The sequence below is a fragment of the Acinonyx jubatus genome, chromosome A2 (assembly GCF_027475565.1).
Source record: "Acinonyx jubatus isolate Ajub_Pintada_27869175 chromosome A2, VMU_Ajub_asm_v1.0, whole genome shotgun sequence".
NCBI lineage: Eukaryota > Metazoa > Chordata > Mammalia > Carnivora > Felidae > Acinonyx > Acinonyx jubatus.
This window is the reverse complement of record NC_069383.1, coordinates 5,960,761-6,231,547: the sequence shown is the minus strand read 5'-3', so window position 1 is coordinate 6,231,547 and position 270,787 is coordinate 5,960,761. Positions and strand designations below refer to the sequence as shown.

Sequence of the window (270,787 nt, the reverse complement as noted above, 5' to 3'; positions counted from 1 at the left end):
GTGTCGGTGGATTGTCATCAGACCGGCCCTGTCTGAGGACCTGGGGGAGCAAATGGGACCCTGCCAGGTTCAGATTTCAATTTGTGGATTCCTCCCCTACGTGAGAAAGATTTCAGGGAGTGGCCTGCTATTGTGATGTCTACTAAAGCCCCTTCTCAAGCTCCCCTTTACAGCAAAGAGAATGCAATATCAGTCCAGAAAACTTCTGCCCGGCCAGACAGCAAGAAATGCAAGGTCAGTCCTTTCGAGAGTCATCTGGGGCCCACCACCTGGGTGTGGGAGCACAGCCACAGGTGAGATCAGGGTCGCAGGTAAGCAGGTGGCACATAAGTGGCTCTGTGCAGAAATTGCTTCTACTTCGAGCTTACCTGGGTCCCAGGCTGTAATTCACACAGAGCCCCAGTCCGGCATGCGGCAGCTTCCAGATTTCTTATGGGAAGAAAGGATGGTGAGGACTGGAACCAGACACATCACAGTCAGTGGGAGCCTCCAATACTGGAGACTGAACACCCCCCCCCCCAAATTACAAGTTGTACTTGACCAACACAGAGCTGGACAAGGGGCAAGGCTCTGATACAGGAGGCATCCTGCATCCAGGGGGGAAACCAGGAACTGAAAACTGGGAACAGGTCACACTGCAGATAGGCTGAATGAGGGGTTCCAGCTCTTTCTTGCCACATTCTAGATGTCTAGCCCCCGTCTGCCTCCGTGGAAACCCCACAGGGAACCCCTCTATGCTGTAGGGCTGAAAAGACAGCCAAAAAGTCGTGCAGCGGACCTGTCGTTACTGAGGAGAGCACCCCCATCCACATTAGGGAGGCTCTCTCCTAAGTTCCAGGTCTGCTTGGCCAACACAGCATCACAACCAAGAGTGGTCCCAGCACGGAGGAGCATAGTATGTCACAGAAATGTCACAGAGGATCACTGACAAGTCTTCATGGGGAAGACCAGTCTTGGAGGACGAGAAGGACTTGACTCGGAATAAATGAAGGGCTGCTGGGCCCTCACAGAAGTGGGAGCTTCGTCATCCCCTTGCGTTTCCCTCCTGTGTTTGTGACTGAACTACGGGCGGCTGACACGCATGGTTGGGTCTCACACAACCACCCTTGTGTCCCACACAGCTCCTGACTTGTGGCAGGCTAGAGGTCAGGAAGCCTTATTGCCCCTCAACGTTCCGGCCCTTGACGACTTTGGGCCCCATTCTCCTCCACTGAACATTGGGGTGGGGGCACTCTGCAATCTAAGGGTCTTTCCTGGCTTTCTGCCATTCCAGGGGGAGCTCAAGAAAAATATTTTAATTGAAAACTATCCTGCTCTTGGTTGAGCCGTAGAATCAAGACAGGGTAGCCTGGGGTAATGACAACCCCCACAGATGGTCCAGTTTGCTCCTCTCAGAGCGAGGCAGCTGCTGGTGTTGTGCAGTGAGGGCGGTGTGCAGACAGAGAAGTGTCTGTCCCCTTGGCACCGGTAACTTCCAAATCGCCAAGCATTTAGTCAAAGGAGCCGCCTCTCTACCAAAGTCACTGGGAGCTTTTCTGCATTTTACTCATTTCCAAGCCACAAATGTGATGGTTACCCAGAACATTCAATGTTTGCCAGTCAGCGGGCAAAGAGCTAGTGGGAAACCATGAGGACTCAGTCCTCGGCCAGCAGGGCTTTGCCCCTAGCCCCACCTACCCCCGGGGAAAGGGTCTGATGCAAGTTGGGTGTCTAATCAGCAATGGCACTTGTGGTCCCTGCCAGACCCAGTTCCTTCACCAAACGCTTGAGGTCCCAAGAGAGTGGCCTCAGCTGGAGCTGGAGTGTGTGCCTCTGAAGGAGGGAAGCTAACTGATTCATGAACGAATTTTCCTAAGACCCACGCTGGATAGCCTGGCTTAAAATGGAGCACTATCTCTATGCCCTTCAGGACTGCCTGTGTGGAGGGACAGTGACAGGAGCCACTGGACTGAGCCAAGACATCCTCAGACCTGGACCACGCTTTGCCTCCGCTGTGCTGTGTCCTTTGCCTGTTCCTCACCTCCTCTCTAAGTGCCCACCTCTAGAGCTAGACTCGTTAGGAATCACTGTTGTGGGGAAACTGCTTGCTAATCAGGAAGGAGAGAGGGAGGGAGGGAGGAAGGAAGGGGGAAGGAGGAGAGGGGGAGGGAAGGAAGGCAGGGAAAAAGGAAAGAAGGAAGGAAGGAAAGAAGGGAGGGAAGAAGGGAGGGAGGGAGGGAGGGAGGGAGGGAGGGAGGAAATAAAGAAGGAAGGAAGGAAGGAAGGAAAGAAGGAAGGAAGGAAGGAAGGAAGGAAGGAAGGAAGGAAGGAAGGAAAGCTTTCTTGCAGCCACCTCTGCCTCCTAGGGCCATAGTTAGTTCATCTCTGGGTCCATCTGATATAAATCTGGATAACGTCCCAATAGCCTGAAAAGGTCTCTTGGAAGGAGAGGGGTAGAGCTTTAGGCAATGTCTGCTGAGAAGAGTCTGGAGCAACTCCAATGGATCTGCCCAGACCATTGAGGGGAAATCTGAGTGTCCGAGGGCAGGCCAGAGAAGCAGGGGGAAAAGAAGAGGCCAAAAAGTGTCTTCAGAAAGATGGGAACCGACCAAGAGGGTCTTGGGAGGACTAGGAAGGAGGTCAGCTGGCGAGAAAGGCACTGGGAAGGAGGCAGCCAAGAATTTAGAGCTGGAAAGTTTGACATCGTCTTGTCAGTTGTTTGCTGGGCTGTGTAGTGAGGTCACCCGCTGGCACCCACAGCAACCCCGCATTTTCAGTAATCATCGGCTACCCACAGCAGCCTTTGCTTAGTGGTGCTTTGGGACAATGAAGCGGGTGGAGGGAGTGTCCAGCTTGAGTCAGGGTGGCACGGAGGAGAGATGACAGCAGGCATTGGGGTCTACACATGCTCACGAGACAGGTGCCTGCAGAGACGCAAGTCACAGGGGGCTTAACCCAGAGCAGAAGCCTCACCCCTTGGACATCCACGGGGATGTGGCGAGGCACTGAGAAGGGTATCCTTCTCTCCATGGGATGCAGCATGACCCATTTCTCACCATTTTAAGGCCAGGGCTCCCCAAGGGCTGGAGAACAGAGGGCAGCTGGGTCGTGTCACTAAATTGTTGCTTAACCAATCCTCATTTCCCCACGCTCCCCGCGCCGGCCCTGAGAATAACTCTTTTTTATGGACACTCAGTGCCCCACATAAAACCAACTTCCCTCCCCGCAGGTCGGTCACAATTCCGAGACGCCTAGGGCAGTTTGACATTAAAATAAAGCACTCCACGGTCATTTTCCCATCTGCTAAGAGTTTTATTCCACTGAGGCTGCTTAAGACCACGAGAACAGCCTCATTTGACCTTCCTCGTGTCCCTAATCATCAAGTTCCCTCTGATTCTCCGGCTGTCAGCTGCTGGTGGGGCAGAAAGAGGAAACAAAGCCATTACATATGGTGGCTGGTTGCGGGAGCCCTCTCCAGATTGTTTCCCTAATGACTGATTTTCTTGCCAGTTAGCATCTAAGTCTTTTGCAGCCACACCTTATGTTATTGCTAATTTTAAAATAATGGTAAGACAGTTGTGCTAAATTCTTCTGCTCTGGTTTCTTAGCAATGGCTCTTACAGACTTCCAACTCACTTATAAGGTATGATTATAAAATAATGAAGCTGATTATTTAAACAAATGCCTCAGAATATGTGCTCCTCTTTTTTTTTTCTTTTGGAGGACAAAAGTTAACAACGACGACAACAACAACAAAAACTTGAACTGTACTTGGATCAGAAAATAAAGTATCAAGTCTCGCTGTATTTGCCATGCTCCTGCGCTGATACATCGGGATAAACCGAGTTCTTGTTGGGTTTAATATCATGCACCATGCAGCCTTAAGAAAACTATTACTATCCCATCTTTTACTAAAGCATTAATTTTCACACCAACCACTCATGACATACAATTATCTAAAAGTGTCTCAAAATACCCATCTTAGAAGTGTCTGTGCTTCAAATTTGTTTCAGTGTGTTTGAGTACTTGAGATAGACTGACCCGCCATGTGTCCTGCTTACGGTCCCCATGGTGAGACCAGCAGGACACCGATGAGGAAGTCGCCTCATACCATACGAGCGGGGTGAAGTCTCACCTGAGCGGCCCAGCAGAGTACCTTTCAGTTCCCACTGGACTGTCCAGCCCCTGGGGGATATGTCCCACAGACCTGAAGCTGGAACTGAACAGCCCTATGAGGACTCTCTCTCAGCCTTGACCATCACAAGACAAACGAACAGAAGGCAGTAGTGGGAACCCTCTACGCAGAGGCCAGCTGGAAACTGGACAGTGGGAAGCCGGAGACAGGCAGCAAGGCACGCTGGCAAAGTGCCTGCAAAGTCCCCCCAGGGCCACAGCAAAGGGCTCTTGGAGGAGAGGTAAAGATGACCAATACTCAGCCAGCACCCTTTCCGAAGACAGAGAAAACAACAGGTGGGGTGTGGCAGGGGTACTAACAAAGGTTTAAGGAGCGGGGCGCCTGGGGGGCTCAGTTGGTTGAGTATCTGACTCTTGACTTGGGCTCAAATCATGATCTCACAGTTCATGGGCTCTGCGCTGATAGCAAGGAGTCTGCTTGGGGTTCTCTCTCTCTCTCTCTCTCTCTCTCTCTCTCTCTCTCTCTCTCTCTCCCTCTCTCTGCCCCTCCCCAGCTTCCTCTCTGTCTCAGAATAAAAAAATAAAAATAAAAACTTAAAGCAAAAAAAGATCTGGGGAGAGTGCTATAAGGAGGTTTAGATCAACAGAGAAGCCCGGAGAGGTCCGACTCCATCTGAGCTAGGACTTGAAGGATAGATGGATTTCTCCAGACCAGGAATGACAGAGTTTGAACTCCAAGAAGAGGGGAAAATGGAGCAGATACAGGGAGAACACAAGCGCAGTTAACAGAACACGATCTCATGTGGCTGGCGTGTCGGGCACGTGGCAGAAGAAGTATAAACGCAGGCAAGTCCAAAAAGGAGGCAGAGAACCTTCCCTGTCACTCACACTGACACAAAGGGCTTTGTCCTGCAGGCAAAGAGAAGGCTGTCTCTCCCTTTAGGACGTGTTTATGCAGTGCGGGCAGGTGAACAGCAGAAAAGCCCTGGCACCAGACCTCCTTCCCCCGCACTGCAGAGACCAGAACCCAGAAAAGGCCAGGCTGAAGGGCTGCCTCTCAAATTTTGGCCAGGCTGGGGACACGGCATTTGAGAGGGTGGTGCTGGGAAGCAGGGCAGGGGTTCCTCAAAGCTCAGGTGAGCTGTGGCCACCACAGCATGTCCAGCTGTGCCCAGAGATGCCCACCAGCAGGGATTCCAGCCCCAGAGGGCACCAGACAAGGTCCCTAACTGTAACTCAGAGCGGGGACCCATCCCTATGTGCTGAGCTGAGCCAAGAGAATGACATGGAAGATGTAAAGAACGTGGGCCCTTGGGGGCCATCTCCAAGGTACCAGACCCATGTCTGCTAATCATCAAGAGAGACTCAGGGAGTGCCAGAAAGCCCGAGCTGTTTGCTCAACCCTCATGCCTCAAGCCTGGCTGCACAGGAAGACACAACCCCCAAAGTCAAGCACGCAGTCCCTTTTGATGTAAGAATTTTACTGCTGATCACTACCCAAATGCAGAAATGTTCCTTTAGTGAATTGCTGAGTGCCTACTCTGGGGGAACTGCTGTGCTTGGGGCTAGGGGACACAGACAGGGACACAGTGTGGCACAGAGGCAGTAAACCCCCATATCTGGCAATCCAGGGCAGGGAAAGCAGAGGGAGCACAAGGGGCTCCCAACCCCCAGAGAGGGGGTGTTCCAAGTGTTTCCTGGAAACAAGAATCACCTGAGGACCAATAGGAATTCACCAAGCGAAAGGTCCTCCAGTCAAAGGAGCAGAAGGTACAAACGTCTGCAAGGCAGGGAAGGTTCTCGAAACCCAGACCCTTGCAAAGGTCTCCTAGTCACTGTCCCTAGAGCAAGGGCAGCAGTGTGCCCAAAAGTTAAGCCAGCAGCTGGAGGCTTGGCCCATCTGGATTTATACTCCCTGGAGCTGCGGATGTCTGGCAAGTTAATTCAGCCTCTTGGGCTTTGGTTTCAGGCAGTGGGAATAATGGTCACCACAGAGGATGTGCTGAATGAGTATCAGTTACTCTTATGTGTCGATGAAATGTGAGAACGGCCCCTGTCTGCACTGAGCAGGGGTGAGAGTCCACAAAGGAACAGGTGCACCAGGACCGAGAGCAGTGACTGAGTCACCAGGCGGGGACCAGAGAGGGCCTCACTCCGCTCCTGGACTGTCAGGTGCAGAGGTCAAGGTGGGGCGGGCCGCCTGGTTCTGTCCTGTCATGGGGTCCTATCCCCAAGCCCTGACCCAGCTCCGGGCTCAGCTCCCTGCCTTCCTGGGTGTTGGCAACTGCTCGGATCATTTTCCTTTTGCCCACCACAGCCTCCTCAGCCCCCGCCCCACCCTTCTGGCCCTCTGGGTTTGGGAGAACCCTCAACTCTGGACAACAAATCCCCAACACGTGAGTGCCCAGCTTGCAGGAGAGGAGGGGACCGCATCCTCACTTTTGCCTCCCCCTCCACCAAAGTCCTTGTGGCTCTGGGAGCCCAGGTGACAGGAGCGGCCAGGGAGCAGGTCTGGGGCAGTGAGCAATTGCCACAGAGCTGTGTAGAGCAGACATGAGGACTGGCATGGAGGAGAACTTGGTGACGGGGACAGGGGGGGAGAGGGTGCGGCCGGGGAGAGGGTCTGAACCCTGGGAAGACGTCCTCCTTCTGCTTCCACCAGCCACATGAGACTTTCCCCGGCCCCTGCCTGTCCAACCCCAGGGTCTTTGTCCCAGCAGGGAGGGCAGTGTTTGTATCCATCCATCCGTCCATCTGTCCAGGAAACACACCACATCCCAATGCCGGGCTTTGTTCTAGGTCCCACAGAAACACCCCCATGGGGCCGTTACTCTCTTTTTTTTTCTTAATTTTTGAGAGAGGAGAAGGGCAGAGAGAGAGAGGGACAGAGAATCCAAAGTAGGCTCTGTGCTGACAGCAGAGAGCCCGACGCAGGGCTCGAACTCACGAACCGTGAGATCATGACCTGAGCCAAAGTCGGACTCTTAACCGACCGAACCGCCTGGGTACCCCTGTTGCTCTGTATCTTACTGCCTCAAGCCAGTGAAGGAAACCCCATCAGGTGCAGGCACCCTGGGGCCTGGGGCCCACTATGAGTGGTCATAACAGACTTGACCTTCATCAGCCCAACGGAGAGCTCAAAGGCTGTGGGCACAGCTATTCTTTATAGCGCCACTCACGTGTGCTAGGCAGAACATGACCCCAGACCGGCAAGAGAAAGGGGGCTGTCACCTGGCCAGGAGAGGGGAAGGCCAGAGCAGGCTAGGAATGGGAGCCGGGGGAGTCTCCAAGCTGGATTCCCAGACCGGGCTGCACTCCCAAGCGCAGCACCCTACCTGCCTTTCAGGCCCGCAAGGCCCAGGCTCGAGCCTATGCCTTGCAGCCGGTGTCAGCCCCAGTGTCATGCCCTCAAGGTCACTATCGCTCCTCCCATGCAGTCTGAAACTGTGACTGCCACCTGTGAGTAGTGTGACCACCGGCCAGTCACCTACCATCCTGAGCCTTAATCTGCCCGCTTGGACTTACTACTTCTCCCCCTGAGGGTTAAATGATGCAGGTTCCGAGCACCTAGCTGCAGCTGTGCGGGCGAACTGATCCAGTAATTAAAGCCACGGTCACTGTTGTCTTCCACCCACCCTCAGCAGGTGGCTCTCGGCAAGGACCTGGCCCAGGGCATCCTGACCCCACTGGCCGCTCTCCCGCTACAGATTGAGCGGACTGACCCCTGGGACACCCATGGGAGTCCGTCTCGGACAAGCACCAGAGTCCACACTGGGCCAGTGACCGGCTGTGGGGGCTGGTATGGTGCCGCAGAGGGATGGCCGGCATCCACCTGATACAAAGCCTAGAGAGTGCAGGCAAAGGTTTCTTCTCCTTCCCCACCAGGTGCCCACCAACACCAGGCCCTGACTCACCGGGGTGGCCCCCAGCCCCTCCCCCAGCCTCCCCCAGCCCCCACGCTTGTGGGGCAGAGTAGTATGAACTGTGGCTGAGTCCCACGAGTATACTGTAAGGCCAAGGGCGGACAGTAACACGGATGGAGCGAGCATCAGACGGCAGGCACTTGGCCCAGCTCACACAGGCCCAGCGTGCCAGGTGCACTGAGCTGTCTGTATTTTACTTCTCCCCGCCAGCCTCACGGTCACCTCTGCCTGTGTCTGCCTCTGCCCTGTGCTGAGGGGCTCTGCTCACCACCTCCCCCCTCTACATCACATACATCAACCCCCCAGGAAGTCGTGCGTGTGAACTCCCAAGTCACAAGCATATGCGGCAATCCTGAGAGGGGAGCCAGGGTCCTGGTGCAGAATCACGTGGACAGGAGAAATTCTCTCCCTTCTCTCCTACCTGCTCTGGGCATAGCAAGAACTCTCAAGAGAGCAGGGTCTCCAGCCCCATCCCAGGCATGCGCCGTGAGAATAGCCACATTTGATTTCAAACCGAGGTTGGGGCGCCTGAGCAGCTCAGTCAGTGGGCATCCGACTCCTGATTTCGGCTCAGGTCCTGATCTCATGGTTCATGGAATCGAGCCCCACGCCCAGCTCTGTGCTGACAGCTCAGGGCCTGCTTGGGATTCTCTCTCCCTCTCTCTCTCTGCCCTACCCCCCACCCCCGCCTCTGTCTCAAAATAAACAAACGTTTTTTTAAAAGGCGAGGTTAACAAGCCCACTTCAAAGGGTCAGGGGTTGTGGGGATTCAGTGGGAAACTGCTCTGCCAGCTCTGGAGGCCTTGGGCAGCACTAGCTGGCTGCTGCCCCTTGGCTCCTCCTGCTGGTCAGCAGGTGCCCTGCCACGGTCACTGCCAGCCACGGCTCCAGGGGGCCGTGTGTCCTCACAAGACCATACGCACACGCAGGCACACACAAGGGCACAACCCTTCCCTGGCCCCAGGATGTAGATTCTGACTCATTCCCCCAGTAACGAGAATGAGCCACCCAAAATCTCCCACTCTCTCTAGGCATTAACTCAGTGATCGAAGATCACAGGTGCTCAAGAGATCATAGTGACCGAGGCCCATCTGCAGCCACATACCTGAGGAGCTCTGGTCGAGACTGAGAAAACCAGTGTGCCCAGAGTCAGGTCACCGTGGGGGCCCAACTGTACAGAGCCCAAGTGAGTCTGGGTTAGGGTCGAGCTAAGGCCAAGTCAGGGGGTTGGGGTACATGGGCCAGAATTAACCAACACAGCCCCAGGTTAGGGTCAGTGTGGGCTGGGTTCATGAAGCGTGTAAGGGGACAAGCCAGTGTATGGTCACCTCTGGGAGCCAGTATGCCACCCAGCGAAACACGACCCTGAGGGGCTGGACCCGGTCCTGGCATTGCATGAGCACTGCCTCTCTATTCACAACAGTCCAGGCAGTGCTTAACTATTGGGAACTCCTTGTGGGAGTCAGGAGGCCTTGGAGATGCCCCACGGCAGACCCCAGGGAACACCTCTTCTGCGCACGCTCCACCCCCAGGTATCAGGGCAGCCCCTGCAGACCCTACCCACACAGACAGATACACCCAGAGTCCCACGGAGCCCGGCGCATGCGCACATGTGTGAATGTGAACACACGCTACAGCGGGCCCAGGGCCGCACGGTCCAGCACCCTGGAGCCTCCTCAGGATAATTATTTATTATTCATAGTCATCAGCATCTTCATTAATTATTCATATGATCCTTAATTATTATCCTTAACAATAAGAGCAGTAAATAGCAGAAAAGTCCTTGAGGTGCCTAAGGCCCAGGGCCGGGTGCCTCCGGGCAGTTAGACCAGCTAATGCCCCCAGGGCAGTGGGGAGACCACAGACCCCCGTCCACTGCCCGGCCCTGTCCCTGCCCCTGCCCCTCCTATTGGGGCCCAGGGGACTGCAGGAAGAGATGGGCCCAAGGGCTGGGGGAGGGGGCTGTGCCTTCATGTTCCTCTCCCCTTTCTTGGCCAGGGCCTCCCGGGCAGGGCCTCTGAGGGGAGGGGCCCAGGCAGTGCGCTGAACCCTGGGTGAGCCACGTGTCCACAATGGGCAGCCCCACTAACTGCCCGGGTCTGAGCCATGTCTGTGCAGGGGCTGGGAGGTGAGGGCCCCCAGCTGGCCCGGCAGGGAGAGGCGTCGAGTGGGGCCGTCTTGGGGGAGCTCTGGGGTCCCCGGGGGGAGCTCCTCCAACGCCATGAACTGGGAAACCTGCAGAGAGAACACAGTGTGAGCAGACGAGGAGCCTGTGGAAGGGGAGTGTGGGGACGGAGGGGGCTTTCGGGTGAATAGAGAGGAGGGTCAAACGACAGAGAGCGTCAGGAGAATTCGGTGACAGAGGACTGGGGAACAGAAGAGGGCTCAACGGGACAAGGTCAAGGGCCGAGCCACACAGAGCGGGACCTGGAGCACAACAAGCAAGCGCTGAGGTTGGAAGAAGAGAAATGCACTCGCAGTGGGCAGGAGCCAAAGCGGGCAGCCGGGAGCCCTGGGAGTGGCCCCTGACACAGGGGGAGCCCAAGGCTGCAGCCACTCCCCTCTTCCCCCCAGGGAACATGGCAGACGAATCCAAACCCAACCCAGAATAAGGGGCCCTGAGTTGGGACAGGAAAAGAAACAAGGCTCCTTCCTCCAATCTAGAAGGAACTCAGGGACCTAGAAGCAGAGGCAGGCTGGCGGCCAGGCCCCGGAAGGCCAGGGAGAGTGCCAGGGCAGGCGGGAGGGGTTTGTGGATGCTGACGAGCATGCTGTGAGAGCTCCGCGGGGGAGGCCGTGAAGGGAGACTGGCACATTTGCTGACGTGGGCCCTGGTGTCTGCAAACAGGAGCAGGCAGCATATGGGAGGGGGAGCGGATGCCAGAGGAAGGGGGGAGCAGATCCCAGGCCACCTCTGGGAGCCAGAAGAACCCCCTTCTTGGGGCCCAGACGCACACAAGTCCACTCAGGAGAGGACGAAGGGCAACAGAGGCCCACTCCCGCGGGAGGGGAGAGATGCGGGCCAGAGCGCCACGTTGGGGCTCGGCCAAGGCCATCGAGACAACCCTGCAGAGTGGCTACCGTGAGAGCCACGGGTGGGCAGCGGAGCCAGAGCCGAGCAGTGGCTGGTCACAGCAGGGACCCCGTGCCGGGGGTGGACTGGCACGCAGCACCCACCACCAGGCCTCGGAGACCCCTCCTGGCCATGACACAGTCCCCCTGAGTAGATCTAGCCGTTTAGGTGGCCCCTCTCAGCCCGCTGGTTTCCTTTGTCCTGCTGTTTGGGGGCTTTGGTTTGGGGGCTCTCCCGCCTCGCCCTGTGCCTGCAGCTCCCGAGGCAGTCCTCCTCCAAAAGTCCAGTCCAGGACGAGGGCAGAAACAGGGGTGGGAGGAAGCTGAGGCCCCGCGTTTCAGGAAAAGGACGGCAAAGCAGGTTTGAGCGGGCCGGGGGCAGAAAAGGCAGGGGCTGGGGTGCCTTGAGCAGGCAGAGGGCTCTGGAACTTACCTGAGAAAGCGAGTCCAGGGTGAGGGTGGGGATGGGGCTGACGGGCAGCAGAGAGGAGGTGGAGGGGGGGCCGGGCCCCGGGGTGGTCACAGCACTGTAAGCAGGTGGGACCAGCGTCATCTGCCTCTGCAGCAGCTGCAGGACACTGGCCATGTCTGCACTCAGCCGGGTCTCCAGCCTGGGGCAAGAAGGAGGAGGATGCTCTGGCTCTCGGGGATGCGGAGACACCAAGTGATTTCGGAAGCACCTTACGGACCAGCCAGCTGGTCCACCCCAGGCTCCCTCTCCGTTCTATGTGTGCGGTCCCTCTCTCAGCACTGAACGGGAGGAGGGGGTCAGGGTGTGGCCCACACGGACAAGCCCACAGGGAGCAGACATCCTCCTTTCAGGCTATAATGCTACCAGAAACCCACAGATCTCACGCGCGCGCGCGCGCGCACACACACACACACACACACAGGCCCCGCCCCCTCGACACACAGAGCCGCCCTCACCTGTTGAGCTGCCTCTGAAGGGCATCCAGCCTGCTCTCCACATCGCCCCGGGGCCGCCGGCTGGGGCTGGACAGGGGGATGTTCAGGAGGCTGGGGGTGGGGGCAGGGCAGCGAGGCAGCTCCTGGTACTGGCGGCCCCGACTGTCCCCCCAGAAGCTGAAGATGTTGGACACTCCTGAGAAGGCGCCTGGAGCCAGAGAACTGGGTTGAGGCCAGGTCAGATGCCACGCCCCACCCACCTGAGCCGGGCCCTCACCCTACCTGACAGCGGGTTACAAGTGTCACTGCTCTTCTCCCCTTCCTCCGTCAGCGGCTCCCCACCCGGCGGCTCTCCGGGGGGCCTGGGGCTGGAGAAGGGCACCAGGCGGAGGGGGCTGGAGCTGCGGCCTGGACCCTCATCCTCACTGCTCTCAGGGCTGGAGGGGCCGCTGGATGGGCTCTCCCCCCACGGTCCCCCTGGCCGGCCCCGGCTACTCGGCCCTGCCCCCGCCCGGCCCGGCCCCAAGGCCGACACCTCCCCTGGCTGTTCCGGGTCTGTGGGAAACAGAGAACGGGCCTCAGAGAAGGCAGGAGGCACGGAAGGGGAGAGGAGGGGAGGGGACCGAGTAGGCCTGGGAGAGGCCTGCGCCAGGACGTCCTGGTCTGTCCCCGGTTGTTTCCTCCGCTCTTCTTACCCCCGGCCCCCTCCAACCCCGCCCCCCCACCACCACCCACGCTCAAGCGGAATGAGAACCCCCGGGGGGCGGGACCAGGTCGACTCGGACCGCTGACTGCTGGGCGGGGCTCTCTGGGACCCCCTGCGCTGGCCCCCTCGCCCTCCTTTGTCTTTCTCTTCTGCCCTCATGAGTTCAAGGCAGCGCCAAGCCGCCAGCCGCTTGAGGCCCAAAGAAGCTTAGGTCGGCACCCAGGAGGGTGGAAGAGGGCTTCCCGGAGGAGGTGCCAGTTCAAGTGGGCATTAAAGGGAAGTGGACAGCGTTGGGGCAGTAGGGACGAGAGAATGGGGAACACTGAAGGTAGGGGCACGAGAGTCTGCAGAGCTACGTGCAGTTACCGCCCGCCCCCGCGCCCCCCCCCGCGCCCCGCCCCCCTCCCCTGGACCCTGCCCCCCCCCCCGCCCCGCCCCCGCCTCACCCTTGTCGGTGCGCCGGCGGAAGGACAGCTTGCGCCTGCGTTGCCTGTTGAAGCCGCCCTCCAGCTCCGCGCTGCCGGGAGACCCAGGGATCATGTTGGTCTAGAACCAAAAGCGGTGTCAGGGCCCTTCCACGCCCACCTGCCCTGCCAGGGTCAGCCCCAACCCCCTCGTTAACGTAGAGAACGTGGAGCCCGGAGCACCCGCCGTGAGGAAGCTTTCCCCGCACAGATGCTCTGCTCCACCAAGAGAGCTGAGGCCGGGCCTTTGACCTCCTCCAGCTCCGATACCGTTTGACAGGCAGGGAAACAGGCCCAGCGAGGTCACCCCAGTCGGGGGCAGCCACCAGGGTACAGCCTCCTCAGGGCAGCCCACTCACGTCCCGCAGGTTGAAGGTGATTTCCAGGCTGGACCAGAAGTGGTCCGAGAACTCGGGGTACATGTCCAGCACCTCCAGTAGGTCATCCCGGTGGATCTTGTGCAGGTCGCAGTAGGTGAGGGCCCGCACGTCCCCATTGGACTTGCCGGGCCGAGCATACAGGTTTAAAGGCTCTCCAAAGATGTCATTCTTCCCTGTAGGAGGACACCAAGAGTAGGGGCTCAGCCCCTGCGCAGCAGTACAGGGAAAAGGCATCTGTCTTCCCGGCATTCTCAGCCTGGGCTGGGGGCTGGAGGCTGGGGGCCTCCCCTTGGGCTGGCCACCCACCCACCAGCCCCAGCCCCCAGAGCCAGGGAGGGACTAGCCAGCCCCATCTCCCCGCTGCTCCCCAAAGCAGGATTTGTTCAGCATGGCCATCAGTGCCGTGGGGGCATAGAGGGCTTGGACCTCCTTGCCTTCCAACAACTGGAACCGGCCAGCGGGACCAGCCTGGATATACCCCTCTCTGCCCATGGCCCTGGCTTCCTTGGGTTCTAAGTCCACTTTTACCCCCTCCAAACCCTATGCCCCAAACACCATCCTGGCCAATCACTGCACCCTCATAAACAGGGCCCTTCAAGCTATAGGTCATAACACAGCAGCGAAACAAGACCAGCATTTTTGTTTACCAAAAGAAAATAGGATAGCAAAGCTGATCACAGCACAGAAAACACCAGAATGTATCACACGCACTAAAGCTAAGTGTTACATAGTGAAACTTGGGTTGTCTGTTGTGTTCGGGCTGTTTGTGGAGTGAGTATAGGTGTTGACTGAACTGAGAAATAAAAATCTAAAATGGCCCCCTGTGATGCATCCGCCCTGAGGCACATGGCCAAGGGAAGGACAGGCAGAGGACAGGAAGCCCCCTGCCCAGGCACAACTGGGAGGGAAGGAGGGGTGAGACTCCCTTTGCTTTGAAGATGGTGAGGGCTGGGCTGGGCTGTATCACCTGAGGCCGCAGGGAACTGAGTAAATTTCCTTAGTAAAATCAGATGCATAACCTCCCTCCACTGCCCACTTTGGAGTATCTGGATTTGGTCCTGCTTTCAGGAAGCAAGAGCGTCGCTGCCTGTGGGGAGAGCCTGTAGGGAACAGAGTCTAAGAACCCTCAGAGTTCAGCAGCCCCGCCCCACGTGGGGCTCCTCTCCACTGCCCCCCCCGTGGAGGGTCTAAGCTTAGGTGAATTACTTGCAGGCAGGAGTGGGTCCACGGCCCCAACAACTGTGTCCTGGGAGCTCTCCAGGCCTCCACCTAGCACCCGGTCCCCCGCACCTAGCCCCGTACCCAGGATGGCCACGACAACGTCGCCCCGCAGGATCTCAATGGAGCCCCGGGAGATGAAGTAGAGGGCGGTGAGCAGGTCCCCAGCATGCACCAGCGTGTCCCCTGGCGGTGCATGTGTCGTCTTGAACTTCATGGCCAGGGCCCTCAGGCAGCCCTTGGTGGCTGCTCGGAAAGGCTTGCAGTGCTGTAGCAGCGAGCGGTTCAGGTGCAGACAGATGTCTGCCTGCAGGCACTCGGGGAAGCCTTTCAGCACCTGGGGGCGTTGGGCTGGCTCAGCACGCTGTCTTCAGGCACCGCACCCCCCACCCCGAGACCCTGAGAGGAGCATCAGAGAGTCCACCCCTTCTAGCTGGGCGCCCTTGCTCGCCCTCCGGGAACGATGCTTCCCTGCTCTCAGCCTCCATTCTCTAGTGTAAAGTGTAGAGACCAGCTCCTGCCTGGGGCTGTTGTAAGGATTAAATGCTTTGCCTGTACGGAAGGGCCTGGTTGGGCCTGCCCCACAGTGAGAGTTCTCCCAGTACACGAGCTCCGCTATCAAAAGCAGAACGTACTTCTCAGGGTCCTTCTAGGCACTAGCACCGTGACCGCCTAAACCAAAGAACGTGATGCCGTTAGACGTGCTCACTGCATCCAGGGAAGTCTCACTGTGACCCTGCTCCCTCCAGCCCACCACCAGCGAAGCCGAGCGGCCTCACCGCGTTCATATCGATGCCGTTGGTGTAGGACCAGGCGTGCTGGAAATACTCCTCGAGACGCTGGCGGAGGGGGTTGGGGATTTGGTGGAAGCGGATGAACTCCCGCACCCGTAGCATCTGCGTGTGGTAGCGGGCAGTGCCGGAGTACAGCCGCTGGATGATGGCTGACACGTTGCCGAAGATGCTGGCGTACATGAGGGCTGGGGGCGGGGGTAAGTGGGGACATCAGCATCCGAGGGACCCCGCCCGCCCCTCCACCGGGTCGACGACACACGCAGTCACATCTCAGTGGAAGCACGCACGAGAGACGCACAAACACAGAAGCCCAGGTCCACGTGCCCTTGGGCTCTGCCTTGAGTCTCCGCCTGGTGTCCCAGCCCCCACACATGCTCTGCTGGTGGTCTCAGGGCTTCCCCGCCCCAGCCCTGCTCTGGCCCATCTCGGGCTCTTTCCAGACTCCGGGCCACCCCGCCCCCGAGGATACACTCACAGCCAATGAGCATGACACAGATGGAGAAGATCTTCTCCGAGTTGGTGTTGGGGGAGACGTTGCCGAAGCCCACGCTGGTGAGGCTGCTGAAGGTGAAGTAGAGGGCTGTGACGTACTTGTCCTTGATGGAGGGGCCTCCCAGGCCACTGCTGTTGTAGGGCTTGCCGATCTGGTCGCCCAGGTTGTGCAGCCAGCCGATGCGGGAGTCCACGTGTGGCTGCTCCATGTTGCCGATGGCGTACCAGATGCAGGCCAGCCAGTGCGCAATGAGCGCGAAAGTGCACATGAGCAGGAAGAGCACGGCCGCCCCGTACTCCGAGTAGCGGTCCAGCTTCCTCGCCACACGCACCAGCCGCAGCAGCCGCGCTGTCTTCAGCAGCCCGATCAGCTGCGGGGGGGGGGGGGGGGGGGGGGACAGACGTTCAGACGTTCAGTGTGGGAACAAGTGAGGAGGGAGGGGGCACTGGAAGTAAAATCCCCAAAGACTTCCTCCCAGGACCTCCTAATAATGGAAGCTCCCATTCCCTAAGCCCTGCACAGAGTCCCATTAATCTTTGTCCTAGCTTTGTGACAAAAGGGCTCATCTTTGTGACAGAGGGGCTCATGGTCCCCCCGGTGAGAATGGGGCTCTGGAAGATACAACACCCACCCTTAGGCGCCCGCCTAGAACCCCCATGAGTTCCCAGGCCACTTCTGTGTGATTAGAACATGGCGGCCTCTTTGGATGGACTAAGACAAAAAGGCGGCCTCTCTGGCCCTCTGCCTGGGGAGTGGCTCACCTGGAGAGGGACAGTGGCCAAGGGGCATCTACCCCCTGTACCCCCTCACCTTCTCTCCTTTTCCAGGTGCCCTCCCGGCCTCGGCCTCCCTGCCCACTTACCTCCTCAGAGCCAGAGCCAAAGATGAGCAGGTCGAAGGGGATGGCGGCCACCATGTCGATGAGGAACCAGCCCTTGAAGTAGTGGACGGCAATGCGGCCGGGATGGCTGACCACCTCCTCATTGGCATTCACGTACGTGGTGCGGAAGTTGATGAGGATGTCCACGATGAACATGATGTCCACAATGAAGTCCACCACGGCCAGCGGCTGGCAGGCGTAGCCACAGTCAGGGGCCGTGGAGCCCTCTTCCGTCTCCTTCAGCAGGAAGGCGGCCGAGTAAGGTGTGAAGACGGCCGTGTAGATAACCAGCAGCAGGATGAGCCAGTCCCACACGGCCTTGAAGGGGCTGTAGTGCAGGATGGTCCAGCGGTGGATCCGCGGCGCCTGCAGCTTATACTCTGGCAGCACATCAGCCCCCAGGGACAGGACCTGGACCGGTAGGGAGGGTGGGAGGGCAGAGGTGAGGAGACGATGTCCCACTGGAGTCCGGGGCAGGGGAGGGCGTGAGATCTCCAGGGTGGGAGCAGATGACATCTCTGCTGGGCCTCCAGGGAAGAGACCAAGCAGGGTAAGGGGGAGAGCCGACAAGCTTCAGTCGGAATGCCCATCCCTTAGCCACGTGGCCACAGTCAGTGACCACCTCGTGACCCAGGTGCTCCACTTCCCCATGGGGCACGCGGACCTGCTGTCTGGATACCTGAATTCGGAGCACCATGCAGTGATACCCAGACATGCTACTCCCCACCAGCTATGCGCACCCATAGCTATGGTTAGAACTCTACTGCGTGACCTTGCCCACTGCCCCCAGACACCACATATACAACACACACACACACACACACGCACGCACGCACGCACGCACGCATCACTCCCCAGACCCAGGGCAGCCCTCAAGCTCTGCCTTCCCACACACCTACAAAGGCCCACGGAAGACCTAACACAGCCATACTCATGCCCACGCGTACACAGAAGGACACACACACAGGCAAATGTTCAGAAGTGTCACACCCAGTCCTGCACAGGCTCACCTCACATCCTGTCCTCTCAGAGGCAGGCCTGCCATCCACACCAGGTGGCAGCAGCCGTGTCATTCTCTTCCCAAGCCAAACTAGGAAGGACTGAGGCCAGCCTTCCCACAATGGGCCAGGAGCCTGTCTGTCCCCCGTTGCCCCCTCCTGCCCCCGAGAATCCTCTCTTACAGACATCCGACTCAACCCAAGAGCCCCCCCCCCAACTAGGCCCTCCAGCCTTGGCCCTGCCAACCCTAGGGAGCCAAACCCAAGGCCTCAGCCAGCCCCTTGAGAACCAAGGTTACTGGCCCTGTTCCAAGAAGCACTGAGTGCTGGGGCCCCACATCCTCAGGCCTCTGGGCTGGGGACAGTTGGGGTGGATGGAACCCCCAAAGATTCCCATTCATACTCAAGCTGGGGATCCCCTGGACCCACCATCACCAGACGGGCTGTTTGGAGACCATCTCCTTAGAGGAAGTAACTGGAAGGTAAGATGGGCCATGGGTTAGGGGTTTGGCCACCCTAAAGTAGATATGGGCAGCTCCAGAGATGTATGATGTGGGCAGGGGGGAGCAGCTGGGGGCTGGGGGACGGTAAGAAGCATGTGTCTTGCCCTGCCTTCAGCCCTAGCTGCTTTGCTCCTTAAGGCAGAGAGCATGAAGCAGTGGCCTTTCATTGGTCACATGAGGATTGAAAAAATGGAACCAGCCAGGGCTCCCACAGACAACGGGTGGAAGAAGGTGCCTGCCCCTGGATGGGGCTCATCCCCAAGCCTCAGAGGCCAACAGCAGTGACCCTACCCCCACCCCAGAGTCCACACAGAGCAAGGCCCAGTGCACAACCGCACACACACAGGGCAAGCCTGGGACTCACGGCCTGGACCCACACCTTACAGGGGCCTGGCCTTGCTCTGCAACCACCAGCTTACCATACGGCCTTGGGCCAGGCATGTAACCCCCCTTGACTCGTGGTCCCACAGAATACTGAAGCTTATTTAAGCCAAATCCCAGGTCCTCACCTGTGGGTGAGCTTCTTCCCACCCACACCTGCTCCCCTGCTGGGAGGAGCCCAGGAGCCAAAGCAGAGTCAGGTGCAGGTGGTGGGTGGGATTCTCAGCCTCACTCCTAAGGCGCCTCCCACTGCCCTGAGCCTGCTCCAGGCTGACAGAAGCCCCTGGGGGCAGAGAGGTGACTCCCAGGAGGTGCCTACAGAATCATCAACCTGGGGGAAGACAGCACAGCCACCAGCACCTCAGGCTGCCAGGGAAGAGGTGATCCAGGTGGTTGAGTTCCGGTTGCCCTCACTGCCATCCAGTGGCCTCTGACCCTCATCCTCCTCAGACCCTTGAAGCAGCCCAAGCCTCCCTCCCCCACCTCAGGGCCCACCCCGGCACACAGTGGGGAGCATTAGAGCCCCAGGGCCAGGCCGCGCCGGTGTCCCACCGTGCTCCTCTCCTCCTCCTCCCCCTTTGCCCACCGTCATCGTCTCTGGGCACCCATCTCATTCCTCTTCTCCCTCTGCTCCTTTTGCATTTGGAGTCAGGACTGTGGGCCAGGGAAGCCATGGCAGAGGGAAAGCCCTGGCAAGAGAAGCACTGTCCACCCGGGCACAGCCGGTCTGGAGGAGAGCGAGCAAGGGGCCAGCGGTGGGCTGAGCAGAGCAGCAGCCCCCACGGCTCCCCCGAACCATCCTGCTTCTCAGAAGCCCTCTTCCGGCCCGGCCCCGGAGCCAGAGCCTTCCAGGCCGCACCCAAATTGCCACCTCGCCACCGCCTGCCTCAGTGCCCCGGCCCAGGGAAGGGGGGGAGTGGCTGGGGGGGGGGGGGGGAGGGTCACCTACCTCCTGGGCCACCAGGCTGGAGATGCGCACGGCCCGCCTCACCCGGCCTTTCTGGGCCCTGGGCTGCAGAGCCCCTGTCCCGCTCGCCTTCCCTGCTGGGGCCGCCATGGAGGACTTGGCTCCCCCCAGCCTGCCTGCCCTGGAGCCCGAGGGCCTGGCCAGCGCCCCACCTGCGCCCCAGCAGCAGTCCCAGCCCAGGCTGCGCCCCAGAGGCTGGCGGCCTGGCGCCCAGGGCCGTCTCTGGCATGAAGCCAGGGTCGCTGGGGCTGGGCCCCAGGGCTGGGGTCACCCTGGCAGTGAGTGTGGACAGCAGCCTGCCTGGCTCGGGCCGCCCATGGCCCCCCGGTGCGGGGCCCCCCGCTGCCAACGTGCTGCGCCCTGCCCGCCCGCCAGCCCAGCAGCAGCTCCGCGGTCGGAACCTCGGCTCCTCGGCCGGCCCCTCCTCCCAGGCCCCCACCCCCACCCCCGCCACACTGGGCTCCCCCGCCCTGCCTGGGCTGGCCAGCGGCCCCCTCCCCCGCGGCCCGATCCAGGGCTCCTGCTGCAGCCGCTCCCGCAGCCCGCGCCCCTCCCCCTCCCCCCGGCAGCCAGGCCTGTCACCGCAGATTAATGGTCTCCCCGACACCCCCGCCCCTCCGGTCCAGTGCCCAGCCAGCCAGACTCAGACCGACACCCAGAGATGGAGAGACCGCCCGGTGACAGGCAAAGCCAGGAACACACACACGCACGCTGCCACATATAGACCAAAAGCACAGACCACAACACGACAGGCACAGGCTGCGGGCGCAGGAGCAGGGCAGACAACAGGGGCTCCAGGTGGGAACGAGAGGCAGAGGCAGGAGGGGGAGAGGGGCAGGCAACCAGATATGGGGCCTGGGGTGAGGGGGAACATTCTGGAGTCAAGGCCAAGGGGCTGGAGACCTGGCAGGGACCCAGAGAGCCAGAGGCAGCGGGAGCAGGGCCAGGAGGAGGGCCGAGGAGGCTGGCAGCGACAACAGCGGGCGAAAGGGGGCAGCTCCCTCTCTCGGGCCAACTCAAGGAGCTGCCGAGGAAGGCATAGGAGGGGGCAACAGAGACTGGGGCTCAGCAGGTGTGGCCCAGGAGCCCCCACCATCCCGGGCTCGTCACCTACTGCAGGCATCCCCACTCAGGACCCTCTCCCCACCCCCAAGGCCAGAATATGAAGGAGTTGGCATGGACCAGGCGGTGGGGGGTGGTACCAGCAACCTTGCTACCGGGGGACCAGGAGACCAGGCTGGTCCTGCCACTGGACGGTCTTGGGCAGTGCCCCCAAAGGCTGGTGGTCTTTTCTGGGACTTAATCCCTCTGTATCAGGGCACCCACCATCATACCCTCCCCTCCCCTGTCCCGTGGTTTGGGGACAGGGATGCATACCTCCAAGCCGTTCAAGCCCTAGCACGGGACCCCCCCCCACCTCCCTCTAGCTTATCACGTCGGCCTAGAAGAATCAAGACCCCTGACCTTGACCTCCGTGGCCCCTTCTCATTTGAAGTCTCTTGTAAGTTTGCCCCTAGCCCACCCCATACCTCCTTCACCACACCCAGTGAGCAGACCCCATCGCGCCCCTGTGGCTGCCTTCTCCAGCCCACCTTGTCTCAACTGCCTTGTCCTTCCCGTGCCCCATCAACCTGTTCTCTGTATCTGCCCTATCCCAAGGTCCCTTCCCTTCCTCTCTCTTTTCCTCCCCTTCTTTCCCCTCCCCTCTTCTCCCCTCCTCTCCCCTGAAGTCTCTCCTCCTCATGACCTCTCAGACTTGTCTCTCACCCCAGCTCTGCAATCCCCCACCCCCACTCCCAGCCAGGGGGTCTGCCCACCCTCCAGAGGCCCTCACGGACCAGGCCCCTCCACCACCCCCCTTTGACCACAGCCCACTCCCACCCCCTCCAAGCTCCTCCAGGGTGAGAGGAGAGCCAGGGAGCTAGGCACATACCTGGGTGACCTTCTCAGTAACATTGTGGGTCCTCTCCTTTATCTTGGGTGCTATGATCTCCCGGTCACTGGTGGGTGAAGCCAAGAAGGGGTCCCCCTTGAGGTCCACAAAGTTGAGGGTGATTTGGGGAATCTTGCTAATGGTACGGTAGCGCACGAGGTCGGAATCTGATGTGGAGTTAAGCAGGCCGCTGCGCAGGGGGTGCATGGCCCCTGGAGTGGAGGGGAGAGCCAGGTCAGGGTGGCAGGCAGGGGTGCATGGCCCCCGGAGTGGAGGGGAGAGCCGGGTCAGGGTGGCAGGCCGGGTGTGGACTAGGCCGTGGGGTACAGTGAGTCAGTGAGGCCAACTCAGGAGACAGGCAGTCACTGAGAACAAGGCCAGAGTCCTTGCCACTGTAAGGAAGCATGCCATGGCACAGCTGTGAGGTGATGGAGGAAGATGGTCCTCCGTAAACGTCTGTTCAGTGGGCCTTGGGCACCCGCCCAAGGGCCAGATGGTAGCTGGGACCCAGAAGCCTCTCCTGCCCTTCACACTCCCCATGGCCACCCCTGCTCCGGGCCATCCTGGGAGAGCGAGCTCCACCAGCCAGCAAAGGCTCTGCCAGTGGAAGAATGTAATGGGATGAATGGACATTTAATGGAGTAAAAGGCCACTTAATGGGATTAAGTAAGTGCTTAATGGGATTTCCATCTCCCAGGCGCACAGGACCAGGCTGAGAGGGAGGAAGCTGAGGGCCCCGAACGGGGCAGGCCCGGCGGGTGCTGAGGCCCTCACCGGTGCTGGCGTGGCGCGGCGGCGGGGGCAGCCCGGCGCGCATGGCCTCGATGTCGTCAGCGGAGGAGGCGCGGCGCACGCTGGCGCAGCTCTCCCGGGAGCGCGTCCGGGCCAGGCTGCAGCTGGAGCCGGAGGCGTCGGGGTTGAGGCTGTGTGCCCGGGGTGAGGGGTGCGTGTCGGGCGCGCAGGCAGGCGGTGAGCTGGGGCCCACCAGCGCGCGCCGCTCCTCCGCTGGCCCCAGCCCTGCCACGTGGTTGTCCATGGCCGTCACCTCGTCCAGGGCCAGCGACTCGCGGCTGGGCGCCGCCGGCGTCAGGTCCACGTCCACCACCACGGCCCCCGGGGCGCCCGCGCCGCCTCCGCCGCCGCCAGGCCGCACCGATGACTCCCTGGCCGTCAAGGCCAGCAGCGCGGGCAGCTTCAGGCGGAAGGTCTTGGCTCGGCCTGCGGGGAGAAGAGAGGCGGGTGGCCACGGGGGATGGGGGGGGGGGGGGTAGGGCAGCCGGGAGGCCTGGGAGCTGGCGCCACCGAGGGGAGGGAGGTGGGGAGCCCCAGGCAGCCGGCACACCTTCACCCCCACTCCCGCTGCACAGAACTCAAGTCTCAAACAGCTTGCGGCATAGGATCTTATCTAAGGCTCTGACAATAATAAACTACCGTTTCTTGAGCCTCACAGGTCACAGTGGGCTCCACATACACTTTGCCTGACTCTCACAATGCCGGTGGGTATCATTATCCCCCGTTTAGACTTGAGGAAATTTAGGCATCCGTGAGTTGTGCAACTCACAAGTAAACAGCAGAGCCTGCATTTGCATGGAGGAGCGATGCCTTCCGGCCATGCCCCGCCATCCTGCAGACAGTACCTGCAGAACAGGTAAAGCCAGGGTTATTAACACTGCCTTCCCAGCGCTTCAGAAGCCAAGAGGTGGAATCTTTTGCCAGGGGGAAAAATTAAAATGAAACCCAAAAAGGACATCATGGAGAAGGGGGGGAGCCTTTGTGTTACGGGAGCACGAGGTGAGGCCTCTGTGTCTCCAGCCATGGTGAGCATTCCCTTCAAATCCTCAGTCAGCCAAGGCCAGGGCAGGGAGCTGGCCAGTCCAGGATCAAGGCCCAGGGGGCAGAAGCGACACAGAGAGGGAGTTGAATCCCTGAGAGACAGGGCCCTTCTGATGAGCAGGAGAGCTGCTCCAAGATGGTCAAGGCCATGTGGGAAGGGTGAATCCCTCATTCCTGGGGCTGAAGAGAGGACCACTCCCAGGAGACACTGTGGTAGGAACCCAAGCAGGTAAGGCTAGGAAACCAGGTACGTCCTGTCCCAAAGACCTGTGAATCTGGGCTCAGTCTGTCACCCCAGCCCTGTCTGTCCATCCTGAGCCAGATGGGCCTAGGCCAGATCCTTGGTGTTCTTTCCCCAACCTCTGAAAGGGACACCCCAACACCACTTCCTGCAGAGCACTGACCTTGGGTAACCTCAAGGCCTCAGGAAAGGGACCTGAGAGTATGGTTACACTTACCCGGGGCCAACCAGCTGGTGGGGGGTCCACGGTGATTGGTGTCATGGGCCGGGGACCCCACCACGTCCTTTTCCATCACCACCTCGAAGTTGAGGATAAACATGATGACAGTTCCATCTTCATTCTTTACGGGCACCACGTCCACCAGGCACAGGAAGCAGCTCCCTGCAGAGTGGAGGACGTGGCCACTGTGACCCCAGGGCCCCTCAGGTGGGCACAGCAGAGCTGGACCCAAAGGGGCCAGTCCATGCCTCCCCCACGGCCCTCAGCCACATTTCCCGGCCCGTCCTCTCCAGTGTCTCCTGCACCGACCCCTCCTTCTGCCCTGGGCCTGCCATCCTGAGCTCCCTCCCTCGATCTGTCCACTCCAGCTCACTGCTGCTTTTAAAATTTTTTTTTTAACATTTATTTATTTTTGAGAGACAGAGAGAGACAGAGCGTGAGTGGGGGAGGCAGAGTGAGAGAGGGGGACACAGAATCCGAAGCAGGCTCCAGGCTCTGAGCTGTCAGCACAGAGCCCCACGCGGGGCTCGAACCCATGAACCGTGAGATTACGACTCGAGCCGAAATCGGACGCTTAACTGACTGAGCCACCCAGGCGCCCCGTGCTCGCCGCTTCTTGTGGAGCCCTCTCTCTGTCTCCCTCCCTATCCTCTCGATGTATCCTTGCCTTCCCTCGCCCAAGGCAGCCCGGCACAGCAGGTGAGCCCTCAGACTTCAGGCCCAGGATCTCTGCATCCAGCTTCCAGTTGTTTTGTTTTGTTTTGTTTTATCTTTAATTATGTAGCCTCCTTGTGCCTCATTTTCCTCACCTATGAAATGGGAATGATAGTAATTCCTTTCTCATGAGTTATAAAGAGGAAGTAAGTCAACACGTGCCGAACACGGTAAGGGACTAACAGGTACTCTGACTCTGCTCTCCCTACATGAGTCCCCAAGTGCTATGCCGACCCACAAGCTGCGTTCACCAGTCGAGGGCAAGAGTTTCAAAACCATTACGGCAATGTGGGGTTCCCACAACGTCCACACGTGTGATTTTGTAGTTCACAAAGGGGCTGGTCTATGACATGTAGACATAAAGGAAAGTAACCCTTTGGCAGAGAGTTGAGAAGCGTGGCCTCCAGACCTTTCCTCTCTGTCTCTCATTGTTCTCTCTGTCCCTTGACTTTTGTTTTCCCCTCCCAATCTCTGTCTCTCTGCCCACCAGAGCCCCTACACCAGGTGAGGTCAGTGCACCAGGCCCAGCGTACCCAGTCCTCCTCTGCTCCTTGTCCAGGGCACCACCCCTCACCCTTCTCTCTCTTCATTTCTGAGAGTGACCACTCTCAGCCTCTGAGGCCCAGCTCAGAACTCCCACCCACAGGAAGCGATCCTGGATGAAACAGGAAGGCGCGTAAACACTCTGTTCCTCCTTCTTTATGGACCCAACAGGGACCAGACGCGTTCCTCATCTTCCTCTCGTTCTGGGTCAAACTTCTTTCCTTGCCTTGGCTCCCCCGTGATCATCTGTCTTCTCTGAACTGCAGGGGCCTACCTAACTCCCCACGGTAGGTTGTCCCCTCTGAAGGGCCTAGCACCTAAAACAATGCACCAGAGAGCAGGCCCCAGGCCCGCAGCAGGTGTGAGGGATGGGGGAGTGCTGATGGTGAGGGTGAGGTCAGGAAGGAGGAGGGTGGAGAGGAAGTGTGGGTGGTGAACTGAGTCGAGGAAGAAGCCAACAAACTTGCCCCCCCACCCCACCCCACCCCCACCCCCGCAGCCTCCAGACTTGGACTTGGGCTAGTGCTAGATGCCTGCCAACAAGGCCCTGAGGGCTGAGCCTCCAGCAGGCCAGGTACAAAGGGCCTAAGTCCTGGGAGATGCTCCCTGTGTGGAGAGGACTTGTTGGGGACAAGGCTGGGAGAGGGAGGCAGATCAGCACTCCTGACACCGTGCTCTGAAACCAACCAGAACAGGACAGCACTGGGATGGGGGGGGGGGGGGGGGGGGCGGGGAGAGCTGGGCCAGGGGAAGTGCTGGCCAGGAATTCTCCGCACCCCACCCCGAAGTCCTTCCACTCACCGCATCCTTGCCCTCACGGCTCAGCCTGGGAGACCTGAGCTGAGGGCTCTGTCTGGGTCTCCCTCCAGCAGCTGTCCCCTGACCCCTGGCCTCTGACATGGCCTGGCTGAAGCCCCACTGCGGTGTCACGAGCCGCAGGGGGCCGGGCCCAGCTGGAGACCGTTTGGCACCCAGGCAGCCCGGCTAGAGTTTATGCCCTAATATGGTGATGGCCGGCGGCCTGAACAGGGACTGGTCCTCATCAGGACTAAGGAGAGGCCAGAGACCAGGAAACCTGAGCCCTCAAGACCCCCAACACCCATCCCTGGGACCCCAGTAATCCAGGCCCCTGATTCTCATTCCTCGGTTCCTCCGGGCACACTCGTCTCAGAGAAGTCCAAAGTCTGAAATGGAGATGAGCCCAACCCTTCGAGAATGGCCTGGGGATTCTGCCCCCAACACAGAGCCTCGGGAGTCTGAACCCAAGGCCTCAATACCCCACGCCCACTCAGTTCAGGCTTCTCTGCAAGAGAGGCAGCCAGAACTGCATGCTGTCACTCAGGTAGCCCAGGACTGTGGCATCCCAAATCGCCACCCCACCGTCTGTCGGGCCGCTGAAACTCCAGATAGAAGCCCCTTTGCAGTACAGAGCCGCTCCCCACTCTAGACAGACATCGACAGACATCGACATGTAGAGCCCCCTTGGCCCTCTCCCTTGGTCGACATTCAAGGAATTTTTCCTTTCAAATAACCCTGTCAAAGCCCTGGTTATTCCAAAAATGTGAACTGGAGCCCTGCCTGAGGGCTGCAGGGATGAGGGTGAGGAGGGAGGCTCCAGCTGCTATTTTCAAGGGGACAGGGAAGGAAGGAAAGCTAGTGGCCCCAAGTCAGCCAGGGCTCTCTGAGGCTGGGTCTCCCACGGGCTGTCAGGCCGCCCATTCCCCAGCTCTTCCGCCAGATCTGCCAGCGACCCCCATCCCATCACTGGCTGGGATTATGGCGAGTGTGCGTCCCTCAGGGCAGCTGAGGCTCAGACAGGTCAAGGGCTGGGCCCAGGGACAGCCCGAGCAAATTGCAGCCTGTGGGTGGTGGGGCTCTGACCTTCACACAACTTCCCAGCAAAGAAATGCAGAGAGTCCACGGCTCAGCTGCCTCCAGGGCTGGCACTGCACACACAGAAGGGCACCTCACCCTCCCCTAGACCCACTCCTACCTACCCCTGGACCCTGCACTTCGCTCCTCCCCCGCTTCCAACCTTGCCCTGCCCCCAGGGCAGCTCCCCCTGGAGCAGAGGCTGACTTGGGCCCAGAGCCGGGCCAGGCTGCAGTTCCGTGGAAAGCCACTCTGTGGCAGGCACGGCCAACTCTCCCGAGGCCACCAGCGCGGAGCGCTCCGGGAAGGGACAGCCTGGAGGGGAGCAGCAGGAACCCCACACTGCCCACAGAAAGGCTGTGAGGTTCCCCAGTGCCAAGGAGTGGGGGGGGGGGGGTTGCAGGGGTTGCAGGCTGTGAGGTCAGCTGGCCTTTGCTCACTGCTCCAGGATGACTTTGGGCAAATCACCTACCCTCCTGGAGCCTCAGGGTGCTCATGGGTAACACGGGGGGGGGAAGGGGTTCACGCCCACCCCGCAGGGCTTGAGGGATGAATGAATATCCCATTCACCACCACCACACCACCACCACACCCCCCACAACCCCCAGCCCCAGCTGAAGATACTTGACTGCTGGGTGTCCAGCCTTTGCCTACTTCCCGGAGCTCGGGGCACCCCGGGCCCTGTGGGGATGGACACAATGAAAGCAGAGGCCACGGCTGATTAATAGCCATACACTGACAGGTTCCTCTGTGCCTCGGATCCTAATAGCCAACAGAGGTCATGCAGCTGATGGCAGGTCACTGAGGAGGGGAGAAGGGACAGGCAGGGGGCGGGGTCCTGGGGGAGAATCAGGCCTGAACACATTCCAAGTTCAGCAGGTACAGCCCCTCCCGCCCCCCTGCTGTCTTCCACCAAAACACATCGCCCGGCCCACTTTCATCTGGTGCCAACCACACCCAACCGCGCAGCCAGAGGCAGGGTCCCTGCCCGGCACCCCAACCCAGCCAGGGACCTGGGACCCCACCCACAGTCCCAAACTGCATCTCCCACCTCTGGGCACCCCTGGCCTTGGCTGGGCTCCAGGCAGAAGCCATACTCAGCTTCAACAGGGACAGGCCTTATCTTTCAGGGCAGCCCCCAGCAGGCAGAGAAAGGGAGGGCTGAGGTGACCCGGAGTGTCCTTGGGCAAGCCCCTCAGGTCAGAGTCCCCAGATGCTCATCCGTAAATGAGATGTCATCACTGCTCCTTTGAACGTGTCTCTTCATTCCCCCACGAACATTCACTGAGCACCCACATGATGTACTGGGGGCACCATGCACAGGACAGCCTGGCACCTGGCCTCACTGAGCCAAGGAGTCAAAAGGACCCCATTTCAGAGCCCAGCGTGAGGTAGAGGAAGAGAGAGTAACGCAGGCTGAGGGAAGAGCCTACAGGACTGAGCTGACCTGCCCCAGTCAGCTGGAGAACTGGGCAATTGCTGTGTGGCTGCAGGCAGGCCACCCACCTCTCTGGACTTCAGTCTCCCTGTAAGTACTGCAGGGACAAGTGATTCCTGCCCTGGGTGCCAGATGAAATGACAGATGGCCTTGTGGAAGCATCCAGAGCTCTAACGAGGCAGGGTGCCGGGTCCCTGCAGGGAAGGTGACCTCGGGGAGGCAGCCATCCTCACCCGGATCACCTCCCTGCCTGGCTCTCGGCAGGAGGAGCTGGGCCCAAAGTCACACTGAGGGCAGGAGGCTGGGGCTCCAGTCCTCCCTGTCCGCCCCCAGGCAGAGAGGCTGTCTCTGTCGGCGGCAGCCCAGGGCTGTGCAGTGTCAGGTTATATTTAGCCTGGTGGCGGCGACAGGAAGGTGCAGCAGGAACTGCTCCTGGCCAGGGGCCACCGTGTCGCTAACACCGCTCTCATGGGCAGCTGGGGGCCCAGGGAAGGCCAGGGATATTGCGGGCTCAGGGGACAGAATAGGGAACCCTGAGAGGTCAGCCAGTGAGTGGGGGGGGGGGGGGGTCCTCTGCCCCTGACTCCCTCCAGGAGCTGAGCCATGATCGTGGGAAGCCATGATCCAGCCCCCGACTCACTCAGAAAGACCATCTCCCATCTCCAGACAGACGCCTCCACCAGCCTGACACCTTCCCAGGGATTTATAGGGTCATTTATAGGGCCCTCTGGGGCCCTCTGTGCTGCGAGCCAGACTACCACCCCTCCCCCACAAACCCATTGCACGGCCAGCCTGTGCCACCTTTCCCCAGGGACAATGCAACAGCCTCAGGAGAAGAGTTCTTTCTAGACAAGCCCTGGGTCCAAGCCCCATCCACCTCCAGGGACACAGCCACGTGTCTATGTAATCTGGAAGCCACGACCTTGCCCTGCCCCCAGGAGCCTTGGGAAGGTGAAACAAGGCCATGTTCACGTGGGGAAGGCTGCTCTCCAGTTCCGTTCTCATTCCCCTCCTCCAAGCTTTCCCTTCCCCCTCCTACTTCCTGGAGTCTGCCCCCCCTTGGAATCCTCCGGAATCCCTGATCCCAACCACCTCAGACCTTTCAGCCCGCCCTCCCGGGTGGGCCTCCCAGCCTGCCGGGTCCCAGGTGCTCCCTCAGAGCCCCTTCAGGGCACCCCAGCTTCACCTGGTACTCCAACTCCACAGCCCCCACCCCTCCTCCTGCCAGCTCCTGCCATCCCTCCAGGACCTGCAGGACTCCCCTCTACAAAGAAGTTACTGACTGCTCCATCTGGCCCACATGATATGTCTCTTTGAGAATTTCTAACACTATATCCCTAATGTAGGAGGTAATTGTGCACTGGCTTCTGGGGTGAGCTTCCTTCTTTCCCCCCTACCCAAGCTGGAGCCCTGAGGCCAGGGCTGGGCTGGTTTCACAGGAAGTGCTGGGCAAGCAGGTGTCCAAGGACTGGTCGTCAGGGTGGTGACCTGCACTTAGGTGGGTGCAGACAGGGCCATCCCCCCTCCCATCTAAACTCCCTTTCAGATCCCGGGGGGCCAACTGGCCTTTCATGATAGAATTTGCCCATTTCAAACCCGTGCTGAGTCGAGACAGTTGTTGGAACCACCATGAGAATCAAGGTGTCTTTTCTTGAAGTGCTATTAAATCTAATCAACAGCGTGGAACATAAAGGCCGGCAGCCCAGGAACCAGGGCAGGGGACCAGAGCAAGAGCCGCAAAGGCACGGAGTTTCTGAGCCTCAGACCCCTACCAGTGCTCTTTCCTGTGACTCCCGCACAGCCTGCCACTGGGCAGCGAGGGCAAACAGCCACAGTCCACCAGGAAACAACCTGGGGTCCCTACCTGCCTCCAACTGTCTGCAAGCCCCAGAACTACATGCCCACCTTAGCTCCCAGCATACCCCAGAGAGCCAGGGGATGCCTTGAGAACACCCACCCCAATTCCAGCACTCTCATCGATCGCCCAGGTGGCCACAGCTTCTTAATCATTAAAGCAAGAGCCGTATTCCCTCCAGGACTCTCCCAGTTCACAGGACGCTGGGACGCTCCAAAGAACAAATGCAGGTACAAATGCAGACACCCGTAAAGCCTCCTGAGGAGTCAGATGGACCTCTGACCATCAAAACACATGGCAATGACCCAAACAAAGACATAGAAAACCGGCATTGTCTGCAGATGATAGGATCATCTCCCCACGGAACCAACAAAATCAACAGAGAAACAATTAGAACTAATAAGAAAGCAAGCTCAATGAGGCTGCCAGATGCAAGGTCAGCCCCAAAATGGACAGTATTTCTCTCCACCAGCACAAAACTATTAGAACAGGTAGTCAAAAACAAGGTCTCTTTCCTAATAGCAACAAAAACTATAAAGTAACTAGGAATTGATCAAAAATGCACAAGACCTCTGTGGGGAGGCGGGGGCAGCGGGGGGGGGGGGGGGGCGGGTACTTAAAACTAATCAAGAGTACAGAAACAATCTGATAAATGGAGAGATAGTCCAGCCTCTCGGATGGGACAGATATTATACAGATGTCAATTCTCCCCCAAATTGATCTGTAAAACTAATCTAATTCCAATCAAGATTCTAGTATGGGTTTTCTTTCCAGGAACTCGAGAAACTTTCTCTAAAGTTCATAAAGAAGAAGAGAGGTCCACAAATACCCGAGTCAATCTTTAAAAAGAAGAAGAAAGACGGAATATGCGCCTTTCCAGATACTAAGACATACTAAATGCCACAGTTGTTTTAGTGTGGTTTTGATGCAAGAAGAGACAAATAAATGTTTGGAACAGAACAGGGAGCTCCAAGACAGACCCATGGATAGATGGGAAATTAGCTTACGATCAAGGTGGCCCCACGAATGCTGGAAAAGAACAGGCTGTTTACTAGGTGTGTGGGGAAAATTGGCTCACTACACGGAAAATAATATAACTTGATCCCCACTTGACACCACAGAGGGAGGCTCAGGATGGATGAAAGCCAACCGAGAGAGGTAAAACAATTAAATTAATAGAAGAAAATGGAGCCCTCTGCAACCTCAGGGTGGTGAACAATTTCTTAAACAAAACTTCAAAAGCACAAACAAAGCTAAAAGTCAGTTAATTTGTATCAACACAAAGTGTCTTTGTTGGATAAAGTTGAGAAATAATTGAACGGGAGAAGATATTTGCAATATCTCCATCCAACAGGAATGAATGTCTGGAACCCATATATTGAGTATTTAACTGTAAGCATGTGTATTTCTAGAATACCCAAGCAACTCCTGCAAATCACTAAGAACAAAAGACAGTAGCTTCATGAGAAAAGTGAGCAAAGATGGGCGCCTGGGTGGCTCAGTTGGTTGAGCATCCAACTTCAGCTCAGGTCATGATCTGAAGGTTCTTGGATTCGAGCCCTGCGTCGGGCTCTGTGCTGACAGCTTGGAGCCTGGAGCCTGCTTTGGATTCTGTGTCTTTCTCTCTGCCCCTCCCCCACTCGTGTTCCGTGTGTGTGTGTGTCTCTCTCTCTCTCTGCCTCTCTCTCTCTCAAAAATAAATAAACATTAAAAAAAGAGAGAGAGAGAGAAAGAAAACTGAGCAAGGATATGAACAGGCAACTCACAGAAAAATCGACACAAAACGCAATGGAGCCTAAGACATGCCAGGACTCACACAATATCAAACAAATGCAAATTTAAGGCAGCCAGTTATCACTTTCACCTATTAGGTTGGCAAAAATTATAAACGTGGATGACGCCAAGTGTGGCAGAGATATGAGGGACTAGAAATCTGGTACCCTGTTTAGGCAAGTGGTGATGGGAGTAGCTATGCTGGGGTACGGTCTGACAGTGCTTAGTTGAATTAAGTGTCCACAAACCTTGTGGTCCAGCAATCCCACCCCTGCAGATACATCCCAAAGACATCCTCACCCGAGTCCAGAAGGGACCATGGCTGAGGATGTTCACTGCGGCATTATTTATGCGGGATATCTGGAGATGGCTGCCCAGGAGGGCGGGCAGGTAAACTGAGGTGGGTACACATCACAAAATACAAAGCTACAGATTAGATGTTAAGTAGCAACCTGGATGGACCGAAAGGCATACTCCTGTGCAAGTCAAGTGAACACCAGAATATAATATATAGCACATATCATTTACATAAATTAAGCCTGTGTGTATCCAGACAAAATACACATTTTGCAAGAACATATGCAAGCAACACATTCACAGTAAGTACATCTGAATGGTTGCCTAAGGGGAGGGTAATGGGGCTGGAGAGTGAGATAAAAAGGAAAATGAAATGAAAGAAAGAAAAAAAAAAAGAAACATGAACCCAAATACGGTTTCAGTGATTTGAGGGAGAGGCAGAAGCCTGGGGAAGGAGGGGGAGAGGCGAGCAGGGGTTGCGAGCAGGGCACAAGGCAAGGAGGGGAGCACCGTAGGGGACAGAGATGCTGAGGCCCTGGGTCAGCTCACTTCCCCCGGCTGGCCAGGACCTGGGGACACATGGCCGATGGCCAAGCAGGTGCAAGTCTAGCTGAGCCAGAAATTGTTCCAAGTCATTGACTCCAAGTATAGGGCTTCTACAATACAGCACACTGCCCAGCCCTTCATTCATTCATTCATTCATTCATTCATTCATTCATTCATGCATTTGTACCAAGCTCCAGTGTGGACTAGACACAGACACCACAGAGAACAAAACAGACAGGCTGCTCTCTGCCCTCGTGGAGCTTATGATCTAGCGGGGGAGGTCAGACACGGCAATCTCGTCCAGAACTGGGAAGGAGGGAGAATATGGGCCAAGGAGAAGACACTTCTTGTCTGGTAGACAGATGACCAAACCAGAGAGAGGCCTGTGTAGGCCACCCACAGTCCACAGCATGGAGAGCTTTATGGCCCCTAGATTAAAGCCTGCAGGGGATTTTGGGGGACAGCGGTTCATCCAGAGCCTCTCCCATTCTTTTTTTTTTAAGTTTATGTACCTATTTTGAGAGAAAGAGTGGGGGGGGGGGGACAGAGAGAGAGAGAGAGAGGGCAGAAGAGAATCCCAAGCAGGCTCCATGCTATCAGCACAGAGCCCGATGCGGGGCTCAATCCCACGAACCATGAGATCATGACCTGGGCTGAGATCGAGAGTCGGACGCCTAAGTGACTGAGCCACCCAGGTGCCCTGAGTCTCCCATTCTCGTCTCGTGTCCCAGGTGTCCCACCACGACCACCTCTTCTAGCCCTGCTCCCATATCAGGGAGGAAAGTTTCTGTCAAAGTCAATCGCACTAAGGGGCTGATATTTCCACATTCCCCCCTACATGCAGGGGCAGGTGATGAGAGAGAACATGTTTTTCAAAAGCAAGGCTCATTCTCCACCCAAGCAAAACTTTCCCTAGTGGAGGCATCTGGGGCATCCTCAGAGGGTATATTTAAGTGCAAAAGGGCTTTCTTGGAACCTCTCAAGTCACATCGCCCTGGAAGCCACCTCTAGGCAGCAAAGAGGCTGAGTCTCACCCCATCTCACACACCCATGCCGGCCCTCCTGATGCCCACAGCCCCCCTCCCCGGAGCCCAAGGCCACCGTCAAACTCTGCTCTCATTGTGGACGAAGGCTCTGCACAAATATTTACATAGCTCCTCTCCGGGGGCTACAGCAGACACAACACGGAGGAGCCGCCCTCCCAACACTCTCCAGACCCCAAAGCGGGCCAGAAGTGGCTGACACCCTCAGTCTTGGCAGGCTACCTCACCCCTGGGTGGTGCTGGGACAGGAAGCTCCCAAGCAGGCCAGGGCACCCTACTCTAGCTCAGGAATGACCCTTCCCTAGCGGCCTTGCAGAAGAAATGCTGGCTGGGCCCTGCTCCTGGCTACCGTGCAGGGGCACGTGCACGTGCTCTCACATGCCACGTATCCGAGCCACCCAGGCCCTGACTGGAGGCCCAAGGTGGAGGGAGCCCCCGTGAGGCTTCCGCCCTTGAGACAGGTGCTGCCTGCATCTAAACTCATTCCTCCAGGAATCGCTCTGGTGTGCTCCCATCTCAGGGACACAGGACACACCTGGACCCCCACCTCTGTCTCACCTGCCTGCCTGGTCTCAGTATACCCAGGGGCTCCTTCACCAGCAGCCCGATTGATGAGGGTCTGGGCGCCTGAGGATCGCGACCTGGGCAGGGGCACAGGAGGTGGGCGTCTGAGCTTGGGCAGAGGTCAGCCACGATGGAAAAGGGAGGAGTCTCAGAGTGTCACAGTGAGGAGTCTGATCAGGGGACAAGGAGGAAACGGGGAAGTGGCCCGGTATATATGGAGGGTTGCTGGGGCCCGAAGTGTCTGCCCAAGCACCTGAGACGCTGTAGTCTGAGTCTGGGAACCACCCAGCAGTGGGTGTGAGGCCACCACTGGGGCTCTGGCTCCCCGTGGGCACTAGGGACACCGGGGAGCAGGCTGGCCCCATGGTCCCCACCCCTCCCCCAACCCACAGCTCAGCTGTTGCAGTGGGGGCCCTCTGACCCTGTCGCCATGGTAACCAGCCTGCAGCTGGAGTGGAGAAGCCGACTGACTCTTCTCTAGAGACACCCCCGTCCCCCACCCACGCACAGGCCCCCGGGGACACAGGGACGTGGAGACCAGGCCAGAACAGGCAGAGGTATGGGGAGCCAGAGAGAGAGACTTCCAAATAGAGCCCAGAGGGGCAGAGGAAGAGAGGCGAGGAGGAAGGCTCAGGGGTGCTGGAGGGAGGGAAGAAGGGAGACAGGTGTAAGGAGGAGGAGATAAAGACCAAGGGGACAGGAGTTGGCAGGGAGGCCACCTTGGGAGAGAAGAGGAGCAGAGTTCCTGAGCACAGGCTGAACTCGGTGGGAGGCGGGGCGCAGACAGATGAAAACAGAGAGCAAAGAACAAAAGGGACAGAGAGCAGGGGGCCTCCCTGAGGCCTGGCAGAGGACAGAGCAAGTGAGGAAGAGCCGCCAAAGGACCCACAACCCACCCCTCCAACCGTGGAGGGACACAGGTGTGCACCAGCAGCACCTGCCGCCAAGACGTGGCCCCAGGGCCCCCCAGGCTGCTACTGCCTGCCGACCCCAAGCTGCTGGCTCTACTCCCAGGTCCGTCTTAATCCTGGGCTTCGTGTTAAGGGGCACGGACACAGGGCCAGCGAGCCCTGGCACCTCGTGTCTCTCCCTCCAGCCCGCACCCACCCCCCGCCCCAAGTCTGGCCTCCCCACCTCCCAGCAGTCCCAGCACCTAAATAATGGGGCTGTCTGGCTCCAGGCCCTGACACTGCACAGAGCTAGGCTTGAGGCACCGACACAGCACAGCTGTCCGCAGTGGCGCCTGCCAGCAAAAGGCCCCGCCTCCTTCCCAGCCACCCACCTCCCTGGAGCTGAAGCCCGGAGACCCACTCTCCGGTGGCTGCCCAGGCAGAGACCCAGAAAAGGGCCTGGACAGAAGCGAGCGGCGGCACTGCCCTTCCTCACCTCTGCCTCCCTATTCATACTCATACACGGCATACACAGCACGGGGCAGGCCACAGGCATTTGCCCGAGGGACTAAGCATTTCAAGGCAGAGAGAAGGGAGGCAGAGGAGATCTGTCTGCATCCTGGGCCTCAAGTGCCAGGACAAATGGGGACCCATAGGACCCGAGGGTCAAGGCCAGCCTGTTGGCCAACAGGAGAAACTAGGTGAGAGCAGACAAGAGGGCAGGCAGAGAGGACTGGCACACGATTTTCTGGATGGCATCCCCATTTGGAGAGTAGCCGGAGGGAGGAAAGAACGTGCACTTGGGCAGGGGGCCTGGGTTCTAGTCCCACTTCATCAGCTGGTTAACTAGTAACTGGGCCTCTGCTTCTCAGCTTCTCCATCTGTAACTCAAGTGGGCTGGATGAAGTGATCCTCAAGGTCACCAAGATTTCCCGATAGCACCTCAGAAGAAGGGGTCCCATGGCTATCTTCTCCCAAAGGAGCCATCTTGGGACAAGAGGGAGGGCCAGTTCCCCGAGCACCACGGGGAAGATGGAAGCACCCAGGCCCCCATTGCCAAGGGGCTGTGTGAGCACCTTACCCTGGAAGCAGAAACAGGCTCAAGGCAGGAACCAAGTTCTCAAGCTACCTAATTTCTGGTGTTAGACCTGATCCCAGGACTTACGTATCAACATTCTTTTCATCACACCAATGGTTTGCAAACTTTCAGAATCAAATTGTACACAAAGTCACGTGCAGGATACAGATATGCCTGTACCTATGTGGGGCCATTTTTAATAGGTGACAGCAAAGCAGGACGGGTCGGGCTCGGATCAGACAGACAGAGCTCCGTTCCCAGCTCTGCCACTTTCTAGCTGTGCGACTTTGGTGCAATTTCTTAATTTCCCTGAACTTCAGTTTCCTCATCCATAAAATGGAGATACAAGTAGTGTCTACCTCCCAGGGCTGTTGTGAAGATTCCCTGAGATAAGCTAAGTGAAGCATTTAGCCCAGCGTCCAGCACATAGAAGCCACCCACCAATGCGTGCTAGCACTAGATGGCCCGGCAGATAGAAAAACAGATCTGCTCTGATTCAGGTTCTGGGGAGACTTCAGTGGAAAAACAGAAGGCTTCCGAGTTTGCATCTACTCTCCTGGCCCCTGCCTCCCAGCCAGAACCCCATTTTCTATAAGCAAACTCCCTTCCACAGGACCCCAGTGAGAGCGCCCCTTCTAACGTGGTCCAGTGATCTCACAGGCTGTGCACACCTGCAAAAGTGCGGCCATCAAAGGATGCAAGGCAGCTTCGCTAGACTCTGAGCATGCAGGGGATATTCCAGGGACAGCGCCAGGTGCACACAGGACCGCTGGCTCACTCTGCCTACCCACAGGGGAAAGCGGAGAGTGCTATCTACAGCAGGTAAGCTCCCATCTGGCAGTAACCTCATCTGTCTTGTTCACTGAGCTATCTACAGGACCCTAGCACTGCACCTGGCTCACAGGGGTTCAGTAAATGCTCATCAGATACACACTAGTGAGTAGCAGAGTTTGGGCATCCATGGCCAGTCCAGTGGCACCTTCTGGAGCCACCTCCCCAGCCCTCCAATACCTGCAGGCCTGCCAAAGCCCTGTTTCACTGCCCTCCTTGAGCAGAGCCCAGCCCACCAGGGCAGGCACAGTGCGAGAGCAGCCCCACCCAGGGTTCTGTTTATCCACTGTCCGGAAGCCCAGAGCAGCTGGGCTGGGAGGCGGTGGCTGAGCAGAGACACCTGGCGAAGGAAGGGGTGATGGGTGATGGGCGGGCACTCAAACCATGAGACAAAGGGAACGGAGGTTGTGGGGAGAGGCACGCACCTCCTGCCAGGTGCAGCCTAAGTACAGGAGAGAGAGGAGCAGAAGGACAGCAGAGAGCCAGAGTCCTGCAGGCCCCCTGCCTCACCCTCAGTGACATCTCCCCAGACCAACCACCTGGCAGAGGCTGCCCTAGGGGAGCTAGAGGCCTGGGCCGAAAGTCAGTGCCCAGCCACCAACCTGACCTGTCAACTCCTTCCACTCACCTGCCATCCCGGCCCCGTCAAACTCCAGCCCATCTACCTCAACCTGCCCACGTTAGCCCAGGGAAAGAAGAAACCAAAGGCGCCATACCCACAGCCAAACAGCCCCTTGGTCACCCCGAAAACCATCCCGCCGGAATGAATGAGGTGAAGAGACCCACTCCGTCCGGCAGCCCCAATGCCCAGCCGGCGCCTGCCACCTGACCCACAGCAGTGGCCCCAGTTGGGGGTCACACACCGCACGGCACTCGCCGGGTCTCCGCCACGCTCCGGCCTCGCCGGATCCAGCCGTCCCTACCCCCACCCCAGTCCCTCGCGGCCCCGCCCCCTAGTCGCGACCACGCCCCCTCGTCGCGGCCCCGCCCCGGCCCGCGCCTACCATCCTTCCGGTAGAAGGCGATCTCCACTTTGCGCTCCTCCGCGCCCAGCAGGGCCTGCGCGATCTGCGCGGCCGCGCGGCGCTGCGTGCGCGGCCCGTGCAGGAAGTCGCAGGTGCAGGGCCGCTGCATCACCTCGGCCCGCGAGTAGCCACACAGCTCGCAGAAGCCGTCGTTGCAGTAGATGACGGCGCAGTTCTCCACCCGAGCGTTGGCGATGATGAACTTGCGGCCTGGGGGGGCGGGGATGAGCAGGCACGTGAGCAGGGACCCCTGCCTCGTGGGCCCCCAGCCCTTCCGCGCATTCTCCTGTCACACACAGCCACCCGCCGGGGGACTCCCCGCTCCAGGCAGCACAGCGGCGACTGGGGTCCCTAGCAGGGGGCGAATGCAGCTGTGTGGCCCGACACAGGTGCCTCCGCCGGCCCTGCCCGGCGACGCGCCCCCTCCCCCGCCCGGCCCGCGGGCTGGCTGCATGGCTTCCCCCAGGCAGGCTGCCAGCGGCCCCCCGCCCCCTCCGCGCCCGGGGCCGAGGCCAGCCTGGGCGGGTGTCAGCAACGCGTGTCAGCAGCCGCGGCGGAGGGATAAACACTGGGCCTGGAGAGGGAGCCTGGGAAGGGCCAGAGATGGCGGCTAGCCTTCCCTTTGCATCAGGTCGTCCGGCTTCTCTTCCTGACCTCTGCTGTCTAGACTGGGGGCGGGGGGGGGGGGGGGCGCACACTGGGCACTCCTTACCCTGGGGATCCTTAGGATATCACTCCCCCAAGTACCTGGGGACCCTACCAGGTCAGTACTTCCCGGGACTTACGCGCCCCTTAAGGGCAGTCAGGGGCTGGACAGTGGGCACTCTAAAGGGGACGAGGGAAGTACCACGTGAACACCTACGATGCCCTCTCTCATTTAATACTCTGACAACCCCATAAGACAGGCATCATTAGCTTTGTTTTATAGATTAAGAAACTGAGGCTCAAAAGAAGTTCAGAGCCATGCCCACATCTTGCAGCTTGTAAAAGAGCTAGCTTTTGAACTTAGGTCTGACAGAAGAAGGAATAAAAGGAGGGTCACAGGCAGAAGCCCAAGGTCATAGGGAGCAAGGAAAGGGACCTGAGGCTTCAATCCCGGAAAATACCGGGAGCCAGGGATGGACCTGAGACAGTGGCCCGCTTGTAAGAAGACAGACCCAGGGAAGGGAGGCCTTCTTCAGTTTGACCCTGTCAAGCTGAGGTGCCCCAATGGACCCATTTCAGCTGGACGTGGGTCACCCACTCCACACCTGCCCCCAAGGCCCAGCTAGCTGGCAGGTGAGCAGCAGGCAGGCGGCAGACCCAGCTGGTGCCAGGGAAGATACTCGGGGATAAGAGCTTTTTATAAACACAGAAGTTTCCGGCCACTTTGGCCTTTAATGCTGGGGCTTTGGGTAGCAGTTGGAACTCTGCCCCCTCGCCTTCCAGCAGGCACAGCCCTCTCAGTCTGCAGCTCTGGGCAATCCCATGGACAAGGCCCAGGCTGCTGCAGCAAGGGCTCCCCGACACAGGCTGCCTAAAGCCATCCCTTATCCTGTCTCCGGGAAGTTAGTTTTTGAAGTTGGGTCATCTTTAGGTCAGTTCACCAGGTCTCCACAACTCCCAGGCAGCCATCAGGAGTCAGGGTTCCTTGTCACACGAAAAGACCCCTGACTTGGCCTCCACCTCCACCTAAGCCCAAGGCAGTCCAGAGTGCCAGCCACACACACCAGCTTTGGAGAAGAGAAACCAGCTCCCAGGCCCAGAGAGAGAGAAGAGCGAGTTTCTTCGAAGGCAGGCCCTACCCCCACCCCTTCCGAGCTCCTGGAATACACCACAGAAGGGATCTGAAAGGCTCCTTTGGCCACCCCCTCCTTTCCAGATGTGGAAACTGATATTCGGAGAAGGAAGAGTCACTCAAGGTCACATGGCAGTCAGTGGCAGAGGTGGGGCCAGAAGCTGAGCCCCCAGATCCTAGCCCAGGTTCTTTCCATGCAGACACAGCCTCCGGGAGCTTTTGAAAAGGAAAGACCCCACCTTGTGGCCCTCCACCGTGTCAGTCTCCTCCCCCTCAGGATCATCTTGTTCCTCGGCTTCAGACAATGCTGCCCGTCAGACTGATCCCTCCCTCCCCCCCACCACAGTTACAAGCACACGTTGTCCTGTGCTCACAGGGTCATGGGCAAGGAATGTCACCCGCTCCCTGCTCCCAGGGCCCTTGGCAGTCACACCCACCATGGCACATGCAGCCTTGGAGAGAGACGCACACATGCTGGGAGGATAAAACACCCACACCAGAACATTCACCTAGCCTGGGACACTTCTGGAAGCCTCCCCTACTGGACCAGGCTTAGGGGTGCTGTAGTCCCCATAAAGGGGCTCAGGGCAGGAAAATTAACAATATGGGGGCACTGCATTGAGCCTGTTAGACCCTTAGAGCCCAGTCTCAGGCCATGACACCCTGTCACCTAGGAGCCCACAGTTTGCAGCTCTGTCCAAAATACCTCCCCACTGCCCAAGCAGGGCCGAACTCATGGGTGACACACACACCCCAGGAGCAGGTTAGGCACTGACTCTAAGTGCTTGGCTCTCAGTCTCTCAAAAACACAGTCAAGACGGCTGAGACACAGTACTTAATGTCTCACAGTTTGGACCATACATGTTCTGTCCCTGCCCCCACACAGCCCCATCCACATCCAGGCACCGGAGTTAGGGATACCTGCACACTTGAGATGTCACACACACTCCGGATCCTGGAAGCCTGAGCTGAGCCTCCAGCCCTGCGCCCCAGTACAGCCCCCTTGGCTCCAAACCCACGGCCCCCAGCACCAAGCCTTGCCCTCGAGACCCCTGGCCAGCGCCTTGAGGCCACCAGCCCCCATTGACTCGCACCAGCCCGAAGCACACGGCCGGGGCACGCCCCTCCATTCACACTCTGGAGCGCTCGGCCCGCCCCCAGAGCCCCCTCCCCGCCGGCCCCCTCCCCCACTCACTCTGGCCCTCAAACTTGCGGATGATGGTGTCCAGGAAGGTGTTCTGCGGCGCGACATGGCCCCTCCGCACCGGCATCCTGAGCCCATGGGCGGGCCGGGCGGGCCCCCACCCACCCCGGCCCGGCCCGGCCCGACACAGGCTTCGGGTGGCCCGGCCCGGCCGTGATCCCCGCACCCCGCGGCCAAGCAGACCACGGGCGGGGCCGGGACTCGGTTGCGGGCGCGGGGTCCCCGCTCGGCTCCCGGCTCCTGACCGCGGGCCGGGCCTGGAGCCGCCTGAGCTCGGGCCGCCCGGCCGCCCGCACACCTGTCTGCCGGCCCCCTCCGAGCTACGGGCCCCGCTCCGCCGCGTCCCCGCGCTGCGCTCCGCCCGCCCGAGCGCCGGGCTCCCGGCTCCCGCCCGCCGCGCCGACAGCCGCTCCGGCGCCCGCGGCTCCGGCTGCGCCTGCGGCTCGGCCCGGCGGCGGAAGGGTTAACGCGGCGCGCGCCCCTCGGGCTCCGGCCCCCGCCTCCCGGCCCCCTCCCGCCCGCCGCGCGCCCGCAGCACCGCCCTCTCCCCCCCCCCCACACCCCGCGCGCCCGCCCTTCCCATTGGCTGAGCAGCGTCAAGGGCTCCCCCACCCCAGCCCCTCGCTCAGCCCAGGAGCCCCCGGGACTCGCGCGCCCCAAGGAGGGGGAAGGGGCCCCTAGGTAGGGGAACAGTGAGGGTAGGTGTGATGACCGGCCTTCAGACGGCCAGGGAGGGGCCTGGGGATTCCACCCCCGACCCCCGGACTGGAAGGACTGAGAAACCTGACTTGGAGAGGTCTGGTCCCTTATGCCCTTGTCGCCCACCACTCCAAGCACAGGCTGGATACACACAACAAGCGCCCAAAGCCCGCTGTAGGTGACACGGCCGAGGCCTGGGCCCTGGGAGGATGAACCCAGGGTCACGGGAGGCACGGGAAACGTGAAGGGCAAGATGATCTGCAGGCCCCGGGTGGGACGCGATTTGGAATAAGAGTGGGTGAGATTTAGGAGGGGCACGCACCCAGAGCAGGGGCGACCCCCCCCCCAACACACACACACACACACACACACACACACACACACACACACACACGGCCCTCTCTGGGGTTATTCGGGGCTCTCCTGAACAGAGAGGTAGAAAGGTACATTTTGACACGGCCTCCTAGCTGCGGGATCAAAGATAGGCCCCTGAGCGCGAGTTTCCAGCCTGGGGATCCCCTTGTGCGAGTGGCCCTCCCTCCCTCTGCAGCGCGGGCCAGCCTTGCAGGCCCAATCCGTGGAGGGCTCGGGGCCCTGCGGCGCTGCGGCGGCCCAGCCCCTCGGAAAACCCTGGCCTAGCCGCAGGCCCCTCCCCCCCGGGCCAGCTGGCTCGCTCCAGCTGCAGCTCCCTTATTTAGGCAAGGAGGCCCGAGGATGCTCAAGGGCAGGCAGGGTGTCTGCCCGCCGCCTGCCCACCGCCTGCCTGGGTCTCAGTGAGGGTCTCTGGGGCACGGTGTCCCCGGTCTTCGCAGCCAGGCGGGGCCCTGCGAAGGCCAGGGCAGGGAGGCCGAGTGTTGACAGCTGAGCTGGCCGGTGGGGAGGAGTCGCCAGCTGAGCAGCCAGCCTCGGGTCCCCTCCCCTGCAGCCCAGATCTGAGGCTCCGCTAGATGGATGGGGCCATGTGGGGGCCCCTGAGGGCTTGCAGCTGCCTCTGTCCTTGGAGCAAGGGGGTGGGTCTTGTCACCGGGGAGAACCATCATGGGATGTAGGGGGAGGGGAGGAACAAAGGGCAAAGAAGGAAGCGGAGTCTGGAAGGAGAAAGGCCCAGAGGAAGAGGTCTTGGTGAGACCACCCTACCCAGACTCACACCTTCCACCCAGGAGCAAAAAAGATGCACACACCGGGGCCAGATGGGGCCACTGGCCAGCAGATGACACCTCTTTTTTATTTGCTGGTGGGTGGGCAGTGACTCAGGGAGGCAGCCAGTGGGAGAGAAGGAGGTGGCTCCACCAGCTGATGCTAAAAAAGACCAGAGGCTCTTGCCTGTACAGTCATTCCTTCGGCCCTCTCCACCTCCGGCAGCTTCCTCGCTCGCACTCCAAGACGCCTGGGGCCTTCCTTAGCACAACTCCCCTTCTTTTGTGACCTGGTGTCAGGCACAACAGCCCATCTGGGTACTACTGCCCAGCCCCTCCTCCACACCACCACCACCACTACCTACCCCCTGCCTCCCCGACACTGGGTTGCCTGCCCTAAGTCCAGGCTGATTCAAGTTGGAGCTGGGTGGCTTCCCCTCCAGACTGGGTGGTTGAGAGAGTCAGGAAGGGTTCACAGTGTGGACAGGCACCAGGAGAGAGGATATGGAGGAGGACATCTGCGGCATTCCCTTCTCTCCAGAACCAAGGCCGAAGGGAAGGGAGCTGGTCACTTGCCTGGCCATCTGTTCCCGCTGCGGTACCCGTGTTCCCGGGACAGGCCTGTGCTCTCATCCCATGGGAGGATGAAGAAATCAGAGGGACCCTTGATCCTCCCAAAAGAGAAAAGACCAGGCACAGAGTAGCCTTCCTCCTGGGCACAGATACGGGTGTGAAGAGAGCTGTTCCCTCAGGCTAAGGAGAGGCAAATTTCTCTCTCTCTCTCTCTCTCTCTCTCTCTCTCTCTCTCTCTCTGTCAGAAGTCAAGCAGAATGCAGGTTTCTGACTTCCTGGAGGTTGAGAGGAGAGTCTGAAGGCAGTCCCACTAAGCCACCCCACAGCCAAGGATGGGGATGAGGAAGGGGAGCTGTGAAATGGGAGTGAGGTGTCTCCAAAGACATCCTTCTTGGGGCCACAGGTACCAAGGCATGTAGAGGTATAGGGCAACAGAGAAGCTGATGAAGATGCCTGCCCCACCTTCCCACCCCCATTACCCCCAGATTAAGGAGCAAGAGGAAAGTGCCCAACCTTAAAACCCAGAGTAACCAGAATCTACCCATCCTACTTTGGGCTCACAGAGCCATTTGCAAAGAGGTTCCAGGGAAGACCTCTCCCCGAAATCTGCCTGTGACTGAGGGAAGGGAGAGGCTGTATTGACAGTGGGACACATAGGCTCCTCCCAGCTCCCAGAAAGAGACAATTTAGGGAGAAAAGTCTATGGAGAAAACATCCTGCCCATCCCACTTTGAGCTCCTGCTCAGTTTGAGGGAGTCAAGCCAGGGCATCCTGGAACGAGGCAAGAAATTGAAGTCTGTGCTTACTGGTGGACCCCCAAGGAGCAGGCCAGGCAAGACAGAGACAAAATAGGACCCAAGAGAGCAAGTGACAATCACAGGGGACTGGGAAGCAGTTCCAGTCAGATGGGCGCAGGCAAGACAGCTTATGGAGGAATGATTCCTCAGAACCCCCCCCTGGGGGGGGGGGTGCAGGGAAGAACACAGTGAGGTCCCTCGTTGTGCAAGGGGAAGTTCAGGCTGCATTGTATGGTCTTATTTTTCTGTACAACTGAGTCCTGAGAAACGGGATTTTTTCAAATATGACCTGGGGTTGGAGGGGAATAAGGTCAAAGAAGCCCCTCCAGAACTGGGGCTCAGGGCTTGCTGAAAGCAAGGAAGGAAGGGAAGGGAGAGTCAAAGGAGGGGAGGGAGGGCAACCCACCTCAGCCCCATAGCAAAGGAGCAAAGGAGCCAGAGCTCCCTCCAGTCACTGCCATCTACAAATCCCCCTGTCAACCCCGCCCCATAATCAAGATCTCCCACCAACCTGCTACCAGCTGTCGGTGGGACTTTTCCACTGCCATGGGGGTATCAAAAGAAGCAAGGAAGGTGCTGGACACTAGGATTCAGGAAACCTGACTTCTGATTCTGGTTCTACCAGTCACATCCATACATATCCACTGGGGGCTTCTGACATTCTGGGCCCTAGGTGCCAGACACTGTTGGGGGGGGGGGGGGAACAGAAGGGATAAGCCAGGATCCCTCATCCAGGGAGTTGCAGTCTACTGAGGCTTGAGAAAGGCAGAGGGCAGAAAGAAACAGTGCAGTCTGCGTTAAGTGCTGTGGGATTACAAGGAGGTGTGTTCACCTTCAACTGGGGGAGTCTGGGAGGGAGGACCCTGCAAGGGAAGGAGGTTTCAGAGCAGGTCTTTGAAGATCGAGATGGGGCAGGGTAGGAGCACTGAAGGTGGAAGAGACAACAATGAGCAAAGGCATCGAGACTGGAGAATAAAGATTAGGTCTGGGGACAAAACAGTCTGGCGTGGTGTCATTGGAGCATTAGACGAGAGCCGCTAGCACTAGACTGAGGAGTCTGGATGTTATTCTATGTGCACAAGAACAATGATGGCAGCTGAAATGTATGGCCCACAAATATAGAAATCATATTTGTCTTTGTATAGATCCTAACATATAGTCGGTATCTGATAAAGGTCTGTTGAATTAATGAAATGTGTATAACAGTTTGGAGAAACTGAGGCAAACATGAGGTGTTTCAATTACTTATTGCTGCCTAAGAGCCATCCCAAACTCCAGGACTTAAATCAATGACAGTGTTTACTTTGTCCATGTCTCTGCCAGGACCACTTGGTCTGTGCCACTCATATCGGGACTAAAAAGCTCATTTGCTCACATTTGGTGGATGATGCTGGCTGTCAGCTAGGGCTGGGGCCAGAACACCTAAAAGCCTTTCCTTGTGGCTGCCCGGCTTCCTCACACCATGATGGCTGGGTTGAAGGGTAAGTGTCCCAAGAGCGGTTCAGGCAACAGCTGTACCACCTTTAATAACGTAGCCTCAAAAGTCACATAAAAGAACTTCTGCCATAATCGTGGCTCATCAGATTCAAAGAGAGGAAAAAGACCCGCACTTCTCAATGGAGGAGTATGACTGACATATTATAAGAAAAACATGTGCGATGGTATCTATTGGCACCACCATCTTGAAAAAATATAACCCTCCCCAGCAAGGTACGCAGTAGTCCAGGGGAGGGATGTCAAAGACTTGAACCAGGTCAGAGGTGATGGAAAGAGGCCTGTTTGCTGTGTAACTTTAGGAGGATCACTAAATCTCACTTTCCTTACCTGTAAAATGAGGAGACCAAACAAGCTGATCTCTGAGATCCTTTCCAGCCCCAACAGTGAGTGATTCCCTTAATTCTACACAACTGCACTCCCCACCCATCAACAATTCCTTTATTTTCCCCCAGCACCCAACTCCAGCTCCACCTCCTGCCTTTGCTTTCTGATCCAAGCTCCCTTGAGTCCAATGATGACCCCACAGATAGCACCCTGGTCCATCCTACGTATTTATTTCAAACCAAAAATAAGTGCAGTGGGGGACCCACAAGGGTAGGTGAGAAGACCCTCAAACCCATCAGTCTCCCACTGCACCCTGCTGTGTGCTCATCACTGTAGGGTCTCTTGAAAACAAATAGACCTATGGTACAGACTCCACCTGCAAGGAGTTCATAATCTAACTGGGGAGGACTAATGAGCATGAATGTCATGAAAACAATCTGGCGTGACACTGTATTACTGATAATAGGTGCAGGGGAGTTCAGAGGAGGGAGGGCTCTGACTGGGTTAGGGCACCAGGAGGACTCCCTCGGAAGGCTGGGTCCTTCTGGACGGGCAGGGTTTTCTTGGGTACCCAGAGGGAGGGAGTGAACATTTTCATTAAGCAAAATTCCAATAGGAGTCAGATGTGGAGTCCTCCCCACCGATTTACTTACTCCCAAATGACAAAGAGGGGAGGTCAGCTTAAATTTCCTCTGCCTGAGAACCTAATAGCCATCTGTATTTTTTATTTAGGGATGGAGCTCAGCCTCCTCAGACACAAGAAGGGGCTTAAGCAAGGCTCCAGAACTTATCGAATAGTAGAAGCTCCAGAATTATTATATAGGAGGCACTGATGGGGAGAGAGAACCTGATTATAAAGAGGGCACTAAGATACTGGTCTAGAGGCTTAAATTTGCACATATTCCTTTAAAATAATTATTTGCTAAGCACCTATTATGTACCTGACACTGTTCTAGGATATAATTGCTGTTGTTTTAAAGTTTATTTATTTATTTTGAGAGAGAGAGAGAGAGAGAGAGAGAGCAGGAGAGGGGCAGAGAGAGAGAGAGAATCTCAAGCAGGCTTGGCCCTGTCAGTGAAAGCCCAACGCAGGGCTCAAACTCACGAACCATGAGATCATGATCTGAGCCGAAATCAAGAGTTGGACGCTTAACCAACTGAGCCACCCAGGCATCTCATTGTTGTTGTTTTTAAATAATGCCCTCAGAGTTTGCAGAACCAGTGCACTGTTTGACATAGATTGGGGGGTTATTTTTGGGTGTTCTGAAGGACTAAAAAATATTAAGGAGCATATCACGCTTTGATGCCACCCTGCCAGGGAAGCTGGCCTGGCAAGAGATCCCAAGCTCTCTTGGCTGCACAGGTCCAGCTGGGCGGGAGTTCTGTCTCTGTCCAAGGTGCTGAAAGCCTTCCATGCCAGATTCAGCAGGAAACCAGGGAGGGCAGCTCAGGTGAGCAAAAGAGGGGCCCTTCTACGGACACAGTGAATAAGACAGTCACCCCAAACCATGAAAATGCTTCAGTAACTGGCCAGTAGTTCCAGGAGGCAGCATACGGTGAAGCAAGAGCTGGCTTTACCAATTGGTGCTAAGAAGCACCACTTCCGGTCTCACTTACGTATGTCCAGAAAGTGCCTTCCTCCCTCATCTCCACCCAAGTCATCAAGGAAAACATATGAATCCTCCCCTGAACTTTACATTTGAAATTCCTTGGCTTTCCCTTGGGGTTTGTGTTGCCTTATGAAATATTAGAGCCAGAAGGGAACACTTTCATACTTTAGATGAGAAAACAGATTCAGAGCAGTGCAGATTTTTTCTCAGGAATGTGCCACAAGTTAGAAACAGAGCTGTACAAGAAGCAGCTCTCCTGGTTCTTAGTTAAGTGATTTCCCACCCCCGACACCAGACCAGGTCAGGGATTATACACCACATATAACAAGAGCTGAAAGAAATCAAGAATTCAAGATGTCTTTGCGTGGGTGGGAGGGTGTGCATTGGGGGGTATGTGTATGAGAGAGACAGACAGACAGAGAAGATACAAGACCCAAACAACTCCAGATACAGAGGTGGCTTTGTCAGTTCTTCATAACTATTCCCTGTTCATTCTGCCAATCTCATCAGGCAGAATTCAGAGCCTACCCCAGCTTGGGTGGGAGAATGAGCATGAGAATGCTAACCCCAAACTAACTCCACATCCTGAAGGGTAGCTACCCCATCCCATGAGTCATCAACCAACATGAAGGACTAGAAAAGAGAACTCAGGTCCCACCAGGTCTTCCACTCCATCATCTCCCCAGTCTACTCACAAATAATTACCCCTCACTTTTCATGTGTTCCATGCTGTGAGAAAGCCCTAGAGAAATGCAGAACATACAACCCAGCCCCTGGATCTTGAAAAGTTTGCAATTAGTTGGGAAGAAAACATGCTCACATGTGAATAGATTATATATTACAGGAACTAAATACAATTAATGGCATCCAACAAGAGAACTCACATGGTCCTAGATCCCATGTGGCAAGAAGTGGTACAAACAATGAATGCTTTGACTTCAGAGTAAGGAGATATGGTTTTAAGGCTAGAAAGGGAAGGGAAGGGAAGGCTTTACAAAGCAGGGGTTAGGGAGAATTTGGCTGAGGGCTCAGGACACCTCATAGCTGTCCCTCTGGGTAATTAGCAGTCCAGAGTGGGGCCTTGTTGTAGGAAGATAGAGCTGATGAGGGTGTGAAGGTGATAGCAGAGGCCGATTATGCGCGGGGGCCCCAAATGTCCAGCAAGAGAGGATTCAGTTTTTCTCCCCTGAAAAAGAAAGGGATCAGGTGCTCCCTCTTCTGGATGCTCAGGGCAGAACAATATCTAAATTCGGATCCTCCAGGAACTGAGGTTGGCCAGTTCCTACAGCAGCCTAGGCTGGAATTTAGGAAGCCAGACAACAGAATGGGAACCCCAAGAAAGGACTGGATCGTCATCAACAGCAGGAATGTCTAGTTCTATAATCATTGGGAGTCAAGGGACTTATAATCCAGTTGGGAGGGCAGGAAGACAACATAATGTCTAAAGAAAGGAGTATCAGGGTTTGGGATCAGGGTCTCTGTATTTCACAAATCAGGCTACAGGATCCATAAGCTTCTCATCTCATCCTGGGTTGGAGAGAGGGCCTGGTCCCTCCCTAGAGCACCTTAGAGGCAGGGTGAAGGGGTTCCGCCTAGCCAATCCTCGTGATGGTTGCTACGGAATTTCCATGCTGGGCACACCTGATGTTCAAAGCCACAGTTCCCAAGAGACCCAGCACCACAGCAACCACACCAGGAAACTGGGCCAGGCTGAAGGATTGGAGGAGACAGAGAGGAGGAGGGTGGGGGCAAGGGGGCAGGCCTGTCAGACCAGTCCCTGACAACTGTGGCCTCCTATGTGGAGGCCCTATGGCCTGAATCAGGGGCCCCCATGATCATCATTCAGCCTTCCTCAGCTTGACCCTTAAAAACTCTTCATTTTCACTCTGGATCCCAGGAACAAAGGGCAATTTCAAGTCCCCATGGATGTGAAAACATTCATATTCATCTTGATGTTCTTAGTCCAAATTAGCGTTGAAGGGGCAAGGACCAGAAGAGGAGGCAGGTCAAGGAGGAAGTTCCAGGAAACACTTGCCCAAGGGCACATGCATATGTGTGTTTACACATATACACACGTACACATACACATACATATACACACTCACGTACATACACACTCCTGCTTACACACATGCACACACACACACACACAAACACACACACACAATCTTTTCAGGTCTGTGGTTCAGAAGAAACTGTCTAAACCTCAGAGAGAATCAAAGCCTGGAGATACCCAGGTTTCCCTCACAAAGATAGTGCCAACTCCCCAGGAGCTCCCAAAAGCTGACCGTCATGGGTCACTCCCAGAGTAAGGTCTTAGGAGTCTCCAAGGTCTCTCCACCCCCTGACTTTCCTATTAGTCTGAAAGCCAAGAGACAGAAGAGTATCCAGAACAGGGTCAATGTGCCCTAGGGAGCCCACCTGTGCAACTGAGGCAGCTTCTACAAGCGTCTACGAAGGGAGGCCCCAAACTCCTTCCCCCAACTCTCACAGATGCTAGAATTGCCTCCTCTCTCAGGAGCCCTGGCACCTGATGTTCATGCCTCCAGTTGTGCTAAACGTGGCTCCCTGCACCTTCAGTTCCCCATACTGGGATGACCTGTGCGGAAGCAGGGAGGTTTCCCAAGAGAAGATACCCCTGTTCTCCCAGGGTGAGAGCCGTCATCAGGAACTTCAGGCTTTATGCAAACAAACCACTTCAAGGTTCCAGAAGATTGATGTGGACATGCACCCCAGATGGGCCCAGAGGTGTGTGCCCCTGGCCCTTGCTCATCCTGGGTATCATAGACCAGGGGTGCCTGAGCCCAGGCGTTTTCTCCAACCTCTTCTTTTCAGCTCTCTGCTGCCCTCATGTGGCTCCCTCAAGAAGGGCTGGGGAGGCACGATGGCTCCACAGTGCCAGCACAGGAGCCCCCTTTAGACAGGCAACATCTCCCACTGCCTGAGCCCTAAGCACCCCAGACCCGGCCCTAAGCACCCCAGACCCGGCCCAAAGCCCCTCCGCCAAGCATCCAGCCTCCACCGTATCATCTGGAAGCTGAGCAAACCTCTCTGCTCCCAACCCAACCAGCATGAGTTACATCAAACGGAGGCTCCTAGCCAAAGAAGGGTGCTCCCCTCCCTCTGCTGGGTTGCCCCCCTTCCCTTCCCTTCCCTCCTTTCCCCTCCGTTCCCCACCCAGGCCTTGCCAGCAGGCAGGAAGGAAGCTGCTCATAGTGGGGAGGGTGGGGCACTTCCAGCTCACACTGAACAACTCCGGGTTGGGCTATAAAGAGTAGGGCCTTCCGCTCCCGTCACCCGCCACCCTCAACAGCCCCCGCAGCCCTACACACCCCCCCTCAAGGCCAGAGCCTTCCCTCCCCCAAGGTCAGGGCATCCCATCTCAAGCCCTGCCCATTGCTCTGCTCTGAAGGGAAGGCAAGAACAAGGTTTGCATCCTTCTCAGGGAGCAGGAGGAGCCACAGGCCTGGCTACCTACCTAAGAAGGGTCTGTCACCTGCACGGACCAGGGCAGATGGGGGTGGGGTCTGAACCAGCCTTCCCAATGGCAGAAAACACAGCCACTGCCAGGGACCCAGGGGTTGGGCTCCCAAACGGATTCTCTTCAAAGACCTTCCAGCTTAAAGTCCCACAATCCAAAATTAAAAACTTTCCTATCAGTGGAACTTCAAGTCTGCAGGTCTTGAAATTTTTGTCTTTTCAGAAATTACTCTTTAAAATGCACCTGCTAATAAGAGCAATGGTCCACTGAGCCGCATAAGCCTTAATGCCCTAGCAGGGATGACTGACAAAGAGCAAAGTGGAAAAAGACATGACTGGGCAGGGCCCTGAGGAGGGAAGAGAAAGGCCCCAGCCCACGGGTGGAAAATTCGGGAAGGCCAGAGTCCCTCACCGGAAGTTAGGACCCACAGGCCGGTACTGGCCACAGCCCCAGGAAGAGTGGGAGAGGAAAAACTTCCCGGTGGTGAAAGATAAAGCCTTTCTCTGTCTTTCCTTTGACGCTTTCTCCTCTTCCTAAAACCTCTGCCATGGCTTCCTCTGCCCAGATCAACGTCAATATAGCCATCAGCGCCACCGCGCCTCGTGACCAGAAAATGCCCCTCCTTGGGACCCATCACCTTTCACAAGACTGACGCTTAATTTCAGTTCATCCAAACCTGTCCCGCCTCAGCCGACCCCTTTCTCGGTGGCCCCTCTCCCCTGCCTCCGGAACACAGCTTCCAGTCTCTGGATGGCTGCACATGCTCACAGCTAAACAACCAATGTTCGTGAAGCATATACCTGGTACAGTGCACTCAGGCCCAACAGGATCCCAGATGAGAAGAACTTGACCTGGGTCTTCCGGAGCACGCACGTTCATGGGGGAGAGAAGTCAAAGACAGACGGCAAAGCTGCCCAAGAGCCATCCCTGGGAGGAACCAGAGCAAGAGATATTCCCAGGGCCTGGAGGCAGGGGAGACAAAGAGTGGCCTGGGGGGTGGGGCAGCATAGAGAGAGGGGGTGCTGAGGGAGGCCTCACAGAGGAAACATACTGGGGCTGTGTGGTGGTCAGGTCCTTCATGAAGCACAGCAAGAAGGAGCTAGAAGTCAAAGACATCCATTGGGAGTCATGTCTGTGAAAAATAAAGGGAAGGCAATGGAAGCTTCCAGAACAAGATGCAGGTCTGATATCTGTGAATGGAGAGAAGGAACAAGGATCAGCCAGGAAGAGGCTCAGACCACAGTGAGCTCTGGGAGGCTCTCTGTCAGGCCAGCGGGGGCTCTGCATAGTGAAGACCCGGCAGAATGGGAAGCAGAAGTGGAAAGGGGCCTGAATCCACCTCCTGCCTTGCTGGGAGAAGGGGGCGAGTGGGGTGGCGCCTCGGGCTCCGGGGCCCTCAGGGGCGGGTCTGGATTGGGCTTGGACCTTGTGCGTCTGCCTCCCACTTGCCCCTTTGCAAGAGAGCGGGAGCAAACCCTCCAGGTGTTCAGGAGCTGAGGCCACTTTGTGTTTACAATGTCCCCTCACCCACCTCCCCCCAGGCTGGCAGACCCTACCTTCCTGGTGTGACCCCAGAGCTCACGGTACAGCCTGTTCCTTCCGGCTGATCCGCCTGCCCGGCCCCCACCCAGGCCCACCCCAACCTTACCCTCCACTGCTTTCCAGAGGAGCCCAGCCAACACAAATCTCCGTGTTTGTTTGTCTGCCTGTCTGCCTCTCCCAGTCTCTGCCTCTCCCAGTCTCTCACCTTCCGTTTCTTTCTCACAGCTTCTGTGAGTCTCTGTGGTCTCATAGCCACGAGGCTCTGACCCCTAGACCGGAGTGCCCCAGCTCAAAGCCTCTCTCCAGCCCCCCGCCAACCCCGTGGCTTAGAACTACAAACCCCAGTTTGCACGACGACCCAAGGTGCCTGAAGAGGGCTGCTGTGCACCTCCTGCACCCTGGGTATTGTAGTTTCCCTGTCCCTGCACTCTTGCGAGATCTTCCCGGTGGGCAGGCCCTGCCTCAGCACTGACCGCTGGGCCTATCCGCTGACCTACCACCCCCGGGGAAGCGTGCGTCACTGGATGACAGGGTGGGGGTGGAGGCCCTGGATGGCAGCTTCCTGCTCTTTTGTGTCCCCCATTTGAGTCATGGGGGGCGGGGGTTCCAGGAAATTGGGGCTGGGAGGGGAAGGGATACCCTAATGCCAGACTCAAGGACAAAGGGTCACTGAATCCTTGTTGAGCCTGTATCCCCAAGAAGCCAAAGGCACTCAAAGGTGGGGGTCCAGGAGGGCTTAGCTGTAGACAGAGTGGGGAAGGAGAGCACCCGGAGGGACCCTAGGGGTGCCCGTGGTCACTAGGAGTCCGGGAATCGTCCCCTGCTACTGACACAGCGTTCGCCTCCCACCCAAGTCCTCGGGGCAAGGCCAGCAAGGGCAAGGGCCAAGTCCTCCACTCTGGCCAGACAACACTGACAGGCCTCTCTGACCCTCTGGTTGTCCACCCTGCCGACTCCTCCCCTAACCCCTACCCCCTCCCTCACTCCCACCCTGCCCCAGGGCTCCAAGAACACCTGGCTTCCCACTTATCAGTCCTAGTCCTTTGAGCGGAACCCAGGCGTCCGGCCCCCCACCCTCTGGGCGGGCTTGGAGCCCAAGGCTTTAGAGCCTCCCAGCCTGCCTTGTTCCTGTCCCATTGTGTGTGGGGCAGGGGCGGGGCAAGGGCCAGCACCGGAGAGCCCCCTCCCACTGCCCCCTCCCCTTCCTAAGGAAAAGGCCTGGGCTCTGCTCAGAGTGCCAGAGCGGAGGCGAGGCTGACATGGGCAATTTGAAGAGTGTGGGCCAGGAGCCGGGGCCTCCCTGCGGCCTGGGGCTGGGGCTGGGCCTGGGCCTGTGCGGCAAGCAGGGCCCAGCCTCCCCGACAGCAGAGCCCGGCAGGGCACCGGCACCCGCACCCCCACCCCCACCCGCGCCAGACCGCAGGTAAGGGCCCTGGAGGCGGCGAGAAGCAGGGGGCAGGCAGGAGGGTGTCAAGCCCTAAAGCCCCAGGCTGGGAAGGGCTAGAGCCTGTAGCCCGGCCAGGAGGACCAAGTCGCCCGCACAAAAGGGCTACCTACCGGTGTGGATAGAACAGGACAATCAGGGAGGTTCGGAGAAGAGACCAGGGTCAGGACCAGCAGGCAACAGGTGAAAGCGGGAGGTAAAGGTGCCAGTTTACCAGGTTTGAATTGCTACTCTGCCGCCAAGAGCTGTTTGACTTTGAGCAAGTTACTTCACCTCTCTGAGCGTTTATACATAACAGGGATATAGCAGTAATTACTCCATGGGATTGTTGCGGGTTTCTGGCTCACGACAAGCCTCCAACAAACGGTGAGGGTTATTTAAGAGAAGAAAGGGGCCGGGGAGGGTAGTTACAGGGGAGTGAGAAGGCAATCTAGAAGGGGAGAGAGTCGGCCCCGGGAGACTCAGGACATTGGCATGGGAGGCTGAGAAGAGAGCAAACAGGCCGCATTCCTCTCCTCCAGGCTCCACCTCCTAGCGGCTGTCAACCCCAAACTAACGTGGTACCTTCAGCCCCGAGAAGAGAGAGAGGGCGGCTGAAGGCCAGGTGGGGTGCCAGGCCAGGCAGGGTGGCAGGGCCGGAGGCAGCTCCACGGGGAAGGCTCCGCACTGGCGCACCCAAGGTCCGAGGCCCTCCCTTCCTCCCCGCGGCTGGCCTCAGCCTCTGGGAGGAAGTGATAAGGCCTCTGAGGCCTCCTTTCACACAACAGTTACTGTCAGCAGGGGGTAACTGGGGAGGAAAATCTGGGCTGAGGAATCCCAGGGTTTCCCTCAGCTCAAGGGTGGGTTCCATCCCCCTCCAGGTAGGGTTCATCACAGCTCCGGGGGGGTTGGACCCCCCTGTCCAGAAGGGGTGAGGTGGGCCCTGAACAGGGATGAGACCCAGCCTTGGGCCAGGGGCTCAGGAGCTCAGTGCTTGCAGCCCTGGGCAGCCCAGGGTCTGGCGACTTGGGAGACAGGTGGGCCTGGGTTTTAAAGGGACCAGTTCTACCCATGTGGCCCCTGGCAAGATTCCTAACTTTTCTGAGCCTCAGGTCCCTCCTCATCTGTAAATGAGGATGCAAATATATTATCCACCTCCTAAGGTTTTCGAGGGGGCTGACAGAGAAAGTGTAGGAAAGCACATGGCAGGCAAGCAATCAATCACTGCGGTTCTGAATGTTGTCGGAGGGGTCTCTGGGGGAAAAAAGTTCCTCCCCCATGACCCCTCCCCTGGGTCCCAGCAGTCCCCCGCTCACCAAGCCCCCGGAGGGGCCCAAGTTCCCTCGTGTGAAGAACTGGGAGGTGGGGAGCATCACTTACGACACCCTGAGTGCCCAGGCACAGCAGGTAAGGCCGGGAGCCCTCCCCGTCCCCTGTCAGGGTCAGGGGGGCGAAGGCCAGTCCCCTCTAGAACTCGCCCTTTGGTCTCCAAAGACAAGAGAGACTGGGAAGAGCCAGAGGAGTTAAGGGACTTTGGTGACTCCCGGCCTCCCGCCCTTGCCCCAAGTCCTACCATAACCTGGCACAACCTCACCCCTACTTCCAGTCTCGGTCCCAGCCCTGAACTCACACCTGCCCAGACCCACCCTCCCTCTGCCCCCTCCCCTGCCTCTGCACCCTGACCAGGTCCTCACCTTTGTGCTCCCTGCTCTCTCTGCCTCTGCCCTCCACCCCAACCCAGGAGGGGCCCTGCACCCCTAGACGCTGCCTGGGCTCCCTGGTTTTTCCACGGAAACTGCAGAGCCGGCCCTCCCAGGACCCACCACCCACTGAGCAGCTGCTGAGCCAGGCCAGGGACTTCATCAACCAGTACTACAGCTCCATCAAGAGGTGACACCGTGCCTTGAGACCCATGGCCCACCCTTGTCCTCTGACCTGGGGCCATGGTCCTGCCGAGGCCTCGAAATGATCACCTTCCCCAGGAGCTGCCCCCTATCCCACACCCTCACACCAGCCTCCCCCCAACACCCACACAAAGCCTGGGAAACCTCTCCCCCCACCCCTTGCTGACTCGACTTCCTTCTGCTCCACAACAGGAGTGGCTCCCAGGCCCATGAGCAGAGGCTTCAGGAGGTGGAAGCCGAGATAGCAGCCGCAGGCACATACCAGCTTCGGGAGAGCGAGCTGGTGTTCGGGGCTAAGCAGGCTTGGAGAAATGCACCCCGCTGCGTGGGCCGGATCCAGTGGGGGAAGCTGCAGGTGTGGCTGGCTAGCAAGCACCCAGAATGGGGACTGGGGGACACGAAAAAGGAAAGGAGCAGTGAGGGCAGCCCCTGAGGCTTCCCTGGGGGGGTCCCAAGCAGTGGGGACTTAGAGATCGGTACCCCTGGAGAGCCCCCAGTCCAGTAGCCACCACCTGGTTGTTAAGTCCAGAGGCAGTGTCTTGACTGGCTGAGAGGAGAAACACCCAGATACACTGGGTCAGTGAGGACAGCTGAGCCGTGGTCCCTGGGCGGTATCATCAGTTCAACAGAAGCAGTCTTCTGGAAGAGGCCCCTGGCTGTTTCTTCCGTGCCGGCCTCACCTGCCCAGCCCAGCCCTCTAGTGCCTGCCTGGGCCCCACAGACTCCTTCACGCTCCCACCACTGGAACAGCCTAAGAGAAACGAGCTGACCTGCAGGGGAACTTAACCCATGACTTTGGCCTCCTTAGCTGTAACTGGCCACCAAAGAATTTGGAATAAAGCCACATGCTCAGCAAATCCCAAAGAAGTCTCAAATAAAAGAACCATCCTGTCTGAACCTTGCATACCCTTGAAGTTGTTCAAAGCTGAGCTTTGAACCCTTCAGACCTTCCAAATGTGATCACACTCACTGCTACATCCCTCCCGTGGCCCCAGGCCAGCCACTGCCACCCCTTGCTTCGGTCACTAACACAAGCAGGAAAGGGATCTCCCGGCCCCCTGCGGGCCCCCCCCTCCTCAGCCAGTCAAGATGGCTTCTACTAGCATAGGAGTATCAGGACAGGCAGACTCCTGGACGGCCACCTCGTGCAGCCAACCCCCTTCCCATCAGCAGTGTGCTCAGGGACAGTCTGATGACTAGCTGGGGTCACCCGCCTTTGCTTGAGCGCCATGAGGTAACGGGGAACTCACCACCCACACCCTTAGGTGGCCTCCCCGTCAGTTGGCACCCCTCCCTGGCCGTCGGGTTGGTAATGACTGGGTCCCTCCTCTGTGGCAGGTACTGAGTCAGCTTCTGCAGGGGTGGGGAGATGTCCCAGCAAGGAGATAAAGGCAGACAAGGCTGCGTTGGGTGTGTGGGGCACAGGGCAGGAAGGCCTCAGTGTGCGTGCACGCGGTCAGGGAGGCTCCTGGGAGGAGAAAGAACCATGACGAGTAACACCTCCAGCATTTGGGGGCTTCTCAGGAGGTGGCGACACCCTCCCCTGCCTCCTTACCTTCTCCTAGAGCTGATACTCAAGACCCCCGTGTCCCCCTGTCCCCCTGCCTTGGCTGGCTCAGGTGTTTGATGCCCGGGATTGCAACTCTGCCCAGGAGATGTTCACCTACATCTGCAACCACATCAAGTACGCCACCAACCGGGGCAACCTCCGGTGAGTGGGCCCCCCCCCCAATGCTGTGCCAGATGGCATCCCTCCCCTAGGTGCCAGCAGAGGTGGGGCTCTGACAGCTGTCGTCCCCATGTCAGCTCGGCCATCACAGTGTTCCCCCAGCGCGCCCCAGGCCGCGGAGACTTCCGAATCTGGAACAGCCAACTGGTGCGCTACGCTGGGTACAGGCAGCAGGATGGCTCTGTGCGGGGGGACCCAGCCAACGTGGAGATCACTGAGGTGGGCACAGAGAGGCGGAGAAGTGGAGGCCGGCCAGTGAGGGCTCTGCGATGGGGCACGGGGTCCAAAGGGTGGGCGATGAAGCAGGGAGGGGGGACCCTCACTGAGATGACGGAGGGAGATGCCGATGAAGGGGGTCCCTGAGGAGAGTGGGGGGTTGGGCCCCTCAGACGCCCCTCTGGCCCTGCTCCCCTCAGCTCTGCATCCAGCACGGCTGGACCCCAGGAAACGGCCGCTTTGACGTACTGCCCCTACTGCTCCAGGCCCCAGATGAGCCCCCGGAACTCTTTGCCCTGCCCCCCGAGCTGGTCCTCGAGGTGCCCCTGGAGCACCCCACGTGAGCATGGCAGGGCCTGGGTCAGGTGGTGGAGGGGCTGCCCGGGGGTGGGGTGGCCAGGCACCGAGGCTCCACGGGCAGCTTGACCCCACACCCCGACACCCCCAGGCTGGAGTGGTTTGCGGCCCTGGGCCTGCGCTGGTACGCCCTCCCGGCGGTGAGCAACATGCTGCTGGAAATTGGGGGGCTGGAGTTCCCCGCGGCCCCTTTCAGCGGCTGGTACATGAGCACTGAGATCGGCACGCGGAACCTGTGTGACCCGCACCGATACAACATCCTGGAGGTGAGGACCAGAGGGTAGGGAGGGGGTGCGGGGGGCTGCCCGCCCCATCCCCTCCGGGCTGGAGCCTTTGACGCGCAAACAGATCCACAGACTGTCAGCAGCTGGGAGAATCTAAGGTCCCAGCTGCCTCTCAAATTAGAACTTTGGAGGCTCTGGGACCACAAGTTTGGGGCAAAGGAATGCATGTGTTATTGGTACAAATATGGAATTGTTTTTCTGGGAATAGGACCTATGGCTCTATAGCTTTCATCAGATTCTCAAAGCAGATCTTGCAAAACAATGTTAAGACCCATTTTAGAGACGAGAAATTAAGACCCGGGGCAGAGAAGTAACTGACCCAGGGTCCCTCTATGTTTTGGGGTGCCTTTGCAGGCAAGGACCTGAACCAGCCCCAAACTAAGCAGTCAGGCCTCTGGCCACCCTCGCGCCTTCTACTCCGTCCTCTCCCCTACACCTTGTCCCTACCAACGCTATGCACCCCTGCTCCCAGGATGTGGCCGTCTGCATGGACTTGGATACCCGAACCACCTCATCCCTGTGGAAAGACAAGGCAGCCGTGGAAATCAACTTGGCCGTGCTGCACAGTTACCAGGTACACAGGCCCAGACCGGCCAGGAGGGCAAGGGGCTGGGGCTGGAAGAGAGGGAGGCACTTAGAGATGGGGTAGGAGTTGGAGACAACAGGAAGAAGTGCCATAGTCCGTGAGGCACACTGAGCCTGCAGGTCTGGGGACACAGCAATGCAACTCCGGTCCGGGGACACAGCACATGCGATTCCGGGTGCCGCGGTAGGATGGTCTGGTACGCCGGGAGCCCTGCTGACCAGCACATGCTCAGTAATGCAAGCCCCCAGGGCACAGTGGGTATGGTGGTTTGTGGGACGCGCCGGCTTCTGGGAATGCTAACTCCAGGATTGAAGGCCTGCTGAGCATTGTTGTTTGAGGAAACTGCCTGCTGAGGACTTGGCCAGAGTTTAGGATGTTTTGGTTGTGGGGGCAGGACATCCAGATGTGGGAGACCGGAGCTGCTGCTCCTGAGCCTCGGGGGTGGCCGTGCACGCTGCACGCGTGCAGGGGTGACAGCATGGTAGGGGGACACGGCCTGTGTTAGGTGTGGGGTGACCCAGGACACAGCGGTGGTCGGGGTGACAAGTGTGGGTCTGTAGGCTGAGTCTAAGCCCCTGCCTCCCCAACCCCAGCTGGCCAAAGTGACCATTGTGGACCACCATGCCGCCACGGCCTCCTTCATGAAACACCTGGAGAATGAGCAGAAGGCTAGGGGGGGCTGCCCTGCCGACTGGGCCTGGATCGTGCCCCCCATCTCCGGCAGCCTCACCCCTGTGTTCCATCAGGAGATGGTCAACTATGTCCTGTCCCCTGCCTTCCACTATCAGGTGCCCACCCCACTAGCTCTTGCCCGCTGTCAGCAGCCCCCAGGGGCCTCCAAATTTTTGCTTTCTTTACTTACCTTCTCCTCCTCCACTCCCCCCATCACTCCCCTGCAGCCAGACCCGTGGAAGGGAAGTGGGTCCAAGGGTGCCGGCATCACCAGGAAGAAGACCTTTAAGGAAGTGGCCAAGTAGGTGCCCTAGGAATGCTGCTGTTCCCCCACACCCAGGGCACCAGCTTTAGCAGTGGGAAGGCCCACCAACTCCCACACCCACCACGCAGCGCCCCAAGACCTTGCTTGGACCGTGCACTGGGGGAGGCCCTGGCTCTGTGTGCCTGGGACCCCCCCCCCTCACCCCACCCTCGCCTGCAGTGCGGTGAAGATCTCTGCCTCACTCATGGGCACCGTGATGGCAAAGCGAGTAAAGGCAACAATCCTGTATGGCTCCGAGACCGGCCGGGCCCAGAGCTATGCACAGCAGCTGGGGAGACTCTTCCGGAAGGCTTTCGATCCCCGGGTAGGGCTAAGCCCAGAGGGGTGGGGACCTAGAAGTGGCGGGGGCGGGGGGGGGGGAGTTGATCTGTATCTTCAGATGTGCTCTGGAGGACAGGAGAGGGTCACAAGTCAGAGCCCAGGAGGAACCCCGGGATCCGAATGGATTCAGGGATTGAGTAGGGGCCTGAGTCAGGGTCGGAATTGTGCCCTGCCTCGAGAGACCAGAGTAGAGGTACGAGGGCAGCAGAGACCAAGTCCCTGGGACATCTGTCTTCTCCTTGTCCACAGGTCCTGTGCATGGATGAGTATGATGTCGTGTCCCTCGAACATGAGACGCTAGTGCTGGTCGTGACCAGCACATTCGGGAATGGTGATCCCCCAGAGAATGGAGAGGTGAGACCCAGCAGTAAAGGGGCCACTGGGAATGAGGGAAGACTCAACATGGAGTGGCTGGGCAGGAACCCCATCCCCCGAGGGAGAGTGGTGATGCCCTGAGAGTCCCCAGAGTGCGAGTGTAGACATTCCACTGGGACCCCAGAGCCTGCACAAGCCATTCTCCAGGTCACACACAGGGGCTGCCCCTGACACACACACACACACACACACACACACACACACACACACACACCTGCTTCAGTGTGTCCCCAAGTCATTTCCATGATCAGTACAAGCATTTAACACATGGAAGGCACTTCTGGGCTGACCCACGAGGTTAGACTGCTCTCAAGCATGGACTAATTAGAAAAACAGTGATACTCCGCCCGCTACGCAATGTCGGCTTTTCCTTTTCTTCTTTCCTTGACGAAAGAAAAAGAGATGTCAACAGAGATCAGGCAACTTCGCTTTCTGAACAAATCCTTAAAGAAGCAAACTAGAGCACCGCCACAGAACACTTTATTATTAACCATTATCTTTCCAGCTTCTCCGTCCCTGGCGGCCCCAGCTGCACTCATTTCTAGGGCTCTCATGTTTCAGCGTCTAGGCGATAAATGCCTTCTTAGCACGAAGTACCTCCTCAAGTACCCTAAAGCAGAATTCCGATGCAAGCCTTCCCCCTGCCGTGCAGCCCATGCCGGCCCCCATTCTCATCTGCCTTGCAAAGGAAGATAGAATCACTTAGTCTTTTAGTATAAGAGTAGTGTTTGCACCCGTGTGACCCATGAGCCGACGAAGACCCAGCACGTTTCCATCACCTGGGCAGTCCCCTTCGTCAATGCCTCCGGCCAGCCCCTTCCCAGGCCATCCCTACCGAAGGCCAGCACCCTTCTGACTTCTGTCACCTTAGTTTCGCCCGCTCTAGGATGTCATAGAAAGGGGAGCACACGGTAAGTGTTCGGCCTGCTTTTGAGGCTCACCTCACCGTGAATGATTCAGCACCTCATTCCTTTCGACCGCTGAGCAGTGCTCACTATGTGACTACAATGCATGTTTCTCTGCTCTCCTGCTGACGGACACTTGGGCCATTTCCAGTGTTTGGCTATTATGAATCAAGCTGTCATGAACATTCTTGTGCAAGGCTTTCGTGGTCCTATGTTTTCATTTCTCTTGGATGAATACCTCCGAGAAAACTGCTGGGTCATCGGGTAAATGTGTGTTTAACTTTAAGACCAACAAACAAACAAACAAAAGAAAAACCCTGCCGAACAGCCAAATGGATTCAACCGCACACTACAGTCTGTGCATTTCAATGTATGTAAATTTTATCTGATTTTTTAAAAAAATGGAGCAAACCTAGGAATACGCCCCATAGAAAATGGGGTGTATTCGCTAAAGACACTAACAAGAATGTGTATGGCAACATTGTTCATAATAGTCCCAGACTGGGGACAATTCCAATGACAATCAACAGTAAGAATGGAGAAACACATTGTGGTTTTATTCGAAGTCTATACAGCAGTGAGGGCGAACGGATCACAACCACACGATATAGATGAACCTGACAATGTAACGTAGAGGGAAAGAAGCCAGACACAAAAGAATCAGACCATAGGGTTCACTCTGTATTCAGTGCAGAGAAGACAAAACGAATTCGTGGTGACTTAATCAGGAGAGCGGTTGCCCCCGCGGGGTGGGGGGGCTGGTGACTCAGAGGGGTAAGGAGGTGAATCCTAGGATTCTAGCGATGTTTCTGGAGAGGATGCGGACTACGTAGGTAGGTTCAGTTTGTGAAAATCTAGAAAGCTGGACATTAAAGACCTGTGTGCTTTTCTGCATGTGTGACCCTTCAACAAAAGGTTCAGAAAACAAAATTTAGGCAGTATTTGAACCTAGAGACCCCCACCACCCAAATGCATCTACAGTTAACGCTGAGACGTCCCAGCCTTGCCGCATTTCTGGCTCTTGCTGCGCCAAGATGTTCCGTGTAGCCCATGGCTATTTTCACAGCAGAACGTGACGCGGCTCAGCCTTCCAGAAGACGAGATGGAGGCATGGCAGGGAGTCTGAGGGCTGCTCTCCCCCTGTCGAGTTGCCTGAAACATCAAGGACTGGCCACATCCAGTGCTGGCAGGAGTGAGCAAAGAGCACTGCTCTACCTGGTTGCTGGGGGACGGGGACGGTCTGACTCACCTTCCTCATCAGGTCTTTAAATCCTCTGACTTGGCAACTCCACTTTTAAGGGCGGCCCTGCCGAAACGCGCAAAAGAGGCAGCAGGAGTGTATATATGCAAGTGCTTGGGCATCGGTCATAGACCACCCAGAGGTCCTGAGTCAGAGGGAAGTCTCCTACACGTAGTACCTGCCAATGAGGGGGCATTATGTAGCCATTCCAAAGAAGGAGAGGTCGGGGGCGCCTGGCTGGCTCAGTCGGTTAAGCATCGGACTTCCGCTCAGGTCATGATCTCGGGGTTCGTGAGTTTGAGCCCCGGGTCAAGCTCTGTGCTGACAGCTCGGAGCCTGGAGCCTGCTTCAGATTCTGTGTCTCCCTCTCTCTGTTCCTTCCCTGCTTGGGTTCTCTCTCTCTCTCTCTCTCTCTCTCTCTCTCTCTCTCTCTCTCTCTCCCCCTCCCTCCCTCCCTCCTTCCCTCTCTCTCTCTCTCTCCCCCCTCCCTCCCTCACTCTCTCCTTCCCTCTCTCTCTGTCTCTCTCTCTCTCTCTCCCAAATAAATAAGAATTTTGAAAATTTTTGTTTTTCGAAAGGAGGTCATTCTTCATGTGATGACCTGGAAGGAAGGACATCCATGATATATCCATGACAGGTTGTTAAGAAAAAGCAGATAAATATGGTGTGGCCCCATTTTTACTTTTTTAACAAACTATAAATACAGATACATTTCTGAGTACAATGAAACAGAGCTCGGAGGTTAAACACCTGTCAACAGGGCCCCTGCCTTGGGGGCCCGGACTAGAGGGAAGGTAAGGGTAGATTTTCCCTTTTATCATTTTATGGTTCTGTCATGTTTCCAGAAAGCCACTACCTGGTTTGAAATTTTCCAAACAAAATCACAATTTACAGATAAGAATTCTAAGGATCAGCCCAGTACAGTTTTCAACTTCTGTGTGGTTTGAAGTAAAGCAAAACTAACCACGATAACCACGCTTCCCCTCGCCAGAGTTTTGCCGCGGCCTTGATGGAAATGTCTGGTCCCTACAACAGCTCCCCTCGGCCAGAACAACACAGGTGAGTGGGGGTGGGACTTTGGGGGGAGGTGGAGGGAGGGCAGTGAGGCATTTGGAGACAACGAGAAAAGAGGGGCTGAAATGTTCCCCCTCTGCACCTCCACAAGCTGGAGGGCAGAGGTGAGGGGGCCTGGACCCCATCACAGCTCAGGATGCCCTCCTCCCTTGTGACCTGCCCACTCACAGTCTGGTCAGTCCTGAGGTGTCCTTCAGAGAGAACAAGGGGGGCACGGCAGGGCCTGAAGGCACAGAGATCCCTGGGAGACAGAGCCAAGCCCGAGGACAGGGCCCTTCTTACCCCAGATGTAGACACCCTGAAGCTGTCCCCTGGCTGTGTCTGGGCCCGCACCGAGCCTCCAGCTCCCTGTGACGGCCCTGTCTTGGTCTTCTTTTGCCAGGAGTTACAAAATCCGCTTCAACAGTGTCTCCTGTTCAGACCCGCTGGTGTCCTCCTGGAGGCGGAAGAGAAAGGAGTCCAGTAACACAGACAGTGCAGGGGCACTGGGTACCCTCAGGTCTGGGGGGGGCTGCAGCGAGGGGAGGCGGGGGAGGGCGGGCACGCTGCCTGGGCACGCGTGGGGCTGGAACGGGTGTGGGCTCCAGTGACGGCTCCCTGCACCCCAGGTTCTGTGTGTTCGGGCTGGGCTCCCGGGCGTACCCCCACTTCTGTGCCTTTGCCCGTGCGGTGGACACACGGCTGGAGGAGCTGGGTGGCGAGCGGCTGTTGCAGCTGGGCCAGGGAGATGAGCTGTGTGGCCAGGAGGAGGCCTTCCGTGGCTGGGCCCAGGCCGCCTTCCAGGTGAGCCCCTGGACCTGTCCCCGCATCTGACCCAGGCTTCCGCTCCCACCTGAACACCCAGACTAACAGAGCTGTGACTTTCTCAGCCTGGGCTTCCTCCAGGGGCAGCTCTGCCTGGTCTGGGGGTCATGCCTGAAGCTGGCCAGGCTCCTTCTCCCATTCCTGACGCTCTTTCAGGGCAGGGCTGGCCCAACCAAGGTTCCCAGGCTACAGCTTAGCAGGTCTGGGCTGACGGAGACGAGGAGGACATCCTTGGAGGGGGGCTGTGGGGGCACCTGGCGCAGGCAGAGGGCTTGCTGGGGTAGAGAAAGTCCAGCTGGAGAAAGAGACAGGCTCAAGTTGGAGGAGGAGGAGAATGGAAAACAAGACTAAAGAAACCACAAGAAAGGGAGTGCCTGGAAGCTAGGAGTGGGACAGGAAAAGCAGGGCGCACCGTGAGATTTTAGGGACACCACTTTAAAGACGTGAGGTCAATGAGAGGAACATCCAACTAGAAGCAGGAAGGTGCTGAACTAACTCACTAACTCCGGCAGCAGCGGTGGGGGTAGGAAGGAAGGGAGGGGGCCACGGAAGGAAGGAAGAGATATAAGACTTTACACACACAAAAGAAAGATTAACAAGACTGGTGACACAGGTCGGAGGAGAGGGAGCAGCCAATCACGGAGGGACCCTGGATTTCAAGGCGGGAGCTGGCCAAGCAGTTTGCAGGACTTGTACCTGAACAGAAACAAACAGAATATGCACCCTCCCAGGGGTCTTGCCCCAGGGGCCCCCTCCAGCCTTTGTGAGCCACTCAGGAGGGACAGACCAGCCAGAAACCCTTTCCACAGCCCCCCCCCAATGCAGGGTCCTGCGCCAGGAGCGCTCTAGGGTTTTACATAATCTTCGCCAGAACCTCACGGGGTGTAAAGATGGGGTCACTGAGGCACGTGGAATTTAAGCACAGGAGTCAGGGTTTGAACGCAGGTCTGAACGCACAGACGCACCGTGCGCCGAGCACCGCGCTCCCTAAGAGATGAACGCTCACCAGATTAAGTAACCAGCCAATGTGACCCGAATGAGTGGGTGTCAGGGGAGAGCTAGTGCAGTGGCCCAGCCACGAAATGGGCCGAAGAACGAGGCACGGTCGGCCTCAGCCTCCATTTCGATCCCATTCTCCGTCCCGCCGCCGGGGCCGCCCCCGCCACAGGCGTGAGCCGCGGCAGGGCCCCTCCACTCCCACAGTCCCGGGAATGGAAGGCGACAACCAGACACCCAACAGGCCAGCTCGGCCTCCCACCTCAGCCCCCCTGAGCTCCTCTCTGCCCCGGCCCTCCCTGGTGGCCAGAGGCCCTCAGCCCCCACCTGGCCCCTCAGGCCTCCTGTGAGACTTTCTGCGTGGGAGAGGACGCCAAGGCTGCCGCCAGGGACATATTCAGCGCCAAACGGAGCTGGAAGCGCCAAAGGTACCGGCTCAGCACCCAGGCGGAGGGCCTCCAGCTGCTGCCAGGTGAGGCTCTGGCCTCCCCCTGACCCCGCCGGACCCCCTGGGCTCCCGGGGCCCCAGGACTAACTCTCGGGGGCCGGGCCGGGCTTCTGGCTGAGTCTCTCTCTCCCCCCAGGCCTGATCCATGTGCACAGGAGGAAGATGTTCCAGGCTACCATCCTCTCAGTCGAAAACCTGCAAAGCAGCAAGTCCACGTGAGGACAACCACCCCCGCCCCCACTCACACCTGTCCTGGCCTCTCCCCCCCACACACACCTGTCCTGACCTCTCATCCCCCCCACACACACACCTGTCCTGGCCTCTCCTCCCCCCCACACACACACCTGTCCTGACCTCTCCTCCCCCCACACACACACCTGTCCTGACCTCTCCTCCCCCCACACACACACACCTGTCCTGGCCTCTCTCCTCCCCCCACACACACACACCCGTCCTGACCTCTCCTCCCCCCACACACACACGCCCGTCCTGGCCTCTCCTCCCCCCACACACACACACCTGTCCTGGCCTCTCCTCCCCCCACACACACACACCTGTCCTGGCCTCTCCTCCCCCCACACACACACACACCTGTCCTGGCCTCTCCTCCCCCCACACACACACCCTGTCCTGGCCTCTCCTCCCCCCACACACACACCCGTCCTGACCTCTCCTCCCCCCACACACACACCCGTCCTGACCTCTCCTCCCCCCACACACACACCCGTCCTGACCTCTCCTCCCCCCACACACACACGCCTGTCCTGGCCTCTCCTCCCCCCCACACACACACCTGTCCTGGCCTCTCCTCCCCCCACACACACACCCGTCCTGACCTCTCCTCCCCCACACACACACCCGTCCTGGCCTCTCCTCCCCCACACACACACCCGTCCTGACCTCTCCTCCCCCCACACACACACACCTGTCCTGGCCTCTCCTCCCCCCACACACACACCTGTCCTGGCCTCTCCTCCCCCCACACACACACCCGTCCTGACCTCTCCTCCCCCCACACACACGCCTGTCCTGGCCTCTCCTCCCCCACACACACACCCGTCCTGACCTCTCCTCCCCCCACACACACACCCGTCCTGGCCTCTCCTCCCCCCACACACACACCTGTCCTGGCCTCTCCTCCCCCCACACACACACACCTGTCCTGGCCTCTCCTCCCCCCACACACACACCTGTCCTGGCCTCTCCTCCCCCCACACACACACACCTGTCCTGGCCTCTCCTCCCCCCACACACACACCTGTCCTGGCCTCTCCTCCCCCCACACACACACCCGTCCTGACCTCTCCTCCCCCCACACACACACCCGTCCTGACCTCTCCTCCCCCACACACACACGCCCGTCCTGGCCTCTCCTCCCCCCACACACACACCTGTCCTGACCTCTCCTCCCCCCCACACACACCTGTCCTGACCTCTCCTCCCCCACACACACATACCTGTCCTGGCCTCTCCTCCCCCCACACACACGCCTGTCCTGGCCTCTCCTCCCCCCACACACACGCCTGTCCTGGCCTCTCCTCCCCCCACACACACACCCGTCCTGACCTCTCCTCCCCCACACACACACCTGTCCTGGCCTCTCCTCCCCCACACACACACACCTGTCCTGGCCTCTCCTCCCCCCACACACACACCTGTCCTGACCTCTCCTCCCCGCCACACACACCCATCCTGACCTCTCCTCCCCCCCCACACACACCCGTCCTGACCTCTCCTCCCCCCCAACACACACCTGTACTGACCTTCTCCTCCCCCCACACACACACCTGTCGTGGCCTCTCCTCCCCCCACACACCTGTCCTGACCTCTCCTCCCCCACACACACATACCTGTCCTGACCTCTCCTCCCCCCAACACACACCTGTCCTGACCTTCTCCTCCCCCCCACACACACCTGTCGTGGCCTCTCCTCCCCCCACACACCTGTCCTGACCTCTCCTCCCCCACACACACATACCTGTCCTGGCCTCTCCTCCCCCCCACACACACACCTGTCCTGGCCTCTCCTTCCCCCCCCCCCCCGCTGCCACCCCATCCCAACACCCTCCTCCCAGGTCCTCCTCGCTCCCCCTAACTGCCCTACCTCCTCACCCCCCAGCCGGGCCACAATCCTGGTGCGCCTGGACACTGGAGGCCAGGAGGGGCTGCAGTACCAGCCGGGGGACCACATAGGCATCTGCCCACCCAACCGACCGGGCCTCGTGGAGGCACTGCTGAGCCGTGTGGAGGACCCGCCTCCGCCAGGAGAGCCCGTGGCCGTGGAGCAGCTGGAGAAGGGCAGCCCTGGTGAGAAGGCGTGGTCTGGGACATGACAGTGACAGCCCGCCCTGTCCCCCTGACTTCAGGGTCCCCTTGAGCTGAGGACCTGGTCGGCAGCTTCTACCTCCACTCACATTCGTAATGCCTGTGCTCAGAGCTGCCTGTGCCTCCTCCTGTCAGGGTGACCTTGCTGCGGAATGGTCCACAGAGGGTGGCTTTCCCAGTACCTGCCCCCCATGCCCCCCAGAAGGCTGCCCTCTCCCTCTGAGCTCCTCCCAAAGTCTCCTCCCGCCAGCCCAGCCTGCTCCATAGCTGCCGTCGGGTCCACCCTCTGCCACACCAGTGCCTAGGGTTAAAGTTGGTGGGGGAGAAGCAGAGCCCAGACCAACCCAAACCAGCCAGGGGCCCCAAACACACACACACACACACACACACACACACACACACACGTACACAGGGGCTGCCCAGGCAGGTTCACCACCACTGTTCAAAGGCAACGTCTCCAATAAAGCACAAGACATGGATGGTCAGAGCTGGTGTTACCCCCAAGCAACCATCGCCTCAGACCACGCAGTTCCAGCTGGCCTCTTCCTCATACCTCCCCTGTACACCACCCCCCCAGGTGGCCCACCCCCCAGCTGGGTTCGGGACCCCCGGCTGCCCCCCTGCACGCTGCGCCAGGCTCTCACCTTCTTCCTGGACATCACCTCCCCGCCCAGCCCTCAACTCCTTCGACTGCTCAGCACCCTGGCGGAAGAGTCCGGTGAACAGCAGGAGCTGGAGAGCCTCAGCCAGGTGCAGGGCCACCCGGGCGGGCAGCAGGGGCTGGTGAGGCAGGACGAGCTGGGTGGGGAAGGGGCGGCACCTGGCTCACGTGTCCTGGGGCTTAAGACCCAGCCCCTGAGTCACTAACTCATCGGCGCTCCAGAAACGTTTGTTGGCCCGAACTAAGGAGGCAGAGACCCCAGGGGGCTCAGTTCAGGAGGAGCGAAGAAGGGAGGTCAGCAGGCAGGGTTGGGAGGTTCCAGAGCCGTGACGCCCCGCCCCCACCAGGACCCCCGGCGCTACGAGGAGTGGAAGTGGTTCCGGTGCCCCACGCTGCTGGAGGCGCTGGAACAGTTCCCGTCCGTGGCGCTGCCTGCCCCCCTGCTCCTCACCCAGCTGCCCCTGCTCCAGCCCCGGTACTACTCCGTCAGCTCGGCGCCCAGCGCCCACCCGGGAGAGATTCACCTCACGGTGGCCGTGCTGGCATACAGGACCCAGGGTGAGGTTGCGAAGGGCCGGGGTCAGGGCCACACGGGGACCCGGGGACGGGCCCCTCACCGGCACCCTCTCCTCCCCGACCCCCAGATGGACTGGGCCCCCTGCACTATGGAGTCTGCTCCACATGGCTGAGCCAGCTGAAGGCCGGAGATCCTGTACCTTGCTTCATCAGGGGGTGAGTGAGTAGTTCAGGGACATCAAAGGAGAGAGTGTCCATCCAAGCAGGGGTGGACAAAGTGCCCCGGGGAAGGCCGGGGACAGACAGATGGCCGGGGACAGACAGAGGAATCAGCAGGTGGTCGCACAGGGTGAGGGTGGAAGCTTTGGTGACGGGGAGCAGGGAGGACCGACTCAACACGTATCAAGGATGGGGTGTCCGCTCAAGCGACTTCAGAACTTCGACGAAGTTTTGGGCGTTTTACTCATTGGGACCTAGCGTCCTGCCCCGAAGCTTCCCCTCCCAGAGACAGGGCTTGGATTTGCCCAGCAGCTCCTGCTGCACTTAGGTACACTATGTCCCCTGCTTATTTGGCTTTTTTGAAAGTTTTATTTATTTGTTTGTTTTTGAGGGGGGGGGGGGAGAATCCCAAATCCTCAATGTCAGCGCGGAGCCCAACATAGGGCTCAAACTCACGAACCGGGAGATCATGACCTGAGCTGAAATCAAGAGTCGGATGCTTAACCGACTGAGTCACCCAGGCGCCCCATCCCTTGCTACATCCTCGAGGTCAGTCTGACTGGGGAGGCAGTCAGGCACTTGGGAACTGTGTTCTGTTCCAGAATTAGTCCTCACTTAGTCCAGGGAGAACTAGTTAAGTTACCAAAGTATCAGTAAGGACTGGAAGAAAGTTAGTCTTCAGGATGCCCTTCCTGCGTGCCGTGTTCAGAAGTCTCGCCCCACCCAGCAGCCAGGACCCAAAGTCTCAGGGGGGACTTAAAAGAGTTTCCAGGATGGGCACCAACTAGGTCCCGTCACCCAAACCTATCAGGAGGAATCACACACTGTACCAATCAATCTACTGAATACGATCCAAATACCCATATTAAGGCTATGACTGAAAATGAGTGAACTCGTTATGAGCCAAATGCTGTCCTTCCCTTCCCATGTTTTGTAAATCTCTTAAACTGAGACATCAGAACATTCTTCACTTCAAATTACATTGTATTTCCTGTGACCCAACCTCCAGAAGCACAGGTCCAGGGAGTTTCTGCCTGCAGGTAGAGTTCTTTCCATAAACACATCGTGCTCACTGTGAGCCAGACTGTGTCGAACACACGTGGCAAGTATTATCCCACTTATCAGTGGAACCTGAGTTCTCTTCTCTCCCCTCAATGGAAGATGGTAAGAATCGGGGGAGCTGGGAAAGCACAGGGGCCGACAGTGTTTCTCCACTAGGGCTCCCTCCTTCCGGCTGCCGCCTGATCCCAGCTTGCCCTGCATCCTAGTGGGCCCTGGCACAGGTATTGCCCCCTTCCGGGGATTTTGGCAGGAGCGGCTGCACGACATTGACAGCAAAGGTGAGACTGGGGGCCAAGGGAATGACTGGAAGGCAGGAGGGGGGAAAGGGACAGAGACTGGAAGACAGAAACCTGGAAGACAGGAAGGAAGGCAAGGAACAGGCCGCAGAGGTGAACAGAAACTTAGTAGATCAACCAGAGGGCAGTGCCCTGTTCACTTGGCTCCCTGGTGCCAGACACAAAGTAGGCAGTCGAACCGGATTAAAGACAAGGGTACGGGGGAACTGGAAGTCTGGAGAGAATGGGCCAAAGTGTACTTGGGACTGCCCCAGAGCTCACCCAGCTGTGTCCAAGACCCAAGGAAGCTACAGGATGTTCAGGTTGGACATGGGGTGTGCAGGGCACCCGGTAAAACAAATGGAGGGGGCTGTGACGGAGAGGAAGGCAGAGAGTAGGGAAACTGACAGTGTGGAAGAATATGGGGTTGGAGCAGGGACCGTGCTAGATGGGGGCTTTTAGAACTTCCGTGTCAGATGGTGCCAAGGGCGTCTGAGTCAGAAGCCCCACGTTCTAGCGCAATGCCACCGCTGGTGGTTCCACCCGAGGAGCCACCACCTCTGGTAAGCTGCCTCCGCGTGAGCGTCGTCTCCGTAAACCAGGGTCGGGCAAGGTCTCTGTGAAAGCATTCCGCACTCTTCTGGAGGCCAGACACCAGAGGCTTGGGCTGTCAGTAGCCAGTGGGCGAAGTCGCTAGGGCTGCGCCCCTGGGAGGGGGCTCTCCCAAGCCGCAGTGCTACTTGCAGGGCTGCAGCCGGCCCCCATGACCTTGGTGTTCGGCTGCCGATGCTCCCAGCTCGACCACCTCTACCGCGACGAGGTGCAGGATGCCCAGCAGCGCGGGGTTTTTGGACGCGTCCTCACCGCCTTCTCTCGGGAGCCCGACTGCCCTAAGGTGCGACCCCCTGAGGCCGTGGTAACCAGAAGCTAGGGGCCGGGGAATCGCTCTCTTGCGCTCCAGCAGGGCGCCCAGGCCCAGGCCCGGCCACGCCCCTCCGGTGCGCGCCCTCCGCCCCGCCCCTCAGCTGGCGCCCCGCCCCTCGGCTGGCACCCCCGCGGCACGCAGGCCCCCGCCCCCACTCGGCCCCTCCCGCGTGCCTTTTGGTCTCACCCACCTTCACCAAGCCCCGCCCCTTGTTTGGCTCCACCTCTCTAGGCCACAGAGCCGCGCACTTAAGCCCCGCCTGGCCCGCCCCTCCCCCGCCCCCGGGACCCACGCGCGCGTTAGGGCACGCCGCTTAACCTCCGCCTCCCTCAGACCTACGTGCAGGACATCCTGCGGACGGAGCTGGCGGCTGAGGTGCACCGCGTGCTGTGCCTCGAGCGGGGCCACATGTTTGTGTGCGGCGACGTCACCATGGCAACCAGCGTCCTGCAGACGGTGCAGCGAATCCTAGCGACGGAGGGCGACATGGAGCTGGAGGAGGCCGGCGACGTCATCGGCGTGCTGCGGGTGCGGGGGGCGGGACCATGCCGGGGCGGGGCGGGGCCATCCCGGGGGCGGGGCCCACTCCCGCTTAGGTCCCACTCTTGTTCTGATCCGCTGCCCTCTTTCCTGGCAGGATCAGCAACGCTATCACGAGGACATTTTCGGGCTCACGCTGCGCACCCAGGAGGTGACTAGCCGCATACGCACCCAGAGCTTTTCCCTGCAGGAGCGGCATCTGCGCGGCGCAGTGCCCTGGGCGTTCGACCCTCCCGGCCCAGACACCCCCAGTCCCTGAGAGCCCCTCTTGCTTTCCATCCCAGTTCCAGGAGAGGGGCCGTCGGTCTACTCTGGTTCTGCCGCTCTCCTGTCGGTGTTACCAGACCAGCCACCTCTCCCTCCCCTCCCAGGTGCCGTCCCACCTCTATCCAGAGACTGCCCACGTATTCCAGGGGATGAGGGAAGTGTCTCTCTCTAGGTCTGTTTACCTGCCCCAGGTCCCGAGGGTCCCTCCCAGCAGTGATATTCCCGGGCCTACTGTCACCCCCTTTTTGTGTTCATTAGGTTTGTTTTAGGTTCCCCTTACCTTCCTCGGGAGTATCTTATCTCGAATCCTAATCTCTAAATCATTAAAATATTTATTATTGAAAATTCACCATAAGAGACTGGACCCGATGTTACAAGTGCTACCAAGACGCCTAACCCAGCCCCATCGATTAAAATTGCAGAACAACAAGCTTTGTTAACTTGTGCAGCTGGAGGGCGTGACAATTCTTTGACAGGGAGTCCTATCCTACACACTCCACTGTGACCCAGCGCTCTGGAAATGTGGCTTCCAGCCCATCACGGGCAGTTCTGTGTTGCTTCCTTGCTCTTGATTGAGAAGGAGGTACAGCCCTCCACCAGGAGTGGGGACGCCAGAGACGAAGGTCACAAAGAGGTGCAGCAAGCCATGAGCAACCTTTACAGCCGGTTTCAGACAGGATGAGGATCCACACCCACTTCCGCAGCCAGCGCTGCCAGTGCTGAGCTCCAAAACCACCAGCCCTCTGTAGAGTCTTTCCACTCACAAGTCCCCAGTGGAACGTGAAGGCCAGACAGGCTTGGAGAGCCCACTGCCATCCAGGTCCCGTCCCTCACTGTTTCCCTTGCATTTAGCTAGGCCTCCACCTTGGCCCCGTCCTCCACCCTGAGGATACCTGGGGATTTCTTCCCAGGCAATTGCTCGAGGACAGTTAGTTGGTGTGGCGTCCCCTTAGCCCCTTCAGACGGGGATAGTCTCTAACACTGTCTCCAGATGCCTTTGGCATCTCCTTTCCTACCCTTTCTCTGCTCTCTTGGATGAGCTTATCATTAACCTCCCCCAAGTCCTGCCCAACTAAAACATCCTTAGATCTAAAGTCAGGGGGGCGGGGGTCTTTAAAGATGGCTTGGCATCATGCCCTTCCACTCGGCCTTGTCTGATCTCCTACGGCTGGAGAAGCCAGGGAACCTGGGGGAGGAGAAGGCTCTTGGCAAGCAGTCGGAGGTTTAGATTCCAAAGATGACCATCCCTATCACCCTGAATTCCCACCACTGCCCCCATCCCTTCAAGTCTGGCTCCACCCAACTTTCTCTTCATTCCCCAGCTCCCACCCCAGTTAGACAATACTGACCCTGAGGAGCCCTCTCAGTCAGTGCTAGGGGCCTGGCCAGGCTCCTTCTGGGCATCTGTGGTCTCCTGAAACCTTCCGGGGAGCAGATTCTGGGTCCTCTGGGTTCTCCACTGCTGTCTGGGGCTGGAGGCAGGACTGGAGCCTGGTGAGATGAGCCATCAGCTGGGCAGTGCAGTGATGCCCCCCGTCAACCCAGGGTCTGTCCCCCGCACACCCTGACCACCTCACCATCACTTGACCAGGACGGCTTCTCCTCATCAGGCGAGAGTGTCTGGGAGGGGCTGGACCAGGGCCTGGACAGGGAAGAGGCTGAAGCCTCACCCCACAGTTCCTGCTGCTGCTGTTGATGGAGCTAAATGGAACGAAGAAGAATGATGGGCTTCCTTTCTGCCCCTCAGTGTGAAGCACAGCCCCTGGACTAGGTGCAGGGGGTTTTAAAACCTCCTCTTCCAGCTCCCATTGTGTACCTCCTTACACTCTACCCCACGCTCAGTCTCCATTTCATTCAGCTGCTTTCTCCCTACATGTCTCTTTCTGGCACCCTTCTGCTCACCTGGTGCAGGTAGATGGCATGCAGACTCATCTCAGCAGAAGCAAGCTCTGGGAGCTGGGCCAGCTTCTGGCCCCCAGTGCCGCCTGGGGACACACAGCTGGAACAGAGGGTGCAGTAGTCCAAAGACATGCCCCTCCCCCCAGGGCCCCCAGGGAGGGCCAGACTTGATCTCCCCTTCCCAATCACCCCCAGTGCCCCTGCATACTCCTCCTGGGGGATCAGCCCCGCCGCCCGTGCTGTTCTCCATCTCATCTCAGGCCCACTCCACTCCCCCTCACCTCGGGTCCTGGGCAATGCGGGAAATGGAGGCCAGGAGGCTGGCTGTGGCTGCGGCTGGGCAGGGGGCTGTGGGGCTCAGGTCCCGCGGGGGCAGGAGGGGGTGCACCAAGAGGTGGGCCAGGAAGGCCTCAGGCTGGGAGCAAGAGAACAGGGTGTCAGAAGTGAGGCCAGAAGGGGAGGGAGGAGGTCTAGGGAAGGCCCGGGAGCAAGCTGGACCAGGGAGCAGGTCAATACAAACAGTGAGTTGGAGGGGAGAGCCTGGGGGTGGTGAGGGCGGAAGAGTAGGCCAGGCTGCAACTCACCAGAGGTGAGGAAGAGTCACTGAGCACCCCCGGGGTGGGGGGGCTGCGGACAGAAGTGGCGCCCCAGGCTGCTGCATCTTGTTGGACCCTGCCCCGAAGGTGCCCCAGGAACTTGGAGCTGTGCCCTGGGGGGCGCCATTGTGGATGCACCAGGGAGAACCTCATCAAGGAGAGCTCGGTCTTTCCATCCTCCGCACGCTGAGAGAGAGAGGCCTCTGTCTGTCCTGCCGAGAGCCACTGAGAACAAGAATAGTCAACCGTTCACATCCTGTGGACACTGCTTTTATAGCTTCCGTGGGAGCCTTGCGGGGTAGGCGTGACAGGAAACACTAGCCCCGTTTTCCAGGTCAAAGAACAGAAGCCACGATGGGGACTTGCTCAAGATCAACCAAAAATACAGCAGCAAAACAGGACCTGGGTCTAGAGCCAGCACAAGGGTAGGGCGCAGGCTTAATGTTTTGCCAGCATGTGCACGATGGACCCCAGGGCTGGCTGGCCTGACCGCCTTATGCCAGCCCCGTCTACTGACCAGCTCATTCCTCAGCCTCTCTGATGGTCTCCGCTCCTGTTTACTGGACTTACAATGTGCCAGGAACCCTGTTAGGGTACTGCACACATCATCTCATGCAATCCTCACAGCCCTGTGCATCGGCTACGGTCACCATCCTCATTTGACAGATAAGGACACTACCACATGGCAAGTGATAGGCTCCAGGTCACAGGTGGTCAGTGATAGAACTTGGGGTGGAACCCAGCTTTGCTTTAAGTGAGGCAAGCAAACCCCTATCCAACCACAACCCCACACAGCCAGGGATGGGCTCTAACCTGAGGGTGGCCGTGACGCTTCACATCCATCAGGGCAAAGGAACAGATGTCCCCAACTCCAGCCACATCCACAGTGAAGTGATGAAAAAAGTCAATGATCTCCAGGGAACGGGGGCAAAACCAGAACAGTAGAAACAGCGGAGTGAGGAGAGGGGACAGGAGCTCCTCCAGGAGGGAGACCTGGGGAAGCAAGGTGAGGCTGAGAAAGAGTCGTTGAGGGGACTCGTGATCAGGACAAAGAGGTCTCCTAGGACGCCTGCCAGGGCCGGAAACCTCCAGAGTCACTTGCCGGCTCCCGGGATGGCCAGCCCGGAGCCCGTTTGCCCCACGCCCTCCCCCAGACCAGACACTGGCGGCTCTGGGGTCTCCGCGGCCCGCTTCGGGCCGGACCCTCACCGCTCGGTACTGAAGCAGCCGCGCCATCTGCCGGTAAGCGCTGGCCTTGCCGGCAGGGCCGGGCTCCTCCGGGAGGTAATGCGTGTGCGCCAAGGCCGCCTGCAGCAGGAACTGCGGGGAACGACCCCGGCCCTGTTCTTCCGGAATGAAAGACCTGGAGATCGAGATGGGGGTGCAGAAGGGGGCCCGCGGTTAGGAGGACGTGCGGGTGGGCGGCAGGGCCGGGGGAGAGGGGGCGCCCAGGGCGGGGTTGGGGGTGGTGGTGGTGTAGGGATTCGCGGGAGGCTCGGCCCCGGGTGAGAGGAATGCCCCCCTCCTTCCCGGGCAGCTCCCCGAGCACCTGGCCACGGTGGCGGTGACCCCGAGCGCGGTCATGGCGGTGAGCACGTGCTCCACGGCCAGCACGTCCTCGTCGTAGACGGTGAGCACGAGCAGCGCGGCGAAGAGCGCGCCGGCGAAGAAGACGAGCTGGCGGGCCAGCAGCGCGAGCAGGGGCGCCGGGGGCGCGGCGACGCGCAGGAAGGCGGCGGCGGGGCGGTAGGCGCGCGCCAGGCGCGCGCGCAGCTCGTGCGGCAGCTCGTTGAAGTGGCGCAGCTGCAGGTGGGCCAGGCGGGACCAGCGGCGCGTCCCCAGCGCCCCCGGCTCGCGCCGCAGCAGCTCCGCGTGGCTGTAGAAGGCGTGCAGCACCTGCCAGGCCAGCACCAGCGGGCTCAGCGCCAGGTTCACGGCGGCCAGCAGCAGCACCGTGCGCCGCCAGCGCGCGGCCAGGGCGCCTCGCTGGTCGCTGCGCTTGTAGGCGTCGGGCAGCTCCCAGCCCCCGCGGAAGAGCGAGAAGGGCCCGCGGAAGAGAAGCAGGTCGACGTTGAGCGCCAGGCCGCGGCTGAGGAAGGCCGCGCTGCCTCCCCAGGGCAGCGCGCAGCGCGCGGGCAGCAGGCCCTTGTTGGCCAGCGCCACCTTGTAGTTGGTGTAGCGCAGGATGCGGTGGTGGACGTCGAGCTCGGTCAGCGGCCGCGGCTGCACGCACAGCCCCCCGCTCTTCTGCAGCGCCAGCAGGCGGGACTGAACCTCGGCCCAGGGCACCGAGCTGAGTTCCTCCTGAGGAGAGGGGGCCGTTGAGCGTCAGCTGGGTTCCTCGGCGCGGTGATGCCCAAACTCACCTTGATGGAGCTACCTCCCTCGTCTGCCCTCTCCCCACCTTCCTCGCCCAGTGTCGTTCAAGGGGCGAAACCTGTCGCCTTTCCCGTTCTGCCCTCTCTTGCCCTCCTCTAACCTTGTCACTGACCGGGGCGCTTGTTTCCCTTCATTGTCTCCTGAATTGTGTTCCTCCTGCCCCTGCCACTCTCAAGGCCATGAGTCTTGTGCTTCCCAGGGACACCTCATAAGTTAACTTCTTCAGGTATTTGGTCTCAGCTTCTCAGGAGCAGATTTTCTGAAACCTCCCCGCCCTGGTTCTTCACAGAGGGCACAGAACTGCTGCTGGGACCTGGGAACTGTCTCTCCTTCCCAGCCCTAGGGTGCAGGCCAACACAGGACCTGAAGCCTCACCACCTCTTATCTCAGCATGCTTTGAGACCGACCCCCCGCCCCCAGCCCCAACCCACTCCACCGCCCATTAACCCTCCTAAGACATCGGCTGTGTCCATGTCTGGGTGGGGTGCTGTCAGATCTCACTTGGGTCTCATCTGCAAACCTCACGTTAGCCCAGTTTCACCCAGCTGCCCCAGTCCGGCTTAGTCAAGTCCCTCCAGGCCAGCCTCTCCAGTCCATCCCAGGCTCTCCCCTTCCCCTGGAAGGAATGGGGGAGGGGGAGAAAGAAGGGAGGAGGAGGAAGAGAAGGGTCAGCAGCCTCCTGGAGAAGCAGTGCTCTAACTCCTGCCTTCCTCCACTGGTGCTCCCCTGGCCCTCTCCATCCTCCCTGCACTCTGCCTGTGCTCCCGCACTCGAGGGGCCTTTTGGAAACCTCTCCCCTTGGCCCTGCAGGAGAGCCAGGCGGAAGGTTCTGCGCTTCTGAGGGGAGCAAGGGAAGCAGGCTGCAGAAGACAGCCTTTGAGCTGAGCCTTAAAGAACGAACTGGGGAACAGAGTAAGAAGGAGCATGAACAAGATGGGGAGGAAAGAAAGGGCAAAGCATGAACTAGGACAGTGAAGGGGCCCACACAGTGGCTCACTGCAATCGTGAGGGAGGCCAGAAAGTGGGGGGGGGGGATATCACCCAACGGGGCCTGACCACTCAGTTGCGGGCTGGTCGGTCCACTCCTCACTGCTGCCCACAGATGCTCACCACCCCCCCACCTCCTGCATCGGGCCTTGGAATGCCTTCCCACCTCCTATCCTTCCCAGCCCCACCCAAATTCCTCCTGCCCTGTAAAGTCGGATGACCGCCCTTCCTCTAAATACCCACTGTTTGGAGCACAAGCATGTGACCCTAAATCATCAGCTGTAATCCAAGTCAATAAAACTCCACTCGGGTAAGGACCAAGCCTTAGAAGTAAGTGGTGGTACCTCTTCTCCTAACCTTACTCAGGGCCCGGGCAGGTGTCGGCGAGGCCTTCTGCCTGCTTTCCAGCGGGCCCTTCCATCTGTGCAGCCCCCGCTCCTCCCTATTCTCTGTCCCCACCCCTGACAAGGCACCCCTCCACAGACACGCCTGCCCAGCTCACCGGGGGGATGTGCAGGGCCTCCCTGTAAAACACCTGGATGTCCCAGTAGCTGAAGAGGTTGCAGACTGAGCGAAGCAGCTGTAACAGCCAGAAGGCTGCAGCCAGGATCAGAAGGAAAACCAGCAGGGGGCTGGAGCGGATCCTGTGTGGGGTGGGACGGATAGCAGAGAGAAAGTGGGGGCCCAATAGAAAGGGAGACTAGACTTGGGGAGCGAGGGAAAAGTCACAGAGAGAGGGACCCAGCTCCACCAGCAGCTCTCAGCGTGTGGGCCCTGGGAGACCCTGAGGCCCTTACAAGTGTCGGCAAGGTCCCAACTTTTTTCAGGTAAGACGAAGGTCTTCTGCCATTTTCATGCTCATTCTCTCATGAGCATACAGTGGACTTTTCCAGAAGCTACGTGTGTGACACCACATCGGCAGCTGATGGAACGTGTGCTGGTGTATTCTTAGATTTTAAAGCTATTCCCAGCTTAGGTCTCGAATGAGGTAAATATACCTCATAAACAAATGCTCTTGGGCGTCCTTGATCAAGTTTAAGTGTATTCAACGTGTGCTGAGACCAAAAACTTGGGAGTACTGCTGATTTAGACCAAAGGACAAAAGGACGGGGGGGCGGTGCTTGTCTGCTTGTCTGCTCGTCTCCCCCTTCCACGCTCCCCCCACCAGCTGTCACTCACCGCTGGGCACACTGGGAGGAGGACAGGATGGCATCTGCCAAGGTGACTTTGCCGTGGAGCAAGCCAGGTGTCGTCCTGTTGTTCGGTTGGTTGGCGAAGAGAATGTTGTAATCCACGCAACGAAGGAGGAAGGTTGTGAAGGTGACGATGAAGACAAATTGTCTGGGAGACAGGGAGTGCAGTGGTCAGGTCTGAGGGCAGGGCGGGCTCCTGCCCCAACCTCCAGGTCAGCCCTGAGGGTCCTCCCCTCCCTGCCGAGCCTCTGGGCTGCTTGGGTGGGGTGCGACACGGACTAAAAGCAGCAGGCACTGCTGAGGGAGCAAGGTGACAGAGTCTGGGGCTTGGGACAAGCATCTCACCCCAGCTGGAAGACATCCTCCAGCAGGATGCAGGCAAAGCCATTCCTCTGGTGGTAGCTATAGATGTGGCAGTGTGTCAAGAAAGAAGCCTGAGGCACGAAGGGCCTTTCTCGAAGACACCTCTCCCTCACTTCCGCAACCCACTGCGCCCTGAGAGCCGCCGGCCAAGAATGGCACCAGCACCAAAGGGCCCTCCCACGCCAGTGCTGCCAAGCCGAGCACAAAGGATATCTTGGTGAAGAAGCTGTCCAGGTTCTGGATGTGGTGCCAGGAGCCTGGGCACAGAGGGGAGAGTGTTGGGACTTGGCTCTCCCCTGAGCGCCCAGTTCACATCCTCGGGAGCCCCCAGGCCCTCCCCAGCGTGCTCCCCTCGCAGCCCCACACCCACACTCACCTCGGAGCCCTTCGGGCACATGGAGCAGGGGCTGCTGCTCCTCCCCGTGGAGGGGTGAATCTTGGGACCCCTCGGGGTCACAGTCCTCCAGCCGCTCATAATCCTGCTCAGGGATCAGAGGCCCTATCCGCAGCCCAGGAGGGTCCTGGGGGCATCGGTGCGAGGGAGGGGGAGTCACTGGGGCCAGGGGTGGGGTGGAGTGGGAGCCCCAAGAGGGGGGAGCAGAGCTGGGTGTCATCGCGGGCCCTGCCTGCGTTGTTGGGGTGGGGAGGGCACTGTGGGGAGGCTGAGAGCCCCCTGGGGCCTGCATCGCTGGGCAGGGGGGTCCCAGGGCCGGGGGAGGGACCGAGGAAGGGGAGCTTCTTGTGTGAGGGGCAGGGGACAGAGAGAAGATGGAAATCCGCCCTCTGCCAGGCACCCGACATGGAGGAGGAGGGAGAGGGGGCAGCGGCATGGGGAGGAGAGGCACTGATCCAGGCCCCAGGTCTCCCCACCGCCCCAGCTGCCCTCGGTTCCCCCCCCAGCCCACTTGCCTCACCATCGGGCCAGTAGCTTCTCCTGAAAGCTTGGACGGATGGGAGCTGCTGCCGTATCCACAGAGGTCTGGGTTGCTGAGCAGGGACTCCAGCAAGGATGGTGACAACAACAGCAAGGTGACTCAGTCAGGGCAGGCCTCAGGCATCCAAGCCGGCAGTCACCTGTCTGACAACTCACACCCCTTCCAGGGCAATCTGCGGCCAAACCTGTCACGGCCAAGCCTCTGTGCCTGGGAGGAGCACAAGCTGGAGAGGCAGAGGCGGAGAACATGCAGACCAGAGACACCTACTGTCCCCTCCTCAGACCTGGAATGGATTTAAAGGGAGGGCCAGAAAGTAGCAGCCAAAATAACAAAGCCAAAAGAAACTCCTACCAAAGGATTCTAAGGCTATGAGGCTAAGATGTTACATCTTTGATTTCTTGAAACCTGGTCTCCTCTCTCTACACATGCACACAGGGATCCACAGAGAAAGGCTTTAAGACCAAAAGCAAAAAGAAGAAAAAACAAAAGAAAAGGCTGGTGTTCTGCTTGCCTGACAATACGAAGGGGAGGGGAGATTGCCAGACTGGGCAGCCAGGTTGCAGGAAACTGAGGAAAGGGAGGAGGTAAAGAAAGGAGAGAGCTATTCCAGAAGTGAGGAGTGGTTTGGGGAGCTTCGGTAGAAAAAGGCTCCTTGGGAGTTCCGTTTTCTCTTCCTCTTTATCTTGGGAAACACCGAAACTCTCTTCCCCAGTCCTCATCCAGTTTTGGGGGCCCCCTGAGAAGCATCAGAGCTGAACCAGCAGAGGGCAGCTGGGGGGCCAGGATCAGGAAGGATAATTTGCATACCCAGGGATGAGCTGGTTGAGTTCCTTTCTGCCACCTCAAGGAGGAGAAGGAGGCAGCTGGTTTGTTGGCATGTTCGACGCCATTCCTGGGGCCCTGAATCACCATGTTTGCTACTAAAGCCCATTCCTGAGGTGCTGACTTAGCTGCTCAGGTGTCAGGGCCTGCAGGGCTTGGGCCTGAGGGCTGTCTTAGGGGACAGTATCTGTGAAACAGAGAGAGGAACAAAGTGCTTCCTAGAGTGTGTTCACTGGAGGAATGTGGAGGCAATCATGGAATTGCTCACAAAACACGAGACCAGATATGCCTGTTTTTCTCCTTCTGTGCTGCCTTCCTGGGACAGGAATTGTTAAAGTAGCTCGGGGCTTGCATAGTTTTATCCCTGAGCAGGAGGCAGAACTCCTTCTAGAGGTGGCATCCTAGTGCCCAAGATGGAATCCCACATTGCAGAGGGGCTAGGAAATTCCCATATCTCAGAGACCTCTGCCAAGACATCTGCCTACAGGTTGTGTAGGGTTTTGCCTGATCTCTTTTCAACCTCCCTCACCCCAGTATTCCACCACATTCACATTAGGACCCCTCCCATACACCCAGCCCAACCTCAAGCTAATCTGGCACATTTTCATACCCAGTATCCCCCCTGATTCATTGACAGCTGCCCTACCAGCACCCCAATTCAAGTTAATTTATTATAAAGGGCACTTTTCTCTATCAGGCACCACTTGGAGGGGAAGGGAGTATGGATGAATGAGCCAGAATCACTACCCAGAAAGAAGTCATAGACCGTGGAGGGGCGGGAGGGGGGGAGGGGGGGAGGGTAACTATGCAAATTACACGGGAGAAATAAATAAGTGTTTAACGGAGGTGCAAAAGCTGGGAGGTGGGGTCCTTAGACAAGTCACCCTGACTGCGGTAAGAAGGCATCTGTGGGAAAGAAGGATCGGGGGGGGGGGGGCGCCTCCATAAGCTATACGGGACCTCCACACTAGTGGTTCTCAATCGTTGAGTAGGCGGAGTGTATCAGAATCACCAGGATAATTTTTTTCCCAAATACTCGTGGCTGCCATCCCTGGAGCTCTGATCTGTCTGGGAGAAAGGGATGCATCACATGGAACGCGCACATGTTTTGAAAAAATTTCCCAGGCCCCTTTGGTCCCTTCGTCCCCTAGGACCAACACTCTATACTCCTTAGAAGTCCTGGGACATCTAGAGTCCGCCGGCAGCACCCATAGACCAGCAACCCCGAGGTCCCGGGTAACGCTGGCGCGTTACTATGGATAACCCCCGCGGTGGAGGGTCGCACGAAGCACACGCTGCTAAAGTCACCCCAGGGCTGACCCGGCCAGCAGGCGGAAAGCAATGCCCCACTTGCTCCGCCCCGCCCACAGCCGGGGGCGGGCGGATAGTCGGCTCTGTCCAATCACACTTCCGGAAGGAGAAGGCCCGAAAAGGCTTTCTTCAATCACAGCTTGCGACGAGATTGATGCGTCTTTCCGCCAATCGTCGCCGAGGCGCGAGGGGGTTGTCGGGATGGGGGCCGGCGCCAACATGGAGCCTTCAATGGGATGAGGGTGAAGCTGCCGTTGCCGGCTGCTCCTGTGTTCACGTCCCATCATGTTGGTGCACTTATTTCGGGTCGGAATTCGGGGTGGCCCTGTCCCAGGCAGGCTGATACTACCCCTCCGCTTCCAGACATTCGCGGCCGTCAGGTAAAAAGTGACAAACCTACTGGGAGCGCGGGCCGTTGACCGGCTGGCGGGGCGTGGGGCCTGCCGGGACATGGAGTCCCGGGCTCGCGCGAGGCCTGCTGGAAGTTGTAGGCCGGCCCGGGGGGGTAGAATGTCACTCCCCAGGGATTGGCTTCAGTTATTTATAGCGACTACCTAGGTGCCAGCAGGAGACTCGCCCCGTCTGTATCCGCCTGTGGGCTGCGCGGAGTGAACGCTCTAGGTCGGTGACCACATCGGGTCCGTGCTTCCCACCAGAGGGCGCCAGGTGTCGAGCCTGGGTGCTGTTCCTGCCCCCTCCCTGTCCTCTTTCTTGGAATTGGTCTGGCAATTTGGACAAAAACTGTTAGTGTCCAGAGACATTTAGTGTTGGTGTTGCTACCAAGATTCAATATGAGCTGAACAGAAATTGTTCCTAGATCTGGATGTTTTCAGCAGAGATTAAAAAAAAAAAATCTAGAAACACGTACATGTGTGTTTTTGTGTGTTTACACACGTTGGTCCTGAGAGAGAGAGGCAGGTAGGAAACCAACGTGGACCCTGAAACTGCGACTCCAGTGTAACTGCTTTTGAGAAGGGACAGATTCCTTTCTGATCCTGGAGTGAATAACCTGTGGGCCAGGAAGGCAGCAGATTGGCAGCGGTGAGCTGATAGGGACTTGTGTCATTTTGAAAGCCCATCTGATTGAAAGAGGAGAAGAGCTGGGCCAAGCTGGAGCTAGAAGTACCGTTGCTGGGAAGTAATTTGCCAGTTCTTGGCAGTGACCAAGCCTTGCTTAGAGTCTTAGTTTGGAGGAGATGAGAGAAGCTGGAAAGTAACCATGGTAAATTATTAAAATGCTTGAAACACTCCTTAGGAAGAGAGTAAGGGTGTTGATATCATTTAAACCAGAGAGAAACCCGGAGAGAAACCTCAGATAATATGCAAGTATTTGTGTGCCCACGAGTGCAATGTCTTTCAAATGTGCAAGTCACAACACAGTAGATCAGAAAATGAACGTAGTGCATAGGATCATGTAAAAGTGAATGTAATAGAGAGTGCCTAGTGAGCATGTGACTCTTGATCTCAGGGTCTGAGTTCAAGCCCCACGTTGAGTGTGGAGCCTACTTTTTAAAACAAGTGAATAGAATAGAATACCCGCTTTAACATTAGGGAGAGTATTGTTTTGTGAAGCATTTCAATTTTGTGTGACCTGTGTTTATTGTACTGGGTGGCAATTTACAACATACTTCTTACTGTAGGCCTCAGTAAGTCTACAACTTGCAAACAATGCAGTAACAGGACAGGTCAGATTTTTCCCTTCTGCATTTCTTTTTTTTTTTTTTTTTTTAATGTTTTTATTCATTTTTGAGACAGAGACAGAGCATGAATGGGGGAGGGTCAGAGAGAGAGGGAGACACAGAATCTGAAGCAGGCTCCAGGCTCTGAGCTGTCAGCACAGAGCCCGACGCGGGGCTCGAACTCACAGACCGTGAGATCATGGCCTGAGCCAAAGTCAGACGCTTAACCGACTGAGCCACCCAGGCTCCCCTCCCTTCTGCATTTCTAACAAGGGCATGCACTCAACAAACATAACCCTAACCGTTTGCTGAATATCTGTTATGTACAAGAACTCTGCTAAGTGCTGGGGGTGAATGTGGATAAGATAGAGCTTCCTGCCCTCGAGGAATATAAAGTCTCATGGGGAAATTGGACAATTACACTGGGCAGAAGGAAGATGAGCTTCTCTAAAATTTAGGGTAGACATAAAGTACACAGTGGAAAATGAGACATAAAAGCCAGGCACGTGGAATGGGGTGGAAGGAGGCATAACAGAGAGGACCCGGGCCTCCTTGAAACAAGGGAAAAATTAGGTGGAGTCTGCAGTTGGGAGCATCTGAGAACACAAAAGACCATCCGAATAAAGAAAAACCTCATTCTATTTATTCCTTTTTTTTTTTTTAATGTTTAGTTATTTTGAGAGAGCGAGTGAATGCGTGCAAGCAGGGGAGGGGCAGAGAGAGGAGAGAAAATCCCAGTGCAGAGCTCAATGTCATGAACTGTGAGATTATGCATGACTTGAACTGTAATTACGAGTGGAATGCTTAACCCACTGAGCCACCCAAGTGACCCTTTTTGTGTTGTTGGGTTTTTTTTGTAATGTTTATTTATTTATTTTGAGAGAGAGAGATCGTACGAGGGGCAGAGAGAGAATCCCAAGCAGGTTCCACGCTGTCAGCGCGGAGCCTGATGCAGGGCTTGATCTCACGAACCATGAGATCATGACCTGAGCCAAAATCAAAGGCCAGACGCTTAACTGACTGAGCCACCTAGGCGTCCCCGTATTCGTTTTTAAAAGCCTCTCCCCATCGAGAACCTCATTTGAATCTTTGAACATCCCACCATTTACTCTTGGCCAAATAACTTCTGCTTGTAACAGGGTCCCCGTAGCCAGGCTTGCCCTTCTCCAGCCTTCTCCCCTCTGCTGTGATCTTTAAGATGCAGATTTGATTATGTCATACCTCAGCCTAAAAGCCACGAATGGTCCTCATTGCCCTCTAAAGTCCAGCTGTCCTATAAAAACTTCGATGCCTGTCCTGCCCATGTCTCCTCTCCCTTGTATTTCAGGTTCCAGCTCTTCCTTCTTTCGTACCTGCACATGTCCCAAACACGCTCCCTGCTGCCTACAGCTCTCCCCCACTTTATCCCCACCACCTTCACTTAGCCAGCTCCTTCCCATTCTCCCTCGGGTCTGGTCAGGAAGGCCTCTCCTGATGCCCTCACACAGGGAATTCGTGGTCTGTGCTCTGAGCACCTGCCGTTCCCCTTTTCACACTCAGCAAGCTTTGTCATTAGCTGTTAGTCCTTCCCACCATGAGGGTAGTTACATGGTCTGTTCTGTTTACCTCTTGTTCCCCATGCCTCACAGCAGAGTGTGGGCACGCAGTAGGCTCTCTACCCGACATCACCACGTATCGATGCAGAAACCGCAGACCAGAGAAGGTGATTTGGGCCGGTCTGAGATGACGAGATACATTATTTGGATTGTTAATTTCTTTTTTCTCCTTCAGTTGATAGAGAGGGAGTGTGTCACCATTTTTCTCCATACGCTGCCACATAAGCACTCGGGGCCTGGGAGGAGTCTGGGTGTTGGGGTGCAATGAACAGTGACCAGGGGTCAGAAGACACGGGGCCGGTCCAGGCCCTGCCACACCCAGCCTTGGGCACAGCACACGTGGCAGACTAGAACAAGCCTGGATTCTGGAGTCACACAGCAGGGTTCCCCTCTTGTCCAGGTTCTGCTGCTTGGGGACAAATTATTCCAGCTCTCTCAGTCCCCGTGACATTCTCTTCCATCAAGTGAGAATAAGGGCGTCTCCCTCCCAGAGAAGGGAGGATCAAACACAGCCGGACCATTGACTGGCAACATGGAGGCCACGTGGGCCAGGCATCGCCACTGGAAGCCAGCCCAGTGCCGGGTGTGGCCAGGGGGCACTCTCCTCTTGCCTCTCTGAACCAGATTCACTTAGGACCTCTGCTTCCTCAGCTGTAAAAGGAGTGCCCGCAGACTAGCTGCCGTCCAAAGTGATGTCCTATGATCAGAAAGAACGTGGGTTGGAGATGGCCCCTGACCAGAGGGGTCCCTGGAGGCTGAGGGGGCCCAGCTGTCTGATGGCACGGCGAGAGCACCTTTCCGACTTGGTTACCGACTATTGTCTTGCTCCTCAGCGACTTGGCCTCAATGTGTTTCTCTTAGAAACTGAGGTGCTAAAGAACAGCCCTGGGAGGGGTCGCGTAGGACCCTATGGAGGAAGAAATGCTGTCCAGAGGCCTCAGCCCAGAGCCGGCCTGATTGATTGCTCCCTTGAAGTTCACTCGGGGCCGTGAGCCATCGATGCCATTGTCTCCCTACAGGTGCTCTGATGGCCGCCACAGCTCCTACCTCCTCAGGGCTGTGGCCCAGCTGCGCTCCCAGCTCCGGGCTCACCTCCTTCGAGCGCCTCCAGCTCCCAGCCAAAGACCCTCTGCCTGGCGCTGGGTTGGGGGCATCCTTGTGGGCCCCGTGCTGTTGAGTAAGTGCCCCCGCCTCTGCCTTGTGGCGCTGTGTGAAGCAGAAGAGGCCCCTCCTGCCTGCTCCAGACCTTGTGTCGGGGATTCCCGCTTTAACTGGAAGCTCTTCTGGCAGTTTCTGCGCCCCCACCTGCTGGTCCTGGCGGCAGCCATCGTGGTGAGATGCCCCTCCCCTTTCGCCCACACCAGGGACAGGGAAGGACCCAGCCAGGGGTTTGCAGAAGCGCCAGCCTGAGCTGCACAGGGGCAGCTTGTCTGCCTCACCAAGTCTCAGGATAGACCTCAGGAAGCAGCAAGGGTTGGCTGCCTTAGGGACTGGAAGCCAAGGGATGCCAGGCGATCCCGCACAGGGCAGCTGGCTGTGCAGGGTACAGGAATCCCCAGGCTCTGGCAGCCTGGGCTGGAACTCGAAAAAGCACACAGTTAGCCAAACATGAACAGCTGCAGGAGAGGGAGGGCCAAGGTCAGGGCCAGGGATGGGGAAGAATATGGCCCCCTCTAAATGTCTGCCCCCCCCTCCCCAAGCTGGCACTAGGTGCAGCCCTGGTGAATGTGCAGATCCCCCTGCTCCTGGGCCAGCTGGTGGAGATTGTGGCCAAGTACACAAGGGACCATGTGGGCAGCTTCCTGACTGAGTCCCGGAATCTCAGCACCTACCTGCTCATCCTCTATGGCATTCAGGTACAACAGGAGGGAGGGCCTGGGGGCACCGAAAGGAGCCTCCTGGGCGCCCCTGAGTGCCCCGACCTCTCTCCCAGGGCCTGCTGACCTTCGGGTACCTGGTATTGCTGTCCCGCATCGGCGAGCGCATGGCCGTGGACATGCGGAGGGCCCTCTTCAGCAACCTGCTTCGGTACTGCCAGTGCAGGGTGCGGGCAGGGGGAACTGCTAGCCCCAGAGGTCTGGACAAATGTAGGGGCAGGGTCTTGTCCTAAACTAATGTCTCCTCTTCTCCCCAACCTACTGTACCCTTGACCTACCACCAGACAAGATATTGCTTTCTTCGATGCTAAAAAGACCGGGCAGCTGGTGAGCCGACTGACAGCTGATGTGCAAGAGTTTAAATCATCTTTCAAACTCGTCATCTCCCAGGTCTGTTCCCCAGGCCCCCCTGTGTGTATACACACACACACACACACACACACACACACCCCAGTGTAGACACATCAGGCCAGCCCCACCCGCCTTGCTGTTGGGCTCTGAACCTAGGCTCGCACCAAGTGAGAAGCCTGCTGTCTGGTGAGGGTGTGGATGAGGGAGTGGGGAAGTTCACGGAAGGGAGGTACTGTGGTATCGTCCAAGGTCAGGACAGGCTGTTTCGCTCCTGTTCTGAAATTCTACCTCCCCGGAAAACCTTCCCAAGGACTCAGACAAGAGCCTTTCTTGGACCGGCTTGCCAAGAGCAAAATCACCCTGGCCTGCCTTACCCCCAGAATGCCTGGCATGCTGACAAGTGTTAACGAGAACGAGTAAAGGCTTTTTACTGCATTACTGATGTCCTGTTCTCATCCACCCACATGGTCACTGTGGCTGCTGGGTCATGCCTCACACTGGCCCATAGCAGTCCCTGGGTGACGTTCCTGCTCGATTCTTTTTTTTTCAGTTCCTAAAGCAAAAGGCAAAGCAAATTGGGATTTGTCTGGGGGAAGGAGGCTGTGGTCCATAGACATTCTCACCCAGGCCTTTCGTGCCTGCTAGGAGAGAAAGGGTTATGCTTTATGACTGGGTGGACTGCCAGTTGGCCTTCCAGGGTCAGACTCATGGCCTTGGCCTTGGGAAGCGGCCTTGGCCGCTGTAGCCAGTGGACCCTTGGTGAAGTCCCCGTGTCGTGGTGCTGATGCCAAACAGCCTTCCTGCGTCCCTTCTCTCCCCCAGGGACTGCGAAGCTGCACCCAGGTGGCTGGCTGCCTGGTGTCCCTGTCTATGCTGTCCCCCCGCCTCACGCTGCTGCTGATGGTGGCCACACCCATTCTTATGGGAGTTGGCACCCTAATGGGCTCAGCTCTCCGAAAGTTGTCTCGCCAGTGTCAGGAGCAGGTACCAGCATTCCTGCCATCCTTGCTTTCCCCGTTTCTGTCTGCCCCGCCATTCCTCCCCGTCCCCAAGCCAGCCGCCTACTTCCTGGACTCCTTGCAGATTGCAAGGGCGACAGGCGTAGCAGATGAGGCCCTGGGCAACGTTCGGACCGTGCGGGCCTTCGCCATGGAGCATCGGGAAGAGGAGTGAGTCCCAGACGGAGAGGAGCATGAAGCAGGGAGGACTCCCTGAATGCACCCCAGCAGCACTGCACCCCAGCCCGGCTGCTTCCTGACAGCCGGGCTTGGCCTCTCTCCCCAGATGCTACGGAGCAGAGCTGGAGAGGTCCCGCTGTAAGGCAGAGGAGCTGGGCAGGGGCATCGCCTTGTTCCAGGGGCTCTCCAACATTGCCTTCAACTGTGAGTGAGCAAGTCCCCACCCGGGGTGTGGGCGCGCCCCGTCATGGCTGGGGATGAGCGTGGAGCAGTGAAGGGCAGGTCCCCGCCACGCAGGGGAGGGGTGGCTCTCTGCCTGCTTGATGTCCTTCAGGAGTGCCAGGTGCGTGAGCTCCACCACCACACATGCACACGTGCGCGCACACACACACACACACTCGTTTCCACACGAAACAGGTAGACGCTATTCCAGGCAGACGCCTTCCTGACCGTCTGTCCCTTTCCACACGCAGGCATGGTCTTAGGCACTCTGTTTATTGGGGGCTCCCTCGTGGCTGGACAGGAGCTGACAGGGGGAGACCTCATGTCCTTCCTGGTGGCCTCCCAGACGGTGCAGAGGTGAGTGTGAGGCTGTCCCCATCCTGCAGGAGCCCTGCTGAGTGGAGGGACGGGGTGGTGGCCCGCCCCGGGGGCTGGCTGGGGAGAGTGCCCCCGTGCCATCCATGAGCACCCTGTGACCTGATTCACCGTCCGTACGCTCAGGAATGCAGCTGACATCTTCGGCCGCCTAAACGGCTCCGAAATTTCCGAGACAGCTTCTTAAAAAATTGGTCATTGTAGCAAAACACACGTAATGTCAAATTTACCATCTTAACCGTTTGTAAGCATAGAGTTTGTGCATCCGTTACCACCATCCGTCTCCCGCCCTTCGTGCTGCAGCACTGAAACCGGCTGTTAAATGCTGAGCCCCCACAACCCCTTCCCTCAGCCCCTGACAACCTCCACGTCTGTGATTTGCCCACTTTGGGTGCCTCACATAAGTGAGATTGCACAGCGTTTGTCCTTTCGTGACGGGCCTATCTCACTCAGCATAATATCTTCCAGGTTTGTCCATAGCGTAGCCTGTGTCAATTTCCTTCCTTTTTAAGGCCGAGTGAGATTCCACGTACGGATAGACCGTCTTTGACATGCTCTTTACGAGCTCACCTGCCATCCTCTCTGACCTTCCCAGGGCTGAGCGGCTCAGCCTCTCCCCTGCCCTTCCCAGCCTGGAGCTCACTGTGTTCGTTGTTCTGCGATCTACCTGCCCCACTGGGCCTGTCTGCCCGGACCTCTCGGCTCCCTTTGCTCAAAACCCCCAAGGCCTCCCCTTTCCTTTCTCTTCTGAGCTAAACACTAGCAGTTCCTGCTGCAGTTTCTCATCATCTCCCCCCCATCACCACATACGTGAGAGCACGTGAAGCATAAGTAGATGTCGTGATGAATAACAGAGGAGCAAATATGCTGTAATAAATCATTGAAGAGCAGAGACCCGAATTACTGTCAAGCACGTCAAGAGAACAGACTCTCACCCCAAACTCCCCTCCGTGCCCCTCCCCCATTGCTTCCAACACTCGTGGCCAGGCTCTGCATTGTGTCTTACTGCCTGTTTCTTACAGCGCCCCTCGTCATCAGCCTTGTTATTGTCCCAGGTAGACTGGAGCCAGTCTGAAGATGGGTTGGTAGAAAGGACTCCCATCCTTGGCCCCATTTGTGTCTGGTGCTCCCGTATGTGGGCCCATTCACACCTTCTCTGAAGTTCAGACCCTGGGTGGCCTCATCCCTCCTCCAGCCTGGGAACTGTTCCCTGGTAGCCTGGGGACCGAGAGGACTGTTGCAGAGGTGGGACTTGGCACAGACCCCAGGCTAGGCCCTGGCCTCGTGCTCTGGTCCTGAGGAGCCCGACAAACCCGCCTGGTTCCATGCACACAGTCACCATATGGCCCTCCACAGGCGGTGATGGGAAGGTCTCCCTTTCCCTACACCTCCCGAGTCTGGCCCTCCTCCATCAGGCTCCCCTTCGTCTGGGCCCCCACTTCCCTTTGTGGCCTGAGTTCCGACCCTTTCCTTTCCTCCCCACAGCATGGGCTAGCCAGTTAGCAGAGCTTTCTTACAAACAGAAAAGCCTAGGAAGTTCATCTATGCTGTCTCTCTCTCTGGCTGCTACACAGAGCTGCTCCCACAGCCACGGGCCTTAGGACTATCCTTTGTGGGGGGCCCTCCCCACGTGGAGATCCTTCACCACCCACCTTGGAGGAATTCGATCTATTTAGGAGGCTGATGTATTTCCTCCTGGGGTCCAGCAGGGCAAGGGAGGGGAGGGAGGCAGCCTCAACCTTTAGACCCCATCCTAGGTGTTCTTTTTGTGGCACTGGGTCTCTGGAGGAGACGGAGAGGTACCCAGACAGACCACAGTCAGGGCCAGGCCGCCTGGTCTACATCCAGGTCTGGCCTCACCGGGAATGGGCCGCCCGCCCGCCAGGGCTCTCAGGGCTGCCTCCTGAGCTGTCTCTGAGAGCAAGGTCATCGCGCACCAACGAGTCATGTGCATCTGCTTTTTGGTTGCTGCCGGGCACCTCTGCCAGGCCCTAATGGCCTCCAGATCTCTTGTGGAGGATGTTCTCCCTTGTCGTCCACAGATAACTCACTGTCCTGGCTCTTCCTTGCTCAATGCCTCTCCACTCACTCCGGCAAATGCCAGTAACTCTCTGAGCCTGCCAGAACCATTTCCTTGCAGGCCCCTCCCCTCCTCACCCCTGGCGCTGGAGGAAGTGACTTTCCCGTTCAAGGCGCTCAGTCTTTTCCACTTCAAGGACCCACATGCACACTCACAGACACGCGCACTGTCGCGGACTGGCCAGCCCGGTCAGGGGCCGGTGACTGAGAACCATGACTCTCCACCTTCCAGCAGCCGACAGCCTTGCACGGCAGAGGAGGTGACCCCCCTGGACAGAGACACACTCGCACCATGCCTTACACAGGGCAAGCTCGCGCTAGCGTCTCTATGGAACTTTGTTTTGGGGCCCATCCCCCACCCCTCACATGCTCCAGGGTCTTCGAGTTCCTTCTTTTTCTGAAAGGATTAACATCCATTTTCCACCTTAATTAGCCCTTGCTCCCCCAGGAGTCCAGCGCACTAGAGCTGACCTTGCCCCATGGGCCTCGTGGCCCCGACCTGTTCACGGTGCTGGCGCTCTCCCTTGTGTTGTTGATGCAGGCAGGCAGCGCAGAGCCCAGCTCCCCTGAGCCCCGTGCCTGCTTCTCGCGCCCATCTCCCCGGAGCCCCCAGGCCTGAGGTGGCAGACAGTTGTCAGCTTCATCTGGCCAAGGAGAGAACAAGGAGATAATGTGGTTCCAAGGAGAAGCGACCTGCCAGTGAACTATCTGGTGTTGCTGGATCCCAGGGCTCCTGCTGTCCCAGATTTCAGGAACATCCTCTGTGTTTGCCTTCAGGCTGCCTGTTTCCTAGCCTCACGCGCCACGTCCTCTCTGCCCCCATGCAGCTGAGACCCATACCCTTCCCTCTGGCACCAGCCTTCTCTGGGACTCCTGTCCCCACTCTTTGAATCTTTCTCTCCTCCTCACAGGTCCATGGCCAACCTCTCTGTCCTGTTCGGCCAGGTGAGTGGCAGTCGGGGCGGGCCCCGTGGTGTGGACATCGGATCTGGGCTGGAGTCCTGTCAGCAACCAGCATCACCTGTGTGCTGCAGGAACCAGGTGTCAGGTGGAGGGGGTGTCAGGAGATGGGGCTGCACTGCCAGCCTTGCCCTCAGACCCCACCCCTCCCTCACCTCGGACTTTAATTAACCCCCTCCCCAGGTGGTGCGGGGGCTCAGTGCGGGTGCCCGGGTGTTTGAGTACATGACTCTGAGCCCGTGCATTCCGCTGGCTGGGGGCTGCTGCATCCCCAGAGAGCACCTGCGCGGGGCCGTCACGTTCCACAACGTCTGCTTCAGGTCAGCAGCATCAGCGGGTGGGCACAGGGGCGTGAGGCCCTGTGGGTCCGTGTCTCCCTCTAAACGAGCCCCGCCTCGGGGTACAGTGAGACTCGAGCAGGGACCAGGGCAGAAAGGGGCCAGGACCTGGTCTAACTAAGGATCTCCGTTGGCTCCTTCCAGTTACCCCTGCCGCCCTGGCTTCCAGGTGCTCGAAGACTTCAGCCTCACGCTGCCCCCTGGCAAGATCGTGGCCCTCGTGGGCCAGTCCGGCGGAGGTGAGAGGAACCCCCTGCCCTCCCACCCTAGGACCTTCCTTCCTACAGTAACCACTCAGCGTGGGGTGGGAGGAGGGGCCCCTTCACCTGTCACCGGGGGTCCCTCTTTCCTGGCAGAGCCTCCAGAAACCATGCCACCTCCCTGACCGCCCCGTGCCCCCAACCCCACTTCCCCAGGAAAGACCACGGTGGCTTCCCTGCTCGAGCGCTTCTACGACCCCACGGCCGGCGTAGTGACCCTGGATGGGCGGGACCTGCGAACCCTCGATCCCTCCTGGCTCCGAGGCCAGGTCATCGGCTTCATCAGCCAGGTGGGAAGCGTGTCTCCGACTTGCAGACGCCGTCTGTCTTTTCTCACGGTCCTTACTGCACCTGGGCCTTTCCCCTTCTTCCTCCCTCCCGCCCACTTCACCCCTGCTCTCTTTGTGGGGCGGGAGTAGGGGGCTGAGGCCATCCTGACTGGCTCCCCAGCGGTCATGGGATCTGGGGCTTGCCCTCCCCAGCCTGCCGCAGCTCTGCCCTTGCCTCCCCAGGGCAGGAACTCTGCTCCTCCCTTACTGCCATCCAACCAGGTGCAGTGGGACCCTATTTTAGGACCCCTGGGTCCTCTGACAAACATGTGGTGTTCAGAAGGTCTAGAGACCCCCGCCCCTGACTAAGCAAGCCCCCGTGGCCCCACCCTGAAGCCCTTGGCCCCACTTCTTTCCTTCTGTGTGAGGCGGTGCCCCCCAGCGAGGGTCCACCCTCCTCCCGTGATTGGATAAAGAGGGCACCCTCACCAACCCACCACTGCAGAGAAAGCCTGAATGAACACCCCCTTCTTCCCCATCTCTCCCAAGAGAAGAGGCTTTGCCAGGCCAGCTGGCCCAGCCACCTCCCCATCCCACTCCTGAGGGACCCTGTGCCCTGCAGGGAGCTCGGCCTCTCCCCACTTTGACGGATCTCTCTTTTCTTATTGGACTTGTAACTTTGAATTGCCCCTACCTGCCTTGCAAGAGGCCAGTTCCGGTGTGGCCAAAATCGCCTTTTTGCCCCCCTCCGGGGTTTGGGGCAAAGTCAGAATGTCCCATGTGGACCCACCCCGCCACCCGCAGGAGCCAGTCCTGTTCGGAACGACGATCATGGAGAACATCCGTTTTGGGAAGCTGGGTGCCTCGGATGAAGAGGTTTACGCAGCTGCCCGGGAGGCCAATGCCCACGAGTTCATCACCAGCTTCCCCGAGGGCTACAACACCATAGTCGGTGAGTCCCGGGGACAGTGTTCTGCTTGGATCTGCCAGGCCTGCGTGAACATGCCACAGGGACACAGGCCTGGCATCAGGGAAGGCTAGGTCCGTGGCCGAGGGGGGCAGACACAGGTCTGTGGTTCAACCACATGCAGGCTGCAGAGACGGGGATGCCTCAGAAAGTGTAGGCGCAGGACCCGGCCAGGGACACTTGCAAGGGGTCTGTGGTGTCAGGGACCTTCAGAGCTTCCCAGCGGCCTCCACGTCCTAAGACAGGACCAGAAGCACTGGACTGCTAATCTTCTTGTAATTCCTTGTGCTTCAGGCTCCTGTTTCATTCCTGCCCTTTTGTTCCTTAATTTAAAAGCGTTTCCGTCTAGTTACCCACAGGGATTGATGTGACTGAACAGGTCTCCCTTCTGACCTACCCAGAGAAGGGCTTTCGTGGTTCTGGGACGTTGCAGTGTTGCGGCCTCACACTAGAATATTCACATCGAGGCTCGCGGCTTTGTGCATTCACAAAGGTGTCTTTTTTTCAACCTCTGGGGCCATGTTTATCACCCCCAGTCCTTGGCTGTGTTGCAGAATGTTCTGGCACGTCTCAAGGTGTAGGCATATCTGGGGTTCTTGGCGCATCTTGAAACTTAGGCCTCAGTCTGGCTGAGCTTCAGGGGTGGTACCACCCCTGTCTATAGCCATCATCCACGCTCTATTACTGATCCAGCCCATTCTGGTCACCACCCAGAGTCCACACTCCCCCAACTGGAGGTGCTGTGCCCACACCTCTCAAGAGGCACCTTCCTTGTACCTCTGACCCCAGCACACTAGCAGGCTCATCTGGGGCTTTAGTGTGCCCTTGCTGACCTCTGACTACCGTCCCCATGGTGCTGTTTTTCACTCCCAGTCTGCCCCCTCTGCTGTTTTCCTGTGAGCATGGTAGACCCCAAGTGGGATCTTCCCAGAATGCCCCATGGCAAGCCGTCACTACACTCCCGGGCCCACATCTGGGTCGTGGACGTCCCCAGGGTGGCGGAGACCCAGCAGGCCAGGAGAAGGCAGCTGGAGCCACAGGCCCAGGCATGGCTCTGAGACCCCACCCCGGTGTGGGAGGGGCATTGGGTGTCTCCAGGGTGCACTGAATCCCGAGTGTGTGCCCTTCCTGCTGTCTGGTGTGAGTGCACGTGTGCGTTTGCACAGGGTTATGGGATCAGGATGCTGACCCATCCGAGGCAGGCGAATGTGCATGGTGCAAGGTGGTGAGCCTGAGGGACCAGATGGAAAGTTCCAGACGGCCCAGGTGCCCCTTTGTAGGGCCGCCCCCAAGTGCAGAGCTGAAGATCGCTTCAAGGCCCTGCCCTGTCCCCTTCCTCCCCAGGTGAGCGGGGTGCAACCCTGTCTGGTGGCCAGAAGCAGCGCCTAGCCATTGCCCGTGCCCTCATCAAGCAACCCACGGTGCTGATCCTGGACGAGGCAACCAGCGCACTAGACTCAGAGTCCGAGCGGGTCGTGCAGGAGGCCCTGGACCGCGCCAGCACTGGCCGCACGGTGTTGGTCATCGCACACCGGCTCAGCACCGTGCGTGGGGCCCACCACATCGTCGTCATGGCCCACGGCCAAGTCTGTGAGGTCAGCTGGGGGCCAGGCAGTGGGTTGGGACAGTTTCAGCCGTGGACGCAGTGGAAAGAGTGGCTCAGCTGTGAGGGTCTGGCCTGGCCCTGGGAGCCTGGGGCGTATTCTGGAAGCAACACCCTGTGTGGATTCAGGAATTCCTGCCCTGGCCTCCCAGGGCCCGTTTCTTCCACTGTCCCGTGGGGTAGTAGAACTACCTCATGACTCCCAGAACCGAAGGGAAGGGACTCAGAGAAGTGTGGAGCGCCAGGGAGAAGGGGCCTAGGGGCTGAGGTACAGCAGAGGCAGCACCAGGGACCCTGGAAAGGGGCTGGCCGGGAGCTGTTCTCCACAGGCTGGTCTGCAGCAAGGCCGGGAGGCTGCATGAGGCCCGGCCCCCAGCTCCCAACTGCTCACTCAAGTGAAAGCTGGAGTCTCTGGGTTCCATAAGGGAGATGCTCTTCCAAAACCCAGCTAAGCAGGGAGATGGCACTAGCGAGTTCAGACGTGCCAGTGCTCTGGGGTCATAGTGTCTCCAGGAGGGACAATGGCTGAGAGGACAGTGAGCTCGATGGCTGATAAGAAGCCAGCCCTCCTAGGGCTGTGAACTGTGTTGGGGTGACCATCTGCCCCTCCTTCCTCTCTCCAGGTGGGAACCCATGAAGAGCTCCTAAAGAAGGGTGGGCTCTATGCGGAGCTCATCCGGAGACAGGCCCTGGATGTCCCAGCTCCCGAGATGCCCAGAGGCCCCAGGAACCGCCACCCCAAGTCCTGAGAGCAGCTGTTTAAGGTCTGGTTGCTGCCGAACATCGGCACCCAGGACTGGGGCTCGGCTCAGGGGAGCTCCCAGGGACCAAACACCCAGGAAGACCAGTGCGCTGGGGTGTGGGCTGCTGCTCCCCTGCTCACAGTGCAACCTGGGACTCTCGCTGAGCTGGAGGCGGGGAGGTCGGGACCACTCCCTCCACCCCCCGCCCCCGTTTCCCCCTCCTGCCTACCTCCCTCCTGCCAGAGCCATGAGTCATTAGGCTGCACAGAGGAGGCAGAGTCCCCAGGCCCCTATTCTGTTCCCTCCCTCTGCCCAGATCCTCCCAACCCCTCTCAGGAACCCTGCTAAGTATCCCCCTACCTGATAGCCTAAAGGCTTCCGGCCCCACCTCTGTACAAATCAGGAGTTCACACTGGGGTTCCCCATACCCGTGCCAGGACCTCACCGTCCTAGCTTGACTCCCCTCTGTCCTCCGTCCCCACTGCCTCTCTGAGCCCTGGGGGAAGCAACCCGCCCCTTGGGCCAGCCCCTCGAACCCACAGTCCCCATCCTGAGAACAGCTTCCCCTCCTCCCTGCTCCGTGAATAATGGTCCTTTTTCTAGGTTTCATCCCCCCCTCCCACTCCCGTCCAGCGGAACAAGTGCCCCACATGCCTCCAGCCCGTGGGAAGGGGGAGAAGGGGCAGGGCATGCCATGGTCTGTTCCTCAAGGAGCTTCCGGCTCACCAAGCCATCGCAGCCCTGCCCTGGCCCCGTGCACCTCGTCTCCGTCACCCTGTGAGATTGTGGACAGCCCCCTTACACGAGGACACCCAACCCTGAAGGAGACTAAGGAGGAACCGACACACCCCAGGCTCCAGCCACAAGGGTTGTATGGTGCTGGCGGTCACCAAACCTCTAGGGAGAAGTTGATACTTTGCCCCCAGGCTGACAAAACACAAAATCAGTTGGACAGGCAGTGCCCTGTGTCAGGGGCGGCAGCCGTACGTAGGACCAGCAGAGCCCGCTGTAGCCGGAGGCCAGCCTGGAAGAAGCAGCAGCGGCTCAGGTGTGAGTGCAGGAGGCCCCGCAGCCTCTTCTGGGTGTGGCTTAGGAGCAGATGCTCCTCTGGGACAAAGCACCTGAAATGTCCCCAGGCCACAGCCACCCAGGTTTGATACCTGCTTCCTTACAGATCAGAGGTCACTGCCGGGGCGGCCACAGCCCAGGGGGGCAGCGCGTGGGCTGGCTCTGGGTTGCTTTGCCGCTAAACGCCCACCCAGGAGGCACAGCCCAGAGCCAGCCTCCGCTCCCAGCCAGGTCCACGGCGGCCTGCCAGACCCCTCCCAGGGAGAGAGAGCAGACAAGCTCCTGCTCCCCCAGCTCCAGCCCCCCCAGAGACCCCTCCTGATGCCAGACTCCGGTCTCTCCGGACCTCTTCAGGGCGGCCTCCAAATCCCAGCTCCCCTACCCCCCAACCCAGGGAAGTAGTGAGGTCTGTGGTAGGCCTTGAGCCGGAAGGTTGTGCGGTCAGCCTCACGCTCGCCACGTGGCCTCAGCCTCAACCTTGGCCTCGGCGACTATTCAACGTGGGTCATAAGCCTGGCGGTACCTCATCCTGAGAGTTTGTTATAAGAGTTGAAATGGGATGATCTGTGGTAAAGTACTTAAAACTCCCAGTGCCACAGCCTCGGGAGCTGGTCACGTGTACAATAAACTGTTGTTCACTCCCTGCTTCCAAGATCCGTGTATCATGTGCCGCACACCTGCCATGGGCGTGAGGATGTCCCCGCCCCCGTGAAAGTCTTGTCAGAAGGACAGACAGGTGGACAGGTGACGACAGCACAGCGTGATCATGGTCCGTTGGCGCACTGTGTTTCTTCCACTCATGGCCAGGAGCCCGCCAGTGTGAGCCCGGCGGCCTCAAGTGAAATAAGCTTCAGTAAATAAATTAGTGGAGGTAAACCTGTGTTCTCCCAGGCCTACCGTACAGCGTCTCCCCATTCCCGGTACACAGGCAGGTGAAAATTTACTTCACCAAATGCGGGGCTGGACACCAGGCCCTGGCCATCCTCCTTGGGGGGTGTCTGGGCTGACCCCACCCCTACCCCCCCCCAGCCCTCAGCCACCAGGCTCTCCTGCTGTCCTTTGTCCCCATGCCTTGGATCAGCACGACACATTTGGCCCACTGCAGGCCAGTAGGTACCAGCCTTTCGGACCGCCGCTCTACTTCCTGGAGGTGTCTGTCTGCTCCAGCTGCTGGGAGTCCTGCCCTGGCCGCCCCATCGTCTCCTCTGGATCATCGGCAGCATCTTCAGTCAAATGTACCAGCTCTGCCCTCTCAAGGCTGGCATTGCCATGCCATGCTGGGCACTGTGGCCCGGGGCACCCCGGCTGGGTCAGGGGCACTGTATCTCTTCCTTTAGAAAAGCCCCCCTGCAGGGGCACCCAGCTGGCTCCGTGGGTAGAACATGTGACTTTTGATCTCAGCGTCATGAGTTCAAGCCCCATGTTAGGCACGGAGCCTACTTTAAAAAAAAAAAAGAAGAGGGGCACCTGGGTGTTTCAATCAGTTAAGCATCCAAATTCGGCTCAGGTCATGATCTCATGGTTTGTGAGTTCGAGCCCTGCATCGGGCTCTGTGCTGACCGCTCAGAGCCTGGAGCCTGCTCCGGTTTCTGTGACTCCCCCTCTCTGTGTGTCTCCCCTCCCCTGCTCACCCTTTCTCCCTCTCTCTCAGAAATAAACATTTAAAAATTAAAAAACAAAAACCCCGCCCACTCCTGCAAAACAGGCACACTGCCCACCATGATACAGGTGTGCAAAATGGTAGAATTCCCACAGTGGGGAGTTTTGTGATATCTACCAAATTATCCAATATTATTGGATAATTATCCAATTATCCTCTTGACCCAGCAGTTCTATTTCTGGGAATTTACAACCATGCAATGGTATTGAAAGCACCATTGTTTACAATGGAAGACTGGAAACCCATTGTTCATCAATGGGAGTGTGAGTAGATAAAACTTGGCCCGCCCACATAGTGGAATAGAATGCATCCATTTAATCCATTTAAAAAATGGGGAAGCTTTCCAGGTACGAGGTAATTCCAGTCTCCAGAATGTTTTTAAGTGAAAAAAAAAAGTGAAATTCTAGGGCACCCGTGTTCCCCCGGAGAGTGCCGCAGTCACTGTGGCAGAGGCCAGCCTCTCAGGAGGCCTCAGCGTGGGGAGGTGGGAGGAGGACACTCAGACAGACCACTCTGGGACTTGAGACCTGCAGAGACTCTGGCCACGCAGCGTAGGCTGCTGGGGGCTCGAATCTGCCGACGCCAAACTTCCCAACACTTTCCAGCCTGGTCAAGAGCCAACTCCTCTCTTTTTGAAGGAGCAAATTATCCCAAGTGAGGTTAGTGGGAAGGGAGGAGAGACAAAAGGAGGGAGGGACCGGGCCGAGGGTCAGCAACTGACCCTCCACCCAACCGCAAGGGCCGCAGCTGGGAACCTAGAGGGCCATTAAGGCACCCCCAGCCCCGACATCTCTCCAGACTCCCTTCAAGCCCTACCCAGGATTGCTGTGGTTTTCCGCTGGCGCCTCTGGCCTCCACAGCCACGCCCCTCCCCCCCAACACGCTGCACTAATGGCTCAGCCTGGGGCCCCAGGGACCTTCCCTGCCCTCCCCCCCAGACTGCTCTGCGGGCCCCCTTGCCCCCTCACTGCTGAAACCCAATCCTCTGCGGCAGCCCTGGCTCCGCAGAGCAGCCTCCAGCAGAGCGGCCCCTGCCTCCCAAGTCGGCTGCGCCCTACCTGGCCTCTCCTGCCGAGCCCCCGGCCCTGCGCTGAGCCTAGTGGAGCCCCGGCTGGTTCCTTCGAGACAGCCGAGCCGAACCTGCCTGACCAGTGCCTTCCCGCTTCTTGGTTTGGGCCCCTCTCCCCACTCTCTCCTCCCCTCTCCTTCCCTGCAGTGACCCCTGCCCGGCCCCCCAAATCCTCAGTCCCTCCCAGTCCTCGGACTGACCCTCTTTCCTCTCTCCAAGTCCCTGCAGCCTGATCGCCAATCCCCAGCCCTCTCAGTGTCCCCCACCCTGGACCTCAGCCATGAAGCCCCATCCTGGGCCAGAGGAGGCCCGGCGGCTAGCTTCGGACATCCGCGTGTTCGCCAGCAGCTGCACGATGCATGGGCTGGGCCACGTCTTCGGCCCTGGGGGCCTGACGCCTCGCCGAGGGCTCTGGGCCGCAGCCGTGCTCCTGTCGCTGGCCGCCTTCCTCTACCAGGTGGCTGAGAGGGTGCGCTACTATGGGGAGTTCCACCATGAGACAGCCCTGGACGAGCGCGAAAGCCACCGGCTCACCTTCCCCGCCATCACCCTGTGCAACATCAACCCACTGCGCCGCTCGCGCCTCACGCCCAACGACCTGCACTGGGCCGGGCCCGCGCTGCTGGGCGTGGAGCCCGCTGAGCATGCCGCCTTCCTGCGCGCCCTGGGCCGGCCCCCCGCGCCCCCCGGCTTCATGCCCAGTCCCACCTTCGACATGGCTCGACTGTACGCCAGGGCCGGACACGCCCTGGAGGAAATGCTGCTGGATTGCCGCTACAGAGGCTGGCCGTGCGGTCCCGAGAACTTCACCGTGGTGAGCTGGCTGCCGGCCCGGCCTACCAGGGACCCGGCCAGTCCCTGCCCAGGACCTGCAATTCCTCCAGCCCTGCTGGCCCAGGCTCCTCCTAAGCTAGGGGACCTTCACACCTGTGCCGGGGATCCTTTCCTTCCCAGCCGGGCGACAGGCTCCACACCCCACCAGTGCCTTTCTGTCCAGCCCAGGAGACGGCCCTCCTTGGGGACCCCTGCCTGCCATTCAGCTGGACTGCAATGTACAAGGTCATGCCTTCCAGCACAGGGCACTCACTGGGGCTGGCTCTGGGCCCGAGCTCTGGTCTGTGGAGCCCCTGCCCCTGGGGCCTGGGGGGAATCTAGTGGGGCCTTTCTAGAGCAGAACGCTCTCCTGCCTGGGGGAGTGGGCTTGTCTTCCCTCTGCCTCTCCAACATTCTGCCAGTCCTGGAGGAGGGCAACTGAGACCCACTTCCTTTCTTGCCATTCTCTGAAGACACACTTGTCCTACAGGCTGTGCCCTGGGCTGGGGGGCTGGGGGGCTGAGGAAGGGGGAGGAGGGGCTGCGGTAATGGGAGCCCACAAGGGTCCAACTAGCTGTGCTGGTAAGTGGGAGGGGCCGGGGGCACTGAGATGTGGGTTCCATGTTCAAAGAGACCACATAGAGGATGGGGAGGGGAGAGGTCTCATGTTTGCCTGGGGGAAAGAGCTGGCCGGGCTCCTTGTCCCCTGGTGAGGTCTGTCCCCCGTCTGCTCACCCACAGATCTTCACCCGGATGGGTCAGTGCTACACCTTTAATTCTGGCGCGGATGGGGCAGAACTGCTCACCACTCCCAAGGGCGGCATGGGCAACGGGCTGGAAATCATGCTGGATGTGCAGCAGGATGAGTATCTGCCCGTGTGGAGGGACATGGGTATGGGGGCACCCGTGTCAGGCTGGAGGGGTGGCAGAGATGGTGTACAAAAGGCTCTGGGAAGGAGAGGAGGCTCTAGGAAGGGCCCCAGAGGAGTACATCCTCTCCTGTGAAGGGGGAGGAGGGTGGGCAGGGTTGGCCAGTCACAGTCCTGGGGCAAGCCGTCTGCAGCAGGGGGGCTCCTGGGACACAGGCGTCAGGGTCCCCCTTTCCCCTGCAGAGGAGACCCCGTTCGAGGTGGGGGTCCGAGTGCAGATCCACAGCCAGGAGGAGCCGCCCACCATCGACCAGCTGGGCTTCGGGGCAGCCCCCGGCTACCAGACCTTCGTGTCCTGCCAGCAACAGCGAGTATCCTCACGGGTTTTTCCAACCCCCTCCTTCAGCCACAACATCTCAGACCATCCCAGGGGCCTCCAGCCCTCGGCATGCCATCTCAGTGACCACTCACACTGCACCTGGCCGCCCCACTTCTCCTCGAAGCCTCCTTAACCCGACCAACTACAGCTGAGCTTCCTGCCACCACCCTGGGGTGACTGCAGCTCCGCACCTCTGGACCCCGACTTTGAGCCGGAACCTTCTGGTCCCCTAGGTCCTCCCAGCCCCAGCCCAGGCCCCCAAGCCCCCTATAGTCTGATGGGGTGTCGCCTGGCCTGTGAGGCCCGCTATGTGGCTCGAAAGTGTGGCTGCCGAATGATGCATATGCCAGGTAAGGAGCTGGTGGGGGCGGAGGCGGGGGTCCAGGTACGGCGAAGGGGCCTGGGAGCTGCTCCTGAAGCGGTCTCCTCCCCCACCACGCCAGGCGGGGCGCCAGTGTGCAGCCCCCAGCAATACAAGGACTGCGCGGACCCGGCGCTGGGTAAGGGGCAGACCTCCCCCGCGTCCCCACCCCCGCTCGGCTCCGGCTCCCGGACTCGCCGGCCGGGTGGCCCTGACTCAGGTGACTGTGGTGGCCCTTAGACGCCATGCTGCGGAAGGACGCGTGCACCTGCCCCAACCCCTGCGCCAGCACGCGCTACGCCAAGGAGCTCTCCATGGTGCGGATCCCGAGCCGCGCCGCCGCCCGCTACCTGGCCCGGAAACACAACCGCAGCGAGGCCTACATCGTGTGAGTTGGGCCATCCGGGACCAGACGGGGCAGGGTGGGGGGAAGGGCGGGGGCACCCTCCCGCGGGCGAGCCTTCGTGCGCACACCCGGGTGCAAGCCCAGCTTGTACATCATCGCGGGGCTCCTGGGACTCTGGCCAAGCTGTTTAACCTTTGTGATAGCATCTCTTCTGCAAACGGGGCCGTGACACCCGTCCCGGGGCTCTTAAGAGGAGTCACAGACGGGAGATCGCGCACCTCTCTCCTGCCAGCAGCTGTCACCTGGGGGTGTCCAGCTAGCTTTCTTGGCCTCTTTTCCTCCAGAGAGAACGTGCTCGTGCTGGACATCTTCTTTGAGGCCCTCAACTATGAGACCGTGGAGCAGAAAAAGGCCTATGAAGTGTCAGAACTGCTCGGTGTGTGTGTGTGTGTGTGTGTGTGTGTGTGTGTGTGTGCGCGTGCACGCGCGTATCCAGGTCATCCAGAAGTCTGGGGAGGTGTGGGCTTGGCAGGTGGCTGTGAGCTGATGGGTAACCTGGTCTCCACAGGCGACATTGGGGGCCAGATGGGGCTGTTCATCGGGGCCAGCCTGCTCACCATCCTTGAGATCCTGGACTACCTCTGTGAGGTGGGCCTGAGCCCCAGCTGGGGGAGGGGGAAGGAATCAGTGCATAAGATCCAGGAGAAGGTGTGCAATGGCCACTTCCCCCACTGCTTGCCCCCAGGTGTTCCAAGACAGGGTCCTGGGATACTTCTGGAACCGGAAGCACTCCCAAAGGCACTCTAGCACCAATCTGGTAACAAACCCTTCTTCCTTCTTTGCCATCTCCAATGTCTTCCCCTGAAGCCTAGAACACCATCCCTACCCAGCTGAGGAAAGAATGGTGGGGGAGGAGCGTGCAGGGACTTTGGCTGGTCCTGGGAGGGAGGACTCCTCCCCACCTCTGACCCTCTCCCTCCTCCCACAGCTTCAGGAAGGGCTGGGCAGCCATGGAACCCAAGTTCCCCACCTCAGCCTGGGCCCCAGGTAACAAGAAATGGCTCCCTATTTCAAGGGAGGAGGGGCAGGTCCAGTCTAGGGGGTGACACTGAGGTTCAGGAGGGGAGGGCAGTGGGAACAAGGCCTCCTGTCCCAGTGCAGTGGTCTGGGTCTCACCAGGCCCCCCACCCCTCCCTGTGCCGTCACCAAGACTCTGTCTGCCTCCCACCGCACCTGCTACCTCGTCACACGGCTCTAGACCTGGCATCTGTGTCTTCCGGGCTGCACCTTGACATCTTGGACGGGCCCAGCCTGCACATGTCTCTGCCCTCTTCACCCCAAATAAAGTTCTAGTGCATCAGCCTCAGCTGTTTCTCTCACAGCCAGACTACTAGTCAGGCTAAGGTCAAAGAAGACCTCCGCCCACCAACCTCCAGTGGATGGCGTCTGAGATGCAGGTGGGTCCCAGTCAACCACCACAAATCTCTCTGGGCGAAAAGACTAGTGAGAGGGCATCCTCCCATTGCACCTCAGCATGAAGGAGTTTATCGAAATGACATCTCAGAGAGAAAGGAGTCCAAAGCCAAGTATCAAGGCAAAGAGGACTCAGCGGGAGGACAGTTATGTTCGGGGCACACAAGGGAATAGATGAAGAAGGCTCTGACCCAGAGCCTGGCAAGAAGTGGGGGGCAGGGAGAGGACAGAGGGTGTGTAGCCACTTCCAAGAACACAAGCTGCTGTCCGCCTTAGATCATGACTCTTTTCTCATGTTTGGGACCAAGCACCAGCACACCACCTGTCTCCATGGGAACTGCTCTGCATCTCCAACTTTCCCAAAGAGCAGAAGGTCCCAGCTTGAGATGGTGGAGGGAGGCCTTCCCTTCCCACTCCTGCCAGTAAGAAGACATCCTGGCCCTAGCTACAGCCCCATCCTTGCTCTTTCTCTGTACCTCAAATATTGGAAAACTGACAAGGGAGCAGGGGAAGGGATGTTCCTCGTCTAACCGCATCTTTGGATCCCTGCTGTCCCAGCCTATCAGCCTGGGTATGGGGGGTGGGGATGAAGGGAAAGATGGGGAGGTACACGTGGGGTATGGAGAGCCGTGAAGAAAGGCCCCGCCCTTTTTCTCCCCATTCTGGCGCAGGCCCATCCTTACTGTGACACTGGCTGCCGCATAAGCACATGTGCGGGGGTGGTACTGCCCCGAGCCCAGCCGTCAGGGGTGGGGGGCGCTGCCCCCAGCCCCCAAGTGTCAGGCCACTCAGAGTAGTGGAGCAAAGGCTGGACCACTGGGCTGGGTCTGAGCCAGAAGCAAGGCCGGAGAGGGCGGTAAAACAGAGACCCCTGCCCAAGCCCACCCGCCTCTCAGAGCCACTCTACCACATCAGCCAGACTGTGGGAAAGGAGCCAATTTATGAAATTAAATAAAGTCCACGGAGGGAGCGAAGAACACGGGCCGGGGCACCCCCACCCCGGCCAGGCCCAGCACAGCTGGAGCTCAGCACCCCGTGCACCCCCGGCTTTTCCTCCCCTCCTGGGAGGGGGCTTAAATAGGCCAGGCCCCAGCCCGGCCAAGGTCCTGGAGCCTACGGGGGGCAGAAGTCGGAGAAGTAGGGGTGTTGCAGGGCTTCCTCTGCCGAGATGCGCTGGACGGGGTTACATTTCAGGAGGTTCTGAAGGCGTGAAGAAAGGCGCGAAGAAAGGCGGGTTCAGGCTGGGTTAACTGCCTCCAGCCCCAGCCTCCCCTAGACCTCCTGACAAGTGTCTGGATTCCACCCTCGGCCCCTGCCCTCGGTCACCTGTAGAAGGTCCCTCCCTGTGGCATTGAGCTTGGGTACGACATTCACCAGGGACGTTGTGGCCGGGTACATCGGGTAGGGCTGTGGGGGTGGGGGTGCAGGGAGAGTCAGACCAGCAGTGCGGGGGCCCAGAGACTGCTACAGCTGGGAAGCAAAAGGGACCCCCGCTATTCCCCGTCACACCTTATAGTCTGGCAGCTTGGTCATGGCAGGCCACTGCTCCTCGGTTGGTGTCCCCAGAAGCGTGTCCATGGGGTCAAGGATCACTCAGGTGGAAAGGGGCAGGCGAGGAGCTCTTCCCCTCCTGGGTGGGGGGGGTTCTCATATACCCACCTCCACACCCCTCACTTTATCCCACCGCTCATGACAGAGGCAGGACCCAGCACGTGCAGGGTGTTCCCGGGGCGCGCCAGGCACTTTACAAACGCTCACTCCTCTGACCTATATAAACCCCGATGTCTGTTGCTGATGAACCAGTCGGCCTTCTCCTACTCCCACATCTACCCCCCCCCCCCCCCGCTGCTTTTGGCTCCTGCGTCCTAAGAATTCACTTCTCAACTGGAGGAACACGCTCACGGCTACTCCCCCAAGTGCACCCTCCTTGTCACAGGTCACACACTCTCCAGCAGACAGCTTCAACCCTGCCCTACCGGGGTGTCCGCCCTCCATCCCCTCGCCCAAAGCCACCCCCTCTCCTGGCCCAGCCCACGCACTCTGCGCTCCACAGGCTCCTTACTCCCCTTCATGTTTTTAAAATTAAACTCTACACCCAACGTGGGGCTCAAACTCGTGACCCTCATGGTCAAGAGTCGCACGCTCTACCGACCGAGCGTGCCAGGTGCCCCCTCTGACTCCCCTTCAGAGAGCTCGAGGCAAAGGGAAATGTCGAAGGATATCGGAAGATTCTCTTCAACTGGTCGTCTACGTCATTGCCCGGGAAAAGAGGCCGCCCCGCATTGGCCAGCTCTAGGGGGTGCAGTGGGGTATGAAGAACCCCTCATTCCCATGGCACCCTCTGTGTGTCCTATCCCCAGCCCCAAGCGCCTCACTCCCTTCCCCAGAGGGGCCACTCCAGACCCGATCTGTCCACTCAGATGGGAGAGACAGTGGCTCCGCAGACCCCCAGGCATGTCACCTGCAAAGATGCAGCCGGCCGACCACATGTCGATGGATGTGGAGTACAGCTTGGCCCCAAAGAGGACATCCGGTGGGCGGTACCACAGCGTGACCACCTGGAGAAGACCCCACCCACAGTGACCCCCCCTGCTTAGAGGACTGGGGAGGAGGGGCTCGGTGAGGAGGGGAAACAATTGTGTGGGACCTGGAGTAGGAGACGGAAAGATGCTCAGAGGGGACCCCCTCCCTCACCCCCATCTCCCACCCCCCCTCCAGCTCACCTCAGCTGAGTAACAGCGAACTGGGATCCCAAAGGCTCGAGCCAAGCCAAAATCGGCCAATTTCAGCTCCCCGTTCTGAGTGGAGATAGAAAGGGACTTTGAGAGGGGTTTTCAACAGTCCCAGGGCAGGCCTCCTTCTTCTGCCTCCCAGCCCAGCTCCCCCCATCACTTGTTCCAGCCAGTGACTACAGCCTCCCTGACCTCCCACCATCTCCCCAGGAGGTACCCTGTTTATCAGCAGGTTCTGGGGCTTCAGGTCCCTGTGCAGTACATTGCGGCTGTGACAGAATCCCAGGCCTTTCAGCAGCTGGAAGAGGAAGGACTGTGGGGTGGAGAGGGGTGGCAGGGGGAGAGCATCAGACCTTCTGGAAGGAAGCTGCACCCAGTAGTGGGTCATGTTCCCCTCTTCACCCTCTGCTAGAATCAAAACCCCACCCATCTTTCAGCAACCTCATCGCTTTGCTACGGAGGACCTGCTTTGTACGGTGGTAGGTATTATATACCCATATATATAGGTATGTATGTGGGGGCCCTGCTCCCCACCCTTCTAGAACTTACAGCCTGGTGGGCCTTCCCCCCCTCCCACTCTGATCTCTCCCCTAACTGGCCTTAGGTAAGCACACACTTCGTAGCCATCAATATATATGCTGTGCTGTATTATCATTCAGCACTGCTTCCCCTGGGACTGGGGCCAGGCACTCAGGCCTAGCACAGTGCCTGGCATACAGCAAAGCATCCAATAGGTGTTTGTTGAATGCATGGATGAATGAGTGAGTGAGTGAGTGAATGAATGAATGAATGAGTGAACGAACGTATCTCTCTGACTCTCATTTCCTCGTCTCTCAAATGCAAATCGTATCACTGATATCAAAGTATTACTGTCAGATCAAAGAGACCATGTCAAGATGCTTGCTCAGACAGAAAGCTCCTGGAGGGTAGAGACAGGGTTTTCTCATTCTGACACCCCAGCGTGTCCCCGCTCAGGCCCTGAACTTGGTGCTCAGAGAGTGCATACGCTGAAGACAGAGTGCCACTTGGCCTCAGTGAGTCTCCAGGACACTAGCCCCTCACCTTTACAATTTCAGGATCTAGGTCACCATTGCAGCTGTCGAAATACTTCTTAAGGTCCTAAAAAGGGATGGGGGTGGGGAACGTGACAGAGTTTAACCTCAGTCTGGGCCCCTATACCCTCCCCCAAGGCTACTGGCCCCCAAGTCCCCCTGTCACCTGGTCACAGAACTCAAAAACCAAAGTCAGCTTCTTGTCGCTATGCAGGACGTCATGAAGCCTAGGGAGGAGGGAGGACTCAGCGGGGCAGGTCCACGAGTTTCAGCCTCAGGTCCCCAAGGGATCTGTATCAGCCCAACCCTGGTCCCAGCATCAGCCCAGCCCATCTCTGAAGCCCCCCTCCTCCAACTGACCACACAGGCAAGGAGGACCCTGCCCATCTACACACCTGACGATGTTCTTGTGCTTCAGCTCTTTGAGTAGGCAGATTTCCCGAAGGGCTGAGCTCGGCACTCCCTACACATGGGAGGGGGCCGGGTGGGCAACAGTCACATCCCACCCAACCTGGGCCCTCAACCCCCTCCCTAGCCCTGATGTCCCAGTCCTACCTCATCATCGTCATCCAGCCTCACCCGTTTCAGAGCCACAATCTCATGGGTCTCTCGGTTTTTGGCCTTGAATACTGTTCCATAGGTGCCTACAGGAAGGTCGGGGGCGAGGGTAAAGATGGGACACCCTTCCCACCCCAGGAAGTCCCTGTCAGGAGAGCAGGCAAGGCAGGTGTGCGTTATTTCTGATGTCTGGACGAGTAAGGGAAGAGATTGAGGGTGAAAGGCTCAGCATTTGCAGAGCTTTGTGAGTGACGAAGGGGCAGAGAAGGTGCCTGTAGATAGATGGCTCACGCGTGTCTGCAGTAGGGATAGGCTGTGGCTGCGAGGGTAAGGAGGTCTATAATAAAGGCGGTGCTTCCGGAGGGTCTGGGGATGGTGGGCAGGTCTGGGAGAAAAGTGGGGGTCGGCAGAAATGTTGAGGTTGGAGGTCTGCATCGAGAACTGAGGCTGGGGGCTGGGTGAGGTTTTGCAAATGGTGCTGAGGCTACGGGTGGAAGATGCAGGAAGTGTTAAGGTCGGCAGGTGGGTCTCCAGGAAGTGCTAAGGTTGGGAAGGGGCGTCTGCGGGAAATGCTAACGGGAAGGACAGGTGTCCGCAAGGAGTGTGGAGCTCGGGGCCAGGGCTGCAGTCGGGGCTGAGGTCGGAGCCTGTGGGTATTGCTGACGGTAGAGGAGCCAGGCTGCAAGGAATGCTGAAGGGTCTGTAGAGGAAGATCTTGCAGGAACATCTCGTAGTCCCATTACCTTCCCCAATCTTCTCGAGTTTCTCGTATTTCTGCATCGCGGCGGCCGCGGGGACCCCTACGGGCCCTGGGTTCTAAGACTTCGGCCCCGGCGTTGCAGAGGAGGCGGCACCCCAGCCTCCGGCCCTGCCCCGCCTCCCCCCTCCCCCCCCCCCCCGCCTGCGCAAGGGCTTCTGGGCCGTGTAGTACTAAGGGTACGCAGGTTTCCCAGCAATGTCCCGGGCATTAGGCAAAAAAAGACTACAACTCCCAGTAGGCGGCGCGAAGGTTCTCTGCAGCACTCGCTTCCCGGGGCCCCGGTTCGACAGCGGAGGAAAACCTTGGACTTCAAGCCCCAGGAAGCATCGCGTGTCCGCTTTCCGGGCCTCACAGCCGTCGCGCCACAGCTCCCAGTGTGCCCTGCTCTTGTTATTCCTTTCTGTGATCACAACCTTCTTTTGAAAAGGGTTTCTCTGGGACTACACAGCCAGAATGCAGTAGGGTGGGGGTGGGGCGCTCTCTGGGGTTTGGCGGCCTGCATCCCCGGCCTGGATAGCTGCGCTCTGACGCGACTGATGGTGTCGAGGTTCCAACGACCTCCTGACAATCGCGCTACGGATTTCCACCTCTCCCCAGGCCATCTGGAGACCTCAGGATTGATTGGGGAATGGCTCCGAGCCATGTTTTGGTGATGACTTCACAGGGACCAGCTGAACCACAAGGCTGGGAAGAGAGGCAGGTGTGCCCCTGGATTTAACTTACGCCAGAGACCCCTCTCTGCCCTCGGCCCCGTGTGTCGTCTCGGAGCCCACCCGACTCCAGCCGTTCGCTACACTGTGACACCCCAAGGCAAGCTGGCTGGAACACTGGGAGTCCCCCTCCCCCCCCCCCCCCATACCAGTCTGGAGAGCCCGGGCCCACCGGAGTCAACCAGGGTGTGGCCGAGGACTGGCAGGTCGGCTACCGCCCTCAACAGACAGAAGCACAGACAGATGCTATACTTGCAGCAGCCTTGACCTCATCCCTTAAGGAGTTGATTATAGATTTTCTTGCTCTCCTCTCTAATTGTCTCATGATTGCATTCTTGAGGGCTGTGAACTGGACAAAAACGGCCCCAAACAGCACTCCTCAGCACCCAAACCATAGTTGGTGCTAAACATTTGTTAATTAACTCGTTTAGACCAGACCGTTTTTGGCAAACACAAAGCTGTGCTTCACCTGGTGGCATACTAAAAAATATAAAAATTTTAAAAAGAAAAGTATACTCCTCCTCTGGAAGAATTTATCGTCGAGTTGAGAAAACCAGAAATACACAGAGCGATCTTTAATGGCAGGGGATGATTATAATAGGGTTCGAGGAGGGAGGTCGCCACAGGGAAATCTCTCGGAGGCACAAGTACCCGGTTCGAAAAGTCTAGGTCAGCTCAGGGTAATAGGAATCCAACCTCCAGCAGCAATCACCCCTATCGCCAACCCCCTCCCGTCCCCCAGGCAAAGACGCGGCCTTTCTTGGAGGCAGTGGGGATTACTGGGGAGGGGGTGGTGAGGGGGGTGGTAGGGGGAGAATCTTGACCCCGATGCATTCTATTTCAAGTTCCTCCGCCCGGAATTTCCCGATCATTTTTGTGTCGCGGTTTTCCTGCCTGGGATCCCCAGCGTAAGGCGGGCTCCCTTCCGCCCCGAGGTGCCTAATGCGGCCAAGAGACGGCGTCCTCAGGGTGCTCAAGTCCCGTGCCGGGAAGCCCGGGCGGCGGCCTCACGGGACTGAGCCGAAGGAGAGAGGGTGGCCGCTGGGGCGCCGGGCTCCCAGCGCGGGGCGGTGTCTGGAAGCGCGCCTCCGTCCCGGGTCTCGGCCCCGGCTCCCCGCCTCCCTACCCGCTGCGGCGGGGCCGCGCACGGTGCGCCGGGGGGGCGCGCACGCAGGGGGCTGGCCTGCCCGCGGCGCGGGGGAAAGTTGAGTTGGGAGAAGTTGGGAGCGGCGGGGGTGCGCCCCGAGGTGGGCACTAGAGAGTCGTCGGGAGCGCGCGAGGGCTCCGGAGAAGGGGGAGAGACCCCGAGACCCCCGGGGCACGAAGTCCAGAGCAAGCGGGTAAGCGGAGAGGTGGCGGCGGAGGAGGGCCAGGGCCGCGGAGGGAGGAAGGGAGGGGGAAGGAAAGGGGGGAACTCGGGACTCAGAGCAGGGAGGGAGTGGAAGTGGAGGAAGGGGCGGAGACTGGGGCGCGGGGAAGCGAGGTCTTGGGGAGAAGGATGCGGAGGCGCGCGGAGTGTGGGTCGGGAGCGGGATCTGGGGTCCGTTTTTTAGAGTTACCTAAATCGAGGGTGCCGCGCCCCCTGCCACCAGGAGAGGGTAGTCTCTGGGAGGCGCCGCCGGCCTTCCCAATTCCTGGGCGAGCTCCAGACGATACCCCCTCCCTAAGATCCCCTGCTCTATTCTTAAGGCCCGTCCAGGGTGCCTTAGCCTGGGGGTCGCCCCAGGCCGCTACCCCCGACCTCCGGGTTAGGAGGCGGAGCTGGGAAGGGAGGGGGTGTCGGGTCAGGTCAGGACAAGGGGTCAGGCAGAAGAGGGAGCACCTGGGTGGGGATGGGAAAGATGAGCCTGGAGAGTTGGACCTGACTGGGGGGGGGGGGGGGCTGGCTTGTCTGGGTGGGGAGCCGGTGCTGAGTGTGGGGGCGGCGCTGCCTGAAATCCACTTTATCCTCCTCCCTCCGCCCCCACCCCACCCCCACCAGCCACACGTCGAAGAGCTGTGGAATGTGCGAGTTCACTTGGGGGGTGGTTAATGCCCAAGTGGGGGTCCGGGGTGCTAATCCCTTGGGCAGGGGTGGGGGAGATGCTAATCCTCCGGGCCGGTCGGGGCTGGTCCCGGAATGTGCCCCCACCCCGGATTATCGGCACCGATGCTCTGGACAGAAGCTGCTTTGTGTTCTGGGACGGCGGGGAGGGGGTGGGGGGCGGGGGGTGGAGGAGTACACTGAGGGCACAGCCTGGAAGTGGGAGTGGGGCACCTGCAGGTGCCCAAGACACCACACGCCCTTCTCAGGCGGGGGTGGGGGGGGCCTCCCTGTGCCCCTCTCCCTTACACCAGACGTGATCTGGCTGAAGGCCTGCTAGGGGGAGGTGAAGAGAGCGTCAGCTGAGTGGGAGTGCTTGCCAAGAATGTGTTGCTCCCGGCTCCCCACCCTGGACTGACCCCCCAGATGTATATTGTTTGACCCTCCGCTGACCTGTCTTATGCTGAGTTTGCCCTAAGTGGGACACTGTGTCCCCCCCCCCCCCCGCCGCCCCCAACAACACACTGGGGAACTTATTAAGTACTTTACTTTGGAGAACCTTGAGTGCCCCCCCCACCCCCGCCTCCCCCACTAGGAATGAGTACCCTGGTTTGCACTGGTCAGGTTCCTTAACCACAACTGTTCTGCTTCCCCACCACACACAGTGCCCTCCCCAGACACCCCTACAGTCACAGTCAGGAGGGCGTCAGCCCTGACACTCATATTTTCCTGGCTCCCGCCTAGGGGAGGGGAGGGATCAGGACTGCCCCTTAGGGCAGAACCTCAGGGTTTCTGTGCCCACCCTCTTCCCAGTCCGTCACGTGCCCCTCCCCCATTATAAAGCTCAGTCCTGCCAGTGCCCGCTGCCCGCTGTCTTCCCTTCCTCCCTCCCACTGAGTGAGTGGAGTTGGGCTCCTGCCCCTCCCCCCAGGGAGCAACTTCATCAGGGGAGGGGGCACAGTCCTGTGTCTCCTCCCAGCCCTGGGTCTGGTGTCTCTGCCACCCCCTTGCTTGCTGTTTGGGGCTCCCTCCAGTCTCTCCTTTTCCTTCTCCCCACTCTGCTCCACGGGGTGTCTGCCTCTCCCCAGGATACTCTTCTGGTCAGCCCCCATCGGGTGCCACCAGTCACTGCTCCTGATTCTGCCTTTTCAGCCTGTCTTTTCTCCCCCTCTCTCCTCCACTCCCCACCCTGATTTCTGCTGCCTTCTCTGGAGGTCTGGGCCTGGACTCCCTTAGTCACTTGGCCTTTTGTGGCCTCCTTGGCCTCCGTCCTCTCCTCTCTGTTTTTCTCATTTCTTCCTATAAGTAACTTTTTTCTTTGCCCTCCGGCCTCTAAGGGCCACCCTAAAACCCTTCCTAGTCTAGAGGATCCTGAGCCACAGGGAGACCGGTCAGTGCCAGCTGGCGGGAAATCCCTGAGACCTGTTTTCCCCCCCTCTCCGGGCGGGGTGTATGTTGGGGGGCTGAGCAAGGCCGGGGCACTTCTGCCTGGAGGCCTGCTCTCACGTGATCGGTCCTCTCCCCCTGCTCAGGTTATGCCGCCGCCTTGTTGCCCTGAAAGCCGCAGTGACAGTGAAAAGGGCTAAGATTTGGCCATGAGCAGCGCCCCCCGGCGCCCCGCCTCGGGCGCAGATTCTTTCTGTACTGTGAGTATTGCCCAGTCCACCTCACCGCTCCTCCCACGGCCACAGGTGCTCTGACGGAGGGTCCACATCAAACGGGTGTGTGCGTGTGTGTCTGTGTGTGCATGTGTGTGTGTAGGCAGACTCTGGAGGAAGGGGAGCCTCTGATGGATTGGGGAGGGGCGCTGCCATCCCTCCCCTGGCCTTATTGGGGTCTCTGGGGTCTGGGATGCGTATTGGTTGGAGGGGGGTCATGCTACTTCCAGTCCCTTGGAGGGAGTGGAGGCTGTCTCCTGAAGACCTGGGCGGTTCTTTAGCCTCAGAGAGAGAGGAACTTTGGGGACCCTGGGTCTGTAACCTGGCGACCCCCTCTGACCCAGCTTTAGAGGCAGTAGTGCCCTAGCACAGTGGTTCTGGGCAGTTTGCAGCAACAGCCCCGCCCCTGGCCCCACGTGCCACCCAGGCCCGCCCTGCCCCGCCCCACGTGGCCATCGCCCCACGTGGCCCCCTCCTGATTTTCCTGAGGAGTGTAATGATTAACCCCAAGTGCCATAATCAGCCCCTTATTGGTCATCTGGCCCAGCAGGGCACGTGACTGGGAAGGGGCACGGGCAGGTCCCCTCCCTCTCCTTCCCGAGTTCACCCCTGCCTGCCATGGACTTCCTCCTGCGGCCTCAGGTGCGAGGGGCTCTTGACCCCCCCTGTTCCCACCCTGGGTAGCTCCCTGTGCTCACTCGCTTCAGCCACCTCCTGCCGCCTTCCTCCTGCTGCTAATTCTGGTGAGAGTGGAGCCCGGCGCTTGGGGAACCGGCTAGAGCTGCCGAGATGGGCGGTGGCGGGGCAGGGGGGGGGGGCGGGGAACAAGCCCCCCCCCACCCCTGTATCTTGTATCCAGTATCCCTGCCACTCCCTGCTGCTCCTGTCCCCACCTCGGTGTCTCTCCAGGACCCGCCTTCTTCTTAGTCCTCCTCCCCTTGCTCTGGCCACTGGCACCGCCACGGAGGGGGCTCCATACCCCGCCCTTGGAGATCCCGATGCCCTTGAGGTCCAGAAGCTCTAGAGCAAATATTTGGCGGTGCTTGGAGCTGAGACTGGCAGGGGTGGTGGGGGCTGGACAAAGACTGTGGCTAGGCAGCAGGCTGCTTAGCTAGGCTGAGCTCTCCAAAGCATCGCCGCCACCCACCGCAGTCCGCTGCTCCTCTCCTGCAGTATGACTCAGGTGGGGGAGGGGGTGAGAGGCGGGGCTAGGAGCCGGCTGAGGGGCCCTGGGCTCGGTGGGGTGCCGCTGGGGTTGGTGTGGGGGGGGGGGGAATTCCTGACAAGGTGAAGCGTTGCATTCCTATCCAGGGGCTTGGTTTCACTTTGACTCAGAAGAGTCCCGGCCAGTCAGCTTGGGCACCTCCAGAAGTTACTTTTCAGGCTCGATAGTAGTTCTCCAGCCAGAGGGGATTTGTTCACCAGCAGCCATGTGAACTGGCCAGTTCACACGCCCTGCCCTACCTCGGGGCTGGATCCACAGGATTCTGCACCTGCCCTAGAACGGACCGGAACGGGCACAGGCACACGTGCCAGGCGCGGATGGTCCTGGCCTTTGAGGGGAAGGCTGCTGGTGGGGGGGTCCTGGATCCCCAGCTTAGCACAGGGTGGGGTTTCGGGGTACGACCCTTGGTGAGCCCCCGTGTGTCCTCTCCACCCCTTCTTCCCCACAGCCAGAGCCAGAGAGCTTGGGCTCTGCAGCGCCTGGGTTCCCCGAGCAGGAGGAGGATGAACTCCACCGCACCCTGGGTGTGGAGCGGTTTGAGGAGATCCTGCAGGAGGCTGGGTCTCGAGGAGGAGAAGAGCCAGGCCGCAGCTATGGGGAGGAAGACTTTGAATGTGAGGGGGCAGCGGGGGCACTGGGCTCGACTGTCCAGCAGGGGAGGGGCTGGGGGGGCTTAGTGGGAGGAACCAGGGCGGCGGGGGAGGGGAGGGATGCTGCGCCTCGCCTGCATCCAGGCCCCCTCCTCCCTGTAGACCACCGCCAGTCCTCCCACCATATCCATCACCCGCTGTCTGCCCACTTGCCTCCGGACGCCCGCCGCCGCAAGACCCCCCAGGGCCTGGGAAGGAAGCCTCGCAGGCGCCCTGGAGCCTCCCCTACCGGGGAGACCCCCACCATTGAAGAGGGGGAGGAAGATGAGGATGAGGCCAGTGAGGCCGAGGGGGCCCGGGCACTTACCCAACCGTCCCCTGCCTCCACACCCTCTTCGGTTCAGGTGAGTGGGGGCAGGGCTCCTGGGGGTGCCTCCGGGATCCCTAGCCTGGCCTCACCTGCCCTCATGGATTCCTGTTCCAGTTCTTTCTCCAGGAGGATGAAGGCCCCGACCGGAAGGCAGAGAGGACCAGTCCATCCCCTCCTCCACCGCTGCCCCACCAGGAGGGGGCTCCCCGGGCCAGCAGAGGGGCCCAGACTGGGTAAGTGTCCCCAGAGACTTCCCCTCCTGGTGTCAGTGAGGTGATGTAGGAAAAAAAAAGAAGAAAAAAGCACGAGCCTCAGGATCCTCAGACTGGGGGCTCAAATCCCAGCCCTGCCCCTTTGGGCAAGTACAACCTCTCTCAGCCTCAGCCTTTCCGTGTGCAGAAGAATAGAACCTCTCTCGCAAGGCGGTTGCAGGAATCGAAGGGTGGTGTGAATGAAAGTTAAGTGTGGGTTGGCCTGGCACAGAACAGGTGTGCAGGCTAAGGCCGCCCCCCACCCCCCACCCGCGTCTCCTGCACCTGTGGCTTCGGGTAGAGCAGCGAGCACTGGATCAGGGGTTGGATCCGTAACCTCCGAGTATCCCCCGGGGCTCCAAAGATGCGAGAAGACGAGGAGAAGCCCCTTTTGCTCCTGGGAAGTGGCACCAGAAAAGTTACTGTGCTGAAGGGCAGATTTAGACGGTATCAGCGGGGGATTGGAGTTTGGGGGTGTCAGCCCGAAAAGGCTTGTTGGAGGAAACCACTTTGCCCTGGGTCTCAAGGTCACCACTATCACGGACCTGTTGTTTTCTGGGTGCCAGGCAGTGTGAAGGGCTGCGGGGAACAGAAGGGCGTGCTCCACGACTCTCTGAGGCTGCAGGCAGCACATGGGCCGTGTGCACGGGGGCACAAGCTGGCGGGCAGCCCAGGGGCCGGTGGGAGGCGGAGGAGCCTCAGAGAGAGCGTAGCGTTGGAAAAGTAGGTCAGATTTGTGGGCAGGGGTACAGACAGAACCGAGAGCCCGGGGGCGAGGGGTGGGTGGATACTGGGGGAGAAAGCCTGTCGGGAGGGCCTTGTTCGGGACCTGGGCTCGGGGCTGGGGAGGAGCCGTTTAGGATGATGTGGCAGGGCTTGGGCTCCCTGGCAGTGGCAGAGAGGAAGGGGGCATCCTGATTTGGGGGACAGGAGCAGAAGCTGGCATCTGTAAGGACAAGGCGTTTGTGTTCTCATGACCTCCAGGGAGCCGTCTATACTTTTAAAGGCCCGTTCTTACGTACTTGCCTCCATTGGGTTAGGAACTTGGACGCGTGACCCTGTTTGGGTCCATGGCGAGGGGTGTGCTTGGTGGGGGCGGGGGCGCCGTACTAGGTGCGTTTCCCGGCACCACCTTGCCCCACACCCCAGGAGGCTGGCCCCAGCTCTCTTTTGCTGCTGAGCAGTTTATGTTTGGAGGGAGCCGGTGTGATTGCTCCGGCAGCACGGCCAGGAGAGGGTAGGGCCAGATTTAAATGCTGCATCCGCTCCTGGGATCTTCACTCTTCTACGCCCACACCCACCAAGAGCGGGGAGCGGGAGCAGGAGGTCTGGTTGGAGTCCCCTTCCCGGGATCCTGCTGCGTGGCTCCCGCTCACGGCTGCTCTGTCGGTCCAGAGCCCCGGCGGAAGAGGTGGCGGCTGTGGCCAGTGGCGCGGCAGGAGGTGATGACGGGGGAGCTTCCGGGCGCCCCCAGCCCAAAGCACAGCCTGGGCACCGAAGCTACAACCTGCAGGAGAGGAGGCGTATTGGAAGCATGACTGGGGCTGAGCAGGCTCTGCTGCCCCGAGTCCCCACAGACGAGAGTGAGGCCCAGACGCTAGCCACCGCTGACCTAGACCTCATGAAGAGTGAGTGCTGGGCGCGGGCCGTGCCCCATGCTGGTGGGAACGGGGCGTAAGAGAAAGGGGGAGCCTGACACCGTTCCTCTGCCTCCCGCAGGCCACCGGTTCGAGGACGTTCCTGGAGTGCGTCGGCACTTGGTGCGGAAGAATGCCAAAGGGTCTGGGCAGGGTGGCCGGGAAGGGCGAGAGCCTGGCCCCACGCCTCGGACCCGGCCCCGGGCTCCCCACAAGCCTCACGAGGTACTGTTCTCTACTTCATGCTCTTCTGTCATCTCCCTGTCCATCTTCTCCCCACAGCCGCCCCCCGCCCTCGCCCCAGCAATAATTTCAAACTCCAGGACTGCCATCTGCAGTTGTGAGGCTTGTACACTGCACGAGAATCCTTGATGTTGTTGAGTTGGGTGTTAGGATTCTGTTTCACGTCTTAGACCCTGTTCTTTTCTATATCGTGGCCGTTTCCTGGCAGCTGGCAGTGAGGAGCTTGAGGACCCTTTGGGCCAGAGGTGGCTCTGTAGAGCCGTACGCGTCATTTTTCGGAATCCAGTCACCTGTGCTCATTTGGGCCTTCCACACCTGTGAAGATGACAGCCCGGCTGGCACGAGCCATCAATCAGGGGCAGCGATTGGCCAGGATCACTGTTACTTAGTGACGCTGTCCATGTTAGGCTCCAGGGCTCTGGTCTTGAACCCCACCCCTTCCAGTGGATTTTTTTTTCTTTTGACCTTTTTATTGAGGTCCCACAGCATACGGCGAGGTGCGCTGGGGCTGACCATACAGCTCGGTGATTTTTTTTTTTTGCACATGGAAACACCTGGCTAACTCTCCCTGGACACAGAGCGTTTTCCGCACTCGGTTCCTTCACGCCTCTGCTCAGTGCCCTCAGCGGTGACTGCTCTTCTGTGGTTCTCAGTTTTGTCAGTTCTTGAACGTGTAGACGTGGAAGCATAGGACACTCCAGTGTCGGGGGGCGTGGGTGGTGACCGTTCATCAAGCATTTACTACGTCACGTACGGTGCCGAGCATTTTGTGTACTTTTTCTTTCGATCCTCATAACAGGCCTTTGAGGTGGGTATTCCTACTCCCGTTTTACAGAGGAGGGAACTCCGTACCTATGTACCTCCGTGCCCGCGTGCCATGCCCCGTGCCGGGTCACACGCCCACCCTGACACTGGTTGTCTTGGAGAACAGCCCCTGGGCTCCGCCGGCTCTGACCTTGTCGTGCCCTTTTATCTTATCCCAAGGTATTTGTGGAGCTCAATGAGTTGCTGCTGGACAAAAACCAGGAGCCCCAGTGGCGGGAGACAGCACGCTGGATCAAATTTGAGGAGGATGTGGAGGAGGAGACGGAGCGCTGGGGGAAGCCCCACGTGGCCTCCCTGTCCTTCCGCAGCCTCCTCGAGCTCCGCCGGACCCTGGCCCATGGTAACCTGCCCTGCCCCCCCGCCCCATCCTCATCCCAGGTAAATCTTGTTGACTGAGCCTGTTCTCTAGGACCAGAAACCCACAAATTTATCTCTTTTTTTTCCTAATGGTTATTTACTTATTTATTTTTATTATTTTTTAGTTGCGGCGTGTTATTTTTTTAAAATATTTTTTTAAGCATATGTAATTTGAGAGAGCGAGCGCGAGTGCGGGAGGGGCAGAGAGAAAGGATCCCAAGCAGGCTCCGCACCGTCAGTGTGGAGCCTGATGTGGGGCTCGATCTCATGGACTGCAAGATCATGAGCTGAGCCAAAATCAAGAGTCGGATGCTTAACCAGTTGAGCCACCCAGGTGCCCCAAATGTTTGTTTATTTTTGAGACAGAGAGGGAGACAGAGCACAAGCAGGGGAGGGGCAGAGAGAGAGAGTGAGACACACGATCCAAATCAAGCTCCAGGCTCTGAGCTGTTAGCACAGACCCCGACGTGGGGCTCAAACTCACAAACTGTGAGATCAGGACCTAATCAAATGCTTAACCGACTGAGCCACTCAAGCATACCCCCGCCCCCCTCCCCCTCCCCCCCAAATTTGTCTTAACCAGCACATTGTATGATGTTACCAGAGCTCAGGACAGAGCCTTCTCTTCTCATGATGTCATATAGCTTGTCACCTCTTGGGCTCTGTCATTGGTGATTGCAGGGCAGGATTGACACAACTCTCTGTTATCTGGGATTTTTAGCAAATGGCTTCTTTAAGTGATGTTTTCAGATAACTGAAGCTGGTATGTTTGGGATGCTGACATGTTTTTAAAGAATTTTGATGGAAACTTTTCTGAAATGATCTAATCTATAGGGCTACGTGAATTTTCTTTTTCTTTTTCTTTTTTTTCAAAGATTTTTAGTTTTAAGTAATCTCTACACCCAGCGTGGGGCTTGAACTCACAACCCCAAGATCAAGAGTCACATGCTGCACCGACTGAGCCAGTCAGAGGCCCCACAGGCTATGTAAATTTCACTAAAAAAATAAGATGCAGGAGTCTTGAGGTCTAGGTCTGATATTTCTGCTCTTTGTTTGCTCCTTCCCGCTGGGGAAGTCACTCCCGGTTGCTGTCAGAAGGCCTATTTGTATGCAGCTGGGGACTCAGAAACCTTCTGTCAGAATTATTTCAAAACCAGGGGTAAATAGACTCTGAGCGAGGCTTGCAGGCTTTGTATGAGGTGCCACAGTGCAGGTGCTTTATCACAGGACTTTGCAATCCGTTTTGGCTGCTCAGGGATCTTTGGTTCTGTCCGTTCTTTGGTTCTGTGTTCCTGCAAGTGACCTTGACAGATGACCTGGTCGCTTTTGAAAGGACTTCCATTTCTGTATCAAACAGTCGTCCAGAGCAGTGACTGGGAGAAAGATCTGGAAACTGTCCTGTGAGCAGCTGTTGGACTTGGGGAAGTCAAGGAGCTTGGGGCGGAGGGTGACATATTCAGGTGACTCAAGGCCACAGATGGGCTGTGTCACGCTCAGAGGGCAGAACTAGGACCCTAGAGTGGATGTTAGGGGAGGCAGCGTGGGGCTCGCTGAAAGGAGGAACTTTCTAACAACAAAAAAAGTGACCCTGCCTGAGTGGACGGCCTGGGGCGCCCCAGTTGAGGCTGCGCGCTCCTTGGAAGGGGCCTCTGGGAGGGCCCTGCCTCGGTGGCCTCTGCTGAGCCCCATGATGTTCTCGTGGGAGAGAGTGCTGGAAGGAACAGGTCAGAGAGGTGACGGGGCTGGGGCCTGGAGCCCTGCTCGCTGATTTCTCGGCCAGCGCTCCTTCCTGGGACCATACTTACCTAGCTGGCCCCTTGTCCCTGGTTCTTTCTCCCTTCCGCCCCCTGGCTGCGTTTCTTGCCTGGGGATGAAGGCCCCTCTGTGCCATCCTGTTCCAGGGGCTGTGCTTCTGGACCTGGACCAGCAGACCCTGCCTGGGGTGGCCCACCAGGTGGTGGAGCAGATGGTCATCTCTGACCAGATCAAGGCTGAAGACAGAGCCAACGTGCTGCGGGCCCTGCTGCTGAAACACAGGTGAGGACCCCCCCCCCCCCCCACTGCTGCCCCTGCCTGCCTGACCCTTGCCCTGGCCACCGTTCTCCTTCCTTCACTGCCCTCTGCTCTTCTAGCCACCCGAGTGATGAGAAGGACTTCTCCTTCCCTCGGAACATCTCAGCCGGCTCCCTGGGCTCCCTGCTAGGGCATCACCACGGCCAGGGGGCCGAGAGTGACCCCCATGTCACTGAGCCTCTCATCGGAGGCGTTCCCGAGACTCGGCTAGAGGTGGAACGAGAGGTGAGGGGGAACGGTGGCCCTACCTGGTTCAGGTCCCAGCCACCACGGCTGGCCGAGGGACTGCGAGCGAGCCCTGTGTGAACACGCCGGGTGGGGCGGCGGGGTGGGGGCTGGGGCCGGCAGGGCTGAGCTCCGTTCTTCCGTGTTTCCAGCGGGAGCTGCCACCTCCAGCCCCGCCAGCCGGCATCACTCGCTCCAAGTCCAAGCACGAACTGAAGCTCCTGGAGAAGATCCCCGAGAACGCCGAGGCCACGGTGGTCCTTGTGGGTATGTGGGCGAGTCTCGGGGGCAGGGGTGTCGGCGGCCACGCCTGCCTCGGTGCCACCCTGGGGCTGGGGACCAGGGGCCGGGGGGCGGCCCGTGCCCTCTCCTGCCCGTGATGGCACCGTGCCCTTAGGCTGCGTGGAGTTCCTCTCCCGCCCCACCATGGCCTTCGTGCGGCTGCGGGAGGCCGTGGAGCTGGACGCGGTGCTGGAGGTACCCGTGCCCGTGCGCTTCCTCTTCCTGCTTCTGGGCCCGAGCAGCGCCAACATGGACTACCACGAGATCGGCCGTTCTATCTCTACCCTCATGTCCGACAAGGTCAGGCCCTCCCCAGCGCCCGCCGGGATGCCCCGGGGGTCTCTCCCAGCCCTGCTCCGGGCCCCTTGGCCTCGCCCCGTGCCCTCACCGGTCCCCGGCCTGCTTTGACAGCAATTCCACGAGGCAGCCTACCTGGCAGACGAGCGGGAGGACCTGCTGACCGCCATCAACGCCTTCCTGGATTGCAGCGTGGTGCTGCCGCCCTCGGAGGTGCAGGGCGAGGAGCTGCTGCGATCCGTCGCTCACTTCCAACGCCAGATGCTCAAGAAGCGAGAGGAGCAGGGCCGGCTGTTGCCCACGGGGGCGGGACTGGAGCCCAAGTCGGCCCAAGATAAGGGTATGGGCCAGTGCGGGCCAGGGGCGAGAAGCGGGCTGCCCGTGGGGGCTCGGGGGCTCCGGCTGGGGTCCGTGTGTACGTGGAGGAGCGGGGTGAGCACGGAGGGGCCGCGGCGGGCGCCCTGACGGAGGCCTGGGCTGCAGCGCTCCTGCAGATGGTAGAGGCGACAGGCGCAGTCGAAGACGATCCCCTCCGGCGGACGGGCCGGCCCTTTGGGGGCCTGATCCGGGATGTGCGGCGCCGCTATCCCCACTACCTGAGTGACTTCCGAGATGCGCTTGACCCCCAGTGCCTGGCCGCCGTCATCTTCATCTACTTCGCGGCCCTGTCCCCTGCCATCACCTTCGGGGGGCTGCTGGGTAAGGAGAGGCTTCGGGTGGGGGCAGGGCACGCACAGGGCCCTGGTTGCCAGCTCCTGAGCTGCTCCCTGCCACCCCAGGAGAGAAAACTCAGGACCTGATTGGGGTGTCAGAGCTGATCATGTCCACGGCGCTCCAGGGTGTGATCTTCTGCCTGCTGGGGGCCCAGCCACTGCTGGTGATCGGCTTTTCCGGGCCCCTGCTGGTGTTTGAGGAGGCCTTCTTCTCGGTAAGGGCCCGCAGGCTACCTGGGGGCTGGCTCTTCCTGCCCCGCCGCAGCTGCCCCTCCTGTTCCCCGACACGCCCGCCTTGTTAGCCCCCCCGGGCTCTGGACCTGACCGGTCGCCCCCCCAGTTCTGCAGGAGCAACAACCTGGAGTACCTGGTGGGCCGCGTGTGGATCGGCTTCTGGCTGGTGCTCCTGGCCCTGCTCATGGTGGCCCTGGAGGGGAGCTTCCTGGTGCGCTTTGTCTCCCGGTTCACCCAGGAGATCTTTGCCTTCCTCATCTCCCTCATCTTCATCTACGAGACCTTCTACAAGCTGATTAAGGTGAGCAGGCCCTGCCTGAGAATAGGGCTGGGAGGGGTGAGGCCTCGGGACCAGAGGGAGCCAGGGCACATCCTGCCCGTCTCTCATTCTCACTTCCGGGTGTGAGGTTCCAGGCTGTCCGAAGCTCCCCTGGGCTGCTGTCTGAGGAGCCCACAGAGCACGGGCTGGTTCTTCCTCCTGGCCCCTCGCCACCCTCCCTGTCACCACCAACACACATACTGGAGCTGCACGTCAATCTTAAAAACCCACGTGTTTTTGGTTTTTTTTAATTATCTTTTTATTTTTGAGAGAGAGAGTGTGAGCAAGGGAGGAGCTAAGGGGAGGGAGACACAGAATCCGAAGCAGGCTCCAGGCCCCGAGCTGTCAGCACAGAGCCCGCCGCAGGGCCCGAATTCACGGACCGTGAGATCATGACCTGAGCCGAAGTCGGACACTCAACCGACTGAGCCACCCAGGCGCCCCACTCACACGTGCTTTAATAACAAAAGTAATACGTCCTTTTGTTGAAGTGGCAAACAACCCAGAAGCATAGAAGAGAAACGCCCCCAAGGTGACAAAGAGTCCCGGCTTGGGCACCAGACCCTTGCCTGGGTCAGGCTTAGGAGACTGCCACTGCAGTCCTCTGCGCCCCGTACTCTGCCCCTCTGTAGTCCGCAGCTGCCCGAAGTAGACGAGCCCCTGTCTTCATGCCCGGTTTCCCTTGCTCACAGCTGGCGACTTCAGCCATTTTCTTGATCAGCAGGACAACCCCTGTGAGGCCAGGCCCACCATCCCCTATCCCGTCTGCCCCGCTCAGCATACATCCAGGCCCAGAAATCTTGCCAGTTTCACTGATGGAGTCCTTTGTCCTCTCCCCAGATCTTCCAGGAACACCCCCTCCACGGCTGCTCCGTCTCCAATAGCTCTGAGGCAGACAGCGGCGAGAACACCACGTGGCACGGGGCAGGAGCCACGCTGGGGCCGGGGAATGGGAGCTCATCTGTGCCAGCCAGGCAGGGGAGGCCCCGGGGCCAGCCCAACACGGCCCTGCTGTCGCTGGTGCTCATGGCCGGCACCTTCTTTATCGCTTTCTTCCTGCGCAAATTCAAGAACAGCCGGTTCTTCCCTGGCCGGGTGTGTGGGCTGAAATGCCGGAGGGAGGTGGAAGCGGGGGGCCAGGAAGGGTGACTGAGTCACGGCTGGAGGGAGGCGGGGGGCCTGAGCACGGTGCTTGCCCACAGGTGCGGCGGGTGATTGGCGACTTTGGGGTGCCCATCGCGATCCTCATCATGGTGCTTGTGGATTACAGTATTGAGGACACCTATACCCAGGTAAGGTGGAGCACACGCAGCAGGGAGGGGGTGCTGCCTGGCACCCGGCTCCAGATGTTCTCCAGCCCAGCCCCTGCCTCTCAGCTGGGCACACACCAGGCCTCTGCCACAGCAGGCCCTCGGCATTCACCCTGCCTGTCGCAGTTCAGGGCTCTCCCTCCAAGGTTCACCGACCCCCAGGCCCACCTCTGTCCTGCAGAAGCTGAGCGTGCCCAGTGGATTCTCCGTGACAGCCCCAGAAAAGCGGGGCTGGGTCATCAACCCTCTGGGGGAGAACAGCTCCTTCCCCGTGTGGATGATGGTTGCCAGCCTGCTGCCCGCCATCTTGGTCTTCATCCTCATTTTCATGGAGACTCAGATCACCACGTGAGTGGTCCCAGCCAGGAGGGTGCCCTGTGGACAGGAACCACATCATTCACGGAAGGGAATCCCAGCCAGCCTGGGAGATAATGGGTGCACTGGGTGGGGGGAGCCCAGGATGCCTGGCTGGCCCCTAGAGTTTATTTTGTAGACAATAGAAAGTTCCATTGACGTTTGCTGGGATGGGCGCAGTACGGACCGGAAGCTGTCCTGAAGGGCAGGGAGGGTGGCCTGGGGAAGGCTCAGCCGTGACAGAGGTCTTATCCTGACGGGATGGGCAGGGACCACCAGCTTCCAAAAACAGACAGAGGCTACTGGCTGGAAGCTCTGGAAAGACACGGCTCTGTGCCAAGCCGGTTCCAGGGCGTCAGTGAGTGCCTGTCCCCACTCAGGCTGATCATCTCCAAGAAGGAGCGGATGCTGCAGAAGGGCTCCGGCTTCCACCTGGACCTGCTGCTTATCGTGGCCATGGGAGGCATCTGTGCCCTCTTCGGCCTGCCCTGGCTGGCTGCCGCCACTGTCCGCTCCGTCACCCACGCCAACGCGCTCACCGTCATGAGCAAGGCCGTGGCGCCTGGGGACAAGCCCAAGATCCAGGAGGTCAAGGAGCAGCGGGTAACAGGGCTGCTGGTCGCCCTGCTTGTGGGTACGTCCACCTCTTGCCCCCGCCCTTCCCAGACGGGTCTCTGAGGATGGGGAGCCCTGGTGCCAGCCGTTCCTCCCTCTCCGCCCCCCCCCGCCAGGCCTCTCCTTGGTTATTGGGGACCTGCTCCGGCAGATCCCCTTGGCTGTGCTCTTTGGAATTTTTCTGTACATGGGAGTTACCTCCCTTAACGGGATCCAGTTCTACGAGCGGCTGCACCTGCTGCTCATGCCCCCCAAACACCACCCAGATGTGACCTACGTCAAGAAGGTAAGAGCCCACTTCGAAGAGCCCCGTGCCTCTGCCCCTCCGGGTCCGTTGCGGGGGGGGGGGGGGTCATACTCTCCGGCACCCCACCTGCCCACTTGGGCCAGCCGCCATTGAGTCTGCACAGACGCAGCTCTGGTAAGCACCCAGGAAGGCCCTTCCATCCCCACCCCTGTGCAGGGAAGAATGCGGCGGGCCTCCTGAATGTGGCGGGCCGGGTGGCCCTCCGAGGCCGGGGAGAAGCCTGGGCTCACGTGTCTCCTCCCGCCTCACCCCCAGGTTCGGACCCTCCGTATGCACCTGTTCACAGCCCTGCAGCTGCTCTGCTTGGCCTTGCTCTGGGCGGTCATGTCCACAGCCGCCTCCCTGGCCTTCCCCTTCATCCTCATCCTCACAGTGCCGCTCCGCATGGTGGTGCTCACCCGAATCTTCACCGAGCGAGAGATGAAATGTGTAAGGCCTCCTGCCCCTCCCCACCAGCCCCGCCGGCACCCTCTGGGGTCCCCTTCCAGCTTGAGGTCAGGATCCACCTTCTTGATTCCCTCCACCCCCACAGCTGGATGCTAATGAGGCGGAGCCAGTGTTCGATGAGCGGGAGGGTGTGGACGAGTACAATGAGATGCCCATGCCTGTGTAGCCGCTGCCTGGACCGACAGCCGAGGGACAGACGGACAGAGGGAACAGGGGCTGGGGGGTGCTCTCCCCCTCCCCTCCCTCATTTTTATTTAAGTGAATAATTTAAAGTCCCCTTACCATCCTCACCCCCCCCCACAGTAAAGTGCTTCGGCCCCCACCTATCCTTGGCCTTCTGTCTCTGTATGGGGAGGGGGCACGGATGGGAAAGAGGTGGGGAAACCCAGCCCACTCCCTGTCCCAGAAACAAGATGCAAGATGAGGAAGGAAAGGAATTTTAATGAGAAACCAAAACAGAGAAAGCCAAAGTGCAAATCGTCCACCCCCCATCGGAGGGTCATCCTGAGCCCCGTGTGTGCCCCCTCACCCCCCTTCAGGCCCCCAGCGGAGGCCCAAGGCCTGGAGCTTCTGCCTCAGGTAGCTCTTGAGCTGGGGCAGGCCTCTCTGTGACTCCAGTTCCTCGAAGGGCAGCTGCGGGGGGGGGGGGGGGGAGGACAGCTCGTTACCCACAGGGCCCGTGGGCTGAGGGGAGAAAGGACGGCGTGGAGTCTCTCCCGGGGCGAGGCAGGGGCCGCTCACCGGCAGGAGCTGGTAGCCCATCAGGCCCAGGTGCCGCTCCCGTAGGGCCCGCGAGCCCAGCAGCACTCGGCCGTCGCGGCAGAAATGCCAGCGCTCCCGCAGCATCAGCACCACCCTGGAGGGGGCGGACCATAGCTCAGGGCGCTGTCCACAGAGGCAGGGGAGGCTCCTCCGCCCTCTCCCCTTACCTTTGGGCCGGGTCGTGGGTCGTGGGCTGAGAGGCAGCCTGGCCCTGGGGACAGGACCTGGGAGGGTATGGTAGGAAGGGGTCCTGGGTCCTCACGGGCAGCACGGCACCAGAGCTGCTGACACACAACAGGAAGTCTGGAGGGAGGAAGAGAAAGGGCCGCTGGCTTCCAGCCACGGCTCTGTATCCCTGCGGGCTGGGCCACCCCACCTGGGGTTCACCTGTGCAGTAGCCTGGAGGCACGGTCAGGTCCTGCCGGTACTTCTCTTCCCCCAGCAGCTGGCGCAGCCCCTCCGCCACTATATCCTTGTGACTGAGAGGGGAGGGGGAACACCGATATGGAAAGGCTTGAGAGTCTCCTCCTAAATCACTCCTGTACGCTTCTCCACCCTGGGCAAATGCCTTCCATGTCCCGAGGCCCGTTTCTGTCCCCTCCCGTGAGCACTTAGGGCGCACGAGCACGGACAGTTCAGGGTCCCCCTGGCTCCTCTACTCTGTGCTGCTTGCAGGCTGGTCCCCTCCCCTCCCCTCCCCTCCCCTCCCCCAGGCTGCCCCATCCACCTGTACTTGCAGCGGGCACGGTCAGTGATGAGTGGCTGGGGGAAGATGGGCACTTGCTGCCTTCGGGGAAGGCGGGGACCCCGGTATCCTGGAAGTTCCAGCTCCACGGCTGCGTCCAGCAGGGAGAGGTAGCGCCGCACAATCAGGGCGTGAGGGGTGCCTGTGGGAAAGCAGGCCAGAGGCTCGCTGGGCTGCGGGGCCCCACCCCCACTCGCCCCTGCCCGCTGGCCCTCGGGGACCCAGCCAGCCCTCCTGTCCGCGCACCACTGATGTGGTTGATGAATCCTGGGGAAAAGACAAAGTGCAGGGCCCTGAAGGGCAGGCACCGCAGCTGGCACAGTGACATCAAGATGTTGACAGTAGCCAGGGGAGCCACCCCTGCTTCCCGAGCCAGGATCCTCTCAAGGCAGGGCATAAACTGCTGTTCCAGGGGCAAGTAGTTCAGCCGCCCAAAGGGCAGGACCAACTTCTGTACCACCTGTGAAGGAAGAGCAGCCCTTCACCCCGCACGAAAGTTCTCTGGTATCTGCCACAAGCTGAGCCTCGGGGAGGCTTGGCCTGCAAGCTGCTGTCTCTGTAAAGGCAGAACGATCCCTCTACCCCGGCGTACACACCAGAAGTTTGACAGCGTAACCAGTGTCTTGAGCCCCGTGTGATTAATCAAACCAGTAGAGGAGACGTCGCTGTGGGGGCCGGCCCTGAAGACTTAGAGGAGTGGGCTCAACGAAGCTAAGACAGCGCCGCGTGCTTGGAAAACTGCAGAGAACCAGGCATACACGCTGGGTAGGTGGACAAGCCAAGAGGGTGTGAGCAAAGGCGAACCCCCAGGGGCCAGAGCAGAGAGCCTAGCTGGTTGTCTGCGGCAGGAAGCAGCAGCCGGTCAAGCTGCGTGGGGGGCTGGGCCTGACACGGTGCCTGAGGAGGGCTGGGAGAGGAGCATGGCAGGGCGGGAGGTAATCCCACCTTGCTGCTGAGCTGCATTTCCTGGACCACCAGGAAATGGGCAATGGCTTCCAGAAGCTGGGGCTCCCGCAACCGGTGCCGGGCCAGGTGCTGGGCCAGGAGCACCATCACGTGGGGTGTCAGTTCCTCCGGCCTGGCCTCTGTGAAAAACATCCTATTATGCTGGACCCTCGGGCCAGATCTGGACGACGCCTTTTAGCCCAGACACCACCACCTGCCTCCTCTTCGGCCCCTCCCCGCCACCTGCCTTTAGTCCCCTCCAGCACCTGCCAGGCTGCGGATGAGATGCTGCCGCGGATGCCTCAGGAAACGAGGGCAGCTCAGAGCAGCTTCCAATCTTTGCCCACCGCGAAGGACAGGTTGCAGAGAGGGAGGTGGCTTCGGAGGGAGGCGGAACCTTCTCTCCTGCTCCAGGGCACACATCAAGGGCCCATCTGATGGGAAGCCTGAGAGGGAGAGGGTCAGAGGAGGCAGTCCTGGTAACGAAGAGCTGCTCTGTTCCAGTCCTGGGTTCAGTGGGTGAATTCCCAACCTCTCACGTCTCCACGTTCTGGACTGGAAGGGTTGCTACAGTGTAAGTGGAAACACTGGAGAAAGGTGAAACGCCATGTGAACGTATGGTATCAGGACGGTCTGTGGGGAAGGCCTTATACAAAGATGGCAAGTGACTTCTCATCTCATGCCAATGGTGACACGCTATAGTGGCTTTCTAGAGCACTGTATTGGAAGGAATCAGGGTTGGCACCCTAGCTAAGCTGGAACGAAGGCTGCTGGACTCCTGGTGTCTGCTGTGAAGACGGGAGGGGCAGCAAGCGTGCCAGGGTATGCGCCATTCCTGGCAGAGCCTGAGAGGTGAATTCTGTCAGTGATCTCGGGTCTTCTATGCTCTTTCTCTACGCTTCCGTTAACACCCACCCACCCCCAGACACCCTCCTCACCAAGTAAGACTGCAAGGTGCAGACACGCGTGGATGGTGTGAATATCAAAGGAGGGGCAGTTTCGGATGATGAGCTGACTCAAGTCCTGTAGTGTGGCCTGCTCCACAGGAGGGGGCCGTGGCTGAGACCCCAAGAGCTGGCCCAGACGACGAAGTGCCACGGGGTAGTGATGGGCGCGCACCTTGGTGGGGTTCTGGCCCAGCCAGCGCAGCAGCTCCCCGGGGCTCCTCGCCTGTTCCAGAAGCCGCTGTAGCCCCTGCACGGGGCCTGCATGGAGGCCTCCTCCAGGAGGCCAGTCCCCCCACTTGCCGGGCCCCAGACAACAGGGCTGTACTGGCGGGAGCAGCAGGAGGCCAGAGAGCCGAGCAGCAGAGGCCTGGGCAGAGAGCAGGACTCGAAGCATGGAGTTTGGTGTTGGAGACCCTGAGGGGCAGCCCAGAAAAGGGGGTGAGGTTTTCTCCAAAGGGGAGGAAAACCCGCTTACTCCTTACCTCGCTCCCCAATTCAGAGGGCCCTGGGGTCGGAGCAACCCAGACTCATGTTCACTCTTCCTGGAGACTGCTCTAGTCTTCCCCACCCCGCCCCTCTCTGCCTCCTTCCATCCTTTGAAACGGCACCTTCGGTGTACGCGGCACAGTGATATTTACAAAGCAATTCCACATGCATTGCGTATCTCCTCTGGTCCTCTACACACGCCTATGAGGTGGTAGGCAGGGCTGGCACCACATCGATTTCACAGGTGGAGAAACCAAGGCCCAGAGAGGAAAGGCAGTGAAGCCTGAGGTCACGAATCGGGTTAGTGGTCGTGCCCAGCCTGGAGCCCAGCTGGCCCCGTCGATACGCCCTCCCGACCACCTCCCCCTCCCGCAGGAGGCGGCAGCGGCGAGGAGGGTGGAACGCGGGCTCCGCAGCCGGCGGTCCTGGGTTCCATGCTGGGCGCTCCCGCTTACCACCGGCATGACCTTGGACAAGTGGCTTCGTCTCTCAGCCCAAGCCTCCTCACCCGTGAAACGAGAACGCAGCGCCCACCTCGCGGGGCGCCCGTGGAGCCCGAGCGCGCAGCTTTGCAAAGGTGCGGAGTCGGCCGTGTCAGGGACCCCCACACCCACCCGAGCCCGGGGACGCCAGCAGACCGTGGTCATGGTCGCCAACGCCAACTCCCGCCGCCCTCCCGCAGCCCGCCCCGCAGATGCCACCCCTACATGACTCCCCAGGCCCCGCGCAGGTCGCTCCCTCAGTCGGTCTCGGGGCCCGGGAGCCGGGCTCCCTCCGCGGCTCCCTCATCGGCGGGCCACCGAGTCCGCCATCTTCCCAGCAGCCCCCGGATCGCGGCCCGGACGCCAATAGCGGCTCAGTCCCCGACCGGGACAGACGTGGCTCCCGTCAGGCCCTGCGCGCGCCGCGGCCGCCGCGGCCGCCGCGCGCCCCGCCCCCCGCTTCCGGGAAGCTGCGCGCGCCGAGCCTGGGCGGTGCCGGGGGCGGAGCCAGAAGGCTCGGCTCTGAGGCTCCGGCGAACAGAAAGCGGAAGTCGGCGGCGGGTCGTGTAAGGTTGGTTGGACACCAGGAGAGCTCAGTCCGCTCCCTTCGCTCCTTTTCTCCCAGTGGGCAAGGGCTCCCCGCCCAACACCCCCGCGGGCCCGCACACTCAGAGACACACACGGAGAGTGAAAACTTCACAGTTATTTAATCTGCACATGTTCCAGAGAAGCCCTCTGCCCCTCCCAGCTCCCCTTCACCAGCGTCCCGCAGTCCTTGGGTCCCCAAATCAGCCCAAGGAGCTCTTAGGGACTAGAAGTGGCTGGGTCCTCAGACAGAATACTAAGATGGGCCCAGGGGTGCAGCCTGGCTCTGCCCAGGGCCAAGGCAGTGACAGCAGCTGCCTGACCCCGAAGAGCTGACTGTCAATGGGGGCTGAGAGCCAGCAGCCCCAGGAGGTGGCCCAGAGCCATGGAGGTCACAGGGAGGGGCCTCGGCCGACTCCCGGAGCGCTCTGCTGCGCAGCGCTGGGCTCCAGGGTAGTGGGAAGAGGCAGGCGGGAGTGGTGGGCCTGGGCAGACAACAACTCCCACTGTGTCGTGGGGAGCAAGGTCCGGAGGGGCCGGCGACACTGCCGAGAGCCCGTGGAGGCACTACGGGCGGTACATGGCAAAGGCCAGGAGGCTGAGGAGCAGGGTGAAGCCGGCCAGACCCAGAGTGGCGGTCAGGGGAAAGAAGGGCCGGTACTGGATCTGGCAATACCAGAGCAGCAGCAGCAGCAGAAGCAGGAGAGGCAGCAGCAGGCTGCCTATTTCCAGCCCGGAGGGGCCTGGCTCTGACCCCGGTGGGCAAGGGGGATGTGGGGGACCCACGCGTGTGGACACGTGGCAGTGGAGAACGCAGTTGGGTGGGAGGTGAAGGCTGCCCAGAGTCTGGGTGTCGTCTCCTAGCAGTTGCCCTTGGTAAATGAGTCGCACCTGCTGTTCCCGGCCGGGAAACTGGGTCCTGAGGAGAGAGGGACCTGGGTAAGAGAGCAGGCCTCAGGCAATCCTGGTCCCTTGCCCAGAACAACACTCACCTTTGCCTCCACCCACCACCCAGTTGGTGGCCTCTAAGGGGGTCCCTTCCTGCTATGGGGGGACAATACAATGTGCCATGTGGGGACCTCAGTTCCCTCGTCTATAGAATGAGGGGGAGGTCTCCGATCTCTCTCGTGGCCTCTCTGGGTCTGTGATCATTGCCACCCCACTCTTTAGAATTTTCTTTCCTGTCCCCATCCCAGCTTACCTTTTCAGGGAGCCAATGGTATCGTGGGGCCAGGCCCTGGCCACCTGCTCTGAATCGTTGAGGAATTTCAGCCGGAGCACTAGGGGCTCCGGGGGGGAGTCCGGGGTTGGTGACGTTGCTGAGAGCCCCATGCCAGGCTCTGGCTGTGCAGCCTGACCTCTGTGTCTCAAGCTGGGAGTTTCGGCTCCTGGGGCCTCCCCTCTGATGCTGCCGGTGACTGCCATGGCTTCACTGGGCTGTGCTGGTGTTGGAGTCCCTGATGGCTGGGGCAGTGGGTCGGCGCCCTCCGCGGTGTGTGTTGAGACCCAGGCGAGAGCCAGCACCAGAAGGCAGGCAAGCACCGCGAAAAGGATGGTCACCTCATCACCCACCCCTTCAATCAAGGCCATGGCACCTGCCTTGCCTGCCACGCTACTGAGCTGGAGAGGCACAAAGAACCCATGAGGGGCTGGATCGCTGGCCAACAGCCCTCTGAACTTCCACAGGCTCCTGAAGCCACCCCACCAAACTCTCCCACAGTCTTTATCCCTCTCCCGCTTGCGCAAGCTCCACCCTAGGGCACATTACTGCTCTGAAACCTGATGTCTCAACCTTGCTTCAAGGGCCCCTTCGCATCACCAAATCCCGAGTCCTAACTTGCTCTAAACTGAGTTCTAGGTCTTCAGCCCGCTCCTCCATTCATCCAAACACTCTCCCGACTTAAGGGCCTTGACATTCTAAGCAACCTCTTCCCTAAATTCAACCCACACCGAACTTCACCCCAAAGCTGACCTAGTCTCCCATCACTGCCCCAGAGTTTATCTACTCCTTTGTCTATTTCATCCCAACGCTCATCTACTCCTCCATCATTAAAGGTGCTCCAAGGGGATAGAAAATGGGTTTCTTTCCCCCGCCCCCCGCCCCGTTATCATTTAACCAAACGCCATCCGCGGATGGGGACTGCTTCCCAAGGCTTCCCCACACCACACGTCAATCTCCGCCCTTTGGCAATTCGGAGCTTCCAATGGTTGCCATCCCCCGACCCAAATTGGCCCCTCCAGGCTACTGAAGGCCCACCCCGTGGCGGCCCGACTCCGCGCCTCTTCTGGAAGCCTCTCCAAACCCATTCCGCAGGCGGACCCCAGATCCCGCCCAGGAATCCGGACTTCGCCCTCCCTACCCCCAGCTCTTCCATCACCCCTCCCATCTTCCCGCCCCCCCGGAGCCGCGTTAGGGCAACCGGAGAACCGGGGGCGGGACGAGAGGGGGCCAGCTGGGGCCCGGGGCGGTGGGGTGGGCGCGGTCAACGCGCAGGGACTCACCGCCCGGCTCCGCCAGCTCCATAGCGGACCCTCGGGCACTTCCGGGCGGGAGGCGCCGAGGTCGCGGACACCTGAAGGCACCCCCTCCTTCCCTGCCGCCGCCGCCCGAAGCATTGTGGGACTTGTAGTCCTGCGCGGTGCGCATTTCCCGCCCTCCACCCTGCGGACCCACGTGCGGGGATCTGCAGGATAGTCCTGGTGCCCGCAAGATGCTGAGGGGCCCGCGGGGGCGGGCTTGCTAGTCCCTTGAGGTTTGGGCGACAGTAGGATCCGCCCCCTCCCCTGCTGGCATCCAGGGCATCTGTCACTCCAAAAACCAACGTCAGCTAGAGCACGTCAGAGTCCCCGTGTTAACAGATGCAGTGACTGGAGAGCTCAGGTGGCCCCTATCCCGGTCTGCTCTTATGTCAGAGTGAACGCCAAAAGGCACTGTGGGCCCCCTAAATTGACTCGTTGGCTCAGAGCCCAGTACCCATGGGCTGTCTCATCAGGTTAGTTACGCACCCCTCCCCAAGGCTGGCCACGGTGGCTTGTGCTGTCTTGTTTCCCTCGTCCTTTCCCCTTGCCCCTGTAACACTATGCAAGAAGCATGGACCTTGGAGCCTGGCACAGATGCCGATCGATCTCTTATCCTGTGTTTATCACCTGTATAACCTTGGGTGCGCTACTGAATCTCTTTGAATCTTAATTTCTTTGTTCCTAAAGCATAATTTCATAATGAAATTCTAAGGAAGAAATTAGGTTTTATTAAATAAGCATGAAAACGATGTAAGGGATCTGTTACACAGTAGGTATTTGTTCACCTAGTACTAGTACACTCTCTCCACCCAGATCTGGGCTTGGAAACTGGGTCCTCAGAGTGTCACTGTGTAGAGGACATTGAGCCCCAGCCTGGCTTGGGCCAGCTAATTATGGCTTTCCCCTCCTTCCTCTGGGCCACAGAGATCTCATGTCTGGGTTTTATAGGCCAGTCTTGATGAAAAGCAATGTACCCTACAGTTTCCATTCATGCTTACCTGTGGGAGCAAGTACCCCAAGTGTTGCCTTGGGAAAGCCAGTTTAGATGTACGACAGACAGACCTGACTTCTCTCTAGTTCCTTCCCTCTCATTCATTCATTTATTCTAGAAACATTTTTAAGTGTATTTATTTTGAGAGGGGGGAGGGGAAGAGAGAGACTCCTAAGGAGGCTCTGCACCGTCAGCACAGCCCCGACTCGACTTGGGGCTCTATCTCACGACCCTTGAGATCATGACCTGAGCCGTAACCAAGAGTCAGATGCTTAACCGACTGAGCCACCCAGGCACGCGGAACATTAATTAAAGGTATACCAAATGCCACACACACTGCATGATGCTGGGAATACAATGGTGAATCACACAGGTAAACTTGTCCCCGCTCTCATGCGGCTCATATAATAATAGGAGACAGACATGTAGACAAGCCCACGAGTCCTAACGAAGATCTGTTAGGCTGCTGGGGCAACCCATTTGAGATACTCTTTACTCTCAGCATCTCTCCTGGGAGGTACCTGGTGCAGATTCTTACCGTCCTTTCTAGTTAAGCATCTAAAAGACGTCTTTGCTATTGCTTTTAGAATTACACAGTACGAGAGCTAGGTGTTTTGTTCAATTACTATATTTTGCCGATGAAGCATGGAGAGGGTACAAGACATCAGTAAGGTCAAACATGTAGACAGAACCTGAATCTTTCAGGAGCTAGGGAGGCCCTGGGTATTGAGTAGCTTGTGCCTGGTTCTCTGGAAGGTACAAGACACTTAGGTGACTGCATTGGTGACTGGGACAGAGTTATGTGAATGGCCAAATGGGGTCAACTGTTTGCTGGGAAAAGACCTAGCTTGGCCTGGGAGGTGGAAGTGTGTGTATCGAGATTGACATATGTCAACTGTCCCAGAGGACATCGGGGCATGGCCCTGGATTGGCTGGGGCCAGTGCCCTGCACATGCCCTCTCTTACACGTTTTAAGAAAGATGGGGGGTGGAGGTGGATTAGCAGGACTGCTGACGGCTTTGGCAATGGGGATGCAGAGGAACTGAGACATTGAAGGGAGCTCCCTGTCCCTGGAAGGAGCGGACAGGAACACAGGGTGGGCGAGGGGGTGACAATTAAGAGAGCCTTGTGGGCTCTGGTGAGTCTCTTGAATGGGATGAGAGGGGAGAAGAAAGCATAATATTGGATTCATCTCCCTTCTTTGCCTGTGTACCAGCCGGGACCAGGGTGGTGGCAGTCAGTGAACCCTCCTGGTCCCAAAGGAAAGTCTTTTAGGGGAAGGCTGAAGATGAGTGGGGACTGTTGTTTAGAGTGTCATTTCCAAGGGCCCTGCTGATGAAGGAAGCTCTCAGGGAGAACTGGAAACAGAAGCAGGGAACCCGGATTTCTAGGCTCTGTGCCTCAGCCCCCAGTCTAGAGTCCAAGGGAGGACCAGAGAGAGAACCGTGGGGACAGAGTGGTCCCTGGGGATGATCTTGGACGGGAACAGGGGGGCTCGTGTCGCACTAAAAGGCAGAACTGTGTAAGTGAGGCACAGCTGTGCCTGGGCCGGAGGCCCTTCTCGGCCAATCTGCCGCGTTCATCAGCACCCTCGGGCGCAGGGCACCGTTTCGGGCACTGCCCAAAGATCGGGCACCCCACCCAGATCAGAGCAGGGAGGCGAACGAGAGAGCCGGGGCCGGGAGGAGGCCAGAGCGGCTGTCCACTTCGGGCGGGTGGCCCTCACGGCGGGTGTGGGTGGGGGCTGGAGAGGAGGCGGAAGGGCCAAGGCTAGGTGGGAGGGGCCCGGGCGCCGGGGCTGGAGCGCGCGGCTTGGGGGTGGAGGCTGCAGAGCCAGCTAGCGAGCGAGGGGCGGGGGCGCTGGGGCCGGCGCGCAGGAGGGGCGGGGGCGGCGGGGAGGGGGGCTCGGGCTGCGTGTGCCGGAGCTGGCGGGGGCGGCGGTGCGTGCGCATGACGCGGGGGGAGGGCCCGGGCCGCGCGCTCCCGGTCCCGTTGTTGTTGCCGCTGGAGGCTGCTCCGAGGCAGCGGGATCGCGACGCCGAGAAGCGCCCTGCAGCGGCGGCCACAGCGTGCCCGGCGGCGCCTCCCGGCCTCGGCCCCCGGCCTCCGGCCTCATGCGCTAGCCCCGCGCCGCCGGCTCCTTAGTCCCGGCCCCGCCAGCCCCGCGCGCCCGCCCGCCACCGCCGCCGCCGCAGCGCCGCCCCGGGCCCCGGCCGGGCCCGCCTCGGGCCCCGCGGCTCTAGAGCCATGAACTTCCAGGCGGGCGGGGGGCAGAGCCCGCAGCAGCAGCCGAGTCTGGCGGCGCCGGGGGGCGGCGGCGGTGGCGGCGGCGGCGCGGGGGGCGGCGGGCAGTTCGGCGGCGCGGGGCCGGGGGCCGGGGGCGGCGGCGGCCCCTCGCAGCAGCTGGCCGGAGGGCCCCCCCAGCAGTTCGCGCTCTCCAACTCGGCAGCCATCCGGGCCGAGATCCAACGCTTCGAATCCGTGCATCCCAATATCTACGCCATCTACGACCTGATCGAGCGCATCGAGGACTTGGCGCTGCAGAACCAGATCCGGGAGCACGTCATCTCCATCGAGGGTGAGCGGAGCCGGGGTCTGCGGGAGCTGGGGCGCGGTGGCCCGGCTCGGCCACGCTCTCCCCGTCTGGGGTCGTCGCGCGCCTGAGGTCCTGGCCACGCGGTTTTGCTGATCGCCAGCGCTGCAGAGCGGTCGTCCAAGCTTCGCTGTATCTCGTCCGGGGACACTGGGGCTCGGGGCCGGTCCCGTGCCAGGGGACACGTTTTCCGTTCTTAGTACCCCAGGGCGTGAGGGTGGTGTCGCCCTGGGGACAGGTGCGCTCAGAGCCGCAGAGGTGCGGGGGGCTGGGGCCGGAGCTGGCCAGGCATGCCTTGGGAGGGTGGGCGCCGCGGAGGGCCTCGGCGGGGCGGGAGGTGGGGCTGCTGCCCCGGCCCGGCCCTGCCCCGCGGCGGGGCGGGGGAATCGAGCCTCCCGTTAGTGGATGGCAGCCTTCCCGGGCCCAGCGCCCGCGGGCCCCGGAGGGTGGCGCTCGCCGCGGCGCCCTTTCCCGACGCACACCCCCCACGCTGCCGCTGCCAAGGCGGGCGCAGGCCAGGCCTGGCGCGGGGCTCCGGCGGCGCGACCGCGTGGGAGGCACCGGCCGGTACATCCGCGGTTTCGTCCGGTCCCCCGCGCACCCAGGAGCCGCTCGGGAGGCGGGCGCGGGACTGCGGGGCGCTGTCTGACCTCCACGGACACGGCGCTGGGCGTCAAATGCCAGAATCCCGGGCCACTGCCCTGCCTAGCGCCCTTTTCTCTAGGCTCTTGAGCCACGGAATTTGGCTGCCACGGGGGGGGGGGGGGGCGCAGAGGAAGTGGGTTCACGCTGTCGGCACATATCCCCCGACCCCTGATGTGTGTGTGTGGGGGGCACCACACCCACAGATTCCCTGGTGGCACCGTGACCTTTGAGCATCCAAGGGGCAGATGGGCCTCGCCCTGGGTCATCTCCTTCCTCTCTGGCTGCATTGGAAGGGGGACGCCCAGCAAGCAGGTGGTGGGTTCAGCTTTAGCGGAAATGCAGGGTCGGTTGCGAGGTGTTTTGGCGATGACATGGGAGTTGTGGGCAACGGCCTGTCCACTTCTTGGGCCTGGCAGTTAGGGCCACACTCCCACCTTCCCCTCCTTGTGTAAGGCTCCGGGGCTCCTGTGCCTGAACACTACTCCCTTCCTGCTTTTGGAAGTCCCCACAGCTGAGGAAGGAGCATTCAGTGTTTTGGGAGCCGCAGACCCCATTTACACCCAGAGTCCTGCCTTCTTCTTGTCACACTCCAAGCTGACTTCCTTCTGTCCTTTCCCCAATCCTCTGTTACCTCTTTCCTCTCAAGGCTGAGTTCACAGTGAACTAATTAGGCGACGGGGAAAAACTCATTAACATGGATCCAAGTAAATGGCCTGAATCACCGTTGTGGCTGGGGACCAGGAGATGGCATTTGTGTGAGCCCAGGGCCCCAAAGAGAGGAGATGACCAATTTTTCCTCCTCGATCTGAAACGGGTGGGGCAGGGAGAGTCGCCATTCCCCAGAGCGACACTGTCCCTCTGGGGAAGTAGAAGTTCAGGAACAGCTCTCAGATACCCCCCCTCCCCCCAGCTCCTTTTGTCGAAGAGACTTGATGGACTAGCCCGAGGTAGGGGCTGAGGGAGGACGCCTCCCTCAGAGCGCTTCCCAGAGCAGGGAGAGGCAGAATCAGCTGGGTTCCCATCCAGCTCCAACTTCCTTAGCAGTGGCTTGTGACCACCCCCGCCCCCCCCCCCCCCAGCCCGGACTCAGGAGGCCTCCAGCTGGGCATCTTCTGTGGCACGAGGATCATGATTCCCGGGACGTGCTCAGTTTTTGTCCCTGTCTTAAATTCAACGCGCTGGGCGGAATTTCTCTTCGTAGAGCCCTCCCCCGTGACCAACTTCCCCATTGCGGTTTGGAAGTACCCCATGTTCTGTCTGCTTAGCCTGGAAGCTTGGTATCGTGAATCCCGGGACCCGATGTCTCATTGTCACCAGGCCCAGCTGTTCCGCACACTGCATTCGCAGCTCTCCTGATCCCCGCTTCCCTGCTCTCCCTCGGCGGGGCCTTGCACCTCTCTCCTCCCGCTCCCCTGTTTTGTCCAGCCTCTCTCCTGGGACCCATCTTTATCACCCACCTCACCCCTGCTTCCCCACTTTTGTCACATAGATTTTCTGCTCTGGGCAGGCAGGGAAAAACAAAAAACAAAAAACAAACCCAAACAAAAAAACAAATACCCCCCCCCCGCCAAACAAACCAAAAAAAAAAAAAAAACAACCCAGAAAACTCCTTCTCCAATTTCTGCCCTGTATCCTTTCTTGCTGTAGAGCCTCCATCTGCCAAACCATATTGCTGCTGCCTTGTAAAGCAGTGTCCCCACCTTCTTGCTTGGGGGAGGGAGGAGAGCAGCTTCTTGGGGCGTTTCCCGGCTCCCTGTGAGCCTGGCCGAGCCCCCCTGCCAGGGCCCAGCATCAAACCTGGGTCCAGGCGATATTGTTACGTAACACATCCGTAGCTGGGAGGCCGGTCTGTGTTTACTAGGGCTGAGCCTCTTAGTGGGAAGGGATGACATTTTCCTAGAGTATAATAAGCTTCCGCCTCACTCTGGTAATACTTCGGTGAAGGATTTATTTGTTCCAGCTCTGAAGGTGACCCAGGAGACGCAGTCGGAATCCATTTGGGACTGAGGGAGCACCATGGCACCTTGCCCTCCTGTCTTCTGCCTGCTTCACTCAGTCACCTCAGACCCCGCAGCCAGGGTAGGAGGAAGGAAGCAGAGGAACATTCCGCTTTCCTGTCTCAGGACAGGATTTGAGGGGAAGCAGGCTGTTTTTGAAAAGTTCCTTTCCCACCAAAGGCCAAGGAAGGAGAAAAGGGGTCCATCCGGCTGTTTTAAGGCATGAAAGCAGTGTACCCGGCAGGTGGGGGTGGTGGGATGGCAGGCTCACCGTGTGCAGAGCCTCTGAGCCAGGCTCTTCTCCCTGGTGGGGAAACTGAGGCTCGGAGAAAGGAGGGATCCACGCTGATCAGTCAGGGCTCGTGTGGGGCCTCAGGCAGGAGCTCTCGGGACTTGCTTGGTCTCCTGGCTGTGCCCTAGAAAGAGGGCTGCAGAGGAACTGGCTCAGTCCAGATAGGGGACAGCCTGGGCACATGGAACGTGCAGATGCTGGGCCAAGTAAGCCAGGAGCCAGGATGAGTTCCTGCAAGAAGCCGCCTGGGGTCCCAGCAAGTGGCCAGGAAAGGCAGGCTTGTCTCTGAGGAGATGTGAATCCCAGGAGGTCTGCCCCAGGGGAGTGCAAGCAGGGGTGGGCCCTGTGGGCCCACAGGGAGGACCAGGAAGCCGGCCTTGGCCACAAGTATGCCATGTGGCTCCTACTTGGGGAGGAACCGGACTTTGTCAACTGGGCGACTTGTCGCCCCCTTTGTTTTCCTCCAAAATAAAAAAAATATTGCTTTCAGTATTTATTTATTTTTGAGAGAGAGAGAGAGAGACAGAGTATGAGTGGGGGAGGGACAGAGAGAAAGGGAGACACAGAGTCCAAAGCAGGCTCTAGGCTCTGAGCTGTTAGCACACAGCCCGCTGCGGGGCTTGAACTCAGGAACTGTGAGATCGTGACCTGAGGGGAAGTCAGAGGCTCAACCGACTGAGCCACCCAGGCGCCCTGTTCTCCAGCATTTTTTTTTTAAAACGATGAAGTGCCTCTGAGCATTCCCAAAGTGGGCTGATTCGTTCTCCCTTCCACCTCGCTCTTGAGGGTGAACTCAGGATCTGTGGGCCTGCCACCGTGGGCGGGGGCTGGGGAGTGTTCGGGACTGGGGTAAGGAGGTACAGGTGCTCCCGTTGCGTTTGAGCCTAGGCTGGAGAGGGAAGGGGGCCCTGAGCTGAAGGCAGAGGTGTTGGGGGGGCTCAGAAGGAGCTCACGGGCCTGCCTGGGGGCTTGAGTCCGCCCTGCTTTCTCTGTGTCCTGTGACCAGGTCCCGACAGCAGCCCCATCGTGCGGTGAGGCAGGTGGAGGGCAATCATAGCCATCTTGGAGACCGGCAAACTCTCCCGGCTGTTCCCCAGCCTGGCAGTAATATTCACTTGGGGGACTTGCTGAAGTGCACGTTTCTGAGGCTTCCTGCAAGGGATCTGATTCAGTGGGTTTGAGATGGGGGCCCAGGGATCTGGGTCTGTCACTTACCCTGGAGTTCCGGTAATTAGCTGGTTCCGGGAATGAGTGCCTGGTGGTGGCCTGGAGGCTTAGGTAGGACTTTGCACAGATGAGTTCTAGGAATTCTGAAAAAGAGGATATCTGGGTGGGTGCTAGTGGCCTGGGAAAGCTGCGTTTGTTCCAGATACATTTATTTAGCTCCTACCGTGTGGCCCAGTTGCATGTAGCACAGTGGAAGGCAGGGGGGGAGCCCCATCAGCATGCTGGACTGACTGAGGTTGAATGGATCCGCCTGCAGGAGATGCCAAAGCAGGGGTTGGGAGGGGTGGGAATAAAGCCAAGATTTGAACACAACCAGGGCAAAGGTTAGAGCCTGGGAAAGACTTATCAAGACCCCTTTCTTCAAGGTCACAGGAGAGGGATGGAAAGACTACCTCCTCCAGGCTGCAGGGTGGCCCCCCTCCCCCCACCCCCCCATTCAGTCCTCTGTCCCTGAACTTCTCTTCTCTGCCAAGTGGACGACACCCTCCGAATAAGACACTTCTTGCTCCTAAGTACCCTGGGGCTAGCTCATGCTACCTACTTTTCTCTACCTTTTTTTTTTTTTTTTTAACTTTTTTGTTTTGAGGTTTACTTATTTTTGAGAGAGAGAGAGAAAGCAGGAGAGAGGGAGAGAGAGAGAATCCCAAGCAGGCTCTGCACTGTCAGCAAGGAGCCCGATGGCGGGCTCTAACTCAGGAACCATGAGATCATGACCAGAGCCGAAACCAGGAGTCGGATGCTTAACTGACTGAGGCACCCAGGCGCCCCTCCTCTGCCATTTCTTTCTTTCATGGAACCTGTATGCCAGGCATGGGGCTCCAGGAGACTTTCCCTGCAGAAGGAACAGGTTTGCAGAGGCAGCAGGGGTGGGGCGGGGTGGGGGGGTGAAAGTATAAGGTGGTATTCAAGGAGCAGCAGGCTGGTCTGTGTGGCTGAGGCATTGAGTCTGGAGGGGACGGGCCTGGGGACCCCGGTTTGAGCATCCAAGGGAGCAGTGGCCCCAGGGAGACCAGGCGGGAGCGAAGATGCCTTTCTTGCAAAGCAGGCTTAGGGGAGCTGAGGCCTGGAGCAGGGGCAGTCTTGGGTCCTGAGAACTCCTGTGTCCTCATTCAGCATCCCCTGAACACCCATCCGGGGAACCTTCCGCTCACCTCACCCTCATTCTCTTTTTAATACGCAGCTAACTTGAAATTAGTTTAACCGGATTGCCTTCCTCCTGACTTCCAGGCCAAGGGGCAAAGGGGAGCTAATTTGGGGGCATGGAGCTGAGCCCTAGGGTTATGGAAGCAGGGGAGGGCGGTAACCTGGAGCACCTGCTTTGAGGATGTGGGTACTGGCTGGTACTGCGTTGCCCTGGTTACCGTTCCCCGCCTGCCCGCTGGATATGGTCATGGGCTTTTGCAACAAACACTTGGCAGGTCTCTTTCTAGGTATGCAAGTATCCTTTTCCATTTTGCAAAGCCTGGGACCTGGATTGAGTAACTCTCCCAAGGCCGTACCAGACACTGGTCTTCCAGCTGCAGGGCTGGTGCTCCCTCCCTTGGATGGATGGACTAGATGAGCTTTGGCCAGTCAGCCTTCCTGTGGTGCCTCTCAGGGAAGCTTTTTGACCTCCAGTTTAACCCGTGGAAACTTTTAGGATGTAACTTAAGGGGAACTTAGGGCTCCTCTCTCTTGCTGTAGTTTTCTTCTGGGTGTTATGAATCCCCAGCTGAGTGGTGGCTCTGGGAGGTGTCTCTCCCCTCCAAGAGCAGCACAGAGATTGCATACAGCATAGAGATGCTTGCTCAGGAAACACTCAGAAATATTTAAACACTGTGGGGCATCTGGGTGGCTCAGTCGGTTGAGCGTCCGACTCGTGATCTCGGCTCAGCTCCCGATCTCGCGGTGTGTGAGTTCGAGTCCCGCGTCCCTCTCTGTGCCGACAGCGCTTGTACCCGCAGACTCTCTCTCTCCAAAAATAAATAAATAAACTTAAAAAGAAACATTTAAACATTGAAAACAGCTGAACATATGTGTGAGCGTCAAAAGTCACGCATGCTTGTGTAACAAATTCAGATGTGGAAGGAAGCAGAAGAAACACGTGTACCCCCCCTCCCACTGCCCCTTAGAGGTTCCCACTGTTACCTGCCTGATGCTTGTCCTCCTGGTCTGTTCTCTAGCTGTTCTCTGCTGTCACAAATCAGTCACAGAGGAGCTGATTTGATATTATTGGCATTTCTCGGCAAAGGTGGGATTTGTGTGTTTGTGGAAAAGCCTCCACTGGTAGAAAGGGAGCCCCTGCGTTCATCTGTCCATCTGTTAGCTCCCTGTCGGGGACTCGGGATACTTGGGGTCTCATTCCTGCCAGGCTGTGACTGGCAGGTCACTCCTTGCTTGGCCTTTTTTTTTTTTTTTTTAATGTTTATTTTGGAGAGAGAGAGAGAGTGAGAGAGAGAAAGGGCGTGAGCGGGGGAGGGGCAGAGAGACAGGGAGACTCAGAATCGGAAGCAGGCTCCAGACTCTGAGCTGTCAGCCCAGAGCCCGAAGTCGGACGCTTAACCGGCTGAGCCACCCAGGCGCCCCACTTGGCTGCTATTTTAAAAGGCTGCAGGATGGGGCGCTTGGGTGGCTCAGCCGGTTAAGCGTCGGACTTCGGCTCAGGTCGTGATCTCGCGGTCCGTGAGTTCGAGCCCCACGTCGGGCTCTGGGCTGACAGCTCGGAGCCTGTTTAGGATTCTCTGTCTCTCTCTCTCTCCAAAACAAATAAACAAACTTTAAGAAAATATTAAAAAAACCCATTAAAATGCTTTTTGTTGTTGTATTTCATATTCAGTTGATTACTAGTGAGAGCGTTAAAAAAATTTCTAGGTCATTTGTATTTCGATTCTGTTCGTATCCTTTGTTCATCTTCCTCTTGGTTCCTTCCTCTGTTCATACTGTATGTCAGATGGTTTTAATTTCTTAATGGAGATTTTTCTGAAGTGAATGTTTGTGTGCCTCCATCTCTCAGGCAGCGCCTGGGCCCCCCGCCCCAGACCCTGAGCCGGGCTGACCAGGCTGTGCTCTGGGCGCTGAGAGCGGCCCGACACCGCATGGCTTCAGAGGGACATGCCTCTGTTTTTGCGCCTGTTTATAGCGGGTGTTTTTCTTTCTCTTTCTTGTCAGTCGGCACCCCTCCTTGCCACTGTTGGTGAGCCCACCTCCACCGGTTTCTCTTTTGCCTTTTAATTTGATGTTTTGATGGCTTGCAAACCCAGAGCCCAAGCTCACAGAGTGGGATTCAAGCCCAGCCATGGCCTCTCGGGGCGTGTGTGACTGTGTGTGAGGTGGGGCGGGAGAGACCAGGAGGTCTGGACCCCACTCGGGGCTCCCTCTCTTCCCTCTGCTGCTGGTACGTACCTTCCAGGGAGGGGCCGACGAGCTTCCCGGCCGTGAGGATTTTTTTTGTTAAACAGGCCCCTTGGGTGTGAAGGGGCCTGTGTGGGGCACAGACCTGGTTCTGGAACCACAATGCCTGGATTTGAATCCCAGGCTGAACCAGTTGGTAGCTGTGTGACCTTTGGTGAGTCTCTTAACCTCTCTGTGTCTTGGCTTCCACGTTGCCAAAATAAGGTTAACAAGCACCCGTTTCGTCGTGTAGGTGTGAGAAGGAAGTCAGTTAATGCCTGCAAAGCTTTTAGAGCAGCACCATTGCCTCGGAAGGGCTCCTCGATTGGCAGGCCCTGTCACGATTTCCAGGGTGGGGGTGGCGACTAAGTGAGGGCACGAGAGTGAGTGCACGGTGCGCGGTGCCCGCGGCCTGGGGCTCCTCCTGTAGCTCGGACTCTGGAGGGGCGGAGATTGGGGCGAGCTGGTATAGCCTGGCAGGCCCCGGAGCGGGGAGCCACCTCAGGATTTGTCCGAGGCTCTGGCTGAGGGGTCCAGACCCTGGACCACAGTTTGTCACAGTGAGTGTCACATGGCCATCCAGCATGGCCTTCATTTGATTGTTTGCCTGTCGATTCAAGTGTTTGCTGTAATTCAGCACTGCCCAGTTACACATGTGAGTCCCACGTGTCGGCTGAAATCTTCAAGTAGCCATATTAAGAAAGGTTAAAAAAAAAAAAAAGGGCGGTGGGCGCTTGGGCTCAGTCATTTAAGCCTCTGACTCTTGATTTCAGCTCAGGTCTTGATCTTGGGGTTCATAGGATTGAGCCCCACATCAGGCTCCCCAATAACGGCCTGCTTGGGACTCTCTCTGTCTGCCCCTCCTCTCCATTCTCTCTCTCTCTCAAAATAAATAAATAAACTTTAAAAATAAAAGGTAAACCCCCCCCAAGGTGAAGTTAATTTAATACTATATTTTATTGAACCCAGTATATTTGAAATAATAATCATTTCCACATGTGATCAGGATGAAAAATTATTAATGGGGTATTTTACATTCTTTTTTCGTCCTGTCTCCAAGCTCCGCCCTCAGCACGGCTCCATTTGGACAGGCCGAGGGGGGAGGGCTCAGTAACCACGAGGGGGGGCCGTGGCCATGGTGTTGGAAGAACATCTTGAATTTTAGCCCATAATAAGCAAAAGAACACCTGTTTGTTGTAAAAAGTGAATGCAGAGGGGGTATATCCTTTCGGATTCAGCTTTCTAAAGTATTGTACAGTAAAACCTTGGATTGCGAGTAACTTGTTCTGCGAGTGTTCCGAAAGACAAGCAAACATTTCTGTTAAATGTTAACTTAATAGACAAGTGATGTCTTGCAATACGTTGTACGTGACCCCGAACATCGCAGGATCACAACTGAGCCAGTGGTTCTTGAAATGCGCTTTGATGTGCGACCGCTTTGGATGACAAGCATGTTTCCGGAAGAGATTATGCTCGCAAACCAAGGTTCTGCTGTATTTAAAACTTTCAAGCAGCCAGTCCACAGGCACGGACTTCCTGAGCACCTGCCACAGCCGCGGTGATTGATCGCCAACAGATCCACTGAGATCGCAAACAGATCCTACTGGATTTGCAGTAGGTTTTTGTCGCTGTGCGTTTTTCTTAAAATCTCAAGCGGCCTGCTGTTGTGGGAGCACCACCACAAACTTTTTCATGTCACGGGGTCTCACGCACTCCTGCGGTTTTGTGCAAGGATGGAAGGGGGGGTGTGAACCCAGGCCCCCTCTTGGGAGATAAATGGGTGCGTTGGGGGCCCCTGGTGGGCAGCGCCTTGTTACCGGTGGGTTGGCCGCAGGCCTGGGTGTAGCTCACGTCAGTTTGGTTTGGCCTCCGCATCCCATGCGGCTGCTGCTCGGCCCTCCTTGCGTCCCCTCTCAGCCCCTTGCCTCTCTGTCGCCTGGACCTGGAGGGTAATCCTGAATTTCGGGTGAGGGAAGAAAGGCGGGCGGGGAAGGGCCGTGACACTTCCCTGGGCTCCTTCCGTCTCCGCAGGATGGCCCGCAGGTTCTCGAGTGCAGACTGGTGAGCTGCTGGTGGACGGGGTCACGTGAACGGCCCAATCTGTGGACTAGGTGGCCTTTTGCCTGTCAGCTTTACACAAGGTCAGACGGAGCGCCGGCCGGGGAGGTGCACCCAGTCAGGGAATAGGGTGCTGATTGCGCGGCCTGGGTCACAGTCGGAGAAGGACGAGCCCAGTCTTGGTGCCTTGCAGGCCAGGAGGGCGGAAGCCGCTGACCCAGGATTCAAGGTCACTGGTTAGCAGCCGGGCCCGGTTTGGCCTCCAGGCTTTTTTGCCTCATGGTGACCTCCTTCCAACTCACAAGAGGAGAGGTGGCCTGGGCCATCCTGCTCGTCACCTCCCCTTCAGCCATGACCCATGGCGGTGGTGCCAAGATGCTACACGGAACCAGCAAATGTCACAATATTCTCTTCACCGTGTCTGGCATTTTAGGCAGGGGCTGTTTTTGTAGGCTTTCCTGGTTTATGTTTTGCCTTTAATTTATGGCGTGTGTGTGTGTATGAATAGCGGAATATATATATTCTAGCAGAAACTTTGTAAACGTGTATGCAGTTGGAAGACGTGTGGCACAGAGTAAAGCCCCCCATTAGCCCATAGTTCTCGGTTGGCTCCCTTGGTCTGTCTCAGCCCACTCTCCTCCTGTGGAAAGGAGGCGCCCCCCTGCTCCCTGCTCGGGGGTGAGGTTCTCCTGGACCACACCCAGGAAGGTGTATCCCGTTTATTGCAGCAATAAATGCTAGGTTTCTTTTACCCCTCTGCTCTTCTAATGGCAGGAAGGGCCTGGATTCTTTGTCCAGAGAGCCTCTAGGGAACCTGCGGATGGGGTGGGCCGGGCATCCCTTTGTGATAGCTTCGATGGGACACCTCCGAGCCAACCCAAGGAGACAGAGGCTGTCATCTCGTAGGCCTCTCATCGTCCCGAGCCTCGGCACTGTTGGGAAGGAGACCCTGTCCTGAACTAGGTTAATAGGTTCTCTTGTCATTTCCTGGGCCCCAGTCCCCCTGCCGGCTGGGGCCTTGGGGCTCTGCACCTTTAACCCTGGACCCCGAGTAGTCTTGGGAAGAGAGCCTCATGGAGGTGCTTGGCCGGCTGGGGTCTAAACCTGGTCTGTCCAGCTCCAAGGCCCACCCTTCCAGTTTGAGGCCCTCGATCCTCACAGGGCCTAGAGCGGTTGGTGTTCTTACCCCAGCTGGCCTGTGTCATAAGCTGGTATCTGCTTCCCCTGTGGGCACAGAGCCCTGCTGTCACTTCCAGAGAATGCTTGGCCAACAACCAGGGGGCCTCCCTGCTCTGTAGCCAGCCCAGGAGCCCTGCTGGGCACTGGCGGTCCTTCAGGGAGCCTCCTACCTGTATCACTGTGCTCTGTCCCGCTCTGGGGCCATGGTGCTGCCCAAGGGGCCCTCTCCTGGCCGTGTGGGCCCCTGCTGGCCTGAGGAGCAGGGCCAAAAGTTGGGAGGCCATTTATGGTGGAGGTCAGGTGTCCTCGTTCTGAGGCCTGTGTCTTCTCTCTGGCAGGAGGGTGGGGAGGGGTCTCCCACTGGAGTCTGCGGAGCTGGCTCTCCGCAGGCCTGGGCCTGGCTCTGGACCTTCGTGGAGTGACAGCGGGTGGGAGGAGGCATGCCTGGTTCTCTGTCCTCCCTCTTGGAGTTCACGCTCCTCCCCGAGGGGTCAGAGCTGGGTCAGAGCTGGGTCAGAGCTGCGAGATCACTGAAAACACGGGTGTCGTGCTTGCTCTGTATGCTTCTGACGGGTCCGCTGGCTCAGGCCTGAAATGCCATTCCTGTCCAGTAAGGAAGCTTCCCTGGGAAGTATGGGAGTGTGGCCCTGCCTCCATCAGGCCCGTGCCAGGCGGAGGTGGGGAAGGAGCCAAGTACTGGCAGAGAGATAGCCCTGAACTGGCCCACACTGTGTGACCCTCACTGGTGGGTGGCTTGACAGGGTGACCGTGGGTGAGGCCCTGAGCAGAGGCCTTCCCTCATCTCAGCGGCCTCGGCTGTTCCGTTGAGCCGCCACCGAAGAAAAATTGCGTCTCCTGCAAGCGTGCGTGCCTCGGGCCGTGATGGGGTTTGTGCACGGTGACCTGGTGTGGAAGGGCGGCCGAGGGGGTATCAGGCAAGCCTGGCTGCTTTGATAGGCACGGCGAGACACTGTTTTACTGGAATAGTGGTTTGATTACGAAAATTGCTGGCGTAGTGTGTTTTTCAACTATTCAACTGTGCCACCCCACACTCTGGCACTTTGTGTTTGTGCTGCAAACGCGGCAAGATTGACGGCTCTTGCAGCGGTGCGGGGAGCTGCAGGGTTCCATGGGGTTCTACGTTAAGGGCGGCAGGATCAGATCTGGGATCTCGGAAAGAACGGTACTGAAAAGGTTAACTGGCCGATGGTTCTCCTTACATGCCAGGCACCGCTCCGCGCGCCTCCTGGCCATTCTCTGGACATCCCTACAGGGTGAGTGTGACCCCCATCCTGCTGGTGGGGGCAGGGAGATGGAAAGGCATGTGCCCAGCGTGGCCCCCAGATGATGGCGGAGGCGGGACCTGACCCCGGAAGGCTGGTCTCAGAGCCTGTGCTCTCGGCCAGCATATGCGGCTGCGCCATGAAATGGAGAAAAATTTTACAACACGGGAGGGGGTGCCTGGGTGGCTCAGTTGGTTGAGTGTCTGACTTCGGCTCAGATCTCACGGTTCATGGGTTCGAGCCCCGTGTTGGTCTGTGTACTGACAGCTTAGAGCCTGGAGCCTGCTTCAGATTCTGTCTTCCTTTCTCTGTGCTCTTTCCCCACTCACCCCCTGTCTCTCTGTGAAAAATAATTAAACGTTAAAAAAATAAATAAGTAAATTTAAATAAAACACGGGAGAAAATTTAAAGAATATTATCTCTTCTGGGGAGAAGAGGGATCCTCTTAAGCCAGATAGGAAACCTAGAATTTATAAAGGAAAAGACCTGACAGATTCCCCCCCCCAGCTTTTTATTTTGAAAAATGACCACCGCCAAAGGCATCGTTAACATTTTAACACGTGTGCAGGGCGCCTGGGTGGCTCAGTTGGTTCATGGTCTGACTGTTGGTTTCCACTCAGGTCATGATCTCGCAGTTTGTGAGTTCAAGCCCCACATCAGGCTCTGTGCTGATGGTGTGGAGCCTGCTTGGGATTCTGGCTCTCCTTCTCTCTGCCCCTCACCTGCCTGTGTGCTCCCTCTCTCTCTCAAAATAAATAAATAAACTTAAAAACAACAACAACAACAACGTACATTTGCTCCTTCCTCTCTCCTCCCCGCCTCACATTCTTTTTGGTGATGGGAGCGGTCAGCAGCTGTCGACGGGGTGGTGCTTCAGCTGGCATCTCCTAGCGCTGACACATTCCTCCACGTCACAAAATACTAGTGTCCTACCCGAGAGAATGAGCAAGAATTGTCTGACATCACTTGAGAGCTCACCCATAACCAAATTTCCTCAGTTACCCCCAGATACCTTCCGTAACCTTTTTGTCTTTCCAAATCGGGATGGGATCGGGATGGAACAGGATCCATCAAGATGCTTTTTTCCCCCACCACGCGGCCTTTGAAGAGGCTGGGTCAGATTTCTTGTAGCGGGTCTGGTCCATGCCCCGGATTCAGATGCTGTTGCTGGTTGGCTGTATCGACGTTCTTCCTCTCTTCCCCCCCGCCCCCGCCCCTGCCCCCTCGTGCCGCCCAGGACCTGGAGTGAGGTCTGGGGGTTGATGAGATCCAGGTTAAACCCTGTTGACAGGGTTACCCCCTATTGTGTCACATCTGGCCCTGCTGTTAGTGATGCCGAGGAGGGAACAGTCTGGAGGGGCCATTTCCTCCCGTCCAGTAGTTGCAAAGTGGGCTGGGGCTTGAGCACCTTGGAAGTAAGCTGCCTGCAGGGACCTCACCCTCTCTGGGGCTGGTTCGCAGGCACCAGCGATCCTCGCCTGCATCGGTTGTGTTAGGGTGGCCACGGGCTGATTTTCTCAGGCACGTGTTCCTTCTGCGAGTCCTAGCTGGCATTAATCTTCGATCGAGCAGAGCTTCGCCCCAGCCCGCCTCTTTTTATGATCGCTGTTTCACGGATTTTTGTTGTTGTTGTTGTTCAGACGTTCTAATAGAATCCATTACAAAATTAACAGATTTAATTACGTTTCTGTGGACTAGAGTAGGAGAGTTTGCTTGCCGTGTCCATATGCCAGTTAAATGCTTACGATGCCTGTGATACAGAGTTCCCGCGAACCGTTAAGAAAAAGATTTTTAAAATTCCAAAGACAAATGGGGAGAGCACAGGGCCAGAAAGACACTTCAGAGAAGAGGAGGTGAGCGTTGTTGGTAATCATGAAAAGATGCTTAACCTCATGAGTCATCGGGGACCCAGATCAGAAGAGCGAGGTCCTGGGCTCCCCTGTCTGACAGCAGGCGGCCAGCGCATAGCCATCGATGCTGGCCAGAGGGCCGCTGTCGGGCCGCCTCGCTCGTAGGAGATTGGGTCGATGAGTTGCTGTTTGGAGAAGCCGTCAAACACGATCCATTTACACGAAAAACTCATCTGCCTTTGAACACAACTGTCCTACTTTTGGGCCTGTAGCCCATGGAAAGAAGAAGCTTGTAGTGGCTTAAAAAATTAAAAAAAGGAAGCCACCAGGATGCCGTCGAATAGGGGAATGGTGGGATAAGGGTGGTGAGTATGTGCCGTGACACGTGAAGGTGGTAACAAACCAGGGTGAACGAGAACTGAGTCCACAGTGGGGGGTGGTACAAGAGCATTCTGGAAGCTACTGGCACAGTTCGGTGCAGGGCTGGAGGCCCAGTCCTTTTGAGGTAGTGGGGGGCTGGATACTCATTCTGGAAACTTCCCCCCGAAGGAAAGGGGCAGGGGGCCAAAAGCAGTTTTTGAGTGTGTTGTGAAAGCGGTTTTATACCCTCAAGTAAAATTTTAAGGGGTGCCTGGGTGACTTCATCTCAGGCCATGCACGATCTCACAGTTAGTGAGTTCGAGCCCCGCGTCGGGCTCTGTGCTAATGGCTCAGAGGCTGGTGCCTGCTTCGGATTCTGTGTCTCCTTCTTTCTCTGCCCCTCTCCCGCTCGTGCTCTCTCTCTCTGTCTTTCTCAAAAATAAATACACGTTAATTTTTTTTTTTTTTTTAATTTTAAGAAGATGGAAATGGTACATTTGCTATATGTACTAGCCCTAGCTCGCTTTCTTATCTTGTGTCTCACCCAGAGCCAGGCTTGGAAGAAGGCTCTCGTGAGTCCTCATTAGAATGCGTGGTGACCCCAGAGCAGCTGCAGATGTTGGGGCTGGGGGCTGGCCAGAGCAGGGCTTTGGGGGGCCGAGCGAGCAGCCAGCAGAGCGCAGACTCGCCTGTGTTTCTGGTGAACCGGCTTTCCTTTCCTCGTGCAGCTCTGACCCCCAAGCATAACAGCCTTCTGGCTGCTTCCATTTCGTTTTCCTTTTACAAAAGTCGTGTGCTCCCTGTAAACGTTTTGGACAGCAGAGTGAATAAAACAGACATTTCGCAATTTTTTTTAAATGTTTTTATTTATTTTTGAGACAGAGAGAGACAGAGCATGAGCAGGGGAGGGGCAGAGAGAGGGGGAGACACAGAATCCAAAGCGGGCTCCAGGCTCTGAGCTGTCAGCACAGAGCCTGACGTGGGGCTCAAACTCACGGAGTGTGAGATCATGACCTAGCTGAAGTCGGACGCTCAACTGACTGAGCCACCCAGGCTCCCCTGTTTTGTTTTTTTTTTTAATGTTTATTTTTGAGAGAGAGTCTGAGAGCACATGCTCATGAGCGGGCAAGTGGGGGAGGGGCACAAAAAGGCAGGGACAGAGGCTCGGAAGCAGGTTCCATGCTGACAGCAGAGAGCCCGACTCAGGGCTCGAACTCATGACCTGAACCGAAGTTGGATACTCAACCGAGTGAGCCACCCAGGCGCCCTGTTTTTTAAGCAACGTTTGTGATATTAACCCATTGACACGGTCACCTTGTTCCCCCCCCAGGTTTGATTTCCCTTTAATTCTATTTTTCGTTGGGTACTTAGAATTTGTAATTGTTCTGGATCTTGTATTTTTACGTAGTTGGACCTATTGATCCTTTTTCTGCCTGGAAATCCTACAAGCCTTGCTGCATATTGCTTCCCGCCTCCCCCCTTCCCTGCAGCAGTAGCTGATGGGCGTCCCCTGGCTCCCCCCTTCCCCCCCTGCCTCCCCCGCCCCCGGCACTGTCGAGTGTGGGTAACCAGGGCCTTTGGGCAGCGAGGGGCGCGAGGAGGGTACGCTGAGGCGCCCCGTGTCCCTTCTGCATGTGGGCTGGCACGTGGCTTGGGCACCACCTTCGGGTGTGGGCAGAAGCGAGGCAGCAGGCACCCTGCAGGGCAGGTGGGGAGTAAGACACTCAGCTCAGAAAGCTTGCGCTCCCCCAGGGGAGGAAAGCATCTTCAACTCGGGAGGGTGTTCTCATGGACTCGTCTCCTTCCTGACCTGCAGCCCCAGCCTCTCTGTGGCTCTGTCTACGCGGCATGAAAGTCATATGGGCCAAGGGCTCATCAGCCCCAAACAGCCTCCCTTTGCCTGTTAGAAGTAATCATTCGAGGCGGCTTTCTCCTTTGTAAGTGCCACCTCTCTCTCTCTCTCCCTCCCCGCCTCTCTCAGAGGTGTAGCTCCAGAGCCTGGATCAGGCAGGCTCTGACTGAGGCAGTGAGACTGGGGCAGGAATTAGTTTGGAAGGTAGGGAAGGAGGAAGTTGGGGGGTCTTTCTGGAGGGAGGGCCCTTGCTAGGGAGGGCAGGGCTGGTCTTGGCTGATGCGAGGACCCAGAATGGAAGACAGGCAGGGGCTCCCTGCAGGATGAGCTCTGGGCCCAGGTCGGCCCGTGTCTGCAGAAATCTGGCCGGGCCACCCAGCTTCTGGGCCAGTCAGAGGGCCCGGGTTGGAATGCCAGCTTCAGCCACTGCTAGCTGGTGACCTCAGGCTGTGTGACGTCTGTGCCTCAGATTTCACATCTGTAAGTTGGGGAGATTAACTACCTTTCCCAGAGGGTTGTTGTGCGGGTCAGTGTGTGTGAGGTGCTCAGTGTGGCTTACTTGTGTTCAGAAAGTGGCTCTTATGATCAGGTGACTGGTGGCGTCCCATGTGGCTGCTGCCTTGGGTGTAGAGGGTACCGAAGGTGGCTCCACTGTCTGCAGGGCTGGCCTGTGTATGTCCAGGAGCCCAGGACCTGGTGAAGTGAGAGGAGATCAGATACTAGCTTCGACAGCAGAGACAAGTCCAGCTAGGGATGCTGAGAGACGGCTGCAGGGTCTGGGAACTGGCAGGGGTGGAGGGAGGTGATCTCCCTGTCCAGGCCCTGCTTTCAGTTACCTTCCACGGGAGCCCATGCAGGAACCTCCCCCCCCCCCCCCCCCCCCCGCCCCCGCACTGGGCAGGTGTGGCCTTGGGAATGGGGTAGAGCCTGGGTCTCAGCATAGGCCCCACCCCCTGAGGAAGTTACCTGCCCTGCCTTCAAAATCTGTAAGGGGAATTCAGACACTTTTAAACTTCTGTTTAAAACTGGCCTCTCGGGGCACCCGGGTGGCTTAGCCGGTTAAGCGTCCATTTCTTGATATTGGCTCAGGTCATGATTTCCTCGTCGTGGGATCGAACCCCTGTCGGGCTCTGCACTGAGCATGGGGCCTGCTTGGGGTTTTCCCTCTCCCCCTCTCTCTGCCCCTCCCCGGTGCATGCATGTGCCTGTTCTCGCTCTCAAAATAAGTAAGCATTTTTTCTTTTTTTCCCCCAAAATGTTTGTTTGTTTATTTTGAGAGAGAGTGAGTGTGAGCTTGAGTTGAAGGGCAGAGAGAGAGAGAGAGAGAGAGAGAGAGAGGGAAAGAAAGAAAGAGAATCCCAGGCAGGCTCTGAGTCATCAGCACAGAGCCTGATGCAGGGCTCTGTCCTACCAACTGTGAGATCATGACCTGAGCTGAAATCAAGAGTTGGAGGCTTAACGCACTGAGCCACCCAGGCGCCCCAGTATATAAACATTAAAACAAAACTGGACTGCCCAAGCCTTTCTTTTTTTTTCCCCTTTAGGGTACAGTACCCCGCAGCCTCCTTTCCTTTGGGCCCTGAACTTACCCCTGTGCACCTGAGCTCCCTGGGTGGGGTCAGTGGCAGTGGGGCACCTGCTAGCAGTTTACTTTCTGTGGCGCCTCCATTTTGGAGCCGAATTTGTGCAATTATTATACTTCATCCATTCTTTCCTTTAGTAAGATACATTTTTCTAATTTTTTAAGGTTTTATTTATTTATTTTGAGAGAGAGAGAGAGAGAGTGCCAGTGCACATGCACAGGAGGGGCAGAGAGAGAGAGAGAAGGGGGGTGGACAGCGGATCCAAAGTGGGCTCTGTGCCGACAGCTGAGAGCCTGATGCGGGCCTCGAACTCACAAATCACAAGATCATGCCCTGAGCTGAAGTCTGGTGCTTGACTGAGCCACCCAGAGGCCCCAAGATATTTTTTTTTAAGTTTTTTTTTTTTTTTAATTTTCATTTTTTTTTTTTTTAATTTTTGAGACAGAGACAGAGCATGAATGGGGGAGGGGCAGAGAGAGAGGGAAACACAGAATCAGAAGCAGGCTCCAGGCTCTGAGCCATCAGCCCAGAGCCCGACGCGGGGCTCGAGCTCACGGACTGCGAGATTGTGACCTGAGCCAAAGTCGGACGCTTAACCGACTGAGCCACCCAGGCGCCCCAAGATATTTTACTTTTGTAAAAATCGGGTGAACACAAATAAGCCCAGCTCCTGCTGCTAAGGAATGAAAATCTCATCAACTGACTGCCCTTGGAAGCCAGGGGCCTGGAAGAAGCAGATTGTTAGCTCCTGGGACTTGGGCCGGACCATTGCTCAGTTCTGAAGGAAGAGAACACTTTGGAAGACACGTGAAATGTAGGAAACGTGTCAAAATTGGGATGGAAAGGCAAGGAGCCATTAGGAAGCGCACACTGTGGTACGTTGTGAGTCTGGAGTCCCCAGTGTCCCCCCCACCTCCCCGGGCCGCCAGAACAAGGCAGCGAGGCAAGTGCCACGCCCCTGCCCCCGCAGGGTCACAGGGAGGAGACGAGGTGATATGGCACAAGCACACTGGTTGGAAGGCAGAGGACTTGTCTGGGCAGAGCGCAGCATGCTCGGGGCCCACGGTCCTCAGACAGCCCTGTGGCTCTTTCTCGGTCTGAGCGGGGGGAGCAGTATCTGTCTGGGTCTCTCTTAGGGTTTTAGGATGTGGCCAGGCAGAGCAAGGTCAGGAGGCTGGTCCGGGAGGTCAGGAGGGCGCACAGAGGTACTGAGCCTCGCGCAGAGTTTGTGGACAGAAAGAAAACGAGGAAACTGCTATCCAGTAGCTAGCTGGGTGCTAGAAGGCCATTTCCGGGCTGGCCAACTGCCCCGCAGGGGGTGGTCTTGGGTTCCTCCCTTTGCCCCCAACCCCCACTGTCCCCTTGATCCTCTCCACTTCTCCACGGGGTGGTGGGGAACGCAGCCACTGGTGAGCTCCCTGAGACCCTGACCTTGGGCTATGGGGGCGGAGTTCCTAGTTCCTCTGTGCAACCCTGGGAGGGCCTGGGGACAGGAGCTGGCTTCTGTGCAGTCACACCTGCCTGGGCCCCTGGAGCCCACCGTCTTGGGTCTAGCTCTTGTCCGTCTCCTGGGCTGCCGTCACACGGCACCACAGCACATTCATTTTTATGGTCTGGAGGCTGGAAGTCTGAGATGCGGGAGTGGGCAGGCAGGGCGGTGACTCCTGTGATGGCACTCAGGAGGGTCTGTTCCAGGCCTCTGTCCTCTCCTCAGCCTGTAGACAGCCGTCTTCCTCCTGTGTCTCTGTACATCATCTTCTCTCTCCATCACTGCCCCCATGTCCACATTTCCCCTATTCGTAAGAACAGCAGTCATAGGGGAGTTGGGACCCACCCTACTCTGGTGTGACCTCATCTTGGCTAGTTACATTTGCAAGCACCCTATTTCCAAATAAGGTCACATTCCAGAGCACTGGGGGTTAGGACTTCATAATACAAGTGGGGGGGGGCGGGGGGGGGGACAGCGCAGCCCATGACAGCTTTCATCAGGTGTTCAGAGAAAGACGGGATCCAGCAGGGCCCCGGGGATCTCCGAGGTCTGCATCTTGCGGAGAAGAGAGAGAGCGAGCTAGCAAACGGACAGGCCTGTGCTGATGTGTAACTGCTGGTGTGTCCAATTAGGTTCCCGAGTGGAAGAAAGCTGGCACCAGTTGAAATTGTGCCTGCTTCCGACAGGACTCTCCACGCTGTCACTCAGCCGGCAGGAACGGCTTCCTTAACCGATCACCTGCTTTGCGCCAGGCACCATGTCGGACCCTCCGCAAATGACAGCACTGGTCTTCTATTCTAGCAACGTCAGGGGGCAAGATGGGATTACTCCTGGTTCATAGACTAAAACCCAAGGCCCAGTGAGGTTCAAGTGACTGTGGACAGACGCAGCCAGCAGGGTCCAGAGGTTGAATTTGAACCAAGTTCTTTCAACTCCAGAGCCTGTGTCTTAGTGCACCCCACGTCTCTCGACCGGCAGTCTTTGCAGATGATTTGGGCTGTCATTTATCTCCTTAGCGGACTGTCCCAGCCAGGGACCGTCTAAGTCTGCCTCCCTCCTCACAAGGAGAATGAAAGTCAGGGTATGCAATTCGTGCTTAGCATGCATGCATGCATTCATTCATTCATTCATTCAACCATTGCGTGTCTCCTGCGTGCCGGCCCGAGGTCTAGTGGGGGAGCAGTAAACGCAGCAGAAAAGCACCTGAGAGGGATGAGTGTTCCATGCACGCAGTGACGAAGCTGCCGCTGTGCGTCTCAGTGGACAGTTCCTGACCCTTAAAGAGGGCCGTGTCCCCCATTACAGTGGGAATGGTGCGTTGTTGGGGAGACCGTGGGCCAGCCTAGTCTAGAGTGTCCCCCTCTTCGTGGCCTCCCCAGCCCCCCACCCAGAGGCCCGCTCAGAGGGGACAGAGCTTGCTAGAGACCATCCAGCCACCGCAGCTCTGGGTGTGGCCCTCGCCGCTGTCCTCCTGCGGCCTTGCTCCCACCTTCCTGGGGCCTCCCTTCTCTGCGGCGCCCAAGCTGCAGGAAGATGTTTTGCTGCCACCTTGTGGACGAGAAGAGCGTGGCCGATGTTGGAGACACCAGGGTGACTCTCGGACCCCTCCGGCCGCCGGAAGGAGCCCAGATCACTTCCTCCACTCACGTGCACCCTTTGGCTTTGAGCAGAGAGCTAGCCCTTCCTCCTCTCTGAGAAGGACGTCCTCAGACTCTCTCTGGCTGGGGTGGCCTCAGCCGGGCACGGCTGCCTACTTATCAGTGGGTCACCCCTAGCAAATATTTGAGCGGAGACTAGGTCCAAGGTTGTGTGGGATTCTCAGGCTGGAGGCTGCCCTTTCCTCACACCAGTGTTCGGTTTCTGTGCAGTGCCTGCCAGGTCACGCCGTCGCAGGGGTCTTTCTCTTTCCAAACCCCGGCTCCCCGGGGTTCGTAATGTCGCAGGCCCAGGCCGGTTTACCTAGTGGGTCCAGCCCACCCAGCTGTGGATACATGTAGAGTCGGCTCTTTGTCCTTCTGATTTCGTTTTCCGTATTGTCTGCTTCCAGGTAAAGTGTATCCATTCTCTCCCCCACCCCACCCCCCTGCTCCCCGAGTGCACACCGCAGGCATCCAGGCATCCTGTGAAATTGTGTCTTTAATTCCCCCAGAAATTGCCACGGACTGCCTCACCCCTCAGCAAGAGTTAGCCTGGTGTTTCTGATGACCTTAGGACTCTGCGAACTCAGGAGGGCCAGCGTCGCGGGATTTCAGTGCTCTTCCTGTGACCCCAGCTTGAAGCTTTTTAGGAGGGGCCTCAGGTCTTTGGGGCTGTGTTTACCACATCTCTTTGGAGCAGAATCTTGTCAGGCAGAACACAGACTTCGTCTTGACCAGGGGCTGACGCCAATGAGAAAGGGAGGTATGTGTCCGTGCTGTTCTCGTTCCTGAGATCTTCGGCTGGCTTGGTGTCCCAGAGGTATTTATGTGTAGGCAGGTGTCCTTCTCTGGGTCCGGGAAGGGGGGATAGGAAAGAGGCAGCCAGGTGAGGATGAGGACGCTGTTGCAGGTTTGGGAACTGACGCAGGCTGAGCATTTTGCTTGGACTGGATTCTTCAGGTGCCGTGGGAGCCAGGAGCTGGTGCGTCCTCCGAGAATGTAAGATGTTCTTTCCCTTCTCGGGGAAGCCACTGCTGCCTGCATCCCCACAGCACGTATGCGTGTGTGTGTGTCTGGGGGCCTCTACCCCTTTATGCTGTCCTGCTCCTCTCCCACGGAGACAGCCAGTAGGGTTCTACAGCAGCCCTGTCCCTTCTCAGTCCCCAGGCATAGCCGCTGTCTGGTGTTTGCAATTTCACTGGCTTGGGGGGGACGGTTGGTGATAAGCAGCTTTGGTCTTCTGGGGAGGGGTAACTCCCCGGGTGTATGTGAGAGGGAGGGCAGACAGACAGATAGGCAGATAGAGAAGTTGAGTGTGGGAGACTTAAATGTGGAAAAGCGAGTCAGGGTTCCAGGGCCGTGTTCCTGTCTCCATGCCTGAAGGATCCTGGGGAAGGTTCCTCTGTGGAACCATCTATTATCTGGGGGCTATGCATCCCGGAGAGGAAGAAGCCATCCCCATCACTGTTAATAACTAGTCCCAGGAAAATAGGCAATCACCCCGGGGCTCTCCAGCCCTGGGAGATCCAGCCCGGGACTTGAGAGTTTCCAGCTCTGGGTTCTTCGGGAGCACCTAGGCGGAGAGGCTCTGCCTTCCTTAGGCATTCCCCCACCCCAGCCCCCTCAGGAATGTGCCACTTTGCTTCTAACCAGGAACTCGGAATTCTGAGGCTGAGAGGGACGTTGGCAGTTGGGCCGGACTGGGGGTGGAGGAAACTTGGGAGTATTCTTTTAAAGCGCGTGCGGGGGCCCCCCTCATCCTTGTCGCTGCCTAAGCTGGTTTCTCTGCTTGCTCATGGTCCTTGTGGATTCTGGTAAACCAGCTCATGGCTGGGGCCTGATGTTTAAAATGCACTGGAAAGCACAGCGGGCCAGCCCCCTGCCCCTGGGTGAGCGATGCACTCAATAAGTCTCTGGTGCAGCCCACACGCGCGGACAGGAATCGGAGCACCGAGGGAGTGAGCATCAGGCCCCAGCCAGTATTGAGGGCGAGCACTTCACCTCGGCAGGCCAGCCTCTGCACAGCCTCTGAGCAGGAGGTGCGACCCAGCAATCAGGACACTGGAGACCTCAGACCAGAAATGAGTCGCTTCGTCCAGAACTGTGTGGCCCGGGCCCGAAGGTTTTACCCGTTGACTTTCTGCTGCCCTTAGGCGGGACACTTAACCCAGTCTAGACAATGTTCTAGTCTCCGAGGGAGAAGATCACCTCAGCCACTAACAGAAGAGCCAGCAACTCTGATTCTGGAGTTTCCCAACCTCAGAATGTCTTGGCCCCAAACTAAGGATGACCCCAGTCAGGCCTCCCATTTTACAGATAAGGAGGCTGAGGGCCAGCGAGGGCCTATGACTTGCCTCCTGACTGCTCCCTGAAGCTTTTCATCATTCTGGGCCCCGTGGTGTATCGCCTGTTTGGTGCTTCAGAGAAAGAGCAAATGCCCACTTCTGTCCAAAACAGGGCCCGGTGTGTGGCTTGCTGAGGACTGTTATTTATTTGGCCCTGCTGGTAATGACGGCTCCTCACCTACTTGCCCCAATCCGAGGAGGAGCCCTGGGCTGGAATTTCCTGTTTTCTGAGGGCTCCGGGGGCTGCCCCAGCAGGCCGACTCCCCTGGTGCCGCCGTTCCAGGGTGTTCCAGGCCAGGCTTGCCGCCTCTCCTTGCGGGGCTGGCTGCAGGCCTCTCCAGGTCTGGGCTTGCCGGCTGCGAGGTGGAAGCGTTGAGGGACTCCGTCGGCCCGACACCAGGTGCCCAGAGGCCGGAGGTCCGTGCGCCCCGGCCGCGGCCCCGGCCCGGGCCCAGCCCCGCGCCCCTCGCCATGGGCCTGGCCCTCGCCCGCGGGCCCTGAGCATGGAGCGGGGCTGGCCGCCCGGGGACAGTTGCAGCCGGGAGCGGCCCGCCGCCTGCCGCCGCGCCCTCAGCGTCTGCGACTCGCTGGACCTGCACGGCGCCCCGACCGGCCGCGCCGCCGTCGCCCTCCAGGCCGCCCTGAGCGCCGCGCGCGAACAGCCAGCGCGGCCGCGGAGTGTGTGCTCGGGCGGCCCGGGGCCGCCGCCCGCCGGCGCCCGCAGCCTGCTGCTCGGCCTCCTGCGCCCGCGCCTCGGCCGCCGCGGCCCCGCCGACGGCCGCCCGCAGGCTCCCGGGCCCGCGCCTTCGGGGCTCCCCGGCTCGGCCGCGCCCAGCCCCGCGCCCAGCCCCGCGCCGGCCCGGCGCAGCCGCACGCGGGGGACCCAGGAGCCGCGGCCGCGGCCCACCAGCATGACGTTCCTGGAGGTGAACCGCCTGGAGCTGGCGGCGGCCGAGGGCGCGGGCGCGGGGCTGGGCCGCGCGGGCAGCGCGGGCTTCTTGCGGGGCGCCTCGCTGTGGAGTAGCCAGCGCTGGCAGGTGCTCCGCGGCGGCGGCGGCGGGCGCGGCGCCCCGAGTCCCCGGCGCGGCCTGTCGGCGCTGAGGAAGAGCTTCAGCTTCCGCCTGCGCCGCGGCCAGGAGATCCGGCGCGCCGAGTCGGGGCTGCTGCCCCGGGCGCGCACCCGCAGCGACGGCGACGCCAGCTCCCTGGGCGCCTTCCCCAGCCGCCGCGACCTGTTGCTGGGCGCCGAGGCCCCGCGCACCGCGCCCGAGCCCGGCCGGCCCCGCACCGCCGCCGGCCTCTGGAGACTGCTCACCAGCCGCTTCCGCCGGAGGGAGCCCGCGCCCGCCGAGCCGCTGTGGAGCCGCCGGGCGGCCGCGGCCCCCGGGCTCCTGGGCGCGCCCAGCGGTAAGGGAGAGAGCCCGGCCTGGGAGTCCTCTCTGGCTGGAGCCCCTTGTTGAGAGCGGGGGTGAGAACAAACCGTGAACCTGCCTGGGAGAGGTGGGTGTGGTGTGCGGGGCCAGGGACCAAGTGAGATGGGCGCCCCTTTGGGCTCTGGGTCGCTGATGGGCTGGGGAAGTGGCCGTGGCAGAGGAGGCCTTCCAGGTGCGTCCAGTCGGGGGTCGCCTGCCGCCGGGTGCTACCTCTGGCCCGTGGCCTGGTATGGTAGGAGACGAGGTCCCTTCCTCACTTTTGGCACCTGCAGAATTGAAGCCCAGGAGGAGCGGAGGCTGAACGAGTTTCTAGCTTCAGGGCGGGGCTTGAGCCCTCCCGGCTGCCTGTGCAGATGAGCTGAGACTACTTGTGGACCCGATCCGATCGATGGTGGTGGCTACTCTTTGAGACAGCCTGGGGAGGGCAAGCAGGCAGAGAGGCCCGCCCAGGCCAGGGCCACCTGGAGCTGGCTGGAGGATGTCTGTTACAGTGCAGAGTTTAAAGAACACGGGTCTGGCCGTGGGGGTGAGGGGGACTCTGGGCAGCTGGAGGCTTCCCTTCCCCGGACACTGCCAGAGGCAGGCCAGAGCTGAGAACTGGAGCCCAGGCAGCCCAGGAGGCGGGTCCCTGGGGAAAGAAAGGGTGGTGGCCTCCCAACTAAGGAGGAGCTTGGGGAGGAGGGCCAGTTGGGCAGGCTAGATAGCTCCCCATTCAACCTGCCCTTCACAGAACAAGGCCAGGTAAGGGCTCCTCCCTCTTCACCCTGCCTAGGAATGTGGTGGGTGGCCCCACCCTGTGAGGGTGAGCTGTCCCTACTCGCAGGAGGCTGGCCCCCCTGCCCAGCTGCCAGGCGCCCAGCCCAGCTTGGGTCTGAGCTGAGACCTATTGGAGAGGCCTCTCATCTGGGCCCTGGTGGCACCAGGCCGGGTGTGACAGCTCAAGGTGGGAACTGCCTGCTGGAGCAGTAAGGGATCAGGAGGCACACGGGCCCAGGCGGGGGGACCTGGGCCCACACCTCTCGGGGTCCTCTCCCCTGAGGACTATCATTCTTCCGGTCCCCTCCAGAAGAATTTTCCTGCCACTCTCTAGGGAATCAGGGGTGAGGGTTGGGGTCCCATCAGGACCGTGCTGTTTTCTGGCCTTGGCCCAAGAAGGGGCAGTGTAGGACACAGCTGGTTGCAGATAGCACAGGTGTGTGCCACCTCGGTCCTGATGGGTGGCCTTCTCTTCTGCAGACTCCTTTGTGAACAGCCAGGAGTGGACCCTGAGCCGCTCGGTGCCGGAGCTTAAAGTGGTGAGTGAGCCCTGTGGGAGGTGCAGGCCGCCCTGGGGCTGGGTGGGTACGGGTAGAGCAATGGGCCCAGGCTCTGCTGCACCCCACCCCCTCGCCCCCGATGCCAGGCCCTTCCTTTTCAGGTCTTGGCCTCTCTCCGAGGCCCCTTGCTTCTGGTCCTTTCCTTTCTGGCCCTTAGCTCTGGCCCCTCTCCTTCCTAACATCATCTGCCTTTCCTGCCCCGTCTCTTCCCTCTGACCGCTCCTCTCACCCCTTCCTCTCCCACAGGGCATTGTGGGGAACCTGTCTAGTGGGAAGTCGGCCCTGGTGCACCGCTATCTGACAGGGACGTATGTCCAGGAAGAGTCCCCTGAAGGTGAGCGTCATTGGCTTGCCTGGACTCTGAGGCTGGCCCCTCTGCCCCCTTCCTCTCTTTGCTGTCGTCTGTGCAAAGGGGGGGCTGGAGCCCCTTGTCCTTCCAAGTCCTCCCGTCTCCTGTGTTGCTAGCTGTGGATTTCAGAATCGCTTGGCCCCCGTGGGCTCTCCCAGTTTGGGGCCTGACCGTGCACTCTGTCCTAGGGGGTCGGTTTAAGAAGGAGATTGTGGTGGATGGCCAGAGTTACCTGCTGCTGATCCGAGATGAAGGAGGCCCCCCTGAGCTCCAGGTGATGCTCCTGCCCCAGCCCCGGCTCGTGGTGCCCTTTTCCCGAGGATCTGGTTGGGGCTGGGCAAAGCTGTGTGTGTGTGGACAGGGGCGCGGAGGTTGCCCGTGAGCAGGTGAGGGTGGTAATTCTGCTCCGTCCCCCTAGTTTGCTGCCTGGGTGGACGCGGTGGTGTTTGTGTTCAGCCTGGAGGATGAAATCAGCTTCCAGACCGTGTACAACTACTTCCTGCGGCTGTGCAGCTTCCGCAATGCCAGCGAGGTGCCCATGGTGTTGGTGGGCACGCAGGGTGAGCGGGCCCGCGGGGCTGGCACAGGGGAGGGGCGGTCCCGGGTCCCTCCCCTCTCGTGCTTCCTGAGCCCTGGTGTCACCCCAGAACGGGCAGCGCCTCCTTGCCACGCGCGCGCACGCTGGATCTCCCCCAGCTAGACCCTCCCACCTGCGTGACGATCGCGCCCGTGTCTTTTGAGACGCGGGAACAGAGCAGCTGGCTCATTTCTCCTCTGAGTTGGTGGCAGGGCCGGTCTAAGGCCTGGAGGCCCTTACGCTTGTGCTCCGTGTCGCCCGCCGCCTCGGCTCCCCGCCCACCCGCCCTCTGCCCCAACGACCCTCCCCTCCCCGGCCGTGGCACCTGCTTCTCAGCCGGCTGAGTAAATTCCCACCCTCCCGCCTCCGACAGACGCCATCAGTGCCGCAAACCCCCGGGTCATCGATGACAGCAGGGCCCGCAAGCTGTCCACGGACTTGAAGCGCTGCACCTACTACGAGACGTGCTCTACCTACGGGCTCAACGTGGAGCGCGTCTTCCAGGACGGTAACTCGGGCGCAGGGCGGGACGGCACCCTCCCCCCGGAGCGCGGCGCAGGAGGCTCTGCGGCCGGCGGGGGCCGTGGGCCCCGGTGGGGGCGGGGGCCGGCTCTAAGCCGGGCTTCTCCCTGTCCCCCCAGAGGGGTAACTGACTCTGCTGTCCCCTGCAGTGGCCCAGAAGGTCGTGGCCTTGCGGAAGAAGCAGCAGCTGGCCATCGGGCCCTGCAAGTCACTGCCCAACTCCCCCAGCCACTCGGCAGTGTCCGCTGCCTCCATCCCGGCCGTGCACATCAACCAGGTGCGGCCAGCCTCCCCGCCTCCCGCCATGTGTCCTCCCCACCGCCCTCATCATCCTGTCTGTCTGCCTGCGTGTCCCCACCCCGTCTGCTCTCGCGCCTTGCGGATCGTGTGGAAGCGCTGGCTTGAGTCCCCCATCGCCTGCACGCCTGGCCTGGCCTCATCTGTGCCCCGTGGTGACCGCCTCCCCGTAGCGTCCATCCCTGCAGCCACTTTAGCTGAAGCATCCTGAGCACTCACTCAGGTCGGTGCCGATAGAGCCGTGTCAGGAGCTACGCCCCATGGAGCCACACTCGGGAGGCGCGAAGAGTTCTCTTAGGCCCGCTTGCCCCTCACCTGTGGGGCCTGCATTTGGAAGGACAGCACGTGCCCCACAGGGACCAACAGCCTTTGTGCCGTGAGGGGCGTTAGGGGTGTTCCGAGCCAGGTCCTGCCCGTACTTTTCCCGTAATGCCCCTCGGATGCCTGCCCGCTCGCTGCCTACCGCCTGGTTGTTTTCTGGCCCTTGGCGTTTGGGTCTGGCCCTTCCTTTTGTAACCGTTTCCCCGACTCCATGGCCGGCTCTGCAGAAAGCCCTGGGTCGTCACAGATGAGCCGGATCGAGTGGTCAGGTGGACAACCTCCACTCTCCTTCCGCCAAGGGCTGTTGTCTTGAGGGCCCGCCCCGGCCCACCAGCTTCCTGAGGACAGTCTGGTGGCTTTTTCCAGAGGCCCCTCCTTTAGTGTGTAGAAGACAGACAGTTTAGTTTCCCTGAAAGCGTCCCCCACGGAGAAGAGGTCTGTCTTCACTATCTCTGAACCGCTGCGCCTCAGCTGGCACATTTCAGGGCGTGTACATTTCGGCTCTGCGCGCGGGCCCTGCCGGGTGGCTCTGCCGGCCAAGGGCCAGCGTTGTGCCCTTTGTGCGCAGGGGAGGATTCGAAGAGGCTGTCAGGGCGGGACACCTTCTCTACCCAGTGACCATCTTACGGGCAGGCAGGGAGCAGGCCTTGGGCCGTACGTGTTTCCCGGGTCCCAGGGCAGTCACTGCTGTGCACTCTCTGTCTCCATCCTGTGATCCCTTCTGTCTCTCTTCCTGTCCCACCTCTTTCCCTCATCCGCTTACTCTGGTGGCAGTCTTTGCTCTGGTCTGCTCTCTGGCCTCGGCTCTCCCGGACCCCTGCCCCTGTCGCACACACTGCCCAGAAGCAGGCCTCAGGCTCCCCTGGCCCCCCTGAGCCCCACCCTGGCCTCCTGCCTCTTTGGCATAGGACCTGGGAGCTCATCCAAGGTGACCTCTTGCTTCGCGCCAGACCCACCCCTGAGATGAGACCCCACAGTGCGCTCACTTAACTCTCACCTCTGTCACTTAACTCTGGCCCGCGAGCGCTGCCTCTGATTCAGCTCGCTGGTGGGCACAGAATCACCCCTGCCGGGGCTCTCGGGCGGGGGGCAGCCCCGTGCGGTAGTGACTGCGTCCCGCCGGCCTCCAGGCCGCCTCTGCTGCCCCGTGAGTCCCAGGCCAGGTCCCCATGCCTCAGGGGTTCCCAGCTCCCACCTGCTGCCTGCCTCTCACCCCAGAGCAGCCCTCAGCAGCCCTCTCTGTCCTTAGGCCACGAATGGCGGCAGCAGCGCCTTCAGCGACTACTCATCCTCAGTCCCCTCCACCCCCAGCGTCAGCCAGCGGGAGCTGCGCATCGAGACCGTGGCGGCCTCCTCCACCCCCACACCCGTCCGCAAGCAGTCCAAGCGGCGCTCCAACATCTTCACGGTATGTGCCCCGAGCCCTGCCCTGGCACCTGCCCGGCTGCCTTCACTGAGTAGGTGGGGCCCAGCCCCCAGCTGGGAGGGAGCAGGCAAGAACCGCAGACGGCCGGGCCACGGGGCAGCCCGAGTCAGGAAGATGCCACCCGCAGGCTCTCCATCCGCACAGACACACACAGCTTCCGTGGGCCCCTTACCAGGGCCCTCGCGCACATCCAGACTCTTCCAGATTGTTCTTCTGTGCCCACAAGGGCTTTCCCGCAGCGTATCCATACATACTGTCCTGCCTCCGCTGCATACACTCACCCCCTCTCCCTGACCCTTAGGTCTTCTGGGCCAGCTTAGCTTGAAGGATCTTTGGACGTGTCTGTCCTAACTCCCCGCTCCCCCCACCCCCTGCCCGACGCTCTTGATTCCACAGCTGTGAACCGAGCCCCCTAAGTTTTTGGCCCAAGGCCGCACGGAGATTAGCTGGTGGAGCCAGAATGGGGGGCTCAGGCCTCCTTGTCTGCACTCTGTTTTCTCCGTGACCTTACGCTTCCCGCCCGCGCCTGTGGGTCCCCCAAAGGCTTAGACAGCTTTCCCCAGGCCTCACCTCCCCACCTCCAGCCCTCAGTCAGGCTCCCGCCCTCACAGACCTCACACCAGGGACCTTCCACTGCTAGGGGCCCAGCCCCTCAGCTCTTAGGTGCCCCCGGCATCCGAGACACAGTGCCCCCAGCCCCTTACCTCCAGCCAGGACTTGGCTGGGTCATTCTGGGAGGCTTGGGTCAGACACAGGTGGCTGAGCTGCCCGTGTGGATTCTCAGGAGATCACTCTGTACTGCTGCGTCAGTCCGTGCGCCTCTTTCGGACCATCAGGGCTTGGTCCCCAGCCTGGTCCCGCGTCCGGCCGGCCGGGCAGGCCCCGCCAGGCTCTCGGGAGCCCCGCCCAGACAGAGCCAGTGCCCCCAGGCCTTGTTCATTCATTCTCGCCTCCGCCCGCCCGGCACACTGCCGCTCCCGGTGTGCCCCGGTCCGTCCGCCCTGTGCCTGCCGTGTGCCCCCTCCTTGTCCATGCCGACCAACCCTTCCTGCTGACAGCTGCCGCCGCATGGCACTTCCCCAGCCCCGACCCTGCCTAGACCTGAAGCTTTTTGTTTCTGTTCATGCCCATTGAGACACACAGAGCCCTGGGCTGCCTGCTTGTGCCCACGCCCGCTGCTGCCGCTGCCGTAGAGCCCTCGGGTGCCTGTGTTTGCAGTGACCGCCGTCTGCGCCCTTGGCATCTGCTGTCTGACACCCGCTCCCTCAGCACCATCCCGAACCTCCCACTTCCTCCGCTGCCAGGCCTGCAACACCCCAGGGCACGCTCTCCTCCCTCTGCCCCCCCCTTCTATCCACCGTCCGTGCGCAGCTCCCGGCCTCCTCGCCGCAGCCCCTCGTGCCCCCTGCCCTGTGCTCTCCGCTGCCTGCTCCGCTGTGCTGCCTCCGCCTGCCATCCTTGCTGCGCGCGCCCATGGCACAGCCTTCCCTCGGGCCCTTTCATTCTCTCCATCTTCACTGTGGCGACCTTAGTTTTTCTTTTCCATTGTTTCCATGGTGACCTCACTTGCGCCATTGTCCACGAGGAGGCCTCGAGACATGTCCGTCTCCAGGAGTGCATCTCGGGACCTCCCCCTCTCATCGTTGCTGTTGGGGCCGCCTCCTCGCCCTCATCGTCCTCCCCAGCAGAGCCATGCCTGCTCTGTGGCCTGGTGTCCTTGTGACCCACCCCCCTGGATGTGGCCATCGATGTCCCCAGTCTCCCCCATGACTTCATGTACTCATTCTGTTGCCACTCTTGCCCCGGTTCCCATCCTGGGCGGGGGCGGGGGGGCGGGGGCTGCCCCTCGGGGCTCCCAGGGATCCTCCGGTGGTTGGGGGGCCTCCTGGCTCACCAGCCTGGCTGGGGCAGGCTGCACCCCCCCCCTCCCAACCAGCTCTTTGCTCCGGGGACCCGGTGGCGGCGGTCCCCATCCACCTTCCTCCTCCCTGGGCCGAAGGGGCAGAGGCCGTGGCGCCCAGGAGACGCCCCGGGCAGGTGCTGATGGTGGAGCTGCGGGCAGCAGCCTCTGGCCCGATTCTTTCTGCTCCCTCGGTTGACCCCCCCCCCCCCCCCCCCGCGCTGCATTTGCAGTCCTGTGCCCTGTGTCCTCGGCTCCTGGCAGCCTGGGACAACAGGAGGGACAGGGGCCCCGGCTGCCCAGTGGCGAACATTCCCCGATGAGATGGACTGCCCAGCGGCCTCTGCCGCCACCGCCTCCTCCTCCTCCTCCTCCTCCTCCTCTTCATCCCGCTGCCTCCTCTCCCCAGGCACCTGGGTCTCTGCCCTCACCAGTGCTGACCGACTCGTGCGGGGCTTGAGTATAACTTGCCAAAATCTTTATTCTTTCGATATTTGCAGATATGTGCCACTGTTTCCAACTTTTCATCAACAAAAAGGCCTTTCCAACTCCTTCCAAATTAGAAGACCAGGTGGTGACACACAGCACCTCTGGACATTCTCCCCTGTGCGGGGCCGGAGGCGGGCCGGGCCTTGGGACTGCTCTCAGATGAGAAGCGGCCGCCGTGCTCCCCACTCCAGAGACCCACAGGAACCTTTGTAACTAACCCCCACCCCCAGGGAAGGCTAGGAACGCTGGAGCCCGCGGCTGGGGGCTGCCGGGGGACCAGGCCCGGCTGGACGCGCTGCGCCAGGCTCGCTGCATGGAGAAGAAGGGAGCTCGGCCCCACGCCCGGCGCCCCGGGCCAGCGCAACGAGGCCCCCGAGGGGCGGGGGCATCCGAGCGCCCGCCCCGGCCCAGCTGCTCCTGGGGGGAGCTTTCCCGCCCCTCCCTCCTCTGCTCCTTCCTGCATGGACTCCTGCCGTTCCTGCTCCGCTCCGGACGCCACGCCCACGCCGCGCGCGCTTGCCTTTCCCCCTCTTGGCCCCTCCCCGTTTCCTAGGATCCGCATTGGGGCGGGCTCTGCCCCAGGAGCCTGGCAGGGGCGCAGGGCCTCTTTTGGCCTCTCTCCTCTCTCTCTCCATCCACTGTGCCCTTCGGGCCTCGCCGACCGCGCTCGGTGCAACGTGCCGTGTGGTGTCTGTGCTGCAGACGGGCCCCTGCCCGCTCACTTCTGGACTTGGCTCTCCCCGGTTCTCGTGCCCTGTGCTCCCAGCCGTCCCTCAGCCCCACCGTCCACCTCTCCTCGCCCCTTCCCTTCTCTTACGCCCCAGCCCCCTGGGCTGCGCGCTCCTTGCGCCCTCGGTATTTCGTGTCCTTGCTCTTTTGTAAGGGGCGGGCCTGGCTCAGTGACCTGTGCTGCTCTGTATGGTGCCGTGTGTAAGAATAAACCCGTTGGAATACTCGTGGTCTCAGTTCCTTCCCGGTCCCGCCGCCCCGGCCCCGCCCCCACTGCTAGGGCCTGCCCAGGAGGAGGGAGGAGGGGAGGGCTGGGGAGTCCAGGCGGGCAGCTGTCCCCCGTGGGTCCTGCGCCCCTCTAACACGCCTCTTCTTTTCTCTTTCAGTCTCGAAAGGGTGCCGACTTGGACAGGGAGAAGAAAGCCGCCGACTGCAAGGTGGACAGCATCGGGAGCGGTCGGGCCATCCCCATCAAACAGGTCAGCAGTCCCTTCCCCTGTGGCCAGAGAGCAGTGGAGGTGAGGGATGAGGCCCAGGAAACGCTGGAGGGCGGCGCTCTTCAGCGCCTCTGGGGGCTGGCTACTGTAAGGCCAGCACTGCCCCTGCCGGGCCTGAATCCTCAACGAGAGAGCGGATCGCCTGTTGAGGGCAAACCCCCCCTGGGAAGAGAGGCTACCGGGTGGGAGCTCGGCCGCGTCCTCCTCACCACCACCGGGGGGCAGCAGAGAGCCACCTGCCGTCCTCACCGGCTGGCCCGCGCGGGCTGGCGCTTCTGGAGCCGGGCGACCTGGCCCACCTCTCCCAGTCCCAGAAAAGGAATTCACAAAAGGGTACCCTGGGAGGGCTGGTCCTACCCTGGGTTCACACGAGCCTCTGTTCGCTGGTAAAGGAGGAGCTGAGTTGGGCTGCCCCCTCCTGGCCCCCCTTTTTTTTCTGAGTCTCTGGCAGGGCTGGGCCGCTAGACAACCCCCCCCACCCCCCCCCCCCCGCCCCCAGAGGGGTCCCCGTGCTGGAAAAAGACATTGAACAACGGAGGGCGTCCTTGTGCAAAGATGGCGGTGTGTCGAGCAGGGTTCTTGAGCTGCTGAGCTGGATGGGGGTGAAGCGAGGAGGTGTCCACACGTCTCTGAGGTGCCCATGAGGTTGGGGGCAGTGGCTTGGTTGGTTGGTCTGCTGGGCCTGGCGCGGATCTTGGGAGCTGGTGGTGAGACACGCCGTGTCTACAGGGGCCACGTTGTCTGTCAGGTGTTGATCACAGAGGAGACTGGTGTGGCCAGACCACCAGAGCTTGGCCAGGCCCGGGCCCCGGGATCGGGTTAGTCCTCCAGGCTGGGCCTGCTGGGGCCCGTGGGCAGTCTGACCAGAATTCCTATGTGAGAGTGAGATTCCGACCCCACAGTGAAGGTTATTTAGAATGGAGACCCCTGGAAGCGTCAGGGTCCCAGAAGGCAGGGAACTACCCGTCGCGTAATGCCTCTGCCCTCCCCTGAAATAGCGTCACACTGAGGCCTGGCAGAGACCAGTCTAGTGGGGCCACCTCCGGGGAGGCCACGTGGAGTGGCTGAGAGAGATGTGTCTCTGTGTGTGTGTCTGGGTGCAGAATCGGACCCCACAAACCTGTTGGTGATGTGATCCCGTGTCTCTGGGACTCTGCAGACCGACCGCCTCCTTGGGGGCGGTGGGGGGGGGGGTGCGAGCCAGGCACCGTGGATGCGTCTCACGGAGGCCTGTCACTGTCTGCTTTGGGGGCGGGTGCATTCTGAGAGGGTGTATTCGCGCACACAAACGTTGAATAAATACAAGAGAACACTTTCTCCAGGGCCTTTGCTCTGAGATAAACGTGGTCTCAAATGCCTGCGTCCTGTTTGGGGTCCCATCTTGTTTGGGGGTACGGGCTAAGGTATCTGTTCCCTGAATCCCCCACAGAGAGGGGAGGGGAGAACTGAGGGGTGGGGGTAAGGCCCTGTGAACTTGCACCCGGGGTTCAGGCCCAGCCCCTGGCCGGCCTAAGGGGTCGACTAGGCCACTTGGCCCATACAGGCCACTAAGCCTCAGGGACCCCCTGCAGGAAGGAACGTGAGCGCTGATCCACGGGCGGGATCTCTCGGCGGGATCTCTCAGGGGCGGTTAGGGTGTGCCTGCGCTGGGGTTGGTGGGGGGGTGCTCCCTGCTCTAGTTTCCCAGCCCCAGGGGCTCATCCTCGGGTGACTTCCCGCAACCTCCAGCTGCCCCCCCCCCCGCCCCCCGCCCCCCGGGCCGCTCTGGCCCCTTCCCCACCCTCGGGTCCCTTCCTCCCCATTCCACTCCTTCCCCCTCCCCGCCCCCCCACTCCTGCTGGGAGTGGAGATTGCATTTCAGTTGCCATTTGCATTCCCAATCAATCCGGACTCCGCAATTAAGCCGGCTGGCGGAGCTGGGAGGGAGGCGGCGGCGGAACGGGTCCTCTGGGGCTGGCGCCTCCGCGCCGCTCCCATTCCGCCCCAGATTGCTTCCTGCTCCGCCGTGCGCAGCCGGGCCGGCCAGGGAGGGGAGCAGGAACCCCTGTAGCTCGTCTCCCTCCTTGGAAGGCAGGATTCGAGAGGGAAGGAGGCGCCGGGTAGGCAGGCCTATCCACTATGCGGCTAGCCCAGCCTTTGCCGCGTGCTGTGCGTCTGGGCCGGGCTGGCAGGTGAGAGGCGGGCTGGAGGCGCGAGTGGGTGGCAGGTTGAGGCCCTGGCCGGCTTTTCTCCATCAAGCCGGGCACTCCTCCCACACCCCTGCCGGTGAGCTCACTGAGCTCATTAGCGCTGGTCCGTGGCTCCTCCCCGACCGAGGCCCAGGTGAAGGAGGGGAGAGAGTTCTGGGTAGAAAAGGGCCTCCCTCCTTGGCATCCTGAGTCCTGATTCCAGGCTGGGAAGAGGGAGGAAACCTCCATACGTGAGTCTGCTCTCCCTATCTGTCTGTGGAAACTGAGGCTCAGGCGGTCACTTGTTTGATGTTAGGGGCTAGCTGGCGGCAGAAGGGGGAGCGGAGTCTGGCTTCCCTTTCCCTCGACCTGGCCCGGAGCTGGGACCGGGCCCAGGAGCGAAGGGCTCGGCCATGATGGAGAGGAAGGGTCAGGCGAGGGAGGCCAGGGCGGGGCCTGGGAGGACTTGAGAACAGAGGCTGACGTGGACTCTCCCACTGGAGGCTGAGGAGGTGTGGAAGAAGGAGAGAGGAGGGGCAGGGGAGCTGCCGTCCCCCCAGTGCTTCCTGAGGGCACCGGGTGAGACTGGGGGCTGCCTTGTCCAGAGTCTGGCTGTTGGTTCTCATGGGTGTTGTCCACAGCCCGGGGACGGGGAGCAGCTTACCGTTGCCTTGTTCCTGGCTGTGAGGGGGTGGATGCCACGCCCAGAAGCAGGTCACTGAGGCTCCTTCATGGACCCCTGGGCAGGGGCCTGACTGCCTTCCGGAATGTTCCAGCCACCCACTCCAGTGAAGGTCCCATTAATACCACTGGTCTTCAGATGCTCCATGTGAGGATAGGGTGTCTGGTGCTGAGGGGGACCGGGTGGTAGGGTGTGTCCTCAGATGGCCCCAGACGCTCAACTGAATCTCCCCGCAACGGCATCTGCCTTTTGGGGGCGGCGGGAAGAAAGAGAGAAAGGAAGGAGTGCTAGTGGGGATGTGTTGAAAGGTGGGAGACTTTCTCAGCCCCATCTTGGTCCCCCGTGAGGAGGTAGATCGGGCAGGAAATTCCAATCGCCTGTTGGCTAACCTCCTCCCTTTAGGACTGGGCCTGCTCTCCGGAAGAGCTTAGAGAGGAGGTGTGAGAGAATTGGGGTCAACCTCCACCTTTGGGCCCCAGAACCATAGGTTATACTATTTCCTCATACTTGAGTCTCTCTCTCTTTTTTTTTTTAATGTTTTACTTTATTATGAGAGAGCACGTGCAAGCAGGGGAGGGGCAGAGAGAGAGAATATGCCAGGCAGGCTTTGTGCTGTCAGCACAGAGCCCGACGTGGGGCTCGAACCCACGAACCGTGAGATCATGACCTGAGCCAAAGTTGGACGCTTAACCGACTGAGCCCCCAGGCGCCCCCACACTCGAATCTCTTAATCCTGGTTTTCCTGCTTGTCTGAGAGCAGGGCCCTCCATTCCTAATGGAGAAGGCCTTGTGATCAGGGCCACATCTTTGAGCTCCTCCTCTCTGGTGCCCACTGCGGTGGGGCTCCGGGTGCTTCCCCTGCTCTCCTAGGCCGCTGCTGATCCTGACTCCCCGCTTGAGCCCCCTCCTGGTGGCTGTCCCCTTGGAGTTTTGTCTGGGAGTCTCCAGGCGGCACTGCCTCTTGTCGGCCCTCCTGCCTTCGGTTGATGCTGGGCCTCAGAACCTGCCCCCGGGACCTGTTGGTGGTACTGTCCTTCCCCTGACCCCCGCTCCTCTCCTCAGCCATTCCTTCTCCTGTGATGACTGTCGTGTCGAGGAGAGAGCCAGAGGCGGGTGCGGGCCTCTTCGGGGGTTGTCCTTAGAGGAAGGTGGAGGCCGTTCTTGGAGTTCTCTGCAGGCGTCCTCCCCTTTCAGCATCTCTGGCGGCCACGGTCTCAGCTGGCTTCTTTCAACCCACCCACCGGACGTTCGCCGAGTGTGTGCCGTGTCCCAAGCACTGTCACGGTGCTGAGGGTGTGTCAGTGAGCAAAACACACGGACAGGCTTGCAGGGGAAATTTGGTCGCTGAGCTCTGTGGCCGGGGCTGCGCCTTGGGGAGTCTGGAACATTCTGGGGGCGGTTAAGGGATTTCTGCCCTATTCACCCACCCCTGGAGACACACAGGCAGGAGCGTCACTGCCAGGAGGCCACCTGAAACCCTGCCTCCTGCTGCTGGCGCGGCCCCACGACCCCGGGGAGGGGGGCGGCCCCCAGGCTGCTTGCTGGTGAACCGTCAGGGAAGCCCGAGTTCCGTGGAAGGTCCCGTCTAACTGGCTTCCCCCAGGTCGGCTCTGGTCCTTTACAGCCTCTCTGCTCAGAGGAGCACAGTGGCCCAGGAGGACGGGCGACGGAGGACGGTGTTCCCTGGTGCCCCCGTGACCTTCTCCGGGCCCCCCGACGTGCGGGGCTGGCACCTGTCTCTGATCCCGCCTCTGTCCTCAGGGCATCCTGCTGAAACGGAGTGGCAAGTCCCTGAACAAGGAGTGGAAGAAGAAGTACGTGACGCTCTGTGACAACGGACTGCTCACCTACCACCCCAGTCTGCATGTGAGTCTGGGGGAGGGGTTGGGGACCCCAGGAAGAGTGACCCGAGTGGGGGGGGGGGGCGCTGACTCCACGACTGAAGGGAAGCAGGCCTCAGTGGGTTCAAAGGCACCTGCCCTTCGGAAAGAGCCTCACTCTGGCGGCTTGGGAACCACACCGCCTGTGCGACCGAGGCCGGGGCCGAGCCCTTCATTCTACAGTCTGACTCGTGGCTGCGCCCTTGGGAGGAGACTCACCCCCGGGGATGGCTGCCTCTAGGCGAGGCTGCTGTGTGCGGTCGGGCCCCACGTCCTGGCCCCCGCTTGTGGAGAAAGCGGGACTGGGCCCCACTTACCTGGAATTGCTCAAGCTGGGGATGCCGGTGTCACCGCCCGGTTGTCTCTTGGGGAGCCACGCGAGCACGGGAGTCCCTGGGTTCCCGGGCCTGGGGTGATGGAGAGCCGGGGGCAGTTTGGCCGGGCCTGCGGGGAATGGCACGCGTCCTCTCGGGGAAAGGGAGTGTGGGGGTGGCGACGATGGCGGGTGGAGGGGTGGGGGGTGTGGCCTGTCCCGGTGAGGGGGGCGGTGCGGTGACTGTAGAGTGGCCCCCGTGGCAGCTCTCCCACCCTTCCCGCCTCCCGCCTCCCCTCGCCGCGTGGCTCCAGCACACAGCTGTCACCAGAATCCGTCTCTGTCACCGCCCCACTGTGGGGCTAATGAGTTCTCCCGTGAACCCCCTCAAGCACAGCACGCGGGCCGGTCCCACCCCCGGCCCAGGAGCCCAGGGCCTGCCTCCGAGGGTCCCTTGGCTGCCTCTGAACCTGCACAAGGTGTCGGGGAGGCCCGACCCAAGAGGCGCCGGGGATGCGCGGTTCTGGCCGTAACCCGGTCCCGAGGGCACCGCCCAGGCACAAAAACGCACGAAGGCCTGGCTCGGGAAGAGCGGGCGGGCAGTCTGCTTCCCGTCAGGCCGGAGCCCGGCCTCGCCCTCGCCCTCCTAGGTTTCTCCGTATCCGATTCCTCGGGCACTAACTGTTCCCCTTAACTCGGGGGACGCCGCTACTTAGCGTTTCCTCCTAGCGTCTCATCCTCCACAGGGTGGGAGCCGGCCTCAGGAGACTGGGGGGTTGAGGACGGGCCACACCAGGTGGCCTTGGGGACTTGGTAGAGGCCCCTTAGCACCATCCCCTCCCCTACTCCAGCGGCCGCCTTGTACGCAGACCCGGTCCTGCCGCTGAGCCCGTGCGAGGCAGCGCGACACAGGTGTCCTAGAAAGTCACGGGGCCTCCTGCAGGTACAGGGCTCTGTAGCACAGAGACAGCAGAGCCGTGGCATTTCCCAGCCAGGCCCGATCCTAGGCCGGCCTAGCTCCTCCTAACTCCCAGCCGCTTGTATTTTCACCCCGGCCGCCCCGGCCCCCAGGCAAGATGGACTCGCTCTCCTCAGGCGGCGTCTTGCCAGTGGAGCTGGGAACTAGCCTCTCCGAAGCATCCTAGTCCCCCCTACACCCCTCCCTGCTCCGTGTGGGGGTGGCCTTGGCGTTCCCCTCTGTGCACCCTTACCTGTTCTTTCTGCTTTGTGCCGCCCTAGCTGTGTCTGTCCCCTTAGCCTGTCCCCATGTCTCAGATAATGGAGGAAGCCCGGAGAGGGGGAGGGGGACCGTAGAGGGGTCCCGGGACACGAAGGAATGTGTGGGGTGCTGTGTTTGGTTTGGGTTTAGGAAGGGAAGGTAAAGGCTCGCGAGAACTCTGGTTTTACACTCAACCAATTAGAGAGCAGAAGCTTGGCGGGGCCGGCTGGATCGTCATCGGTCACCCAGCCACTGGCTGAGCTAATACTTGGACCCATGACTTTGACTCGGAGCATCACCCGGAATTTTCTGCATGTGCCGAGAGCAACTCTCTTCGGGGCTGGCTGAGAAAGTTCTCGGAGAGTTAACATCCGGGCAAGTGTTGCCTAGACTGTTGTCAGGAAGGGTGGAGGGAACCCATGGGCCCGCCTGGGCCAGGATGGGTGCCTGAGCTTCTCCGAGTCCCTTCCAGCGCCTCGCCTGTTGAGCTCTGTGCTTCTTGGTGTGTTCAGGGGCCTGGGACGGGATGTGGGTGGCAGGGGCTTCCAGCCCCTTCCTTGCTTTCCTGCAAGGTGAGTCTAAGAGGCAGGCGGCCCTGCTGGCCTCTTGTTCTCTGGGCCATGGGACCTCGTGGAGAGGTTGAGCGAAAGGCTCCTCTGAGAGCACAGGCTCTGTGTCCTCTCTTCATCCATTGACTCTGGGATCAAAACCTATGTCTTCCTCCCACGCCAGCATCCGGGGGGGACTGGGCTGTGCAGATGGCAGCATCCCTGCCCTGTGGGCGCTGCTTTTCTCACTCAGCGGACACGAATCGGGGTTCAAAACAGAAGCCGGAGTGAAGACCAAATCAGGGGTCGTCACGTGCCGCTGCGTAACCGGGGTTTGCGTCTCCTCCTGGCTAAGGCCGCCCACTCCGTCCACCCCCCTCGCTTCTTGCTTTCCTTCCTCGGTTGCAGCTCTCAAGTGTTGCTGGCTTACCTGCCTCCGTCTCCCCTTTGCCGTGTTTCCCAACCTGAGCAAGCGTCTTAGTTGACCGCCATCCCCGTGCCGAGGGCGGCCTGTCTCCCGGGAGGTTCCCTCCTGTTCGGGCGCCGTGCGGCCGAGGGGCCTTCCGGTAACCCCAGAGGGACGCGCACTACTCTGGGCCTCGGGTGCTGCCGTCTCAGAGACCAGAGGGCGGCCGTACCGGTGACTCACCTGCCGACGGAGGCCAGTGGGGCTGGAGGGACTAGAAGGGCGTGCAGACGAAGGGCTGGTGGGCAGGCCTCAAGCCTTACGCCCGATCCTTGCCTGGCCCAAGAGAGCCCGCCACAGCCTCCCCCATTTTGCAGCCAGCGGAGCCATTCACACAATCACCTTCTGTTAATTCTATCTGCAACATCAATTAAATTGTTTGTAGAAACTAATTGAATGTGGCTTAATCACACATCTTAATAGCTTTCCACGCTCTGAACTCGTTGTTAATTCCAGTAATAAAACGAGATGAGAACGCTGGCTGGGTAATTAGCGAGGAGGCTGGGGAAGAAATTGCTGTTTGATGGTGGGTAATAAAGGCAGCCGTGGTGACCGCTCTCCTGAGCAGCCGCTGCCACCGCCACCGCCGAGCTCCCCGTTCTGCTGACGGAGGGAAACGCCGTTGCTCTGCCCCTCGTGTCCCTGTCCCTGCTGCTGCTCCCTGCGCTCCTTACCACACTGTCCTTGGGCTGGGCCCCCCTCTCCTAGTCTCCTAGCGCGGTCCAGTCCCAGAGCCCTGAGCGGAGCACGAGGCTGCAGGCCTGCCCTGCCACTAGCCACGCCCCCTGGTGTGGCCAGGGAGCCTGCGGGGGGCCGGGCCCCTCTGGTTGGTCTCTGGCCCCTGGGCCCAGAACAGAGTCCCTCCGTGCAGCTTCTGTCCTCGGCATGGGGTCCGATTGTCCCATGTCCCAGCCTGGGCGTCCCAGGGCCGTCGTGGGGCCTGAAAACTGTTGCAGCTGCTGTGACCTCCTTGTGAACTAGAGCAGCCCGAGCCCCTCCCCCAAGAGGGGGACCGCAGCTGCGTCTTCGGCCCAGCCAGCTGTTGACAGTTGTCTGGAGCAGCCAATCCGAGATGTGAGACTCTGTGCGGGGACCCGCGACGGGTGCGTGCAGAAGCCGAGTGGACGCTGGGCTCCCACCAAGGAGGGCTCGAGACGGGCCGATGCTGGGCTCTGGGCTGAAAGCAAGAGCTGAGGGCCAGCCGTGGCCGGATGGGCGTGCCGAGTTTGCTGAAAAGTGGAAGCATAGAAGGGGCGGGGGACAGGAAAGGGGCTCCTGGGTTTGTCTCTCCCAGCCACCGTGGCGTGGCTCAGCGCTGGTGACAGAGAACCCTGGGGGTGAGAGGTTGTCACAGGGGTCCCCCCGTGAGTGAAGACTGCTCCTCCTGACTTCTCTAGTGTCGTCCTGTGGTTCTGAGACCTGAAGCCGACCCCCTGGGAGCCGGGGGGGCCGGGCACCGGGCGCTGTTCCTAATGGGGGACCAGGTGGCAGGTGGTGGCCGGAGGGGGTGCACGCAGCCCAGAGCTGCGTGGAAGTGAGCTCCTCCCTGGTCACACGGAGGGGAGCAGGGGGGCGCTCTTCCTCTGTGCCTGACGAGGCCCCTCTGTCCTTCTGAAGGGCCGTGTGCCTGTGAAGGTGTCCGAGCTTCATGGAGAACAGAAGACCTCTACAGGCCCGGCCGGGCCTCACTGCCGCTGGTGAGGCCACGGTGCTCGCCTCAGCGGCGCCCCTCCTTCCCACGGCCCTCAGGGGTCCCCTGCCCTGATGACCCACCTCGGAAGTGAGGTGCAGCCTGAGGCGGGAGCCTGGTATCGGGCGCCCTTTCCTTTCTCTTGCCCCTCCTCCTAACTGGAAACTCGCATGTTCTCTTGGTTCCCTGGGGCCACGTGACTGCTTTCCGCTCGACGTCTTGGTCGTTCCCAGAGCAGGGGCTGCTGCGAGCCCCTGGTCAGCCCCTGCCTTTTCCTTGTCTCCCAAAAGGTAGCATTCCCCTCCTGCGCTTTAAAACAGAGGACACCGGGGGCACCTGGGGGGGCTCAGTCGCTTGACCCTCCGACTTCAGCTCAGGTCACGATCTCGTGGTTCATGAGTTCGAGCCCCATGTCGGGCTCTGTGCTGACAGCTCGGAACCTGCTTCGGAATCTGTGGCTTCCCCTCTCTCTCTGTCCCCTCCCCAGCTTATGCTGTCTTTGTCTCTCAAAAAAATAAACATTAGAGAAAAAAAAAAACTGAGGACACGGTCCCTTTTCCCCGAAGCTAACGGGTGAGAAGGCAGGAGAGCCACCAGGTGACAGAAAGTCTGAAGTCCCAGAGCGGGTGAAGGTACGAGGGGCTGGGGGCTGTAACCACAGGGGGACCGTGTCTCAGGGAAACTCTGTGTACCAAGCCCCGCCAGGGTGCTCCTGAGGGGAGAAGAGCAGGTTGGAGTCTGATCGGTGGGATCCCATCAAAGCTCCAGCTGGCACCACCGGCCTGATCCTGTTCCCCGGAAGGAGTTTTTTTGGCCACATTTCACCGGGGACGTGAGGCTGGCACCTGCTGCAGACCTTGCCTTGCCGGTGACAGCAGCGAGGAAGTGGGAGTCGGCCCTCTGGAAGGAGAGACCAGAAGCAGTGGGCAGAGCTCGGGTCCGGCCAGGCTCGGGTCTAAAGCAGGAAGCTAGAGGCCAGGGGCCGGGCTCTGCCCTGTGGCCCCCAGGTTGTGGCTCCACTGCGGGACTCTTAGGCCAGTGGCCATACGGTGGGAATGGGTAGGGGCAAGGAGCGGCTCTCACTCTCTGGTTGCTCCCCACTCCTCCCCTTCTGGGGCCCCTTGGGTGCTGACTTGAAGTCGGGGGGAGTTCCTGGGCCGGGGAGGTCTGCCTTCAGTGCACTGCCTTGGGAATCTGCAAAGGCGGGGCCCGAGTCTGGTTCTGCCGCCTTCTGATCATGTGACCTTGGGCAGATTAACCTTCATGAGCCGTTTCTTCAACTGTAAAGTGGCCTGGTAACACCCCCTCCTATGTCATTGTGAAAATACAGGAAATATAAGCTGTGGCCAGAGTGCAGGGAATAGCGGGGCGTATGAGTGGGCAGGTGAGATGGTGACAAGTTACTGTTATTTCGCTGGTACCCGTGAAACCGTGGACCTGTCTCTGTATTCCTAAGAATGGCAAAAAGAATCAAAGGCTTCTTTTTGACTGCTCACAAATATTTATTGTCAGGCACTGTTGTAAGGAGTGAGGGACTGTTCGAGGCTCTGAAAGTTCCCTGGGCCCCAGTGGTGGCGGAAGCTTCTGGAAACAGGGCCCAAGTACTCGGTGGCTGGCCACCCAGAGCCTGGAGCAACCCAGTCGTCTGTGTCCTGGGGAGTTTGTCAGTTCCTCTCCTGGCCACGTGGGCCTTCTCTTCCTAAACTCCGCCTTGGTCCGGTGTTTGGCCTCATTTGCGTTGCCTCCTGAGCTGTCTTTCCTCGAGGAGCCCTGCGCCTCAGCTCTTGGTCCACGCCCTTCTTTCCCCCTGGATGCTGCCCCGCTCCTGGCTGAGTCCCCCCAGAGCTGCGCTCGGGTGTCGTCCAGAGGTGGAGATCGGTGGGCTTCCCGGTCCTGCTTTCTAGAACTTGGGCTTTCTCCTCTCTCTTTCTGTGTCCTCCGGCGCGGGCAAGACCTGTGAGTTGGTGGGTCAGCGTCAGAGACCAAGTGCTGCCGAGGAGTGACCCGTCCTAATGAATCTTTGTCTGTTTTGTCCACGTGGCCCTTAGGATTACATGCAGAACATCCACGGCAAGGAGATCGACCTGCTGCGGACGACAGTGAAAGTGCCAGGGAAGCGCCTGCCCCGAGCCACGCCTGCCACAGCCCCAGGCACCAGCCCCCGGGCCAACGGGCTGGCCTTGGAGCGGAGTAACACGCAGCTGGGCGGGGGCACAGGTGAGGTGGCTGCCAAGGTGAGGGGGGTTGGCGGGCACGTGGAGAGCATTGCTTCCTTTCTCTAGAAGAGTGGAGAGTGTGGCGACGGAGGCCTAAAAAGGTAGGCAGCTGTGGGGCCTGTTTCGCAGCCTGGGTCCTTAGGGCTCCAGACATGCCTGCCACCCAGGGTTATGCTTCAGGATCGGCTCGGCCAAATGCATTTGCCAAAACGCTGCCCTCACGGAGGTGGCAGGGGTAGCAGCCGGCATACAGCCTGGCGGGTGGTTTGCAGATGGAGCATAGGGCCCGACGGCCTCCTGCCGACAGGTGCCGTCAGGGGTCCTGGGACCATGTGGCCTCGTCTGGAGCCAAGGCTGGCGACGGTGGGACCTCTGGCATGCGTGTCGTGTGGGTGGGGAGGGAGGTGGACGGGGGCAGAGTTCCCTGGGGTGCCCCGGGCAAACGTCTGTGGGGCTGCAGTGAGAGGTAGGGTCTTTGCTCAGAGAGGACGGAGTTTAGAGGGAAGCTAAAAGCCGCACCGACTCTGCCGTGTGTCTGGCGTTGTGGGAAGAAGGACTAGAGCCTGAGAGTGTGGACTTGGGGCGTGGCGGCTTTTCCTTGACCGGTTCTTACCTTTCCAGATGGTACCCTGAGTTCAGGTGAAGGATGCTTACGTTCCTCTCTGTCTCCGGCTCTTTGTGCCTCCCGAGGCCTCTGTGGCTCCTAAGCCACACTGCTGTCCTGCCCACACCGAGTCCCCTTGCCCCAGATCCACCTTGGCTTCTGGGCCCTGCTGTTGCCCTAGATGATTGGCTCTCCTTGTCCTTGGACCCAGAAACAGCTGCTCACGACACTCTCCCGCCCTCCCAGTTGCTGCGAGGTGCCCCTGTCCCGGGGGTGGCTCTTAGTGGCACAGGTGTGCTGTTCCCCAGAGGGCAGGGAGACCAGGGGGTGCTTCTGCATCACAGCACTAGGCCGCTGCGGGCATTCAGTGGACGGAGGGGTGGGTACTAAGTCCCTGGAGTCGGACGAAACAGACCCCGTGGAACCGCCCCCCTCGGGATGCCGATAGGTCCGCAGGAGCGACTCCGGGTTCAGAGGTCAGACCGTGGCCTCCTGCGTGTCCTCCTTGTTTGGGGCAAGTGGGCACGTGGCACCCCCGCCCCGTGGCATCTGTTCAGTCCCCGCTGACCAGGCTGGAGGGACTGCCACCTGCCGATCGACAGGTGCCGAGCGCGGCAGCTCTACTCTGTCGGGCCGCGGTTTCGCAGCCCTGGGAAGTGGAGGTCATCCTCCCCGCTTTGCGGATGAGGAAACAGAAGGCTCGGCGAGCTTAAGAAAACTTGCCTGTAGAATCCCACAGTAAGTGGTAGAGCTGCGGTTTGAACCTAACCGTGCCTGACTCGAAAAGCCACGCTTCCCCAAGCCACCCCGAGCTCGGATGGAAGCCCTTGACCGTGCAGAAGGGGAGCTCTAGTAGACTAAGGGAAGGAAGGAAGGAAGGATGGGTGAGCATCACGGTGGGGTGCCGAGAGCCCCCTGGAGGGGTGCACTAGGGGAAGGGTTGAATGGCAGAAACGGCGGGCCACGTGCTCTGCCCGGAGAGCCAAGTGAGGGCTGCTGGGAAATCGCTGGCCTGCAGGGGCAAGGAGGGCTGGGGATCAGCCAGGGCCCTAAGCGCTCCGGAGCTGCACGGAGGCCATGCGGGGCAGCCTCTCATCGGGCTGGGGGGGGGGGGGGGGCGTTCTCCTGTCATACCAGAGGATGAGGAAGTGTCAGGACTCTAGGGGGGGAGCCTTTCCTTGAAGTCAGGTAGCCAGGGGAAAGCTGGGCAGCTTCCTCAAAGGGAAACAGTGGGACCCCCTGTCCTGTCACATTCCTGGGCCCTGATAGCCTTCCCCTGGGGAGGGGTGCACCTGGACGAGAGAGACACGGCACGCTCACCCGCACGATTCCCGGCACCCACGAGCACCGGCGTCCCCAGAACACACAGACGGGGCATTTACCCAAGCCTGTGTCCCCTCCACCGCACGCCGACACCGACCTCGTGCACACTCACACATGTCTCGCGCTCACCGGGCGATGTTAACATCTCATTATCTTTGTTACTGTAATTACATTATCCGCTGCTTTATGCAGAATTATCCTCCGAGGACTAATTGATGGCTCCATGTTTAATTCATTAATCATTAGCATCAAATTCGACAATTACAGTGCACACTGATTGTGGGATTGCAGGCGTAATGAGGGGAGAATTAACAAAGAAAAGGGAAAGCACTTCCCTCCCTCGGGGGTTTTGAGTTGGGGGGCTCGGGGAGGAAGTTGGGCCTGTGATGTCTTTGGGTGGGGCTGGGACGAGGCAGGGGTAAGATTTGGAAGCCAGGAGGGGATGGGAGCGGGAGAGGGGTAGGGGGAAGCGAGGTCTCTGAGAATTTAGGAACTGCCTATGCCGCCCTGGAGGGTCTCCTGCCAGGGAGCGAGGGTGCCCCGGGAAGGGCCGTTTGCAGGGAGCTGTCAGCCCAGAGTGGCGGGGGGGGGGGGGGGGGGGGGGGCGGGATTGTGAAGAGAAAGTACCGGCATGTTGCCTCGAGGGGATGGGGGGGGGACGGGGAGTGGGGCAGACCGGCAGGCAGTGTTGGCACCACACGTATATTAATAGGCACTTACTGAGCGTCTGGTCCTGCCTCGGGTGTCACGACGAATACAAGAGAAACACAAAACTTGCCTTCCACCTTTCGGCATCGCACAGTCCCCAGAGCACGAGGGGTGTCTGGCCTGTTTCTTTACCTTCTAGTGGCTTCAGCTCAGAGCTTCCCATCCCTCGGCTTCCAGAAACTCCGCCCGTGTGTTCCCGGGACTGGTGGAAGCCTTGACTTTTGACGCTTGCTTGCTCTCCCACCGTGTCCGGCCCCGGGCCCTGTCTCTGCCTCCTTACTAACCTCCAGCGCTCGGCCGCCTCTGCTTTTCCAGCACCTCGGGCGTGGTCCACCTGTCCTCAGACTTCCCGTCGCCATTGCCCTCTGGCCTCAGTCCCCATGCTTAGGTGGCCTGAGGTGAGAGGGCAGCGGAGGCCCCGTGGCTGTCCCCGCGGGCTCTCTTTGAGGGACTCCGCGCCGAGGGAGTCCAGCGGGAGTTGTGAGGGCATGCGAGGCCCTCCTGCCCTGGCCTTGGACTCCTGAGCCTTTGGTTCCCCTTGGCTCTGCCATTCCTCCCTGATGGGAAACGAAAGATTAATTTTCTCCAGCCCAACAGGATAATTACTAATACTAATTAGACATAATTACTTGAATTTGATACACTTATTTCTCGTCGGAATGGCACCAAAGCTGAGGCAAAGCAAATGGCATGTGTGGACTAGAATGCAGGGTGCAGGGGCCCGGTCAGGAGGGGAAGGGGGCCGGGGACGGTGGCCAGGCGAGGAGCACCGTGGTCATGGGGGTGTGGGTACCCCGTGCCCCGCTCTTCCGGCTACAGGAAGCGGGCAGGGGCAGACGTGCTCTTCATGGAGAGGGGTGTGAAACGTGGGACCAGCTGCCTCCCGAGCTGTGGAGGGCCCGGGTGAGGCCTCTGGGTCTCCAGCACGCCTGGCCCGGTACCTGGCAAAGCCCTCCTTTACGGTCAACATTCTGCTAGAATTTCGCACGTTCTGCCCTTAGCCCTACTTTCAGGAAAGTCTGTGTGCCCCTTCCCCAGCCTCCCTTCCCAGTCTGACCCTTCCCCCCCCACCCCCAGGTGCCCCCTACACGGCCAGCAGCCCGGCCTGGGCTGGCCCTCGCCCTGAGGGGCTGCACCAGCGCTCCTGCTCCGTTTCCAGCGCCGACCAGTGGAGTGATGCCCTGCCCCCAGGTACGCAGGACCCTGTTCAGCGACACAGAGGAGGGCAGCCAGGCAGCGTCTGCAGCCTGGGAGGCTGTGTTGGGATGGTGCCCAGGCCAAGGGGAGGGGGCCAGCGCTGGGTGGTCTGAGAAACGCTGTAGCCCTTCCCTTCTCCAGCAACCAAAGGCCGCTCCGTGCCCGTCTACCCCTTTGCTGCCCCCAGGCCCTGCCTGTGGCTGGCTGGTGCCGGAGACCTTCCCTCTGCAGCCTGTCTGCCCACCCACCGCTGTCCCCAGGCAGCGCCGGTGGCGCCTCCCGCATCCCCATCAGCCCCCTGCGCAGCCAGCTCATCAGCCTCACCGCGGGGGGGACAGGGAAGCGGCGGAGTAGGGAGGTCGGAGGCTGGGGGCTTTGAACGCGATTGGAAGGCGGCAACTCCTACCACGGAGAAGGGGGTTCCTAGCGGTAGGATCCGGGATCCGGACAGTTTTCCCAGGCCTGCTGCTGGACAGGCCGAGGCCCCATCCTGTGTAGCTGGTCAGAAATTCGGCCTTCTCTCTGCCATCCCACCCGCCTTCTACCTTCCTTCCTTTTCTTCCCCTTTTGTCCATTTTTGTGCCTTGCTCACATCCCGACTCTCCCTTCCCCTTATTTCTTCTCCCTGCCTCTTCAGTGAGCAGCACCACCACCACCACACACACACACACACACACACACACACACACACACACTGCCCTTCCCCCCTTTCCTCCCCCAATTTCTCTCACCCGTATCCTAACCCTTCGGTCACAGCTCAGCAGTTCTGCAGATTGAAAGGGAAATGGGCACAGGGCTGCCCTCCTTTCCCAGGTAAGGGTGTGAGGGAAGCAGGACAGTCCAGGGTGTTCCCTGTCCCCTCAGAAGCCCAGGCAAAGTTGTTCCTCCCACTTTGCCTCAGGCGGGGCAGCAGTGCCTGGCTGGCCCAAGGCCCATCAACTCTTTTCCCCACGTGCCTCCCAGGAGCCCCTCACAGGCTCCCATCCCCCTCGAAGCACTAACCCCCTAACCCCCATCTGAGCTCTGACGGCAGGAAAGAACCGGGTGCTCACAGCACAGGGGATCTCCTCCCCCCCCTCCTACTCCAAGTGCAAGCGCCCCTGGGGGCAGTGACCACGGAGGGTTGGAGAAGGGGAGCTGAGGGCGCTTCCCAGAGTCACTGTCCTGACGGCCTGGGGCCCCTCTGTTGAGTCTGGAAGGAGGAAGGCAGGGAGGGAGGGAGCGTGTCTGCCTCTAATGAAGTTTGACATTTAGTGGTGAGCGCCGGGCGGGGTGTGGGAGACGGGAGCTTGATTAGCGCGCTCTAATTGACAGTAATTAGGCAGCTCCCTGATTGTTTCTAATTCTGCTATTAATTGTGAGGAGCGGGGAGTGTGATTGAGGATAAATTTGGTGCGGAGCTGCTGGGGCTTCAGCTCCCTGTGAGTTCCCTGGGCCGCCTTCCACCCCTCCGGGCTGCCAAAGCCCTAGCCGCCCTGCCCTAGCCGACGACGATGCCCCCTTGCCTTTAATCCGAGTTCCCCACACTCTCCTCCTTTCACCTTCTTCTCCTTCAAGGCTGGGGAAGCTCTGGGATTGGGACCGGCCGGCAGCCCCCTCCCCGGGGCTCTCCCAGGGTGGTCCAGCTGCAGTTCAGGGTGGAGCTCCCAGGGGCACGAGGCAGGTCTCTGCGCACCCCCTCCCTCCCTCTGCGCACCCCCTCCCTCCCTCTTCCCACACTTCTCCAACTCTCCCCTCACCAGCCAGTGGCCCAGCTGAGGTGCTCAGTTCCAGCCCCAAGCTGGAGCCTCCCCCATCTCCCCACTCCAACCGGAAGAAGCACCGGCGGAAAAAGAGCACCGGGACCCCCCGACCAGACGGCCCCAGCGGTGCTGCTGAAGGTTAGGGGGACCTAGAGGGAAACTGGGGCACAGGAGGTGGGCTGTGGGATTTGGGGATAGTACCCTAAAAGCAACACCATTCTTAACATTTTTAGAGTAAGCATTTTGTAATGATAATTAGCAATAACCATAGTTCCACGACTTCTTTTGGTAATCTAGACCCGGAATCTTAGAAAAGCGCTTTCTTCTGCCTAATGTAAACCCTTTCTACTAAAACGTGAGCTTCTCTCTTGTTCCCTGTAGAAGGTAAAAGACGGCAGGCGGCTACTCCAATAGCCCTTCCAAGACTCGTGGGCAGGACCTATGCTTTCTGTGTCTCTTGTATCAGCCATTGAGTTTCCTGAGGGCTGGGCACATAACTGGTGCTTGATACGTGTGTCTTAGCTGGCGAGGTCTCTCCTTACTCGTCTTTAAGCTAAGGAATTCCAGCTCCTCGAGTGTTTTCCACGGGGCCTTTCTCATAATTTGGCGTTGATCATGGCACTTCTCTGATTTTCTCCCAAAGTATCTTCAAAGTGTTCCTCTTCTCAGTGGTTGAAGTCTCTTTGCTCCCAGATAAGTTGAACTTCTCGATGCGTAGTGGCTCATTTCCGCTCCGACTGTCAGGGATAGGGGTGTGGGTGGAGATCACCTCTAGGGGAAAGAGCTGCCCTTCCCAGCCTACCGTGGTGTAGTGATGCTTAGCACGCGTGGCAGGGGACCCAGGTACCCAGGAACTGAGCCCCACAAAGGGCCGGGTTTGTGCAGTTCAGAGGCTGTACTGAGAGCAAGGTGAGGTGGAATGGTGGAGCCTGGGGAAGGAAGAGTACCAGCGTTCTTGTTCTAGGAGGCAGTTTCTGTTAGAGGTGCCCTTAGAGCAGGAGCCCAGCAGGAAGACGTCCAGGGAATGTGTGTCACTGAGGCGAGAGGCTGCCCCCGGGGCAGAACCTGAACTCCGGCCTTGGGCCTCCCCACAGGTATCTGAGTTGTCTCTCCAGCCCCCAGGACACATTCAGTCTCGGTGCTTGTTAGGAGTCGTTCACCCGTAGGGTGGTGACCGCTGGGAATGAGATTTGTGTCGCTGTCTTCTGTTGGCCGAGAGGAGCAGAGCTTGGAACAGCTTCACCACGTCGCTTGGGGTCGCGGTCCGGCCTACAGCGCGGGGCACCACGGCTGTCCTCAGGTCCCTTTCCGCTCACACCTCCCAGTTTGTGGGGACAACCTCGCCTCCTCTCCCCATCCACTTGTCCTTCCTGCCTCTCTCTGCCAGGGTAGCGGGGGAGGGGCCCGGCTCCCAGGAGCCCCACGCTGACGCCGTCAGGAATATTGGGTTTAATGAGCTGCAAAATGAGGCGGCTGCAGCTGACATGTACGGATGGTGCCCGCACCCGCCTTCCCCCACCCTCTCCCAGCGTCGCCTCCTAGCACCCGTCGCATCCTTCTCCAAACACCCCGCTCTGCTCCGGGAGGCACCCTGCTCCGAATTCCAGGCCCATTCCTGGCAGTGCCAGCCAGGGATGCGAAGACCTTGCACCCTGTCTTTACCGAGGCGCCACAGGTGGTCGGGAAGAGGGGTTTGAGGGCTGCTCTGCACTCGTGGGCATGGGCTTGGCCTTGGAGGCTGGGGTGGGGGGGAAGAGGACGAGAGCCAGGCAGGCAGGAGAGCGGATGGAGGTGTGGCAGCGGGGCGCCCTCCCTGATGGTGGCAAATATCCCTGTCCCCACAGAGGCGGAGGAGTCCTTCGAGTTTGTGCTGGTGTCCCTCACCGGGCAGACGTGGCACTTCGAGGCCTCGACAGCGGAGGAGCGGGAGCTGTGGGTGCAGAGCGTGCAGGCCCAGATCCTTGCCAGCCTGCAGGGCTGCCGCAGCGCCAAGGACAAGGTTGGCACGGAAGCCCGGTTGGGGTGGGACCCAAGGTGGCCTGGTGACTGACCGCCCCCCCGCCCCGCGTCTCTCCCGCTGTGCAGACTCGCATGGGGAACCACAACGCGGCCCTGGCCGTGCAGGCCGTTCGCACCGTTCGCGGCAACAGCTTCTGTATTGACTGCGACGCCCCCAGTGAGTGTGGAGGCCGGCGGGGCTGGGGTCGGGGTGGCTTTGGGAAAGCCTGACGAGAGCCTTCCGGTGGGCCACCAGAGGGGACCTCCCTGGTGGTCTCACGCTGGTTGCCCGTGGGCTTCATGCTGCTTCCTCTCCTCGCCTAGATCCAGACTGGGCCAGCTTGAACCTGGGTGCCCTGATGTGCATTGAGTGCTCAGGGACCCATCGACACCTGGGGGCTCACCTCTCCCGCGTCCGCTCCCTTGACCTCGATGACTGGCCACCCGAGCTGCTGGCCGTCATGACCGCCATGGGCAATGCCCTGGCCAACAGTGTCTGGGAGGGGGCCCTGGATGGCTATGCGAAGCCTGGGCCCGACGCCTGCCGGTGAGTGGATGAAGGGGGGGCCCTGCGGCTGGCCAGAAAGGGAAGGGACGGTGGTGCCCAGGTATGGGGAAGACTGGGATGGTGCTGAGTAGCTGCAGCCGTGCTCCAAGGGTTAAAACTGGCTGTTGCTCTGCTCGGCAGTTGGCCCCTTGGGGTGCCCCTCCCCCTCCCCGCCTGTCACTCAGGCTCCTCACAACAAGAGGCCCTTTCTGAGCCTTATCAGCAGGTCAGGGGCCAGCAGGAGGCGCATGCGCAGGGCCCTATCGCTCTGTGGCGTGAAGGCCCTAGCCTGAGCTCTGAGATGGGGAGAATGGGTGGGAGATAGGATAGCGCACGGGCCCCTAGTGTAGGCCCCCCACCCCCTTTGTTCCAGCAGGTCCAGATAAGCTACCACGGGAGCCCTGCCTGGAATCTTCCTGCCCTCTCAGCCCCCTACATCCCTGCTGCCCCCGAGGGGCCTCTCTTCAGTGTTCCTCCCTTTCAGCCTCTTCCACACCCTTTGCATTACCCACTCTGTGCCGTCCGTTCCTTAGGTTTGTCTCTCCACTGCCCCGTCCTATGCCTTGTCTCTGCCGATTCCCCTTTCGGGGTGCTCCTGCCATTTCCTGACCACCCTCCCCAGCCCCCGCCCGTTGGCTCATGCCTCGATGGACCTGTGGTTGCAGAGAGGAGAAGGAGCGCTGGATACGGGCCAAGTACGAACAGAAGCTCTTCCTGGCCCCGCTGCCGAGCTCGGACGTGCCGCTGGGACAGCAGCTGCTCCGGGCCGTGGTGGAGGACGACCTGCGGCTGCTGGTGATGCTTCTGGCCCACGGGTCCAAGGAGGAGGTGAACGAGACCTACGGCGACGGGGATGGGCGGACGGCTCTCCATCTCTCCAGCGCCATGGCCAACGTCGTCTTCACACAGCTGCTCATCTGGGTGAGTTGTGGGCTCCCTCCTTGCCTTGCCAGGGCCACCTCGGAGGCTCCTCTGACCTACCTGATCTCCGTTCTGCCCCCAAGAACCCACACCTTCCTTGCCATGTCGTGCCAACTGTGAAAATGTGCTTCCTTCTGCAGTATGGGGTGGACGTGAGGAGCCGGGACGCCCGGGGCCTGACTCCACTGGCCTACGCCCGTCGGGCTGGTAGCCAGGAGTGCGCGGACATCTTGATCCAGCATGGCTGCCCTGGGGAGGGCTGTGGCTTAGCACCTACCCCCAACAGAGAGCCTGCCAATGGCGCCAACACCTCTGCTGAGCTGCACCGAAGTCCTAGCCTTCTATAAGGCCCAGGAAGAGGGCACAGGGGCCAGAAGGACTCCATGGCCTGGGGCCCCTCCTCCCTACACGCACTGGGGGGAGCCAAGACAGAGAAAGGAAGGAGGAGAGGAAATGAGAAAGAGTCAAACAGAAGAAGAGCCAAATGAGAAAGAGGGACCAGAGGAGACCTCTGGGATTTGAGCTGCAGCAGAGGGGGAGTGGAGGTATTTTAGCCCTCTACCCCACGGTGCCACTGAAAAGGGACAGGACCCTTTGGAGGTACCTGTGAGGAGAGGGGAGCAGGACCTCTCCCTCCTCCAGATTCCTACCTTCTCCTGCCAGCCCCCTGCAAGCCTTCATCCTAAAATGGAGCCTGGACGGATAGGGCACAGGTTGGGGGGTGCTGGATGAAAGAGACGAGGGGGTGATCTGTGAGTCCGTGTAAATTTGTACATTGGAGTATTTATGTTTGTGTACATATCTGGTGTGTGTGATGAGCCAGTAAACCAGACTGTGTGTGGCCTTGTTTTCCCCTTTTATGTCTCTGCCCTTCCAGAAAGGTCCTTCAGCCCTACTTCTTGGTGCTATCTTCGGTCTGTACTCTGGGACTTCCTCCTCTCTCGGTGGGCCTGAGGCCCTGAGGTCTCTGCTCAGGCCACTACATGCGTTTCCTTTGGCCCTTTCCTGCCAGCAGCGTAGTTGAGTTTGTGGGTAGCACTGGCTTCGAACCCCGAAAGGAGGTTCAGAGCTTTGTGCTTCCTACTGGAGGCTTTCTGCTGCTTCCCCTCCTCACATGCCCCACCCCTACCCTCGGAAAGGTTTTCCGGCTGGTCTCCGGTAACCTCATGCCACACCTGGTGCTGGCCAAAGTGCACCCAGAAGGAGGACAGAAGCGTCGTCCTCTTTCCTAAGAGTCTGGGAAATAGCTCACACAGCCAGACCTATGGGGAGACGCTCAAGGCGCAGGAGAAGATTCTGAGGAAGCCGCGAGGGCAAGTGGCTGGACTTTACTAGGGCAGCACTGCCGCCGGGACTCAGGCCTCGGCTTTGCTTTTGAGGAGAGGCGAGGAGGTAGGTCACTGATGGCAGAACCACCACCTGGATTCCCACCAACATCCTGCCAAGCTGGGGGCAGAATCCTGAGCTCCTGTTTCTCCCTCTATCCCTCATCCTAGAAAGACCTGAGGGAAACCCCTCTATACCTATTCTTGAAGGATGAGAACTTGCAAAGTTAAGGTCCCTGCTCTCCAAGGAGCCCGTTTTCCCATCCCTACAACCGCTTTGCTGGTGGCCCCGTCTTTCTCCAATACTTAATGAGTGTACACTGGGTGGGGGTGGGGGTGGGGTTGGCACTCTGATGGGAACCCACCTAAGTGCAGGTAGATAACTGAGCAAATGCTAAGTAAATGCTGTTCAGAGAAGAAACCAGATTGTATTTTCTTGGTCCGCAGCCCTTTTGCAAGGCTGATAAGAGCCTTAGGCAAAGATCAGGGTAGAACAGACATAGGGCCTTTGGTATGTATAAGAAGGGGCTCCTGGGCTCAGAAACATACTAGCAATAATCAACTTTCTTATTTTCCCTAAGGAAAACAAGCTGCTTAACTGGCTGAGTACTGTCCAGTATAGTTTAGGAGGCTTCATAGTAAATCCAGAAAAAAATGGCAAATCAGGGCCTCGGTTTCCCCCCAGCCTCCTTCCCTCAGGCACAGCACCAGAGAACGTCTGCTCTAGCCCTAGACCTGTGGACATGAATTCCCGACCGCCAAAGTGACAATAGCGCCTGTGATCCTCAACCACTGCCTGGCCTGGCCCCTAAAAAGCATCTAATCTCATAGGTTCCCTTCGTGGGCAGACACAGCCTCAATCTAGATCGGGAATGGGGCTGGTCCGGACTACTTTTTTTAACCTAATTTTCAAGCCTTGCTGGATTTTAGCCAAATAGCAGCCTGGACCCCTGCATCCGAGCTGGGGAACCGCGACCCTGTTGCGAATAACCGGTCACAGCCCCGGCTTGCTGTTTGGTTGCCGAAACCAGCTAGGAGAAAGGAACTGCCAAGGAAAGCCTGTCTTCATCATACGAGGCGCTCGGCAGATGTTTGAGTAAATACTGGTTGGCCTGCCATCCTAGGAATCAGGAGTAGCAACAGTTTTCTAAGGAAGGTGAGGGGGCCGGCCAGGTATTTGAGCCTGTATTTCCCTCCCTGACCTTAATCTTCTGAGTGTCCTAGCCTCACTCCTCGCTCTGCCCACTTTTCTGCTCGGCGGCTCTGTTCTCTCCCCTAGCTGTCCTCCCAGATCAGTGCTTCCCAAGAAGCCACGCTTACCATGATCCCAACTTCAGCTGGTTTCTGTAATAATCCTCTTTCCCCAATGTCTGTGCAGGCGTGTCTGTGCAGCCCCGCTCCACAGTTGGTACAGCATAGTAGCCCTTCTGTGAAGGTGGGGGAAATGGCAAATAGCTTTAGTTTGTCTTCTTTCGCTCACAGGATACCCGGTTTCTTGCAAGTGCCCCTGAAGTCTCTTATCCTCACGTTTACTTGGTCCCCCTAACTAGCTCTTAGAATCCCAACCCCCAAGCTCCCAGGTCCGATCTCTGTAGCTTCTCCTATAGTACACACGTCCAGAACCATCATTCCTTCCTGCCTCATCCGTTTTGCGGGGGGGCCTCTCAACCAATGTCGTTTCATAACGGAAGAGGATTTGGTACCCCAACCTTGGTAAAACACGCGATGGGGAGGAGGAGACACCAGTTAACGCAGTACAAACAGAGAACCAGAAAGGAGTCGTGCTCCGGGCCCTCACATCTGAAATACCAAAGCGCGGCAGAGATGGACCAAGCTGCTGCGTCCTCTGCCCGGAAAAAGTAATGAGCTCGCGGATGACGGTGCACCCCCCAAACTGCCCTGCCTAGTCACTGACGGGACTGCCAGCGTCTACCTAGTTGGGGCCTGGCCGTACGCCAGCTAAATAAACTAGGGTCAAGTACTCATTTCCCCTCGTAACGCAAAAGGGAGTGGATCTTCTGTTCTCAAGTCTGCCAGCTCTTCCAAAGAGAAGAAAGCAGAGATGAAGAAGCTTGCCTGTTTAATGGGTGAAGAGAAAAGAAGCGTTGTGCTGGGAACGTGAGGCCTAGGTGCGGACTGTGGGAGGTACCGGGACGGGAAGGACAGAAGTGAAGGTAGTTTACATGGGGGGAGATGGTGCGAGCCGAAGGTTTTCTAAGGAGGCTGGTGACAGTTTCATTCTGTTTCTTTGCATGCCCTTGCGCTACAGACAGGCCAGACCGCGCCCACAAGGCAGTAAGAGGGAACTAAACTCTGGCTAATGATGACGGAACATCGACTTTCCCAGTCTCTCTCAGGGGTGCCGACAGACAGACAGACAGAGGCAGATAGCTCCATATATACAAACTTTACAGAAAATAAATAAGGAGCTGTGATCAGCTTGGCTAGGCATCACCCTGGATTCTTTCCACCCCTGTGAGAAGTAGTCCCAGGGCATTAGTGGGAAGCTTTCAGGCCCTTGGCGGGTGAGAACCCACCCCCTCCCCAGGAGTCCGTCTCCCCCCGCCCACAACAGCTCCGCAGTGATGAGGACTCAAGCCCCGTTAACTCTGAAGCCCCCGGTCTGAGGATCCCTGGAATAGGCTCAGGGCCAGGGGCCCAGGTCTCAGGTTGCCAGGAGAGCGTACCTAGCGCTAAGTTAGCTGCCGACGGAGCCCTCTCCCAGGGCAGCATCGTAGCAGCAGCCCCGCTGGTCCGCAGAACCCTAACCCAGTCTCAGAGCAGGCTCGGGGACAGATCGGCTGCCTTCCAGGATCCTTGGGAGCCCCTTCAGGGCCGGGCGCCCTGTTCCATTTGTTGGTGCTGACTCCGTACAGCAAACCTGTTGACATGCACAGGTATGGGGACAACAATCTTGGGGTTTCTCACGGGCTCCCCGGAACGGCTGCTCACGTTGCCAGCTTTGATGCGCTTCCACTTGGCCCGCCGATTCTGAAACCAGATCTTGACCTGCACCTCACTGAGCTTGAGGGCGTGGGCGATCTGGGAACGCTCTGTCAAGCTCAGGTATTTCTTGCAGTGGAACTCCTTCTCCAATTCCAAAAGCTGCTCACTGGTAAATGCCGTGCGGCGCCGTCGGCTTTTGCCCCCAGGAGCTGTGACTCCAGCTGCCACTGGTGCCCCCTCCTCAGCTCCAGTCCCCAGGCTTCCCTTTAGCTTCGGTTTAGGTCCCAGGAGAGCCCCTGGGCCCCCTGCAGAACTGTCCAGGAAACCGTCGTCCTCGCTGTCACCGCCTGAGCCCTCTTCCTCCTGTTCGCTGCCTGCCGGGTCTCCTGCTGGTGCCTCCAGCTTCTCCTCATCTGAGCTGTACACCTTCCCCTCTGCTGTGGGGAGCGAAAACCAACGGATGGGGAAGGAGCAGGCAAGGAAAAGGCAGACAGGTTGGAGGAGGCACATGGAACCAGGGCCGGGCACGGACAGGATGACGACGGCAGGAGGGCATGAGACGTGGAAGGGAGGAGATGGGGAGGAGGGGAGACAAGGACGGCACATCCAGGACATGGGGTGGGGAAGAGGTTCAGGGAAGACAAAGAGATGGAAAGAGAGCTATTAACCAGCACAGATTTCACTACAGCAAAGTGGGGGGAGGCAGTAAGTGCATATCAAAGGAATGTCATTCCCAGGACTGTGACCCAACTTTACCACCCCCCCCCACCTCTTTCTCCCTACCCACTACCTTCCCAGCTTTCTCCAAACCCAGACCAAGCACTTTCCACTCCTTCACCACCCCTCCAGATCCAGACTGCACAGCCTCAGGCCCTAGAATGAAGCAGTGTGGGACCCGGCCTAGGAGCCTTTCCGTTACTATGGGCAGGAGGAAGCCGTGTAGAAGGATGCGCTTCTGCAGGATAGAGGGGGGACATCACACTGCGGCCTTTGTTACTCTCCTAGGAATCCTCACCCGCCCCAGTGCTAAACTGTCTCCCCACCTTCCCTCTTCCCTGGATCTAGAATCTTAGACTCTCATTTCCAGATGGAAACCTAAGGGTCATCTGATTCCCCATCCCCACCGATCCCCAAATCTGGGCCCAAAAAATATTATCAAAGGATTTCCTTACCCCAAAGAGGTTTCCTTACCCCTACTTCTAATTCTTGACCAGATCGTCCAGCCCAGAATGGGGAGCCCTCCCAGGGCCACCTTATCTGTGGCCAGATTTTTCTTCCAATCGCTTAGTCCTCTTAGTCCCCTTTTCATCCTTCCCCTACTCCTTAATTATAAAATGATATCTTCTCGTTCCCACCTTCCCTCCTTCCCAACCAAGGATGCTTGAGCAGCATAAACAGCTGCTTTCTGCTCAAGTTCAGAATCCTGAGGCCCCTGAGCTTGACATCAGCTGGAGGAACCAGAGGGAATACGGGAGGAGACGAAGAAAGGGAAGTGCAACAAGGGAAAATACAGATAGGAAAATGGTAAAATAAATTTTGGCTCATTTAGTAGATTACTGATTATTTGTAATCAGCCATATGAAGCATTTCAAATCCGTGTGTAATTCTAATACTTAATCATTGGTTTTACTCCTGCCCACTGTTTTGTCAGAACTGCAAAGAACGCATTACAAATATTTTCAGTAGTTGAGTTGTAAAACTGCCTTGTTTGCTGCCCAAAGGGCCAATAAGCAGTGAAACAAAAACTCAAAAGAAAGCCAACCAATAGGAAAGAGAACAAGAGTAAACTGAACAGTCAGCTTTTTACCATCCGGTTGATGTGTGAAGGGGGCAGGATTCTGTAAGTGCTGGAGTGCATTATAACCACCATGCATCACACGGACACGCAGAAGATCTGAGGTGGAAAATACGGCCCGAAGTAAAATAACCTCAGGGAGCGGTGAAATGCTTTAAAGGGGAAACGTGTGTGCACGTGCCTACGGGGCTAGAACACCTTCCAGCACACCTCCCCACCTGCCTGTGCTCCAGAAGGAACTTCTCAGCGTCTCAAGGACCAGCCCAGTAACTTTCCCCTTCCCCATCCCCAGGGTCGTCCTTTCCCTTCCCTGACGCAATCAATCTACACCTGTTTCTTTTCCTGGAGAACCATGTTTACACTCTCCTTAGAGGCCAGAATTGTCAGCCCACCTCCAGATTACCCACCACCGTCACAGTCAGCTGCTGCGCATCTCAAGGGCATTTTTATCCCCAGGCCCTTCCTTTTCTTCCTTTCGTGCTTCATTCTATCTGACTTCAAAACCCGTGTGGCATACCCTAGTTTAGGCTCACCCAGCCTTCCCATGTTCCTCCTGTTTGTTGCTTTTCATTAGCAAGGATGCTCTATTCTCTTTGGCAGCTGGTCTGAGCTTCTCAGCACCCGCTCCACGTGGTGTCTCGATATCCCTCCTCACATCCTCCCCTCTCAGTCCACACTTTCTCCCGTCCCTCCTTCCTGGCCAAGTACGTTTTGTTTTCTGCAACAGTCACATCCTTGGCTTCCTCCGCGTCGCCAATGGTTCCTCCTCACACTCCTTTCCGTTTCCACGCACCTCAAACTTAACATGTCCCAAACTGAACTCCTGACCTCTCCCCCAAACCAGCTCTTCGCCATCTGCACCCATGTATTTCCCGGCTTGGTTAATGGTAGTTCCGTCCTCCTTGTGGTTCAGATCAATCCTTCACTCCTCTCTCTCACAACCCATGCCCGATCCCAGAGCCTGCCCTTCTCACCACCTCCTCTGCGACCACTAATCCAAGTCAGCATCATGTCTTGCCCAGTTCATCGACCTTTTCTCCAAACTGGTTTCCCTGCTTCTGCCTGCCCTGCCCTCCCTCTCCGCCAGCTTATTCTTCGGTTCGGAATACTAGGCTCTTCATCTAGATTTTTGCGCTGGCTCATTTCCTGCCTCCTTCAGGTCCTTGCTTTACCAAGGAGATGTTCCCTGATCATCTTTTAAAAATGACAACTCCCTAAACAAACAAACAACTCCCAGTATTCCTATCTCCCTTTTCTGCTTTATTTGTTGCTATAGTACATGTCACCAATTTTATTTGTGTATTTTATTGACTGTCTTTTCCTGTTAGAATATAAGCTTCATGAAGGTAGGGATTTTTAATACATTTTTTTCACTGCTGTATCTTCAGCATCTAGGAAATCAACTGCACAGAGTAGGCACCTAATAAATATTTGTTGACTAAATAAAAACCTATTCCCAGCACTTTCTCCCTTCCTCCCTCTCTCCCACTTCTATCTATCTATCTATCTATCTATTTATTTATTGTTTAATATTTCTTTTTGAGAGAGACAGAGCTTGAGGAGGGGAGGGGCAGAGAGACAGAAGGAGACACAGAATCTGAAGAAGGCTCTAGGCTCTGAGCTGTCAGCACAGAGCCCGACACGGGGTTCAAACTCCTGAACCACAAGATCATGACCTGAGCCGAAGTCGGACACTTAACCGACTGAGCCACCCAGGCGCCCCTCTCTCTCCCACTTCTATCTCTGTTCTTCCTTTCCCAACCCTCTCCTAAAATATTCCCCACAATTCCACCCCATCCAGTGCCCAGAAGACATCCTCTCCATGAGTATGATTCTATCCACTTTTCAGTATGCCCTCTGATCTCACATTGGCTGGAGAGAAACCCACATGCAGTGGGAATCTATAGGGTCTTATGCTAAAAGAAAGGAGGGGAAATCCTTCATTACTATATACATCATTACCAAATACATGAAGATGAAGTGAACGTACATCATTACTAAATCCTTGAACTTGCAATTTTTAAAACATGGCTTGTAGTAAATAATAACAAAAAGAATAAAAGCTTGTAAAAACGCAGCCCAACACTACAGTATTTTAAACAGCTGCTAAAAAGGCAGAAACTGGATTTCAGGGCCTGAAGGGTGAAATCATTTAGCACAGCTCCAAGCACCCAGGGGGCGTCCCATAAATCTAAACTGATGGTGATTGAGACGAGGCTCCCAGCTTCCTTGATCTGGCAGGGCCCCCTGAGATCATATCATCTATCCCTCTGTCTTCAGACAGATTCCATAAAACCAAGCCCACATAAGCAGGCCTCCCTCAGCGCTGCTTTTAAAGCCATACATGGGGCACAGGTTCACAACCTCTCTTGGTTACTCGATCCCGGTGGGATGGGTGGGATGCCGAGTGACAGGGGCCAGAGTTTCTCTCTGAGCCTTTATAATCATGACATCGAGGGCTCTGATAAGGAACTCTTGGAGGCAGGTGGGGGCGGGGCAATAGGAGAAAGCCACGGGAGGGGGAAATACAGCTTGACCCTCAAAGGAGAAGGTCTAGGGCAGTGAGTAACACTGAGAAGTGAGAAAGAAAAGGTAAGGTCAAAGAAGGCAGAAAGAGGACTGGGACAAGAGAGAAGTGGGGTAGACGTAGTGGCAGGAGAATGAAATGATGAATCGGAGAAAGTCAAAGGGCTGGAAAGTCGAAAGAAGGGGTAGAAAATAGGGGGGAAAAGAGCAAAACGCTTACAAAATCACACCCCTGCCTTTCTCCCCCCAAACATTGCTGCATTTGGAGCAAAACAAAACATTTTCACCCTGCCACATGTTCTTTGCTCCACTAAGAGCACTTTAAGAATCACTGCCCAAAGTGAAGGAGACACATTCAAAAGAATTGGGTGAGGCAAAAAGGGAGACCAACCCTTAACAATGTACCGATCCTACGGCACCGAGGTGGCATCCGCTTCGTGAGTTCTGCTCAGGTCATGATTTCGTAGCTGTGGGACTGGGGCTCCACACTGCACGTGAGCATGGGGCCTGCTTAAGGTTCTCTTGCTCGCTCTCTGCCCCTCCCCAGCTTGTGTGCACGTGCACACTCTCTCAAAAAGAAAACAATGTAGTAATCCTGAAACAGCTTACTCTTTTCTAATGGATGAGCCACAAAATAAATGCAAGCTATTTTATTTTATCTGATTTGTAATGAATATTAATGGTAAATATAATCAAACAAGATAAAACAAACTGCACGTAGAAAAACGTGTTATTGACTAAAAACTGACAGAAGCAAATCTTTTTAATAAAATTTCTAATTGCAAAATTTGATTTAGAATAATTGGGCTTGGTAGATATAATGTCCATAAAAGTAAATTACTAATTGCAGATGCTATAGCCGGTTGATATGAACAAAAAAACTTGATCCATAAGATAAGACCTCACTGAAAATTTTACATGGGAAATAATGATTCTGATGAGAATAATTTCAGCAGAAGAAAAAAGTTTTAATTGGAAACAATTTGACTATGTATAGCGAGGCCAAACAGAAAGGTTCTGTTCTTTGCGTATGAAAGTGATGTTATTGGTGACATAAGAGGATGCTGAGTTTTCAGCTTACTCCTTATGTGTAAGCCTAGGATCAGAAAGAAGTGTGGTGTCTATCCTATGAGTGTGGGGCAGATCAGTTATGAGGAAATATCTAGAGTTCTTACGAATTCTCACGGTGGATGTGATTATCCTAAGAACCAGAAATCAGAAGGTTTATGCCACAATGACTTGTCAAGTCCATGCCGAGAGTATACTTCCCACTCCAGAGAGCAGTACTCAGGCTCCAGGGACACATCTGCGTGGGGCCTTCCTTCCAAGAGGGCACCAGAGGTACAGAAAAGCCCATCTTATGAGCGGGTCTGGTCAGGCTGGGGAAGAAATCAAGGGCCAAAGAACCCCCGGTAGATACTCTCCAGGAGAAAAAATAAATAGCACCAGACTTGCACCATCTAGAGCTGTGGTCACCAAGAAGGGTGCGCTGGGCCCGGGTTGTGGTGCAGACAACCACCCAAGGAGTGGAAAACCACTTTAGACCCCAGCTATGGGAACTCACAGAGCCCCTGTGCTGTCCCTCATCCATCCTGTTCTGTTTCACCTTCTATAAAATCAACAGCCTTTATTATTCACTGAAGAGAAGTCTCTCTCTCATGATACTCAGTTCTGACTTCCCTCTACTTCCAAAACAACTACCCTCACACACCCCGAACTACTGTCAGGGTAGTAAGTCTCCTCCCGAGTCAACTGCTCAGCTTCCTGAATACAGAAACAATTTTGCGTGAGGTCAAAAGGTAGAAAGAAACTCAGGTCACCCCTCAAAAAAAGAGGTACGTCTGCCACCATTCTCGTTTCCAAATCTTCATCATGATGTCCAGCACGGAATTATTTCTCTGTTCTTTGTGGAGACAGTACTTTCTCTCGTCATTTACGGCAATTAGCTCACTTTCAATTTATTTTTCACTCATCCCCTTTCATGCTACCACCCCTTCCTATAACTTTTGGTGCAATAAGGAAAATTCCTTTTTACTTTCTGTCTCTCCACTCTCCCACGACCCTTCAGCACTCCTTACTCCAAACTGACTTGAGAGTCTTCTCTACACCACTGTCGTCCAGGACCCCTCCCACCTTCATGACGAGCTCAGGGCAATTTCCCCACCACTCCAGGCTCAGAGTTCCTCTCATGGCATACCAACACTGTCACTGCCAAGGGCACCCTTGTAAACGTCGATGTTCCAAAACATCTCCACGCTTACTGTTTACCTTTAAGCAACTCGCTGAAATAGAGGAGACCTACTAGTAGCACTAACGGAGGGCTTGGCAACCTCATTTCAGGTGAAAACACGGAGTTTCAGAAAGATTAAATGATTTTCCTAAGTCACGCAGCTAGAGATAGATGAATGTCTAGAACCTTGGTCTCCTAAATCTCCAACCAATGCTCCTTCTATCCTTTCCAGCAAAATATCTTCTTTTCCCTTCGCACTTGAAGTAAATGCCCAGACGCCTCATCAGATAACCTTCCCACCAAACCTGGTTTTAGTTAGATCTCATCCCCTTCACTTATCACTCCAGAGCTCCAGCCTCCTCATCAATATCTTCCCTTACCATGCTCAGAGAAGGCTCTTACACTTGCCATAAGAGAGGCCTCACTTACCAAATTTCACCTGTGTCCTTAATAGGCTATTTCTCCCATCATTCCCCAAGACAAAATTCCTACCAGATCTATTTTTTCTGTCCTTATTGTTTGTATGATGTAATCTTACCAGTCAGCATTCCTTTTATTTAGAAATGTATTCTTTCATTAAAAAAATTTTTAAATGTTTGTTTACTTTTGAGAGAGAGACAGAGAGACAGAGCACGAGCAGGGGAGGGATAGAGAGACAGGGAGACACAGAATCCAAAGCAGGCTCCAGGCTCCGAGCTGTCAGCACAGAGCCCGATGTGGGGCGGGGCTTGAACCCACGAGCTGTAAGATCATGACCTGAGCCAAAGTCAGACGCTTAACCAACTAAGCCACCCAGGCACCCCTGTATTTTTTCATTTAAAAAACAGTATCACCGGGGCGCCTGGGTGGCGCAGTCGGTTAAGCGTCCGACTTCAGCCAGGTCACGATCTCGCGGTCCGTGAGTTCGAGCCCCGCGTCGGGCTCTGGGCTGATGGCTCAGAGCCTGGAGCCTGTTTCCGATTCTGTGTCTCCCTCTCTCTCTGCCCCTCCCCCGTTCATGCTCTGTCTCTCTCTGTCCCCAAAATAAATAAACGTTAAAAAACAGTATCACCAAATTATGGAAACAGTTTTGTTTTACTATCCATTTCTTTTTCTAGCTTCTAGTTTACAAATATCTCCATCATCCCTCAAGTACAGCTCTTTCTTGTACAGGACTCAGCCTCACTGAGGAATAGACATTTTTCTACCGTGCCCATCTCTCCACCTCGTTCATTACAGAGCTCTCTTCAGCGCTCCGCTCTCCCTGTCTCTTCCCTCACTCTTAGGAGTACTTATTGAGCCAGGGAGAAGGCTTTCCTCCCTAATACTGGAAGGGAGTTAAGGTAGATTCTTTCTTTTGGGTTGAGGTAGACATCTGTTTGGGATTTATTTTTGTCTGCTCAGCACCCGTCCCTCCCTCCCTTTGGGCACCGCTTTTCATCAACTACCCAGTACGGTGGCCTGTCCGTCGCATTTCCCCGCCTTCATGGCCGTGCAGCACGTGGCCTGGATCTGACCAATCCTAACATCCCATCTCTCCCATCTGCCAGGAGACTGGACTCCAGTGAATCGGTCACTCTAGAATTTTGTGTGTGTTAGAATCCACTGGGGTCTCAAGCTAGGACTGTAAAAATTTAGAGCTGCTTATGCTTGTGCCCTTTCTCACCTCTCTTAAAGACGGAATGTGGCAAAGCCTCTTTCCTTCAGCCAAGTGAAAGGGAAAAAAAGATCTAACAGATACTGTTTGCATTTTCGGATCCACTCAACTCCTACACTTAGAACCACGTGAATCCATAAATGCCCGTTTTAGCTTAGAGTTGAGCTACTGTCACCTGCAACCCAAAGAGCTCTGACCGCACCCCGTGCTGTAACTGCAAGTGACAAGAATTGCATGACTCCGGGGAAAGTAAGCCTCTCCGCCTCACTCCACAGCAATCCCATCCAAAACAGTGTTTCCGCATTACCTGAAATTATTCATAACAACGCCACCTAATATTCCACCAGTTTGAAATCCATGTGGACTTTAAAAAATCTCCTTAATCCATCTGAGTGTGAATTACTTTAATCCAATAGCTTTGCTCTTAACGTCAAGGCGAGATCAGACATATGAGGGAATAGGAATTCAGGGGAGGAAAGGAGGAGAGGTGTTTTTTAATATACACACAATGTAAAGAAAAGAACAGGCTCCGGTGGGACACGGAAGGAAGGTGTTGGGTAGTCTTGGCTTCTACAGAGAATGCCGAAATGTGAGACAGAGACATCAAAGGAGGGGGAAAGACCCAAAGGAAAAAATGGGACATCTACCCTCATCCGCTGCATACATTGGTTCTCTCCCGGCATTCACTTCTCAGGATACAGTGCTATTTCTAGCATTACTTCCAGACTTATTTCTCCCTATCAGCACAAAGGGTGTCGCCTATCCTATGCGATTCTAGTAAAGAAGTCTTCCACAACGTAATTCCCAGCTAGGCTCCCCATCCGTTTCCAGTACACGGACGACACCAGGAATTTCTTGCACACCTATTACTTGAGGATGCTGAACATCTTCTCATCTAATCCTTAACTCTGTGAGGTAAGTATCGTTGCCCCATTTTGCTGGTGAGGAAACTGTGACTGAGTATGCTGCTGTTAATATCTGTCTCGCGAAGAAAGGGTAGCACCGAGATCTGTATCCAAAGCCCCTGCTCGTTCTGCTGTGCGGCACCACATCTCTCTGTGAACACTGGATTGCCGTGGCACCCTAGCACAAATACTGTACCAGATGAAGACGTAACAGAGAAGGCCAGAAACGGGCTCCACAACACGGCTTCTCTTTTTCTGACTCCCTCACGGGCACTCCTTCCTTCCTCACCAGGTAAAGTCAGGCACAACTGATCCCCAATTTTTTAAAGTTTTTTGTTGTTGTTGTTGTGTATTTATTATTTAGAGAGGGAAGGAGGAAAGGGGAGAGAGAGCGCGAGAGAATGAGAACAAGACCGGGGAAGGGACAGAGGAAGAGACAGAATCTTAAGCGGGCTCCAAACCCAGCACAGAGCCAGATGCTTGGTCTCACAATCGTGAGATCGTGGTCTGAGCCGAAATCAAGACTCAGACGCTTAACCGACTAAGCCACCCAGGGGCTCCCATCCCCAATTTTTTTGGCCTTGATAAGATCACTCACCTTCATCAGACGTTTCTCTCTCTGACAACCGTACACAGCCATAGCTCTGATAACCCCTCCAATCCCAGAGGACAAGACCTCCACTATCCTCAAGCCCAGCCCCGATTTCGCCTCAAGATGTACATATCCCAGCCTGCCTCCTTTTCAGCGGCCACGACAATTCAGCACTGAGAAGTACAGAATTTCCCCCAACCCCTTTGCTCAGGATGCCTTTTTTCCCCCAAAGGAAACAATTAATTAATAAAGGTATCCTTACAGATAAAACGATTGTAGAGCTGGAAGTGACCTTGGAGATCATCTAAGTCAAACCCCTAATGGTACTGATGAGGAAGTTAAGACATAGACGGGTGTGAGTTGGCCAGGATCCCTAAGTCACACGTTTCTAGTATCTACGCATAACGTGTAGAAGGGCTGTCACCAATTCCAGCACAAAGTGCTTCTTACCTTCACTCTCAGGATAATTTCGTCTTCCTCCCTCCTTCTGGTATACTTCTGCACTATACTTCTCTTCCCATTGCTCCCAATACAGACTTCCATTCTCCTCCATTGCTTCCATTGTAATTCCATTTCCTCCGTAATCCAGTCAAGAAATCCATCTCCCTTCACCCCCAGTTCAGAAGCATTTTTTTCTGCTTCTTCCATGCTCATTTTTCACACCGTGCTCTTTCCTCCTCATAACCCTAGTCTCTCTGAGTCCCTGCAGCCCCCTTGCTTCTAATACAGATTTTTCATGTCATCACTTGAAGGTTATTCCTTTCCCTTCCACAATGGGAAGGGAATGAAGACACTGCTTCACAACTAGTTGTAGTACTGTGCTGTCTCTTCCTACCACAACTCAGTTCAGCTTGTGTAAGTCCGCTGTTCCATCACACCAAACTCAAGCATCTCTCCTCCCCACACTCTGTCTCCCAATTAACACATCGGTGTTCCTAAGCGGACAACTTGCTCCCAGCGTGGCCGTACTGCCAACGAAAAACCCAAGCCTTTTCTCCATCACTCCCACATCCAGACCTCTTGCCTCATCATCACTACCACTGTAGCCATGAGCACCACCACCTGCATGGACAGTGCCATCCTTTCCATTGGTTCGGGGTTTCTTCTCTCCTACCCCAGCACGGGGCATTTTCCTATTCCCTCTAGATAAAAATCCTCTCCCACCAACCCCTTTCCCTGCCATCAGTCCTACTTAAGTTTCTCTTGTTGCACATCTGCTCCATCATGCTCGTTTCCATTTCCCAATTCCCAGCTTCGGTGGAGGCAAAGCTCCTTCTTTCCCCATTACTTTCAAGGCAAAATTCTTGCCTATAGCTTCCCATCGTGACATTACTCTCCATGCAAAGCACTTCGTTCATCATGTCATGTTCCTCCTTTCCAATTAAAATATTTCCCCTTCATTATTCCAATTACTTCCTTGCTCCCATTATTCCCAGTATAGACTATTTATGCCCATCATTCTGAGTATAAGAATTACCCTCCTAATCATCTAAATATATATCTCCATATTTACATATGCCACTGCAGAGATCCCCCTTCTCTATTCCAACCCTCCCAAGTGTTACTTGCACAACGGTATAAGGCACCTCAATATCCCATTCTAATCCTCCGGATACAATTTTCCTCTTGTCATTTCTAAGATCTCTGTCCCTCAACTAGGGGTTCTTAACACTGTTTGTGCCATGAACTCCTTGGCAGTCTGATACAACCTGTGAATCCCTTCTCAGAATAATGTTTTTTAGGTGTATAACATAAAACACATAGGATGACATGAGAAGCTAACTATATAAAAATGCAGTTTTCAGATATTTAAAAATGCATTTGTGTTATAATCATATACGCTTGTTAATTCTTTGAACAAGATGCCTCCAAAGACTATATAAACTTATAAGAAAGCATCTGTAATTTCTATTGATGACAAAAATCTCAGTTACTGCTGAAACTACTATCGTTTCTGGCCTACACTCGTAATTAAAGAAAATGCCAACTTTTAGTTAGGAATAAAGTAAAAATAAAGATGTAATTTTTTCCCCTACTAATAATTAACAGATCCCTTTACAAGGGGCCCATGAAACGCACTGAAGCTAGAAAAACAAGCTTTTATTCTATGGAATTGACAGAGACATTAAAACTAATCTGGGGCGCCTGTGTGGCTCAGTCGGTTGAGCGTCTGACTTCGGCTCAGGTCATGGTCTCATGGTCCGTGAGTTCGAGCCCCACGTCAGGCTCTGTGCTGGCAGCTCGGAGCCTGGAGCCTGCTTCCGATTCCGTGTCTCCCCTCTCTCTGCCCCTCCCCCACTCATGCTCTGTCTCAGAAATAAATGATTTAAAAAAAATTTTTTTTAATAATCTAAATCAAAACTTTTATGTTTCAGATGAGGAAACTTAAGCCTAGAGAAGTTATAAGACTTGACTCTCCCATAGTGTCTTGAATATACTAAGCCCATAATAAACACACAATAAATGTTCCCTGAATTGAAGGCAGCAACTTGCCAAAGCTGCACAACTAATAAGTGGCGAAGCTGAGACCTGAGTGCATGTGTCATGACTCCTAAATAAATGACCCTTCGATCACATTAAGTTAATGCAACATTTGCCTTTCTATAAATGTCAGCGGAGCAAATACTCTGTGTGCTCAACATTTCTAGGAAAACATGCGTCTCCATTGCTTCCAAGAAAAATTTCCCTCCTAATTGTAACAGAAGTCTCTGATTCCATATCACATTATCCTTTCCTGTTTTTCTCTCATGAGTAAATACATCTTGACAGTCATAATGGGCACCTATTCAAAAATTAATTGATGGTCACCTAAAATGTTCTCTAGCTACAATTGGGTGCTTAGCTCATAGCAATCAGCCCTCAAATATCATGCTCCTAGAAAGTTTCCCTAGTCTCCTTGCATGGTTTCTGTCATTATTGCCAATCTCTATTCAGAAATCAGCAAATTTTTAATTTAGTTTTTAAAAATGACGTTCACTACACTGTCATCTCCCAGTTGGTCCCAGCATATTCTTTTTCCTGTATCATCTCAGTGTTTTCTTCTCTTCACCATGCTCCATACTGGCATTATCTTCCATGTGAATCTCTCACTATCTGTTTATCATCCATCCAACGATTATATATGGACTCTCTGCCATCCCTCACTTCTTAAGTCTTTGTTTTCAAGCAATCCAATTCCTTTCTCCCTGAATCATTGCTGTAAGCACCCCCAATTTAAAGTTTTCTTCTGTATTTCTACCAACGGACAGCTCTTTCCATCATTCCCCCGGCACACAGCATCACCTTCACCCATCGTTTCTGTGACGCGTATTTGCACCACGTCTGCAAGTCAGCTGGGACCTACTCTCGGTCAGAGCTCATATGCACCTTCACATACAACAGGATCACCGCTGCCCAACCCACTCCCTTTTCTCCTTTTACGGTTTACTTACTTAGAGTTTGCTACTCTCTTTTCTGCATTATTCCTAACACAGAGAAGACTTCACTATCCACCCCAATTCAAAGCTCCTTGCCCCCATCACTTTCACATGACTCTGTTCTCACGACTTTTAGATCAGTTATGTTGAGTAAAAGTCACCACTGCCCACATGAGGCTACTGACCACTTGAAACACGGCTGACGGAACTGAGATGTGCTGGGAGTATAACATACACACTGGAAACGGAAGGCAATGTGGAAAGAGGATATAAAATATCGCATTAAATATTTTGATATCGATTAATGCTGAAGTAGTATCAGACATATTGGGTTTGATGAAATATGTTATTACAATTAATTTCATCTGTTTGTTTCTACCTTTTTAATATGGCTAATGATTTTTTTAATTATATAAATGGCTTGCTATTCTGGGCTCTTCTGTTGATTCATACTTTTAAATCTTCTCCAGGAATCCAAATTCTCTCCTCTTTTAGCATTTCCACCAAGATACCTTCCCCAATTATCCTCACCGTTGCCCACACTCTAAACCCAGAATTATTTTTAATCTACCATTCTCAGTACCTCTTCTACCCATTATTTCTGAACACCGTGGTTTTTTTTTTTTTTTTGCCTGCTAATAGAGCTTCTACCCCTGCACGCAAATCGTAATAAAGTTCTGTTTTCTTCATCATCAGTTGTAGTAAGGTGGTGTCTCTCTTGAAGCAAAATTTCAAAAAAAAAAAAAATAGTAATTCCCAAGAAAAAGAACTTCACTCACCATTCTCCAAACTGGCCTACCTTCACTATAATTTCACTTAACAGGGCTAGTAACTGTAAAATGCTAAACAAATGGAAATTTATAATTTCAGACTAATGTTACCCATTCACACTAGGAGAGCAATTCCTCCTCTGTCATTTTAAAGACAGCATTCTTTCTCCAAAACTCTTCTAATGTTGAGGTTTCAATCCCATTATTCAAGCAAAAACTCACTTATTTCATACTAAATATTCTAATACAATTCCCCAAATATCCGTTTTCCCATTTTCAGCAAGGGCCATGTGTCATCACTCCCCACACTGATTCTACGTTTAACATTTCTGGAATCTCCTTTTCTTTTCTCAACTACTTAGGAGAAAAATGAGGGCTGGCCAGGGGGATGTGAGTGGCCTGGTGAGTGATAGGAGGTGGCAGTCACAGATAAAGATCTCAGTCTCTATCCTCTGAAATCTCTCCTTACTGCTCTGCCCCACAAGCCCTACTACAAACCCTTTATGTGTACCTCTTCCCAATATGACTGATTACCTTCACTCTAGCACCTCTCAGAATTCTTCCTCTGTAGGGTCTCCTTCTCATCATTCTTAGCCAAAAAAAAAAAAAAAAAAAAGTCTTTTTTATTAAAAAAATTTTTTTTAAGTTTATTTATTTTTGACAGAGACAGAGTGTGAGCAAGAGCTGGGGAGGGGCAGAGAGAGGGAGACACAGAATCCGAAACAGGCTCCAGGCCCCGAGCTGTCAGCACAGAGCCTGACATGGGGCTCGAACCCACGAACCATGAGATCATGACCTGGGCCGAAGTCGGACACTCAACTGACTGAGCCACCCAGGCAACCCACCCCCCCCAAAATTGTCTTTACTCAAAGAACAAGTGTCTTTTTATTGCTTCCAACATTTTCCTCAGATGATGATCTCTCCTTGATCATTCTGTACGTATAAATTCCAGTTTACCATCACTCCCAGTATTGAAAAACCTTTTTAAAAAATTACTCCTAGTGTTGACACTTTTCCCCATTTCCTACTAGAACATTCATTTAGTTCGCTCCCAAACCTCTCAAAACAGAACTCTTTCACACACACACACACACACACACACACACACACACACACACTCTCTACACTTCTGGTCCAGAGACTCTGTTCACTATTCTTACAGCCCAGGCTAGAAATCCCTTGTAACTATCTCTTCCAACAGACAGACCTCTTCTGTCTCTTTTCTCTTTGGATAATCTGGGGACACAGCACATTTGTTGGTCCTTCCTTTCCTCTATTCCTCTTTCCTCAATATTTCTTTTCAGTTCTTTTCCTCTGCTTACTCCTCTCATTTCCTCACTCACTGTCTGCTTTTACAGCAAATATTCTATCTGCTTCAGAAAAGAGCCTCCATTCCATAAATGGGTGAAAATAACCGAGGGGACCTGAAAGAGTAGGACGAGTCTTCCCAGGGCTTAGGCAGATTCCTCCCTCAGTTCCCCTTCCCCAGGCTGCCTCCCTTTCTCCTCCCCCTCAGCTCACCTCTTCCTCAGGTATCTGCTTATTCTTCCAGCTCCTACTGCCCCCAAAGCCATCCCTCTGATGGCCTGCCTTGCTCTTTTCTACCTTAGGACTATCCTATTCTCAAAATTCTCCTGATTCATTCTTCTTCCGAATGGCGTCCTGCCAGCTACTCTTCCCCTCCCCTCTGGGCCCTTTAATTTTGTGGACATTTCCTCCCACCATCCAAGAGCTGCTCTATCATTTCCTTTTGATCCTCCTTAGAAGATGCTGCTCAGACTTCAGCCACTGGACACCGCCCCCTTCCCCCCCCCCCCCCCCCGCCGGCCCAACCAGGTACAAAAACAACAACTGGATCTCCAAAGCCAAAATGCCCAGGGGTCAAGGGGAAAAGAAGAGGAAGACAAGCCCTGTAGCAGCGCTTGGAGTCTGGAAGGACGACGAGACCTTTGGACCATTTCAAGGAAGAGCCTAGAAACCTATCACCGGGAATTGTCTTCTCCTGGCGAAGGACAAAAGGACTCTTGGATCTCCTTCTTGCCTCTGCCAGAGTCAGCCTCCAGGCCTCCTGAGGTCACTTTCTCCCGCCAAGCTGATGTGATGAATGGTTAAGCACAGGCGGACCCATCCTCAGGCTAAAGAAGTTTAAGCTTCAGGAACCCCACACCTGCATGCAGCCCCTCTTTTCTCAAATAGAGTCCACTAAATCATATACGCTTTGGATCTCCTCACACCTGGATTTGCCCCTGGATAGGGGAAAGCTGTACTGGCTTCTAGGGGTTAAGGATTGACCAGGGAGGTCAGGAGGGCTCAGAGTTGTTTCATTCTAAACCGGGTTCAGCTTAACACGCCCTGCCTCCGCTGAGAGGGCATCTTCCCATGGAGGATCCAGGGTTCCTGAATCATCTCTTAGCTGAATCTCACTGGTTCCAGAATCTTAGCTAGATTCTTGACTCCAGGCATTTGTGCCACACCCAACCCAGCCCAGCCTTTAGCCTCTCTCTTGACCTCCCAGTCAGTACTGGTCAAGCAGGTGCTAGGCCCTTTACTCAGTTCTTCAAGGCTTATCTCTAAATCTGCCAATTCAGAAGTGACCTCTACTACTAAGGCGAAACCGGGTCACCAAAGTGGTCACCACTGCTTTAAGACTCTCCCTTTGCCCCTGCAATCACAGAGCCCATTTGGGGTCAACACAGAAGCCAGAATCGCCTTCCCCTTACTGAACTGACAGCTGTCCCAATGTACCCTCACCCTGGGGTCTTGCTAGTGTCCCCAGGAATCCCACAGTTGCAGCTTCTCTATCCTCTGCAGAGAAGGAAAATGAAGGGATTCTTAAAGAGAGACATGGGAGCCAAGGCGTGAGGAGTAGAGTGCTGGGAGAAAAGGCACTAATTTGGAAGGGAGTACTGGGAAGTGTTTGGTGAGGCTTCAGGCACTCTGGAAGACAGAGCAGGGCAGCGGTTCTGGGCTCTAGAGGTGCCGTGTTTGGAACAGAACGGGCGGTGGTTCTGCAGAACCCAGCATCTGGGGGTCTGGGATTCCAGGGCTCCAGGCAGGTGCTGAGATTCTGAGCCGGCTGCTGTCTGGGATTTCCAAGTGAACGAGCCTCCCGCCCGGCACCCTGGTCGGCCCCAGCACTTACCCGGCAGACTTGGGAAAGTCTCTGAGAAGTGCGGAGGCGGGGGCGGTGGGGGCTCTGCCACTTTCTCCCGGGCGGGCATCAGCTCCTCGGCTTCCAGCCCACCCTCGGGGCGTCGGCCACCCGTCTCGGGGTTGTTTCGGGCGGCAGTGGCGGCGGCGGCGGCGGCGAGCTCCTGGGGCCCGTAGAAGGCGTCGGGCGGCTCCGCGAAGCTGGGCAGCGCGGTGGTCAGCGCCACCATCGAGGGCACGGCCTGGCCCAGTCCCGCGCAGAACGTGTTGGTAAGGCGGCCGGCAAAGGAGGCTAGTGGGGCGAGAGGCGGGAGGCCGGCAGGCAGCGGCGCAGGGGCCAGCGCCTGCGGCAGCACCAGCGGCCGGTAGGGCATGAACATGGGATAGCCGGTGTAGAGCAAGTGGCCGGAGCGAGGCGGCGGTGGCCCGATCAGGGAGTCAATGGAGAAGGCAGTGCCCGGGCCCCCGCCGCTGCCCCCGCCGCTGCCCCCGGGGGCACCCCCGCCTCCGGCTCTCTGCATCGTGCCCGGAGCTACGGCCGCCCCGGGGCGCTCCCCTCCGGGCGCCGCCGTGCGCCCCGCGGCTCGGGCGCCCCGCGCGGACACGCAGGGCTCGCTCCCAGGCTCCCGGGCCGAGGTGGCGGCGGGGCGCGGGCTCGGCGCAGTGTGGCTCCGGCGCCGCGCTCCCTCGCTCTCATAAGGAGGGAGGGGGCGGGCGAGCGGGCGGGCTGGGGGTGTCGCCCTCCGGACTCATCCATCTTCCTCAAATTACGCTTCACTTCCTCCCTCCGCCCGCCGCCGCCGCGCCCGGCTCCGCTCCCTCCGCAGAGCCCGTTCCCAGCGGCCCGGCCGGCCGGCCCGGGACCCCGCCCGCCCCCCGCGGCCCAACCAACTATTATTAATGGAGATTGATGAGGCCGGACACGCCGCTTTGTGAAAGTTTGCGGCCGACGAGAAGGCGGCGGCAGCTGCTGGGTCGGTGCCCCTCCCTCCACCCGCCCCCCCAACCCAACCCGCCCCCCCCCCCCCCCTCAGCCCGCCCGGCCTGGGCGTGGACGCGGTGAGGGACGCCCGGCAAGGAGGGCACACCGCGAGGGGCGGGAGGGCGGCGGGGCCGGACCACAAAGCCCCAGGCCCCGGCCGCCGCCCGCCGCAGGACCCTGGGCCAGTCCCCGGAGTGCCTCCCGGGCCGCCCCAAGAGCAAGCCCCTGCGACGCGGGCGGGACTGGACCGCGGCGCCCCCTCGGGCGGCGAGGCGGGGACGGCAGGGGGCGCGCTCTGCCGCCGGGCGCCGCAGCTCAGGGTCCTCGTGTAGGGGCCCCTTTCCCCCTCGGTACTTTCTTCCCAGCCCCGTTCCCCTCTCCCCGGGTCTCTGTTCTCTCGACAGTGGCTCTTCCCCTTCGTCCTCACTCCCTCCTCCGTGGCGGACTACCTCAGTTCCTCACTGTAGCCTCTGGAGGTAATTTCCTCGAGTGCCCACACTATGCCAAGTACTTACCATTCCTCTCACCTCTCCCCCTTCCCTTACGTGCTTTTCCTTCCTCCCACTCTTCCCTTTCCTGCCTTCCTTTCTATCCCTATTCCTGCCTGATTATTCCTATTTCTCATTCCCTATCCCAGTTCTATTGTTTCTCATTTCTCACCTCTATCTGTATCTCTTGTCTGTCTGTCCGTCTATCTCTGTCTCCCTCCCTCCCTCTCTCTCTCCCTCTCTCCTGCTATTAATTTCCCTGATTGGCTCCCTGGCTCCAGCACCGCTGATGAGCCCTATTCATTCCCGGGCCTGACACTCTCGACCTGCCCTAGCTGATTGCTGGGGGCTGGCCCCAGGAGCGCTGATGAGCCCCAAGGGTCAGCAGCGCTAATTATTCGCTAATTGCAGATGACTCTACTCACCTCCCCCATTCTCAGACACAGAAATGGTAGCGTCTTTTGCCGCCCCCACCCCCAATTCCCAGCAGCGTAGTTGTCAATCTAGAGGCAAAAGTCATGGGCATTTTTGCTTGATAGGAGCCTCAGGTCAATGGGCAAGAAAGACTTAAGACAGGCAAGTCAACAGAAGAGTGACCCGAGCTTCAGGATACAGAGCAAGCCTACCTCGCTAAAATGAGGGTCACCTGGTCACTGGGAAACTGTTGGGGGCGGGGGGGGGCAGGGAGAGTCAAGCTAGTTAAAATTAATAGCAAAGCCAGGCCAGTTTAGGAAGATGCAGTCTAGTTGGCTCAGGTAAGCGTTTCTGAGCCAAGGCAGAGCAGGCAAGGGGAGAACTCTGGATCTCAGTGACGCTTGTTCAAATCAGGAGTGTCGTGGTTACCTAGTGAACACCACTGATGTCAGACTGAGGTATTAAAAAACAGTACCCTGAAAGACACCGTCACCAGAGTGGGACAGAAAAGGGGGGGGGGCAACCAAGAAGGGAGCTTTCTTTGGTTACGCTTGATTGACAACTCGTCAGAGTGGAAAAGGGAGAAGAGTGTGGTTTCCACGTGGTCCTGATCTATCTCGGGCTCTACATTAAACTCATGAAACCTCTGAGAGACAAGCCTAGTGGGAAGATGTCGCCACGGAGAAAGAAGAGGTGCCTCACCCTAGGTCTGCGGGCCCTACCTCACTACTAGCGTACTAGGATAATCTTTGTACATCCCTCTAAAGATATTCTTCGGAACCCTTTGTTGAAGTGACCACGCGCCTCACGGTACCAATATGGAAGACCAGGTTTCAAAAGTGTTTTGTGCTTTGAAGATGAGAGGTCGGTACTTGGCTTGATGGCTGCACAGTGTCGGACACACAACAGAGGCTCACTGCCTTGATAAATTATTGAGGAGACTTTGGCTTACAAGCTCTGAAATTAAAGCTGAATGAGCAGTAACACCACCAGCGAATGAAGCACAAAGGAAGAGACATTTTTAAAAGGAATGGCACTCCATTTTTTTTACATAGGTAATAAAATTGCATAGTACAAGATTCCAAAAGCTCAAATGGGTATATATCGACACCTCTCCCTCCGACCAGTCATAAGACCTGGAGTGAAGGTCCTGTTCTGACCCCTCACTGAGCCACGTAACCTTGGCCCTTCTGACTTAACTCCATCTGTGAGAGGAAGTGATTAATTTCTACTCTGCCAACAAGCCCATGCAAGGGTCAGACATGAAGAAATGCCTTTCAAAATACCTTTCCTTCCTGTACTAAATGGACAACGAAGAGCAGAGTGGGCAAGGACAGAAGCCCCCAGGCCAGGGGCTCTCCTTTACTTTGCTATCAGTCCCCGGGAAGAAGCCGTCACTCTCAAATCTGAATAGAGCTGGCTCCTTTCTTTACCAAAGGAAAACTCTGTGCTTCTCTTACTGAATCCCTGAACAGGCCCATTGTGGGCAAGCACTTTTCTCACTGTCTCAAATAGCATTCTGCTTCTTTAATCGTCCACATGCTCGAACTTGTCCCCCTCTCACTATATTCCACCTGTTGGGTAAAGGCTCATACAGAAGAATGCTATTTTGAATCTACCCTCTCTGCTTTCGTGCCTGTATCGGACCTCACATCTGCCGTCCCCCCGCCTTTCATGGTCTGGAAGCCAGCACGTAGGGCGCTAAGAACGAAGTATTCTGAAGTCAAAGCCGACGTATCTGTACCTCCACGTCACTTATTGGCGGGAGAGTCCACTCGCGATGGGCAGCGTCGGGCCCTGCCCGCGGATGCCCTCTGGTGGCGGCAGCGCGCAGCTGCGTCACCGCGAGAGAAGTGCGGAGTACTGCAGCGCCCCCTGGCGTTGGTCTAGGAGCCGTGCGAGGGCAAAGGAACCCAGCCAGGTGAGCCTTCCTAGGGCGAGCGCGCTGGGCGCTGCTGCGGGGCATTTCAACTGTGAGGACACTGGTTGGGCGGGGCGGGGACTGTACCCAAGAATCTTCAAGTCTAGTATGCACGCGTGTAGGTTCAGGTACATTTTTTGTGTCCAGTTACTCGACCCCTGTGTGCTGTGTAAAATGCGTGCCGTCTGTGTGTGCGCACGCGTTGCACGTGGGTAGGTTCGTGGCCGGGGGGGGGGGGGTGGGGGGGTGTTGGAGGGAGGTCCGCGCCTCCAGTGCAGGGCGGAGTCCTCACGGAGGCGTGAAATTGGTTTGGAGCAAACACATTACGGAAAGCAATTACCGGGGAGAGGTTCTGAGCCCGTGGGACCCGCAGCCAGGAGGCTGGGGAGGAAGCTCCCCGGCTTGCAAGAGTGGCTGTGGATGTCTAACCCCAGAAAGGACCTTCCTAACACTGCCTGCTAGTGGGAGAACGCGTGGGGTTGGGCAACAGCCCCTCACATTGGCCACTCCACATCACCTTTCTCCCCTTACCCCCGCCCTCCTTAAAAAGGCATCCTGCAGAGGAGCGTGCACGCTCAGACATGGCCAGAAATCCTTCTCCCTTCTTACCACTTTCCTGTCAAGCCTTCCCAAGCGCCTGCCCTTTACTGCCCACTTTCCTCAAGCCCCCAGCTCTTGCTCCCACGTGCCTTTTGCATGCACTTCATGGTCCCTTGTACTTGAACTAGTCATTCACACGCTTGCTTTTCAGACTAGATGGAAAAGTCACTGCGGGCAGGAAGTGGTCTCCTTCACAGCTGTACATGAGTGACTAAGACCTGGGACTCCGGGAAGCACTAAACGAATGACGCGGGTGGGCTTAAATAAAATTTCCATCAAAACGCATAAACAACGCTCTCAGGAAAGCCATCCCCTTGGGAGTCGGGATTCTCCTAGAGCACTGAACACCTGTCACATGCCAACAATCCCATTTATATCCCCAGACCTGACCTTGCCCCTGGTCTCCAGACTTGTAGATCCAAAGGACCTTGTAACACAGCCTCTTTGAGACGTGTAATGTGCAGCTCCCACTTCTAGCTCCCAGAGTGATCAGCCGATTCCTCCACCCCTTGCCCGCTTCTCACCCTCCCCACCTTAGCAACGATTAGCACCACTCTCCGCGCAGTTGTTCAGCCCAAACACTGACAGGCACCCTGGGTTACGTTCTCCCCCCCCGCCCCCCACGTCCAGTCCATCAGTAGGTCTCCTCGGAGTCTTCCAAGAAGGGTCCCAAGTGTCGCCTACTGCTTCCCCATCTCTGGGGACGACTCTGGACTTCAGCAGTGGCCTCCTGCTGGCCTTTGATCCTCCCCCGCCTCTCCCCAAAGCTATTCAGCAGCCAGAGAGAGCTTTCCAAACCTAAATCGGTTCATGCCACCCGCCCCCACGCCCTCCCCCCCCCCCCCCCCCCCCCCCCCGTCTCTTCCCACTCCATTCCCATGGCTGGCTCCTGCTGGTCACGCAGGCCTCAGGTTAAATGTCACCCAGTCTCCAACAGCACTCTCTGCCAATCAGCGTTGGGCTTATCCCCTGGTTGGACGGATGAATGGGCACCGGGGCATCCTCCCCCGCACCCCTCCCCCCCCCCCCCCCCCCCCCCCGCTCCCCGCGACCGGGGCACCAGCGCCCAGTGAGCCCAGCTCGCACACGCCCAAGCCTCGCGGGAATTGCTTCCCCACCCGGCACGCGCGCGACTTCCCCCGCTGCGGTGGGGCCGACACCCTCAGGACCCTGGGGGGGGGGCGGGGCTCCTCAGAGGCCCGGCCGCGGACCCTCCCGTCAGGCGGGCCCGTCCCCCCCCCCCCCCCCCCCCCGTCGCGCCCCGCCTCTGGAAGGCCAAACTTCCTTCCAAGCGGGAACCCGGGCCCACTCACCTCGGCGCCGGCGCCGACCCTCCTGGGCTTCTCTCTCGGCTTCTCTCTCGACGCCCTCTCCGGCCTCGCGCCCTCCCGGACCCGCCCCCACCGCCTGCGTCCTCCAGGCCCCGCCCCGCAACCTGCTGCCCGCAGTTGGCGGGAAAAAGCGTGAACGCCGGCGCCTGCGCCCTCCGGGGCCCTGCGAAACCTGTCCGGCGACCCTTGACGTCACGGATCACGGTGCATTTGATTGGCCGATTGCGTCACGGGGCGACTCTCTTCCTACTTGCGCTTGGGGACTAGCTGTGGGTTCTTAAAACCCTGGTCCTGCAAAGGCCTTCAGGGGCTCTCTCCTCTCTTGTTGCGCAGATGCGGCAACTTGAGCCCAGAGAGGGGAAGAGACTTAAGATCCACAACTTAATGGAAGAGCTGAGTCTAGAACCCAGGACATGTGACTCTCAGCTCCCGCTGCCGCGAAGCTAACGCGAAGGAAGGAGCAGATAGAGACGGGCGGGCGCCGGGTGTGCGTCCCGTCCTCCTTGACCCACAGGGCAGGCAGTAGGTAGAGTTGTTTGCTTTTTCCAAACCTGAATCTTTCACTCTCACCTGAACCACGCTTACCCTCTTTGATGGCCGACACCTGCACCCACCTTCTCGCTGGCCTTCCTGCTCGCCGCCTCACCTCCTTGCCCCAAGGCTCCCTTTGCCGTTCTCCCTCCCGACCCAAGGTTGTTAGCTCACCCACCCTCTGACGCTATCTCGCCTGGTGGCCCTTGTGCCACATCGTGAACCAGAGGGGCCAGTCTGCCTGGGACTGCTCAGCAGCTGGTAGATTCGAAAGGGGGAAGATAACACAGCTGGCACCATGGGGCAGATCCAGGGCGGCCCCACAAGCCTGCCCATCCTGAGCCCCCTGAGTGACCAGCTGGGAGGAAGGCCTGCAGGAGACAGCACCCGACAGCACAGGCCTGCAGATTTTTAATGCTCATACAGGGTCTGGCCGGGCTGGAGGGATGCCTCGGGAGACCACCAAGAGGAGTGTATCACTTGCCGTGAGTCCCAGCTCTCTCTCCATCAGACATCCCCTGGCCGCATGGTCTGTCTGCCTCTCTCCCTGGTGGGAATGACAGCATCCACAGGGCCACCTCGGCCTGAACCAGCTCAACTCCGTCCCAGGCTTGGGGTGCTGTGAGAGGCAGGCCTGAGCCCCCTGGGGCCTGGGGCACCGGCTTCCAGGTCTCTCAAAAGGCAGTGGACACCTGCAAGGAGAGGCGTGGACTCAGAGAGGTCACACGGTCCAGGGGGCTGGCCGGTTCTGGCCAAGGCCCTGCCCTCAACTCTTCTCTTGCCTCCTACCCGTCCTTCTAAATGGCTGGGACTGCCCAGAGACCCCAGGACTCACCTAGTAGAGTACGTCCTCAAAATCCAGCTGCAGGTAGCGGAGCAGGCGGGGTGGCAGGGGAAGGCGGGGGAGGGCGTGGGGCAGGCAGGCTGCCAGGTGGGCACGGAGGGCACAGCGGCTCAGGTGCTGGAGGGATCTGGGCTGTCTCACCAAGGCGAAAAGGGACGAGTAGAAACGGTGGTGCTTCTGGGGACAGAAGGAGGGGCTCAGCGAGGCAGCCTTGGACAAATGGCACCCATTTCTCCTAAAGCGGGGAGGCTGGGGGCCAAAAGGTGTCTACGGGAGCCTATAAGAAGAAGTGTTTTGGGTGTTCACTCTGTGGGTTTTCTTCTTCTGGGATGTGAGCAGGTCTCTGGTAGTTTCTGAGGGGCAGGGTGGGGGAACCAACAGAGCTTCCCTGTAGGAGGTGGGAGTCTCTTGGGGCCGGGCTGAGTGACTGCGTGTTTTCAGGGTCCTGGAATCTGACCTGCAGAGTTTCAGGAGGCACCAGGGCCATGGCCTCCTCGGGAAGCTGCGTGATGCTGTAGGTGTTCATCAGGACCTCGATGGTCCTCGGAGACGTGCACCAGCGTTCCAGCACCTGGAGGAGGCAGAGACACATCAGTGCTCCTGGGGTTACCACACTGCAGGCTCCCCAGCCAGGCCACACGGGATGATCAGACATCCCTTGGTGTCCCAATAGGACAGCTGCCATGGGTTGAGTTGTGTCTCCCCATCCCCCCCCCCCAACACGTTGAAGTCCTAATCTCCATTAGAAATCCCCTATTTAGAAATAGGATCTTTGCAGTTGTGATCAAGTTAAAATGAGGTCATTAGGGAGGGACTTCAGAGAGAAGGGACAAGGCCAGGAGAGGCCTGATGAAGGAGCGGTGGTGGAGTCCAGTTGGATCCAGATTTGTTCTTTCATTTCCTCGTTTAGTAAATATTTACGGAGGGCCACTATGGGCCGAGCACTGGGGCCCCAGCCATCAGGATGACGGACAGGTCCTTGTCAGCTGGGAACTTCTATTTCCGTGGGAAAAAACAATAACCACATAAATAACCACTTACAGCTAAGCCGCCACCATGAAAAATAAGTAGGTGTGGCGACTGAGCGTGGTTGGGAGAGTGCTGTCCTAGATGGGTGGTCAAGAAAAGCCTCTCTGAGGAGGTGACCTGATTGGGTGAAGAGTGAGCCATGCTGGGAGAGCAGCCCATGCCAGAGACTGCCCACAAGGAAAGAAAGACAGCCGCAGTCGGCCTGAGTGGCGCGCACACACACACACACACACACACACACGTGCACACACCATCATACTCACCGGGGTCTGCACGGAATATCTGGAAACATTTGTTTCATTCATTCCGTGTCTTCTGCCGTATCTCAAGCTATAGGCACTGGCCGCAAACCCTTTGTAAAATCTGAGAACAGCTAAGTGCTATCTCTCTGGCGGCGTTCCTGTGCATAATACCCGTCTCCCCCCCCCCACACTTACATGTAACATTGGGGGCTTTAAAACCCTTCTGCCTGGCAGGCTGGGAATGCGGCATGTGCCTAGTGCTGCTGGGTGGCGGGAGCAGGGCCCCCGAGAAAGCACCGCACACACCTGAAGCCCTCTGCTTCTTGCCCTGCATCTTGGCAGTGCTCTCTGGAGCCCCATCCCATCTGCCCAGAGCAGGTCTCTGACTTCCTCCTCCTTAGATCTAGGAAAGAACAGTCTGGTCACATCTGGCTCTCCTGCTCTTACCTGCTACTCCTGTCTGCTGTTCAGGCAGGGCCTCCCAGCCCACGCTGGTTCCTGTCTCTGTGCTACCTGGAATGCCTGGGCCCTCCTGTATTTCCAAGCCCTACCCACTCCAAGTCCCATCCCTTCCAGGAAGCCTCCTGCGGCCGTTCCGCCTGAATCTCTCTCCCTATATTGGGATGATGCCAGCTTTCCAGAGCTTTTCACACATTATTTAACTTAGAACAGCATGACCTAACAGGTGTTGAGCACCGATTCTAGGTTAGGCCCTGTCTAAAGGGCTTTTTTTTTTTTTTTTAAGCTTATTTATTTTGAGAGAGAAAGAGAATCCCAAGCAGGCTCCATGCTGTCAACACAGAGCCCAACTTATTGGGGCTCGAACTCATGAACTGTGAGATCATGACCTGAGCTACAATCAAGCGTTAGACACTTAACCAACTGAGCCACCCAGGTGCCCCAACTGTCTAAAGGGCTTTATATGGGAGCGCCTGGGTGGGTCAGTCGGTTGAGTGTCTAACTTCGGTTCAGGTCATGATCTCACGCTCGTGGGTTCAAGCCCCACGTCGGGCTCTGTGCTGACAGTTCAGAGCCCGGAGCCTGCTTCAGATTCTATGTCTCCTTCTCTCTCTGCCCCTCCCCCACTCACGCTCTGCCTCTCAAAAATAAATAAAATGTAAAAAAAAAAAATGTTAAGGGCTTTATATGGATGAAACTCAGTTCTCATACTGAGCCTATGAAGCAGGCACGTTCTTCTGTCCTTGTTTTACAGATGAGGAAACTGAGGCCCAGAGAGATTAAGCAACTTGCCGAGGGTCACGCGGGTAGTACGTAAGGCTCCAGAGCCTGCATTCTTAGTCACCACCTACTTCAGAGTTTGTTGGGAAAACTGTTGGGAGGAACCCATGTAGCAGGCAACACACTTTAGAAAGTGTCTGGTGGTGGTTAGGGTTATGCTCACTCCTGTTATCCGCGAGTCTCCTATACCTATAGCTTTTTATCACTGGTGGGTAGGACACTGTATTGCATGCAAGGAACACGCGTTCAAAGAGTTCCAGTGACTTCCCTATAGCCACAGGAACAAGCAGGTTTCTTGAGCCACAGGAACAAGCTCAGGTTTCCTGAGCACTCAGTGGCTCCTGGAGAGCTGGCTGGGCCTGGCAGTGATCACAGATGACTTCTTTCAGGGAGACAGGGACCTCTGGCAAGCGTGGGGCCACTGAAGATCATAGGAGATGGAGGCAGACTCCTTCCTGAACTTTTTGATCACCTGGGGCGAGGCGCCCAGAGGAGGGGAGGAATGGGGCACTTGGTTGTGCCCGCCCCCTTGGTCCTTAAGGCAGGGCAGAGCAGGGCGAAGAGACAGGGGCAGCGGGGTCCCAGGAAATCTGTTTGCTGCTCTGCCTCCTTCTTCCAACCCCTCCCTGAAGGGGAAATCATTAGCTGTCAGAGCCACCGTCAGATTACAGGGAATTGCTTGTCTCCTAATTATCTGGTGTTAATAGGAGATTAATTAGTGTTAATTGTTGATTTTCTTGTATTTTCCCAAAGGGGAGACCAATCTGCCGAACTCTCGGGCTGTTTAATTATTTGGTCTTGCTTAGGAATCTAGACAGATGCTTCTAGGTTTGTGAGTGAAGGGGAAAGGCAGGGCCAGCAGAGGAATGTCCAGGACCAGGCAGGGCTGGACAGTTCAAGCCCAGAGATGGGGCAGGGGACCTGCTCACAGCCTGCTGCTCTGTATCCATTCTGACTGGGCTCTTCAGAAGTGGGGGGGGGGCAGTCCCTGCCCCAGGCCCAGCACCCTCTGTGACATTACATGGCCCCCTCCAGACACGACACGGCATGGGACAGGGCCCCCTGCCAGGACATCAGTAGCACAGATCTTCAAGTTGAACCCACTATGGGAATATTTTATGTTAATAAGATAAGATACAGACAGGAAATTGACAGTGAAAGGCTTTTTCTCCCGTGCCAGGTTAGCAGCTGCTGGTCTGGGTGATGCATGTCCTGCTAAGCTCTCAAAAACAGGGACCATGTCTGTCTGCAAAAGGTCAGGAGGCTTTGAACCTCATGACCCAGGCTCATCGCTCTGCTCTGGGGAAGCCTCTCCTGGGCACAGAATGTCTCACTGAATGGATCCCACGGCCAGGCAGAGCTTCCTGCACGATTCTTTCCTTGGCTTGCCCCCCTGATGAAGAAAGGACTCCCTGAAGCCCACATCAGTCCTGGTTCCCGTCTTTTCAGATGCATGACAATCTGGCCCCCTGCCCTCAATCCACCTCCATCACACACGTGTGCATGCACACATGCATGCATACACATTTATGCACACGCACGTGTATATGCATGTGTGAGCACGTGTGTGTGTGCACGCACACACACACATACACGACACACACACATACACCCCTCCTGCTGGTCTGCGTCCTTGTCTTTGCCCCCTACTGGGCTTTGCTTGCTTGATGAATGAAAGATGATGAACTGAGTCACGTGCTCAGATGTGTCAGGCTGCATCTAGAGCAAGTGGGAACACAGGTCTGAGTCCCCTCATCCCCTCCCCATCATGGCCCTCCCCTCGGGCCCCAGCCCCATACCTTGGGGAGGGCCCCAGGCCAGACGCGGACGGCACCATGGTTAAGCAGAGCTCGCACTGCGTGCTCTGGGCTCTGGGCCAAGGCCGCAGCTGGGCCCTGTAGAGCGCAGTGCAGGGGCGTGTGTCCCCCATAGTCCATGGCATTGGCACTGACACCGCAGGACAGGAGCAGCTCCACGACGGCCGCGTGACCACGGCGACAGGCCAGGTGCAGGGGCCGGCGCTTGTCCTGGTCGGCAGCATCGGCCTCGGCTCCAGCCGAGAGCAGCAGGTGGCACAGCTGGAGGCAGAGGGCGGTGGTGGCCTCGGCCTCGGCGGAGGATGTGCAGCGGATGTCACAGGCAGCCAGCAGTGGGGTCCAGCCTTCGACATTCCGGGCATTCGGGCATGCCCCCCGTCTCAGAAGGAGTTCCGCCAGTTCCACGTGGCCCAGCCGGGCGGCCACATGCAAAGGGGTCTCCTCCTCCTCCTCAGACCGACCATCCACTTTCGCCCCAAACCTCAGGAGCAGTTCTGCGCACCTGGTGAGGGCGAGATGGCAGTGGGGAGGAAGACAGGGCCCTGCGCTCCTACTGGTCCGAGCAAAGCAAAGCGGGGGGGGGGGGGGGGGGGGGGCGTCTTGATGGATCAGGCGGGCTCATTCTATTCTGCCGCCCACATTCCTATGTGTTTAAAATTCTCCATGAAAAATTTAAAAATACTTCTGTTTACTCGGGAGAGGAAAGGACCATGATCACTGGGTGTGATCTCCGAGAGGCTGGACTAGAACACGACGAGCAGTAACAATGTGGGCTTGTATAGAGCTGTGCTGTCCAGCCACGCACAGCTATTGAGCCCCTGTACTATGACGCCTCCTAATTGAGACGTGCTATTAGTAAAATACGCACCCAGCTTGAGGACTTGGTACAAAAAAGAGAATGTAAAATGTCTCGTTAATTTTTTTTTTATATATATCGAGTACATGTTGAAGTGACAACATTTTGGAGATACGTGTTGAATAAAATATATTATTAAAATTAATTCCAGCTGTTCCACAGATATTTGTATGCCCACATTCACAGCAGCGCTATTCACAACAGCCGAAATGCGAAAGCAAGCTAATCGTTCAGCGGCAGATCAATGGATGAAGTGCAGTTATCTACAGGGGTTGCCTGGATGGCTCAGTGGGTTAAGCATCTGACTTTGGCTCAGGTCATGATCTCACGCTCATGAGTTCGAGCCCTGCATCGGGCTCTGTGCTGACAGCTTGGAGCCTGGAACCTGTTTTGGATTCTGTGTCTCCCTCTCTCTCTGACCCTTCCCCCCGTTCATGCTCTGTCTCTCCGTGTCTCAAAAACAAATAAACGTTAAAAAAAAAATCTTTAGCTTGGAGCCTGGAACCTGTTTTGGATTCTGTGTCTCCCTCTCTCTCTGACCCTTCCCCCCGTTCATGCTCTGTCTCTCCGTGTCTCAAAAACAAATAAACGTTAAAAAAAAAATCTTTTAAAAAAGTAGCTCATTTAGGGGCGCCTGGGTGGCTCAGTCAGTTAAGCATCTGACTTCAGCTCAGGTCATGATCTCACGGTCCATGAGTTCGAGCCCTGCATCGAGCTCTGTGCTGACAGCTCAGAGCCTGGAACCTGCTTCGGATTGTGTGTCTCCCTCTCTTTCTGCCCCTCTCCTGCTCACACTCTGTCTCTCTCTCTCTCTCTCAAAAATAAACAAACATTAAAAAAAATTTTTTTTTAAAGAAATGGTTAGGATGGTAAATGTTATGTTAGAAGTATTTTACCTCACTTAAAAATTTTTAATTTCATCTATTTCTTTTTTTAAGATTTTATTTTTAAGTAATCTCTATACCCAATGTGGGGCTCGAACTCACAACCCCGAGATCAAGAGTCATAAGCTCTACTGACTGAACCAGTCAGGCACCGCATTACTGTTCATCTTTTTTTTTTTTTTTAAGTTTACTTATTTATTTTGAGAGAGAGAGGCAGAGGGAGAGACAGAGAGAATCCCAAACAGGCTCCTCACGGTCAGTGCAGAGCCTGACGCGGGGCTCGAACTCACGAGCCATGAGACCACGACCCGAGCCGAAATCAAGAGTCAGACACTTTACCGACTGAGCCACCCAGGTGTCCCATATTTCATCCTTCTGATAAAGCTACTAGAAAATTTTAAATTACATACGTGGCTCACATTATATTTCTATTGGAACACACTGGTATGGAATATACCTTCAACCATAGTAAGTCAGTGGAGTCTGCTGAAGGATAAATTAACAGGAGGGAGGTTCACAAAAAGAATAAAAACTTGCCCTCATTCAGAAGCAAGATGTGAAATTTGTCAAGTGTGCAGTCAGTAGAGAGAGGGCCTCTATTGTATGTACAGTTCGTTCATGGATTTGCCAAGGCTCCGATTGCCAGGATTCCGTGCTCATCAAAAAATTGAGTGATGGAGCACCTGGGTAGCTCAGTTGGTTGAGCATCCGACTTAGGCTCAGGTCATGATCTCATGGTTCGTGAGTTTGAGCCCCGCGTTGGGCTCTGTGCTGACAGCTCGGAGCCTGGAGCCTGCTTCGGATTCTGTGTCTTCCTCCCTCTCTGCACCTCCCCCACTCACACTTTGTCTCTCTCTCTCTCTCTCAAAAATAAATAAACATTAAAAAAAATTTTTTTTAATTGAGCGAGGACTCATCCCCCAATGCTTCCTACACGTAGGGCATAATTATTTGGGTCGCAGTAAAGGAATTTCCCGCACACGAAATAATACATTGTCACATGGGTATGTCCATCGGTTTCTTGTGAGTTTAGTTAGTTGAGCTTGGTCCCTAGGCCCATTGTATCTGAAGGTACCTGCCAATAGGGAAATGCCAGACCTGCCAAGGTAGGACCAGACCCTGCCCACAGGGATTGATGCGTGCCCCAACTGGGGGCTGTTATCCTTTACAGACTATCCGGATCACTCCTGGACGGTCAGCTCTCTGAGGGCAGGATCATGCCTCAGTTCCTGCTGTACTGAGCACGGTGCCTGGAACGTTGGATAATCTCAGAAAAACCAAAACTTCATAGTATACCGCCTCCCCACAATGGATCTGGACAACTTCCCCAACATAGGCTCCGCAGGTGGGTCCCCGCCACAGTCCTCCGACACCCCTGGGGAAGCAGAAGCTGTCCCAGGTACGGGCCGGTCCGAAGTTCCGGGGCCAGCTGGCAGGACGGTTTGGGGAGTAAGCACATCCTGACTCTCCACCTGCGCCCCGTCTCCTCTAGCCCGACTCACCAGGCCTGCCAGCCCCCAACATGTTCCCTCATCCTCCCCGAGGTCACCTCTCTGCCTGCCCGAAGAGTGGAACGGGGGTAGGGGCGAGGGGTCACTCACTCGAGGGTGCCAGCCCCCCGGCAGAGGTGCAAGGGGAGTTTGCCGTCCTGGTCAGGGATGTTGGGGTCGGCTCCTGCCACCAGCAGTACGTGGACACAGGCAGCGTGGCCCGCGGCACAGGCCTCGTGCAGGGCGGTGCGGCCCCCGGGGGCACTGTCGGGCCTTGCCCGCCGCCTCAGCAGCAGCTGCAGAACGTCCGTGTGGCCCCGGCTAGCCGCCACGTGCAGCGGAGTGGTCAGCTCCTCTTCGTACGTCAGAGACCAGAGTCCTAGGGAGAGAGGGACATGGGCCTCAGACCCTGAAGACAGGCAGAGAGCAGCAGAGGAGGTGGGCAGAGGCTGGGAAGAGGGAGCTCAGGGCTCTGTCCCCAGCCTCCCCGCTCCCGCTCAGACCCCCCCAGTGCCCCTGGCCCGTACTCAGAGCCCGGATGTTGAAGCGGAAATCCCTCCATCGCTCTGGGTCGCTGGTGTCAAAGACGGAATCCGGAGCCAGGCCGGTGCTGGAGTCGGCGAGGAGGCGGGAGACAGAGCCCGCGTCCCCGGCCAGCACTGCCTGCCAGAAGGCCAGGGCAGGTCCCGAGGCCGTACGGGTGACGATGGGTCCCGAGCCAGACTCTGGACGCTCTGCAGACCCTCCGTTGGGCCTCTCCACCAGCCTGGCACAGAGGGCGTGTCTGTCACCGGGGTGTTCCCCCGGCCCCCTGCACTCTTCTGGGGACCAGCTCATGAGGACAGAGTATGAGCTTGTGGGAAGAGGCGTAGGGGGAGGAGGGGGAGGGAGGGGGCAGCGGCAGAGAGAGAGGGAGAGGGGGAGGGAAACGGGGACGGATGGAGGGAGAGGGTCTCTGTGTCCCCGAGCTGAGCCTGACCCGGCCACGCGGTTCAGCAGAAGCTATTCTGGGCTCCGCATGACTTCACTCCTGGGCCAAGGCTTAGGCAAGCCTCTGGGTAGGGGACAAGTAGCCAGGGGCTTCTCCTCTTCCTCAAGCACTTGGTGTCTCTGTGCCTGATGGGGTTCATCCCGGCCCCCGGTTCCTCAGCCCTCCACTCCCGGCAGCCCCTCACCCCTCTGGTGACTGCTCCAACGAGGCTCGGCGGCCCGGTGCTCCAGGACCAGGTCGGCTGTGCTGTGCGGGGGAAACAGCTCCTGCAACCTCGCCAGGTCTCCTGTGTACAGGGCGTTCTGCAGGGCCATATCACAGCACAGTAGAGGCGACGGCCGAGTCGGCTCCCGGACTGGGCCGGACCGGGACCCCCAGACCCGGCAGGCAGAGGCCGAAGGACGGCTCCCCACACGGTGTCCCCAGGGAGGAGGGGAGCTCCTTCTTCCAGGCATAGCCAGTTTCTGGGAGAGAGGGAGCCAAAGAAGCAGGCCTCGGGACGACTCCACTGGCTGACGGGGCCTGAGCCAGGCCGAGGCCTGGAGTGGGAGGGGCAGGGGAGCACACGCAGGCCATACCATAAATAGCCCCGGCTGTCCTAGCTGTCGGTCCCAGGGAAGGAGGCTTCAGGCTGGAGTGGGAATGAGGGAGGAGCTGGAGAGCAGAGAGGGGATCAAGCCCCCCGACCCTGAGTTTCACCCTGGAGTTGACCGCTGTCAGGGTTGAAAGGGTCACCCAGATCGTGGGATCCAGGCTGTACTTTCACAGGTAAAGGAAAACGGAGCCCACACGTGCCAAGTGCTTTGCCCAAGGTGTGAGTTTGTTGCAGATCCGGGACAGAATGGGGGCAGAGGGCGGGGTGGGGGGCTCTCAAGCTGCCATTTTCATACCCTCTCTCATCGATCATGTGCTTCACCAAGCCAGCCTGCAGTGGCCTGGGCTCTGATCCCAGAGGGAGGGCATGTGGGTGCCAGGAAATTCTTCCTGCCCTCCCAAATGTCACCAATTAGCCCCGCACACCCTTCCCCCCCAAACCAAGGAAAGAGTCCACGGTAGTGACACATGGCAGAGAGCGCCCTACTCCACGAGGCACTCCTTCTAGGGGCTCTCTAGAAGACAGACCTGGGGCGCCTGGGTGGCTCAGTCGGTTAAGCGTCTGACTTCGACTCAGGGCACGATCTTGCGGTTTGTGAGTTCGAGCCCCGCGTCGGGCTCTGTGCTGACAGCTCAGAACCTGCTTCGGATTCTGTGTCTCCCTGTCTCTCTGCCCCTCCCCTGCTCATGCTGTCTCTCTCTGCCTCAAAAAAAATGAATAAAAACATTAAAAAATTTTCAAAAAAAAGTAGAAGACAGACTTCCGCCTGGAGGATACCGCCTGGAGGATAGAGGCTCGGTCCACAGGCAGCAACAGAAACTCCCAGTGTCCACGCTAGGTGCTGCCCCCCTCTGGCCACCCCAGGTCTGACCCTTCCATCTCCCTGGATGTCTCCTGGATCTCCCATGTCTGCCTGCCAAGGTTAGAGGGGCCTCAGTGGGGGGGGGGGGCGGGGGGGGGTGAGAAGGAGGAAATGGGTCTCAGGATAACAAGACTACTTTCATTTGGAGAGATAAGAAGGAAACCAGGGAGAAAGAGAACTCGAAACCCATCCCCGGGCAGCCCCACCGCCTGCCCTGGGCTTGCTCCTCGGGTCTCATCTCGTCTGGCTCTCATTGGCCTCCATGAGCGGCAGAATATACCTTGACTTCTATTCACACACTCTTTTTTTTTTTTTTTAATTTTTTTAATTTTTGAGACACAGAGAGACACAGCCTGAGCAGGGGAGGGGCAGAGAGAGAGAGAGAGGGAGACACAGACTCCGAAGCGGGCTCCACGCTCTGAGCCGTCAGCACAGAGCCCGATGCGGGGCTTGAACCCACGAACCACGAGATCATGACCCGACCCGAAGTTGGACGCTTAACCGACCGAGCCACCCAGGCGTGCCAAACTGACACGCTCTCTATGCTGCTTCCTCTGAGAGACCGGGGCTCTCAGCCCTCAGTGCCCCCAACTCTTCCCTCCCCAGCAAGGGGACCCACAGATGAACTTTCATCCAGGGGCGCGCGGCCCTGGGTCCCATCCTCTGGTCCCACCGGCCCCCTGAGGGACAGGCTCTGGGTCAGAGGAAGAGCTCGGGCAGGTGGGCAGGGGGCGTTTCAGAAAGATGTGGGGACCACACATTTCCCCAGAGCCAGCGCCTACTACACCTTTTCTCCCTAGAACCTTCCTCCGCCCCACCCCACTGCTGCCTAAGAGTCCTCACCACCCCCGACACACTTTTGCAGAATAATCAAACCCTAGAGCACCGGGGACCTCGGAGGGTGGCTGGTCCAACCTCTCCTCGCTTTACACGTAAGGAAACTGAGGCCCAGAGACCGGAGGGGGCTGTGTAAGATCACACAGAGACTTAGTACCGAGTGAGGCGAGGACCAGGGGCTGCCGACAGCCACACTTGGTTTTTTCTTTTTCCAGACTTACTGGAGACCCCCCTTTCTCCTGGCTGTTTTTCTTTTCCTATTGTTCTCTCTTAACAACCCCCCCCCCCAGGAGGAAGAGAGCTGGGGAGCCAGGACAGGAAATGACAGGAGATGAAGGCCTGGGTGGGGTCAGAGGACAAGGACCTGGGACACGAGCAGAGAAGGCTATGAGTGGGCGAGGACTGAGGACCAGGAGGGGTGCGGCGTGAGGGGGAGCCTGGGCACAGGCAGGGGGCACAGAGCAGGGGCGGGAAGCATGGAGATGGACAGAGAGAGCTGCTCCCCAAGCCGTGTGGGCGTTTATGTCTCTGCCCCCGGCCCTCCACCTGCGGGCACCGCCCAGTCCCCCTTGCTAAGCCCGGGCGCCCTGGCCTCAGCCATCATTTCCTTTTCTTCTCCTTTGCCAGCTTGGCCTCCTCAGCATCCTGGTCCTTGCTGAGTTTTAGCCTCTTCTTGCCCAGTGGGGTCTTGAAGTACCAATCCTGGGTGGGAGGAAGAGGGGGAGGGTGAGTGCAGCGAATCCACCCCTGCTGACCTGCCTCCTGACCTTGCCCTTCCCTAGCCACAGACGTGTCCTCAGCAGCCTTTTCTCCTCTCTTCCCGAAGTCAGGCATCCTGCTGGAGTCCTGGTTTCCCTTGTTCACCCCCCCCCCCAACACTCCGGGCCACAGGGTCCACCAGTGCCGGGGGCGAGCCCTCTGTCCTGTCCTCCCACGGCCATCCTGCCACCCTGGGGCACCGGTGGGCACTGATGAGGTGGAGAAAGTGAGTGTCACCTGGTGCCAGGGCCAACCAAGGGCTCTTAACACACAGGTGGCACTTTCAAGGCTCCTGCCCTTGAGGAAACCGGGTGAGCGGGTCCTGCCCATGTTTTTGTCCCTGAGATTTCTTGTTTTCTGCCCAGCTCAACTCCATGAGGGAGCAGAGGGAAGGATCTAAGGGGTGCTGTGGGCCTGGGGCTTCAGGGGGCTGACCCCCTGGTTGTGCTGGCCCGAGACCCTCCCTCCTCCCCCTCCCTGCTCCCCCCACCCCTAAAACCTCACCTTCAGGGACTCCTCCTCTTCCCGGTACACCGGCTCCAGCTTCGCCAGATGCCCCAGGAACTCCGAGGCCACCAGGGGCCTCTTTGACAACTGTAGGACCCGCCGCTCGGTCAGCACTGATTGGACGGCTTGGTGAATGTGGCCGGGTGTGTACCCGTCAGATACTTTGGCCAGGGCACTGATGTCCAGGCCCTGGGTCACGTGGACTCTGTGGGCCTCTATCATCTGCCTCCAGAGCACTGCAGACATTGGGGGAGGACACAGGGCAGGGAGAGGCAGTGAGTACCTCTGCCTGCATTCGGAACCAGGCTTCTGGAGAGCAGCTCTCTGTTCATCGCTGCCTCCCCTCCCAGGAACGTGAGACTCATCGTCTCCACTTAACACGAGGAAACGAGACGCTGAGGACTTAAGTGGCCGGCCCAGGACCTCGGAGCTGGGCCAGGGCCCAGGCCACTGGGCTGCTTGTCCAGCTGCCCTTCTAGGACATCTGGCCATGGAGGCGAGGTCTCAGAACAGCTGTGGGGATGGGAAGAAGGGCGAGGATGCTTTGGCGGGGGCGGGGGGATGGGCGGGCCTGGATCCCTTGTCTGGCCTGTCTCCACGTCACAGGACCTCACCGTAGCGAGAAGCATAATCGGGCCGCGGCACGAGGAGGATCCGTTCGTAGGTCCGGCACAGCCCCTGCATCTCCGCCAGCTGCGGCTGGTTGGTGGTCCCGATCAGCATCACACGGTCTCCCGGGTGCAGCAGTCGCAGGGCCTTGGCGAGATCCTTCTTTATTCGCTTGGGTTCCATCTGCTCGGGGTGAGAGGCCAGGGTGGGGGGTAAGGGGAGGGGGTTGAGACCTGGTGACTTCTAGGGGCTTCTGAGTTCTCTCAGAGGACACGCCCACATTCAGCCTCACATGGGCCCCGGGAGGCGGCCAGGAGAGGCTCTCAGTCCTGCTTTAAGGATCAGGACAAGGCAGCGGGAGGACAGGGAACCTGTCCAAGGCCGCACGGTGAGCGAGGTCTGGCGCTGACGTGAACAAGCCCGGGACCGCCAGCCTTGCCCGTGGCTCACGCGGCCACCCGGCTCCCCGCACCTCCTTCTCTTCTTTTGGGACCTTCTTATAGAAGTTCTTCTCGGCATTGCCGATCCAGATAACAGAGGGCTGTAAGAGTTGAGCCACCTGGACAGGTCAGGGAGTAAAAACCTGACGTCAGATGTCCCTGGGCAAGGGTCACCTACCTCCCCATCTGGACCAAGAGGGGGTCAGGGCTGGCCTTGAGTCTCCAGCCCCCACTTCCCACGCACTGCCTGCCCCCCCCCGCCCCCCCGTCTCGGCCTGTTGCACTGTCCATCACAGCTCAGTTCGAGCACAGCCCTCCCCCCGCTGCCACCCCAGGGCTTCAGGTATCCGCAAGCTCCTAGCAGGGGGTGGGAGGGAAACCTCACCGGCTCCTGAAGCCACACCAAGTGGGCAGACGGGTGGCCTCCTAAGCATAAAGCCCACCCCGCCGTGTCGGCGCGGCCTGAGAACGAGAAACGCCCAAGTCGGGGGACCCAGACCTTAAAGACCATATGCACTATCATCTGCGCCCCGGTCTTGCCAGGATATTTGCCCTGCAGGTTGTCAGGTGACAGGTCAAACAGGTTGGCACCGGTTTCTGTGCACACGGCCTTGACCAACATCTTCTTCCCCGTGCCAGAGGGGCCCACCAGGAGGATGGAACGGATGAGGGGAGCCATGGAGTGTATATCTGGGGAGCCTGAAGGAGGAAACAGGGGCCAGAGGCTGGCGGTAGACGGGCAGGGGGGTGGGGGTGGAGCCGCTGGGTAAGGTGAGGCCAGAGGCCGCAGGCTGGGTGGGGTGAAGTTCAGATCCTGGCTGCATTGCCTTCCCGGGGTTTCTGAGCCCTTGGCGGGCTCGCTGAGAGAGGCAGCCGGGATGGCTGCCAATGGCCTGCGGGGTCAGCAGGGGGCCTTCTACCCCCGATGCCCCCCCCCCCCCCCCCCCCCCGCCTCGGCGCCCTTTCTGTTTTCTGTACCGTCTCTTCCTACTTCTGGATTACGAAGGGGTGGAACTAAAGGGCATGTGACCCACCACTTCAGAAGGATCCTGGTCTTCCGGGAACGGGACAGACTATGGGAAATCACTTGGGGTCGGCTAAGGGGCCAGAAAAGTGGTCTCAGTAGGTCAAGGGCCCGCATGACTTCTGGAGTGGCCCCATCTGGGTGCGGCCTCTAGCATGGGTCCACGGCATGGGGGACATGCCCACCTCAGCCCCCCTAACCTGCACCCAGTCTCCCCCTCGAGCCACCTGCCAGCATTGGCTCTTCCCTCTCCGCAGGGCATCTCACCAAGCCGAAGGACCGCGTACAAGGCCACGTTCTGTCGTATGTCAAACAGGGAAGGCATAGGCAACTTGTTTGCCAAACTCAGCATGGATCCAAGATAGAGGTAGTCCCCTGGGGGCGGGGGGGGGGGGACAGGCAGCCACCTGGTGAGTGCCACCCACCGGGGCGTTGCCGAGAGCCACTTGTGGAGAAGGCTCGCTGCACAGGGTGGTAGCTGGCTGTGGGAAAGGCCGTGGCCCGGGAGGAGGCACTGGGGAGGGGTCTCACCAATGTAGTCTTTCAAGGCCACAGTCTGACTCTTCCTTAGGAAGCCAGAGACCACAAGTTCTTCAAACAGAGAGTCCAGGGTCCTGCAGAGGACAGCACAGAGGGGCCCCCGAGGACAAAGGGAAGTGGAGACAGAGACGAGTGGGAGGTGCTACAGGCTCGAGAAAACAGGTGGCAGGGGCCTCGCGCCCCATAGCTAGGCTCAAAGATACCCACGGTGTCACTGGCCAGCCGGCACACGAAGGAACAGCACCAACCCACTGGCCCAGAAGGCAGCCGGCCCACAGCGGGTGCTCTGGGGGTTGAGTGGGGTGTGAGGAGGCCCAGGGCCCTCGGAGACACTCCCTCCATCAGCCTGCTCACGGCCCAAAGTTCCATCACCTGAAACCCAGTGGTCTGGGCGACATATCACCGTCTTCCTAGAAACCACACTGAAGACGTACACACTCCTGTAGGCACTAGGGCGGCTGACATCAATGTACCTGAGACTCATTTCACCCAAGACGTGAGTAGACAGGGGCCACTGACAAGGTAGAGGCCGGGGGCAGGTGGCTTTGGCAGGGACACAGTTGACTACGGCAAAGGTGGGAGGGAGGACCGGGAAGGAGGGAGCGCCAAGGACACTCTTCCACTCACACCTGCCTCTGCGCCATCCTGTTCAAAGCACTTTCTCGTGCTTCTATTTGATCCTCACGGCTATCCTGTGAGTTTGGCAGGGCAGGTACTTGGTCGGGGAGGACAGGGAGCCAGAGAGGTTAAGTGACTTTCTCTAGGTCCCGCAGCAACAGAACCAGGCCCGGAAGTCAGACCTGTCCTGCACCGGGGCTTCCCCCCGCCCCTCCCTCCCCCACAGTAAGGGTCTGCTACCTGTTTGGGGTCAGATCTTTTTCCTTCTTCTTCCCAGTTTTCTTCCCGGTCTTTTTCTGGTTGGAAACAAGCACACAAGCAATTGTCCTCTGTTCCTTGCCTCCCCCGCTGTGTGCGTGTCCTCGTCTTAGCCCTCGGTCTTGCCTTCGGAGCCTTCAAGGCTCTCTCCTCCTCCCTGTCCACAGCCAGGCGCAGGTTCTTCAACTCTTGACGCATCAACTCATCCACCTGGGCGACAGCAGGGAGTGGGGGGGGTGGGGGGGGTGGGCAGCGAGGGGCTGCAGAGGACGGGTGGGAGGGCCGCACCGAGCCAGGGGCGGAGAGGAGGAGGGCTGCCTCAGAGAAGAACGAGACTGGCCCCTGGAAGTCAGCTCGGGTGGCCACCCACAACCTTCCTACACACTCTTCTGGAACCTTCAGGCCTTGCATCCCTCCCCCTGCCCCTGCCCCTGCCCCCGTACTGGTCCGCACCCAATCCTAACCCACATCCTGCTTACACGGGAGCCTTGCTCTCCAATGGGGAGAAGCTCCAGGATGCAGTCAACTGGCTTTCAGTTCAAGCCCCAGACCCACCCTTCAAAGTCTGTGTGACTTGAGCGGTTGCATGTTTCCCAACGTCAGGAAAATCATGGCGCCTACCTCAGGGGTGTCAGAAAGATCACAGTAGCCACATGGCAGGAACCCTTTAAGGGCTGATGGGCATGCCGGTGGGCGAGACCCCAGCTCAGAGCCCCTCCCATTCCCCCTCCCACCCCAGTCTGCATCTGCACCCCAGGGAGAGAGGGGCCGGAGAGACACAGAGACACAGAGGACGGTAGGACGAGAGGGACCAAGGTGGAGCTAGAAGGATACAGAAAAGGCGGCGCACAGAGGTTGCTACAGAAGAGGGGCAGGGGCAGGCTGGAGGACGGAGGGGGGCTGAGGGGAAGCGCATGAAGCATCCGGGGGCCCCGGTGGGGACACAGAGGAGGCCTGCAGGGAGGCCCCGAGCCCGCCCGCTCACCTGTATCCGGATCTCCTGCTCCACTTCCTTCCTCTTCTCCACCCGGAGCATCTCGGGGTCAAAACTCTGATTGGGGTGTACGCTCTCATGCCGGCTCCTCCAGACAGCTGACCGTGGAGAGACGGACAGAGGAATGACGTTCAGAGTCCCGGGGCACGCACACGCTCCGGCACGCGTGCGCGCATCGGCTCGCGCGTTCGCACTCGCGCGCACTTGGCCAGAAACCTGCCCCCGGCTGGGACCTCCGTCCTCACGGGGCTGTCTGGCACCTGCTGCTACCCGGACCACAGAGGCCTGATCCCAAGGCCTCAGGATTCGGATCCAAAGTCATAAGGCATCGCCCACACCCCACACTTCTGTCCTCCTTCGGCATTCTCCCCTCGGCCTATGCCATTGCACCCCACACTGCCGCCTCATGGCCCACACAGCGTATGTCCACTTTCCCCAGGACCAAGGGTCACCCCAAGGCCCTGACAAGGCCTAGACACTCCTCCGCAGCCCCTTCCCCTCTTACTTATATACTCCTCGTGTGCGGCATTAATCACAGGTATAAATTTGGATGGTGAGACTTTCAGTATTGGGTCTGCTTCCTAGAATAGAAACATCCTTTTATCTTGACCCCCCCCCCCCAAGATCTCTGGCCCTTATTCCCCTCAGACCAGCTTCTCACCAGGAGCTCCCTCAAACTCCCTTCCCCCTGCCCACTGGTCCACACTTCCGGGAGGTGTCTTACCCCCTTCCTGGTTTTTGTTTCCTTCCCTTTCTTCTTCCTCTCTTTTTTCTCCTTTTCTTTTTCCTTATTTTTCTCTTGGTCCTTTTTTTTGCTCTCCTGGACCTGTGCCTCCAGTTCCACTTTCAGCTGTGATCAGTGACGGAAGAGGTTTCAGAGAAGACCAAGGGATTCGACGGGAGCAAAAGATCCCAGGCCGGAGACAGGGGTAGACGAGGGTCACGGGTGGGGGCCAGATAGCTGAGAGTCCAGAGATCTCACTGGGGTCCAGGGAAAAAGGGGCACCAGGTGAACAGGTGTTCTGATCCGAGCTGCTGCTCTTTCCTGGCCCATGGAGGCCGGGAGCCACAAAAGTCTCAGCAGACATATCTTCTCTCCCTGGCCAAAGATGCCTTCTCCAGACACAGGCACCCGCTCTCCACCACGCAGTCTTGCTAGCTACCTATATTTCCTCCAGCCACGTCTGCCCTCACTGAGGCTGACCTTTCCCCCCGCCCCACCGCCACCCTCAGTTTTCACTCAGTAGGCTCTATAACTTCAGACCCCCGCTACCACAAAAAGTCTCCTGTCCCCACTTATAGGGTACCTGTTCTGGAGTCTTGTCTGCAAAGATCAGGTAGGATCCACCTAAAGACTCATCTGGATAATCAGGGAATCGACCAGTAAGGGCACTAAGTGAACATAAAATGGTCAGAGAGATGGACAGGTGAGTGGATGGACAGATGGATGGATGGGTGGATAGATGGATGGATAGATGGGTGGATGGACAGTGGATGGGTGGGTGGGTGGGTGAGTAGAAGAGTGGGTGAATGGACGGGTAGTTAAACAGAGGGAATGATGAGGAAAGAAAAAGGACTAGGGGGATAGAGAACAAGAGGGAAGGAACAGAGAGGTACAGATTAGAAAGGAGAGGTTCCTCAGGGGGCTTCCATGGTTGCTTTCCCCATATGGTTTTGGCATTTTCTCTTCCATCGGGGGAAATGAGAAGTCATGTGTAGAGATGGTCTTGTAGCTTGGGGGCCCCAGGTTGAAGTCAGGTGTGTACGCAGCTAGTGAGGGGGATGGGAGCGAGTGGAGAAAAGGGATCCGCCTGGACTAGAGCACAGAGCAGGTGTGGGGACGCTGTGCGGAGCAGGGAAAGAGGGATTGGTTGGGTCAGCTGAGGCTGGGGACACTGACCGGCACTCAATAAACCACTGTCGGATTTGCTCCTTCAGTTTCTCCTTTATGTCAGGTCCCTCTGTCTCTCTGAGAGAATCATGAGTCTTCACCATCGCCAGCTGGAGCTCCTCCTCCTTCTCTATCTGGCAGAGCCTCCGGACATCGTCCCTGAGGCCAGCTTGGAACATGATACCCAAGCTTTCCACCTTGTTAGGCGAAGGGAGCTGGCGAAGAGGAGAAGAGGCCCAGGGTGTCAGGAGTGGGAGGTGGGGGGGGGGGGCCCAGCCCCTGGCCTCAGGCACACACACCTGCCCCCCTCGCTCCCCAGCACACCCGCACACGTGAGGCCTTGCATACACGCCCACACGGAACAACGGGCAGGCCTGCAGCAGGAGAAATTGTGTTTAGAGCCAAAACTCGCCTGTGTAAATTACTCTGATAATGAGTTCGCTAGATGCATCTGGGCCGGCCCCCCTGCCCGCTCCCCCCCCCCCCAGCACACCCTCCCCTGTGAGCCTCCGGCCCCAGCCCCCACCCACACCCCCGCCCCAGCGGCCCGTGTTGGCAGCCGCTCTCGCAGCCACTTTCCCGCCTCATTGGCTCCCAAATGTATTTTAAATATCACTCTGCGCAGAGACAATTACTGAAAACGCTGAGCTCACACTGTTGATGGGCCCGGGCGGCCAGGCTCATTCCTCACCCACCACCATGCCATGCCCCCCACCTCCCCCCAAGGCCTGACCCTGGCCTCCCCTCTGCCCGCTCTTGCCTCCCGGGGGCCCTGCTCTCCAAACCCCCAAGTCTGACCTCCACTCCCCTGCGGTGCCCTCTGGACCCTCTCTCCTTCTGAAGCCCCCAAGCCTCCGGGAAGAGCCACCCCAGGCTTTGTCTCTGATCCCTTTGGGGCCCCGGCCCCTCCCCAACTCCCTTTCTCAGGAGGCCTTCACAGCCTCTGCACATTGCAAAGCCCACTCTCAGGAAGCCTCACCCCCACCAGGGCCTTCCTTTCCTAAGTCAGCAGAGACTAGCCCGATGTAAGATCCATCAGAGAGCAGAGGCCTCTCAAGGAGTGGGGCCTGCTCACCCTGCCTGTCCACACACGCTGGGGGCTGCCCCTGTAACCACCCACACTGCCCCACCGGGCACACCCTTTCCCCTGTACACGGGTAACACTCAGCACTAGTCCCTGCATAGCAGAGGAGAAGCCAGTCTGGGCCCCCGCAGAACAAGTGGGGGAGACAGTGGCCCGAAACACTGTGCTGTGAAAGGGATGTGGCCCCCATGCCAACTTGGCCCTCATGGTTCTCCCAGAGGCTGCAAGAGCCTGCGGCGGGGAGGGAGGCGATGCTCCCACTAGCCTTGTGGCCTCCTCCCTCTGCTGGGGCCGCTCGCGCCGCCTCTCCTTCCAGCGTCTCCTTCCAGCCAGGGGCGCGAACGCGAGGTCCAGGATGCTCCGTGCTGCTATTGCTCACCCCGCCCCACATTTGAGACCCTTCCAAGGGTTTTGGAGAGGGAAAGGTGGCAAGGGACCCGGCTCATTGGTGGCTTTCTGTTCCTTTGGCCTCTTTCGCAAGCCCTGAAGGATCCCTTAACCAGGGTCCACAAGGCCTAAACCCCTCCACCCATGCCAACCACAGTCCTGAGTGGAGGGAGGTGTGTGGGCGGTGAGGATCTATGCAGGGCTGCACTCTGACAAAAAAAATAAGGGAGGGAACCCCACGCACCGGCCCACCTCGTGCTCTGGCCTGTGGCCGTGGCGAGGGGGGCACTTACCATGCCGATGAACTCCATCTCAGTTCGCCGGTCCTGCTGAGTGCGTTTCCTCTGCAGGTAACCCTTCCACACCTGGGGGGGACACAGGGGCCCAGACACTCCCATGCTGCATTTCTGCAGGGACGTGGCTCATGCCATCAGCCTCCAGGGGGAAGCACCAGCCACTCCCAAGGAAAAGTCTGGTTGGGGAGCTTGGGCGTAGGAGGTGGGTGAGGACTGCTGGGGAGGACACCTCCCAGGGCAGCCCGCAGGCAAGCAGGGGCTGCCCAGAACATGGTGGGGCTGGTGTGCACCCACACAGTCCAGCCCCAAGCTTTTGCTCCCCCAGCGCCCCGAGGAATTCCCTCCTTCTCAGTCCCGCCCTCTAATCTGCCGTGTATCTCTTGACACGGACCTCAAAGGCCACCTTCTCCAGGAAGCACCCCCCGCTCTACCTCTCTGGATTCCCACAGCATTTGGAATACCTACTTGATTCCCCCCCAGACACATAGACAGCAGCGCTGTAAGGACTGTGGAGCTCCCCTGATTAATTACTACATTTTTGACACAAGGAAACTGAGGCTAGAGACAGGATATGGCCTCTCTCGGGTCCAAGAGCCCATGAGGGCCGAGCTGAGACAGGACCACGTTTCCTGACTCCTTGCCCAGGGCTCTTCTCCCAGGCCTCCAGCTGCTTGCTCACAGAGCCGAGGATAGCCCAGTACTTGGGGGGGGGGGGGGCACACTGAGCAGGGGGGAGGCAGCCTGTGCTTCACTTACTATGGATCCTTCTCCCCTAATTTTTTTTAAATGTTTATTTATTTTTGAAGGAGAGAGAGAGAGAGTGTGAGTCAGGGAAGGGCAGAGAGAGAGAGGGAGACACAGAATCCGAAGCAGGCTCCGGGCTCCGAGCTGTCAGCACAGAGCCGGAGGCGGGGCTCGAGCCCACAAACCGCGAGATCATGACCTGAGCCGAAATTGGATGGATGCCCAACCGACTGAGCCACCCAGGCGTCCCCTTCTCCCCTAATTTTAACGATCCTTCTGTTTCTGGGGCTTTTATGATATCCCACTACGAGTCCTTTGGGGGACAGAGGTGTAGAATAAATAATAAACAAACAAGATACACTCTTATTGACTGATTAGGTCCCTAGTTTTAGGATCTAGCCGCGGGGCAACAGAATCCAAGCTCCTGCACCTCTGCCCTCGATTGGTGAGCCAGGCAGTCTTCCTGGAAGAGGGGACTCTACCCGGACCTTCCTCCTGGGTGCTGGGGGATTACCTTCTGAATGGTGACAGCAGCTTGGTCCTGACTGAACTTGTGCCAACCTTCCTCTCGAATCTTCCGATCCCACTCCTCCTCTTTCCGAATTTCTCGCATGAAGATGGCTCGGAGCCTGCCTTGCCTGGCCCGCTCAGCCCTTTGCAGAAGGATTATGGCCTCGGTCCGGCGCAGTTCTGGAAAACGCTGGCCAGAACATAGGCAAAGGCTCAGGGGGAGATGAGAGAGGGCTTGTATTCAGGCTGGCAGCTGGGAGACTGTTCGCCAAAGGGCATGCTGGGGACGTGATCCTCCCAGGGCACGTAAGTGCCCCAGTCCTGTCCTCTATCTTGGTGTGAGAAGGTTTCAAGGAGCACAAGAGCGTCCTTGAAACAGGCCAGGGATTACCCAAAGAGTGCTCGGAGGCGGCTATAGGGCAGGGGATGTCCTCTCTGTGTCCTGGAGGATGGCATCTCTCTCCTGGGAGCGGGGTATGAGGGGAATCTGGGAGGGTGTCTCCCTGATTTACCTCCCTGGAGGTCACTGGCTCCATTCTCGACAGGATCTCTGCCAGCATCAGCTCCCGCTCCTTCAGAATGCTGGACTGCTCCAGCAGGAAGTATCTGGGGATTGGAACCTCCAGGTCTGCCTTTGGGGCGATAGCGGGGGAAGGAGGGTCAGGAATCAAAACCCAGGCCATCTGGCCGATCGTTCCCACTTTCAGCTGCTTACACCGACCCTGGTGATGCTCTCCTTCATCCTAGAGCCCTGGGGTGGGAGATTTATGGGTGGGTCATGGGCAGGTCCCCCCCGGAAGGTCATGCCTCTATCCCCCTGCTCCACGGTGTAACCAGAGCTGAGTTCTGGAGGGTCACGACAGGTGATGGGTAGTGGTTCCAATTCTGGCCGTGCGTCAGAATCGCCTGACGGCTCAAGCCGATCAGTGGGTTTGAGCTGTGGTCGGAGATTCTGCATTTCTAACAAACGCCTAGGTGATGCCGCTGTGGCTGCTTCCAAGGACCACACTTCGAGAAGCAAGCCGGCAGGGGATTCTCTTCGCCGATCCCCTGTGGCTGGTGGGTATTCCCGGCCTCATGGGGCCTCCGGCCTGACTCTTCTAGCCACCCCCTAGCTACTTAGTAGCGCGCACGCCCTCTCGCTGAAACCCTTCTCCCGATCAAACCCCAACCCGCTGATCTGCCCCACCCTCCTTCCGGGGCAGGGGTCCCAACCCCAGGGCTGTTCCGCTGCCGGTCGCGCTCCGGCCCCGCCCCGCCCCCTCCAGCCCCAGGTGGGGGAGGCGGGGCTCGGCGCCGCCGGAGGCGGGCGCTGGAGTGGGCGTGGCCCGCGCACCGTGGTGAACTTCAGGTCGTGCAGCACGCGGTCCAGGCGGTGGTATTCGCTCAGGTCCGCGCGCACCAGGTCGTCCTTGAGCTCCAGCACGCGGCCGGCCACGCTGTCCAGCAGGCGCCGCAGCAGCCGCCGCTTCTGCGGCTGCACCATCTGGTCATGGAGGGTGTCGAACCGGCGCAGCAGCCCCAGGTAGTGCAGGTAGAGCGACGAGAGCCTGTACTGGAACGACTGCCGTTCCCGGTCCGGCACGGGCTGGAGCAGGGGCTGCTCTTGGTCCAGCAGCTCCTGCAGGGCCACGTGGGAGGTGTCCCAGAGGCGTTGGTACGCTCTGGAGAGGAGGGGAGAGGAGGCAGCAGGCGTGGGGCGATCTGAGCCGTGGAAGAGTGGGGACAGTGGGGGGGGGGGGTAGGGGGAGGGGCGCTGCTGTGCCTTGTGAGGAGTGCGAACTCGGGTTCCAGAGGTTAAGGTTACCCATGGGGCCAAGGTGGAGTTCCGCGAAGGGAGGAGTCGTCGGGGGCAGTGAGGTGGTGATTACAGAGAACTCATGCCCAGGCTTAGAGAAGGTGTGAGATTGGGATCACCGGGAGGGAGTCCGCTGGGGGATAAGCAAGGAGCTCCCAGTAAGGAAGAGGCCTCTGGGAGTCTGCACTGGGTCCCTCCGGGGAGAGGGTGAGCCCCGCAGAGGCTGCAAGGGTCTAGAATGATGGGTGGGAAGTGGGGGTGAGGGAAGAATGTGGAGAAGGTCTCTTCCCCTGATCCTGGAATAAGTAAACTGGTCCGAGGAAAGGCTGAAGAGGGAAAGCTGACCACAGGCCGGAGCAGCCAGGGTTGCTGTGTGAATGTCCCAGGGGCCCGGCCAGGGCTGGCCCAGCACAGAAAGCCCCTCTCCCCAGCATCCCTCCTCCCGGCCCACCTGCCCCAGCCTGACGGGACCAGGCGAGGCCCTTCGTTCTTTGCTTTCCCAGCCCTGGGTGCTCCACTCCTCCTCACTCACCCCTCAGACATGGTGCCCACTTCTCACACCGCCCTTGGTGAGCTGCTCATGCCATCCACACAACCTGTGGCTCCACCTTGACTCCACCCCACCCCGAAGGCCGGAACAGCCCGGTTTTAAGAGTTCTGTCCCATTGTCCCAGTGTTCTAAGGCTGTGAGGGGAGGGGACAGCAGGTGCAGGACTGGGGACGCTTAGGATGTTCTCGTCGCAAGCCTTGGAAGGCTAGAGCAGAGCGTGGGGTCAGCTGTGGCTACTTGTGAGACTCAAATGAAAGGGTGGTCACGATTTGAAGTCACCCCGTGAGCTGTGTGAGGCTCTGGCATTCATTTTTCCAGCTGCACTTCTCAGCTGGAGGAAGCCTGTATTCCTGAACTCAGAGCCAGTGGTCCGTGTGAGCTATGCCAGTGGAAAGATCGACATTAGAAGGAGTAGGTAAGACTCGGTGGTCTTTGGGGGCTCACTTTGAGCCATCTGTGGGTCACCCCATCACCGTTACGGGCTCAGGAGGCCATTATTCGGAAAGTACAAACGGAGTCAGCTGGGGGTGACTTTTTTGATTCAGTGTTAAGTGGGGACTTACGAATAAATACACGAGGCCCAGGGCCAAGGAAAGGGGGAGAAAGGCGACAGAAGCAAAGAGGAGCTAGGGACGAGGAGTTGTGGGGCTTTAATGGACGTGCAAGTTACCCGAAATCTTGTCGAAAATTCCACGACCTGAGTTGGGTCTCTGAGTCACAGGTTAGCAAGGTATGGAACACAGTGGGAATGGGGGACAGCGAAGGCTCGGGGGCCAGATGCCCTGGGCTCCCCCCCTTTCTAGCTGTGGGACGAAGACGTGGGTGATGGGTTCTCTTCTCATGGCATCTGCACGTTAGGCTGCAACTCTGTATGAGAAAAGTGTGTGAAGTATGTAGGCCTGTGCCCCAACGTCAGCCATTCTTACATGGCTGTTCGGTACGTGAAGTTGAAGGTGACAACCTGTATCTATCCGGTTGCAAAGGGGCGACAAAGGATTTTGGACTTGCTCGCTAAATGCAACCCCTCGAGCCCCAGGCCCTCCACACAGCTTGGGAGAGGATTGGTGGGTCGTATGCCCACAAGGTAGAGCAGAGACCAAACGAGAAAAAGCAAGCGTGGCCGAACGTTCGGTGGTGAATCTCAGCGAAGGACATACAAGGGGCCGTTGTACTTTCTCGCAGTCCTTCGGCGGGTTTGAGATTTTTCGACGTAAAATTTGGGAAGAAAAGAGGAGCCCCAGATACTCCTACCAATTTGTTCTGAAAACACGAGGGGAAAATAAAAACATCCTATAGGTCCCGGCAGGTTATGGAGATGCTTTCCGTTTTATACCCAGGCTTTGAAAAGTAGGCTTGTTCCAGTTTTTAGCCGTGAGAAGTGACAATGCCCTTGCCCCACATCACACCTCCCCTTTTCAAATCAATTTTTAAAATTTTTTTAATGTTTATTTATTTTTGAGACAGAGACAGAGCATGAACACGGGAGGGGCAGAGAGAGAGGGGAGACACAGAATCGGAAACAGGCTCCGGGCTCTGAGCCGTCAGCCCGGAGCCCGACGCGGGGCTCGAACTCACGGACCGTGAGATCAGGACCTGAGCCGAAGTCGGACGCTTCACTGACCGAGCCACCCAGGCGCCCCACACCTCCCCTTTTCAAATGACCACAGTGTGCGGGAGCAGTTCACCCTTTATTAACGTCAGGTCCTGGGTCACTTGGAGCTGGTGTACTTGGTGACGGCCTTGGTGCCCTCGGACACGGCGTGCTTGGCCAGCTCCCCGGGCAGCAGCAGGCGCACGGCCGTCTGGACTTCCCGGGAGGTCAGTGTGGTTCGGCCCGAGTACTGGGCCAGCCGGGCAGCCTCGCCAGCCAGCCGTTCAAACACATCGTTCACAAACGAATTCATGATGCTCATGGCCTTGGAAGAGATGCCAATGTCAGGGTGCACCTGGGGAAGCAGCAAGACCGTTCTGTTAGCGAGGAGGCTCCGCCCAACCCTGCCAGCCCCAGCCCCGAGTTCGGGACTGCAGGAAGCTGGAGGCAGGACCGTGAGGCTGCCTCCCCAGCCTCTTGCCAGAGGCCAAGCCCGGGAGGTAGGGATTTGGTTTTTTACTACCACATCCGCGTGAAAAGTTTTTCTCACCGGTAGGATGTAACACTATTAAGGTCCTCGTATGAGCACATGGGAGCATCAGTCTTTGACAAATGGGGTCAGTTACACAGCATTTTGCCTTTCTCATTTAATGCGTTTGCATAGGGTTACTCCTCGAGGTGACGTTCCCAGGGGTGCGACCGCCGCCGGGTCCAAGGGTTTATGCGCCTAACTTGGCGGACTGTCACCACATTACTTTCCAGAGGACGCACTCATGTGACGCAGCCTCAGCACCAGACTAGGAGTTAGGACACCAGGGTTCTGTGGCCGGACCGTGAGTCACCGGAGGGCCTCAGATTAAGGCACTCTCCTCTGGGCCTCAGTTTCCTCCTCTGTCACACCAGCTTTTGAGCTAGATGATCTCCAAACTGGCGGTAGGGGCCCGCTAACAACCTGACGTGTGACCAGGCAGACACCAAGTGTTTCCCTGGGAGGTGGGAGAGAAGAGACGACCGGCGACATCCATCAGGCCGATGGTGGACACAGAAGCGGAACGCAGGCTCTCGCGCCGCCACTGGTTGCCACGGACAGCACAGCACGGGATCGGAGCCTAAACCCCTTGTGTCGTCATCACATCGTTTTCCCCTTAGGGCTGAGGGGGCGTAACAGTTAAGTTTCACAGGAGTGAGGGTAACTCACTCAGCAGCTTTCCTTCGCGCGTGCAATCCAGGGCCCACACTTGTTTTTGAGCCCCAAGGTCGGCTGAGCCGCAGGGCTCACAGACGCTCCCAGCCCCACTTCCTCCAGGGTGCCAGAGTCTGTCCTCCGCTGCCGCCCCTTTGGCCAGCCCACGCCAGTGTTGGCCCCACCCCTGGCCCCACAAAAGCATTCCCAGAGGCCCCGGGGCGTCAGGTCACCCAAACTGCTAACGGGATCTAGACTCTAGGACCTGCTCGGACAAAGCAGTGAGACTCGGGCGGGTCGGGGAGGCTCGGGGCAGGCAAGACCGCTGTGCTGCCTGCTCCTGGCCCCGCTGAGTGGGCCAGAGGCTTCGAGACCAGGGTGCCTCGTGTACTAGACACACTGTTGTTGGGTGCCCAGTGATGCCCCCCAAATACCCGTCAGTGTGCAAATGCTGGAGCGGGTGCTTCTCCTGGGTGCTCTGGTAGGCCGCATGAACAGAGAGCATTCGGAGCACCTGGGGGTTAAGAGGCGCGACCGGCGGGAAGTACGCGAGGGGCCTGCTCAGGGCCGGGGGGGCCTGACTGCTGCTGCTGTCAGGTCATGGGGCTCAGTCAGTGCTTTGCGCCTTTACGGACCTTAGTTCCTCATCTGCACGGTAGGCCGGTCCCTCAGCCCCTCGGAGACTGAGTGCTGTGGGGCTGGAAGGCCTTGCCCGAGAACTCAGCTCGCACGCACCGCTCCCTGCTCCGGGCCACCACCGACTAGCGCCTCTGGTTTGTACCATGATGCGTCCGGCACGTGATCGTCCTTCAGCTCCACACTTTCGTACGGTCTTGCCTTTTACTTACGTCCCTCCTGACGCTCCGCATAAGCGTTTGGTCCGTCCAGAGCCCCGTAAGCTTCCGGATTGTGGCGGCGTGCTTTAAATGTCTCTGGCACATCACAGGTGCACGACAGATACTGGGAGGCTGTGGGGACCTCTGAGATCGAGTGCGGCCACTTCACAAGGGGCACGGTGTGCCTGAGGCCCCTCCCCTCAGTGCCGGGGGGAAACGGAGTACGACTCTGTCCGGTCCTACTCTGCACACGCGCGCGCGAGCTCCCCACTCTCACCTGCTTTAGCACCTTGTAGATGTACATCGAGTAGGTCTCCTTGCGCCGGCTGCGCTTCTTGGACTTCTTATCGCCAGAACTACGGCCCCTCCGGCCCCCCGACTGCTGCTGCTGTCCATGCTCTGCGCTCATCCTCCTGCCCTTCCTAACAGCCGCCTCCTGCTCCTTGGGGGACTTTTATGGGGTCAGCTGCCCACCAGGTGGGGCTGGGGGCCAGCACCTGGGGTGGAGGGGGTGGGCGGGGAGGAGCTTGGCCCAACCCGATCCAGAACACGCTCTGGGTTAATCTTGAAGGAGACTGATAGCTCCCGCCTCTCCCCCAAGCCATTTCCTATCTCTGAATAAGAAGCCCTCCCCCCCCCACCGTCTCCTCCCCCACCTGATCATCTCCCAGTGTATTACACACTTGTTAAGAGTTCACACACCACCAGACCACGCCACGAGATCACTCTGCAACCACTGTGCTCAGCTGACTCGAAATGCAGGGGTGTCAGGAGAAACACAGGGCACCCCCCCCCCCGCCCCCAGAGCCCTGCAATACAGCCAAAGAGGCAAGAGTGACTCGCATGAAACAGAGAAGGGAAGGACTAAAGAGGGGGTGTAGGGACAGAGTTCAGAAAAGAAAAACGAGTGAGGGCTGTAGGAGCCAAAGGGCTGCACGGAAGGCGTGGGGATTTGAAGCTGGTCTTGGGGGGTGGGCACAGTTTAAGTGGGGAGAACTGGTCCCCAGAAAGACAAAGCAGGGTGGAATCAATGCGTGCTGAGTACAGTGAGGCTTGGAAGGAAGGCAGAAATGGAGCAGAACCCGAGCCCGGACCAGATGTGGGCAGCAGGGAACCACAGGCTGGGAGGGCCCAGCAGGGAGCGGGTGGGGTGGACTGGAGGAGCCAGAGCCGAGAAACACTGTCTGCTCTCCATAAAGCAGGTGATGTGGGCTCCCTGTGGAGGTTAGCTGCAAAGGGAAGAAAAAGGCGGCTGTTAAACGGAGGAGTTCTCGCTTTGCCCCTATGTGTGAACACGTTTCAGGTTCTTAAGAGAACTTGTGATTACAGAAACCTGGTGCGACATGAGAACCACAGGCCGGGAGGGAAAGAGGGTTTTCCCAATCAAGAGGAGGTGGGGCAGAGGAGCAAAGACGAGCATCACCTGTCAGTGGGCGAGAGAGCAAGCCTGAGCGGCGCCCACCTCCCCAACCTCACCTCTTCACCTACCTCCCAACATCCGGCTGCCTCTTGCACGCTAAGGTTTAAGAGGACCGCAGGGCAATTCATAATCTGCAATAAAGCACTACTTTTAGGCCTTGGTAGAGAGATTGTATACAGTGGGCTTTTTAAGCATCCTCCAAGTTTTTGAAACTTTGGCTTGTTTTTTGGGGGGGGGGGGGCGGGGGAGAGACAACCTGTAGCCTATTTCGATTCCTCCACTTCTGAAGCCTCGGCACCTCAAGGCTATGGTGGAGACCCTGAGGGATTTCAAAGTGAGTTCCTGCCAACACACCCGGGCGCTCCCTTGGCCGAAGAAGCGGAAGCTCTCACCTCCATTCCCCTCATTCCAGCCTTCTTGAGGCCATCCTCCCCCCTACCCAAGTCTCTGGATACTCAGGGCAGACAGACTTAGGCTATTTTGCTCCAGGTCCCACGAGAGGCACGAAGCCACAAAGCCAGGCTCAGGGCTGGAGGGCAGAGGAGGACTCCTAGCCTCACCCCGGCCTCGGCCGTCCAGGGCTCAGCTGTGGCTTCTCACGTCACGTTCACTCTTACCGTCCCTTTTCCCCGGGGACGCTCTTGGACTTCAGGGCCGCCTGAGGTCCTACTCACCTTTCGAGTATCAATCCTGCCTTTCCGGACTCACAAGAACTTCCCTCCCTTCCGAACCCTTCTGTGTTTCCCAACAAGTCACAGTTGAGCCTCTGATTTATGCCCGGTCTTGTTCACTAGTCATCGTTGGCTTCCCATTAGATCGTGAGCTCCTTGGGGGTTTGGACACCACCTGGGACTTTGTTTTGGGTGTTTGACAGTCTCAGATGTACTGTAATGAGCACTGAAAAGTCACGGCTGTGTATGTTTCCCCACAGGGCCGGCCGCTGAGGCCTCAGAGGTGATGAAGCCACACCAGTAAGAAGGGGCACTGGTGTCCCTGGTGAACAAGGGCTGCGGATGCTTGTCAAGTTCAGACAGACCACGCAGAGCTCTGGGTTGGAAGTAAATTAGATCATGCTAACAAAAATTAAGGCTGAGAATAGGCAAAATAACAAAACTTCCTCATCCCACCCAGGAACGGTGGCTCACAAACCCGTGTGAGATGCAGACTCCCGTTTCATCTCTCTCACCCACCAGATGGCATCAGTAGGGCAACGCCCGGGGATCTGCAGTTTAACAAGCACCCCCACCCCCACCGCCCCAAGTGCTGTGGTAGAGGCTGCAGCAGGGGAGCCTCCGACCACCCTGAAAAACACGTTCCAGGAGAGTGGTTCTCAAAGTTCGGCCCCCAGACAAGCAGCATCAGCAGCTCCTGGAAACATGTTGGAAATGTTTTACTTCCTGGTCTCACCCCGGACCTACTGAATCAGAAACCCTGAGGCAAGACCCGGTGACCTGTGATACCAAATGAGTCTTCTAGGTGGTTCTGATGTGTGTGTTGTGAGGCAATGGCCTAAGAAAAGGCAGAATTTCAATCAAAGGAAGGAGAGAGTTACTCCAGCCCTGCTTGCGTCCATTCTGCCAATTTCCACCCAAGCTCCTGCTGAGGGGATGTGAGTACTGGCGCTGAGGGGAAGAGGGAAGCGAAGGGCCCAGAGACCAGAAAAGGAAGGTAGGGACCATGGCTTCTTCTTTCTTTATTGGACACTTGGTAGATGTCACACAGGTCTAAAAGTTACACTGTTAAATAATTATTTAAAAACCGACCAGGACTAAAGCCCTGGTCCACAGCTCCAAACCAGAAGCGGAAAGGAATGGGGGCGGTGGGCTGGGGGGTATTCCTCCAACATCACCAAAACCCAGAAAACGAGGACCCTAAGCTCTTTCACAGGCCAACCCAGGATGTGGGCCCTTGGGCTAACCCTCAGGTGCCTCTGGCTGCATCACCATCAGGTCAGTAACCAGCAAGGAGCTGGCAGAACAGCCAGCCGAGTCCAGACATGGACAAAAGTAACTGCAAGGACAGGAAACGGACAGGTACTGTCCAGCTGTAGATAAGATCACAGAGTGCAGCTAAGGCAGGTGGGGACAGGGGAGGGGCTGGGGAGCGGTATTGCAGCAATGCAGGAGTGTGGCCCCAGAGGCCCAGCCCAGCCCGGGCAGGGGCTCACACATTGTGGGTCCTCCTGGTGAGCTGGGGCTCCTCGCCCACCAGCTTGGACTTGAGGTGCTCCTTGTAGGCCAGGATGTCTCCAGGCCACTTGGTGATTGTCTGCTTCTCACAGACCCAGATTTCCTGTGCAACCTAGAAAGGAAATCTGAGGCTCAATCCTCCTGGCCAGCACTCTCCCCATCCCTGCCCAGAAGACCACTGTCAGAGGAACTCCAGGAAGAAACCTCCACCGCCCAGTCCCGTGTGCGGCTCACAGTTCCACTGTCTCTCTGTTCTCTGGGATGCCTAACCCAGGGGTACCGTAACCAGCAGGTCTGGAGCCTTCCAAGCCACAACCTGCTCTGTCTCCTGATTTCCAGCTCCCCGGCAGGGCCTAGAACTGTTTAGAGGCCTCGCCCGCAGCTTCCTGTTCTCTATCCCATCTTTCCCAAAGCTTCAGAGAAATGACCAGCGGCCTTTCCACCAATGACTGGTGGTAGCCCTCTAGTCCAAATCCTCCTTAGTATAATACTACTTCTATGCTGAAGAATCTTGAGACGGTAGTAAAAGCACCCTATCCTCTACCCAACTCCCTCGCCAATTCTGGCTAACGTTGCCAAATGCCAAGTAGGCTGATGTCTCCAAATAGCTACTGAAAAAATGAAAGTTTTCCATTAAGGCTTTCTGTTTTTCAAAGAGCCATAAAATCTGGTCCTCATCACCCTGTCTACACCCGGAGCCCTTTTCCCAAATCCAATAAACACATATTAAGTGCCCTCCACATGCCATGACTGTGTCCTATCCAACCATCTCCTGGCCGCCCTCCTCTCTGATTTCCACTCCAGCCAGGGGCCTCACCTGCTGAATGAGTCTGAAATCATGGCTGACCAGCATCATACCACCCTCAAACTCGTTGATGGCATCGGCCAGGGCGTCGATGGTCTCAATGTCCAGGTGATTAGTGGGCTCATCCAGGAAGAGCATGTGGGGGTTCTGCCAGGCCAGCCAGGCCAGACACACTCGGCACTTCTGCCCATCAGACAGGTTCCGGATTGGGCTCACCTGCGTGGAACCGCGACATTTACGGAACCTGGTGTTACTCCCACCACAGAGCATGACTCCCTTTCCTCCCCGCTGCTTCTCCATTAATACTGCCACAATTCTACAAAAAGGAAGACCCAAGATCACAGTGAGATGGTACCAGTCTCTCAAGGCCCGAAAGGGATAAATGTGGAAGCTGGAAGCACTTGCTACTCAGGCCACACCTCTCGCTCTCCCTTGGCACTTAAATCGTAACTAAGTGGAACGATGTGGTGGACCTCAATCGAGATCTGAGTCCAGGAACTCGTTTTCTAGGTTTCAATTTCCCTCCCCCTCAAGCATTCTGGTTTATCTTGCTAGTCTGGGGCGAAGGCATGTCAGAGACTGGGATGCTATCCCTGCCCCTTCCTCATAATGAGACCTGAATACTCCAATACATACACCTAGGCCAAAGGAAAGCTAGCGGGTTCTTTCAGACGCTAGAATCAAAGGAAGAGACTTTTCAGTAGAACACTTGAATCTCAATCTCAGGGTTGTGAGTTCAAGCTCCACATTGGGCATGGAGCCTACTTTAAAAAAAAAAAAAAAAAAGAAAAAGAAAGACACTTTTGGGACAGCTCCCGAACTTGGGTCGCCAGGGCAGTGCACCCTGGCCGTGTAGCCACAATCTCCCAGTTATCTGGCGCTGTTCCCCCACATCCCCCTCTGCTGACCTGCTGCTTCCCAGTGAGACCATATCGTCCGATGATCTTCCTCATTTCTTCCTTCTCCTTGATCTCTGGGTAGCACTTCATCATGTACTCCAAAGGTGAGAGGTCTAAGTCCAGCTGCTCTTGTAAATGCTACAGGAAAAAAGGAATCCATTCAGATGTGACTGGTGTCCCACTTCAAAAGGAACCTCGCTGGGTTAACTGCTGAGTAACTCTCCACCTCTACCCAGGCACCTGCTCAAGATTCCAGGAGAAGCAGGCAAAAGCTGACTTGGTCACATGCAGCCCCCTTTCCACACCCTGGGCATCTCCCCGGGCCCCAAGGCCTGTACCTGATGGTAACGCCCTATCTTGACATGAGAGTGTTTTCGGATCATCCCGTCTGTGGGTAGTAGCTAGAAAGAAGAGAGTATTAGGTGGAAAGATAAGCACACAGAAAGAGAAACTCGGTGAGAAGCAGACACAGACAGAGTAGGGAAATAAACATATGTTCACTGAACAAGACTCAGAACTTCCAAATAGAATCTACATCACTACCTCATAGACTGCTATTCTGGCCACTCTAAAAATATTTAGGAAGATATACTGAAACAGATGTTCTCAAGAGAGCCAAAGATACATACAACACGGTCTACTTAGTAGTTAAAGGTCTACTACAGAAGGTACCACCAGTAAAACAAAGGACTCATATATATGTACAACATGGGTTTTCTAAAACAAAAACACAGCTCTCGATGCAGATTCCCTCGAGATGCTCTAGCTGAAAACAGAAAAATGTTGAGGCACATGCATGTATTCTCTCTCTCTCTCTCTCTCTCTCTCTCTCACACACACACACACACACACACACACACACACACACACACTCCCCTCCCTCCCTCTCTTTGAGAAAACAGCTCCAAATCTCAGCACTGCCAATGACAACATCCCCCACCCCGGAAGCTGACTCACTCACCACCAGGGCACTCAGGCGCCTTGAGGGCCTCCGAGAAGCCCCTCACACCTTCCCTCCTCAGACACAGTAAGCACCTACTCTTGGAAGTCCCATGCCCCAGCCTGGCACCATACCTCTCCGGTTAGCAGCTTCAGAAGAGTTGATTTCCCTGCTCCATTGGGCCCCACCAGAGCCACTCGTGTATCGAGATCGATACCAAATTCTAGATTGTTGTAGATGCAGGGCTGAGTGGATGAGAGAGATGAATATGAGGTTAGGTTACCAATCAATCAGTCTGGCTGGCAGATTAGCCCTGTCATGTCCCCCATCGCCACCGGAGTAGGCGGGAGTATGGAGGAGGGAGAAAGCTCTCAGAGCAGACCCCAACCCACTGCCTCCACCCGCCATCTCAGCTGAGCAGTTTTCCAAGTACTTGAAGAGGGGCCACTCAAGTCCCTGGATGAGGCACCTAAGCTGCTATGCCTGAAAAATCCCGTGCACCACACGGGTTAGCAGGTGTGTTGAGCAAAGAACCGGAGACTCTACCAACCTGTTGATGTTTATCTTGTAAAATTTGTCCCAGCCTCCCAACCACACAGGAGGACTCACCCCGTCTTTTGTATACTTGAAGCTCACGTTCTGCACCATGATGACAGGCGGAGGAATCTTGCCACACGGTGGGAAATAAAATGACAGGGTCTAGGGGAAGGAGAGAACATTTTCCGGTTAGATCATGTCTCCTCCGCCTCACCTCGGGCACTAACTCCACTCGCTCGGACCCCACCTTGTCACTCACGACCCTTTCTGTCAGTCCTGATGCCATCATTTTCTGTAGCGTTTTCTCCTTGCTCTGGGCTTGCCGGGCCAGCTTGGCGCTGCCATGACCAAACCTAGCGATGTAGTTCTGAAAGAGACCAGAAAGGGGGCTTGGAGCAGGGGCAGGTATCAAGCAACTCTCCTTAAATGCGGGGTAGATGCCGACGACGTCTTCCTGACACCCGGCACCCCGAACTCCACACGTACCTTCCCCCAACTCTCCACTAGAACGTGAGCTCATCTACAACTGCCCTACCTTCATGTGTGCGATCTGATCTTGCTCCCAGTGAAACCTCTTCATCTGGTTCTCTTCCAACTCCAGCCGTGTCTTCACATACTGATCATAATTACCCTGAAGAGAAGTATGCCAGGTAAGGCAGGCAGTTTTAGCCTCGGTCCCGGGTTCTCAGGGTTTAGGGGGATGCGAGATGGCATCGGACTTGGCCCTGGCTAGAAGACTGTGCAGTAGGGAAAGAGGAAGGACATTGGCAAAGTAAACCCTAACCTAGAATCTGAAGTCTTTCCATTTGTGTGCCTCTCACTCTTAGCTTAGCCGGAGCAGGGCTCCAGATCAAATCCTCAGGTTAGCTGTAAAGACAAACACAGCACCGGCAGTAGCCCTGATCACAACCGTCATACGGACATCACGAGGCTCACAGCCTTCCAAGCGGCTCCCCACCCTTAGAGGCTCAAGCCCCATGCAGGCTACAGAAACTGCGCCCAGGAAGGAAGACAGCAGACCAATCAGATTTAGGACCTAGCAAATGCTGCACAATTGGACTGCCATGGTTTCTATCTGCAAAGAACTGGACTCAACCTAAATATTCATCAGAAAGGGTCTGACAAATAAAGGAGTGGATGGCTACACAATGAAATATTATGCAATTACTGAAAAGCATGAGGTGGATCTATAACTATTCATATGAAAAGCGGCGCAAGATATATTAAAATGTAAAAGCAACCTACAGAAGAGAGTGATTATTAACATTACAGCTGTGATGTGTATACACAAAATTTTCTACAAATCCGTGCAAGTACACATAAAATCTCTGGAAGACTATATGAGAAATTATTAATACTCCCACAGTGAGTATAACTACGAATGAAAAGGACTCCTATTTTTTCTTTTTTTTAAATACGGATAATGAAAAGGCAAGGCAGACAAGTGGGCTGTTGAGATCCGGACTCCCAGTCTTCACGGAAAGAGAGGTAAATGGGCTGTCACAAAGCAGAGTTAAGCAGTCATTCAAGAAGGCAGGGATCGGCAGGGCCTGCCTGGGCACCATGCAAAGTCAACCTCTTTACCATAAGGCACACACATCACGTACACAGGCTGCCAATCAATGGCCTACAACCCGAGAGCAACTACTTTGAGACTAAAATAGAACAAGCGGCAGGACTCCTTGTCCACATCTTTTTATAGCAATAGGTAGAAAAGGGCTGCTAAGTCTGTTTTGTTTTTTTTAAAGGAGACCTTCAAGGAACTGGTAAGCGCTGAGGTTGCTGTGCAGACGCTGGGGCCTACTCACCGTGTAATACTTCAGTTTCTTGTTGTGCATGTGAATGATGTTGGTGCAGACACCATTCAGAAAGTCCTGGGAATGGGAGACGAGGACCAGGATGCGCTTAAAACTGCAAAGCCAGACAACCAGTCAGGGAGGTGCTCCAAACTGTGACGGTCCACAGCAGGGGAGCTGAGAGGCCCAGAAAACCTTCATCCTTTCCCATCCTGAGCCCCCGTTAGATTTAACGGCCAATTCCTGGCTCTCAGCAACCACCTAGGCCGCCAGTGCACCATCTACCTGGAACGACACCTTGACCCCTTTCAGTCTGAGTTTTCTCCATCTTCCGTTCTAATTTTCAGCAGAATGGAGATGGTAGCTTAACAATGATGGTAAAAACAAGCATATGTACACAAACATATCCATAAATGTATGTAATACTGTGGGTGGGAAGAACTGGAACAGGCGCAATAAAAATCACTGTAGTCCTCTTTTTGAAAGAAGGTACCAGTCACTGCAGAGACCGCTAAAAGCCTTCCCTCAGAGTCGGTACAGTATTCCGGGTTATTCAGCGCTGCAGCCATACAAGGACCATTGCCACATCAGCTAGGTTTCCTTTGCTACTGCATCATGATCTTAAGTGGGAATCCTTTCTTTATATGATGCACATAAATACGGTTAAGAGAAAAATACAGTCTTTAATAAAGGTGTCGTATTTTAAATGGAAGAACCAGAAAGTTAAAAAACTTCACACATTTCAGGCTAAAAAAAAGAATCAAACCAAATGGTCTCCCCTAAAGGTGCTTACTACTTTTTCAATCTGGCCTTCACCCGACCTCGCGTCAGTTCATTTTCTCATTGCTCTAGCATCACTGCGGTTTCCGGGCACCCATTTCCTTTAGATTGTTCAACTCCCCCTTCAGGACCTGCCCGTTCCCAACCCCATCCCTACCCCCTTACGTCTTTAATTCTTCTTCCAACCACACACAAGCATCGAGGTCCAGGTGGTTGGTGGGCTCGTCCAGCAGCAGCATGAAGGGCCGAATGAAGAGGGCTCTGAAGGACAGGAGAGGAGACAGAGCCCCTTCAGTCTAATGGGCGCTACACAGGAGGGGACTTGCCTGCTACCTGCAACCCTGGTCAGGCCTGGCTTGAGTCCTGAAACCAATTCTAGGTTCTACACCTGAGAGGAAAGGGGAGACTGAGGAGAGAAACGAGAGTTGAAGAGCTGAGATGAAAGGGCAGAAAACAGGGCTGAGAAGCAGAGGGATGGTGCAGTTTGAAGATAAGGTTGTAAAAGTCCTTACGAGTCTGCAGGTCTTTCACGCTGAAGTTGGTGACCGTCAGGAAGACGAAAGGATAGAGGAGATAAACTGCTAAAGCAAAATAGCATTCAAGTTAAATCGATGGGGTTGCCAGCCTTTAGCAAGGAGGGCAAAAAATGTTCTTTTCTTAGATGGAATCTCAAGACAGGAGACGCAAGGGGACAGCACTGGTTCCCACATCTGCCGTCACCGCACTGCAGAGCTTTTTAGAAATAAAATTTCTGGGCACCAAATTCCAGTATTCCAACCACAGAGATAATGAAGAAGAGGCTAGGAAATCTGTACCTCTGCAGCTCCCTAGATGAACGGAGGTGGCTAATCCTTGCACGTGGAACCACTGCTCTCGGCTCCAAAGCACACGCAGGCAGCTTTGCTAAAGCAGCAAGTGTCACCAATTCACTTGGCAGAGAACAGTGGAGTGAGGGAACCACCTACTTAACTGGGGACTTTCTGGAGGGACTGCTGAAGGCATGATGGTCTATACAAACTCACTTTGGGTCCAGCTCACAGGGAGATAAGGAAAGATCGCTTAACAGCTGTCTAATATTTTATCTTTATGCAGCAACAATTAGAAGGACTGAAATACAAAAAAAGGATAGGATGGGAGTCAGGAAGAAAGAAGAAATGGACCCAGTCTACCATTTTACCCAAGGCTGATCCTAGGATTCCTAAACACTGTGCCAGAGATCCAACAACGGTCACTTCAGCCAGGAGGCTCACGCCTTAGCCCACGCATGCCACCCCTCCTTCACACCGTTGATGTCGTGTCTCGTCTGGCACTTACTGACCCCTGACCTCTGTTCTACACAGTTCCACTGGAGTGAGCATCCAACCCTGAAGGAAATGGGGAACTACAGAGGGTAGAGAAGGAGAAAGGAACTCACCTGGCGAGGGCAACCCTCATTCTCCAGCCCCCACTGAAGTCTTTCAGCTTCTTGCGCTGCATGGCAGGCGTGAAACCCAGTCCATGCAAGATCCGCGAAGCCCTCATCTCCGCCTTGTCGGCATCCAGCTCCTCCAGTCGCTCGTAGAGCTCCATGAGCTTCTCACACTCCGCTGTGGGCGGCATATGGTTCGTGAGGCTCCCCGGGCCTTTCCTGGGAGGAAGCCCACCCCCCGACCCCCCGTCCCAAGTCAGGAGCCCTACCATCCTCGTGAGCCAGCCGCTCAGCCTCCCTCTCCAGCATGGCCCGCTCCGTGTCGACTTCCATCACACACTGCAAGGGTGTCTTGTCACTAGGCGGCATTTCCCGAGTCAGATGGTAGATGTCAATGTGCTCGGGGATGGGCACTTCCCGTTTCCCAATAGCAGAGAGCAGCATGGACTTTCCTGAGAAGGGCAAGCAGAGAGTGGGCAGGGGACACTCGGCACGGTTCTGCCTGTCATTCCCCTGCATCAGCTCCTCCGCTCCAGCCAAACCACGACCTCACCATTTTGTGGAGCACCTTCCTTCCTCCCTGCCTTCCTTTCATTTGTTCAAATCCTACCACCAGTCACCCCCCCCCCCCCCCCGCGCTACCTTTCCAACCTTCCTCCAGTTCTTGTCCCACCCCTCCGGCGTGAAGTCAGTTTGCCTGCAGCGGCCTCGCACACCGCCATTCCTGCCCCTCCCGCCCACTTCTCCAGCACCTACTGTCTGTAACCGCTCACGTGTTACTTACCACACACTGCTCTGTACTGCTAGTTCCTTTTCCCTGGACATATGTGGTCTCCCACCCATACTGTAAACTCCTTGCTTTGCATATAGCTGGTGCTAAGCAAATACTTGCTGAGTGACAGACGAGCCAAGGAGAGACACCTCCCACCTCGCCTTCCAAGGGCCTCACCGATTCCATTTAAGCCAATGAGGCCATAACGACGGCCTGAGTTTAATTCCAGTTTGGTGTCACTGAGCAGCTCTTGACCATGGAAGGTGAGGGAGAGGTTGATAATGTGGGCATCAGTACTGTTGGGGTGAGAGGCAAGGACACCGGTGACAGCGCGAGCAGCAGCTTTCTTCATCTCAAAGTCCTCTAGCTCCTTGGTCAGCAAATCCACTTCTGGAAACAGAAAAGAAGTTTGGGAATAAGACTAAGTCACGTCCTACAGCATTCAGACAGTTCAGTCAGTAGAGAATCCGACTTTTAAACTGAGGGTCCAGGGTTCAAGTCCCTGTTTGGGCATTTGTAGCTTTTGCCCCTTACTCAGGTTACCAAATGTTGTCATATCAAGCCCGAAATGCTGAAAAAGGCATGCCCTGCAGGACCTGGTTCAAGATCGAGTGGAGGTGATTCACATGTTTCACAAGCTTTCAAGAGTGTACAGATCTGCCCTAACACCCTTCTTTCACGGACTACTTTTCACTTCACTTCACAACTTGTTCTTTTTTTTTTTTTTTAAACTTTTCTAAGACCAGCGGCAAAACAGACTCTATTTCTGTTTAGCTACCTATTGCTGAAACGTGTAAGCCAGGCCTAAAGAGAACATACAAAAAAAATAGAAAATATTAGAAAACATTTTCTGGCACCTTTTCAGATTTCCTAAGATCATGTCATTTTGGCATTTTCTTCCCATAAACACGACCAATTAAATCACAGCACAAAAGAGAAAAACATTGTGTCAAGGCAGGGCAATAACAAAACAAAATATCAGCTTCTTTAAGAAATGGAAATATACATACGCAGGTAAATAACCCATAATAAGCAAAAGCCTCAATAGAATCACAACTTGCTCTTTTAATTCTAACCTCTCTTGTTCTTTTTTTAAATGTTTATTTTTGAGAGAGAGATAGAGCATGAGTAGGGGAGGGCAGAGAGAGGGAGACAGAGGATCTGAAGTGGGCTCCACACTGACAGCAGAGAGCCTGAGGTGGGGCTTGAACTCACAAATGCGGGATCACGACCTGAGACAAAGTCAGTTGCTCAACCAACTGAGCCACTTAGGGGCCCACTTCTCTTGTTCTTAAATGACATAAACGCATGAGGGGAATGGCTAGAACTCTCAATTTTCCTCCATAAGTATGTGTTAAAGAATTAGTCCTAAAACCTAAAAGCAGACACTACAGAAGTGCCATTCTCTTATTCCATGACCTACTGGAATTCCATACTCCAGATATACTTCTCAAAGTTTTTTACTTATTTGAGAGACAGAGAGAAAGAGAGAGAGAGAGAATGCACATGTGTATGCAAGCAGGGAGGGGCAGAGAGGGAGAGAGAATCCCAAGCAGGATCCACGCTGTCAGTGCAGAGCCTGAGTTCAGAGCCAAATGCAGGGCTCGAATTCATGAACCATGAGATCATGACATAAGCTGAAATCAAGAGTCAGATGTTTAACCACCTGAGCCACCCAGGTGCCTCCAGATATACTTCTGAGCAGCACAGAAGGGACCAGTGTGAGAAAATGCACAAAGGGATCAACACAGGCAGAGCCACGGCTGGGAAAACCAGACGCTCCCAAATCTGGAGGGTTTAAAAGATGCAAACTGACCATGAGCTGTTGTGCCTTGGTGGTTTTTCAGGCATTACTACATCTTAAGCCTGGGAAGAACTATCACTATTAATGGCTAAAAATGTTGAGTTTACTCCGTGCTACCCCATCGTTCTCCATCTATCTTAATCCTTACAACACGTAGGAGATATACACTGACAATCCCGGTTTTGTAAGTGAAAAAGCCAAGTAGCACAGCCAAGGTCGAAAAGGCTAGTTAGCGACAGAGCCAGAACTTGAACCAGGTGACCTTAACTATGTCACTATACTACCTTTCCATAAAGAAAAGTGCCCATAAAGTATTACTGAAAGTGGGACAGAATGGGGGTGGAAGGAGTCCCGGTAAGCTTCTTCGAAAAGAGTAAGGCAATTTATGTACGTTTTAAGGAAGCAGTCAGAAACTACACATGAGGTTCCACTACTATGAGAATGTGCTGATTTTTAAAAATTTTAATGTTTATTCATTTTTTTGTGTGGATGTATTGTCAAATTGGTTTCCATACAACACCCAGCGCTCATCCCAACAGGTGCCCTCCGCAGTGAATCTGCTGATTTTTTAGTCTTTGTTACCCTTACCTATGTTCCCTTAGTGACTTCACAGAATCCTTGGAATGAGAAGAGTGTGTGCTTGTCCACAGGAAAAATAAAGACAGGGTAGAGGGGTGAAGACAGCTGTCTCCTGGGGGAGAGCAACTCCACGGGAGAGGGTGTGTGGTGGTTAGTCACAGGTCTGAATACCTGAATACCCCATCCTGTGAGGTGATTACGAGCTGGTGCTAAACCTGCTCTGCCTTCAAGGAGCCAACACTTGGGCAGGGGCTGCCCCACTAGACAGTTGGCGGGCACTCTGTCCGCAGCTCTGGGTACAGTGTTAGAAATAAGTGCTTGATGAGTACTTTTTGAATGGAGATCAAAGTTTTTGTTTTGACTCGCATGAAGGAATTTTCAGTCTCTTTTCTACACGGTTGAGTTACCAGACTTCCCACAACTCCGATTCTTGCCAATCCCTATTCCGGATGCTGAGAAGACAGAGTAGGAAGAAGTTTATGATCTAGATCAGGAGTTGGTAAACTTTTTCGTGAAGGGCCAGATGCTAAATATTTTAGGGTTTATGAGCCAAGTGGCCAAATCAAGATATGTGAAATGTAACCACTTTAAAAATGTAGAAAACCATTCTTAGCTTGGGGTTGGGATGGAGGTTAAAAAAAAAGGCTGGCCAGATTTGGCCAACAGCATGTTTTTATAAAGTTCTATTGAAACACAGCCACACTCATCATTTACATAGTGTCTAAGGCTGCTTTCACTACAATGGCAGAACCGAACAGCTGCAACAGAAACCATATAGCTCACGAAGCTACAAATATTTACTATCTGGATCTTTACAGAAAAAGTTTGCCGACCCCTAGTCTAGATCTCCATCTGCTCAGGCAAGAGGAAGATCAAAACTAAGGGAAAGCTAATATACCATTTTCTCTTGATCTCTTCAAGTTGACAGCATTATGACCTAAGTCATCTCCTAAGCTTCAAAAGAAGGAGACTTAAACAGACCTCATTTTCCTAGCCTACAGCATCCCAGAAAACACTTGTCACTTAAAGACAAATGAACAGCACTGAATAAATGGAAAAGGGATTTTGAAAGAAACTTCATCACGGAGAACATTGTAGACTTCACAAGAAGTCTCTTTCTACTTACTTCCCAACAAGAGGACCAGCTGAACTCCAGTGCCTGTCTTGACGAGTCTCACATTCTAAAGAAGGTTAATCTGTCAAAAGTCACTTTCTTTGATATACATCTCGATCTTTCCATACCTTACTACCTAAGGAAGACTGTGTGGCAATGGCAATCAGTAAAGGTTGGAGAACGGTAACCTGTAGCATCACGTAATCTCAAACTCAGGAGAGAGGACCCAATCTTGGGAGAGGAAGCAGAAATGACACAGGTCCCTGGCAATAAGAAATGTTTTGAGGGGCACCTGGGTGGCTCAGTCGGTTGAGCATCTGACCCTTGATTTCGGCTCAGGTCATGATCCCAGGGTCGTGGGATCGAGCCCTACGTTGGGTTCTGTGCTGAACACGGAACCTACTTAAGATACTCTCTCTCTCCCTTCCTCTGCCCCTCTCCTCCACTCATGCTAATAAAAAACTGAAAAATTGAAAGACAGAAAAAAGTTTTGAGAGGGCTGGAAAGAAAACAAAGGTCACATTTCAGAACAGTAGCTCCCTGAGGAAGCAAGGTAAAAAAAACACCAAAGATCTATTACTGAGATGGGGATTCCACAGCTGGGTTCCCTGAAAAAATCCCATTTTCCAAGGAGCAAAGAAAGGTAAACAAGATATTTGTGATGGGAACAGTGGACAATAGTCTCAAGAGAGATGCACTTTGCCACCTCTCTGATTCAGCCAGAATAACTGATGACATACCTACAGAGCTGATGACAGACATTGCTTAACCGTGGTTCCTGAGGGCCTGGACAGGACCGAGCCTCTCTAAAACAGAGGTCACAACTCAGCCTGCTCATCCACACTCCCGTTATTCTCAACTTGGCAATCCTCCACTACTCCAGCCAGGAATAAAATTTCCCCATGGCCTGACCTTCCTGAACCAGCTTTCTCCCATAATTCTTATTTTGGAGACAATTCCTACCACTCAGCTCTCTCTCCATCACTTTTAACTCCCCCTTTTCTGAATACCTATCTGTTACAACTTGTATTAGTAATTCTGCTCTCCTCTTCAAACATTTACATAGTATCTCAGTCTGCAAAGTTAGTCCTATCACCGAAGACACATGGTCCCTGCACTCAAAGGGTAAACAATGTAAAGAAACACAAGAGACAACATAAAAAGTAACACCATTGGGGCACCTGGGTGGCTCAGTCGGTTAAGCGTCCGACTTCAGCTCAGGTCATGATCTCACGGTCTGTGAGTTCGAGCCCCGCGTCGGGCTCTGTGCTGACAGCTCAGAGCCTGGAGCCTGCTTCCGATTCTGTGTCTCCCTCTCTCTCTGCCCCTCCCCTGTTCATACTCTGTCTCTCTCTGTCTCAAAAATAAATAAACGTTAAAAACATTAAAAAAAAAAAAAAGTAACACCATTAAGACAGCATAGGGGTATAGTGAATGGTACTACTTTAAAGGTCAGGTTTGATGGGGGAAAGGTTTTGCTATCCTGAGCTAGGCCCTAAGAAAAATGTCAAATGTAGCTACTCGCACAAAAATCGTGGTATTAGAACTTTAGTGTAAAGGGACAAAAATGTGACTAGTGAAGGGACAGTAACAGTCCGGATGGAGCGGATCTGTTCAGGGAATCTTCAGAGGGACAGAAAAGGAGGCTGGGAACAGACTGTCAAGGGCCTGGAAAATTCTGTATCACACACTGCCACGTTTCCTTAGCTGGACCGTAAGTCAGCAGATGGTTCATCGTGCGTCGGCATGGAGCGCGGTGCCCAGCACTTGAGAGGTGCTCAATAAATATTTCCCCAAATATAAATAACAGGAAAGCATCTCTTTGCTAGGAAAACTCCATGAAACAGTTCCTACGTTTCTCTCTTGGGACAGTCACTACCCCTGGAAGGACAGAGGTACAACGTGGCAAAGAACCTGGCGCACTGACCACCGTGTGCACAAATGCAGGAAACTGAGAAAAGGGCAAGGAAATGACCTCCTGCTCCCAGTGCAGCGCCCGGAGCAGCAAGGCAGCACAACACCCATAGATGTGTTTGCCACTAGCTACGTGAGAACCTTGTGTCCAGCCTCCCTGATCAATAACAAGAAGGCACGAGCTGCCACTCTAATTGGTTGGGTTCACTGTGACAAGTTCTGCGGCACCAGACTTATCCTCCAGGGCCGCCAGCCTCAGGACTCTGGCTCGGGCTTGGGGAATCCGTCCATCCATCCATCCCAGGAGCCCACCTCTCCCTCCATTCACCTGTGGTCTCTCGGCCATTGGCCTCATGTTTCTCCTCTGCCACCTGTGGTTCTGTGACAGCGTCTCCGTTCTCTTCGTGGCCCTTCCTGGGCCGCTGTCGCGCTTTGGCAGCTTCCTTCTTTTTGGCCGCCTTCTTCTTGGCCAGGTCAGAGGGCATGGTGATGAACCACAGGGGGTACGAAACTGTTCTTAGGGAGCCTGCAGGGAGGCAAACAGCCCCAAAAGTCTCAACTGGCGACGGAATGCCTGGGCCCTGCCCCATCCCGCTCGGGAATTTTCCCATCGAGCTGCCGAGCCCCAGCTCCGCCCATGCCTCGCCGCTCCCCATTTTGCCAGGGTCTCCCAAGCCAATTCTGGTCCCCGGCCGCTCTTCTAATCTTAACATCTCTTCCCTCAGGCTCCGTCCACCAATCCCCACGGGCTGCCTCGCTCTGGAAACGCTCCTCCTTTCACGGCCTCCAGTCAAGGACCAGGTTCTGCCCCCGCGGCAGAGATCCCCGTCTCCGGTTTCCCCACAACTTGGCGCTCCGCGCTCCAGCCGGCCGCCTCGCTTTGCCGGGCTTCCTCCTCCCGTCCGCCTCAGGCCTCCTCTCCGTCGTTCCCCCCTCCACACCACCTAGCCGTCGGGCCCAGCTTCTTCCCGGGACGCGCTCGGCTTCCCCTCGTGAGTCCCCTCAGGGTCTCCTCACTCACCATCCCCTGAACCTCCCCCGGCCCCCGCCCGTCAGCGTCTCTCCCTCGGCCCTTTCTTCTCCTTCGCAGCCTCCTCCATCTCGACCCCGTCCCTCCTCCTTCTCTTCTTCCCTCCCCCGCCTCACCGGCCAGCACCCTCCCCCCGGCGCCCCTTCCCCCAACTCACTGGGCCTCGCCGCTCGGCCTCTGTCGCAACAGAGCTGCTCCTTGGGCTCCTCCGCGTGCGGCCGGCTCACCAGCCAATCACGGCATCGCGCGGCTGTCGGCGCGCCGCCGCGCAGGATCCTGGGAAGTGTTGTTCTCCAGTCGCGGCGGCCGGGGGGGAGACCCCTCCTCGAGAACTACCGCCTGTGGCAGGGGCCTCCCCGGCCCGCGTGATGTCATCAGGCGGCGCGAGGCCGGCGGGGGGAGGGGGAGCGGGATTAGTGCCCGGGAACCCGCAGCCAGCCTGCCCGCTTCGGGCCCTGGAAACTGCCACTCCCAGACTGCTCCTCCGGTAAGGGGCTGGGCCTTCCAGGCTTTACCCCACCTCTCGAAAATCTGTCGAGTTCTGTGGAGGCACTGAGTTCTTAAGGGCCGCACAGCCGGCCCAAACAGCAGGGCGACGGACTACACTTCCCAGCAGGCATCAGGCGGGAGTGGGTCGAAACAATGGGAGAGAAGAGGAGGGAGGTGGAGGGAGAAGGAGGAAGAGTGAAGCGGCTGGGAAGAGGCGGCCCGAATAGGAGGCGCATCACTACGAAGATGATGCGAAGAACAGAAATCCCTAAAAGAAAGGCGTCCTCGTTTTATGGAACTGAGATCTTAGAGGCTGGTCTAGTGTTAGCCAAACTTTTAGAAGGTGCCGGACGTTCTTCCTGAACGTTGGCCGCTTAGCCTACACTCTCTAGAATTGTTAGATTCCCATCAAAGCCGTGTAAGTCTGGTGGTAAGAGCTCTGAAGTTAAAAAAACAAAAAAACAAAAAAAAACACCCATTTCCTGAGTTCAGCCGTATCATTGGTTAGACATGTAACCTTGCCCGTTAGTTCTCTTTTGAGTCTTACTGTTTAAAATCCCTCAGACTTCTCACCTACATGGTAACCCCCAAATTTGTAGCCTCAAATACAAGGAAGGCCCTTTATGACTGACCCTGTTACTTCTCCAGGCTTCTGATCAGCGGTGCTTCACCATCAAGGACACAGCTGGAGGGAGGCAAAATGAAGCTTTTACTCCTTTCGAGCACATTCTCCAAATTGCCCTACCCGAGTTAAAAAAAACAAAAACAAAAACTCACTCCTCTCTCCAGAGAACTAGTTTTCCTCTTCAAACTTGATGATTCGGTAGAATCTACTTGTATTTCAGGGGCGCCTGGGTGGCTCAGTTGGTTGAGCATCTGACTTCAGCTCAGGTCATGATCTCACAGTCTGTGAGTTCGAGCCCCGCATCGGGCTCCGTGCTGACAGCTCACAGATCCTGGAGCCTGTTTCGGATGCTGTGTCTCCCTCTCTCTCTGACCCTTCCCTGTTCATGCTCTGTCTCACTCTGTCTCAAAAATAAATAAACGTTAAAAAAAATCTACTTGTATTTCAAGTAAGCCTTGCCATTTTATACCCTCATGCCTTTGAGCGTAGCTTTTTCTACAAGACCCTCCACCAATTAAGTGCCCACTGTGTGTTAGGCTCAGAGCTAGATGCTGGAGTTGCAATGGAAACAAGTTATTCCCTGACCTCAGGGAACTCACGATTAAGAAGGAACATTTAAAGAGTAAATGGGTGCCTCGGTGGCTCAGTTGGTTAAGCGTTGGACTCTTGATTTTGGCTGAGGTCACGATCTCGTAGTTTGTGAGATTGAGCCCCATGTCTGGCTCTGTGCTGTCAGCACATAGCCTGCTTAGGATTTTCTCTCTCTGCCCCTCCCTGGTGCACGAGCTCTATCGCTCTCTCTCTCTCAAAATAAATATACACTTAAAAAATATTTAAAGAGTAAACAGTCCATGACATTCAGGTGATAAGTGCCATAAAAGACGTGACTTATGCATGCTGTTCAAGTATGTAGGTGGGGCTCACTTGACATAGCATAACTAAGATCATGAATTCTGGGGGCAGACTGCCTTCATTCAGACCTCTCCTCTATCATTTACAGTGTGTGACCTTGGGCAAAATACACCCTCCTCTGTAAAATAGGAATGATGATAGTACTTACCTCATACAGTTGTTAGATTAGAGTTTAATTTTTGTTAATTGGCTAAGTATTACTTAGCTGGAGTTCTGCTAGCTGAACTCTGCTACTAGTAGAACCCTTACTTAAGTACGCACTAGATATTTATTTAATATATTTAACAAATATTAAACACCTACTATGGGTGAGAACATTGTTTTAGGTAAAGAATGTAGACAATAGTTAACTGATTGCAAAGCCTTTCTTTATGGAACAAAGAACTTATATATGGTTGTGGATCATATAAAATCACTCATCCAAGCACCTAGCCTCCTGGGAGCACTGTTGACCATATGCCTCCCTCTCCCAGCCTCATTAAAACACGTGGTTACAAGCAGGTTACAGGTTACAGAGAACTAACATTTATTATGCTCTTACATCTATGCTATCCCATTTAATCCCCCCAATAAATTCTGAGGTGGGTATTATTACCATTTTGCAGATTAGAAATGAAAGCACAGGGCTGTTAATAAAACAACACTGCTGGTAGGAGACAGTACCAGGATTTAGGGCTGGAATCTTCTGGTCCCAGAAATTCAGCTTTGTAAAATGGCTTGGGCTGGCCAGAGAAAGACAAACTAGCTACTTCTCTGAAGCCACCTGCATAGCAACCAATCACATCCATGATTTCCCATTATCAACAGTTGCTGGGCAGAATCTCCCCCGGCACAGCAAGAGTGGCTTAGAAAAATTATTGGCCACTTAGGAGGAGTTCTGCCATTCCCATGGAAGGGCTGGATCTCTTTCAGGGAACAGACCTGGGGATGGGTGGGGGGAAATTGGGAAAATGGGAGGGAGAGTCAGAGAGAGATGTGGGTAGAGAGGAGAAAAGAAGGACTGCCAAGTATGAAATATCACAGAAGGTCGGTGCTGGAAGCAAAAACATTTGGTCAGACTCCCTCTAAATATGAAGAAACAGGGGTAAGTGCTGGCTCTATTTATGGAATGTGCAACTCTTGATCTTGAGGTCATGAGTTCGAACTCCATACTGGGTGTAGAGCCTGCTTAAAAAAATTAAAAAATAAACTATGAAGAAACTGAGACCCAACGAAGGAAATATCTCATCCAGAACTACCTAGAAACTTAGTAACTGAGAAGGGTCTGGAACTATGTTGTTCAATGTGTTAGACAGTAGCCACATGTAGCTATGGAGCACTTGAAATGTGACTAGTCCGAATTGAGATGTTCTATAAGTGTAAAATGATCATTAATTTCAAAGAGCGTGCGTGGATACAAAGGAGGCAAGGATATGCAGTGGGGAAAAGACTGTCTCCAACAAATGGTGTTGGGAAAAGTGGAAAGCTACATAAAAAAGGGAGGAGGAGGAGGAGGGGGAGGCGAAGGACCACTTTCTTAAACTATACACAAAAATAAACTCAAAATGGGTTAAAGACCTAAATGTAAGACCTGAAACCATAAAATTCCTAGAAGAAAACATAGGCAGTAATCTCTTTGACATTAGCCATAGAAACATTTCTCTAGATAGGTCTCTTTCAGCAAGAGAAATAAAAAGCAAAACTAAACAATTGAGACTATATCAAAATAAAAAGATTCTGCACAGCAAAGGAAACCATGAACAAAACAAAAGACAACCCACCGAATGAGAGAAGATATTTGTAAATGATATATCCAATAAGGGGTTAGTATCCAAAATATATAAAGAACTTACAAAACTCAAC

The 270,787-nt window shown here is 57.6% G+C and overlaps 15 protein-coding genes across 45 annotated transcripts; 5 read left to right on the top strand and 10 right to left on the bottom strand.

The window, feature by feature from the left end:
- Positions 1-9,712: 9,712 nt before the first annotated feature.
- On the bottom strand, positions 9,713-41,934 carry KCNH2 (potassium voltage-gated channel subfamily H member 2). 5 transcript variants are annotated; one of them, XM_027051189.2, is made up of 15 exons: positions 41,467-41,933; positions 38,474-38,704; positions 24,023-24,187; positions 22,506-22,949; positions 21,732-21,943; positions 16,932-17,360; positions 16,052-16,439; positions 15,562-15,761; positions 14,867-15,119; positions 13,544-13,737; positions 13,167-13,266; positions 12,297-12,569; positions 12,036-12,222; positions 11,542-11,635; positions 9,713-10,271 (listed from the first exon to the last, which is right to left on the bottom strand). In XM_027051189.2, exons 1-15 carry the CDS (start codon positions 41,540-41,542, stop codon positions 10,122-10,124), a joined length of 3,396 nt encoding a protein of 1,131 aa, XP_026906990.1. In that variant the 5' UTR covers positions 41,543-41,933; the 3' UTR covers positions 9,713-10,121. The 5 variants fall into 5 exon arrangements, with proteins under 5 accessions (XP_026906990.1, XP_026906989.1, XP_053073844.1 ...); XM_027051188.2 differs by having other exon boundaries at positions 11,542-11,719; positions 41,467-41,932; XM_053217869.1 differs by having other exon boundaries at positions 11,542-11,719; positions 41,774-41,922.
- A 12,358-nt stretch (positions 41,935-54,292) lies between these two features.
- On the top strand, positions 54,293-73,932 carry NOS3 (nitric oxide synthase 3). 2 transcript variants are annotated; one of them, XM_027051293.2, is made up of 26 exons: positions 54,293-54,557; positions 55,862-55,964; positions 56,299-56,447; positions 56,654-56,816; positions 58,081-58,172; positions 58,268-58,409; positions 58,607-58,746; positions 58,855-59,029; positions 59,520-59,621; positions 60,227-60,421; positions 60,533-60,606; positions 60,790-60,934; positions 61,201-61,305; positions 64,463-64,530; positions 64,928-65,044; positions 65,154-65,328; positions 66,685-66,817; positions 66,930-67,008; positions 68,913-69,100; positions 69,696-69,868; positions 70,127-70,337; positions 70,424-70,511; positions 71,733-71,854; positions 72,598-72,746; positions 73,110-73,304; positions 73,414-73,932. In XM_027051293.2, exons 1-26 carry the CDS (start codon positions 54,394-54,396, stop codon positions 73,573-73,575), a joined length of 3,609 nt encoding a protein of 1,202 aa, XP_026907094.1. In that variant the 5' UTR covers positions 54,293-54,393; the 3' UTR covers positions 73,576-73,932. The 2 variants fall into 2 exon arrangements, with proteins under 2 accessions (XP_026907094.1, XP_026907093.1); XM_027051292.2 differs by having other exon boundaries at positions 55,859-55,964.
- On the bottom strand, positions 73,898-84,138 carry ATG9B (autophagy related 9B). Of its 2 annotated transcripts, XM_053217866.1 has the most exons (15): positions 81,915-84,138; positions 81,377-81,521; positions 81,214-81,257; positions 80,983-81,047; positions 80,624-80,785; positions 79,947-80,088; positions 77,628-78,382; positions 77,288-77,441; positions 76,892-77,071; positions 76,067-76,303; positions 75,764-75,897; positions 75,486-75,582; positions 75,161-75,284; positions 74,933-75,074; positions 73,898-74,769 (listed from the first exon to the last, which is right to left on the bottom strand). In XM_053217866.1, the coding sequence occupies exons 1-14, from the start codon at positions 81,915-81,917 to the stop codon at positions 74,947-74,949; spliced, it is 2,370 nt and encodes a 789-aa protein (XP_053073841.1). In that variant the 5' UTR covers positions 81,918-84,138; the 3' UTR covers positions 73,898-74,769; positions 74,933-74,946. The 2 variants fall into 2 exon arrangements, with proteins under 2 accessions (XP_053073841.1, XP_026907096.2); XM_027051295.2 differs by having other exon boundaries at positions 81,377-84,138.
- A 113-nt stretch (positions 84,139-84,251) lies between these two features.
- ABCB8 (ATP binding cassette subfamily B member 8) lies at positions 84,252-100,284 on the top strand. Of its 5 annotated transcripts, none has more exons than XR_008296551.1 (17): positions 84,252-84,448; positions 88,362-88,674; positions 89,043-89,198; positions 89,276-89,370; positions 89,504-89,609; positions 90,393-90,554; positions 90,654-90,739; positions 90,855-90,952; positions 91,222-91,327; positions 94,336-94,465; positions 94,568-94,704; positions 94,867-94,961; positions 95,139-95,272; positions 96,056-96,203; positions 97,563-97,813; positions 98,445-99,612; positions 99,739-100,284. XR_008296551.1 is itself a non-coding variant. In XM_053217868.1 (17 exons), exons 1-16 carry the CDS (start codon positions 84,354-84,356, stop codon positions 98,568-98,570), a joined length of 2,238 nt encoding a protein of 745 aa, XP_053073843.1. In that variant the 5' UTR covers positions 84,252-84,353; the 3' UTR covers positions 98,571-98,585; positions 99,168-100,284. The 5 variants fall into 5 exon arrangements, 4 of the variants coding, with proteins under 4 accessions (XP_053073843.1, XP_026907098.1, XP_053073842.1 ...); XM_053217868.1 differs by having other exon boundaries at positions 98,445-98,585; positions 99,168-100,284; XM_027051297.2 differs by having other exon boundaries at positions 94,336-94,369; positions 98,445-100,284.
- A 1,168-nt stretch (positions 100,285-101,452) lies between these two features.
- On the top strand, positions 101,453-106,482 carry ASIC3 (acid sensing ion channel subunit 3). Of its 6 annotated transcripts, none has more exons than XM_027051195.2 (11): positions 101,453-103,175; positions 103,916-104,066; positions 104,287-104,414; positions 104,571-104,772; positions 104,866-104,922; positions 105,024-105,171; positions 105,474-105,565; positions 105,698-105,777; positions 105,875-105,946; positions 106,118-106,176; positions 106,309-106,482. In XM_027051195.2, exons 1-11 carry the CDS (start codon positions 102,642-102,644, stop codon positions 106,385-106,387), a joined length of 1,602 nt encoding a protein of 533 aa, XP_026906996.2. In that variant the 5' UTR covers positions 101,453-102,641; the 3' UTR covers positions 106,388-106,482. The 6 variants fall into 6 exon arrangements, 5 of the variants coding, with proteins under 5 accessions (XP_026906996.2, XP_026906998.2, XP_053073837.1 ...); XM_027051197.2 differs by having other exon boundaries at positions 106,286-106,439; XM_053217862.1 differs by having other exon boundaries at positions 101,453-101,951; positions 102,581-103,175; positions 104,571-104,922; positions 105,474-105,777.
- A 1,041-nt stretch (positions 106,483-107,523) lies between these two features.
- On the bottom strand, positions 107,524-111,845 carry CDK5 (cyclin dependent kinase 5). The gene is made up of 12 exons (XM_027051198.2): positions 111,688-111,845; positions 110,942-111,030; positions 110,782-110,849; positions 110,553-110,613; positions 110,397-110,453; positions 109,552-109,647; positions 109,326-109,400; positions 109,064-109,160; positions 108,825-108,894; positions 108,112-108,172; positions 107,929-108,009; positions 107,524-107,802 (listed from the first exon to the last, which is right to left on the bottom strand). The coding sequence occupies exons 1-12, from the start codon at positions 111,722-111,724 to the stop codon at positions 107,716-107,718; spliced, it is 879 nt and encodes a 292-aa protein (XP_026906999.1). The 5' UTR covers positions 111,725-111,845; the 3' UTR covers positions 107,524-107,715.
- Positions 111,846-113,576: 1,731 nt separating this feature from the next.
- SLC4A2 (solute carrier family 4 member 2) lies at positions 113,577-129,095 on the top strand. Of its 2 annotated transcripts, XM_027051300.2 has the most exons (23): positions 113,577-113,754; positions 115,970-116,083; positions 117,769-117,934; positions 118,073-118,314; positions 118,395-118,513; positions 119,927-120,159; positions 120,251-120,393; positions 121,396-121,576; positions 123,495-123,630; positions 123,726-123,891; positions 124,044-124,158; positions 124,289-124,473; positions 124,585-124,810; positions 124,954-125,169; positions 125,250-125,398; positions 125,524-125,718; positions 126,577-126,831; positions 126,939-127,028; positions 127,228-127,394; positions 127,781-128,034; positions 128,132-128,301; positions 128,578-128,751; positions 128,855-129,095. In XM_027051300.2, the coding sequence occupies exons 2-23, from the start codon at positions 116,033-116,035 to the stop codon at positions 128,933-128,935; spliced, it is 3,714 nt and encodes a 1,237-aa protein (XP_026907101.1). In that variant the 5' UTR covers positions 113,577-113,754; positions 115,970-116,032; the 3' UTR covers positions 128,936-129,095. The 2 variants fall into 2 exon arrangements, with proteins under 2 accessions (XP_026907101.1, XP_026907102.1); XM_027051301.2 differs by lacking the exons at positions 113,577-113,754; positions 115,970-116,083 and adding an exon at positions 116,611-116,737.
- Positions 128,589-133,570, bottom strand: FASTK (Fas activated serine/threonine kinase). 3 transcript variants are annotated; one of them, XM_027051302.2, is made up of 11 exons: positions 133,362-133,570; positions 132,160-132,582; positions 131,488-131,667; positions 131,222-131,361; positions 130,523-130,736; positions 130,259-130,418; positions 129,919-130,010; positions 129,699-129,834; positions 129,511-129,625; positions 129,299-129,402; positions 128,589-128,726 (listed from the first exon to the last, which is right to left on the bottom strand). In XM_027051302.2, the coding sequence occupies exons 1-11, from the start codon at positions 133,441-133,443 to the stop codon at positions 128,717-128,719; spliced, it is 1,656 nt and encodes a 551-aa protein (XP_026907103.1). In that variant the 5' UTR covers positions 133,444-133,570; the 3' UTR covers positions 128,589-128,716. The 3 variants fall into 3 exon arrangements, with proteins under 3 accessions (XP_026907103.1, XP_026907104.1, XP_026907107.1); XM_027051303.2 differs by lacking the exon at positions 128,589-128,726 and having other exon boundaries at positions 129,295-129,402; XM_027051306.2 differs by lacking the exons at positions 128,589-128,726; positions 132,160-132,582 and having other exon boundaries at positions 129,295-129,402.
- A 254-nt stretch (positions 133,571-133,824) lies between these two features.
- On the bottom strand, positions 133,825-136,382 carry TMUB1 (transmembrane and ubiquitin like domain containing 1). The gene is made up of 3 exons (XM_015066073.3): positions 136,224-136,382; positions 134,923-135,341; positions 133,825-134,640 (listed from the first exon to the last, which is right to left on the bottom strand). Exons 1-3 carry the CDS (start codon positions 136,335-136,337, stop codon positions 134,289-134,291), a joined length of 885 nt encoding a protein of 294 aa, XP_014921559.2. The 5' UTR covers positions 136,338-136,382; the 3' UTR covers positions 133,825-134,288.
- A 2,774-nt stretch (positions 136,383-139,156) lies between these two features.
- Positions 139,157-193,912, top strand: AGAP3 (ArfGAP with GTPase domain, ankyrin repeat and PH domain 3). Of its 8 annotated transcripts, none has more exons than XM_053217855.1 (18): positions 139,160-139,810; positions 165,661-165,719; positions 165,987-166,074; positions 166,278-166,363; positions 166,508-166,649; positions 167,040-167,174; positions 167,338-167,465; positions 169,056-169,214; positions 172,737-172,829; positions 177,459-177,563; positions 183,862-184,030; positions 187,742-187,855; positions 189,604-189,741; positions 191,448-191,602; positions 191,689-191,779; positions 191,926-192,148; positions 192,814-193,069; positions 193,210-193,912. In XM_053217855.1, exons 1-18 carry the CDS (start codon positions 139,480-139,482, stop codon positions 193,414-193,416), a joined length of 2,679 nt encoding a protein of 892 aa, XP_053073830.1. In that variant the 5' UTR covers positions 139,160-139,479; the 3' UTR covers positions 193,417-193,912. The 8 variants fall into 8 exon arrangements, with proteins under 8 accessions (XP_053073836.1, XP_053073830.1, XP_053073835.1 ...); XM_053217857.1 differs by lacking the exon at positions 139,160-139,810 and adding an exon at positions 161,162-161,409; XM_027051311.2 differs by lacking the exon at positions 139,160-139,810 and adding an exon at positions 164,093-164,398.
- GBX1 (gastrulation brain homeobox 1) lies at positions 189,830-215,327 on the bottom strand. Of its 3 annotated transcripts, XR_003417618.2 has the most exons (3): positions 214,353-215,327; positions 197,082-197,777; positions 189,830-195,821 (listed from the first exon to the last, which is right to left on the bottom strand). XR_003417618.2 is itself a non-coding variant. In XM_027051321.2 (2 exons), the coding sequence occupies exons 1-2, from the start codon at positions 214,879-214,881 to the stop codon at positions 197,224-197,226; spliced, it is 1,083 nt and encodes a 360-aa protein (XP_026907122.2). In that variant the 5' UTR covers positions 214,882-215,327; the 3' UTR covers positions 189,830-197,223. The 3 variants fall into 3 exon arrangements, 2 of the variants coding, with proteins under 2 accessions (XP_026907122.2, XP_053073840.1); XM_027051321.2 differs by having other exon boundaries at positions 189,830-197,777; XM_053217865.1 differs by having other exon boundaries at positions 189,830-197,774.
- A 5,695-nt stretch (positions 215,328-221,022) lies between these two features.
- Positions 221,023-230,738, bottom strand: ASB10 (ankyrin repeat and SOCS box containing 10). Of its 3 annotated transcripts, XM_053217851.1 has the most exons (7): positions 230,598-230,738; positions 230,204-230,483; positions 229,140-229,407; positions 225,781-226,300; positions 221,929-222,042; positions 221,463-221,648; positions 221,023-221,319 (listed from the first exon to the last, which is right to left on the bottom strand). In XM_053217851.1, the coding sequence occupies exons 1-6, from the start codon at positions 230,598-230,600 to the stop codon at positions 221,463-221,465; spliced, it is 1,371 nt and encodes a 456-aa protein (XP_053073826.1). In that variant the 5' UTR covers positions 230,601-230,738; the 3' UTR covers positions 221,023-221,319. The 3 variants fall into 3 exon arrangements, with proteins under 3 accessions (XP_053073826.1, XP_053073825.1, XP_053073827.1); XM_053217850.1 differs by lacking the exons at positions 230,204-230,483; positions 230,598-230,738 and adding an exon at positions 229,556-230,138; XM_053217852.1 differs by lacking the exons at positions 221,023-221,319; positions 221,463-221,648; positions 221,929-222,042; positions 230,204-230,483; positions 230,598-230,738 and adding exons at positions 224,286-225,700; positions 229,556-230,156.
- A 213-nt stretch (positions 230,739-230,951) lies between these two features.
- Positions 230,952-245,429, bottom strand: IQCA1L (IQ motif containing with AAA domain 1 like). Its single transcript, XM_027051323.2, has 19 exons — positions 245,305-245,429; positions 244,311-244,638; positions 243,487-243,606; positions 242,979-243,164; positions 241,718-241,789; positions 239,963-240,168; positions 239,370-239,454; positions 238,787-238,912; positions 238,568-238,643; positions 238,054-238,160; positions 237,195-237,278; positions 237,051-237,106; positions 236,184-236,266; positions 235,920-236,027; positions 235,128-235,327; positions 234,661-234,747; positions 234,194-234,371; positions 233,577-233,815; positions 230,952-233,015 (listed from the first exon to the last, which is right to left on the bottom strand). Exons 1-19 carry the CDS (start codon positions 245,313-245,315, stop codon positions 232,914-232,916), a joined length of 2,454 nt encoding a protein of 817 aa, XP_026907124.2. The 5' UTR covers positions 245,316-245,429; the 3' UTR covers positions 230,952-232,913.
- Positions 245,430-246,841: 1,412 nt separating this feature from the next.
- Positions 246,842-249,610, bottom strand: LOC106969569 (histone H2B type 2-K1). Its single transcript, XM_027051322.2, has 2 exons — positions 249,210-249,610; positions 246,842-247,268 (listed from the first exon to the last, which is right to left on the bottom strand). The coding sequence occupies exons 1-2, from the start codon at positions 249,339-249,341 to the stop codon at positions 247,032-247,034; spliced, it is 369 nt and encodes a 122-aa protein (XP_026907123.1). The 5' UTR covers positions 249,342-249,610; the 3' UTR covers positions 246,842-247,031.
- Positions 249,611-252,021: 2,411 nt separating this feature from the next.
- Positions 252,022-267,235, bottom strand: ABCF2 (ATP binding cassette subfamily F member 2). 2 transcript variants are annotated; one of them, XM_027051309.2, is made up of 15 exons: positions 267,077-267,235; positions 266,218-266,415; positions 260,656-260,868; positions 259,976-260,158; positions 259,713-259,884; positions 258,464-258,559; positions 257,531-257,633; positions 256,258-256,353; positions 255,970-256,089; positions 255,795-255,884; positions 255,320-255,430; positions 254,584-254,646; positions 254,255-254,383; positions 253,359-253,562; positions 252,022-252,653 (listed from the first exon to the last, which is right to left on the bottom strand). In XM_027051309.2, exons 2-15 carry the CDS (start codon positions 266,372-266,374, stop codon positions 252,516-252,518), a joined length of 1,875 nt encoding a protein of 624 aa, XP_026907110.1. In that variant the 5' UTR covers positions 266,375-266,415; positions 267,077-267,235; the 3' UTR covers positions 252,022-252,515. The 2 variants fall into 2 exon arrangements, with proteins under 2 accessions (XP_026907110.1, XP_026907111.1); XM_027051310.2 differs by lacking the exon at positions 267,077-267,235 and adding an exon at positions 266,911-267,051.
- Positions 267,236-270,787: the final 3,552 nt, after the last annotated feature.

Bases quoted from the DNA above. Each gene is read 5' to 3' on its own strand.
- KCNH2 (XM_027051188.2), bottom strand. From the start codon at position 41,542: ATGCCGGTGCGGAGGGGCCATGTCGCGCCGCAGAACACCTTCCTGGAC. The intron at 22,950-24,022 runs GTAAGTGTAACC...TTCTCCCCGCAG, and splicing joins CACCAGCTGGTTGGCCCCGG to GCCGAGCCAAGACCTTCCGC. The intron at 12,570-13,166 runs GTGAGGCGGGGG...TGTTTCCCACAG, and splicing joins CCGCCGGCGCACCGACAAGG to ACCCGGAACAGCCAGGGGAG.
- NOS3 (XM_027051292.2), top strand. From the start codon at position 54,394: ATGGGCAATTTGAAGAGTGTGGGCCAGGAGCCGGGGCCTCCCTGCGGC. The intron at 58,173-58,267 runs GTGAGTGGGCCC...TCCCCATGTCAG, and splicing joins ACCAACCGGGGCAACCTCCG to CTCGGCCATCACAGTGTTCC. The intron at 64,531-64,927 runs GTGAGTGGGGGT...TTCTTTTGCCAG, and splicing joins CCTCGGCCAGAACAACACAG to GAGTTACAAAATCCGCTTCA.
- ATG9B (XM_027051295.2), bottom strand. From the start codon at position 81,917: ATGGTGAGGCAAGTGGGCTGGGGGGGGAACCGAGGGCAGCTGGGGCGG. The intron at 78,383-79,946 runs GTGAGCTGGGCA...CCCTCTCCTCAG, and splicing joins AGGCCCTGCACATCCCCCCG to GAGGAACTCAGCTCGGTGCC. The intron at 77,442-77,627 runs GTGCTCGGGGAG...CTCGATCTCCAG, and splicing joins GTCACCGCCACCGTGGCCAG to GTCTTTCATTCCGGAAGAAC.
- ABCB8 (XM_053217868.1), top strand. From the start codon at position 84,354: ATGTTGGTGCACTTATTTCGGGTCGGAATTCGGGGTGGCCCTGTCCCA. The intron at 95,273-96,055 runs GTGGGAAGCGTG...CGCCACCCGCAG, and splicing joins TCATCGGCTTCATCAGCCAG to GAGCCAGTCCTGTTCGGAAC. The intron at 97,814-98,444 runs GTCAGCTGGGGG...TCCTCTCTCCAG, and splicing joins CCCACGGCCAAGTCTGTGAG to GTGGGAACCCATGAAGAGCT.
- ASIC3 (XM_053217862.1), top strand. From the start codon at position 102,642: ATGAAGCCCCATCCTGGGCCAGAGGAGGCCCGGCGGCTAGCTTCGGAC. The intron at 103,176-103,915 runs GTGAGCTGGCTG...GCTCACCCACAG, and splicing joins GTCCCGAGAACTTCACCGTG to ATCTTCACCCGGATGGGTCA. The intron at 104,415-104,570 runs GTATCCTCACGG...GACCAACTACAG, and splicing joins TGTCCTGCCAGCAACAGCGA to CTGAGCTTCCTGCCACCACC.
- CDK5 (XM_027051198.2), bottom strand. From the start codon at position 111,724: ATGCAGAAATACGAGAAACTCGAGAAGATTGGGGAAG. The intron at 111,031-111,687 runs GTAATGGGACTA...ACCTTCCTGTAG, and splicing joins ACTCGAGAAGATTGGGGAAG to GCACCTATGGAACAGTATTC. The intron at 110,850-110,941 runs GTAGGACTGGGA...TCCCATGTGTAG, and splicing joins GGCTGGATGACGATGATGAG to GGAGTGCCGAGCTCAGCCCT.
- SLC4A2 (XM_027051300.2), top strand. From the start codon at position 116,033: ATGAGCAGCGCCCCCCGGCGCCCCGCCTCGGGCGCAGATTCTTTCTGT. The intron at 123,892-124,043 runs GTGAGGGGGAAC...CCGTGTTTCCAG, and splicing joins GGCTAGAGGTGGAACGAGAG to CGGGAGCTGCCACCTCCAGC. The intron at 128,752-128,854 runs GTAAGGCCTCCT...CCACCCCCACAG, and splicing joins CCGAGCGAGAGATGAAATGT to CTGGATGCTAATGAGGCGGA.
- FASTK (XM_027051302.2), bottom strand. From the start codon at position 133,443: ATGAGGGAGCCGCGGAGGGAGCCCGGCTCCCGGGCCCCGAGACCGACT. The intron at 132,583-133,361 runs GTAGGGGTGGCA...GCTGCCCCTCAG, and splicing joins CGCGGGGCCTGGGGAGTCAT to GGTCTCCAACACCAAACTCC. The intron at 131,362-131,487 runs GTGCTGGAGGGG...TGTTTTTCACAG, and splicing joins TCTCATCCGCAGCCTGGCAG to AGGCCAGGCCGGAGGAACTG.
- TMUB1 (XM_015066073.3), bottom strand. From the start codon at position 136,337: ATGCTTCGGGCGGCGGCGGCAGGGAAGGAGGGGGTGCCTTCAGGTGTC. The intron at 135,342-136,223 runs GTGAGTCCCTGC...GTGCCTCTCCAG, and splicing joins GGAGCTGGCGGAGCCGGGCG to CTCAGTAGCGTGGCAGGCAA. The intron at 134,641-134,922 runs GTAAGCTGGGAT...CTCTCTCCTCAG, and splicing joins ACCATTGGCTCCCTGAAAAG to GACCCAGTTTCCCGGCCGGG.
- AGAP3 (XM_053217855.1), top strand. From the start codon at position 139,480: ATGAACTTCCAGGCGGGCGGGGGGCAGAGCCCGCAGCAGCAGCCGAGT. The intron at 184,031-187,741 runs GTGAGGTGGCTG...CCCCACCCCCAG, and splicing joins GCAGCTGGGCGGGGGCACAG to GTGCCCCCTACACGGCCAGC. The intron at 187,856-189,603 runs GTACGCAGGACC...TCCCCTCACCAG, and splicing joins GAGTGATGCCCTGCCCCCAG to CCAGTGGCCCAGCTGAGGTG.
- GBX1 (XM_027051321.2), bottom strand. From the start codon at position 214,881: ATGCAGAGAGCCGGAGGCGGGGGTGCCCCCGGGGGCAGCGGCGGGGGC. The intron at 197,778-214,352 runs GTAAGTGCTGGG...CGCTCCCCACAG, and splicing joins GACTTTCCCAAGTCTGCCGG to CAGAGGGGAAGGTGTACAGC.
- ASB10 (XM_053217850.1), bottom strand. From the start codon at position 229,865: ATGAGCTGGTCCCCAGAAGAGTGCAGGGGGCCGGGGGAACACCCCGGT. The intron at 229,408-229,555 runs GTACGGGCCAGG...CTCTCTCCCTAG, and splicing joins CTTCAACATCCGGGCTCTGA to GACTCTGGTCTCTGACGTAC. The intron at 226,301-229,139 runs GTGAGTGACCCC...CGCCCTCACCAG, and splicing joins CGGGGGGCTGGCACCCTCGA to GTGCGCAGAACTGCTCCTGA.
- IQCA1L (XM_027051323.2), bottom strand. The intron at 238,913-239,369 runs GTACCCTATAAG...CACTGATCACAG, and splicing joins CAGACAAGACTCCAGAACAG to CTGAAAGTGGAACTGGAGGC. The intron at 237,279-238,053 runs GTGAGCGGGCGG...GCTGTCGCCCAG, and splicing joins AGCAGGAGATCCGGATACAG to GTGGATGAGTTGATGCGTCA.
- LOC106969569 (XM_027051322.2), bottom strand. From the start codon at position 249,341: ATGAGCGCAGAGCATGGACAGCAGCAGCAGTCGGGGGGCCGGAGGGGC. The intron at 247,269-249,209 runs GTGAGAGTGGGG...CTGCTTCCCCAG, and splicing joins TCTACAAGGTGCTAAAGCAG to GTGCACCCTGACATTGGCAT.
- ABCF2 (XM_027051309.2), bottom strand. From the start codon at position 266,374: ATGCCCTCTGACCTGGCCAAGAAGAAGGCGGCCAAAAAGAAGGAAGCT. The intron at 259,885-259,975 runs GTAGGGCTCCTG...TGCCGCCCACAG, and splicing joins GCGGCTGGCTCACGAGGATG to CGGAGTGTGAGAAGCTCATG. The intron at 256,354-257,530 runs GTGAGTAGGCCC...ACTTCTCTTCAG, and splicing joins AGAAACTGAAGTATTACACG to GGTAATTATGATCAGTATGT.